The 284826-nt window shown below is 46.5% G+C and overlaps 6 protein-coding genes, 1 long non-coding RNA gene and 1 other non-coding gene across 13 annotated transcripts; 5 read left to right on the forward strand and 3 right to left on the reverse strand.

Annotated features, from left to right (window-relative positions):
• Positions 1-14865: 14865 nt before the first annotated feature.
• HTR3A (5-hydroxytryptamine receptor 3A) lies at positions 14866-27568 on the reverse strand. 2 transcript variants are annotated; one of them, XM_046016393.1, is made up of 9 exons: positions 27168-27568; positions 24856-25022; positions 23938-23982; positions 21951-22060; positions 20327-20496; positions 18030-18190; positions 17443-17653; positions 17119-17337; positions 14866-15625 (listed from the first exon to the last, which is right to left on the reverse strand). In XM_046016393.1, the coding sequence occupies exons 1-9, from the start codon at positions 27232-27234 to the stop codon at positions 15327-15329; spliced, it is 1449 nt and encodes a 482-aa protein (XP_045872349.1). In that variant the 5' UTR covers positions 27235-27568; the 3' UTR covers positions 14866-15326. The 2 variants fall into 2 exon arrangements, with proteins under 2 accessions (XP_045872349.1, XP_045872348.1); XM_046016392.1 differs by having other exon boundaries at positions 17119-17340.
• Positions 27569-29336: 1768 nt separating this feature from the next.
• Positions 29337-36596, forward strand: LOC123949080. The gene is made up of 3 exons (XR_006820018.1): positions 29337-29501; positions 30885-31036; positions 36094-36596. It is a non-coding gene; the product is annotated as an uncharacterized LOC123949080 (long non-coding RNA).
• Positions 36597-45730: 9134 nt separating this feature from the next.
• HTR3B (5-hydroxytryptamine receptor 3B) lies at positions 45731-94524 on the reverse strand. 2 transcript variants are annotated; one of them, XM_046017933.1, is made up of 11 exons: positions 93612-94524; positions 89596-89837; positions 88630-88750; positions 72435-72595; positions 60633-60677; positions 60182-60291; positions 59583-59752; positions 58886-59043; positions 49704-49914; positions 49387-49569; positions 45731-48416 (listed from the first exon to the last, which is right to left on the reverse strand). In XM_046017933.1, exons 2-11 carry the CDS (start codon positions 89605-89607, stop codon positions 48181-48183), a joined length of 1407 nt encoding a protein of 468 aa, XP_045873889.1. In that variant the 5' UTR covers positions 89608-89837; positions 93612-94524; the 3' UTR covers positions 45731-48180. The 2 variants fall into 2 exon arrangements, with proteins under 2 accessions (XP_045873889.1, XP_045873890.1); XM_046017934.1 differs by lacking the exons at positions 88630-88750; positions 89596-89837; positions 93612-94524 and adding an exon at positions 76859-76973.
• Positions 94525-94803: 279 nt separating this feature from the next.
• USP28 (ubiquitin specific peptidase 28) lies at positions 94804-155376 on the forward strand. Of its 4 annotated transcripts, none has more exons than XM_046016306.1 (26): positions 94804-94926; positions 113324-113401; positions 114433-114565; positions 120719-120824; positions 121783-121942; positions 127311-127397; positions 128114-128251; positions 129088-129161; positions 130056-130135; positions 131323-131471; positions 133338-133465; positions 136493-136588; positions 139698-139877; positions 141041-141258; positions 142213-142283; positions 143608-143836; positions 146280-146474; positions 147088-147227; positions 147394-147579; positions 148605-148700; positions 149392-149570; positions 149675-149753; positions 150561-150640; positions 151163-151286; positions 152959-153154; positions 154161-155376. In XM_046016306.1, the coding sequence occupies exons 1-26, from the start codon at positions 94870-94872 to the stop codon at positions 154334-154336; spliced, it is 3435 nt and encodes a 1144-aa protein (XP_045872262.1). In that variant the 5' UTR covers positions 94804-94869; the 3' UTR covers positions 154337-155376. The 4 variants fall into 4 exon arrangements, with proteins under 4 accessions (XP_045872262.1, XP_045872263.1, XP_045872264.1 ...); XM_046016307.1 differs by having other exon boundaries at positions 130059-130135; XM_046016308.1 differs by lacking the exons at positions 147394-147579; positions 148605-148700.
• Positions 155377-158213: 2837 nt separating this feature from the next.
• Positions 158214-158320, forward strand: LOC123950141. Its single transcript, XR_006820145.1, has one exon. It is a non-coding gene; the product is annotated as a U6 spliceosomal RNA (small nuclear RNA).
• A 10362-nt stretch (positions 158321-168682) lies between these two features.
• Positions 168683-169369, reverse strand: CLDN25 (claudin 25). The gene has a single exon (XM_046014368.1). The coding sequence runs from the start codon at positions 169367-169369 to the stop codon at positions 168683-168685; it is 687 nt and encodes a 228-aa protein (XP_045870324.1).
• Positions 169370-174429: 5060 nt separating this feature from the next.
• ZW10 (zw10 kinetochore protein) lies at positions 174430-207999 on the forward strand. Its single transcript, XM_046017485.1, has 16 exons — positions 174430-174614; positions 176981-177115; positions 181045-181146; positions 181347-181424; positions 181574-181733; positions 183032-183184; positions 183631-183822; positions 193260-193423; positions 193996-194178; positions 198157-198395; positions 200442-200513; positions 201093-201262; positions 202119-202249; positions 203366-203497; positions 204302-204504; positions 207397-207999. The coding sequence occupies exons 1-16, from the start codon at positions 174510-174512 to the stop codon at positions 207515-207517; spliced, it is 2340 nt and encodes a 779-aa protein (XP_045873441.1). The 5' UTR covers positions 174430-174509; the 3' UTR covers positions 207518-207999.
• A 22017-nt stretch (positions 208000-230016) lies between these two features.
• Positions 230017-243110, forward strand: TMPRSS5 (transmembrane serine protease 5). Its single transcript, XM_046016419.1, has 13 exons — positions 230017-230205; positions 232741-232864; positions 233194-233292; positions 233797-233919; positions 234975-235110; positions 235449-235562; positions 236262-236305; positions 237015-237177; positions 238163-238341; positions 240291-240389; positions 240877-241019; positions 241269-241421; positions 242338-243110. The coding sequence occupies exons 1-13, from the start codon at positions 230182-230184 to the stop codon at positions 242344-242346; spliced, it is 1410 nt and encodes a 469-aa protein (XP_045872375.1). The 5' UTR covers positions 230017-230181; the 3' UTR covers positions 242347-243110.
• Positions 243111-284826: the final 41716 nt, after the last annotated feature.

Here is a 284826-nt window from a genome sequence, read left to right on the forward strand (position 1 = left end):
TAGGATCTACACCTAGAGCGGAATTGCTGGGTCACATGCTAACTCTGTTTCACGTTTTGAGAAGCTGCCGAACTGTTTCCCAAAGTGGCTGAACCCTTTTCTGTTCTCAGCAGCCGTGTCTGAGCGTTCCAATTTCACCACACCCTCATGGTCACGGTTTATTGCCTGGCTTTTTAATTTTAGCCGTGCTAAGGAGTATGAAACAGTATCTCATTGTGGTTTTAATTTGTGTTTCCTGGATGACTATTTCACGTGCTTATTAGCCATTTGTATTTGACTACTGGTAAATTTGACAAGGGGAGACTCATGAGAGTGATGGCTATTGAAGCCAGACTAAGTTAAAGAAAGAATTGAAGGGGGGCGCCTGGGTGGCTCAGTTGGTTAAGCATCTGACTCTTAATTTCGGCTCAGGTCATGATCTCAGGGTCATGGAATTGAGCCCAGGTTGGGCTCTGCACTTAGTGTAGAGTCTGTTTGAGATTCTGTCTCTCTCCCTCCTCCTCTGCCCCTCCCAGCACCCATCCCTTCATGCTCTCTCTCTCATTAAAAATAAATTTTTTTTTTTTAAGAAAGAATTGAAAATAAGGAATTAGGAAAAGGAAATATGAAAACTATTTGAGAGGGTTCTCTTTGGAGCAGTTTCAAAGAAAGCTTCTTCGTTTGTGTTTTCTTAATGGTAGGAGACACTAGAATCTGTTCATTCCTGAGAATGTTCCAGTAGACGTGGTTGCTTGGAGATGCAGAGCAGAGGAAAGGTATTTTCAGAAACAAAGTTCTTGAGAAGGTGATGAGGGCAGGACTCGGAGCACAAGAGAGGGGTAGCCTCTGAAAGCATCCCCCCTCCCTCCACTCTAACCTGTGAGAACTTGGGAACAGGTGTAGCTCACCTGCGGCCTGGTGTTCTTGAGATGGAGGAATCTCTTTCTGCTGGCTCCTGTTTTCAGGTGAATGAAAGGAGGAGGTCTTAGGAAGAAGTGGAGAGGAAGATGTGTGGGAGGTTTGCAAAACAAGAGGAAATAATAAAATAATAAAATAATTATTTGGAGAGTGAGAAATCAAAAAAGAGAAATGTAGGTTTCCAGAGGGGCGCCCAGTGCCCATTGTACTCTGAGGCCGCGGACTTACAGTAAACCCCATCAGCTCAGTGGGATTTTCTCAGAGATTGTTCAGCTCCTCAGCCAGGGAAGCAGAGAGGGTGGGTGGTTGGGCTCAGCCAATGGTGGCTTCACCAGGTGTGTAGCCGCAAGGAAGTAGACCCAAGAGTTGAGAGTGTGCATGGGACAGTGATCTAATAAGGATGATGGCAGTGGTTTTGAAGGTGTGACCCCCTGACTGGAAGCATCAGCATCACTGAGAACTGATCACACCTGCATCTTGGGGGCCTCGCTCCAGGACAACATGAGAGGGCTGTAGGGGAGGCTGTGTCCTCAGAAGACAGATGTGCAGATATAAGGGAGCAAGGTGGCTATGGATTGGGGAAGAGATGAAAGGGCTTGAGGGCTCTGGGAAATGGGTCAGCTTCGAGGATAATGACCAGAGGTTTGTGGGGGTTGCTGATGATGGATAACCAGGAGCCCTGGGCTTCTCGAGGTTCCTAAGTCAGGAGGGATGTGAGGTAGGCTGGAATGCTACCATTACCGTGAGGGATCCCAGAGGAAAGTGCTAAAAGTTCCCTCTGGGGTCCCGAGCCCTTAGCTGAGTTCTGGAAGACAGCTCTTCCTGGAGCTGGGGACTAGCGCCCTGTCACTCCTGCCACGTGATTCTGTTGATCCCGTAAAGTCACAAACCCAGCCCCACAGGCAGGGGAGGGGACTAGGGGTGTGACTACAGGTGGGGGTGGCTCACTGAGGGCCACTGGTGACACAGACTTCCACAATAGCTCATGTGCCCTGTGCCCAGCTTAAAAAATCATCCACCACTCTACGGGGTGCCTGGGTGGCTCAGTGGATTAAGCCGCTGCCTTCGGCTCAGGTCATGATCTCAGGGTCCTGGGATCGAGCCCCGCATCGGGCTCTCTGCTCCGCAGGGAGCCTGCTTCCTCCTCTCTCTCTGCCTGCCTCTCTGCCTACTTGTGATCTCTCTCTCTGTCAAATAAATAAAATAAAATCTTAAAAAAAAAAAACCATCCACCACTCTAGAATCTAGAATCCTTTAAAAGCCTTATTGGTTTACCTTTCTTTTTTGGATCTACAATCCCCCCAGGATGGATGTGTGTGATAGATGTGAAGTACAGACACCCAGCGTGTCGAAAAGGCTATCCTTCTGCCATAACTGTGGAGGCTGTCTTCTCTGCCATAAACCAAATATCTTTGCCTGAGTTTGTCTGGACCTTCTCTGTGGTTCCCCTGGAATATTTACGCCCCCTCCTATTTCAGTCCGTCTTGATTACTGTAATGATGTGACAAGTCTTGATAACTGGTACCTGTAAATCTTCCAATTCTGCTATTCTTCTTACAAGATTTTCTCAGCTTTTAGCATTTTTATATAAATCCATTAAAATAATTTTTAATATTTTATTTATTTATTTGACATGAAGAGAGAGAGCACGAGTTGGGGGGATAATAGAGGGAGAAGCAGACTCCCTGCTGAGCAGAGAGCTGGACTCAGGGCTTGATCCCAGGATCCCGAGATCATGATCTGAGCTTAAGGCAGACACTTAATCACCCAGGCGCCCCAAAATAAAATAATTTTTTAAAAGATTATTATAATTTGAATTATGGCCCCCAAAAGATACATTGCAATCCTAACTTCTGGGGTACATGGGTGGCTCAGTCTGTTAAAGCTTCTGCCTTTGGCTCAGATCATGATCCTGGGGTCCTGGGATTGAGCCCTGTGTTTTGCTCCCTGCCCTGTGGAGCGTCTGCTTCTCCCTCTCCCTCTGCCTGCACCTCCCCCTGCTTGTGCTCTCTCTCTCTCTCTCTGTCAAATTAATAAAATCTTAAAAGAAGAAGAAGGAGGAGGAGGGGGGGGGAGGAGGAAGAGAAGTCCTAACTCCCAGGACCCCAGAATGTAAACTGATTTCCAAACAGAGTCTTTGCAGATGTAATCAAGTTAAGATAAGGTCACAAAGGAGTAAGGTGGGCCTTACTCCAGTCTGACTGGAGTCCTTTCAAGGAAAGGGTTGTTCAAATGCACATTGCTGGGCCCCATCCAGAGCTGCCAGTTCAGAAGGTCTGGAGTGAAGTCCGGCGATTTGAATTTTGGGTGAATCTTGGATGAGTTCCCAGGTGAGGCTGATGTTCTTGTCCTGGGAGAACCAGTGGCTCAGACTAATCGGGATCCATCTTGGAGAACTGGGGTCAGCTTCTGGCAAAGACACTTCCGCTCAGAGGAGGGTGGATACCTGAACAAAATCAGGATCCCAGCAGTGTCTAGGAGAAGACTAGAATGTATGGGGAGAATCCTGTCCGTCAATGGGTAGTGTCTACTGTTGGAGCGGCCAAAGAACAGCCTGGAAGGAATCGAGAAAGAGGGTGTCCAGACAGCAGTACACCATGTATCAAGGGAGCCTTGGAGAAGATTCAGGGAGGGAGTGGGCAAGACAAGCAGTGAGATATGGCCATTGGATTGGACCAGTCGGAGGTCTTTATTGATCTAGGAAGAGCCATTTATTTTGAAAAAGAGCCTTGGGGACAGTTATATAAAATACTGCTATAAACCTCTCATTATCGGCTACGGATGCCGAGGCTGGGACTGATGTCGGAGTAGGGACTGGCTTTCCTGGTATCCAGGTGAAGAGGTGAGTGGTAGGAGGCGGCGGTGGGTTTTGACCTACCGCTGAGCAGTGCCGTATGTTTACTGAGACAGAACGCTGTTCGAGCTCAAGTTTAAACACAGCCGCATCCTGAGTCCCGACTTACAGACAAGAGGTCTTGATTGTGGGGGAAAGGTTTGCGCATCTGTCCCCGCATATGTTCAGCTGTGTCTGCTCACCCATCTAGTCCCACCTCGTCCTCCTTCACACACATGCTTGTCATCACGCTTCCGATCCCTGCCCAGCTACGGACAGACACGACCAAGTCCAACCGCCTGTTGGTGGAAAACCGCTCTTGACCTCCACTGTCGCAGCAGTAAAACAGATCGTCGTGACCTCTCTCATGGAATTGTGAGAATTAAAGGAAATCATGTGCATAAATAAAAATGTGTGTGGGGGGGTGTGGGTGTGTAGGCTCATTATTGTTATGGCCAGGCATCCGTCTCTCCCTCCACACATGAACATCGCCGGCGAACTAGCAATTGGTTCCTAAGTGTAGGACGAGTGCAATGTTAAATGTATATTTATACCGTCGGATTCCATTCGTCTGGAAAAGGCAAAACTATGGAGACATTAAAAAGATCGGTTGTTGCTAGGAGGTGGGGTGCAGGAGGGATGGATAGAGCACGGAGGGTTTTGGGGGCAGAGGGACTACTCTGGAGGACACCGTGATGGGCACGTGTCGTTCTACACCCGCCCACACCCACAGAACGTACAAGAGCATGTGTGAGCCCTGGCGAAAACTAGGGGCTCTGGGTGATTATGGTGAGTCAGGGTAGGTTCGTGGATGGTGACAAGTACGCCACGCGGACGGCAGACGCTGCTAATGGAGGAGACCGTGTGTACGGGGTGGGGGTCAGGAGTACGTGGGAAATCTCTGCACCTTCCTCTTCGTTTGGCTGTGAATCTAACATTGCTCTAAAATGAGTCTTGGGTCTCCTAGCTCAGTCGGCTAAGTGGCTGCCTTCGGTTCAGGTCATGGTCCTGGAGTCCTGGGATCAAGTCCCACATCAGACACCCTGCTCCGTGGGGAGCCTACTTCTCCCTCTGCCTGCCGCACCCCCTGCTTGTGCGCGCTCTCTCTCTCTGTCAAATAAATAAATAAAATCTTTAAGAAAAACAAAACAGTCTTTTTTTATGTATTTATATCTATCAGTTTATACTCACCTACATGTCGATACCTAGAGATCTGTATACATTTGCTTCTAGCGTTGCTATAAACGCCGTCCCCCTGTCTGTCTGTCTTTCTAGCCGTTGTCTGCACAAACAACACGTAGGCACAAAACCTCTGTCAGCGACGCCGATGTGTACAACCATCTCTCACGCAGGTGAGAGGTGCGCTGGCCCAGGTCCCGTGAGAATCAGATGTCAATGTGGGATGAAATATGCAGGATTTTACTAGGGGGAAAGCCTGCGAGGGGACGTGGAGAGCGAGTCAGGCCCTGGCTGGGCTGCGGTCTGTCTGCTCCGCAAGTCTGAGTGCAGGAGAGGAAGGGCGTCTTCCCAGACAGTCACGCAGCAGAAGCAAGATCTGGCAAAACTACTAAGGAGCCCTCTAGGCAGCGGCGGAGAGACGAGGCCCCGTCCCCTGCATCCCTGCGCTCTGAGTCCCTGGCCGGGAGCAGCCCACGGAAGGCACGCAGGCTGCCGCGGGTGTCAGTGTGGCCGCGGGGCCCTGACGGGTGCCTCACTGTACTTGGAGGTCTGGGGGTGGGGTGCCTTCTCCGGGCCCTCAAATGAGGTGCCATCCATGTTTGCCTTTGATACACATCCTCCAAGCTGAAAAACAGAAAATTGGTTCAAACCTGATTCACCTAGAGATGGAAAGGCCTGCGTGGTCCTCCTTGCTACCTTGGTTGTTCCAGGCGGAGCCTCTGCTCAGGGTCCCTCAGGCTGATGCCTCGGGAAGGCCAGGACACTGGTTACCCATGAACTTGGTTTGTACCATGCTCTGGGCATGCTGTAGGTAGGCTCCGGTAAAGCTTACTGCTGCTTCTCCCTCGGTACTTCCCGGGAGGACTTCCCTACACAGGACAGGAGAAGTCAGGACACTCTTGGCCGCTGTCTGTGGAGACCCAACCTCAGATCAGGCACAGACAGAGGGGGAGCGCCCCCCCTACCCCGGGATTCCCCAGCATGTCTCCATCTCCCTGGGGTTCATGACTTCCTTCCTGGCGGGCCTGCTGATCCAGCCCTGATCAGAGGACAAGAGACCAATGGCAGGTAACCGGGCCAGTGGCTCCGTGTGAATCACCTTGCGTCCAAGGTGAGTTCCACCGATGAAAGCATGGAGCCCCGCAGTGGCCCTAGCCCAGCACTGTGCAGATGAAAGTCTTATTTATGTGAAAGATATGTCTGCAAAGGGAACAATAAACTGTAAAGCAAAGTATGAAGGTTTGCAGCAAACGTTGTTAAGTTTTATATTCCTGAAAACTAGGGATAAAAGATATAACCATTTAGAGCAAAGTGGATAAAAGGGGCTTCCACACAATTGTAAAACAGCCTTATAATAGTTAATTGCTAGTTTCTTATTACAGCAGAGAGAGTCAAAAGAGCCTTTAAAATCCCCATCACTGGAGAGTGAGAGGGAAGGAGAAGAGGACAGGAGGGAATGACCAACCAGAGAGAGGGTCTGGGCCCCAGTTCCCAGGTGTTTTCAGGACAGGGACCACTGTCATTTAATTCCTAGGAGCCCGCCCTGTCCCTAGGACTGAGGGCTGGCTTGCTGCCCAGGCCTGGCCATCATGTTCCCATTCACTGCGACAAGGAGCCTCCTGGACGCTGCAGGTTCTGCGTTGGGAAGTCAGCAGGGAGGACAAGTGGAGATGACGGACAGTGAAGCAGATTGCTGCAATTCCACGTAGTAAATGTGGAACAGATGTGTGGGTGCACTGTGTATACAGGAAGGAGGCACTGAGAACGAAGCTAAGATCAAAGGCAGATCTGGCCAGAATGACATTGTAGGTAGAGGGACTAGCATGGGTAAAGGCTCATGACAGAGCTTTCTGAGTGGTACAACTCCAGGGGCTCCATTCACATTGGGGTCCATGGAAATGATGTCCCCAGAGTTGTACAGTACACAACCTGTGCAACCTGACATAGCAGCCCCATGAAGCTGGGACCCAAGTGCATGCCAGGGATGATGAGGCTGATCCCCAAATCCCAGCACACACAGCACACACCCCAATAGACCTGCAGGGTTGCACCTCTCACCCACCCCCATTTCCCACCATCTCCCTGATACCAGGCCCTTCAGGGGATCTCCTGCTTTCATATGGCCTGGCCCCAGGGGGATTTCTGTTCTATTCCCAAACTCTGGGGAACACCAAATCCATTTCTCCCTTTAGCAACAAAATCCTACTTCTTCTCTACTCTGAAGGAGGGCATGGGGTTTCCTCCTCCATAAACATGGGTTATTAATAAAAAGTAGACTTTCAAGGCAGTGGTTCATCTAAGGATTCCTTGTCAGTCCAGCCCTGTTTAGCAAACTCACAACCCCATGGGGCACGTTCCCTCTGTCAGCAGCGCCCCCTCCACACTGTACCCCACACACCAGCTCAAGGCACCATCTCCGGCTGGGGGGGGTGAAAGGCATCAATGAGGTCGGCAGAACCAAGCCCTTTGAGTGACGGGGGTGGGGCCCTTGGAGCCCCTTTCTGCCTGCCCGGGCCTGCCTCACGATGCTTCCTGCTCCCAAATCAGCCCATCCTTCTTCTTGGGGGTGGGAGGGCAGAGGCCAGCCAGGGACTCCACGTAGCTCTGCTCAGGAATGTGGCATTTGACCTGTGACACACAGGAAATCCTTCTGACCTCTGAGACAAACCTCAGGAGGAAAACCATGAGCCCAGAGTGGACAAAGGGCAGTGTGGAGGCCTCTCCTCCCCTCCCCCAACCGGAGATCTCTTGTCTCTAGAATTTGTGGGAGTGGAAGGACTCCCCGCTGGCTAGCCCTGGGCAGGGTCTCAGCCCTGGAAGGGGCCAGGGTGACCGTCCCTCCAGCTTGCCCAGGACAAGCCCACTTTTGGGCCGACTGTCCACGAGCCATGACCAATGCTGCTTCCACATCCAGAACAAACCCACTCTGGCCCGGGTGGCAGAGGATACGGTCATCTGAGCAGAAACGGATTTGGCGAGGCTCCAGGCGGCCACCTCCGTTCATTCATTGCACAGATATGAAGCCTCTACCTGGGCGGGCATACGCCTGGCCTGGGCATCCAGAGCCAAAGAAGAAGCGGTCAGTCCCTGGTGTATCCGCTTTGGCGGATACAGCCGCAAGCCAGCTAGGGCGCAGTACGGAAGTCCCAGCAGAAGGTGCCTGGTTCTCTTAAGGAGGATCTTCAGAGGAGATCTGCTGAGGAAGCGGCACCAGGAGCTTTATGGCCCTCCCCTGCCCCCACAGTCCCCAGGGCCCTTTCAGCTGCCCCGTGCCTTTCTCTTGTACGGGACTCCCTATTCCCCACCCAAACTGGTGGCGTGAGGCCACATAGAAACGGGATGTCAGAGACGGTCTCCCTCTGCTGCCATTCATTCATGGATCCGCTCACCAGACGCAAAGCATGGGCTGTGTTTCGGGTGCCATGGGAGTGGCCAGTCGGACCAGAAACACCTGCCCTTGCAAACTCACAGGCTGGGAGCCTGCCTAAACACTAAGCAAATCGCTCAGCAATAAGTGAGTGTCCTACAGTTATCGTAAAGAAGTTGGCGGGGGTGTGGGAAAGGCACGCGCCAGCTGAGGCTAAGGCGGTAGGATCAGTCCCATTCACCCTCACGAGGCTTTTGAGGAGGGAGCCCTTGGTGGGAATGCTAAGCCCAAGGACCAACCCAGATGGCCGACAGATTCAAGTTTCATTGGTGAGAACCAGAACAATGAGTCCTCGGGTGAAAGGGGCAGTGGGGCTGGATAGGTCAGCAGAGAGGAGGACAGAGCACAGAGCAGGAGCCTCAGCCATGACTAAGTATCACCTCGATGACACGAGGATTTCCTGGGCCCTAAGCTTCGAAGGTCCTTTGGAGGTCGTCTGGTCCGTCCTCCTGCCTCTGTAAACTTGCTCCAAGAAGGTGGATCCGGAGAAAGGCAGTGATTTCTGACCCCGTTCTGGGTTTAACGCCTCTTGCCCCACACCACATGCCACGGGGAAATGAGCAGCCCCTGGGAGTTGGGGAGGAGGGCAGAGAGAGAGCCCGCCTCAACCTGATCCTGTATCTCTTGCCAGGCTGGGCTCCTGGGCTCACTGCCTTTAAGGCTCGACTTTCGCAGTCCCTTCTCCTAAGTAATAAAGTACCACAGTCAGCATCACTGTAAATGATTGCACAAAGGAACATTGCCGACTGGAAAGTGTATTTCTTACACAGTATTAATTAAATGGGTCTGAGGGCACCGCACCTTGTTTGCTGGGCAGGGGTCTGGGCAGGAAGCTTCTAGGTTTATACATAAGAGCAATAAGAAAACCGTAGTTAAAATCCATCAAGCATTTACTTTGTGCTGGACCCTTTCCTTGGGTTGGCTCTTTTAATCCTCGGTAACAGTCCCGCGAGGCAGGTGCTGTGATTGTATGGATTTTACAGGTGAGGAAAGTAAGTTAAGAGGTTTGCACGAGCTCTCACACAGTAGTCAACAGAACGGTGCCATTCCCCCGAAGATGTCCCCTTCCTAGTCCCCAGAGCCTGTGGTCCCAGCGCAATATAAGAGAAAAGGAACTTGGCCGCTGTGATGAAGTTAAGGGTCTGGAGATGGGGAGATGATTCTGCATTTTCCAGGTGGGCCCACTGTACCCGTAAAGGTCTTTGTAAGAGAAGGAAGCAGAAGAGTCAGGGAAGATGTGACAAAGCAGAGAGGTCTGGAGCTACTCCAGTCCTGGCTTTGGAGACGGGGAAGGGGCCGAGAGCCAAGGAATCCAGGTGGCCTCTGAAAAAGGCAAGAAAGCAGATTCTCCCCGAGAGCTTCAGCAAAGAACACAACCCTGATCTGGGGCTTCTGACCTTCAGAACTGCAAGATAATGAATCTGTGTGTTTAGATCAGTCATTTGTTACGGCAGCAGGAGACTGATCTCACCTGCTAGCATCTGGCAGCAGCAAAGATCCGGGCTTTGTGCTGGGATGGGTAAAAACGTCCTATCGTTCCTCCTTTTTCGGGACCAACTTCACCTCTTTACTGCTGACCCCAGAGCTGAGAGACGAGTATCTCCATGCTCCAGACCCCTGTCTGACCACTGGCTCCCCAACCAGCTCCTGCTCTAGGCAGAACCTTCCTCTCACCTGGTTTTCCTGGGACCCTTGAGAACCATCTCAACCAGCTGGGGTGGGCTGAGGTTGGGGCCCTGGAGACTTGGGCAGCAGAGAAATGCTGAGAGTCCTCCGTGAGCCTGTACATGGGTGGGTTTGGCTAAAACAGCACCTTCACTCCCAGGGACCAGTATCTCCACTGCAGAGAGCTGAAGTGCGGCTTAGTGTGGACACAGAAGCAAGAGGGTCAGTTCCTCAGGGATCAGTGTGGCCATAGGTGTGCGACAGGGGAGGGAGCAATGGGACAGCCTCTTCGCAGAACATCAAAACGGGCACCAAGCACTCTGGAATAAAAGGGCTGGCCTGGAAGGGGGCTTCAGAGACCCCTGGGGAAGCAGGGAAGGGGGGTAGTAAAATGTTTCAAGGCCTCTCCATAGAATTTCTGGACTCTGCTGCCACCTTGTGGACAGACTTCAGAAAGACAAGGTTGCGGTTCCCCTTGGCCAAAGATTCACATCTCATTCCAGGCCTTAGGCTGGATCTTTCTAAGACTTGAGGGTGGGGTTCTCCCCAGACACGCGGAAGTGAATCCCCAGGTTCCCACAGTCCCCGTTGTCATGCACATGGTGTGTCTCTCTGCTCTGTTTCGTTCTCTTTGCAGACAGGGACACGGTGGAGTGGAATGGGAGAGACCTAGTCAGGATCAGATGAGATGTATGCGTCTTCCCAGAGCAGGAATTCAAAGCTGTGGTTTTGAGGAGGGACTGGGTGCAGAGGAGCTGGGAACGTGCGGGCTGAGGCAGGGGGGCAGTAATGGGAGTAAAAGAGACACAAAACTACGGGGCACAGAGGTCTGAATCCAGCCTGGTGGGAACAGGAACTTGAGCTCCCACTGGCCTTATGATGAGGAATCAGCTCACCTCGCCCTGTCCATCTCTGAAATGGGACAGAGGAGAAGGACAAAGGGCTCATCTCCAGTCTCCCTGGGGAGAGCTCTCACCCATGCAGAGCATGTGAGGAGACGGAGGAAGGGCTGATCGTGCCATGAGCCATCTCAACGCCAGCCTCATGCTTTCCTGGGTTTCTCCCCATGTTGGGGGCACAGTGCCCACGATACCAATAGGCCAGGTGCTAATATGATCCCCACTTTGCAGACGAGAAGATGGAGGCATAGAGGAGTTCCCATCCTAGTTTCACAGCAGGCTGTGATGGGGGCCAAGTCGCGAGTCTGTAGCTACGACCCTGAGCACCCACAGTGCCCCCAATAACTATGTTGCAGAAAGGAATGGGACTGGTTGGTGCAGGCATTGGGCTCCTCTAACTAGAGCTCTGACAGGGGAAACTGAGGCAGATCTTTCCCCCTCTGGTCTGTCCCTTCTCAACCTAGGTACAGGGCTCTTTCTGTCAAGGCTGCTCAACAATTAGATTCTGTTCCTTCCCTTTCACACTCTCAGTCTAATCCGTGTCAAGGTGATTATCAGGAAGTTCTTGCTATAGTCTAACCTCACACTTCTTCCAGCAGGTCAAGTCCATTTATAAAGTCCCAGAGAGAAGAGAGAAGAAGGGGCTGTGTTTCAGAGAGGGGTATTCTTGGTCTCTAAACCACGGTTTAATTCTCTAACCATGACAGCCAGGGCTGGCCAATCGCAAGCATTAATGGGAGAGCTTAAATTATAGAGGACCAAGTTAGCGAAAAGAAAAGAAAAAAAAAAAAAAAACCCACCCAACTCCCAGCCACTGGGACTTGCAGCTGATAGGTAATTATCTGCTGTTTGTGCGCAGTTAGGGCTCCCTGGCCCTGACTGGTCAGGACGGACCGTGTGGGCCTGGGTGGGGGGGGCACAGCAAGGAGTTGGTGTTGGGTCAAGACAATTGTGGGGGGCCCTTCCAGACCCTTCTCTACTTCTTCCCCCCTCTTCCCCCCTTCCACTCCCCTCTAATCAGAGAGGAGCTGCCCTCTTTGCCCACCACCCCTCCCCAAACACTCGGAGGAAAGAGGGAGTGATTAGCATGGGGCATTGTCCCCGGATAATGGGCCCCAGCTGCCGCATGAAAGCAAAGACAAAGCGCCTGGCCGCTCCACGTGCATTATCCCCTCGTTAAATCTCTGTTATTAGATTAGATTCAAAATGTATTGATTCAGAGGCTGAGGGGAGATGGGGGGAGGGAGGAAAAGCTGGCTGGTGATTGCTGAACCCCACCCCTCCCCAGGCTCCCTCCGCCTTCACCCCCACCGGGGAACTTCTCCTCTCTCCTGTTCTCTTGGAGAAATCTCCCGTATCCTGACTCTGAGCCCAGCTCCTCTCCCTGGACTGTCCTGGAAGCCAAGGGAGGTCTACTCGTGTCAGGAGGCCTGAGGTCACTAAGCCCAGATTGCTACTGACCTGGAGGAAAGGCAGTCTCCCCAATGGGATGGTGTCAGTGGGCTCTGCCCCTCGAGCAGTAGGAATCCAGCCATGAATCCAGAGGGCTGGAAGGGTTCATGCTGGCCACTTTCAAGACCTTCAGGGGGATCTTTGGCACAGACATGACAGGTTTGGAAAACAGGGTGAGTGGGAAAAGAAAGTGAGAGCAAAAGTCTTGTGGGTGGCGAGGGAAGGCCGCAGGAGAGGAGGGGAGTGAAGACAGAGAACCAGCAAGCTTCTCAGAAACACTTCCAAAGACATAGGTGGTTTCTGGTTTTCTCATGAGAGGCGAGGAACTGAATCAGCAGGAGGAAGGAAGGGAGCAGGTTCGGGGAGACAGAACAGGTGGGAAGGAAATTCTGGGTGTTCTCATATCTCAGACAGGGTAAAGGTCTCCTTGGGAGAAGATCAAGATCAGTATTGATGGACGAGAGGTAGTACACTGGGGGTTCTCTGGACCTGGGCCTCAGTTTCCTGTCCCTGGGCAGCACAGTTAGGATGCCAGATCGATGAGCTGATTGGCTGTGGCTAGTGGGGCAGAAGATGTTACACGCGGCGGCTCATTCTCAAGGTGGTTAATTGGCTGCCTCGATGTTGGGCTCTGTTGCCCCATTGATTGTGGGTGAAGGGTGGGGAGGGGGGAGATGAGGAATCGATAGGTTGATTAGTGTCTTACTAGCTCTCTGGTCGGACACTTCGTCAATAGCCACCCACTTACTGGCCAGTGGTGCATCGACGGTACTGGACTGTCCACCTTTCTCTCTGGCCCGAGGCAGAAGAACCAGCTGATGGCAGGAACCAGCCCCAGCAAATCCTAGTGGAGTGGGGCAACTTTTGCTCCCAAGACCAGGTTCCAAGTTTGAGCTTCCAACACCATCCCCAAAAGAGCCCCGTCTCTGCTCAGTGGGAGGCAAGAGCTGTGATGCAGCCAATCCCCAGCCCCCACAGTCTCCTGCTTTTTGCCGGAGGAGGACCCTGATATCCGCCCCAAAACGAAACAAAGATAAATTTAAATCCCTAATTAACAGCAAAAGTACATATGTCTGGGGTGGAAATAACAGGTGAAACTTCATTCCCAATCCCCCTTAGGAACGAGCAACCAGTTAAATAATATTTAATGAGCTCATTTTGCATATTGGGGAACATAGGGAGAAGCTGAGAGAAGCTAGAACAGATTCAGTTCCCTTCCACAGTCTGCAGGCTCTCCCAGTCTTGAAGCTCCCAAGGGCCAAGGGCTGGCGTCCTCCTAGCCTCCCAGGATGGTCTACGCTAGAACTGCACTTTGGGATCACAAGAAGGTATAAGTTCAGGTGTTCCTTACTGAAGCCCTCATGGCTGGCCAACCCAGAACATTCGTCCCAGATACTCCTCCTTTTGGGTCCTTTCCCCTTAGACTGGCAGGCTCAGTCCCTCTCCCCCATGTCTTCCTCCGAGCGACAGGCAGCGCAAGGGCTGGAAAGAGAAAGTGTGGGCCAGAGAAAGAGTCAAGCAAACATTGTGACATTCAGGTCACTCTTGCCGGATTCTAGCACATTCCTTTCCTCTGAACACTTGTTAGATAATGGAGTGAGGGAATCACAGAGTTGGGGCACTCCTGAGCATGTCTTGTAAACCCTGGTGTTTGGGAGAGGGGACCAGGATATGAGAAGTCATACCAAAGACCTTGCACCCAACTCTGCCTCCCAATGGTCCTGCTCTTGGGTGAATGTGCCCAGAGCTGGCTGTGGAGAGTTCCCAAAGGAGATAGTTAAACTCAAGTCTTGGCTTTCCTCCCCATCTTCCAAAGACCAGACCAGCGAGTGCTGGCCGTGGTGCTGATGTCCCTGCCTCCACTGCGGCATCCGCTAGCAGGGAGAGGGTTTGCTCCCAGCTTCCCCCAGAGACCAGGAGCCAGGAATGGTAACAGGACCCTGAGGACACTTCCCGCATCTTCCTAGGGGTTAACAGAACCGACCTTCCGGCTCCTCACCTCTCCATGGCTAAGTGGTGGTGGTCCTTGTCCTTCCCACCTTGGAATCTACCTCCTCCTGTGTCTTACAGCCCCTGTTTGGTCAACTCCCGATTCACATGGGGCAGGAAACACCCAACAACTGAAACCACAATAATGCCTCTACCTCCTTTCCACCAGTAACTTTAAAATTCTTCTTCCCCCACCCAGCTGCTGACAAAGGGTTAAGAAGTGATTCTAGGGGGGCGCCTGGGTGGCTCAGTGGGTTAAGCCTCTGCCTTCAGCTCGGGTCATGATGTCAGGGTCCTGGGATCGAGCCCTGCATCGGGCTCTCTGCTCAGCGGGGAGCTTCCCCCCCCCCCACCTGCCTGCCTCTCTGCCTACTTGTGATCTCTGTCAAATAAATAAATAAAATCTTAAAAAAAAAAAAGTGAGTCTAGGCCTTCACTGTATTCTATTGCCCCCTCTGCCCGCACCCCTCCCCACTCCCCCCCCCCGCCCCCCGTCATCTGACATAACATGAGTGCGCTGTGCGCTGGGAAGTGGCCACAGGTGAGGCGAGGAAGGAGCCATTAAGGTCAGGGCAGCCTCAGGAGGTGTGGTCAGCCCTCTGTGGTTGAGAGCTGGTTTGCCTCAAATCTAAAACCAAGGTGGAGGGAGATGGGCCAAAGTCCAAAGTGCCGTATGCAGGGAGGGGACAAGGGGAAACCGAGGCTTGAGGCTTAGATGAATAGAATGAAGGCAGGGAATGCCTGGGTTGGTCCTGATCTAAGGCAGCATGTTTTAAAGCCGTGGTAAGTTGGGGGTGGGAGGTGGGGGTGAAAGGGTCTTGAACGCCAAGCGTTCTGGGGAAGTCTCGGCCCTGGTGCAGAGTTGCTGAGACACAGTGGCTTTGGACAGGGTCTAGAAGACATCTGTGGCACCCTCTGGGCCCTGCACCCATCCCTGTTCTCGCCAGCGCCTGACGCTCCCGCACCCCTGCTGGGCCGTGCCTGCTCAAGAATACTGCCAGATGGACCACAGAGTGATGAGGGTGACGCTGTAGGCCAGCACCGCCACCAGGTAGACGCGGAACAGCAGCCTGTCCAGCACGGAGCCCACGCGCAGCCACTCCCGGGCCACCTCTCGGCTCTCGTCCCTCCTCTCCAGGAAGCGCCTGATGGACGCCAGCTCCTGCAGCAGCCCTCGAACTGCCAGCGAGGCCTCCCGTGGTGGTGGGGGGGGGCTGTCTCGGCCCCTTGGGGTCTTCTCCACGTCCCAGGGGTCTCCCAAGTGGCTGCAGTGGTTTCCCACGTCTGGAAAAAGGGTAGCGCATTGGCAAAGGAGGGAGCGCGAATACCATCCTTTCTGCTTCCGCGGTGGCTTGGAGAAATTGTTATGAACAATTTTGGACAGAAAGGCTATAGAGGTTAACTCACCTATTTGTGGGCGCACCACGTGACTTCAACAGATAAGGAAAGCCACACCGTCGGAGACTCTGTGTACCCCTTGCACTCACATCCTCTATCCTCTCCCCAGGTCACCGAGATCGTGAATCTGGTGCTTATTTCTTCCCATGCACGTTTTTAAAGGCCTGGGCTTCCTCCAGCAATTTGATATTATTTCATTTGAGCCTCACAACAGCCCATGAGAGAGGCAAGGTAGGAGTGATAATTACTTGCACATTTCACAGGAAGGGGCTAAAGCTCACAGAGGTTTAGGGAGGAGCCTGCGGTCACACCCAGGGCATCATTTAAATGTGAGGCCACCAAGGCCTAAGGCATCTGGGCTGTGAATCCACGGCTCTCGCCGACAGGCCTTGCTGTCCTCTTCTCCAGGACTCTGACCCAAGGCCTTCTGCACCAGGAAATCTGCCTCCAGCTACGGCCACCTTGCAGGTGAGCAGATAAGCTGGGCGTGAGGCTGGTGTACCAGCGCATCTGTTCATGGTGAGGTGGTCTTAGGTTAGCCACACACCTTCTGGAAAAGGCCTAGGTCTTGCCAGAAGGGAGGACAAAAGCGGGTGCAGTGGTTAGGAATACCAGCTTAGCAGCCGATGGGCCTGGGTTCCGCTCAGTTCCACCAGTTCCTGGTGCTATGACTTAAGGGCAAGCTCTTCGGCCGTACGCCTCTGTTTCCTCATTTGGCATATGAGGATGGGAATGCTCTTAGGGGGCCTGAGGATGGCCTGGGGTGGTGCACAGAAGATGCTCACGCCTGGCCCGAAGTGCTCGACAAATACATCTATGAGCCACAACGAACCCCGCCCACCACCACCAGGCAGTGGCTGTAACGATGTCTCAGGGAAAACTGATGCCACTGTCCGTGTCCCCAGCGCCCGCGTATCTCTGTCTCATAGGTGTTTGAAATTCAAAGGGGGCTGGTCTCTGAGCTGATGGAATGCAGGAGTTTTGGCTATCCTGGCTGCAGACCTCTCCCTGCTGGGGAAGAAGTCCTGTTGCTGTCTGAGAGGCATGCATTTGCTCCCTGTTAGGGCCCATCTCGGAGAAGGGCTCTTTTCAGCCCCGGAATCTCAGTTCCCAACATGCTCCGCCCCTGGAACCCCTTCCTTCTCCCTACCCATCCCCGGGATGATGAGAGGAGGTGAAGGTGTGGAAAGGGTCCCGCTGATGCCTTCAGCTGAACTCCGCTGCCTTCCCATGAAGCCGGGGATGGGGGCCATGCGCAGGACAGTACCCACTTCTGAGGCCCTGCCCCGACCCTGGCATATCCCGCCGTGCCCGCCAGAGGCTCTCCACCAAGTCCCCAGGCCCAGACCCCTGTGTGGGAACCCCCCTTCTCCTCTCACCTGTGCAGTCGTCAGTCTTGGTGGCTGGGGAGGTGGCTAGGGGCCTTCGAGAAGCCGGCTGCTCCCCTAGGCAAAGGAGAAGCGCCACCCGCTCCAGAACCAGGTGCCGTAGCCAGGCGGGCACGGGCTGCTGCAGGTCCTGCTTGTGCACCAGCCGCACGATGAAGATGGTCTCGGCCAAGCTCATCACCAGCAGCGCCATGCACACGACGAAGTAGACTCCTGCGCACATGGGGAGGGGGTGGGGGACACACAGCACAGGTGGGAGGGGGCTGGTTTCTCGGTTCCTCGGCCACGCTGTACGCTTGCCCCAGGGGGGCTTACCAATGAGGGGAGTGCCAATGGCTGTGGCCGGCAGCGTGTCCGACACGATGATGAGGAAGACGGAGTAGCCCAGGAGGAGCGTGATCTTGAAGGAGACCCTCTCGCCGCTGTCCGGAGGCAGGTAGAAGCCCACGATGTCCATGAGCATGAGGAAGATACTGGGCAGCAGCAGGCTGACCGCATAAAACAGGGGCCGCCGGCGGATGACCACCTAAGACCAGGACAGGAGCTGTGGGGGAAAGCCGGGGCAGACGGGAACCGCCAGCCCCTCCCGGACCCCCTCGCTTTGTGAGCTTCTGGGCCAGACTGCTGAGAGAGGAGACTGGACCGACCTCACATTCTGTCTCTGGATAGAGGCCTGTGGCGGCCAAGGAGCAGTAAGGGACAGCTTACTTGCATAGGGACACTCCTTACTCCCCACCTGCTTCCCTGAAGTTCCAAGGCATGAGTGTGACCCTTGGGCTAGGAAAAGGGCTGCAGATCTTCTCCCCTCCCACCCTGCGCCCCATGCCTCCCGGAGTCCCCGAGGGTCTGACGACCCGCAGCTCCGGGGGTCGTCCCCCTGTGCCCGCCCCAGTCCCACTCACGTAGAACTTCATTTCTGCGTAATGGCTGCTGTCCTCCATACTGAACTCCCGGAACTGGGTCAGCACCCCCAGAAGCTCCCACTCGCCCTGGTTCATGAAGACGGTCTTGTCGAGCTTCACCTTTTCCGGCAGGCGCCACAGGGAGATGTTGATGTCCTGGACTGAGAGGGAAGAAAGCAAGCCGGCTCTGGGGGCTGCAGACCCTGGGATGGGGCTTAGCTCAAATGAGGTAACAGTGCACACGGTACCCACCTGGGGGGGCAGTAGCGAGGGGAGCGACAGTGTGCATGAAAACACACAGTGAAATGCAAAGAGCCAGAACCAGACAAACGACTTAGTAGAAAGCCCCCTCTCTCCTCCTCCCTATCTCCTTCTCTGTCTCCCCCCACTGCTGTGCACAAACCCCTTCCAAACCTTCTATGTTTCCATTAGGGTCACCTATTTAGGAAATGAACAAAAATCAAATTCTTCACCTTTCCTCTGATAGGGCTGCCTGCCCTTAAATGTGATCTAAGGTCTAAGCATCCAGGTCTTGATTTCAGCTCATGCCATGGTCTCGGGGTCCTGAGATGGAGCCCCACATTCATGCCGAGCATGGAGCCTGCTTAAGATTCCTTCTCTCCCTCTCCCTTGTCCCCCATCCCACTCACGCGTGTGCACTTTCTCTCTCAAGAAGAAAGAAAAAGAGAGAGAGGGAAAGAAAGGAAGAATAAAGAAGAACTAGGGGGAATAAGTGAAATCCTCACTTAGAGAATAGCAGTTCTACTTGTCTGCATCCCTGCTGGAGAAACAGGTACATACTAGATGGCCAGGAGTGTCCATTACAGCATCATACGGGGAGAGCTACGTGTCCACCCATGAGGAAGAGGCTTACTAAATTACGATGCCTCCAAACCCCAAGCTACCCCATGGCAGGCGTTGATGAGAAAGATGTAAATAGGCACTAACTCGGAAAAACGTCCAAGACCTCCCACAGTGCAAAGAACCAGGTAGCAATCGCATGAATGATGCATTTAGTAAAATGAAAGCATGTGACATAAGTCCCATGGGCTTTCCACAGATGTGTCTTCCCGTGTATAGGCCAAGCACAGAGAAAGATCTGGAAGAATGTGCCATGTGAAGCTTATACTTATAAGAGCTGTGCCGTCCTGGTGTGGGGAGTTTCTGGGGAAGAGTTTGGGACTCACAGTAGGTAGAGATCAAAAGTCCAAGATTATTTGTACTTCTGGGTTTTGCCCAAGGAAGTTGTGTGTTTCCTTTGTCATGTACAGTTAATGTGATACAGTCAGACAGGAGCGAGGGTGCCTTTCTGCAGGAGCCTGACGCTCTCCTCACTGGGATTTACTGAGCACCTGGCATTCACCCACTAAATAAAAGAGGCCGAGCCCCTTCTTTTGTGCCAGGCACTGTCCTGGGGACCCATCGCTGGGTCAGAAATCGTGGTCCTGCCCTCTCTGGTTTCTCTCTGCTAGAGAAGCAGACGTGGAACAAGCACCTACGTGTGCAATGGAAGTGGGGGGAACAGGGTGCTCCAAACTGGGCAAGGGGGGACCTCGTCTGGGGATGAGCCGGCTTTCCCCGAGGCACTGGGCTGCTGCTGGGTTTGGGTGAGCAGGGGGCTTGACTGTACCAGGAGCGGTTTGGGGCAGGAGTGGGGCGGGGAGGGGAGCAGGAGAGGGAGGAGGAAGGGGCTGGGGGCCCAGGAGAGGAAGCGGCCTGGGATCAAGGGAGAGAACAAGGGGCTTCAGGGCCTGGAAAGGAAGGCAGCGGGGCTGGAGCCAAACTCAGGGGAGTGTGCACTGGGTTGAGGCTGTTGTGGTGAGTCGAGGGCAGGCCCTGCGAGCCAGGTGAAGGATTCTGTCTCAGGCGTCCCAGGAAGCCACTGAGGCTTTTAAGCAAGAGCTGGGACAAGGTCTGATTTGCATTTTAGTAAGTTCTCGCCATTTGCTGTGGGGAGCATGAATTGGAGGGGGACTGGCTAGGAGATTACTGCAGAGGGCTGAGGGGGAGAAAGAAGAGGGGGTGTGTCAGTGGAGAAGACAAATGAGGGACACTTAGGGCCACGTCCTGTCCTGGCCTTACTGAGTGTCTCGCTGCCAGTTTACACAATTTCATTGGACCCTGAAGACAACCAAGGGAGCAGCAAGGGCAAGCACCGAGCCCAGTCTGGAGGAAGAGACCAGGCTCGGAGGCATTAAGAAAAGAAGCAGGGAGTGACTTGGATAAAGGAGAGAGCCTCCTAAGGGCTGCCCCCTCCGCCATGCCCTGCCCCTCCCAGAGCCCCATGCAGCGCTCACTCGTGTGCAGCCAGCTGGTGAAGGTCAGGGAGCAGTTCTGCACATCGAAGGGGAAGTTGTAGATGTCGAGGCTACAGGCGGTCATCACCTGAAGCGGCTTGTAGTTCTGGACCTCGCCGTGATGCCCAACGTACACGTACGGGATACTTGGAGACTTCCCCACGTCCACACTGGCCAGGGAAGAGGGTCAGTTTGGGGGTTCAAGTAGCAGGTCAAGCTCTGGGAGTCTGAAGGTCTCTGAGCAACCCAGCAGGGATAGAAATTCTGGAAGGGTCTGGGCAGCAGGACAACCTGCCCAGTTGCCTTCTCATCTCTTCTAGGCTTTCTTACCTGCCATTGTCAGGGCTACCTTCCAAGGAGGTAAGGGCATTTCTCCTTTCTTCCCTTGGCAACCTCGCCACAAAAAGGCAGGGAATCCGTGTACCTCACAGCCACTGGCTCTAACACGCATGCCCAGTTGTCCCTATGCCACCACCCCCCAGCCGGGCAGAGCTCAGTCCCCAGGAGTTGGCTCAGTGGCAATGGGTAGTCTCAGTAGGAAAGCAGGACCTCGGGTTCCATCCTGACCTGGGCTTTTCTTTGCTCCCCATCCCTAGTAGTCCTTTGGACATGAGAATGATCTTGCCTAGAGGAGAATCAACTAGAGAAATCATGGAGAAGAAATGAGGCAAGGTGGAAAGTTCTGCAAGACTTAGCCCACTCTCTTGGCAGATACCCAACCCCTAGGCTCTCCCAAGTGGCCATCGTGGCACGGAATGGCCTGAGCTGGGTGTTCCGAGCCTGTAACCTCCTGTGGAACAAGGCTGACAGATGAGAAATCAAGATTCAGGCTGCTTCACAGTTTAACTGGAGACCCAGCCAGGAACTGGGATCCCTGCAGCCTGAGCTGTGCAGGTCATGGGGCTCCAGGTCAGCTGCCTTCCCTGAAAAACAGTGTGAGTGGGACCCCAGGCATCGGACGACACAGTGCCTACTGAGTGGAAGGCTACTGGCCCTGGGCCCCTTCCTCCTTCCGTCCGTCTCCCCCCCACCAGCTCTCGTCCATGCCCTAGCACTCAGAAGCCCAGGCAGCAGAGCCTGAAGGAGCCTGAAGGATGGGGGGACGGATGTTAGCTGGGGGCCCCATGAGACAGTGTTCAGCTGCTGGTAATAAAGGATTGGGGGTACCACTTCTCACTGGGGGTGCAAGCTGGAGCCAGCCAGGCATTGCATGACTTGAGAGGTCTGAGCTTCTCCAGCTCCAAATCGCTCTGTGACCAAGGTGGTGACCCCTGGGGCACTTCACCCCTTTTGGTAATGCAGCTGCCCCTCATTCAGCTCCTGTTAACAGTGGGATTCATTCCTCAGGTTCCCCTCTCCAGGAAGGGGGCCCTCGGACCAAGGACAGCAAGGTTTCAACATCAGGCATAGAAAAAGAGGAGTTTTAAAAAGAAGAAAAGAGAAAGAAAGGAGAAAACAAACCAAGCACAAAGGGGAGTTGGGGCCCAACGAGATTCCTGCAGTCACCTGACAGCGCTGCAGGCGGGGTGGGACCTCTCCTGCGCTGCGGAGTCCTGTCCCCACGCCCTGCCCCTCCCCCGCCCCGGAGGCACCGGGCGGCCCAGGTTTGGATGACAGCACTCACAACTCATTGATGAGAATGTCTGGGACCCAGATGTTGTCGGTGGGGATGGACAGCTTGGTGATGTTGTCAAAGTCCTCGGGGTTCCACTGGAGAAACTCGTCAGTCCAGTACTAGGGGAGGAGTGGGGATGGTCACAGGCCGCCCCCTCCATCTCAGGTCGGGGGACATTGGTAACTCGGGGTGACGTCACCGCTCGGGGGGAATCTGGGTACTGGTGTCCCCGATCACTCGGCAGTAACAAGAGCCCCCCACCTCTGTGTGCTCACACACTCCCGGCATGCAGGTGTGCCCCAGGCAGATGAAGCCTTGCCCAGGGAAGGCATGGGCCATTTCTCCTGTGTGAAACCCCAGCCGCCAACTGAGGCATCTTAGACAGATAGCCTCCTGGGTCTTGGTCTGCTCATGTGTAAACTGAGATACTAACACGCACCTCACGGGTTAGAGATGGTTACTGTTAAGTTTGGATCAATGCATTGCTCACCATCCTGTCGGAATGACTGATCTAAATGTCACTCCCTCGCTTAGAACTCCAGTCGCCAACTTTGCCTTGGGATAGAGTTCGACCTCATGGCCTACAATGGGCCGCATCGTCCGACCCCCCCCAGCATTCTCTCTAGCCTCGTGAATTCTGCGTCTCTGTGGCTTCTCACCTCCAGCCACAGGAGGTGAACCCCCCACATCTCTTATACCCACGCTCCCACACCGCAATCCCCGTCTTCACCCCGAGGGAGGTCTTCCTCGTCCCTCCAGACTTTACCAACGCATCTGTCCGCTCCCTTCTCCAGAAACCCTCCAGGACCCTACAGCCCAGGTGGGGTGTTTAGGTGCCTCCTCTGCTCCCGTGGTTGGCCTCTTGTTCTTGCTGCATTCGTGGGTCTGCCCATGTGGGGGGGCTCCCCTAGACTGTGAGCTCGCTGTGGGCAGGACCTGAGTCTAGTTTGCGTCTCTGATTCTAGCCCCTTAGCACAGTCCCTGGAACGTGAGAGGTTGGTGTCCCCTCGCTGCTGGGCAGACAAGTGACCCTGAGGTCCAGGGGTAGGATCTAACCCGAGGTCCCAGGAAAGGAGCTCCAGGCTGCCTTTTTGGGCTGGGCCCTTTCCCTTGACACAGGTGCTCTCCATAGTGAGAGATCTCTGTGAGGCCGAGGGGCACGGGAATCCATACTCCCGCATCTTCCTCCACACCGCCCCCCACCGGTCCCATGAGCGGCTGGTAGTGGCGTGTGCTCATGAGGAGCAGGAGGGGTTTCACGGAGACCCTCGTGTGCCAGGCGTGCCCCCCAGACAGAGCCTCTCTCACGTTTGACCTCTAGGAACTGGCCCCGTCCTCCTGCCCGTGCTCTCCAGCCACTGTGGTCCTCTCCGGGCTCTCAGGTCTGTCCCCCAGCTCAGGGGCTGCCGGAGCAGACCAGCCCGCGGGCAGCAGCCTGCGCTGTTGGCCACCCTCCCTGCTGGCTCTCCACAGACGTGCTGTAAAGGCCTGAGAGTTTCCACCGGCGCCGGAGCAATGTGGGTCAGAAACTGAGTGGGGAGGTGGCCGAGGGGGTGAGGACTCGGTGGATGGAGTCACCCCCTGCCAATCGCCCAATTTGGTGGTCATCGCATCTGGCGTAATAGATAGAAGAACTTTCTAGCAATGAGAGTTGTCGGAAAGTGCATTTGCTGCCCACCGAGCTCCCGGTCACTACAGATAGTCCATCAACAGCGGCTGGGCAAGTTGTTGTTTGAGATGCTGTGAAAATCCCCAGAAACCAGAGGGGTCTGGAGGATTCCTCCCCCACTGAGAGCCACGCTTCCTTCCACTGCCGGTCCTGAGATGAGAGGAGCCCAGACTCCTGGGCCTATGAGCTTGCCTCCGAACCTCTCCCCTCCCTCTCCCTCACCAAGGCCTCTGAGATTCCTGATTCCTTTGAGATGGAGGAATCCTTCCTGGCAGGAGAAGCCCAGATCTCAGAACACGGGGGGTGGGCGTGCGGTTGGTCGCTTACCTGCCGGTACCAGATGTAGGTGGTCAGAACCTGGTTCTTCTCATCCTGTGAAGGGAAAGGGAGCTCAGCTTCGGTGGCCCCGGGGGCGGGCGTCCGCCCTGACCCACACCCCAACAGGAGCTGCTGCTTTGTGTCCATAGTCCTTTGGGAAGTGAGAGTGAAGGAAAGGGGAAAGGGGGCCAGCCAGGAAGAGGTGGTCTTTTACTAGACACGTCTAGAAAGAAATACAACCAATTCTTTAAAAATTTCGTATATATATATGAAATTTATATATGTATATATGAAAGCGTATATATGTGTGTATATATATCCTCTACTATTTTCTATTGTTATGCACATTATATATATACGTCTCATATTACATGTATTTTACATATATAGACATATAAACAATATCTTCTCTCCGTCTGTATGTTTTTATGTATTTGTATGCCTGGTATGTACGTATATGTCTGGATCTGTATCTCCCTCCTGCCCTAGTGTGCCGGCAAGAGGGACAAGACCGCATCGAGAGCAAGATTCATCAGTGGTTTCGGGTTCATTGTGCAGCAACCCTTCAGCAACACCTGCCGTGTATGGGGCCCGTGCAACACAGCTTGGGCCTGGAGAGGAACAGGGCAGTTTGAAGCCTCACAGCACTCACAGGGAGACGTGGTGACCGTGACACACTGAGTGGAAAGTGGGTCTCTAGCCATAAGGTTGGGAGAGGCAGCCACACAGGTGACCCCGTTTTCTGGTTTGGGCAGCTGTGCAGGTGTTGGGTGACATCGTCTGTCCTGATACGGGTCTGTGCCAGGTCGCAGGTACTCTGGGTCCTTGAATGGCCCCTGTACTGCCCAGGGGGTGACTTGGCCTTCCATGGTCTCCCACCCCTAAAGGGCTACCTCCGAGCGGGGCAGGTTGGGGCCCTGTGCTCACCACGCTGAGGATGGCATAGATAATGACGTCGATGGCCACGGTGGTGGGCGTCCTCCAGTCCCGCACGGGCCGCACGCCCTTCTCGTAGTTGGCCATAAGGTGGTCTGACAGCCTCAGCAGAGCCGGCCTGGAGGTGTTCTGGGCCTGGAGGGGCCTCCGGTTCCTGGCTGGGGAGAACCGTTCACAGTGGGCCTCAGAGCCCGAGGCTTCCCCCGGTTCTCTTGCCCTGGTTTGAAAGCTGTGAAGAGGGAAATGTCTCCACTCTTTCCACCTCAGATCCCCAGGTCTGCCCACTGACTGAAATTCCCACGACTGGAGCATTTTGTCTGCAGAGACAACGGATCTGAAGCTATTGTCTCCTCAGGGTGACGGGTACGCTCCCGTACGCGAGGGGGGTGCTCTCTGGGCTGCAGAGGCCGGGCCGGCAAGACAGGTGAGGTGTAAGGGGCCGTCTAAGGGGACGGGTGGGGGGCCCTGGGGAGCCAGGGAGGAGTGGCCCCAGGACGCGGTCCTGGAAGCAGAGGGGCTGCAAGAGGAAAGGCGGCTCCAAGCACACGATCTCTAAGCCCCGAGGTCCGCATGAGGGTTTGCCTTGGTGCCTTGGCTCCCTGACCCCAGCCTGCGACTGACGAGGAAAGAAGGGAGCCGTTCCAGGAACGCTGACGTTCCTTTCCCTTCCGGCAGAATCCCCCCACTCAGCCGCAAACACACGCTCCTGGGGGCGGGTTGGGCGGGACGCCTTCAGAGGCTCTGTGGGCAGATCTGGTGAAGACAGGAAGAGGGTTAGGTGTGGGGTGGACAGGAAGTGGGGAGAAACCGAGTTGTCCCCAGAGCCGGCGGCCTAGAGGGACCAGAGAGTCGTGAGAAAACCCAACTCCTAGGCCTCTTCCGATTCTGTGGGGGTTTTATGTGTACCTGTCATCCCTCTGGGAAATAGCAGAAGCATTTCCTGAGAGATGCCAAGAAGTATGAAGGTGAAAGGCACAGGGGAGAGAAGGGGAAAGCCCCAGAGGGCTGTGAGAGGACGAGCAGGTGCCGCCTGGGTCCTTGCCCTGGCAGGCGCCTCTTCTCTCTTCTTGTCTCTGTAATGTGTGCGACCCACACAGACGACTGCTCCTACAGACCCCCCTTCCTCTCCCTGCCCGGTCCCTGATAAACTCTCCGTCTCCCTCGGAACGACAGAGAAGAGCAGAGAGCGGCAGGAGGCCAGAAGACCATTTATTGAGAGTCTCCTGTGGGATCATCTCCGGGAACATATTATTCATTTCGATCTCGGAGCAGCCCCCTGGGGTGGCTGTCCTGACAGCATCGTTTACAGAGAAGAGTCCCCAAGGCTCGGGAAGGTGGGTCCTGTGCCCGCGAGTGGAGGGAGAGAGGTTCAAATTCCACCCAGTCTCTGTGTGTCTTATCAGATGGCGCCCCGCGGGACTCAGGGCGAAAAGTCGTTGCTGGAAGGGACAGTACTTCTCTTCAGCCAGGGAAGCCCAGACCAGAGTCTTAACATGCAGCCTGGGACGGTTGTCCCTCTGAGCTTCCCCAGGGACAGCTCAGGACAGGAAAACCATCGTGCACTTAAGTTCTCCTATCTGTCCAGCCCGAGGCGGCATCCTAACTGTCTGTGCTCCAGCTCCCGCTCCGTCCTAGCTCTGGATGGGGAGATGACCTTCCGGAATGGGGCATCGATATTGTGTGTAGCCGAAGGAAACAGATCCTTCGGTGGCTCCAACACCTTGTATCCCAGGAAGGCAGGAAAGGGTGGGTGGGGAATGTGAAAAGTTTGGTGTCGCTGGAGTTTAGCTCTGGAAGGGAACTTTGGGAAAGGAGGCCCAGGGAACCCATGCAAAAAGGCTAGGAGAACTGAGGAAAGATGGCTATGTTTGTTCTGGTCTCCACTCTGTTGCGAAGGCGCTGTGTGACCGTGAGTGAATGACTCGCCCTCTCTGGACCCCTGCATTCCCGCTGATAACAAGAAGAGGTACACTGCATCAGCTCCAAGGAACCTTGCAGATGCCATTCCATGGGTCTAGGGCAGGGAAAAGGGAGAGGAGCCCCTCTCTGGCTGCTGTGTACCAGGCTGCTGCTGGCTCCCTCTCAACAGCCCCGGTGCCCCACCCACACTCAACCGCCCCAACTTTGGAGGTGGACCCCAGTGCCTTAAACTCCTCTCATGCTCACCTGCGGCACGATCCCTGACTCTGGGGCAGCAGCACCCACCCCGAAACCCTGCTTCCCTCAAGCCCTCGGGGAATCAAGCACCCCCGCCCCTGTCTGCAGGGGTCAGCAAGTCGTATGCGTGTGCCCGATCCCCTTACCTTCTCCCTGTGCCAGGAGCGTGGGCAGAAGCAAGGCCAGCAGTGCCCGTGGCACCCACAACAGCATGGTGAGCTCTTCTGGGTGTGGGGTGCTGGGCGTGAGCCCGGGGTGAGTCGTGCCAGGGCGCAGCCTGCCCGCACGCTCCCGGCCTCGTGTGTCCCAGGCCGCCTGCCTCTCCGGGCCGCTTTCCACACCTTCTGAGGCTGCTGCTTCACGGAGCCCCCGCCACTGGGGTTGGGCGGCCGCCAGGTTTTCCTGCAATCAGTCCTTCCGCTGGATCAGGTTTCAGGGCGGGAGGGAAGGAGAGGGAGCCAGTGAGAAAGGAGCCCGCCCAGCTGATGTCATCGGGCCGGCCTCGGGCCACCCAGCCAGGCAGGTGGTCTGGCCAAATTCCCCAAGGAGTAACTGGGAGTAACTTCTGGAGCCCCTGAAGGAAGGTGCATCTGTCTGCTGGGAGGTGCTCGGGCTCCTGCCTTCATTTACGTCCGGTGTGGTTTGGTAGCATGGGGCCGGGGCGGGCAGAGGTGAGGTGGTGGGAGCAGGGAGGGGAGGGGCCAGGCTGTGGGAGCAGGAAGGCTATTCTTTTACACCACAGGGGGAGGGGAGGGGAACCCCTAGCCAAGCAGGTGACCGGGCATCTCTGCGGACAGAGGAGGGGGACCCAGGTTAGCCCATGTCTGCTCTTTTGTCCTTATTTAAGTATTTATCTATTTTTTTCATCTAAATATGTAAATTTAAATATTTAAGTAGCAATACATATATGTATCTGTAGTTTATACTATGCAAATATGTTAATATATTTAATATATATAATAATATGTTATAAAATATAATAATAACACATGCTTATTATAGAAAAATATGAAGAAAAATTAAAAATCGTCCGTGGGCTTCCTTACTACCCAGACACAGCCACTGTTAATATTTTGCTGTGTATTGCCCTATTATTTTCTTCTGTGATCTCTATGCAGTGAAGTAAATATACCAAGCTTTTAACTTTGCACCCCACTCCTGTCTTTGCTTAATATCAATTCATGAGCATTCTCAACACTTACCTTTGAAATGCTTTCCTCGAAGAAGTGTTTCTTTCCTTTGTAAATTGAATAGGAAAGGATCTATCCCTCAGATACCCAACCGCGTGCCCACAAAATTGTCTGAGAAGAGTATCGCTGTGAACTGAAGTGAAGCCCACTCCCACGTCACCGTTTGGAGTAGAGGCGGACTTTCCCACCTCAAGTGCGTTCAAAGCACAAAGCACCTGTATTCAGATCATGGCAAGCCTCAGTTGCAAAACATTTTTATACCTTTCAATTTATTTTCCAGTTGAGTTTAAGTGTGGCATAAGCTGGGAAACCTGGAGGAAGGAGTTTTCTGAATTGCAATTAAGTTAAAAAAAATCACCTTGGGCAGGGATGAATCCTTTTTGGTTTTGTCTGGATTTTTCCCCTTATTCATGCATAGGATGAAATCTGCATTTAGCATTATACCTTTCACCGATGCAGTCCCTTCATATGGCTCTGAGCCAGAGTCTGGTCCTGGAATGTTCAGTCAAGCTCAAGGAGGTTGGGCTACACTTCTCTTAAGTCACGTGCTTCCTTACTACACGACTCAGAGGAAAATCACTTCTAGGATTTCCTTTTGGAGGAATGGAGATGGGGGCAAGTGGTAGGAGAAAATAGGCACCCCCAAACTTCTAAGGAATTTAGAGAGCCAGACCCCGCCACCCCAGAATGAATGCATTCAGACTCCAAGCTTGACAACAGGACAAGGCAAGGCAAGAACCAGGCTGCCCCCAGGCCTCCAGGCTGAGGTCCTGAAGGGGCTCAAACTTAGGAGGGGCACTTGTGGACCTCTAAGTGCACCCTAGGGCCCAGCATCTGAAGTGATACACAAAGATTATTAGGCTCAAGCTCACCTCCCTCTTTGGCCACTGTCACTTAGCAATCTGCTGCAAATTTCTAGAAGGACTTCCTTTTGTTGTGCATTATAAAACCTGCATATAGCATTATACCATTCCCTGATGGGGTGTCTTCATATGGGCATTACCAGGTTCGGTGCTTAGCAGTAACCCATTTGGGGGTTCATCCTTCTAGAACAAACAATATTTAGCTGTTCCCTTGCATGCCCTAACTGCTACCCCAATGCCCCATTTTGTCCTCCCTGAGGTTCCCTGTGAGCACTCCCTCATCTCTTGCTCCCAGCTGAGGCCAGTGTGACCTGGAGCCCACGCCTGACACAGAGCCAAGTCATCCGGAGACAGAGCAGGAAGGAGCCTCTGGCCCTGAACCTGTTGAGGAGGTGCAGAACCAAGGCAGGATGCGAAAAAGCAGAAGGTAAGACTACAGGAAAAGGGAGATCTGGAGAAGGAGAAGGGAGAGAAGTAAAAAATAAAAGGAAGATGAGAAAAGAGAAATTGGCAGGAAACTGAGAAAGAAAAGGAAGCTAGGAGTAGAAGACCAGGAGAAAAGGAGACACAAAGAGGGACACAGAAGGAGGAAGAGAAGGCTGCAGGAGAGGCTGAACTGGGAAGCAGTGGGGTGGGGGGGATGTGGACTGAATGGGGCTGACCCTCCGACACTGTGGGGTGGCGTGTGCCGAGACCCGTGCAGGGGCAGCGAGAAAGCGTGGAGGCCCTGTGCTCTGAGCCCGAAGGCTTCGTTTCTGCGCTGAGCTCCCGGAATCCTCTGGGACTGCCCAAATGAGCTGGGGGTGGGGTAGGGGAGAGGATGTCTTGGTACAGCGTGTGCATTAGAGAATTAGCTCCTTAGGTAATAGGATTAGAGCGAGCCGGGCAGGCCGTGGCCTGGAATGGAGATGTATTGCCTGTGTGCCTCTCCAATGTGGCTGCAAAGAAGCTTCCCCTGAAGAAATTTCCTATTAATGGATTTGATGGCACAACAGACAGGGGGCAGCTGGAGCTGTGGCCAGTGGCGGGGTGTAAATTGCCTCTGGTGAAACTGCGGAGTCACTTTTGTCCCTTTTAAACAAGATAAAAATTAGTGCGAGGCCTTGATGAACTCTCCTTGGCCGGTGGGGACGAGGGGAAAGCAAGAGGGTTGGCTAATTTGATTCTGAGCTCTGGCTGCAGACGGCTGGGCTCCTCCCAGGGAGTGGAGGCAGACACGCAGATGGCAGCGGTCCAACGTGGGGACTGAAAAGCCCCAAGAATGCAGGACCTGTAGCCCGGGGCCTTCCGTTGTGTCCAGCTGCTCCCAACACTGCGGCACGCCAAACGGGGCTCACACATGTGCTCGGGGCTTTCCAGAAGTCAATCAGCCTGGGTCTAAACCCTGGAAAGAGCTCTGGGACTCCGTGTCGTGTCATCAGGTGGTTACGAACCCAGGCTCATGCCGGCACACACTGCCCTACCCCTTACCATGTGGCTTGCTCCCATTTTCCAGGTGAAAATACAGAGCCCAGAGGGCCTCCGTGACCTGCCTCAGTTCCCACAGCCAGTTATGGACTGAGCAGAGATCCTGTAGGCTCCTGGCTCCAGCCTTTCCAAGACAGCCGTGTCTCACATCTTCTGTAAATTTTACTGGTCTTTAAAACTTTTAACACCAAAGAGCCTGACCTTTTAGAACCTATAAACTTAAAAAAAAATCTGCAAACTGGAGTCCCATCTGGCCCGTCTAGACGCCCGCCTGCTAGGGAAGGGCTGGCCTAGCTTTCCTTGGTGTCCCATCATATCCCAGCATGACTTTTTCTCTATCCAGGCCCTGGTCCTTGGAGTGGCCTGTTCTGCCCCACTCCACCAACCATCCCTGCCACGTACCAAGCTCGCTGTGTGCCAGGCACTGTGCTAAACACGTTATCGTATTTCGCCTCTATTTCCTGTGAAGAAGATCTCATGACTCTCACATTGCAGGTAAGGAAATTAAGGCACAGGGAAGTTTAGCAACCTTTGTGGAATTATGTAGCTGATAAATGGGGGGTGAGACATTTGGTCCTACAAACTCAAAAACCTGGACCCACCTGACGTCACGGAGTTCCAGAACATTCTGCAGGCTTGAGACCCAGGCTAACTGGACTCTGGATCCAATCCCAGGTACAGATGCCTACCTTGATTGCTCTGATTGAAAGGGCAGGCTCATTGAGATGGCTCCACATAAGTCTGTGAATTAAAGATATTTTTATTAGAGAGTAGTCATGAGTAAGAATACATGATAACTTTATGGACCATTATGTTTGTTGTTTGCCCCGGGACAGAGTGGACTCAGAAATACTGCCCTTTACCATCCTGGCCCCAATAGAGTAGACTCCGTTTCTGCAAATGCTATGTTATGGGGCTTCACGGTAAATTTGGGACCAGGAAACTGTAGTCCCTCCTCATGGTACGGAAGGGATGCTAGAATTTTTGGAGTGTAATAGTACTCCGCGGAGTCTGGGTGCATGGACTTCCTTAAAAGGAATGGGGTTTTTCTTGTCACCTGTCACCTGAAGAGGGCTTTTATAGTCCTCCAAGCACACAGCATGGGACTCCTGTAGGAAATGGCACAGTGGGGTTTTTTCTCTCTGATTATTGACCCTAAAGGTCAAGGAGGCTGAGTTTGTTTTAAGGTGCTCGTATGGCTACTCTCCCCACACAGACAAACAAGGAGTAGGAATGAAGAAATACAAGCAAGGGGCCTGTGGAGTTGTGCTGCTCCTTTGGGACCCTCTAAAGCACTGTGGGGACATGAGGAGGGATTTGGCAGGTCTGGGATAATGGAGCACTGTGAGCCCTATAAGACCAAGTCTGCAAAGACTCCTTTGCTTTCTTCCCCTGTCTCTTCCCTTAGTATGTGCTCATGTGGGCATTCTCAGCCTTGATCCATCACACTAAGCAGGGAGAAGGAAGGGGACTCTGTTCCTGATTAGGCCAGAATGGTGGCAGCAGCAATGGTCTGAGAGAGAAAACACCTGAAGAAAGTGAATTCCAAGGGTCTGTGATGGGTTGCTTGGCCCCACTGCCCCACCTGCCTGGAGACATTCCTGCTGCAAAACTCTGGAGATCTGGGGACTTGTCTTCACAGGGGAGGTGGCCGTCCTTCCCTCAGACCATGAGGGAATCATGGGCGTGAGAAACAGCAGAGAGGAAGGCCTGCCTTTCCTCTCCCCTCCCCTCCTTCCTGATACAGGAGGGAGCAGTCTCACTCCAGGTCCTTGCAAGGATCCAAGACCCAGATGCTCCAGCTTCTGGAGAATGTCTCTTTCCTATACAATGAAGCTTCCCCTCGTACCTCATTCCCCAAATCTCCGTCAGATTCTGTTTGTTGGCCACAGACAACACAGCCGACTCCAGGGTGGTCTCCAGGAAGAAAGTGGCCAGGGAAGGTGCATCCAGAACCAGCAAGCGGGTAGCAAAGCCAGACCTTAGAGTGGCTGGTGATGGATCATTAGCCCAATGGTCACCCTAGAGCTGGACCTGGGGACAGAAGGTCATTTGGCTTAAATTTCTCTTTTTCCTGACGTCTAATTTCTAGAGAGGAAAGGATCAGAGAGGACTTTTTATCCATTCCCTTGCTTCTGGGAAGATTACTGTCTTAATATATTGTTATTAGTATTTTCCGAAAATTTTTCAAAGAAAGAAACCTCACAAGCCCCTTTGGGATTCCGAAGCAAAATCTCCTCCAATATTAAACTTTAATTGCACTTGGTACCATTTGGATCATTTCCTTTCATCCTGTAGAAATGAGTTCCATCTCCTATCCATTCTCTCCACTGTCTCCGAGAGGTGTGGAGAACACTGTGACCGTTTCTGGGCTTTTCCAGACCCCAGAATGCGGGTTTTCCATGCATTTTCCCACACGTTCTTTCACTTTGATGCTCACAAGAGCACACTGAGGTGGGTGACATGGCCTCCACTCTGAGACATGTAGTGACCCGCCCGAGGTCACTCAGCTAACAGGTGGCCGAGCCTGGTTTCAGACCCTAAGCCCAGCAAGGACGGCGCCCGTGAAGATGGGATTCTCTCTTTTCTCCCTTCTCCCTTATCCACTGGGGGAAGGAGCCAAGAGACAGTAGTGGTTGTTGCCTCAGCGGCCTTGAGATGTGGAACTGGGGATCGGGTGCAGGGGGAGGGAGACATTTTCTCTGTCTGCCTGTTATGCCTTTACATTTTGTACTGTGTAAATATATCATCTCTTAAAAAAAAAAAAACCAAAACAACAACAACAAGTTGGGTTTTTGAAAGGAGGTCGGGGGAAGAATGGACTCCAAGCCGGCTCCAGCCCTGGTTCCATCGTAAACTTCCTGGGTGGCCGCAGGCAAACCAGCCGAGCTCTCTCTCGGTGCCTCACTCGTATCACCTACCAAATAGGAACAAAGGAATAATTGCTCTCCCTACGAAGTTCACCTGTCTGCCAAATTCACGGACTCTGTTTGAGAATCATACAGTCCCGGAATCATGAATCTGGAACGGGAAAGGCAATGCCAGCATTCCCTGGTTCAAATTACGCACGCCCCTTCCCAGGTAACCTGAGACCCGCTCCCTCTTCCCCAACACACAATTCCAAAATTTGTAATTCATGGGTCATGAGAAAAGCACACAGACTTGATCTCAGATCTCGGTTGCTCAGCTTACCAGTCATAGGACGCTGGTTAAGACACCTGAAGCAGCTAACTTCAGTTTTCCCGAGTCACGGGCCGTGAGGCTTTGATGGGCTGAGTGAGGTAGGGGGGGAGTGTAACACCCCCACATAACCTAGACTCAGAAGCTGTTCATTTTCTTCCCACTGCAAGCAAAAGGGATCAATAGAATGAATAAATAAATGAAATAATGACTTGTGAACACTCTATAAGAGTTTTAAATACAGCCACAGAGCCTGAAAGGGGCGGGTTGGGGGTAGCTTGCCCCGAGGGCCCCAGGGTGGAGCCTGGGAAGAGGGGAGGGAACTGGAAAGCGAGGGCGTGTCTGTGAGCCTGGCTGCCACGGCCCGCCTCTAACGTCGCCTTCTCAGCGAGACCTTGTCCGACCACCCTACCCAACATTACCCCTCACACACTCGCCCTCCAGTCCTTCTGCATGCTGTCTGTCACCATCTCACACCCCACACACTCAGTTTGTGTATCTTGTTTATTATCTGTTCCCCCTACTGGACTGTGAGCTCCAAAGGGCGGGGATTTTCCCTGTCTCCGCTTCACAGAGGTATAACTGAGAAATAAAATTGTGCAAAGTGTGCAAAGCGGTGATTGGATACACACATGCATTGTGAAATGATTACCACAATCAAGTTGACGGGCATATCCACCTCCTCGCCCAGTTATCTTCCCGTGCGTGTGAGAAGGCTTAGGGTCTACTCTCTTAGCCCATGTCGCACAGACAGGACAGTACTGTCACCTGCAGCCACCAGGCTCCACATTAGATCCTGGGAACTTACTCATCTGATAACTGCACACTGGACCCCTGGCCGACGTCCCCTCTACCCCAAACCCCCACCCCCTGGCAGCCACCATCCATCCAGTCCACTCTCTGCTTCATGAGTTCAATTTTCTTCTTCTTTTTTGCTCCCACATATAGTGCACAATACCGTCCTGTCTGGCTTATATTCACTTAACATAATCCCCTTTAGGGGCAACACATTGCAAATGGCAGGATTTCCTCTTATCATGACTGAATAATAAATCGTTGTATACAGAGAGCAATTTCCTTTATCCATTCACCCACTGATGGACACTTAGGTTGTTTCCAAACTTGGTTACTGTGAATAAGGCTGCAAGGAACATGGGGGGCAGATGTCTCTTTCAGTAGTGATTTCACTTCCTTCAAATATTATATCCAGAAGTGGGACTGCTGGGTCATAGGGTAGCTCTATTTTTAATTTTTTTGAGGATCCCCCATACTGTTTTCCGCAGTGGCTGCCCCGATTGGCATCCCATCCACAGCGCATGATGGCTCCTTCTGGTCTACCTTCTCACAAATATTTTTTTTTTTCTTTTTGATAACAGCCATTCTAACAGGTCTAAACCTCATCATGGTTTAGACTTGCATGGCTCTGATGATTAGTGATGTTGAAAGCATTTTCATGTACCTGTTGGCCATTTGAATATCTTTTCTGGACAGGCATGGGAGAAATTCCAGCCTCGCTCCTAAGAAGAGCGAGGCAGTGAGACCCCACAGCAGGACTAGGCTGAGGAGTTTTCTTCCAACACCACCCAGTAGAGAGGCAGGACCCAGTAAGGAGGTCACATGGCCTGCCTGCTTCAAGGATCATTGTCTCATTCCCCTTGACATTTGGGAGAGCAGTCAGCCTAAAAGCAAGGTCTTCAACACATCCCAGCAGACACAACCTGCTTTTGCACCAACGTCCTCCAGAGGTAGAGACATCAGAGAGAGCTCCCTTTGGCCTTAGGAACCATCTAGTCCAGCCTCCCTCTGGCACCCAGATCTCTAGGACATCCCCAACCAATGATCTCTCAGCTTTTGCTTGCAGACCCCTAGCGATGAGGGGCTCTTTCATGACCGCCCATCAGTTTTGCAGAGATCTTTCTTACACTGTATTTCTCGAAAGCTTCTACCCACGCAGGGCTCTCCTTTGGGATATTGAGAAGTCTAATTCCTCCTCGACACCAAGTCCCTCCACCATCATGCCCTTTTGCGTGCAGGCCCAGACCCTCGCTTATGTTAGCGCAGAGCGGAACAGGCAGGACCTGGACAGGGAGAGCAGAGGCCACACATGATTCCCCTTGGGGCCTGCAGTACGTGCCATCAGCCTAGGGCCTCGGCCGTGCTTGGTGGGGTCCTCTGAACAGACGGAGGAGTGAGCTCATTGGAGTGAGCTTCTCCATCTGTAAGGGAGGAAAGTGAGTCTCAGGGAGGCTAAGGGACCTCAGCAAGGCCATGCAATTCCCAGCCCCAGGACGAGCTCCCAGTTCGGAGGACTTTCCAGAGCTCCAGACAGCAGTGCTCAGAGAGCTTGTTTTACTGTGTCTTCTCTCTTTCAGGTTCGGCCCAGAAGCAGCCTGCCTGGGTCCTGTTCCCACTCCACTCACCTGCTGTGGCCCTCCCAGCCTGCTGCGCCCTCCATCTAGAACCTTCGCTCTAGCTCTTTACTCTCCCAGGAGCTCCCCCTCCCAGATGTCCGCTTGGCTAATTCCCCCTCACCTCCTTCAGGTCTTTGCCTAAACCTCACCTGTTCAATGAAGGTGCTGACTAATCCGCTTAGTAGCTTCACCTGCCTGGTCCCACCTACCCCTCTTACCTGGCCCTACTTTTTCTTTTGTCCCATGGCCCTATCACCCCCGAACATCCTATGTGATTGTCTTATGATGACTCCTTACTGTCTGCCTCCACTGGTAGAATGTCGGCACCGTGAGGGCAGGGAGCAAGTATTTCCCAAGTACCCAGAACGGTGCCTGACATCTAGTAGGGGCTCAATAAATATTTGCTGAGCGAGTCTCCTGCTTGGAGGACCTGGCACGGCCCCGGGTCCGAACCACCTCCCGCGGGATACGGAAGGTGCTGAATACAGATTTGTTAAAACATGGATTACCTGATACGTGACAAGTCCATGCTGCTTGCGGCACTGTGTGTCAGGTGCTTCCTAGATGGCTGGAGGGACAGAGGTGTCACAGGGTCTCCAGGGGTTGCCACAGAAGTCCTAACGTGCCTGTGGCCTGGAGGATGCCCCCCATCTCGGGCCCCACGGGAGATGTGTGCAGCTGGCTCATGGCCGCCCTTTAGCTTTCTAGCCCATCTTGGATGCCCCATGTGGTAGGCTGGGCGATGGCCCCAAAGAGACTCAGGTCCTAATCCCCGGAACCTGTGACTGTTACCTTGTGTGGCGAAAGAGAGTTTGCAGATGGGATTGTATTAAGGATCGTGAGATAGATTATTCTGAATTATCCTCGTTGGCCCTACATGGAATCATGAGTGTCCTTCTAAGAGGGAGGCAGAGGAGGTTTGATGAGAGATGAGAAAGCCGTGCGGAAGCAGAAGCAGAAACCAGAGATGAGCTTGGAAGGTGGGCGGCCCCTAGAAGCTGAAAGAGAAAAGAAAACGGATTCTCCCCCTATAGCCTCCAAGACAAACCAGTCCTGCCAACACCTTGCCTTTTACCCCGTGACACTGATTTTGGACTTCTGACCTCCAGGGCTATAAGAGGACACATTTGTGTTGTTTTAAGTCACTAAAGTTACGGCAGCCCCAGGAGACACACCATCCTATGGGCTGTTCCCCCCTTCACAAACGCCAGCATAAACCCCCAGTCTGTCTTTTCACATAGCCCAAACCTCAGACCCTGGGAACCCCAGGCTGGGGTCCGGGCAGCGCCGCAGCGTCCTGAGTGATTTCAGCCCCTGATATCCTCGTGTTCTGCCTCTAGAGTGTTGTTCCGAGTAAAGCCACCCACTTCCTCCTCCTCCGGAGCTCTCCAAATGCTGTAAATAGACCCTGAAGTGCCTTGCTGGCCTGAAGTAGCTTCCCAGAGAGGACACTTTCAATCTTCCTGCTTCCAAGTATTTAATTAGTCCCAAATGAAGAGTCCTCCAAAAGCGTACAGCATTTTTGCACATTTGCTGACATAATCACATTTGCTGTTGCCTCTGATCGTCATCCTGGAAATGTTCCTTCCCTTCTGGCTCCCCTGGAGGTGGTTTCATAAGCAGGGAGAGCAACACCGTTTTCCAAAGCATGTCCCCTTGTCTCACGGGAACTTCTGAATTCCGTAGTGGTTTTTGCCATTCCACCAAGTAACGGCTGCGCTGACCAGTCCAAAGTATTCCTAAAGCCCACACATAATCCCCATGATTCAGGGTTTCGTAGTACTTGTGTCCTATGTCCTGTCATCAGGGTGACCATCCTGGAGGTAGAATTATTATTCCTTCCTTACAAATGTGGACACTGGGGCTCACTCTACAGTGGGAACCCACTGAGCATAGGGGTTAGAACCTGGATATGGTGGTCATTTGTTTATATTCCAAACATTCTGGCTGTCCCCCTTTCTGGGTGCTTGGAAAGACTGCCCTTCCTGGCGACATGATAGTTGAGTAGGTTGCGTGATGAGGACGATGGGACAATGGGTTAGGTTGTGAGCAAAAGAGACAGGTATGCCTTTCAGGCCTGGAAAGTCCCTTGTGAGGTCTCTTTCCTTCTGCTACGGTGACTGACAATGTCCCAGAAAGAGGCTGCTCCACCAGCCTGGGTCTCAGAGGAAAGACATGGCCCAGAACCGGAGCTGACCTGTTGGGGCTCACCGTGCTGTAAGCAATGGGGTCCTTGTTGCCAGAGCATAAGCTAGCTTCTCCCGATTAACCCAGTTCGAATGTCAGCTCAGCTATTTTCCAGCTCTGTGGCCTTGGATGGATCCATCAGCTTCTCTAGGGCCTGGAAGTATGGATGGATGGAATCTAGCATAGAGTTCTGGGGAGGAGCTAATGAGATAATAGGAAGAAGATGCTTAGTGTTATGGCCGCCATGTAGGGAGTGCTCAGTAAATGGAAGTTGTAGTCACTATTTTTACTACCTGTTATTACTGTAAAAGAAATTTAGTAAATTGACCGGAGTCACCTGGTTAGGAATGGTTGGAAGGGTGTGGGACAAGAGAGGGCTCATACTTTGGAACAACTGTTATGTCTTATACACTTGCAGAGTCTTCATTCTAAATGTTGGGCATCACAGTCCTTATTTTAAGAGGAGTAAACTGAAGCTCAGAGTTGAGCTTTTAAGTTGTCTAGCATCATGAAGCTATTAGGTGGCAGTGCCAGGGTTTGAATTCATGCTTGGGTGACTCTCTCCCCATCATCTTACCTTCCTTGAAAGAGAATTCCCCCACCCTCTTGGTCTGTTGGTGGGAACACAAATCGGGGCAGCCACTCCAGAAAACAGTATGGAGTTTCCACAAAAAGTTAAAAATAGAACTGCCCTACGATCCAGCAATTGCACTATTAGGTATTTACCCAGAGACTTCAAAAATACTAATTCAAAGTGATACATGTGAGGTGTCCATACGAGCATTATCTATAATAGCCCAATTATGGAAGCAGCCCAAGTGCTCATCGATGGATGAACGGATAAAGATGCAGGGTGTGTATACACACAGTGTAACATCACTCAGCCTTAAAAAGAACGAAATCTTGCCATTTGCAACAATGTGGATGGAGCTAGAGAGTATTATGCAAAGTAAAATAAGTCCATCAGAGAAAGAGAAACACCATATGATTTTCCTCATACGTGCAATTTAAGAAACAAAATAAAGGAAAGAGAGAGAGAGAGGCAAACCAAGAAACAGACTCTCAACTATAGAGAGCAAAATGATGGTCACCAGAGGGCAGTTGGGTGGGGGAGTGACAGGTGATGGGGAAGGAGGGAGGGCACCTGGGGTGATGGGCACCGGGAGATGTACGGAGATGCTGACACTCTACTGTGCACCTGAAACCAGAATCACACTGTATGTTAACCAACTGGAATTAAAATAAAAACTTAAAAAAGAAAGACTGCCCCCGGTGCCAGGCACGCAATTCCGCCTGAAGCCGCACCTTGTTCACTCCACCGTCCGGCCGGCCCTCACTTTCCCACGTCAGCACGGCTCATCAGGGGCTCCGAAATGCCAGGCTCCTCCAGGCGCCTCCGCAAATCTGGACCTCGTCCACCCCGACTGGACCGGCAGCAGCGCCGCCTCATTTTGGACGCCTCCCCTGCCCTTCACCGGCTTCTCTTTGCCTGGGCAGGGAAGCACGTGGGGTTCTCGGGGTTCTCTGTGTTCTAGCCCGAGACAGCCTGGGTACCTTTGAGCCCAAAGGCACTGGGGCAGGGCCTCCTGCCCCGCAGAGTAAGATCAAGGGAAGTGTACTGCGTCGGGAAATAGGAGACCCCAGCTCTTGCATGGGTCCTGCACGGAGAATAACAGTCCCTTACGTGGGCAGCGTCCACGCCCAGGAGCTCATTGAACTCTGCCACAGCCCCTGTGACAAGGGAGGCCACCTGCTTCTACCACCGTCTCCCCGAACACGATACTAAAGCCACCTAGATACGGAAGCTTCTGGATGCTCCCTGAGATAATCCTGAGTTCAAATTCCACTCTTTCCCCTCCTCACTGATATGAGGTGGGTCACTTACCCTCTCTGGGTCTCCGTTTCTGTATTTACTCATTTATCCTACCGTAAGAACTGAATTGGATACGGTAGGGGCAGTGTGACACGTAGTTTAAGTGTCCCGTTGATTGGGGCGATCCGTAATCATCTTTACCATTGTCTAGGCTTTATTGTCATCCTGTCCCAGTCTCATCTGAAAAATGAGAGCTTTGAACGAGCTGGTGTCGTTCTCCTCCAACTCTGAGTGACCGCCTCACACACACATGCACACACGCACACCTATACAGGCATGCGTACACACTCACGCTGCCTAAAGAGGCAGAGCAAGGGGCCCAAAGCCTATAAAGACACAATGACAAGCCTGTACATCCTCAGTGTCAAGTTCAGGTGCCAGAGAGAGTGCCAGGGTGGCTGAAAGGCGAGAGGGCAGGCAGTGCCGGGGAGATGGGCTGAGCGGCCAGAAGGAGCCGCAGGCTGCAGGGAGAGCTCAGGCCTCAGGGGCAGCCCCAGAGCTGTCTCCCAGAGGCCTGGAAGACATGGCATGTTTGAAGTGTCACCAGTAAGGGAGGGTCTGGGAGAGAGCTTTCCTCCCTCCCAGGAACTGGGGCTGAGACCTGGTGGCGGAGTGAGAGGGCCCTAGGGAGCCTCGGGGACTCGGGGACTCGGAGTCTCAGTGAGAAGACAGAGCAGAGGCTCCACTTGGGTGGAGGAGGGGAGGAGTAGTGACAATAGGCTCACCCTGTGACCTGGGGCTCTTCCCCTCCCCACCCCCATACCTGGTGCGATGTGAGAAGGCAGCAAAGCCCTCACCCACGGTGGCTTGACTTTCTGGAAGGCAGGGGTGCGTGTCCTTTCACCCAGCACTTTGTGCTCAGGCCCCGTGCCAGGCTTGTGCCAGACACAGGAAGGAGGACTGCAGTGCGGACCCTGCGGTCTCGGGTCCACCTCTGCTGGTGTGCCAAGCCTTGGTGGGCTCAGTGGTCTGCCCAGTGCAGCAAGTGGGTTCCGGGGGGGACAGGGGTCGCCTGATCACTGGTGCCAGTGGCCTGGCTCTGGCTCTCCCAAAGGGGGGGGGGGTGTCTGCTGTCAGGGGAAGGGGGGCAGTGGAAGGGGCCTTCCTTTCCCTTCACTCTCTTCTCCCCGCGGATGGCACACACAGAGCATCTCCGCCATCTGCCCACAGCCTATAATTCAGTCACCCAGCTGCACGGAGTGCTTGACTGCTCTGATTGTGGGGAGGGCAGATTACTGAGTGAGTGGGGTGATTGGCAGGTGCCCTGTGGGCCCAGCTGCCCGGGTCACAGAGGCGGGTTCCAATGAGTCTGTGCTGCCCCTGAACCCCAGCTTCCAGGCATGCCGTGAGGCTCCCTCCAGGGACTCCCACTGTCCCCCTTTACCGTCACTGTTTCCATCCAGGCTTCTGTAACTGCCGTGCACAGGCAAATCCTCTGGGGTCAGGTGGGTTCAGGTCCTGACTCTGTAGGTCTGAGAGGACCCAAGATTCTGCATTTCTAATTGTTCCTGTGCTGCTGAGGCTGCTGATCCAGAGACTATGCACGGAAGAAATCAATAGAGTTGACATAGTTATTTTTTTTATATATATATTTATATAAATCTAATCTCTCTGGGTGCTGGTAAAAGCCCTGTGGAAATGTGGCAAATAATAATAATAATTGCTCTCGGTCTCAATGCCTCTAATGCGAGCTACGTGCTCAGCGCTTCATAAATCTTATCTCGTTCAGTCCTCACAGCACCTCGGGGAAAGAGCTCTTCCTCAGAATTCACAGATGAGGGTAAAAACGGACATTCTGAGCTAACTCAGTTACTTCCCAAGGTCACAAACCTAATGAGTGGTAGAATTAGAATGCACGCTCCTATCTTCTACGGTGGCCCCCTCCTCCAGCCACCTATAAAGTCAGCGAAGATGAGCCTCTCTTATGAAGTGACGGTCAAGGGTACGAGCTCTGGAGTGAGACTGTGTTTGACCACAGCGGAGTCCCCAAGAGCTCGGAGTCTGGAGCCAGACTGCTTAGATTTGAATCCTAGCTTTGTCCCTTGCTAACTTGGTGATCTTAGACAATGTCCTTAACCTCCACGTGCTTTAGTTTCTTCAACTGTGAAGTAGCAATGATAATACTAGGGTTATTATGAGGATTATATACACCAGGAGGTCTCATTATATGTACATATCTCCTAATATATATAATCTTCATAATAACCCTCATATTATCTATCTGTCATCTAATGAGATTACCCATAGAGATCGGTTAGTGTCTGGCCCAAATATCAGTGATCTTGATCACTTGAGAAATGGGGACATTGATATCCACGATAAAAATAAATAAAATAAAAAAATAAAATAAATAAAATAAAAAAGCACTTAACCAAGTGCTTCGCATGTGCTGGACACATCCGTAAGCACTTTACATATAGTCATTCATTCAGTTCTCCTAAGAACCCTATAAGCTAGGGTTAGTATTAATCCTACTTTATAGATGAGGACACTGCGGCACAGAGTTCACATGACTTGCCCAAATCACACAGCTAATAAGTGGTGAGTGGAATTCGAACCTGGTATGGTTCACCCAAAACATACAGCCACACGGATTGTTTGCATTGTGCCAGGCACTGTCATAGGCACCTGAAGCCCAGTGGAGAACACAATAACCTCCCTGCTCTCCCAGGGCTTCGACAAACATTAGCTCTGTTTTCCCTCTTAACCCTCTCTCTCCCGGAGCAGACATCACCAACTGATCACAGCCTTCTTTCCCACCGAGCCCACTTAGGGCCCCCAAACCTGTCTCAAGACGACACTCTGTCAGGTTTGCATGGAGAGCAAACCATGTGGGCTCTGAGTAACCACGCTCTAGGGGAACAAATGAATACTTCGGACTCCAAAGCCCGTGGTGTCCACCACTTGCGGGGGGAAGCAGCAAGGCTAGGAGACAGGGTTGGGAAGGTTTGTACAGGAAAGAGCTGAGAAGCTGAGATTAGCCAGAGATGGGGAGAAAAAGAAATGCCAACAGCACCTCGACCCTCTTGCTCTTGACTGGGAGCTCTCCAAAGAGGATGAGCAGGGTGGCCGGGGGTGGGGTCTGCTCAGGGTCTGGCCGTCCACAGGCAGCCCTGGTCCCTAGGGCCACTGAGAAGGGCCGATAATCCTGCTAGGCCCAGGTCTTCAGAGGCTGGCACTAGGCTGGGGGAAAGGTAGAGGGGACAAGGCAAGGGGCAAGCAAGCACACCCCACCCCAACCAATGGATCTGGACTCTGTTCCCTGCCACAGAGCCCGCCCACTGCCCAGCAGTGCCTTCCCACCCCTGCAGAAATCCTCGCTGCAATGCCTGCTTTATGGCCTCTGCCAAATGAAGCACAAACTTAACTACATCACCCCCCCGACAGGACAGGGGAGGGGGCTGGGGGCGCACACTGGGCTGCTTCAGCCCCCTAATCTAATCAGTGGCGTGGGTCATTTCAATTACGGACACCGGAGTGTGATGGGGGGCCTGGCTGCTCATCAAAGCCTCCATGCTGTTGCTCAGCTAATTATGAAGCTCTTACTGTCTCAGCAGGTAAATAACTCAGGACTGAAAGGTTTGGGCTGCTGAGATGGAGTGTGAGCCAGGGAACAGGACAGGGGAGATGCCTGGGATGAGCCCCAGGGCACAGATGGGGTTGCAGGGAGGGAGGGAGAGCTGTCCTGGAGGGAACAGGGGACAGGGCTGGGGGGGGTCTCTGCCTGGGGGTGATCATCCTACAACCAGGAGTTGGTGGACGAATTCCCTACCTTAAACACAAGATCTGAAGTTTACTAGAAGCCCCAGAGCCAAACCATGAGACAAAAATATCAGGTGCACCTCCTTTTGCTAATCTCACCTTTCTATGTGTATTGATCTTTGGGAAGTGAGTCCCCTCACCCCGCCGGGAACCACAGGCTGTTCCATGCTGCCTGGCCCCAGGGTTGGAATGTGACTGCTCTGGTTTGCTTCCTGGTCTGACCTGCCCAGGCTCAAAGCTGGACCCCAGAAGCTGGCTGGGTCCTTGAGATGGAAGGGTGAGGGGTTCAGCTTCCTTAACCACAACAGCGTCTCCCCTCTAGGACAAGCAGGGAGGGAGAGGGAAGAGGTCTTGAGAGGGGAGTGAGACCCTCCACCACCTGGACGTGCATGAGGCCATGCACGAGACCCCCAGGCTACAAGAGACCACGGCAGAGTGCCTGCAAGTTATTCTGAGATGGAATGACATATAAAACGGAGGGCTGCCTGTCTAGCCTGGGGCTGTGCTTCGCTAAGTCTTTATTTTAGACATCAGTGAAGTCCCCAGAATTGGACTGTGATTTTCTTGGCGAGTTCCAAAACTACCTTAGATTCTGGGAAACAGCAGATGGTCGGAGCATTCACAGCTGGGAGAATCCCATTTTTGCTCTGTTCCTCAGTTTCCTTCCTCTACGAAACAGGAATCGTGAAACGGATAAACATGTGGAGGACTTGTGCACAGAAGGGGTGCCGGCACCCTCCCTGCCTCCCACCGCACAGGGACTCTGCTCTAGGGCCGTTGGTTACTGACGGTGCTGCTTCAGGATGCGGAGCTGACTCCGGGGCTTCGCATGAATCCCTGGCCTCCGCGTTGAGATCAGGGGCCGTTGGTGCTCGGACAGAGATGGTTCACGCTGGGGCCCAGCTTAGTGGCCAGGCTTCACCCCTGAAGGGCTGCCTCGTAGAGGCACACACAATGAACCTGGGGATGTCCTCTAGGGAGGCAGTGGAAGGGAGCTACATGGAAAGTGGAACAGGAAGGCCCTGGGCAGCTCCCCTCACCCGAGTCTCCTACAAGAAGGCATAGGATCGTTTCAGTCCTTGGCCTGTGAGTCCCAGAATAAGGGCACTTGTGGGGAGAACCAGAGCCCATAACTGGATTCTGAGAGAGGCGGCCGGAGAAGGATCACACACCAAAGACTTTGGGCTGGAATCTCTCTGCTGACAGCAGGCAGGTCCTATTTTTATTTTGTGATGCATCATCTACTTTTCAGAGTACCGTTAAATACATGGCTTCCTTCTGACCCTCCGCGTTCTGCGATTTGGTGGAGGACGTAGGAGCGACTCTAACGCCAGACAGGGTAGTTGGGGCTCAAGGTCCCCTGGCTAGATTGTGATGCAGCCAGGACCCCAGCCAGGTGCTTTCTCCAAGGACGGTTGGACAGGAAGGAGGCTCTGTAGTGGGGAGTTCACAGCAGGCCTTTCCCCTCTAATAACGGAGGACGTGCAGAGAGATCTAGGGGTCACTGGAGAGGCTAACTGAGCAGCGGGAGACAGAGGCACGGGGGGTAGAGAGGAGGAAGTAAGTAGGGAAACAGGTGGAGGTTTGCATGGACACTTCCTGTTCACAAACTTCTTATGCTCCTCATTTCATTAACAGCAGCAGCGGAATTTCATGGACAATTGGCGTTGAGCACTAACTGGGAGGTAATGAGAGAGGGAGGATGCAGGTAAAGGCTGTTTGAATTTAAATTCTTTTTCTTTAGGGGGGCGGGGGGGCAGGGTTTTTAAAGGCAATTTTAGTGTTGCAAAAAGTTCCTAGCAAACAGCTTTGGACTTTTGTGTCCTCTGCTCCTAGCATTAGGGGGGCTGATTCTCGCTGGGCCTCCTGTGATCCACCTAGCAAGTTCCCGATGGCGGGCAGAGCAGGGCTGGAGCACTGGGAGTCTGACCTTGGGTAGACTCTCGCCTCAGGCCTGGGAGAACACACTAGAGACGTGTCCAACAGCAGCAGTGAGCTGGGGTGAGCCCCTCTGCTGTCGTCACTGCAGGGTCTCCTGGAGCACAGCTCTGTGCGGACCCGTGCAGACATGGTGGAGAGACGAGAAGCGGCCAACAGGGGACTCCTCTAGGAGTATGTGGTCTGTGTGACAAGTGATGCGCCTACACACATACACGCCTCACAACACACACACTTACGTACACACATGTATACACATATACACACGTGTACACATGCACCCCACATCGCACATACATCTACACACACACACCCACAACACACACCCACATGTACATACCCCCGCACATACATACACACTCATGCACAGGAAGCCATAAGACGTCAAAGGGGGGAGGCTATAGGATGAGGTAAAACTGAAGATAGAGAAGGGGACAGAGTCACAGGATGATCAGGTGGAAAGGGTGCGGGAAGGCTGTTTTGAGCAGTGTCCTTAGACGGAGTGCCACACAGATTTGGTGACACAAAAGACTATGTCAGCTAGCTGGGGAGGCTTGGACGGAATGGCAGGCAGGTGAGCTTGGCTAGACAAAGCCTCCATTAAAAAAAGCGATGTAAAAGGAAGAAAGTCAAAATAAGAGGGAGGAAAACTTGTGGAAGACTTGAACTCTAACCTTCGAACTCAGGTGATGGGGCCCTGGGAACTGCTGTAAGGTAAGCTGGTCAGTACAGATTTGGCTACTGGAGAGTAAGAGCCAGAAGTTGATGAGTTACGCAAGTGCCTGGTGACCAGGGCTCTTCTGTCTTAATAAGCAACTGTGGGTGTAGATGGGAAGCTATGGGGCCACGGGAACTGTGATGGCTAGTTTTGTGTATGAACTTGGATGGGCCATGGGACCCAGATATTTGATCAAACATTATTCTAGATGCTTCTGTGAAGGTATTTTTTTACACGAGATTAGCATTTAAATCAGTAGACTTTGGTAAAGCAGATTCCCCTCCAGAATGTGGGTGGGCCTCACCCAATCAGGTGAACGCCTCAAGAGTAAAACACTGGCTTCCTGGAATAAGCGGGAATTTGGCCAGCAGACACAACGCCTCTGCTTTGGACTCAAACTGCAACTATTCCCTGGGTCCAGCCTACCTGCAGATTTTGGACTGGCCAAGTGTCCAGAGTCATGTGAGTAGCATGAGATGAATTGTGTTACCTGCCCCCAAATTCACATTGAAATCCTAACCCCCAGTGCCTCAGAATGTGTATCTGGAGTAGGGCCTTTAAAGAGGTGGTTCAGGTTAAATGAGGTTGTTAATGTGGGCCTTAATCCAACAGAGTTGGTGTCCTCATAAGAGGAGGAATGCAGACACAGATATGGACATGTGCAGAGGGCAGGCCACTTGAGGACACAGGGATAAGGCAGCCTGCTGTGGGCCGAGGACAGAGGCCTCAGAAGAAACCAGCTCTGCTGACACCTTGATCTCAGTGGGGAGAAAAGACATTTCTGTTTAAGCGTCAGAGTCTGTGGTGTTTTGTTATGGCCGCCCTAGCTGACAAATACAAGGACAGTGGATTATAATCTCCTTGAACCCAAGGGCCACGCAGGAAGCCTATCCCCCAGCGCCATGCCTTACACATGCGGTGTGATGACTAAATGTTGTGTTGATTCGTTCTGAGAGGTTGGTACCCGGCTTCCCTCCAGCAGGTGATGGGGTGCAGGGGGAGAGGTGCTCATGGGAGACAGCGGGAACAAGGGCTTCAGGACAGGGATATGGTGCGAATCTTGCATTGTGCTTTGTGCAAGGTTGACCTTGGGAATCAAGTCAAGTAAGAGTGATGTGTGACTGATGGATTTTGTACTCTCTGGTGTGCCTGACATAACACCTAGGACTTAACCGACACTCAGCAAACATTTTTATGGTTGACTGAATGACCAAGAAAGAACTGGGGGATGAAGTGTTCTTTCACCTAAAGAAAAAACAACTCTCAAAACATACATGTATGTAATATACCTAGACATGTTCTGAAAGAGATTGCTAATGGTGGTCACTCTGGAGGAGTGAACCGGAATAAGGCGGCAGACTTCCTTTTCACTGTATACCTTCAGATGTCTGGGCATTTTCCTCTGGAATGCCTGATCCTGAGTCATGCAGTGCCCCTCAGGTGGGAGCTCCTGCACTGAAGGACAAGAGGCAATAAGAGATGAGCTTTTTAACCCATGTGCTCCCATCTCCGCCCCCGAGGAAACCCTCGAGGCTGCCCCACGTGCTGAGAGCGCAGCAGGCTCTGGTGTTCACGAGCTGGCCCACAGTGCCCACAGGGAGCACAGGGTGACGGTATAGAGTCCCAGCACGACGGCGTAGGCTTGGAAGAGCAGTCGGTCAAAACGCTGCAGGAGGGCCAGCCACTTAACCTCCTGCTGCTCCGCCCGCTCCCAGGTTTGGAAGTAGGTGCTGATGGACCTCAGCTGGAACCAGACCTCCTTCAGGGTCCCTGGCTGGACCTGGTGTTCTTGACAGAAGGGGGGCTCTGTGCGACAGAGGAAAACATCCAGGGTGAGCTGGGGACTCCCGAGGCCCCCTGGGCTTCCCACCGCAGCCGACGGCCTCATCCTACAAGGAAGGTTTGTAGGGGAAACAGGGTGGTGGATTGGGTTGGGCTGGTGGGGCCTGGGGCAGGGCTTTGCTCGAGGAAGCTCTGCAGAAAGTGGCAGAGCTGGGTGGTGCAGGAAGCCTGTCCAGGCTACATCTCCCCCGATCTTCTGAGCCGGGGGCCAGCTCCACTGACTCCAGTGGAGCTTTAGGGACTGGGGTGATTTTATTTATTTATTTATTTGAGAGAGAGAGAATGAGCATAAGTGGAGAAAGGTCAGCGGGAGAAGCAGACTTCCCGTCAAGCAGGGAGCCCGATGTGGGACTCGATCCCGGGACTCCAGGATCATGACCTGAACCAAAGGTGGTCGCCCAACCACCTGAGCCACCCACGCGCCCCTGGGATGATTATTTTTAATTGTGATATAATTTACATTTTATAGTATGTTTCAGGGCTTCACAAGTCTGCCTCTCATCCCTGAGCAGGGGCCACACTAACCTCCGCACTGTGCCAGTGTTACTATACGTGCAAGCCCTGGGTCATTCACACACCTGCTCACATGAAGCCACGGGGACCCAAACACATACAAGCCAGTGTGCGCACACACTGGTACTCGATTACTCCAGAGTCAGTCGCTGAGTCGCTTCAGCTGACTGGCTAAAAGTGGAAAATGCAAACAAAAACAAGCAAAGTCAACTGAGGGCCTGACATCTAAGCTAAAGCGAAGCTTTCTGGAAAGTCAGCGAGGTCTCCGGAGAGGTCATATCAAGTGCTGCACAGAGGCTAAGAAGCCAGTGTTCCAGATTTTTCACACAGCAGGACCCATGGCCTGGTGCTCCACCAGTGGGAACCGGTGCGGAGAGTGATCAAGCAAGACAGGGTAGGGACCCTGAGGCTTCTCACAAACCTGTTACCCCAGCAAGCTGGGCTCTGGGATCTGTCCTAGGCCCATCAGCATCGGTGTCCCTTTGAAGGCATAAGAGGGGCCGTTCCTGCCCGGCGCTCCACTCGTCATGGAGGAATCTGACCAACAGGATGGACTTAAATAAGCTGATAACCAGGAAGGCCATGCAGACCGTGAAGAAGACCCCTGAGGGAAGGAACCAGAGAGGTGTAAGCAGCCACAGTGTCTAGGGCCTCTCCCTCCCCTGATCTGAAGTGCAACATCAGATCTGTGACAGGAGTCACGGAAGATGGGTGTCTGGTGCCCCCGGGGCTGCTCACCAATCAGAGGGGTGCTCAGTGCACTCCTGGGCATCTCGTCAGACATGTTGACCCTGAAGACAGTGTAGCCCACCAGCACGCTGGTCTTGAACACAATCCTGGCACGACACGTGGGTGGAAGGTAGAAGCTCCCCAGATCCACGAGCATTAGGAAGATGCTGGGAATCAGCAGGCTCACCACATAGACCAGTGGGCGCCGGCGAATCACCACCTGGCCGGGGACAAGGCATCCGGTGAAAAGAGGGTCTGTGCTGCGGGACTAGAACCCAGAGCCAAGAACATTCCCTGATGACCCAACATGTTTGCATAATGTGAAAAAGTTATGTAGCTTAGAAGAAGATTATTTTGTGGTTTAGAAAACAGAAAAAAAAAAAAAAACCTTTCAGCTTTTATCCAGAACTAACATCACTAATTATAGGAAGAAGTGTCTACTTATTTGCTGCTTGCTGTATGCCAGGCACCAGCCCAAGAGTCTTCTGTTTCCTGTCCTGTTCAATCCTCATGCCCCTTCGAAGGGCTGGTTATTATTATCTCCATTCTACAGACAAAGAAACAGGTTCACAGAGATTAAATTGCTTGTTCAAACTCACACAGCTGGCAAGTGAGAAACTGTTTTAAATCTAGGTTTATTTTTTTTAAAGATTTTATTTATTTATTTGAGAGAGAGAGAGAGAACATGAGAAGGGAGAGGGTCAGAGGGAGAAGCAGACTCCCTGCCAAGCAGGGAGCCTGATGCGGGAGACTCAATCCCAGGACTCCAGGATCATGACCTGAGCCGAAGGCAGTCGCTTAACCAACTGAGCCACCCAGGCTCCCTAAATCCAGGTCTTAAACCAAGATCTTTCCTTCTTACGCTGTTCATACAACATATTGTACTGCTTTTGGCTAAGCCTGTCCCCCTCTGTGGAATGCGAGCGTCTCAGCACCTGTGTGTCTGTCAGAGTCTGGGCAGGACCAAATGGCGCCCCTGGGGAATCTGAGGAAGGCTTGGCAAAGAGACTGCTGACCAGGGATGGGCGGGCAGAGGGCAGTGTCCCAGATATCTGGGAGGACTGGGTGAGCTGTGTCTCCCCTGAGTCCTGAAGGAGTCTAGGGCTGGGAATGTGACTAGAATCTGAGGAGAGAAAGCTGGGTGGAGGAGGCCACCACAAAGGAGCTATGGCCCCCTCCTCCCTCTCTGGGGCACAGCCAGCCTGGTGGTGATTCCACAGGGAGAAAAAATGAAGGGATACAAACCCCACTCACTCTCCCCCCTCCAACCTCCTCCCATTCCATCCCTCTTCCCGACGGTCAGTGAGGCCATGGCTCATGTCCAGGAGCACAGGGCAGGAAGAGAAGGGGTGAAGCGGATGTCAGTGGGGGGACGGCTGCAGGTGCCCGGCAGGTTGGCTGTGCGTACAGACCTGCTAATTGGGTTCTGTAGCTGGGAACTGGAGACTCAAAATGTTGCTCTGTTTTGCCATGTTGGTACACCTCACTTCTCTGGGATGGTGATAGGACGTGTCTTTGATGAACACACACTATTTTCATCAGGGAATGACAGGACTGCTTCTCCCTGACACTTTGAGGGCAAAACTACAACAATGAAAACATTCCTCATGGGCCCAGAAACAATACCTACCTTATTCACGTTTACCGAACAAATGAATGTTCTGAGCCTTTTCCCATTGGATCTGGGGGAAAAATAACGTCTGAAGTTTTCCATTTCTCTGATTCACTGAACAGCTGAATGCCTTCTGTGTCAGATAAGATGTGCGATGCTTTTATGTGTATGCGGTGGTTTGTTTAATTCTCACTGGGAGCTTGTTGGCAGGTAGAGGAACATCCCCCCCCCACTCTAGATTCTTAAAAATAAAACTTGGCTCCTGAAGTAAGTGGAGTAAGGGGCAAAGCTGGGCAGTGCCCCACATCTGATTCCAAGCCCAGTGTTCTCCTCCGCCACAGCGTGGCTACCGCTCTTGGTCTGAGCAGACATCTGAGTTGAGTTCAGGGCTCTTCTCCCTCATCTCCATCTTCTGAGGGAGCCCAGGCAGAGGCCAGGGATGGAAGAGAAGGTGGGAGGGAAGAGCTTGGCTGGGCGAGACCAGACAGCTACCGCCTCGCAGTAGAGAGCGGCGGCCCCAGCCGTTGGGGCTGGGAGCATATCCCAACTCAGTGGAGCCTGGCAGGCCGGACCCATCTGGGGGACTGTAGTCGGGCTATTGTCTTTCACATGAAGCCCAATTGGCTGCAAATATCTAAAGGAGAGCGACACTCATGCTTTGTAATAATTTGGTTAAAACACGTTTCTACCAAAGCACAGTCTACAAGAAAACAACCACCAAACGAACTGTCGTCACCCTGGGCCTCTCAGGTCGTCTTTGTCATGCTGTGACAGAGATGGCTGCGGTTAGCTGGGGTGGGAGGAAGGGAGCCGACTGGCTGGAGCCCACGCGGGTGTTGTGCGGTGCGCCCGGGCTGGGCTCTGCGGGGTGGTGTGGGGCGATCAAGCCTGCTGTCTCTAGGGGGGGAAGTGGGAAGACTCCCCTAGAGGCTTCATGGCACATAGGACATGCAGAGGATGAGAAGTGTGAGAACAGCATCCTAAACGCAGTCCAAGTGGCGGGTTGCGGGGGGGTGGGGGTGGGGGTGGGAGGGGTAAACGGAAACAGCCCAGACTTAGAGTCAAGGGATTCAAGCTCCAGGATCCCTCAATTCCAAGTGCCCACGTGTGCTAGTTTAAGTGATCCTGGATGTGTGTCTTGATTTTCCTTTGTTAAAAAAGTACTTGACTGAGGAGTCTGGATGGTGTAGTCAGTTGAGTGTCTAACTCTTGGTGTCAGCTCAAGCCTTGATCTCAGTGTTACGGTATCGGGCCCCATGTTGGGCTCTGTGCTGGGCATGGGGTCTGCCAGGGATTCTCTCTCCTCCTTTCCCTCGTCCCCTCCTCTGTCTCTGTCCCCCTGGGTGGCTCAGTGGATTAAGCCGCTGCCTTCGGCTCAGGTCATGATCTCAGGGTCCTGGGATCGAGCCCCGTATCGGGCTCTCTGCTCCGCGGGGAGCCTGCTTCCTCTTCTCTCTCTGCCTGCCTCTCTGCCTACTTGTGATCTCTCTCTCTGTCAAATAAATAAATAAAATCTTTAAAAAAAAATAAATAAATAAACAAGACTCTTTTAAAAATTCAAAAAAAAAATTAAAAAGTACCTTACTTTTGCTTGCTGAGCATTTTGGCTATGATGAAGATCGGCTGTTTTACTCTAAATAACGCTCCTGTGTAACGAGCACGTGTTTACATGGTTCCTCTCTAACCAGAGGCTGCTGCAGAGAGTGAACATAAACCTGGGCCTGAACCAAAGGTGGATGTCCAGTTTTATCACACTCCATGCCCCCCAAGGTGCCAAGGGAGAGGTGTGGCAACAGCCAAGAGGCTTGGAGGCAGGCTGGCATCATGGGCATACCACTTGGGAAGTTACGCAGGGGCCAGCACTTAGAAGGGGTCAGTGCTTGGTTTCATGCTCTGCTGGGGTGCTGTTTTGAAACCAGTAATTTTGAATAGGGCACCCCACATGTTCACTTTGGACCTGGCCCCACCAACCATGTAGCCCATCCTGTCAGGAGGAAATTTTGTCCCTGGAAGATGTTTGTAGCTGAAGGTAGAAGGGAGCTTGTAGCCACAAGGGTGGACGACTAAATCTGCTGCCACACAAGCAGATGTCTCCCCTGCTTGTGTTTGGCTTATACAATCATCCAGCTACATAGACCCTCTCTTTGACTTTCTTCAAGAGCAAAGGGCCTTCCTTTCTATTTAGGCTGATTTAGGAGCAATATTACTTATGGACTAGACTAATTTTTTCTACAAGCCCAGTGCAGCCTAAAGAAATTTAAAATTTTATCACATAGTTTTCAGAAATGGTTTGTTTTCATGTCTCGTTTGATCCTCAAATCCCTTTACTCTCTTGTTCAAGAGAGCATGAACAGAATGTCAGGCACTTTTTAAAATACTGGAATTAGAACAGTTAATAGGATAGGTTTCTCCCCTCTCCATCCCCTGGAATCAGCAACTGGACTCTGGTGGTTGGATGTTTTGGAGTCTGCAGATGGAAAGGAAGTTTGTGCCAGAATGGACCATACCCAGAGTCTGTACCTGACTTAGATGATGAGATTTGGGACCTTCTGAGTTTATATTTCGATTATATTTTGGTCTCAGAGTTGGTGCTGAAATAGGTTAAGGCATCTAAGGATATTGGAATAGGGTGAATGCATTTTGCACATGTAAGGGACCTGAGTTTTGGGGAGCCAGAGGGCTGGAGGGCAGTGGACTATAACGGTCCAAGAATGAATGTCCTTCCTGGAAGCTAAGAATGACCTCATTTGGAAACGGGATCACCGCAGATACAGTTAAGTGGCTCAGAAGAGGTCTTAGTTCAGTAGGGTGGGGCCTTCTCCCAGGATAACTGGTGTCCTTATGAGAAGAAGAGAAGAGATGCATAAAGGAGAATGCCATGTGAGGACAGAGGCAGAGATCAGAGTGATACTTCTACAAGCCAAGGATTGCCGGCGGCCGCCAAAAGCTAGGGGAGAGGCATGGAACCGATTCTCCCTCAGAGTTCCCAGGAGGAACTAATCATGCTGACACCCCAATTCCTAGCCTCCAGAACTGTGAGAGAATAAATGTATTCCTGTTGTTTTAAGCCACTGATTTGTGGTCCTTTGCTATGGAAGCCTTAGGAAACAAATACAGGTGACTTACCCCGTAACACACATGGAACACACACGCCAAAAATGCCCTAGAACATATATGTTGAGTTGTGTAGCAGTTGCAGCTACATAGAGGATTAGCCTGTGGTCTCTGGAGTCAGACTGTTCAGGCTCCCCCGTCACCCTGTCCCCCTGGCCGAGTTACTCAGAACTGGGGAGTTCACCTCTCTGTGCCCCCAATTCACCCGTCTGCATGATTTGTACTCAGCACCAATTACACAGACATGTGAGGATCACAGGTTCAAACTCTTCAGTGGTGCGTGGTGTCAAGTAATGTTCAGTTTGGTGGTTATTATGTCAAGTCTCCCTGGGCCATTTGAGGCCCATGATGGATACCAGGAGCCCTGTTTTACTCATGCCTGTGGTCCCAGTAGGGCCACCGAGACTGGCACGTGATAAGAGCTCAAGAGATATTCGCTGAGTTGTACTGGAGTCTATGAGTAATGCTACTTTCAGTTCCAATAAGGTCGAGTGTGGAGTTTGCACAAACACGGGCTTTCCGGGTGAGGTCCGTCCTCTGAGGGCCGCCTCTCTGCAGGTCACGCCGGAGCCAGTACCTGACTGCTGATGCTGGGGAGGAAGGTATGGCACCCGCTCAGCGAGGCACCGCTCTCTGTGGGACTGGCTCTACCTAGAGCCCATCACTTCTAATGGACTAAAGGAGCTGGTGCCTTTAAATTCCACAGAAAGGGAAGAAAAAGCACTTTAGTTTCAGTCCGTGTTCTCCATTAGACACCCTTCAGGTGTTAGCAATATTATGCCACAATTTCGTTATCCATTAAAGCCAGGTAATAATAAGTACACAAAGGTATTTGGAGCCTATTGATGTTAATGAAAGAGATCAATCTAATTCAGAATGTGTGTGTGGAGAGCTCCTTGGAGATGGAACAGGCCCAAGGTTAGCCTCTAATTGCCTCCGTGACGGCGGACCTACCAGCACTCAAGTTTGCATGACCGTCTTTATGACACAGTTGGAATTTTTGACGCCCAGACTCGCGCTTCATACAGAAGCCCATCTTCCTCCTCTCCCACGCCCCTCCCAACATTCCCAATTCGGAAAGAACGGGAAAGTTGCTGCCATGTAAGTAAGGTCCTTGCATAGCAGTGAGAGTTTCCTGGATCTGGACCACGGGGCGAGGGGGTGAGCAGAAAGCTCATGATTCCAGGGGCACTTGAGTGACCCTGGAAAGACTTCTAGGACTCCAAATTCTCCTTCTTTGCTCTCTCCCTTGCTCTCTCTCACGATCTGGTGGATTCAGAAAGATCTTCTATCAGGTTTATTAACTGCTTTCAATAGACACCTCAACAAAATTACTCTACCCTAATCTAGAAAGAAAAACTATGTCAGAGAAAGAGGATAGAGGAGGCAACTTTCTTTCTTAAATGCCCCTCTGCATTTTTCCAGGAGCCCCCGGAGGGCCGCTACCTCCTTCCCGCATGGACTTTTTGCTCATTGTGAGGATATCTGAGTGTTGGGCTCCCAGGAGTTCCCACAGCTGTCCATCCTCTTCCATCCAAAATGAATTCTCACATTTTATTCCTACCTCCTCCCACTTCTACCCTCATCCTTAAAAAACCCAAAAAAAGGGGCGCCTGGGTGGCTCAGTGGTTTAAGCCTCTGCCTTCGGCTCAGGTCATGATCTCAGGGTCCTGGGATCGAGCCCTATATCGGGCTCTCTGCTCAGTGGGGAGCCTGTTTCTCCCTCTCTCTCTCTGCCTGCCTCTCTGCCTACTTGTGACCTCTCTCTCTGCCGAATAAAAAAAAAAAAAACCCAAAAAAACAAAAAGCTGCCATACAGAAATCAAATGCTTCCCCTGCTGCTTCTGGGAACCAGCACCTCCAATAACATACTGGAGGTAAGATCCCCTCCTAAGGCTGCTGGACCGGGAGCCAGGTGCACACAGACATCCCCGGAGGCAGAAGGGCCTGTGCTCTGGGCCCCTGTGGAACGGAGCCTGACTCCAAAGTGTTAGCAGTGCCCGTGTCCTGGAGTCGGTCCGTGTCCTGGAGTCAGCAGATAGAACTGCCCGTTAGCTGGAACCAACAAGGCATCCTGAGCATGTGAGTTAGTACCAATGGCAGCAGAGTACATCAGGCCCAGAGTGACAACATGTTTAGAAGAGATCGTTTTCCCTCCCGCCTGTGCCGACTTGTCTCCAACGCCCTGCTGGGCAGCCTGGACAGGGCTACGGCACGTGATTAGATGAAGAGGGAGATGGCCCTTTGCTGTCAGGACCCTAGCAGACCCAATGCTGGCATGGAACCGGGCTCTGAATTTCACGTCATTGCCCAAGGGCTCCTGAAAGACACCGGGACTCGTCAGTTGTTAACTTCAGAGTAGGAAGACGGAGAGTAAGAGAACATAAGTCTGGCCACGGTACACATAGCAGGCGGGGGAGGGGGCACGGAGGCTGAGACAGGTCAGGGAGACAGAGGACTGGGATAGGCACTGAACCTACTTTACGTCTGTTCACATGGTAGAACCGCTGCTGAGTCTGGCTCCCTGCCCTAGGAAACACCATCTGTGACTCTACTCAGGGTTCCCTCCCTCCTCTGTTCTAGAGGGCCAGGCTGGAAGGCAGCCCTGCCAGATAGCCCACTTCGGCCCCCACCCAGGGCAAAGCTCCACAAGCGGGAAGTCCTGTCATGGTCCACCTCTAGCCTGCGTCCCCGTACTGCTGGAAGTGCAGATGCGGCATGGCAGCGAACGGAGCAGAGGAGGGGGGTCATTGCTCATGAGATGCAGGGAAGCTTCTCCTTTCCTTAAATGATGTTTCACGTCTCTGTTCATCACATTTAAAATGGAGCTACCAAATAGAAAACCTCTGGCCACTACTGAGAAGACAAACTAATCTTCGGGTAAGGGATGACGTGTAACCACAAGTAACGGCTGCTCTATGGAAAGTGTGTGTGTGCATGTTGGGGGGGGGGGTGCACGCATGCGCGTGCACAACTCCTGTTTACCTGCCCTGTCTCTTGCCTTTGTTTGTCTCGTTCGTGCAGCGTAGGTAATGGTGTGTGCAGCGTTCTCCGGAGCGCTTGCTAGGTGACTATGCCCCACCTTGTGCGTGCTGCTCCCTCACATTTCCCTTTAATGCTCTCCATTATTCGGGCTGCATTAATAATGTTTGTGGGCTGATATCTTTAAAATTAATGAGGTGTTTACTCTTAGCCAAGAAACTCATTGAAATTAAAAAAGCTTTCTCTTCTTCCCCTCCTTTTCTCTCGCTTACAAAGAGGTGGACAAACAAGCCACAATGCAAGCTTTGCTAGAAACCAAGCAGAACAGGGAAACACCCAAACCCCACCACTAGGAAGGCAGGAGTTGCGATTAGTTAGTCATACGGTGTCGGGTTCAAACCACAGCTATTTCTAGGAGGCCCTGATTTAACCAGGGCTTTGCTAGAAAGTTACGTAGAACACCTATTAACAATGGAGGGGCATCTGTGCCCTCGGGAATAGCTCATTCCACCCTCTCTTAGCATATAATTACCCAGCATAACCACAGTACCTAGTCTAGTCTGAACTTTCCCTCTTATTCAAAAGATTTGTTTTCAGGAGATTCATCTTGGGTATAATCCTGGCCTGTCTGTAGTCTCTATTTTTCAATCAGAAACATTACCTGGCATGAAGGACTCCTCCCCACCCGACCACCACCACTAGCTGACTTGGTGCGGAAAAGCAGAAATGAATATGAATCATGGGTCTACCAGCTGCATGAACTTGCTGCAAACCACTTATCAGGGAAGGGGGAAAGGCTGCCTCTGGAGTGTACACCAGCAGGCTTCACTGTCCTACACCCACCTCCCAAGACCCTGCGAACCAAACCTCCCCATGATAGTGCAGCCAAGTGCATCCCTGGTGGCGCGTCTGAGAAGTCCGGGTAATCACTGAGTCATTTTAGAGCAGCTGTCCTCTCTGGTCCAGAAACCACCAGTAGGTTCCGAGGATCCTGCAGGTGATTTGTTAGCTAGCTGCTCAAGTTAGTCAAGCTAATAATGATAATTTTATACATTTGTATCTGGAATTAATAATTGCCTCATTTAAAAACAGGATAATAATGTTGAAGAGACAGTCTTCTCCCAATTTGTTGTTATTGTTGTATATGGGGTTTCTTTTCTTCCCTCTCCGTGGATGTTAGGAATGAGGATGTCAGTATGTACCGAAAGGCTACAGGATGCCTGCTATGGTGGTGGTTCAGATGCCTGAAAACCCATCTTTTTATACCCACATAAGGGATATCTGCTGCAGGAGTCTGGGGCCTGTGGCTGAATCTCTGGTCTGGGAAATGCCATCACACCAGGGGATGTCCAGGGCCATCAGAGTCATCTGTTCTCGGATGATCACAAGTGAGAACAAGCAACAGAGCAGAGACTCCTCAGCCCAACACAGAAGGCCCAGGACTGCTGAGAAGCGGGCAGCTGGGACAGGGAGGAGGACTCACGTGAAACTGAATCTGGGCAGCCTGTCCAGCGCAGCTCTGCAGGATGTTGTGCGCTGAGGACACAGAGAGAAGCTCCCACTCACCGTCATTCCAAAATTCCTTCTTGTCGTGCTTCATGTCTCCTCTGCTCCTCAGGAAGGCCAGGGTGATGTCGTGCACTGACAACAACAGAAGCAAGTGACTCCCCTACAGAGAGAGGCCTCAATAACAAACCACTTTTCCAACTCCCCATTCAAAGTCTCCCCCTTACTCCGGCCCCTGCATGTACAGTCTCACCGAGACAGGGTTCAGTATAACCATTTTGAATTAGGGACAGCGATGTGGAATAAAATCTTTCTAGCAGGAAGACAAAACAAAAGAAAAGCAGAAACGAAACGCAGCTGTGAATTTATAGTTTGTATTCCATAATCCATAGAATGCCGGCCCCAGTCCTAGGACTTCTATAACCTTCTCAGAGGCAGCAGAGGTCAAATATTGTATTCCCAGACCAACAGGAGCGGAGAGCTGGGCACAGCACAGGACTTAGTCGGGATGACAACAGAAGCCAAAGAACGGTAAGAAAACACTGAGATTTGCAAAGAGTCAATGATGTGCAAGAACAAAATGACCTCACGGATGGCACGACCAACTGTCACCCGTGTGTGCCAACCCAGTGCAGGGTGTCTCCCACCAGCAGACTGTGCCTCTCCCAGTCTACCTGTGTGCAGGGCGCTACTGAAGGTCAGGCTGCAGTTCTGGATGTCAAACGGAAACGCGTAGGTTTCTAAACCGCACGTAGAGACCACGTGGATAGGCTTAGAGTTCTTAATGGTCCCAGACGAGTTCACATAGACATATGGAAGGTCGGGTGATCCTTCGAAGTCCACACTGTGTAAAACACAAGAGACCTCACTGTTACAGAGAGGGTCTTCCCCATTTCAATCCACAGGCAGAAGTGATTATGAGATGGCAATGACCATGATACCCAGGACTCGCCTAGAAGTGCAAATAAGAATCACATTCCCATGACATAATTCACCCTGGCAGAGATGGACTCGGTAATCAGAGTCTCAAAAGTTAATTCACTTGGTGCTCTTGAAACACAGATATAATCCTTGAGTAACCTCAAGCATTTGTAATCCAATCTGTATCTTAGATGACATCAAATCATGGTACTTCCAACTTGAATATTCCCAAAACTGTGATCCTCTTCAACATGAAAACCGAAAAACAGCAGCAATGACTAAAAGTAAGAGCAACTGGCCTGAACAGTCCAAGCAGGGTAAACCCCATGGAAAGATACCCCAGCACACTTACAGCTCCTTGATGATGATGTCAGGTGCCCAGATGTCACTTAGAGGTAGAGAGATCTCTCGAATCTCATCAAACATGCTGGGGTTCCAGGATAAAAACTCATCATCCCAAACCTGTAAGGAAGGAGTGGCCAGAAAAGAAATTTATCAGAAAGGGGCAATGTCAGTCTCACCAAAGAACTGAAGAGGGATTTGGGTGAATAACCCAAGTGATCTGCTTGTTGGCACTGTTAGGGGAGAAGACTTTCCTCCCAGCTCCTAAAGATGATGCCCCAACCAGAAACCAGAAACTATATATATATATATATATAACCATATATCTTACACAAATTCTAATAAATTAGGCCTGCTGCACATCTAAGAAGCTAAAGAAAATATCTATTCCTTAGAATAATGATATTTTGCAACAGGTTAAGATCAAGGGTCCAGCATGCACAGAAGAAAATGTCTTTTACCTCGTGGTACCATATACTTGTCTTCAATTTTTGGTTCTGTGCATCCTGCAAAGCAAAGAGAAAATCTGTACCAAATCTTAGAATGTCAATAAATTTAAGTCCAATTCAACACGATGATAATTTAGAGAAAAAAGCAAATCTAACTCAATATGCTGATTTTGAAAGTATTGCCTTCACTCTTCAAATCTGAGTATTCTCGGTTCCTATTCATTTACACATGCCTGTCACTGTGAACTTTACTATAGTATCTATGACAAAATGGCTCCATGACTACATCTGACATCTTGAAGGATTTGCTAATCCCTTTCCTACCCTAATTAGTTACTCTGCCATTAATCAAACTGAAAAATGACATGTAGCCTAGCCAATTCTGGGCTAAAAAGTTGAGACCAAGCTTTCATTTGTAATTAAGATATTATTCATAATATTTCAATGTGTGTTATCACAACTGCTCTTGGCAGCCATTCCTGTTAAGTTACCTTCTGTTTGGATTTCTCTGCTTATCAAACAGACTGAATGAGCTTCATGTAAATGAAGTGTATTTTTGATGATATAGATGTGAATTTCCCCATGTCGGCAATGAGTAATTTTTTTAAAGACCTCTAAAAATAACAAACAAAAAACCCCACTCCTTACTAATTTTTTTATATCTACTCTAGCAAAGAGCACTCTAAAACTGCTGTGTCCTGAGGAATTAAAAGGAATATCCCACACTATGTACAAACATTAACTCATTAACTCAAAATGGACCATAAGTCTAAATGTAAGAGCTAAAACTATAAAACTTTAGAAGACATAGGAGGGGTGCCTGGCTGGCTCAGTCTGTTGGGCAGCTGACTCTTGGTTTCAGTTTAAGTCATGATCTTGGGGTCCTGGGACAGAACCCCGTGCCAGGCTCCAACCTCAGTGGGAAGTCTGCTTGGGAGTCTCTCCCTCCCCACACCTGTGTGTGCACACATTCTCTCTGTCTCAAATAAATAAATAAATCGTTTCTAAAAAGGAAGAAAACAAAGGAGATCTTTATGACTTTGAATTAGGTGGTTGATGACACCATAATCACCGCAACACAAGAAAAAGTAAATGGGACTTCATCTAAATGAAAAACTTTCGTGTGTTAAAGGTAAAGGACAGCTTCAAGAAGTAAAAGGACAAGCCACAGAATGGAAATAATATCTGCAGATCATATATCTGATCAGGAGTTAATATCCAGAATACATAAAGAATTTCTACAAATCAAAACAAATCAATGACCCTACTTCAAAATGGATATTTCTTCAAAGTGGATATGCAAATGGATAAAATGCACATGAAAAGATGCTCAGTATCACCGCTATGGACCAAATTATGAACTTTGATCTTGGACATCCCAGCCTCTAGAGCTGTGAGAAATAGAGTCTATGGTACTTGTTACGGCAGTCCAAGCTGGCTAACACAATCCCTGATCATTAGGGAAATGCAAATCAAAACCACAGTGAAATACCACTTCACTCTCATTAAGATGGCTACTAAAACAAAATCAAACAAAATCAAACAAAAACAGAAAATAAGAGTTGGTGAAGATGTAAAGAATTGGAATCCTTGTGCACTAATGGTGGGAATATAAAATGGTACAGCTGCTATGGAAAATAGTGGCAGTTCCTAAAAAATTAAAAATAGAATTACCATATGGTCTAGCAATTCCATTCTTTGGTGTAAATCCAAAAGAACTGAAAGCAGAGACTCAGTGATTTGCACATCCATGTTCACAGCACCATTAGTCACAATAGCCAAGGGGTGGAAGCAACCCAAGTGTCCATCAAAGATGAATACATAAGCAAAATGTGGTCTATACATACAAAGTAACATTATGCAGCCTTAAGAGGGAAAGAAATTCTGACACATGCTACAACATGAATGAACCTTGAGTAGACGCCATTTCCTTCCAATTTTTACCAGCGGAGATAATAGGTCATGTTTTTAAAATCAGCATTATTTAGTTAGATTTGATTTTCGTGCTCTGAACTGTCATGCTGTTGAACTGGACTTTGATTTATTGACATTGGAAGATGTGGGGTCTGTCTCCCCAATTAAAGCACAAAGGGCTCAGTTCTAGGCTTAGCTGCCATCGATGAGGGTTCCCCACAAACTGGGGCGGGGGGGGGGGAGGACCAGGGTCAAAATGTAGTTTGTCTTACTGGAAAATACAGCTTGTAACATTCTTTCACAACAAATATACTTTTAATGAAATTAATTAAAATTTAATGAAATTTAATTTAATGAAATGTCCTGATCAGTTTTTTGGTTTTGTTTTTGTTTTTTTAATGTCTGTCACACCAGGTCATGAATGTGTCATTGACTCAGTCATGGCTGAGGAGACTATTATTTTACTCAGTGATTCTTATTAACTGCCATGTTGATGTCTTAGCTCATTTTTCTCTTCCTGCCCATTGTTTTGTCATGTTACATGTAAAAAGTGTTAAGAATTTTTTTTTCTAATATATTAAGGGGTGCCTGAGAGCATTTGTCATTCAGCCCTAAAGAACACAATGTCAAAAAGAAGTCTGAGGCTAAAACTGATTTTTTTTTTTTTTTTTTGTCAAAGGAAACAAGTTTCTCAATGCCAGCTGGTGAACATAATTGGTTCTCTGGTGGCATTATTCACAGCTTTTCCCTCTGTGTATCTCTTTCTCTCTCTCTTTTTTCTTTAGATACCTTCCATCTTGCTTGTTAAAAGCAAAGGATATTTCAGAGAATTGGAATTCATTAGTCTTCCTAACAGAGGGAGTCTATTTAGATCTAAATTGGTGGTTAGCAAATATACAGATAATTCCCGCACATTCTTATTTATCTTTCCCAGTTCCGAAGACTATAGAAACAGATGCCTCAACGTCTGGCTAGGAGGCTCTAGTCAATGGACTGGAATACAAAGGTAGCTGAGATTCGGAATTGACAAAACTCAATAGAAACAAATTGAAACTCTTCACTGTTGAGTAGACTATCTCTATAATCAGATGTCCCTAAGGTACTCATAATACCCAGAAATTCTAAGAAAAGACTGTAGTCTTTCATATAAACAAAACAGGAGGCAAAACATTACAACGGAAGCGAGATGCCGTGATGGAAACCGCGCTGAAAGCTCTTCGTTCCAGACAAAAGTTGCCAGCAACGGATGCACCCAACTTATCTATTCCCACAGGGGCTGTACTGTCTGATTCTGTGCATGATTTCCTTAAGTCCTTCCAAACGGGCCTTGACTCCACGATGAACTCTAGGCTTAGCCCTGCTGAATGTCCTAGAGATGTTTGCAAAGCATATTAGACTATCTTAATCAATTGATTGCTTGACAAACATCTATCCAGTGTCTTTGAAGTAAGATACGCTACGCAGCATATTATGGGAAACACGAACATGGGTAAGCAAGCCTTTCCCTCAGGCAGCTTATTAATAAACTAGGATATGTGACATTTTAACAAATAGCTCTGTGTGTTAAGAAATATATAGACTTCTGTGGATTTAAAGGAAGGAGACGTTGCTGTCAGTTTTCAGATTTGAGGAAATCTCTTTTGGGAGCTGAGATTTGAAGGATTATAGTATTTTACAGATGGAGAATGAAGACAAAGACATTCAGTGGAGGAAACAGGAGACAAGGGGTTGGTTTCATTGTAGTATTGAGGCGATAAGGCTAAGGCAATAGACAGGGATAAAACTAGAGGGATGGAATTTGAGATTTTTCCAGATTTCTGGAGGAAAGTCTTCCAAATCCAATAAGACAATACTACTGTCTAACGCATTCCAGTAAAAAGTAGTATATTCCATGCCAATGGAGAAAACATATCTTTGAAAAAATAATGGTGTTCTCCTTATCTACCAGAAAGAATCTGGCTTTATTTTATCAGGATAGAGAGAAACAGATAAATTTCAATTTGATATAGTTGTTCCAAGAGAAAAATATTAACATAGAAACTTTACTCCTTTTCTCTATTTATCTCCAGCTAACCCCCTAAAGGAAAGCCTGAGTAATTCTATGTTATCTTAATCAGTACGAAGTAGAAAGTGGGAGGATGAGGATAGACCTAAATAAAGGTAGTCTTATTTCCTTACTTAAAGTTGATTATCCGTGTGTCCTGGGGTTTTGCAGGATGTGACTCATATCCTGTGTCCTTATTCAAATCAGGCTATTCCCATTGAACAATAACTAATAAACAATGCAGTCCTAATAACCCACTGACAACTAGCAGGGACGAATATTCCCTAAGTATGTGAAGATATAGCCCCAGGAAATTAACTCTCCAAAATTTTGGTTCAATGTTCAATATCCAATTGCAGAGGAAATTTAAGGGAGTTTTCTGTAAGCTCTATGCTTTCTGGGAGCTTTATGTAAGACTAGGCCTTTGAAGTAGGGGTGGATATTTCCTGGCACTTCATTAAATATTTTCTAGGATCTTAGAACTGGCACTTTTGCGAAAACTGATTTTTTTTTTTTTTTTTGGTGTGCATATCACTTAAGTGTTCCTGTTTATAAAGAAATGATGATTAGGGATTTATCTGAACTGGAGGAAAGTGATGTTAAAATAATTTGTGGGGCGCCTGGATGGCTCAGTCGGTTAAGCTGCTGGCTCTTAATTTCGGCTCAGTTATGATCTCGGGCTCTGTGCTCACCACTCAGCCTGCTTGAGGATTCTCTCTCTTCCTCTCCTTTTGCCCCTTCCCTGCTTGGGCACATGCTCTCTCTCTCTCTCTCTCCCTCTCTCTTAAATATATAAGTCTTTAAAAAAATAACTTGCATCAGACAAAAAAAAAAATTTAAGCCCTGTGATATCAATTATATTTTAAGTTTCAAATTATTTTTAAATCAATTACAATATGTAAATCTCAGTAAAAAAATCAGAGTCCATTATTGACAGCATAGCATTAAGATATTGATACAGAAAAAAATCTCCATTTAAATAAAGAGAAATTGTTAAGTTATTTTAACAAATTACATTAAAATAATAACGTATTGGGGGGAATATTATGTATGTAAATGTAAAATTGAAGACAAAAGTAGTACAAAGGGTAGTGGAGCTGGGAAATGGAATCTTACTGTTGTAAGATTTGAACAGTTTATGTGAAGGACAGTAACATTAATTCTAAGTACATTGTATTAAGTGAATGATGGATATGGAAATCCCTAAAACAACCTCTAAAAAATAACCCAGAAGGATGCTAAAAGCCAAGAGAAGAACTGAAGTCAAATATTAAAAGAATGTTTAATTTACTTAAAGCAAAATAAAAGGAAAAAAAAGGAGAACAGCAACAACGACAAAAACAACGACCAGTAGAAAACAAATAGCAAGATGGTTATTGGTAAATAGACGAGATGCTTCAATTAAAATGCATAGATCGACGGGTTAAAAAAAAACAATGCCCCAGAATACTACTCAGCAATAAAAACCAACGAACTCAAGATATGTGCTACATGGGTAAATCTGAAGGGAATTATATCTAATGGAAAAACCTATCTCAAATGTTGCATGCTATATGTTTGCATTTATAGAACATTCTCAAAATAACACAATTACAGAGATGGAGAGAGATTTATCGTTTGCTAGTGGTTAGGGAGAGGTGGCAGGGACAGGGCTGTGGCTATAAAAGGAAAGAACCAGGCATCCCCTGTTGATGACTGTAAGCTTGATGTGTGGTAGCAGTGGTTACAAAGCTATACATGTGATAAAGACACACACACACACACACACACACACACACACACACGAGTATATGTAAAACTAGAGAAATCTGAGTAAGTTCTGTGGATTGAACCAATGTCAATATTTTAAAGCTGGAATTTATACTGTATTGGCCTAAGATGTTAACATGGGGGGACACTGGGTGAAGGGTACACAGAACCTCCCTGTAAATTTATTTGCAACTTCCTGTTATTTTATAATTATTTCAAAAGAAAAGTTAAAAAAAAAAAAAAAAGCAAGACCCAACTATATGCTGCCTCCAGGAAAGGACCTTGAATACAATGTCACACAGAGAGACAGAAAATGAAAGGACGGCAAAATCATACATCGTGCAAGAAGTAAGCATGAGAAAAGCTTCAAGAAAAGGATATTACCAGACATGAAGAGGGGTATTTCATAATGACAAAAGGATCCACTCATCAAGAAGACATGTGATTCTCAATGTATACTCACCAAACAAAGGTCGGAGAACTAGACAAAGCACACTTACAGCTGGGGGTGTCAACACCCCTCATTGTGAAATTAATAGAATGGCAAAATTTAAAAAGTTAGAGAATATTTTAATAATACTATCAAACACATTTATCAAATTGATATTTATGGAATAGCACATCCTTCTCTTTAAGATTTTATTGGAGGTTCAAGCCCGTGCAACAGACAATAAAAGGAAAAAGAGGTATAAAGAATAGAGCTAAAGAGGCAGAACTGTCTTTATTCACAGACAACGTGATTTTCTACATAGAAAATCTGAATCCACAAAAAGGCCTATAAAACTAATAAGAGATGGTAAAGTCACAGGATCCAAGGCCAATGCCTATAAATCATCTGTATTTTTGTATGCTAGCCACAAACAGATTCATTTAAAAATACCATTTATAAAAATAAAATAAAATACCATTATAATAGTACCAAATTATGAAAGACTTAGGGATACATTTACCCAAATATGCGTAAAACACTGACAACTACAAAATATTACTAGGAGAAATTAAAGAACTAAATAAATGGAGAGCTAAAATGTGCTCACGGATTACAAGACTGTTATTAAAATGTTGATTCTCCTCAAATTGACCGATAGATTTAATGTAATCCCAATAAAAATTCCAGCACTTTTTAAAAAAGGAAATTGATTTTAAAGTTTATATGGAAATGCAAAGGACCTGGAAGAGTCAAAATGATTTTGAAACCAAAGAGGAAGGCTGGAAGGCATACTCTAATTTCAAGACTTCTGTAATGCTGCAGTAATTGGGACAGTGGGCTAGTGTCGGGAGAAACATTAGTTGGGACAAAATGGAGTCCAGAAATAGACCCAAAATACATAAAGAACTCCTGCAACTCAATAAGATAATGAACAACACTGTTTTTAAAATGGGTGAAAGGTTTGAGCACTTTACCAAAAAGATGCCAGTTGGTAAATTAACACACAGAAAGATATTCAATGTCATTAGTCTTTGGTGAAACAAAAGTTAAAAACCACAGGGAGGTATCATCACAGATCTACCAGGATGGTTCAAATTTACAAAGACTGACAATATCAAATGCTGGCAATCACATGGAAGAAACCCCTGCATCCCAGGGGGAATGCAAAACGAGGAAACCACTATGGGAAACAGTTTGGAAGTATCTTATAAAGCTAAACAGAGGCTTATCATAAACTCAGCAAACCTACATCTAAGTATTTATCCAAAAGAAGTGAAAACATTTGCAACTGTGTCCAGTGGCTTTACTCATGATTTCCCCACATTGGAAATAACCCATATGTCCAAGACCTGGTAAACAGATAAGCCAATTGCAGTGCACGCCCCTGCACAGTGGAATGCTACTGACCCTACAGCAACTCATGTGTGAGCTCCAAGGCATCATGCCACAACCCAAGAAGCAAAAACAAAGGGCAAATTCCATAGGATTTCATTTATATGGCTTTCTGGAAAGGCAAAACTATAGTGAGAAACATAAAATCACTGGTTGCCAGGTATTGGAGGGCAGGGGGAAGAGATCAGCTTCAAAAAGATGTTTCATTTCATGTAATTTATGTTACAATTTTAAATGCTTCAAAATTTTGTGGGATACAGTTAAAGCAGTGATTAGAGATAGTATAAATGCTAAAATTAGAAAAAGAAAGGTTTAAAATTGATGATCTTAGCTTCCACTTTAAGAAAGTAGGTAAAGAAAAACAAATTAAAAGAAAGAAATTAAGTAAAGATAAGATCAGATATCAGTGAAATAAACAACAGATTAAATTCAAAATGAGTATTTGGTTTTTTGGAAAAAAATAAGTAAAATTAACAAACCTTTCCCAATATTGGTCAAGGGAAAATAAGAGAAAACACAAATTACCCACATGAGGATAAAACAGGCAATATTATACACAAATTTGAAAACTTGGATAAATAGATAAATTCCTTAAAAAACACAAATTATTAAAAGCAACATAAGAAGAAATAGAAAATTGGAACATTCTTATACACGTTAATGAAAATGAATTCACATTTGAATATCTTCTCACCAAGAAGTCCAGTCCTAGGTGATTTTATTGGTGAATTCTATCAAATGTTAAGAAAGAAAAATATCCATATTATACAACTCTTACAGCAAATTGAAGCGGGAAGACATTTTAATGGTTTTATTAAGGCCAACATAACCCTGATACCAAAACAAGACATGTACATTACAAGAAATAAAAGCTATTGCCCAATATGCTTCATTAACATAGATGCAATCTATATTAAGTAAGTATTTAAATCCAGAAATATATAAAAAGGATAATATATTAAGATTAAATGGAGTTTATCCTAGGAATACGAGGACATTTTAACTTTTGAAAATCAATCAAATTAATTCACCCTTTTAACTGCATAAAACAGAAGAATTATCTGATCATCCAAATAGATGGAGAAAAAAACATTAGATGTAATTCAATATACATTCATGATTTAAAAAAACAAAATAAAACTCTTAGTGTACAATACATAAGAAGAAACTTCCTCAACTTCATAAAGAACATTGATAAAAAAGCTATAGTTAACATCATACCTAATGGTGAAAAAATTTCCCCTAAGAATGGGAATAAACAAGGATGTCTGCTCTCACTATTTCCGTTAAATTGTAGGAGCAGTCTTAGGTAATACAACATGACAATGAAAAAATAAAGAGTATAAACAGATTAGAAAGGAAGAAGTAAAACTATCTGCAGATGACATGATTGTATATGTAGACAATATTGATCTACCAAAAAACTACCAAAATTAACAAGTGAATTTAGCAAGACCACAGTATACAAAGTCAACATGCAAAATTAATATTTATCTATAATAATAACAAATAGAAAATAAAAAGTTTCAAGTAATAGTTATAGCAGCAAAAATACTTTGGGATACGTTTAATAGAAATATATGTAAAGCTTCTACATTGGAAATTATAAAACATTGCTGAAGACCCAAATAAATGGAGAGACAGAACGTATTTAAAAACTGGAATATTTATTATTAAGATGTCAATTCTCCCCAAAATTCTCCCCGAAATTACTCTGCAGATCCCACACCATCCTAAAAAACCCCCCAGCAGTTTTTTTTAAAAGAAACTGACAAGGTAATTATAAAATTTATGTAGAAATGGAAAGGACTTACACTGCCTGATTTCAAGAGAAATAGCCCAACACTTATCAGTCAATCTAATTTTCAACCAAGGCACCAAGCAAATCAATGGTGAGAGGAAAGCCTTTTCAACTCCTGTCTGAATGCAAAAAACCAAACCGAAACAACACACAAAAACAACAAAAACTTTTATCTATGCCTCACACCATCACAAAGATTAATTCTTAATAGATTCTAGGATGAAATCTAAGGAACTAAAAACTATAAATCTTCTGACAGAAAATACAGGAAAATATGTCTGTGAACTTGGGAGTATCGAAGGTGTCTTAGTACCCAGAAAGCACTAACCACAGCTAAATAATTGATTTACAATGGACCTTGTTAAACTTTTAGATCTCTGTTCACCGTAAGGCCCTTTAAGAGAATGAGCAGACAAGTCAGAGATTGGTAATAAGTATTTGCAATGTATGACAACATATAAACAATGCCTATAAGTCTATAACAAAAAGACCAACAACATAATTTAAAAGAAAAAAAAAAGGAAAAGATTTAAAAAGCTACTTCACAAAGAAAGATATGTAAGTAGCCAATAGGCACATGGAAGAGAATTCCTGGTCACAAGCCATCAGAGAAATTTAAAGTAAAACCTCAGTGAAATACCATTATACCCTCAACAGAATGGCTGAAAATAAGACTGATAACACCAAATACCGATGAAGATGTGGAGCAATGGGAACTCGGCTATCTGACTCATGGGAGTGTAAAATATACAACCACTTTGTAAATCAGCCTTGCAGATTCTCAATAAGGGTACACCTGTCTGAGCCAATTCTTCCACTTCTAGGTTTTACCTAAGAAATAAAAACATGTACATAAAAAGGCTTGTACAGCATTTTTTTTTTAAACCATAAGAGACTCTTTTTTTTTTAAAGATTTTATTTATTTATTTGACAGAGAGAGATCACAAGTAGATAGAGAGGCAGGCAGAGAGAGAGAGGGAAGCAGGCCCCTGCTGAGCAGAGAGCCCGATGTGGGACTCCATCCCAGGACCCCGAGATCATGACCTGAGCTGAAGACAGCGGCTTAACCCACTGAGCCACCCAGGCGCCCCTAGCATTGTTATTAATAATATCCCAACACTGGAAACAACCCAAACGCCTATCAGCATACGAATGGATAAACAGGGGTACCTGGGTGGCTCAGTAGGTTGAGTGTCCAACTCTTAATTTTGGCTTAGGTCATGATGTCGGGGTTGTGAGACTGAGTCCCGTGTTGGGCTCTGTGTGGGGCATGCAGCCTGCTTAAGATTCTCTCTTTCCCTCTCTCCCTCCACCTCTCCACCCACGCCCAACCCCCTGACCACATGCTCTTGTGCTCTCTCCTTAAGAAGAAAGAAATAATGGATATAATCATGGTATAATCATAACCAAATAATATTCACCAATAAAAAAGAAAAACTACTGATAAACCCAACATGAGTGAACCCCAAACACATGATGCCGAATGAAAAATCCAGACACAATAGAGGACACACAATAACATTTCATTCATATGAAATTCTAGAAATGGCAAAAATAATCTATGATGAAAGTAATGGGAACAGTGATTTTCTCTGTGGATGGAGGGATGGGGATTGGCTAAGAAGTCAATGAGGGGCCTTCCTGGGCTGATGGAAATAGTTGTTATATTGATGGGGTGTGGATTCTATGCATGCACCCAGTTACCAAAACTCATTAGACTGTATACCTAAGATCTGTGCATTTCAACATATGTATACCTCAATTAGAAAAACAAGTTTTGAGAAATAAATTGAAAAAAGATATTAAACTACATTAACAAACAAGGTCAGTAAAGTCTGTTCTTAAGAAAAATTAAAATAAATCTGGGACCTAATGATACTGAAGACTCTGTCATTAAGAAAAGAGGAGAAAGAGGAAGCAAGGATAAGCCATCATTTACAGAGGGCCTACTAAGACCTCTGGTAATGCTTTCCATGAATTCTCTCATTTAATTCCCACAACAACCCACTTTCTAGATATAGAAGATAGCTATATAAGCAAATCTTCCCTCACCACTCTTAGTAAACACCTTGGGTATAAACTCAAAGTACCAGAACACATTTTTCTCTTTTTCTCAATTTCAGGCAATAAGTGGTAGATGTTTTTCTGGAATCTACTACTATCCCCAAGAAATGTGAGCCATAGGGAAAAAATACCATTTTTTTGGTTTCAGCAAACTCATAAAATATGTACAGTGGTCTATGACCACAATTTTTAAAACCTCTTAATTCCATGAAACTCCTATTTCTAGACGCTCTGCCTCTCACATTGCAAGTCGGGGACTAGAAAGCATGGTTTGCCTAGTACGTGTTTTACCCCATGCTCACTGCTCACTGCTAACACGAGTCCAGGTCAACTTCCCTACCAGCCCAACCAGGCTCCCATGTAAACAGCAGGTAGTTACAAACAGGTAACTGGGATCGCTAAGGGTAAGACGGTCCTCACCACATCCAAAACGGCACGGACAAGCACATCTAGATACACCGTGGTGGCCTCGGTCCAGTCGTGAACTGGCCTCACTGCCTTGTGATATTTCTGTAGTAGGTGCTTGGTGAGACGAGACAGAGCAGGGTTCCTGGGATGAGGCGTATCAATGGCTAGGGTTTCTGAAAAACAAAACAGGCATCATGAGGAGGAAAATAAGAGTAGTTTAGCATCTCGAGGAGATCTCAGACCGTTGAGGACTTCGTGGGTCCTGGCAGAATACGGTTTTCAGCTCACCCCAATTTGCTGAAGTTCACAGCCAGCTAGTGGGCTCTTTGGCAGACGCTTAAAGTAAGCTGACAACCTGACTGCCCAATAGAGACAGCTCATTGTAACCACCAGGAAGTCAACTCGGATCTCCAACGATCCAAACCGCACCTACAACTCTGTTTTCACAGCAATCGTGCATCTTGGAGACAGAATCCTGTATTCCAGTATCACCCCTTCTAAAATACAGGGATAAAACAAAACAAACCTTCCCATACACTTAATCAAAAGTGATCTCTTCCTTGACTTTAATTTTTTTCCATTTGTAATTCAACAGTTAAATAGGAAATTCACACAGAAACATGGACAAACCAGTGAACCCAAAGATTTCGGATTCCTAAATAATGGGATTAACGAGATTCCAATTCATACTTTTCTCCTAAGAACAACAACAACAAATAAAAAACCTCTTTTCTCACTCCACTGTCTTTTAACAAAACACACTTGTCAGAAAATGAGATCTTCGTTTTGGGAAAATTCTTTCTGGTTCCAGAGAACAACCGTTCTGTATGGCCTGGGCATCCTGATTTGTAGAGGAGCAGTGATTGGTGTTGAGGCAGGGGAGGCCAGGGGAAAAGAAGCACGAGAAATGAGCACCAACAATTGGAAGTGACAAATTTGCGAGGGCTTCCTCTGAATTGCAAAAGGTATTTTGCTCACAAGTTTTGCCACCTCCTGGGGGATTCAAAGCTTCGCTAAGTCATTGGACTGGAGCAAATTGCACGCCTCCTGCCACAGTGCGTGAGTGAAATCTATCTGTAGTGTCCTGTGCGGAATTCACCTCACCTCTCAGTGGTTTTGATAGTTATTTTGATGAGCTGCTGAAGGTATGCGGGATCCAGCAGGAAACTGTAAATGAGATATCTTCTCCCTGTGTGACAGTCCTGTTTATACCCATTTCTTTATGAATGATGTCATGTCACCTGCCGCCACAGGCAGCAATTTCTATGATTTATCAATGTCAGTGTGACCAAAATGCTAACGACGATGCTGGGGGTGCAATGCAGAGTCACTGTGGGCAGTGGAATATTCACTCTCATTACCACCAGAACTGCGAAGCTAATGAGCATTTTAACTCCCTAACTATTCACCCACGGAGATGCCTAAAATGGCATCCGCTATTCAGGCATGGAGGACTAAGGTAGGTGGCATGCATCAAGCATCATTTTTAGGGTTTTTGTGAACCGTGATTGTCAAAAAAATGTGCTGTGAATCTCTCTACCTGAGACCATTTCTTGCTGGTGTACCCCAGGGGAGGAGAAGTCAGGAGCACAAAGCAAAGCTGGTCTGGTGCTTTTCCTGTGAACTTCGCTCTGGGCAACTTCACTTTCACCTCGCTTGGAAGCTCCCAATTCAAGTCCCAGTTGGGGAAACACTGAAATGTGCATGTTTCGATACAGGAAACTATCTGAGACAGAATTAAAACATAATTCAGGGAAATGAATGTGTTTTCTCTATATCCTCTGCTATTAAGACTCAAAATTCCCTTCTGCTGCCTACTTAAGGAAACAATCCATACATCTCCTATGGATAAACATATTTTCCAGAACGTGTCAAAGCCTTTGGGTAAAAAGAAAGTTCTAGAATCTAGAACTAGGAACAAAAGAGAAACAAGCAACGATAGGAGGAAAAATAAGAAGGAAATGAAAGTACGCTTAAATAAACTATAAGGGTAAAGAGTTCTTTGTTTAAAATGGGAAGAAATAATAAATTACATTTCTACTATGAATGCAAATTTGCCTGAGGAGAAAGATCAATTACAGGAGAGAGATTAAGGATTTAAGTGACCATTAATTAACAGTAAATTATGCCCCTTGAAAGCTAATGTGACATTCACACAAGCACTAAATGACTCACAGTTCAGTGATGTTTCAACAGACACTGATGGAAGCTATCCACAGACCCAGGGAAGATTCCTCGTTAACGCGGCCTCTATGGATGCTAATAATTGGCTTCAAATAATTCACTTGTAAGATTTCTGGAAAGTGGAATGTGTCGGGGACTGAGCTATAAAGCACTTTTAGGTGCAGAGAGATTTTTTTTTTTAAGATAAGAATACAATAGAATTTTTCCTTTGTTTTCCTTGCTTTGACGAATTCTATCTTAAAGAGTTCTGGGCACTGTGATGAAAAGAGCTGTTCTCACTTAGTGGGTATGTCAGCTTTGGGAGTATAAGAGTTACACATCTGAGAAGTTGCAGGGGGAATGAGATTTAGGGGTGTGGTCTACTGAATTCCCAAATCTGGCTGAATACATGCTGTGTGTCAGGCACTGGGCTAAAAGCATTTTACATGAATGACCTCCTTTGGCTTTTACAACAGCCTTATGAGACAGGTACTCTCCAGCCCCATAAGGAGTCATTTCACTACAGGTGACAGACTAGAGGCTTAGTGAGCTTAGGACCACCCAACGTCCTACAGCTTGCAAATGAAGAGGCTGGACTGGATCCAAAGCCCAAGCTCTTTCTTATGACATTACACTGAACTGACTCCCTGAGAATATTAGGGACAGCAGTGCGTGGCCCTCCAAAAGGAAACCGACATGTTGCATGGTGTACACCACTGGGCAGAAACAGCCTATTATTTTCTGTGTATGTGTGTTTTCGGGTCAAAAATACCTTCTATTTGCATTGCACCTTACAATTTCACAATGCTATCTTATTTGATCACCACAGTATGCAAAATAAGCATTTAACTTACAGGAAAACTCAACCTCTAAGAGATTAATTGGCTTGTTCAAGGTCACATGGCTGGTGAGTAGTGCGGTAGGAACTAAACAGGTCTCTTAATCTAGGCTCTTGCCCAGGACACTGCCATCAGGCAGTGGCCTTAAATTGGTGGTTGGTTTAGTGCTCTTGTATTTACAAGTCATCTTGATATTAACCCAGCGAAAATTCCAAAGGGCAGATTTTTCTGCAACACGTGTCTCCAGTATAATTTATGGTCAAGCACTGATTACTAGACACCATTAAAACACACTTTCTGTCACATTTAGAACAAAAATCAAGCATAATACAAAACATTAGAAAGAGACATTAAGAAGATTTTCTTTTCCTTACCTTTTATTTTTCTATTTTATCTTACTTAGCTTATGTTCACAATTATTTTCTGCTAAGAAACCCATTTGGCATTTAAAGAAATTTCCTGTTTTCATTTTTATAATTAAGATATGCTTTTATCCTTTAAGTTCAACATTCAGGATTCTCCTATTTTAATGATAAGTGGCTATTTTTCTTCTCTACCCAATAAAAAAATCATTTCCAGCTGCTGGGCTACCAAGTCCTGCCTCATCTCAGTAATTGACTCATTCCACTTCCAGTTATATTTTAAAACAGGGAAACTCCGAGATATAAGCTCGAGGACACCCCTCAAGAAAGTGGGGGTACTGGGGGAACACCAGCAGAAACATATATTCTTGATCTGTTTGTGTGTTTTTAAGAATCTATTGGATCTTAACACAAATGGCCCAATTCTGTGGCGTTAATACTCATTCCGCAAAAACTTAGTTCTAGAAATTCAGAAAGCTATATTAATTTTTAAAGCATTTTAAGGGGAAATGGACACTAAAAACATACAAGTTTCTAGTAATTGTCTCTGGAGATATATTCATTACCTACACAGACTTTGCATGGCTGGGTGAGACCTGTAATACCAAAATAATACACAGGTGTCTTCAGCCAAGCTGTATCCAGGAAATTCTCTGGGCTACCGAAAGCTTCTAACGAAGCAAGACTGTTTGGGATAATAAAAATCTATTATTCAGACACAAAAGCAAATCTAAAAAAGGAATGCCCCAAACTCTCGATGTAAATTGCCACAAAGAGAGCTTGATTTCTAGAGAAGTTTTATCAAACAGCTATAACATTTCCAGCATATTTTCAGCTGTGAGTCAAGAGCCCCACTGTGTGACTCTGTTTGTATTTACAGATCTGTAATTGTAGGAGCAAAGACATAACAAATCACCGGGCTCCACGTCGCCTCGCAGGACTGGTGCTTTACAGATGCTAAGTAAAAACGAACACTTGTAAGGAGTTATACAGCACCAGGTAGAAAAATACTGTCTCTAGCTTTTAAAAGTTAATATTCTGGGCCGAAAGTAAAATCGTTAAAAGGACCCACCTGAGGCAGCCACCAGGATGAAGGGCCACAGGAGAGCCATGGCACCTGCCAGTGTTCTCGGGCTCGGCCCAAAGAGGAGACATGCAAACTTGCCTATTGGATGGACCGCACTCAATTTTTCCTAAAGGGCCTCCTCTTCACTCCATTCTTCTCTCTCAGCCAGTGTCTGCTGTCCGTGCTGGTGCTATTTTGTAAACATTAAACCGGACCCGACGGCAACTCCCGCACCAGGCAAATGTTTTGGAATCGATGACACTGAGATACCCCTTAACTTCTCCATTTGGTTCTGCCCCAGGCTCAGATCATGGCCAACTTTTCAATTTCCCTGACAGGAGATAGCTAAGTGAATAATGTAATCTAAGAGGAGCCCCTAAGGAGAGGAAATTCCACACTAATATGATTTCCTTTACAGCCTTTACCTAAGGCAGTGCTCTTGCTGACATTCAGGACACTAATTTCATTAATAATTGAGATCTAAATAGCTGTTCTAAATCAGACTTATGCGGCTACATCTTCAGCATTTGACAGTGGTTATTGGACTCTGGAATTACACAAAGCTAATGGAAACCTGGTATTGTCCAATGAAGGACAACTGCTAACAATACAGGGAAAGTGCTTTTTGTTTTTCCTAAGCCCCTTTAATTAAAAGAAACATTGATTTTTGATAAATGGGAGTGTCTCTTCAATTGTCCCTGCGTACAATTCAGAAAGTAACTGTGTATGAGAGGATGCTTCAGGCTTACTGAAGATGAGAGGTACTAACGTTTAACATCATTCGATAAAATTTTCCTTTCACTTTTTGATCGAGTACCCATCCACTCTTCATTATTAAGGAAAAAGAAGCATGATTCTATATAACTCTATCTGCCACTGGTAGAACGCCAGATGCTCTAGAAACAAAAACTAAATTTCATACCATTTTCAGCGTCTGCTTTTTCTGTAAGTGGGACTGTAGAGGCACAGGATTGAGATGAGTTACACAGAGCAAACTGAGGAGAAACGTACATACCTGATCCCTGTTCTCCTAATTATGCACTCCCTTTGTTTAGAATCTTTGACGTTCTTGTCTTAATTTTCATCTACCAATAAAATGTAGCCTGATTGGTGTCCTACTATTGGTGACAGGAGTTACAAATATGGAAATGGAGAAAACTAGGACAAACCCATGGTGCTGAGTTGGTTTTGTAGGTATCAGCATGAACTCATGGTTCTCAGTACATGTCAGCTAAAAATGGAAATAAACACAGATGTAAATGTGTGTGTACACATGTCCTTATACATTACATCCCTAGCTCTGTCTTCCAGTGGGTCTGTGGGGAGGGACACCCCAGTAGCAATGAGTATACCCAATACCCAGAGCTTAAGTTCTAAATAACATACCTACTTAAAAGGAAGAAATAGGGAAATGACTGATTTCTGGGCTGGACAGGAGAAGTGTTAAGAAGAGCCTAGAACATCTCATTGCATCACAAAGTAAAGAAGTGCTAGACAGAATAATAGGGATATGGTAAAAGGACATAATCAGCTTGAAGGGTCTCCCACTGTCCAAATCTGGGACAATTCAAGCATTAAAATCAATAACGATCTGAAGCATTATAACCCACTGAATAAAATACTAATCCACAAGTCCATGCTAATTTAAATAAATGAATGGAAAGAAGAGACGGCTTTTCCTTAAGTTAGAATGCCAGCTAAGAAATGTAGACGGAATGCTAGAATCTTCATAGTAATTACTCACTCAAGAAACATCAGTGTCTGATAAAAACTAGTTGGTGAAAGTGAAGAAAAACAGGACACTTACACAAGATACTCATTAATCACAATGATTTAAAAAAAAAAAAACTTTCCATGGAGAAATCTGGCAGACAACACCTTAATTAAACAATGAAAATTAACATTACCAATCACGGGAGTTGTGTGCTGTGAGATAGGAGGAATTGAGAAGACACAGCTGCATTTCTGTTATCATCTGGCAAAAAATTCCAAAACTTGAATCTATAGAGGAGGCAACACCAGATAACGCCAGACCGTGGGACAGTCTACAAAACAGGCACATGTCATCTTCAAGAGTGTCAAAGTTATGAAAGTTAAGGGAAGACTGAGAAACCATATCGCACAAAAGTAGATTAAAGACACAGGATGACTCAGCATAACCTGTGATTCTGGCTTGGATCCTGTTGTTACAAAGAACATGTTGGGAAGAATTCCTAAAACTCAAACTGGAGCCTGTAGATTAGATGGTAACGATGTAGCAGTGTTAATTCCCTGATTTTGATGGACTTGAAATCATGTGATGTTCTTGTTTGTAAGAATCACCCACTAAGTACTCCCAGGTGACAGAGCATCACAGTGACAGTTCATTCTCAGATGGTGTGTGTATGGGGGGGGGGGTGTCATTCTACTATTCTTCCAGTCTTGCTGTGTATTTGAAAATATTTCAGAAAACAAAAATGTAATCTGGTAGAGGAAATTTGATACAAAGTTATGGAAAGTTTGAGAAATATCCTCTAGAGAGAACGGCCAGATAAATGGGGCTTTATCAAGAGAGAACATCACCAAGGACTGGTCTGGCCATCAAGGTCCTAGCCCTATCCGTCGGGAGAAAGGCAAGCTACAGGCAGCACATCCATGTACACAGCACTTTCTAGGGGCAGGCAACACGGAAGCTTGCCTTTATGCAAAGGTTTAATTGAGATGAAGATCAACATTACATTCTTGCCACGCGTTTTAGTAAGCATGGCTCTATGTCAAACCTTCTGGGACATGCTTCTCCTCCCTTTTCTTCTCACTTCCTCATATCCCCATCTGTTACTGGAAGGCCATTGCTAATGATGTGTAATACAGGTACATTACGACCTTCATTAGCTAATTTAACAACAGTCTGGTGATCCTGCCCATTACAGCTCTTTATTGGCTGGTGAATTCTGCCAAGATGGGAAAGGTTTTTGTGTGAGTGACTTGTCCTCAAAATAGTTTATATGCAGATGCTTCCTGATCTTTCCTTGATGGCCTGCCCCGCTCCGCATCACCAGAAGGCTCAGATAGCACTTTTTCTGACCTTACTGCCCTGTCTGGATGTAGTTTGTTTACTCAGTGCCTTTAGATTTGCTATCTCTTCCCTGTTCAACCTTTAATTTTTTTTTAAAGATTTTATTTATTTATTCGACAGAGAGAGATCACAAGTAGATAGAGAGGCAGGCAGAGAGATAGAGAGAGAGAGAGAGAGAGAGAAGCAAGCTCCCTGCTGAGCAGAGAGCCCGATGTGGGACTCGATCCCAGGACCCTGAGATCATGACCTGAGCCGAAGGCAGCGGCTTAACCCACTGAGCCACCCAGGCGCCCCTCAACCTTTAATTTTTCATGAAAACTGCCTTTTCTCAATACAGTACTTTGTACTCACATTGTTTCTTACCATCCATGACTCAAGGATCTGATCCCCAGCACCCCACCCTTAGACAGCTCTTTAGGAAAGATGAATGGGAGGTGAACCTCATTCAGGTCCTTCAAGCAGATCAGTGTATTAAAATAAAAAATTGGAATTATCGGGGCTCATCATTCAGGTTTCTCAAATATCAGCTGGGAAAAGAAAGACTTATTAATCTGAGGTTTGAATCGGCTGTTTCCTGAGCACGGTTTAGGTCAGGCCTAGCACTGAGTACCTAGAGATGTATTGCTTTCAGTAGCCCCCCTCCCCACATTCCCATGAGCCCTTGCACTTTGCTTCTCCATTATTTCCTAGTAAGATATGACACCTCTTAGCTGGACCGGTGTCTTTTAGAAGAAGGCAGGGGAGAGGGTTTATTATGCAAACATAATAAGGAAGTGTTTATTATGCAAACAGCAACTGAGTTATGTGTCCTTTAAGACTACTAAATAGTTTTTAATTACTGCTATATCAGTAAATCCCATAAATATGCAAATGCAATTAGTTCACAAAATAGACCTTAAATATCTTTATTCCTCTCCAACAAAGTTCTTTGAAGTTAATCGCTAACTCTCTTTGTTCACTCCCTTGGCAGTCGTGCCAAAATTGACAGGAATTTTGACAGATGTACATATTCGGGGGAAACCAAATTTTCTCAGCACATCTGGTCAGGCTGGAGGAGAAAAGTAGAAATGGATGCTCTAGCCAAAATCAAATATCTAATGAGTGGAGTCCCATATGAAATTTCGTTACTCCATAGCATTATCCTCTGAAATAAGTATCAAGGTAACCACTGGGCCAGCACTTCAAGTTCAAAGCCACACTCAACATTTGATTTTCTTCTGGCTCAGAATTTCATCTTTAATAATAATGCACATCTGGTCCTTAAAAATGAATGAATGAATGAATGAATGAATGAATGAACGAACGAGGAACAGTATCCCTCGTGACTCTGGCCCTTCATGGTCATATGACACAGTTTTCTATGGTAAGTCATAGAACATGGGTGTAAGTTTCCAGGCTTCTGAGTCTGACACATGTCATTTTCCCTCCCTGCTCTATCACTTGTTAGATGCTCATGGCCTTGGTCAAACTGCTTCCTATTTCTAAGCTTAGGCTTTCACTTCTGTATAGTAGGCTGTTTCTATAGGTTTCTATGGCAACATAACAAATTAGCACACACTTGGCAGCTTAAACCAAAACTCATTTATGAGCTCATGGTTCTATAGGTCAGAAACCCAGGTACGGCTTGAATGGATGCTCCGCTCAGGGTCTTAGGAGGTGAAATCATGGTTGTACGCCAGAGCTGGCTCTTTCTGCAGCAAAAGAGCCAACTGTGTCTATCCCTTCCCACCCCTGTGTTCAGTGACATCCGGTTAGTAGCTTGAAATCAGCCATGATGGAAAGGTCTGCCCCACTTAGAAATCAGCAGATGCTACCAGTGAGGGCTCCTCCCACCAGCTGGCTACTAGATATCCGCTACTGCACCACGGCCCTCTTGTTGAACCTCCAGGGCCTCACAGGCACCTCCTATATGATAGCATTTATTCAACTATATTATGACTATTTTTTTTTTTAATTAAGACTGTTTATTTACTTCCCTATTTCTTCCAGAATCCTGTGAATTCCCTGAGGGTAGAGCACTGTGCCTTATTCATCTTGGCATCTCCAGCACAGAGCTTGGCACGTAGTAGTACTTGTTAAATATGTGAGGACATGGGAGAAAGAGAGGGAGAGAAGAATGACCAAGTGGGCAGAAAAGAAGTTTGGTTTATGCAAGAAAGAGGACACCAAAAAGGACGAGCTTTTCGCAGCCACATCCAGTATGCTGCTCTTTCGCCACCACCTCACCAAGGATGGGCGGGGTCTTCAGAGCAAGACTGCTCTTATTTGGCGTGCTCCAGAACCAGCTGGAAAGCAGCCAAAGGATAAACGTGGGACACAGACACAGGGAGTTCATGCCTCTTTGATTCTCTCAGAGGGTGCCTCAGACTCAGGGGTGTCACAGTTACTTGGAGCGAGACGGGCCCCAAACTAGAGGAACATGGAATCGCAGGTTTGCTGCTTCTTTCCATGCTTCTGACTACATCAGCTGCAGGACACGGCTTCGACTGCAATGGCAGGCAGGTAGTCTGACTCGGCGATACGTGTTGTCCAGGCCTTCTGCACAGATGATAGGCCTTGAAGTCTTGCTGTGCCATGCCAGCTCTGGGCATCTTCCCTGATCGGTGGCTCAGCGCAGGACCCAGAACCTGTCCACATAGGCCCATTTAGAACTTTTCTGTGGAGAGGTCATGGTCAACCATAGGAGCCAGGAAGACAGGCTCAGGTCTACATGTCTGGATATTTTCAATCCAGTTGTGGACTTAAGATGGGACAAGGGCTTCGATCTGTTAGAGCTTGCTTGCTTGCTTGCTTGCTTGCTTTCTTTCTTTCTTTATTTACCTATTGACCTGCTCACTGTGTGGGGAATTGTGGCTGACACTGGGGAATACAAGAGAAGAAAAGTTCAAGAAACTTTTCAAGTTCAAGGTGATAGGTAAGACACACTGAGAATGCAATGAGATGAACACTAGCTAGTCAGTGAGTCAACTGGGGACAATGGAAGCAAGAACAAGAGCCAGACTTGGGAGAGCTTTTCACAAATGGCATTTGTACTGGGAAGAGACAGTCAACTAGGTGAAGGCAGTGAGAGCGGAGTTCCCAGCAGAAGGAACGGGGTATGAAAGGGCTGGACGGTACCTTCTTTTGTTAAACTGGGAGGCAGACAGAACCCAGGTTTCTACCTGAATCTGTTGTCTTCTGACTTGCCATTCTAATGGCCCAAATAAATGCTTGTTGCTTTAAAAAATAAATAAAGTAAAATCAAATAAAATTAGGGAGAAGATCATTCTAGGCTCATGAGATGAGCGGATTAACAAACTCATGTTGCAGAGTGTTGAGGGGGGTATAAAACAGAAAAGGGAAATATTGTATAAGTGTGTATAAGTGCCATTATTATAAAGCTGTCTCCAAATGGCCTGTAGCAATTATTCTAAAATGCACAACAGCTGTATTTGTCCCCCTTCTGCCATTGCTGAAATTTACACTGTCATTGCTCCAGGCGGAAGGCTTGGCACTAATAATAGGCTGGCTGACTATGGCTGGAGTGTGACAGACCTCTAGTTAGAGCCCTTAAAGGCTGAGAGAGGAGTGGGACAATGAAAAGCACAGTGGAAACCTAAGTAGATGTAGTCAGAGCGCCGCCTTGTGGCAGCCACTGCACCCGCAGACCCAGAGAATCCAGCCAACCTCTGGTGTTTTACTCCACAGTGCGCGTTTCCACAACTTCAGAGTCATGCCGTGACTTATTCACTTGTCTTCCTTCCTTGCTCTAAACATTCGTCTTCAGGTTCCCCAACTTGACCTCGTCTAATTTATTTCTACTCTGCAACTTTCAGCAAATTCCTCGCTGCTTATTTCCTTACTCTTGCTTTTCCAAACTCTTGGTCACTAGGAGCACCCAAGTTTCCCAAAGACTCAGTGACTTTTTAAGGGGTAACTTCCTTACTTTCTTCCTAAGCATGGAAATAAATAAAGCCTTGGTCCTCCACTTCCGAAACGTTACAAACAGTATTACTAAAACCATACAGCAGTTTAATGTTAGAAAGCTCTACCTTTTCTAGAATGTCATATAGGTAGAACCATACAATATGGTTCAAAACCAAACCTATAAATACAGACAACAAATGGATGGGTGCCAGAGGGGTCGGGGATGGAGGGTTAGGCAAAACAGGTGACAGGGAGTGCGAGATACAGGCTTCCAGATTTGGAATGAATAGGTCACAGTATAAGGAATACAGCTAATGATGAGGGATCAGGGCAGATGGTAGCCAGCCTTGTGGTGAACGTAGCATAATGTACAGATTTCTCGCATCACTATGTTGTACATGTGAAGCTAATGTAACACTGTGTGTCACTACACTCAAAAAAATAAACCCATACATTTCCTCTAAGCACTGGGTTAGTGGCATTGTACCGATTTTGATATGTTGTATATTCCTTACTTTTCCTTTTAAATATTTTCTAATTTTTCTTGTGATGTTTCTTGCCCCATAGATTATTTAGAAGTAGTCTATTTTAAAATTTGGGATGTTTTTCTAGATATCACACAGATCTTCCTTGGCTTATGACAGGGTTATAACCTCATAAACCCATCACAAGTTGAAAATACCACTAAGTGGCAAATGCACATAACACACCTAACCTCCCAAACATCATAGCTTGCCTAGCTGACCTCATTAGAACACTTACATTACAGGCATCTGGGTGGCTCAGTCAGTTGGGCGTCTGTTTTCGGCTCAGGGCGTGATCCCAGGGTCCTGGGATGGGGCCCCGCATCGGGATCCCTGCTCGTTGGGAAGCCTGCTTCTCCCTCTCCCTCTCCCACTGCTTGTGTTCCCTGCTCGTTGTGTCTGTCAAATAAATAAAATCTTAAAAAAAAAAAAAAAAAGAACACTTACATTAACCTATGGTGGGAGAATATCATCTAACACAAAGCCTGATTTATAATAAAGTATTTAATATCTCATGTTATTTATTGACTGCTATATCAAAAGTGAAAACAAGAACGGTTGTATGGTACAAAATGATTCTAAGTGGATCGGTTATTGACCCTTGTGATCTGACTGGGAGCTGTGACTCACTGCTGCTGTCCAGCACCATGAGGGACAATCAGACTGCATAGCACTAGCCCAGGAAAAGATCAAAATTCAAAGGACAGTTTCAAATGAATGTATATCACTTCCACAACACCGTAAGGTTGAAAATCATAAGCGGAATCATCAAAAGCTGGGGACCATATGTAATTATAATTTTATTTTATTGTGGTCAAGGAACATATCCTATGATTGCAATAATTTTATTTCGATTCAGAGATGTTTCATGGATTGGCATATGATTCATTGCAAAAGCACTATGTATACTTGAAAGGAATGTGTATTCTGCTATTGTTGGTTCTAACGTTCTGTGAATATCAGTTAGATCAAGGTGGTCTAATAGTGTTCAGATTACATTTTCATTGTTTTTTCTGTCTCTTGTTGGACCATTTCCTGTGGGGTGTTAAAATCTATTAATATTGTGGAATTGTCTGTTTCTTCTTTTTAGTCTTTGTTTTTACTTCGTGTATTTTTGAAGCTCTGTTATTAGGCACATACACATTTATGATTATTAGGTCCTCCTGATGAATCGACATTTTTGCCACTATAAAATGACTCTCTTTGTTTCTGGTAGTACTTTTGGTCATGGTTCTATTTTGTCCAATATTAATAATCACCCCAGGCTCTCTGTGATGTTTACAGGGTGTCTTTGTTTGGGCAGCTATAACAGAATACCACAGACTGGGTCACTTATGAACAACAGGAACTTATTTCTCACAGTTTTAGAGGCTGGAAGTCTAAGATCAGGGTGCCGGCATGGTCAAGTTCTGATGAGGGATCTCTTCTGGGCTGCAGACTGCCAACTTCTTGTATCTCCACATAACGGAAAGAGGACTTGGGAGCTCTCTGGGGTCTCTTATAGGGTACTAATTCCATTACGAGGGCTCCACCCTCATGACTTAATCACCCCTGGAAAGTCTCACCTCCTAATACCATCACACTGGAGGTTAAGGTTTTGATATATGAATCTGGGAGGACAGACACGTTCAGTCCATGGCGCATGGTGTATCTTCTCCTTCAGCCTGTACATGTCTTAATATTTAAAGTGCATCTCTTGCATATGGTGTATGTGGCTCTTCCTTTTAATTTTGTTTTGTTAATTTCTGCTTTTTAATTGGAATATTTAATCTACTAATATTTAAAGCAGTTATTGATATGGTTAGATTTAAATCTCCCATTTTATTGTTTGTTTTCTATATTCTGTTTTTTTATTCTTCCTTTTCTGCCTACTTTTGGATTTTTTTATTTTTAATATCCATGAAAGATTACCTATTAGAATTTTTTAAAAGATTTTATTTATTTATTTGAGAGAGAGAGAATGGAGAGACAACATGAGATGGGGGAGGGTCAGAGGGAGAAGGGCAGGACTCGATCCTGGCACTCTAGGATCATGACCTGAGCCGAAGGCAGTCGCTCAAGCAACTGAGCCACCCAGGTGCCTTACCTATTAGCATTTTAGCTATACTTTTTGCACAGTTTATTTAGTGTTACGCTAGGAATTAAAATAAATATTCTTACTTCCTCATAGTCTTCTTAGTCTTTTACTGGACTTTCCCATAAAATGCAGTAATCCTGCAATCATTTGGTTCCATTCACCAGCCCTGCCGTTACTTATCTTTGTTGTCATATGCATTACATCTAAATAGACACACACCACAAGACAATGTTATAATATTCCCCTTCCACAATGTGTACCCTACAATAAAGCCAATTCAACGACTTGTTAATTTCAGATACTGAATGGTTAAGTTCGAAGTTTTTTCATTTTTGTTCTTGTTTATATTTTATAGTTACCTGCTGAGGTTTTTCTGTCTTCTCATTTACTATGAGTGTATTTTCCTTTACTCCAAAGTATAGTTATCATAGATACTTCAATGTTCTCGTCTGATTAATTCTAACATCTTGATCTGGCCTATCTTTTCCCTTGATAATGGGTCATATTTTCCTGGTTCTTTATATATCAAGTAATTTTGGACTGTATCCTGCATACTATGTTTTACTGAGACTCTGAATTCTGTTATGTCTATAGGGTAAAGAGGGGGTGTGTGCGCGTGTGTGTAAAATCTTCCTCCAGCGAATGCTGATGTTTTTGTGCTTTAGAAGTGAATTCATTTGGTGAGACTCAAACTGCAAATGGTCTCATTTGGATGTAGGCAACAGCTCAGAGCTCATCTGCTTTCTTTTGTCCTTTTTGAGGTGTTTCGTGTCTGTGGTGGAAGGGTGGCCAGGGACCTGGGTTGAATCCGCACAAAAACCTAGGGATCCTTTTCTCTACCTCTTTCCTTTCACAATTCTCTCCTCACTTTTGGGTGTGTGTATTTGTCCTAACCTCTCGTTCATGGTTCCTCAGGCCAGAAGCCTGCTCGGTCTCCTATCAGCACTTCCGCCGCCTCATGTCATGCTCTGACTATGGCCTGTTGCCTGAGTAAAGCTGCAAAACTGGGGCACACACCCCTTGTCAGCCCTTTCTTCTGTGTTCTGACTCTGCTTTTTCTTTTTCTTTTTTTAAGATTTATTTATTTAGAGAGCATGAGTGTGGGGGTGGAGAGGCGCAGAGGAAGAGAGAGAGAATCACGAGCAGACTCCCTTCTGAGCACGGAGCCCAACATGGGGCCGGATCTCATGACGTTGAGATCACGACCTGAGCTAAAACCGAGAGCTGGGCACTTAACCGACTGAGTCACCCAGGCACCCTCAGTGTTTTGTTTTGTTTTTGTTTTTGTTTTCAAGTAGGCTCCTCGCCCAGCATGGAGCCCAATGCGAGACCTGAACCCACAACCCCAAGGTCAAAACCTGAGCTGAGATCAAGAGTCAGACACCTCAGCTGACTGAGCCAGCCAGGTGCCCCCAGATTTATGATAACGAACACAGAGATTCCTAACTAATCAATGTACGTGGGTAGGAAAGCCAAAAGTTATGTCATAGCTTTCCCAGTACTGTTAAATACTGAGAATGAATTCCTAGCCAAGAAAAGAAACAAAAATGTCACATCTGTTAAATTTTGTTTCAAGAAGCCTCCTCCCAGGAATCTTTATCACCTGTGCTGAACATGTAGGCTTCCTTGTCACAGAGCGATAGAAAAGGGGCTCTTCATCCTATCCAGTTTGAGCAACGCAGATTTAGTTTTTGTAAAAATCAAAACTTATTTGTCATTTCGTAATGTTGAAAATATTTTCATCATGTTCTCCCCATGAGCTTATAACCAGATCACCGATCAACTCAGTGTTGGTTTTGCCATCGTCCCGCTCTCTTTGGTTTGCCAATGAAATGACTGATGATCAATAACTGCTGGGATCAGGGCGCCTGGGTGGCTCAGTGGATTGGGCCTCTGCCTTTAGCTCAGGTCATGATCTCAGGGTCCTAGAATCGAGTCCCACATCAGGCTCTCTGCTCAACAGGGAGCCTACTTCCCCCCGCTCTCTGCCTACTTGTGCTCTCTCTCTCTCTGTCAAATAAATAAATAAAATCTTTTAATAAATTGCTGGGATCACTGTTATCTTTTCTCTACAGTTGAGAATTCTCTACTTCAAATAATATGACTAATAATTTTATACGAAGTACTTCTCTAAATCTTTTTTACTCCTTGGTACTAGAGCACTCTGATTTGCCCAGACCAGCTCTCTGAAGGGCGTGGGGAACGCAGTACTTACCCGTACTCCTTAAACCAACTGACACCCCCTCTAGGACATTGCAGCTCCTCACAGAAATGGCTGAAGACTCCAGATGGTCTATTGGGCATCCTATTCCTTTGGTTTTAAGTTCCTTGTTACTCTGGATAAGTAAAGGAGACAATAAATATTAAAACAAACAACTGTTTCAGAATTTTAATGTTCTTACCTTCAACACCCCAGGTCCAAAATTCTAAACGCTTTTCTCCCATGGGGACAAAAAACCTCATTCAACTTCTGCACCTCTGGCAGAGACCATCAAAGATTTTCCCTCCTTTTAACTCTACAGTGTCTCCAACTCTCCAGGGATGGCTCTCAGGCACCTCTAGGCTTAAATGCCACAGAAGCTGGGTTACAAAACTGAAAAAGCTACAGTCCCTTAAGGGCATGGGACTCAAGGCAGTGATCCCATGCGCTTACAATAGGGTGCCTGCTACGTCCCCTGGCTGTGTTCTTCAGAAACCGGTTAACCAGTTGTTAATGAGGTATACTTATCAGACTTGGCTAGAGATTTGCATTTGAGCTATACCTCAAAGACTTTGGGATTACTACAGTGTGATTCTTTAGGAATTGTTTATATTCAAGATAAACTCTGTCAGTAAGATGACCATACAATTTATCATCCAAACCTAGAAGCTTGAAAAAGGAGAAGCTACTAATAATCGTGCTGGGAAAACAGGGGTAAACCTTAACCGCCCCAGGCAAACTGGGACCTATGTTAGTCCTCCTAAAACTAGTCTTTTTGTTTTTAAACTAGTCTTTGATAGAGGGCCCAGAGTCCCATTGTCTTTGTCAACTCTGTATAACCTCGGCCTATAGAAAGAAAGCTAGACTGCTGAGCTTGGAATCCTGGCTCTACCTTTATTAGTAGAAAAATCTTGGGCAAAGTGTTTAACCTTTGTTGGTTTCCTCATTCGTGAATGAGGTATTAATAAAAACAGCACTTACTTCACAGCACATCGTGAGGATGAGTTCATGAACGCAAAGCTCTCGTGGCACCACCTCGTCTGTAAATGCTCAGTACAGTTCTTACTTCCTCTAAAAATGTTCTCTTTTCTCCCAGAGTCAAGTCCCAGATCAGTAAAAACATTTGCATTTCTGAAGGCAAGTTGGTATTAGTTACTCTTGCTGCATCTATTTTTTCAAATTCTGGTACTTGGAGGAGAAAGATTTTTCACTGCAGTGGTGCCCTGAGTGAAAAATCGAGTCAACTTAAGCTCCAACTTACGCTCCAGTATTTGCTGCATTATATAATTTGCTTTTATACATTTTATACATTATATACAAGTATACATTGGCTTTTCCTGGGTAGCATTCTGGCTTTTATCTTAAAGCAGGTTTCTGGTTTCTATAGGAGGCCCCAACTTTGACACAGGAAATCTTTCCCCAAATCTAGAAGCCAAAAGGGAAAATGTTTTATAAAATGACTAACTCATAGGGTGTCACCTAAACTCTGGATTTTTGGCACACTTTGCATAAAATGGTATGGTAATATTTTTCATTTACCTTGAAGAGAGTCAAATTATAATTTCTACTTATTAGGACAGAATGTTAAAATGCTGCCTTATGCATCACCCAACGTAAAAGAGTAATCTTTGTAAACTACGGAGACTGTGCTTTCTGTATTTTTGGAGGGCACAGAAACATTATTAGATTGAAGATTTCCTTTTGATCTTAATTTTAGAATAACGTTCTTTTAATGTTTTACATACATAAAGTGTATGTAAAATTATATGACAAAGCCTCATATATCTACCACTTGATTTATGAAAATAGAGCATTACCAATTATCTGTAAGTTCCTCCATATATCCCTTCCCCTCTCCTCCCCTCCCCTTCCCTCAGAGCTTCTAGTCCAAATTTTGTGTTCATAACATTTAGGGTCTTAGTAGTAGTTTAGGCATGTGTTTATATCCCTGGACTATATATTGACAATTTTTGTAATTTGTACAAATGGAATCATATTGCATGCCATCTTCTGTGATTAGCTCTTTATAATATTATATTCCTGAAATTCATCCTTGATATTGCATAGCTGTAATTCATTCATTTTAACTACTGTATATATTTCCATTGAATGACTACACAAAAAAATCGGTCATTTTTACTGTTGATATATTTAGGTTGATTCCCATTTCATCTGCTATTAAAAGTGTTATGAACATTTCTGTACATATATCCTGGTAACAATGTTTAAGCACTTTTCTAGGATATTATTTAGGAAGTGCTGGCTGTAAGGCATACACAACTTGAAATTCTAGTACTTGATGTCAAACTGTTTTCCAAAGTGGTTGTGCTAATTTACACTACTTAACAGTGTGTAGGTGTTCTCCCATGGCTCCACATTCTTGCCAACACTTGTTATTGTGGTATTTTAAAACTTTTGTCCACTGTATGCATGACATGGCATCGTCATGGTTTTCATTCCTGTATTCCTGATAATTAGCGAGTTTAGAATCTTTTTGTACGCTTGGGTTTCCGATCTAAGTGCCTACAGAGGCCTTTGGCTCTTTCTTCAAGTACACTGTGCACTGTCTCTTTCGTAAGGGGTTTTCACCTGGTTTAGATCAGTGGTTCTCAACTAGAAGAGAATTTGCTATTTAGTAAACATTTAGCCATGTCTGGAGCCGTTTTGACCATCATAGGCGGGGAGCGGAGCTACTGGCATTTGGTAGGGAGAGACCAGAGATAATGCTAAACAACCTACAATGCGCAGGACAGCTCCCAGAACAAGGTATCTGCCCCAGCACAGTACCAGTGCCAAGGTTCTGAAGTTTTGTTCTAGATACTAAAATGTTATCAATTACTTGTATGTGTTGCAAATATCTTCTCCCAGTTTGTGGGTATTTTCATTTTTTTAATGGTACATTTTGATAAGAAATTCTTAATTGTAACATAATTGGAGGTACCAGGGGTTTTTTGTATGGACTATACTTTTTGCATCTGATTTAAGAAAGGGCCCCTGTCTTTAAAATCTATTCTCCAATTGAGTGTTTTAAAATTTTTTGATTTTGCTTTTTTGCATTTAAGTCTTTACCTAAAACTGATTTTTGTTTATGATTTAAGAGTCCAAAATTAATTTTTTATATGGAAAACAAGCTGTCTGAGCACCATTTGCTAAAAATTTGTCCTATGCCCACTGGTCTACAGTGCTGTCAAAAGTCAAGTTTGAAGAAATGGGCTTAATCCTGGTTCTTTATTACCACCTTTCAATCTGGAAGCTAAAGTTATTTTCACCTTCTTATAAAAGGAAAACTGAATCCCAGGAGTTGAAGGCTTTTACGAATTCTGAAGAAAACTGGTATTAAGAGGGTTTGTTGTTGTTTTAGTGTTTGCTTATATTTTCCAGAGAAACAAAAAGAAGGGGACTGGGAGGTTATTATTTTGAATACCAAGGCCAAATACCTCTAGAATAGAAATGAACTCACTCATTTTGTTAAAAGTTGTTTTGATTCCCCACAAACTACATTTGCCTACAGTACACATTTCAGGAAGGCTAGAAATGCATTCACTTTTCAAATAGCCAAAGGGAGCCTTTTCTGAAACACTTTCTTAATACCTAGAACTTAATCTTGTATATCATCTAATTCTTTAATTTAGGGGTTATAACAGAAATATCCATATTCTTTCCAAAATAGTGAGAAAGGCCACTTTCCTACTGCTAAGAAGCTGGCCCTTACATAAGGACATTTGTGACTCCATCATTCCTGGAAAGGAATCCATAGCTCAAAGAACAGCCATACTTGTCCATCAGCCTGAGCCTCCAGCTTTCAGATCCAACTGCTCCAAAAGCTGTGGCAAGCACTGCTTACAGAATGAGGCAGGAAACAGAAGTATACACACCCTTCTTCACCCTTTAATCTCTTCCTAACGCTTTCCCTTCTTTGTCATTTATCCCACACAAGCTCCGCCCAAGTACTCGACAGGACCGAAATGGGATGATTTTACTGTAATACAAACTATATTTTGGGTGTGAGGAAAATCAGAAGCAGAAATGTAAATTCATTGACTCAGAAAAAGTAACAGCGCGGCGACAAAAAGTGTTCAGAGAAAGAAAAAAAATTCAAGTTCTTCCTCAGGAAAATACTCTGAAAACGATTCCCTCTTTACATATGTCCGTTACTTGCTATTGCTCCTTATCGATACTGTTTATTTTCCTGAACACTCCTGAAATGATTATCAGCGAAGAATGTAGTTATTCTGGAACCTTTATGTATAGGGGGAATAAGAAGGGATTTTCTGTGGTGACAGCCCATGGTCCATGATGTCTACTTTGGACACTTGATCACCACGAAACTTGCCAAATGATGGCCAAGCACTGATGTAAACACCCTGGTTGGACGGAATGTCTCTAGCTGATTACCATGTCCAAAATCAGGTGGTACTTAAACCCAAGGAGGCGAAGAGTATCTATCAGATCTAGAGCCCTCAAATTGATTTTATCAAATTTATTAGATCTGGAGTTCTGTTTAGAACCACATAGCAGAAAGACGCTTAATCAGATTTCAGGGATCTGTATTTATCAAATGGCCTGTATATATCTGTTTCAGAAATACGGGCAGAGGTGGTCCCTGGTGTTAAGGAAATTTTCGTGGAAAAGTTACAGGTTTCCATCCCGCTTACTAACATTAAATTTCCTAAAATGAGCGGGCAAAGACAAACAAGAGTTGCCCCAGAGACATGGTAAAGACACACTGAAATAACGCTTTCTAGTAATTTAGACGTATGCAATGCCGCAAATAAGCCAGAATGAGAAATCAACTGGTTTTGCAGTGACCGCTGAAGTGAGGCCACGCGCACAGCTCTGGATTACTCACCACAAAAAAAAAAAAAGAAAAAAAAAAAAGAAGGAAAGGAAAGGAAAAAAAAAAAGGCAAAGAGATAAACATGAAAGTCCTGCAACCATCAGACACACACACAGTCAGCCTGTTGAGGGTGGGAGATTCTGATCACTCTGCGGGTTACCTGTCAAGGAAAGGGGCGCCTCTGTGTCTCCAGGTAAGGAAGCAGCAGCCGCAGTCATGCCCAGGCTCCAGAGACTAGCCAGGTCTCCTCCCAGGGGAGCCGCCCCTGCGCTGGACCTGTTTCCCTGCGCCACAAGCTGTGCCCCCATGCAGACTAGAAAGCCCTGCAGGTGAAACATCACAATCACACGGACAACAATGCCAGCAGCACAGGAAAGGTCACCCTCCATATGCACTTCACACCCAAGGTGCTGCCAGGGGCCTGCACCCGGAAAATGGTAGAACCCTACCCCTAAGGGAGGCTCTTCCACACCGGGTCTCCGCATACACTGGCGACAGCCAAAAGGGTGCCAGCGGGATTGTCGTCGTGATACATGTGAATAAATGTGAGACATGGTTAGTAGTTAACATTTCCACAGAACTGTTGAAAATACAGTTTTGGGTGCGGCAGGGGGGGCGGCATCTCAGCTTTTAACATGCCATCAGAGCATCCGGCTCGAACTTAACCAAATAGGACGGAGCTGTGGTTGGAACTGCAGAAAACCGGAAATGGGACAACTCGGCAATTGTTGCCCGCCGGGCCCAGGGGTATCCGGGTACCACGCTGGGAAACCGTGCGTGGAAGGGCTGGTCCGTCTGGGGACAGACCGCAGCGCTCAGCCTCCGCCGGCCCTGGAAGACGACGGCAGTCCTTCCTGTTCCCGGACTTCGAAGCGGCGGCGCGGCCAGGTGGGAAACCACCCCGCGCGCGGTCCCCACACGGGCTCCCAGGTGGAGGGCAGTTTGAGCTCTTCTGCGGGCTTGAGACGGCAGCGAGTCCTACAGATGAGTGGGTTCTGAGGGCAGAGCGCCGAGAACCAGACTGGGGAGCGCAGCGTCCGCACTTCCCAGGACCATTTCCCGGGCGCACACAGCTCTCAACGCGAACGCCCCGGGGCGGCGCAGCTGACCATTAGCCGCGGGCGGGGCCTGGGGTCACGTGATCCGCGCCGGGTCAGAGCGCGGCGTGCGCGGGAGCACGCAGAGCCGCTCGGCCCTCGGCCGCGCGCCTTACGTGCGCGCGCGGGCCGGGGGCGGGGCGTGTGGGCGAGCCTCCGGCGCGCTCGAGGCGGAGGCGGGGCCCGAACGGGGCGGAGGGCGGGGCGGGGCCTCCTCCTCCTCTTTCTCCTCCTCCGCCTCCACCTCCTCCTCCTTCTGCGAGGCTGGGCTGGCGGAGGCGGCGGCGGGAGCCGGATGACCCGCGGAGGGGCGCCTCGGCCATGACTGCGGAGCTACACCAGGACGACGCGGCCCGAGCAGCCGACCGACACGGCTCGGTGGGTCCCGCGGCGGCGAGCGAGGGCCGGGGGTGGCTCGGGGTCCCGGGCGGGGAAGGGGCTGCGGGGCGTGGGCTGGAGCGGCGCGGGCCCCGCGCAGGCCTGCGGGGCTGCGGGGCTGCAGGGCGCGGGGCGGACGGGGGCTGCGGAGGGCACCGGCGGCCGGCTGGGCGGGGGCGAGGGCGGTGCGCCCGGGGGGTGGGGGGCGCTAGGTCTTTGCAAGGCTCGGGTTGGGGGCGAGCTGAAGTTCGAGGGGAGTCGGTGTTTTGGAGAACCAGCTATAAAGCGCAGGACGCGGGGATTGTGTGCATCAGGGATCTTTAGGGGGAGCGCTCCTGGGCCCTGACCTGGGTGAGAAACTTCTCAAGAGGGCCGCTAAGGTGGTTTTTGTGGGTTTTAGTCCCTTTTCTGGCAGTACTGTTTTCAAGCGTCTGAAGCAGACCGAACTTACCTGACTTAAAGCAGGGATTGATCAACACCGAGTGGAAGACCAGGGGTCCTGGTTTCCACTCCCTCCCTTCCCTACCCCAGCAGCCCCCTTCTTTTTTCTTTTCTTTCTTTTTTAAATAAACTGAGAGCAGCCTGCCCCGTGCATTCATCAGTAGGTTTTTAAGGAGGGAGGAGGAACAGCGCGGTGAATAGAAGGTATTCTCGTAAATGCGTTCCTGTTCCTATTATCTCAGAAGATTGAAATCAATACAAGGATTTCTGGGCTGAGTTGGTGAGAGTGGAACACTGGTTTGGGAGAAATCAAAAGGCTGATCATGCCGTGTGTAGAAACTTGGTTAAGTGGGCAATTCGAGAACGTCTTCTAATGTTACTTTGGAAAGTTATAACTTCACACCACCTCCTCCCCCCTCCACTGCTGTGCTTTTTCCCGAGACCGAATGGGAGACCTGTGCCAAGTACTCCATGAGAGTCTGGAAATGAGGAATTTCGTAAAGATATTTACAACGCAGAGCTGTCAGCTGCTTCCACGTGGGAAACCTTTTGTGCCTGTGTATTCTTTTTGTGCACACAGGAGACCCGTGGTGTGTAGTGAACCCATTTCCTTTTTGATGTCCTCCAGGTCCTGAAATGAAAGTAACATGGATGGTCCTTCACGTGCTGCTGATTTCTAATGGGGATGCTCTTGTTCGGTGTCCGCAAATACCTAATGGCCTCTGAGTCAGGATTTTCTCTGGTTTCACAGGTCATTTCTATTTGTTTTTAGGACAGTGACTTCAGAACAGGTGGGGAAAAAAATCGGAGTTTTGAGATAGTTGCGTTGATTTAGGGGCGAGGCTATTTTAAGGAAGAGTAGGTCATATTTAAATATGTTCGGGGACCACGTGCCTGGTCATCAGCGGCATCTTCGTTTGCCTCTGCCACAGTTTGAGCTTTCTCTCTCAGCACTCAGGGTTTGTATGTGAGGTGTTTGATGAGCACTTGTATGTAAGTCATAGCTATTTTGGGAAGACTTGGAACGCGGCTTGGCTGTGACCCTGACTCTTGGCCACCTGCAGACTGATGACATTCACTGTTCTTCCCAGTGAGTCGCCCCATACAGACAGCCTGATAAGCTTGGAATTCTTGATAATGTTTGCCCCTTTTGTTTTTGCTAATGAAAATGCTTGAAATTAGCAGGCTAGGTTGAAGGAATCTTACCGAGGGAAAGGACCGTTTGCATCTCAGAGGAAGGATTTTAGTAATTTCCCCATCTTGATGAGTTTCATGTTCGAATGGACTCTCTTTTGGATTCTCTGAGGCACTCTGCATTTCCCTTAAAGGGTCTTCAGTTCCGGTTGAGAAGAGCTATCGTCCAGGGCACTCAGAAGCTATTTAAAACCTAGAATGCAGCCCTTCCCTTATTGGTCAGTGGTGCATGGGGACAGACAGAACCCTGTATAGCCTCCCAAGAATTTTAGTGAGAAAAATGGAGCACCCTTGGAATATGTTCTCAGTATGTACTAGAGTCTGAAAGAGGATACTTTGTGATGTCGCTTAACACCCAGACTGCCCACTGGTAATTCGAACATCTACAGAGATTTCTTAACAGACAGATTTCTGTGTTTTAATCTGTTCTTGACTTAGGTTAAAAAAAACCCAGCAGCAACATTTACTGTTACTGTAGCATAAACAACTTGAAGTCAGGTTGCTTCTTATAAACCTGTCATCCTTGGCAGCTGCACGAGGATTCATCACATGCTCCTGACGCTGACTGGAGCCCTATGAAAACCTGCCAGTTTCCGTGAAAATTTAATGTCCTTTTTGCTTTCTCTTGATTTATTGGCTTTTCATTCGCGTTTACCTTGTCTCGTTAGTTGTGATTTTCGGAACACCAGCCCGTTAGCGCTTGGTTGGCTCTCACAACTTTTATGTCTCTTCAGCTACAGATAGTTTCTGCTCACACAATGAGTACAATATTTGTAAAAAGCAGTGACAAGTAGCGCCTTGCCAGGCAAGATCTTTCCATGTGTTATATTTCCTTGAAGAAATGTAAGTGGTAGCCAAGTGAAGCAGATGTTTTTTAAGGAAAATAATGATGCTGGTAGTAATAGGAGCTAACGTTAATTGAACATGTAGTATATGCCCGACCCTGTGCTCAGAACTTAACCTGTTTTATCTCAGGACTTAGAGCCATTCCGTGAAGTTTTCATATAGGAAGACTTACATTTATTAAACAGTTTGCCCAAGATCACCCACTTAGCAAATGGCACAGCCAGGATGGAACCCAAAAAATTCTGAGTCTAAGAGCCCAAGATAGCCTTGATCCTACTTCTGAGTCAATGGACCTGTTGTCTTAGGTCAGAACCTTTCTTTTAGGGGCGCCTGGGTGGCTCAGTGGATTGGGCCGCTGCCTTTGGCTCAGGTCATGATCTCGGGGTCCTGGGATCGAGCCCCGCATCGGGCTCTCTGCTCCGTGGGGAGCCTGCTTCCTCCTCTCTCTCTGCCTGCCTCTCTGCCTACTTGTGATCTCTCTCTGTGTCAAATAAATAAATAAAATCTTTAAAAAAAAAAAAAAAAAAAAAAAAGAACCTTTCTTTTACCCTCCAGAACTCTCCTGATGTTTTATTTATTTTTTTTTTATTTTTTTTTTAAAGATTTTATTTATCTGACAGACAGAGATCACAAGTAGGCAGAGAGGCAGGCAGAGAGAGAAGGAAACAGGCTCCCTGCTGAGCAGAGAGCCTGATGCGGGGCTCGATCCCAGAACCCCGAGATCATGACCTGAGCCGAAGGCAGAGGCTTAACCCACTGAGCCACCCAGGCGCCCCTCTCCTGATGTTTTAAACTCAATCTTCCCTTCATTCTTTATCAATATATAGCTTCTTTTCTACTTGGCTGAGCCTGCTGCTATCAAAAGAGATGGGAGGGGGTTGTTTTTGTTTCTGTAAGGAGATGTCTTATTTTTTTTTTTTTTTTTTTTTTTTTTGCTTTTTGTGTTTCCTCTTCGTTATCTCTTTTCTCTTGGTGTAAGAGGTACCACCCTTCCCTTCTTCCTTCATTTCTTAGAGATGAATCTCGATCCGTGGTGTCTGGAGAGCTTTTAGATGGGGATTTTTGGAGGAGGATGTACTGGCCTCAGTGGGTGGAAGCCAGGAATGCTGCTGAATGTTCTGTGATGTACAGGACAGCCCCCCAAACAAAGAGTTATCTGGCCCCAAATGTCAATAATGCTGAGCTCAAGAAACCCTGAGCTAAGTGATGCCCTTGCTTCCCCTTCTAAGTGATCTCACATTTCCTTTATTGTAGCCTAAGCCCCAGACACCTTCATTGTCGGTGGGCTAGCAGTCCGTGGGCCAGCAGCCTCTGCATACCCTCAGGAGTTTGTTGGAAATGTAGAGATTTGGGTGCGCTGAGCCAGCTTGGGCTGCCTTTCCGTCTGAACATGTACATCTCTTCCCAACCCTGTGTCCGAGGACCTCTTGTTGGTAGCTTGAAATCGTCACGGTGGGAGTATTTATACCAGGGACCTAAACAGGCTCCACAAACCAGCGCACCTAGACCTTGTGAATCGCAGCTTGCCTTTGGATAACATCCCTGGGTGATGACTTTGAGAAGCTCTTTCCTGTTGTGCAGAATTCCCACCTTCCATTTAGCTATGCACGTATCCACAGTCCTCCAACAAAACAGCAATGACATTGACTTCTGCCCTGTCCAGCGATTGAACTTGTCCAGTACCTTACTTTCGTTTTGTTTACTTTTCGACCAGAGTTTCTAAGTCCACCTGTTTCTTTCCTTAAGACTTTCTCAATATATTGTAATTTCAACTCACTATGGAAAACTTGGAAATCACAGACCCTTGCAAGATCTGCTCTTGGCTGATAGGAGGCCCAGCCCCTAGTCTGAGGCATATGGCTTCCCAGACTGCCCTGCAGAGCTGTTGGCGGCAGCAGGTCTCAGGACAAGCACCCAGTTAGGAGACGGCTGTGGGGGACCAGTCTAGGCTCCCGCGAGAAGAGGTCTGATTGCCCAGAGGCATGCAGAGAGGCTGACCAGGCACCAGAAGGTTAGATTATAGGGCAATGACTGTATGGGATCAGCATTCCCCAGGCCACCCAAGGAGAGCCTTGCCAATAGTAGGCTTTTAGTATTTGTCTCTTGGGAATGAAACTGATCTCTCCGAGGTGACCAGTGACCAACCACCTTCTGGTGAACTCTGTGGCCTTACAGAAGTAATTCTTTTAGCCATTCCTCCTTGGTTATTCAAGTACCAACTCAAGCCCCTTTTTCCTGCTTTTGTATGTGATGATTCCTCATTGCCACTGTTTGGTTGATGTTTATTTTGGCATTTGACTTTATTCCTACTTACTATCAATTGTTCTGCTTTTTCCTAAAAACTAAAAAAACAAAACAGCAACTTTCTTAGGAAAATTAGTCTTGGAAAAAAATGTTTGAGTTTCTCTTCTTCATCTTACAATTTTAATATCTTACGACTCGAGGATATAGAAGGAGTTCTTCGACAGTGACCTGTTACTACGCCCACTGTACAACTGCCTTGCTTCCCAAACTCTCTCCCTTGGGACATGTGGAACCTGTGTTACTCTGGTTCTTCTACTTTCTTCTCACTGAGGGGCTAACCTGCTAGCTTTCCTGGCTGTTAATGTTCCTTTTACTAACTTCATCCAAATCTGCACTTTGAATCTCGGCTTGCCAATGACTCCTCCTCTATTTGCAAATGCTGGTTAAACAGTGGTACCTGCATATCTGTGTCCTTGGCTCTAACCCTGTCTGCCACAGGCATGGGAACAGCTACCTGCTCTAATAGTATTTGCCACGTGCCAATTATGGCCTGAAGCACTTCTCTGTGCTTTCTGTATATTTACAGTTATGCAAGGTGTAAATTATTAAGTCTTATGACTGATGAGGACACTGAGACTCAGCTCTTAATACAGCTTTTAAGGGCCTAACGGTGAGATTTGAAGGTGAAGTCTCTTGGCCTGCATGTTGCAGATGGGAAATGTGGCTTACTTAAGCTCAGACACTAAGTAGCAGGGCTGGGACCTCCAGCCACTCCCACTTTCTTCCTGGAACACGTGCCTTTCTTTCTTTTCTTTTTTTTTTTTTTAAAGATTTTTATTTATTTATTTGACAGACAGAGATCACAAGTAGGCAGAGAGGCAGGCAGAGAGGGAGAGAGGAGGAAGCAGGCTCCCTGCTAAGCAGAGAGCCCTGATGCAGGGCTCGATCCCAGGACCTTGGGATCATGATCTGAGCCGAAGGCAGAGGCTTTAACGCACTGAGCCACACAGGCACCCCAACACGTGCCTTTCTAAAACCAGACTTTTCAGTGGCCTGGGTGGCTCAGACTGTGAAGCCTCTGCCTTTGGCTCAGGTGTGATCCCAGCATCCTGGGATCAGGCCGTGCATGGGGCTCCCTGCTCAGCAAAGAGCCTGCTTCTTCCTCTCCCTCTGTTCTCTCTCCCCTCGTGCTTGTTCTTTCTCTCCCTCTCTCTTTCAAATAAATAAAATGTAAAAAAAAAAAAAAATAAGTAAGACCACACTTTTCAGCTGCCATTTGATGACGTATGATGTGCTTTGTTGTATGTTCTCATGGAACCCACAGAGCCACCTCGTGAAGTAAAATTTAGTGTGAGGAGGAAGTAGGAGGGGCAGAGTGGCACAGCTAGTAAGTGTTCACACCGAAACCATCGCGTGGGTAGTGTTCTCCCAACATCTAGACGAGTTTTGCTGGACAGGCAGGTCACAGTGTCTTGACATTTCTATTTTTTTTTTTTTTTTTCATTTTACCAACAAATCTTGTATGCATTATTTCATCTGAGGGTCGTACCAGGTGCCACCAAAGCTTACAGTTTCCTTTATTTTCCAAATGTGGAAACTGAAGCTCTGGAAAGTTGAGATTTACTCCGAGGCTCACGTGTGGTGGGATCTGCACTGTGGCGCACTATTCCCACTATCCAGGCTTTCTACCTGAAAAGGGAGGTCAGAATACCAGAAAGACAATGCCAAGTTAACCATCTGCATGAGTAGGTGTGCCTGGGTGGCTCAGTGGGTTAAGCATCCAACCATTGGTTTTGGCTCAGGTGTCACGGGATCCAACCCCACGTCGGACCCTGTGCTCAGTAGGGAGTCTGCCTGAGGATTCTCTCTCTCCGTCTCCCTCTGCCCTCCCTCTGCATACACGTGCGTTCTGTCAAATAAATAAATGAATCTTTAAAAGAAAATCTGTGTGTGTAGGTGCTAGTAGCATGCTGCGTGATGGCTGTTAGTTTAAATTTGAGTTACCCCAAACAAATACTTATTCTCCAATATTCTTGTATAAGTTAGTACTTCCCTGATGTCCTTTTTATTTTGGGGTGTGTGTGTGTGTGTGTGTGTGTGTAAGCACAAATCTCTCTTGATTTCACTCAATTGAAGTGAAATTCACATAATATAAAATTAACTATTAAATTTTTTTTCGAGAGAGAGCATGGGGGGAGGGGTGGAGGCAGAGGGAGAGAGAGAATCTTTTTTTTTTTTTTTTAAGATTTATTTATTTGTTTTAGAGAGAGAAAGAGAGTGAGAGAGCATGGGCAGCAGCGGGAGAGAGAGAGTCTCTAGGAGACTGGGCTGAGCGCAGAGTCGGACACAGGGCTCAATCTTATGACCCTGACATCATGACCTGAGCCAAAACCAAGTGTTGGTCACTTAACCAACTGAGCCACCCAGGCGCTCTAGAAAAGAGAGAATCTTAAGCAGGCTCCACACTCAGCACACTTCAACACGGGGCTCAGTCTCACAACTCTGAAGTCATGACCTGAATCAAAATCGAGAGTCAGATGCTTGACTGACTGAGCCACCCAGATTCCCCCAAATTAACTATGTTAAAGTGTCCTGTCCCGTGACATTTAGTGTATATACTCACAATATTGTAACCTCTATGTAGTTCTAAAAACATTTTCAAAACCCCCAAAGAAAACCCCTATCCACGAGGCAGTTACTCCCTATCCCTTCCTTGGCCTAGGCCCTGGCAACACTCATCTGCTGTCTCTCCATTGACTTATTCTAGATATTCTGTATAAGTGGAATCACGTAATATGTGGCCTTTTGTGTCTGCCTTCTTTTACCTAGTATAATGTTTTCAAGTTTCATCCAAGTTGTAGCACCTATCAGTATTTCATTCCTTTTAATGATGGAGTAATATTGCACTTTGCGTATTTTATCCATTTTTCCCTTTGGTGGACATTTGAATTGTATCCACCATTTGGTTTTTACGAATAGTGCTGCTGTGAACATTCGTGTACAGACATTTGCATACCTGTTTCCAGCTCTTTTAGGTATATTCCTAGAAGTAGAATTGCTGGGTCATATGGTAATTCTGTCTTTAACTTTTTGGGGAACTGCCGAACTGTTTTCCACACCAGGTGCACCATTTTACATTCCTACCAGCAATGCACAAGGGTTTTAATTTCTCCTCCTCCATCCTCTCCAAACACTTGTTATTTTCCATTTTTGTTTTGTTTCGTTTTATAACAGCTATCCTCATGTGTGTGAAGGGGTATCTCATTATAATTTTGATTTGCATTTTCCAAATGGCTCTTTTTGAGCATCTTTTCATATGCTTATTGGCATCTTCTTTGGAGAAATGTCTGTTCATGTCCTTTGCCCATTTTTGAATTGCATTTGTTTGTCTTTGGTTGTTTGAATTGTAAGAGTTGTAATATAATCTGGATACTAGACCTTTGTCAGATTTGGAAATATTTCTCCCATCCTATAGGTTGTCATTTCGTTTTCTTGATATTTTTTGGATACACAAAAGTTTCTAATTGTGGTGAAGTCCTGCTTACTATTTGTTTCTGTTGCTCATGCTTTTGGTGCCATATCTAAGAATCCATTGCCAAATCCAAGCTAAAGATTTGCCTCTATGATTTCTTTTAAATATATTGTTGTTCGGGGGCACCTGGGTGGCTCAGTCAGTTTAAGTGTCTGCCCTTGGCTCAGATCATGAAACCAGTGTCCTGGGATTGAGCTCCACACTGGGCACGCTGTTCATCAGGCAGTCTGCCTCTCCCTCCGCCCCTCCCCCAGTTTGTGCTCTCTCTCCCTTTCTTTCGCTCTCCCAAATAAATAAATAAAATCTTTTTTTAAAAAAAAACTTTTGTTGTTTTAGCTCGCATATTTAGGTTATTGATCCATTTTGGGTAAGTTTCTGTGTATTGTAGAGGTGGGGTCCAAGTTGATTCTTTTGCATGTGAATGTCTACTTGTCCCAGCATCAGTTTTTGAAGAGACTGATTTTTCCCCATCAAATGGTCTTGGCACCATTGTCAGAGATTGATTGACCATACATTATAGGTTTTTCTGAATTCTCGATTCTAATTCTGTCCTTGTCTGTCCTTGTGCAGTATTCCATTGGCAGGATTACAATAGCTTTTTTTTAACTTTTGAAATCCAGAAGCGTAAGTCCTCCAACTTTGTTCTTTTTCAATATTGTTTTGGCTAGTCAGGGCCCATTGAAATTCCTTAGAGTTTGAGGATCAGCTTTTCCATTTCTGCAAAAATGGTTGTTGGAATTTTTGACAGATTGCATTGAATTTGTAGGTCACTTTGTGGATATATATTATTATTATATGGTTAATATAATGGTTAATTATGTGTGTCATAATTAATGATGGTTAATTTTGTGTGTCAATCAGATTGGGCCCCGAGGTGCCCAGATATTTGGTCCAGTGTTATTCTAGGTATGTCTGTAAAGGTGCTCCTGAATAAGATTTGAATTGTAGACTGAGTAAAGCAGATGGCCCTCCCTAATGCTTGTGGATTTCATCCCCTCAACTGAAAACCTGAATAGAACAAAAAGGCTGAGTAAGAAGGAATATCACCTACCTGACTGTTCAGCTGGGCCGTTGGTCTTCTCCTCCCCTCAGTCTGGAACTACACGTCCAGCTCTCCTGGATTTGCAACTTGTCAACTGAAGAGCTCAGGGCTTACACCCTCCACAATGCAAGAGCCCATTTCCTACAACAAATTACTTCTCCCCCACCACCTAGACAGGAAACTAGGAATACAGGGTTCATTTACACACACACACACTCACACACACACCCCCTCTCGTTCTTTTCTCTGGAGAACCTTGACTAATCCAGTCTTCCAGTCCATCAACCTGACTATCTTTCCATTTATTTAGGTTCCTTTAGCTTTTTTTCTCAGTGTTTCACGCTTTCCAGAGTTCAAGCCTTGGTTAAATTTATTCCTAGGTATTTTATTTTTCCGGATACTATTGTAAATGGAACTTATAAAAAAAAATTTCCTTTTCAGATCGTACATTGCTACTGTATAGAAACAGCAGATTTTCGCCTGTTGATTTTGTATAAACGTCGCTGGATGTGTTTATCAGCTCTAGTGACTCTTGTAGAGAGATAGTTGTACTTTTTCCTTTCTAATTCGGATACCTTTTATTTTACTTGCCTAATTGTTCTGGCCAGCCAGGACTTCCGGGACACCACTGACTGGCATCGCTGAAGGTGGGCATCCTTGGTTCGTTCCTGATTTTAGGGGGGTGGCGTTTCGTCTTTCACTGTTGAGTATGCCACTCACTATGAGTTTTCTTTTTTTTAAAGATTTTATTTATTTGTTTGACAGAGATCACAAGTAGGCAGAGAGGCAGGCAGAGAGAGGAAGGGAAGCAGGCTCCCTGCTGAGCAGAGTGCCCGATGTGGGGCTCGATCCCAGAACCCTGGGATCATGACCTGAGCTGAAGGCAGAGACTTTAACCCACTGAGCCACCCAGGCACCCTCATTTTTTTTTTTTTTTTTAAATAAAGGCACCTTGTCATGTTGAAATTCTCTTCTGTTCCTAGTTTTCTGATTGTTTTCATCCTGAAAAGGTGTTTTGTCAAATGCTTTTCCTACATCAGTCAAGGTGATCAGGTGTTTTATCCTTCACTCTGGTAATGTGGTGTATTATACTGGTTGGTTTTCTTGCTGGTGACCTTGTATGTCCTTGCCAGCAGCATTCTCTCAGGCATCCAGTTTCGAATATTTGACTAAGCCTAATTTTTTTCATCTCTGAGATGTTCGCTGTGTGTCCTGCCTTTTTAGTTCTCCTCTCGGCCCCCTCCCTGTCTCATCGCACCTGTGTATTCCGTACTCCTCTAACTCACGGTTAAGCTTTCTTTCCCTAGTCTTAGCTCCCTTTGAACTGACTGTTCACATGTGCTGGATTAATCCCCTTAGAGCACCATTATTTTCCCTCATATTCATGCTCTGCTGAGGGGCCTGTGATGATTTTCCATTGTTCATCAGATTAAGTCCAAACTCCTCTCATGTCCTGCTTGTTTATCACAAATAGAAACCGCCCCCTGAGTCCCACCTAACAACTTTTAATTTGATTGTTAGGTTTGTAACACTGTAAGCATGTCAATTTGATTTCCTGTATCTTTGCCCTTATCTTTCTGGTTTCTCAGTCTTTGAATTTCTGCTAAAAATGGCATTTTCTTTGATTTGTGAAGATGCATTCCATATGTCCTTATTGTAAAAGCTTCCCGGCCTCCTTTCTCGTATTTGGCTGGGACGTGTATTCAAAGAAATGAGAAAGTATTGTCTTAATGAGTTCGACAGTATGAAAAAAAAAGTTGCAGGACACGATGTTCAGTATGAAAAGATATATTCATGTGCATAGGCCACTTCTGGAAAGATATATCGGAAACTATTAATAGTGGTTACTCCTGGGAAGTGGGACTGGGTTGGAGAGAAGAGAGAAATTCCTTTTCACTCTGTATCCTTTTGTGCTGTTGGAATTGCTCAGTGCATTTGAAAAAAAAGAGATGAGAAACAATGATTAACTCCTTTTTTTTTTTCCTGGCTTTTAATTCCAGTTTCAACCCCTTCTACACCATATAAGAGTGGCTACATCTTGAAGGCTTTCAATGCTTTTTATAAAAACTTTGGGCCAATTGATGAACTGGAACAATCCTTTTCTCCATGAACCTACTTTTTTGTGTCATTACAGGGAGTTGTCAGTAACCCTATTTTAGGCGGTTTAGTTTTACCCACCAAAAACTACTGTCTGTCATTTTTTTTTTAAAGATTTTATTTATTTATTTGACAGACAGAGATCACAAGTAGGCAGAGAGGCAGGCAGAGAGAGAGGAGGAAGCAGGCTCCCTGCTAAGCAGAGAGCCCCATGTGGGGCTCGATCCCAGGACCCTGGGATCATGACCTGAGCTGAAGGCAGAGGCTTTAACCCACTGAGCCACCCAGGCACCCACTGTCTGTCATTTTTTAGGGAGTCCTGTCCTTATGGTATAGTGTGGGTAAACCTGAGTTTGAAATAAACATGGATTTGTTCCCGGAAAGAAAACCAAGAAAGGACGAGGGACTTCCATGGCCAGGTCCTTATTTTGTGGAAGGTGGGAGGGTCCGTCCGTGGGAGGCTCTGAATGCATTTGAGACCCTGATGTTCAGCTGGATTTCTGGAGTTGCTGCTGTAGATTTCCTTTGATTCCTAAAGCTCTTCTTTCGCTTTCCTTAGGCATTTAAGCTTCTTTTTAAAATCGGAAACGCCGATCTTTAATTTTGGAGGGAATTCTGTTGGGCGCACTTACAAAGAACTTTGGTACTTCTTTGGAGTAAAAGAACGTTTATCAGCTATGCACTTAGTTTCAAATTTAGAAATGTCTTTGGAAGAATAGACAGTTGAGATCAGGAAATGTGTGCGTCAAAATGATACAGCATCCCTGTTTGAAGGAACAGGGATGAAAGCTCCGCACCACAATGCCAAAAAGGGTATTTTTTTTTTTAAAGATTTTATTTATTTATTTGACAGAGAGAGATCATAAGTAGATAGAGAGGCAGGCAGAGAGAGAGAGAGAGAGAGAGGGAAGCAGGCTCCCTGCTGAGCAGAGAACCCGATGTGGGACTCGATCCCAGGACCCCGAGATCATGACCTGAGCCGAAGGCAGCGGCTTAACCCACTGAGCCACTCAGGTGCCCCCAAAAAGGGTATTTTAAAGATAAGACTCTTAATTAGTAATCTCACAGATTTGCCTCATCTGATCAAAGGGAGTTTGATTTTAGTTGCAGTAGCATTTGACCAGTTAGTGTTTATTATAAAAACTTGATTACCTTAATGTTTTTGTTATGTGACTAGCTCTATTCCCTGCTTATTGTGGGAGGAATAACGGTCTTTGCTTTAAGGGAAGTGGACTAGATTGGACCAAAGTCACTGAGTAGCTGAGGTCAGAAAGCTTGGGTTTCTTCTTTCTAGATATTTGTGGTTACCTGTCTGTCTTCACTGCCTCTGGGCAAGAAAAGAGAGTGCTTTTTGTTTCATGAAAACAATGTGAATTTAACCAAGGAAATGCAAACTTGTTGGCTCTTGCCAGTTATTTGAGTTCATTATGCCTGGCACACAGGGTTTGTCTTGTCTCACACTGGGCGTGTATTCTGTATAGAGAGCCTCGTTGTTATGGTGAAGTTAATATTTAAATCAGTTTCCTGTGAAGTGCCCGGAAAAACTGAGTTAGTAATACAGTAGGACTCTAATAAGCTTAATATGTCTGTTACAGTAAAATTAATACTTAACATAGAGCACTTTTTAGGATTTGGGTTGAAGGTACCACAGAACATAGGTTTGGCTAAACATTCACGAGAGTGAGTCTTACAGCAGTTACTTGTGTGTGTCAGCGTGGCTTAATCCTTGTGAAATGTATTCGGGCTTATAATAGTTATCTTTGATTTGTGTTTTTGAAAAAAGATTTTATTTATTTGAGAGGGAGGAGAGAGAGAAAGAGAGCACGTGAGAATGTACGAGCGTGCTAGCAGGGGGAGGGGAGAGAGGGAGAGAACCCCAGGCCGACTCCAAGCTGAGTGTGGAGTCTGATGCAGGGCTCCAGCTCACGACCCCGAGATCATGACCCGAGCCAAAGTCAAGAGTCGACACTTACCCAACTGAGCCGCCCAGGTGTCCCTGATTTCTTTTAATTCAAGATATTTGATGACAAAATGGGTTTTGTAAGCTCTAGTTTCTTGATCTGCATGATGATGATGATGATTCCTACCTCTTAGGGCTGTTGGAAGGATTACAGGGATGCAGGGGCAACTGAGGTTTCTGTAACAAACAAGGTGTTTATGTGTTTGTCCCAACTGTTGCCAGCACTGTCCTTTAGATAAGATAGTATGTTGTATGATTCTTGTTTTACGTGGGCAAGAATTTCATATCTGAAACAACTAGAGAGCCATATGATGAGAAATACCAGGTAAAGACGGGGGAGTCCCTTTCATTCACAAGCTCATTCGTTCCCTCAGTATGGGAGTTTAGAAAGGGAGAGAGTAGTGTGGACCAGAGTTCTTGGGGTCGACTTGAAGGAGGAGGTAAGATGAATATAGCCCGTGAGTGCAGGTTGCCAGAATACAGGAGGCATTTCTGGAAGTAGTAAAAGTAACACCTGAAGGCATGACAGAGGATGTATTTGTGAGGTAGGGAACCAGTAGGAGAAAAGGTTGAGCAGGTTAAACGTAGAATCAGTTAATGGTCTTTGAATAGCAGGATCCAGTTGGATTTGAATTAACATGTAGAATATTATTCTTGGAGTTTTACAAAATGGTTTTACATAGTTGTCATCTGTGCCCAGTAGCTTTTAAACAAGAGAAACTTAGAGTTTATCTTCTTTCCCAGTGTGTATTCTAGATGTATTCATGTTTCACTGCTTATCTATGACAAAGTGGCAAAAGGGGAGTGGAGCTTTAATCCACAGACAAATGTAATGATTGGTGAATTGTTTAACACTTGAATACCTAGTTCATTGATTCATATTTATTTGGTATTCTGAGATCTCTGAAGCTGACATGCTCCTTACATCGACGGCCTCCAAGTCACAGAGGTGATGTGCTTAATCGTTGTCCGCACATGTATGGGCTTGGTCATAGCTGTTCCTACTGTCGTGGCAGTTGAGTTATACCTACTGTTGGTGGCACGTGGTTAGTTTCCTTTCCACTTTAAAAGATCACACTGCGGGGCGCCTGGGTGGCTCGGTGCATTAAAGCCTCTGCCTTCGGCTCAGGTCATGATCTCAGGATCCTGGGATCGAGCACCACATCGGGCTCTCAGCTCTGCAGGGAGCCTGCTTCCCTTCCTCTCTCTCTGCCTGCCTCTCTGCCTACTTGTCATCTCTATCTGTCAAATAAGTAAAATCTTTACAAAATAATTAAAAAAATAAAAGATCACGCTGTGATTCAACATTTAAGTGGGAAAAAAACAAGTGGGTGGAGAAAGGCATAGAACAGAACAGCAGGGTATAAGTTTGATTTAAAGTGAGGCAAAATACTCATCACTGGAGGAATGAGCTCAGTTTCAAATTTTCCTGCAAAGCTACAGTCAAGTGTTTTGGGACCCAAGAAAGGAAGACAGCCTTGGTTTATTAGGTTTTGTTACCTAGAAACATGCAAAAGAACTGCTTGTCACATGCCAGGCAGGGCACCTGGAAGCGGGGAAAGCTGCCGTAGTTCTCCACATAAATAAGAAATTGTGGAGCTGCAGGAAGCTGGTGTGACCAATTCACATGTCTCCTGGGACGGTCGTGTCATCCTGACCGACATGTCATCCTGTCCTAGTTTAAGTGGGCAGCAGTGTTTCTCCTTAGTGGCACATGTAAGTGTGTTCCTTATGAGTAATGGCCCTGAGATTCAGTCCAAAATAGCGTTTTCCTCGGGTACAGTCCTTTCCTGATGGTGGCTGCTTTGGAACTGACCACACAGCAATGTGATCAAGGTCGTGGTTGTGATCAGAGGGGTCTTGGGAAGATGCAGAGACCAAGATCAAAACCCAGGAAGAAAGTAATCGCCTGGTTTCTCATGAAATAGGTACTCTTGCCTGTGTTCCTTGTCTTCTCAGGTACAGCCTGGCGTAGAGTGGAGTGTAGACTCTGGAGGGAGGGGGCCCTTCAGTAGCCATAGCCTTGTGTAAGTGCCGTGACCTCCCATGCCTGCACTCCGTCCTAGCCCGGCTTTGTTACAAAGGCAAAATTAGTTTATACAAATGTTTCTAACAACACCTGGCTGAGAGTAAGCAGTGTATGTTAGCTGCTATTTTTGACTGGCATTATTTTCTGTGACTCTTAAGTGGCAGTCGGTGCGCAGAGTAGTTTGAGGTGAAAGTGTGATGGTCAATCCCACTGCTGTCTTGGCCCCAGTTCAGGGCTAATGACGCTGCTCCCATCCTCCTCCCAATGACAGACGGTCCCTGACACGATAGTTCGACCTTACAGTGATGCGGAAGTAATGCGCATTCAGTAGAAATGCAGAAATTCCCTGCATTTAAAAAAATTTTGATCTCTCCCCAGCCTGGCACCACGTGACATGCTTCTCTGGGGTGACACCGGGCAGGGCCAGTGAGCCACGCGATCTTGGCCCTTCTGCACCCTTACAGCGGTTCCCGTTTTCACATTCAGAACAGCAATCTATACATCCCATGAGCTACTCAACACTTTATTATAAAATGGGCTTTGTGTTAGATGCCCTTGTCCCGTTGCAGGCTAACGTAAGAGTTCTGAGCACATCTGAGGTCAGCTAGGTGAGCTACGATGTTTGGCAGGTTAGGTGTATTGAGCGCATTTTCCACTAATGATACTTTCAACTTACAGTCGGTTTACTGGCACGTGACCCTACCATAAGTTGAGGAAGGTCTGTATTATCCCATGCTTCTTGGGGCATGTTGATTCTGATTTTTTAGAAAATCGTATATGATTGAGATATATAGATTCACACAATGAAATAAAATGAAATTAGAATTCAGTTGGGGAAGAAAACCCTTCTTATTTTTATTATCATTATTTTTTTAAGGTTGTATATTTATTTATTTATTAGACAGAGATCACAAGTAGGCAGAGAGGCAGGCAGAGAGAGAGAGGAGGAAGCAGGCTCCCCACTGAGCAGAGAGCCCAATGCCGGGCTCAATCCCAGGACTCTGGGATCATGACCTGAGCCGAAGGCAGAGACTTTAACCCACTGAGCCACCCAGGTGCCCCTATTATTATTTTTTAATTTAAATTTTTTTTTTTTTTTTTTTTTTTTTTGAGAGAGAGCATGCTCGGGGGGAGGGGCAGAGGGAAAGGGAGCGTCTTAGGTGGACTCCGTGCTGAGCGTCAGACAGGACCTGAAGCTCGATCTCACAACATCTCACAACCCTGAAATCATGACCTGAGCTGAAGTCAAGAGTGGATTGCTTAACTGACTGAGCCACCCACGTGCCCCCCCCCCCCCCCCCCCCCCCCCGCAAAAACTTTCGGATACATTGTTCTTCTAAAATTCCATGCTTGTGTTTCCAGCATTTGCCAAGGCTAAATCTGGACACCTTTTAGTCTGATAGCACTCTCCCTGTGTTCAGGCAATGACTGCCTTCGACAAGACTCATAGCCTCAAGACTGCTGGTCTCAGCGGGTTCGGGTTCCATTTCTAGCCTGTGACCGTGGCCCATGACAGGTCATGTTCAGAAAGGCTGTTGCTGCTTTTCTGAGCACTGTGCAGGGCTGTTTCAGTTGGTTATTTCTAGTTGTGTGATATTTAAGTGTTGCATTGGGCCCTCAGCTGTTGAAAAACATAGGATACTATTTCTGTTACAGCTGACAGCGAACATAGACTGCCTCTTAGAGACATATTACTAACTGGAAGATAGTGGATGGGAATTATCAAGTATTGAGTTGGGACTTAATTCTAGAATAACCTTAGGAATGATTTCCCCTCGCTGAATTAAATTTGAACTATTTTTTAAAGATTTTATTTATTTATATGAGAGAGAGAGAGTGCGCACACAAGCGAGAGAGGAGCACAGGGAGAGGGAGAAACAGGGTCCCCACTGAGCAGGGAGCCCAACGTGGGGCTCCTTCCCAGGACCCCAAGATCATGAGCTGAGCGGAAGGCAGATGCTTAACTGACTGAGCCACCCAAGTGCCCCTGATCTATTTTGTCTTCAATAATCATCTGAAAGAATTGGGCCAACCAGTTCTTTCTATTGAGCTTGCTTGTAAAAATGAGGTGTTATATGTTAACTTTTGTCTTTGTGCAAAACAGGGTAAAATGTTCCAGTGAAGACTTGTAAGCTGCAAAGGGATTGTAAACCGATCTTGTGGTAGCTGAACGTTAACGAGATAGGTTTTTCCGTGATTCAGATTAATGAAGGGAAAGCACTCCATACTTTATTCCCCCTGGGATTTTATGTATAATTCAGAAAATCGTAGTTCCGTCTGTACTTCTTTTTAAATCATCAAACCCATAGTTTTCAGTATGATGTTGGTGGTATCACTTGTTAATTACGTGACTGGAAATTTATTGTCAGTGAAAAATGACACACAAAAATGGCATGTGCAGTGAAGCTGAAAATAGCACATCTTGACATCCATGCAAATTCCCTGGACTCTGTGTATGACCTAGTTATGGAGTACTCACGGAAAGAGAAACCTCGGGCGCTTTCGGCTACTACGAGAGCTAGATATTACATTTAAATGTTTTATTTACTTAATAGTTTTTACTCATAATTTTTGCACAAGCACCAAAAGCATTTTTCATGAGTAAGCTTTTAAAAGAGTAATGGATTTCACATTTTTATTTTATTTTATTTTTTTATTTATTTTTAAAGATTTTATTTATTTGTTTATTTGGAAGAGCACACGACTGCAGTTTGGGGGCTTGGGAGGAAGAGGGAGAGAGAATCCTAAACAGACTCTGTGCCGAGTGTGGGGCCCAACATGGGGCTCGATCCCACGACCCCAAGATCATGACCTGGTACCCCAAGATTTGGCATTTTAGAATGTGTCTGACAGTCAGTACCTCCTTGTTTGGAGCTTTTTGGTTCCTGAAAGTAAATACACACTCTCACACCTGATTATCCATGTTGCTTGTACTTGAATTCTTTAAACGTATCCAGCTTTGCTTTGTGACTGAACCTGTCTGTGGTTTTTTTGTTTGTTTCTCAAATATAGAGCTGCCAAATGCTGTTAAACCAACTACGAGAAATCACAGGCATTCAGGACCCTTCCTTTCTTCATGAAGCTCTGAAGGTTAGTTTCTAGGCCGCTGTTCATCAACAGGCTTTAAAACAGTTGTCCATATCATAGTTAGAGCAGGTGAAGCTATTTTTATGCCAAACGGAAGTACATATGGGGACAGGAGCTCTCCAGGTCAGATGACCCAGTATCATCAATGACCCGGTAAGGTGGAGAAAGCTGGGGATGGGGAGAACCTCACCGAAGGGGGACGCTCTAGGGCAAAAGAATGGAAGAAACGCATCAGTCAGTTGCATTGTACAGCCTTTACATGGATCTGGACTCAAACACAAACACACCCTAAAGTCTTTGAGTTAGGCAAATGGGAGCTGATGATTTGAGAGTAAAACACTTGTTACCATTAAGGTGTGGTAATAACATTGTAGGTTATATTTTTGAAAGAAACGTTCTGATGTACGGATAAGATACTTAGGATTTGCTTCAGAGAGTCTGGGCGAGTTAGACAGAATAGGTCAGATTGAGCATCACTTGATAATTGTTGAAGGTGAGTGATGGGTGCCTGGGCTTCAGCTGTACGTTCCCTGTGTCTCTACCTTTGTGTGTGTTAGAAAGTTGCCCTAATAAAAAGTTAAAAACAAATAGAAATCCGGTCACCGCTATAGAATATGGTAACTGCTTGGCGTGTTTATTGTAGAGACTGACTTCATTTAGAATCTCTGTCTTCATTGACAGCCCCATTTTGACACACCAGGCCTCAGCTAGTCTGTGAAATGGGGAGTAGTAGCGTCTGGAGCAGTGGGAACAAATCTCCAGCAGGGTTTCATTCTTGTTTGCGTGTGGTGGGAAGTCAGAACACGGTGGGTCCCCCTCCCATACCCAGGAGTTTGGATGCTTTGAGCATGGTACACTCACTGTCCTCCCCCGTACTATCTTTCTTCTACTTTCTACCCTAGAATTAGGCCCTGACTTCCTCAGAATGTTACGAGGGGTAGTAAGGAATTAAACCAAAAAACTGGCTCATTATTTATTTTAAATGCAGTGATGCTTTACTTTTGAAATCTCTGGGTTTTTTTCCCTTTCTTCAGGCCAGTAATGGTGACATCACCCAGGCAGTCAGCCTTCTCACTGAGGAAAGAGTTAAAGAGCCCAGTCCAGACACTGTTGCTACAGAACCATCTGAAGGCGAGGGGAACGCTGCCAGCAAAGAAGCGTTAGCAAGTAGGTACATGGTGTCTTGGTCCTGCCGAGAATTAGCAGAAAATATGTGAGTTTCCTATCAATCCCATCAACCCTTTTGGAATAGTGCTAATAATAGCTAATTACCATTACAGTGTGCCAGGTCTAATTCTAAGCAATTACATGGGTTCATTCATTCATTCATTCTGCACTTATTTAATGAACACCTACTGTATGCCAAGTGCTCTTTTAAGCGCTGGAAATAAACAGAAGAATAAGAATCCCTGCCCTCGTGTAGCTTACTTTCTCATGGGTGAGATCAACAACTCGATGAGTAAATTATTTTGCATATTAGGATGATAAGTACCATAGAGAAAAGTAAAGGATGGAATGAAAGAAATGGAAAAAAGGAGTGCCAGGGGTTGGATTTTTACTAGGCGGAGCCTTCTGAGAAGGTGGAAGGGAGGTGAGGGAGTCAGTGAGGTCTTAAGACGGGGATGTGCTGCTCAAGGACAGCCAGGAGCTGTCCTTAGTGGATGAGAGATGAGGCACGGGGAGACCAGGAGGCAGGTCCTGCAGTCTTCTTACAGGCTTGGCTTTTCCTCTAGCTAGAGGCTAGCCCATGGAGAGCTTGGAGCAGGAATGACGTTCACTGGTTTCCATTTCCTAAAGGTCATTCTGTTGAGAACAGAATTGCAGGGGGAGGTGGTGAGCCTGGGTCAGAGCAGGGAGCCCCGGACAATGAGGAGGCTTTGCAGGTTCCGGTGGCGTGGGCCAGCAGGTAGTGGTGGGAGCTTGAGGAGCACCTGCCGAGTAGGATTTGCTTACAGCAAAAAAAAAAAAGGGGGGTGTGGAAGAGAGAGGACTTAAAGGTAGCACCTTTTTTTTTTCCTAAGCAGCAGAAACGCTGGCATTGCACTAAGCACCCTGGGAATGACTGATACTAGAGCAGGTCTGGGTGGCAGATGACGAGAGTGCTGAGATTGGGGCACCTGCCAGACGTCAGGTGGAGTGTCGCTAAGGCAGTGAGGATCCAGGCGAGCGGCTCAGGGGAGGGATTTGGCTGCAGAGAGAAAAAACTTAGAATCATAAACTTGAGAATGGGATGTTAGGGGACCGTGGGAACTTTTCAAGGGGTTGAGGTGCACGGAAGAGAACGCATTCAGTGATTAAACGGTGGATATTCCCAGTGCTCAGAGGCCAGTGTCCAGGGAGGTTGGAGGAAGACTGGGAGAATGGGACTCTGAAAATCAAGGAGGCTTCCTGGAGGAGGGAGCCATCAGCTAGGGCAGATGGAGTTAATGGATATTTGGACTTTTGCAGTTTTGAGCTATTCTGAATAATGCTGTTACGAATATCCTCATGTATGTCTTTCAGTGCAAATAATGACTTTCAACCAACGTTTTTCTTTTTTAATTTTTCTTTTTATTTTTTTAAACATTTTGTTTATTTATTTGACAGAGAGAGAGAGAGTGAGAGCAGGAACACAAGCAGGGAGTGAGAGAGGGAAAGCAGGCTCCCCGCCGAGTAGGGAACCCGATTTAGGGGTTGACCCCAGGACCCTGGGATCATGACCCGGGCTGAAGACAGATGCTTAACGACTGAGCCACCCAGGCACCCCTCTTTTTCTTTTTTTAAAGATTTATTTATTTGAGAGAGCGTGTGCACGCACACACTCATGTGAGCTGAGGAGGGGGGAGGGAGATAGAAAATCCCTAACAGGCTCCACAGGGTACAGTCTGATTCCTCACCACCCTCCGGCTCCATACAGCTATGCAGTTATCCTAATATTAAAGGATACTTTTGTTAAAAAGACTTTACTTACCCACTGATCTGTAGTATCAGCTCTGTGTTATATTGGATTTTCAAGTTTCCCACTCTGTTTCACTGAGTATCTGTTCTTAATTCTTTAGGATATATACCCATATGTATTTGTGACTGGCATGGGTATTATATATACCCATATACATATATATATATTTAGAATATATACCCATATATATATGGGGTTCCTGGGTCATGTAACAATCCTGTGTTTAACTTTCTTGTTTTAATATTTCTAAAAGAGGATGGTTTTCATAGCTGCCACATTACCACATTTTAAAAATTAATAATTCCTTAATCCCAAAGACCAGTGTAGAAATCTCTCTGTTCATCTCATTAATGATATGTCTGTGGTTGGTTTGTGAAAATAATGATCCAGGTGGCGCTAAAACATTAAATATGCTTGAGTGTCTTTTAAGACACTCTTTATCTGTAATTTCCCCCTTTCTTTCTTTCTTGCACTTTATAGTCCAGAGAAATCAAGCTCTTTGTTCTCTCAGATTTCGTGTGTTCTGAAATTTGCTGATTTCAATCCTGTGGTATCTTTCAGTGGATTTTTCGGTCCTGTCTTTCCTAGAGACTTAGATGCTTAGTTGACATGACGTGTCACAGGTAGTGGCGTGTGTATAGTGTATCTTCTGTTTTGTCATAGCGAAGAAGCAGGTGCTCTGTGTGTTCAGAATATTATCAGCTTGATCTGTTTATTATAAAATCTCCCACCAAGTGTTTTCTGCAGCCGCTAGTGATTGTCGCTGCAATGCTTTTATTTTATTGGCAATTTCATAATTTATTAGTTGCGTTTCTTTTTTTTTAGTTGTTAACACGTAACGCAAAGTTTACCATCTTAACCATTTTTAAACATACAGTTCAGTCGTATTAAGTATGTTCGTATTGTCGTGAAACAGATCTCCAGAATTTTTTTATCGTGCAGAACTGAAATCAGTGTCCAGTCAACAGTAATTCTCCATTCCCCCTCCCTCAGCCCCTGGCAGCCACCGTCCTGCTTTTCTATGAATTTGACTGCTCTGAGCGGAATCCCACAGTATTTGTCCTTTTGTGACTAGCGTCCTTCACGCAGCATAATGTCCTCGAGGTTCATACTGTAGCCTGTGCCGGGTATCCTTCCCATTCAAGGCTGAGTCCTACACTGTTGTATGAGATAGAACATGTCGTTGCCCGTTTATTCATCAGTGGGGATTTGGGCAGCTTTCACTGCCTGGCTGTCGTGAACAGTGCTTCTGTGGACACGGAGGTGCAGAGGAGGTGCAGAGATCTCTTGAGACCCTGCTTTCAGGCCTTTTAGATGCATACCCAGAAGGGAGATCCCTGACTCGGGTGGTCGCTCTATTTTTATTTCTTTGACAAACTCCTGTACTGTTTTCCATAACAGTCATTTCACCATTTAACAGTCTCGCCAGCGGTGCACAAGCCTTTTGACGTCTCACCACATCTTCCCCAGCACTTGTTATCCTTTGGGGGTTTTTCTAATAGTCATCCTGGTGGATTTGAGGTGATGGCTCAGTGTGGTTCTGATTTGCATATTTCCTTAATGGCTGATGATGTTGAGCATCTTTACATGTATTTTTTGGCATCTGTGTATCTTCCTTGGAGAAACGTCTGTTCACATTCTTTGACCATTTTTATTATTGGGCTATTTGTTTTTTTATTATTCTGTTGCAGGAGTTTTTTTTTTTTTAATATATTCCATACATAGGTGTCGTAGCATATACACGGTTTGTGAAAATGTTCTCCCATTCTGTGAGTTGTCTTTTCACTTTCTCAGTGGTGTCCTTTGAAGCCTGAAGGTTTTTCTTTTTTTTTTTTTTTTTTTTTAGATTTTATTTATTTATTTGACAGACAGAGATCACAAGTAGGCAGAGAGGCAGGCAGAGAGAGAGGGAGAAGCAGGCTCCCTGCTGAGCAGAGAGCCTAATATGGGGCTCGATCCCAGGACCCCGGGATCCTGACCCGAGCCGAAGGCAGAGGCTTTAACCCACTGAGCCACCCAGGCGCCCCAGCCTGAAGGTTTTTCATTCTGATGCTACTTATCTGTTTTTCCTTTGGTTGCATATGCTTTGGGTGTCATCATCATCTCTAAGACACCGTTGCCTAATCCAAGGTCATGAAAATGTGTGCCTGTGTTTTCTTCCAAGAGTTGCTCTTGAGGGTCTGATGCACGTCGAGTTCATTTTTGTAAAGGGTGTGAGGTAGGAGTTAAAAATCACTGTTTTGCATGTGAATATCCTGTTTTCCCAGGACGACATGTTGAGAAGGTATTTTTTTTCCCTGTTGAACTGTCTTGGTACCTATTTCAAAAATTTAATTGACCATTGGGGCACCTGTGTGGCTCAGTCGGTTGAGTGTCTGACTCTTGATCTCAGCTCAGGTCTTGATCTCAGGGTCATGAGTTCAAGCTCCACACTGGGCTCCACGCTGGACAGGGAGTCTACATTTAAAAAAAAAAAAAAAAATCAAGGGGCACCTGGGTGGCTCAGTGGGTTAAAGCTTCTGCCTTCGGCTCAGGTCATGATCCCAGGATCCTGGGATCAAGCCCTGCATCGGGCTCTCAGCTCAACGGGGAACCTGCTTCCCCCTCACTCTCTGCCCTACTGTGATCTCTCTCTCTGTCAAATAAATAAATAAAATCTTAAAAAAAAAAAAAAATCAGTTGACCATAAATGGGAGGGTTTCTTTCTGGTCTCGCAGTTCTTTTTTCCCATTGATCTGTGTGCCTGTTCTAATGCCAGTAGCATACACTCTTGATTACTGCAGTTTTGTGTTCTTTGTGGGGTTTTTTTTCCTTTTTAAATTAAATGTCTATTATTGCTCATCTGTTGAAATTCACTTAACTTTAGTACGTCGATCTTTTATCTAATCACCTCTTATTAATTGTAACTATTTTCTGTAGATTATTTTGGGTTTCTCTCATAGGTGATTTTTATCTATGAATTGTGACAGCTGTGTTTATTATTTCCCAATCTTTATATTCTTTCTTTTCTTTTTTTTTCTTTCTTTATTTTACATATGTATTTGAGAGAGAGCGAGGGGAGGGGCAGAGGGAAAGGGAGAGAGAGGATCTCAGGACTGTCCTGCTGAGCGTGGAGCCCGATGCGGGGCTCGATCCCACGACCCTGAAATTGTGAACTGAACCGAAACGAAGAGTCAGACTCTTAACTGACTGAGCCACCGAGGTGCCCCTAGTTTCTTTTATTTTCTTATTAAATTGGCCAGAACTTCCAGAACCAGGGTGAATAAAAGCCCTGATAGTAGACATTTTTGTCTTAGTTTTGATTTTAAAATAAATGTGTTTTACATTTCACAATTAAGTATAAAGTTTGTATAAACTTTATACTTAAATTTAAATTTAAATTTAAGTATAATTTAAGTATAAAGTGGGCTTTTCATGGCTTCTCTTTCTTAGCCTATGAATACTGTCTTTAATTCTCAGCTGGCTTGGGGTTTTTATTCCTGAATACAGGTTGACTGTGGTTATTAAGTACTTTTTCTGTACTTAATGCATCTTAATATGTATATACATATTATAATATAATATTATATAATATTATATTATTAATATTAGCATAATATTAATATTTATAATAGAAGATATATACTAACATATCTTATATAATATTAATATACATATTAATATGTACTTAATACATACTTAATATGTACTTAATACATACTTAATAAATCATCTGAGATGATGATTCCTTTAAGCATAGTCTGGTGCTCTGTTTTCTCCTGTTAACTCAGATTCCGTTCTGTAGTTACCTCCACTTGTTCTTAATACTTGCTTTTGGGGGTACGTTATTGGATTTTATCTGCTAAAACCTTGGGTTTTTTGTTTGTTTGGTTTTTGTTTTTTACATCTGCAGTTGGTTGTGAGTTTGTTGCTTTACCTTTCTTACTGTTCTTGGATGGGTTTGGGCTATAGCTAGGTGTTAGGCTTGTTTCATAAAATGAATTGGGGAGTATGTCCTCTATTCTTCAGGATGGTTTGTATGAGATTGAAAATATCTGTACCTTGAATGTTTGGTATTTAGCTGTTTTATGATGACAGGTACAGAGATGACTTGTCCTACAGAGACGGGATGTGGATTTTACTCTGTGGAGTAGGACTTCAGAAGTCAGTGTCCATCACATTCTCATGGCTCGTTGGCTCATCTTAAGGTTACCGTAGAGCTGTGAGTTACTCCTGTGGCTCTGGCACAGGGCAGGCAAGTTGTTCCACAGCTGAGCCATGGTAGTGAAAGCTAGGGAGCCTATCGAGTTTTGTGATTGCTTTTGCCTTTTTTCCCCCACCATACAGCCAGCAGGGCATTGTTTCCTGCATGTAGACTAATGGAATTTCTGTTTATCTTACAGAAGTGATAGACCTTACCCATGATAACAAAGACGATCTTCAAGCTGCCATTGCTTTGAGTCTACTGGAATCCCCCAAAATTCAAGCCGATGGACAAGATCTGAACAGGTTATTGAAGTCACCTGTCATCCTCGCTCCCCGCACGAGTGTCTAGGTCGAAGGCGGTAATAGCTGTGGATGCCAGTGAGGGACCTTTCTGCCAAGGTCTTTTAATTGCATCCCGGTGAACTTTCTTTTAGGGGAAAATTTAAGTTCACATTAACTTATTTCTCTTTGGTTTGCTCTTTGACAAAGCCAGACACGGTAAGGGTTTTACAGCAGCTATGGTCTCGAGTAGAAGCCTGCAGGCTGTGTTAGTACGGTTGCTGGGGCGAGAAACCCCACCGTCGTGCAAGTATCTGACAGTCTCTATTCCCTCTTTCAACCCGGAGCCTTTGTAAACCTCGAGGGGCTGTTGCCAGCTCTTTGAAAATGAAAGTTATCGCTCAACTACCCCATCTTGGGAGGGACCAGGACTATCTTTTTTGAACTGGTGCTCATTTGGTGATTGCTCAGTATCGCTCATAAACCTCCAGTTCTGATGGTGGGTGGTCTGTTTCCAGACACGTTCATTCCCTCACACTGCGGAGCTCTTTCTTCCAGGGAAACCTAGGGCTGGGTTTTGTGCGGTAGGCCGTTGAAAGGCTCTTATTGTTAGCAGAGTGTCTCTCTTGCCTTTTTCAATGGCAAGGTCTGAGATAGGGCACTGTTGTTGAAATCTAAAACTTGTAATACAGGAGCCATAAATAGGCTTGAGCATCATCAGCTCAGTTCCGTCATGGACCTTAGAAGTCATATTCTCTGATGGAAGGATTAAGATCTCTATCTAAGTCTTACTTTTCACTCTGTCTAAGTCTTACTTTTCACTTGTATTATAATTTTATAATCACTGTATAGCCAGCAGCGACCCAGTAAATAGCTGATCTGGCATTTTGGATTATCTGTGAAAGATTACCAATATTCTCCGTATATAATACATTGTTCCTTCCCTTTTTCCTTTCTGGATACATGGTGTCGGCACAAACAGGATGCATGAGGCAGCCTGCGCAGAAACGAAACGCTCCAAGAGAAAACGCTGTGAAGTCTGGGGAGAACATCCCAACCCTAACGGCTGGAGGAGAGTCGACGGGTGGCCCGTTGGGCTGAAGAATGTTGGCAATACATGTTGGTTTAGTGCTGTTATTCAGGTATGATATTTTTTTAAAAGATTTTCTTTATTTATTTAAAAGAGAGCAAGTGCAAGCAGGCGGAGCGGCAGACAGAGGGATAAGCAGACTTGTTGTGGAGCAGGGAGCCCGATGTGGGCCTCCATCCCAGGACCCTGAGCTCATGACCTGAGCCAGAGTCAGACACTTAACTGACCGGGCCACCCAGGTGCCCCTCAGGTATGATATTTTTTGAGACAACTGTTTTTTCTGGAAACAACTTTGTAATTTATTCAATGTGAGAAATATAGTTTTAAAAAATGGAAACGTATATAAGACTGGGGTGTTTTATTTTCCCATGGCATTACTGTGTGTTGGTTGCTTTCCTGTGTTTGGCTTTCGATGCTCTGGTGTCCAAATTGGGCAATACTAAAAACAAAATATCCTGTGGTTTAGCATATGGTTGTAAAGATGTGGAATAGGTGTTTTAGATCAGCATTTCCTGTCATCCGTTGGAGCAGAGCCAGAGTTCGTAAGGGGAAAGCATTTGTCGGTAGGGGGTCACAGCCATCCAGGCAGGAAATGATGGCGGCCTAGAGTAGAGGAGCTGCATAAGCCTTGGAAGGAGAGAAGTGCAAGCATTTTAGAGCTGATTTGAGATCAGATCTGCAGGATTTGGCAGAGCAATTGGATATAGGGTTGAGAGTTGAGAAAGACTCCAAGGTTTCTAGCTTGAGGAACCAGGCGGATGGACGGTGCCAGTTGATGCCAGAAGAAGAATGTTTGGGGCAGGGTGTGAGGAGAGGGATCTCCGTTCAGTGTTACCCACGCTGAGTTGAAAACGCGGCATGAAGAAGCATGTAGGCAGTCAACAACATGAATCTGTAGTTTGGTAAAAAGATCTGGGCTACAGGTGCCACTCGGGGACTCGGTAGCTTATAGACGGTGCTAAAGCCAGGGAGTGGATGAATTCCCCTAGAGAGAGGGTTGCCTCCCTGGAGTACGCCCCATGCACCTTAAACTTGGCATGGCTGCATTGCAGCACTTGATCCTGTCCCTCCATCTTCTCCTTTGTACTTGACGTACTTGCTCAGCCGGAAATGGAGGCCTCCCTTTCCACACACAGGATCCAGCTTCATTCAGCTCACTCTGTGGCTGGCACTGTATTCGCACTGGGAAACAGCAGTGATACATCAAAGCTGCTCCTCTCATGGAGTTTCCTTTAAAAAGAGTGGGACAGACAGTAAAATAATATTAGATGTTGTGAAGTGCCAGAAACACGAGTGAGGGGCCGCCTCTCTGCTCAGCGGGGAGCCTGCTTCCTCCTCTCCCTCTGCCTGCCTCTGTGCCTACTTGTGATCACTGTCCATCAAATAAATAAAAAAAATATTTAAAACAAAACAAAACATGAGTGAGGGCAGGAGGAGCTGGATGGAGAAGGAGGCCTTTCTGATAAGGTGGGCGTTTGGGCAGAGGCCTGAGGGAGGTGAGGGAACGCACCCTGTAGTCACAGAAAGGGCACTGCAGGCAGGGAGGAGCCAGTGAAAAGACCCCAGTTCGGGAGCTTGCTCAGTGTGTTGAGAAATAGGAAGAGGGCAGGACTCGAGGGTGGGGAACAGACCGCGAGGAGGTCAAAAAGATGTGGAGGTGAGGTGGGGGAGCTGGGGTTCGTGAAGAGAACTTAGGGATTTTCTGTGAGGTGGGAAAGTATTGGAAGGTTTAGAGCAGAGAAGTGAGATGACCCTACTTCTGTTTGAAGAAGATGACGGTCATTTGTGTTGAGAATAGGATGTTGGAAGGAATGTGGCATCAGGGACATCAGTTCATCCTTTCAGGGGGAGGTGGTTGAGAACCCTGGCTGCCTTCACACCTTCCTCAGCCTTCACACCTGTGGGGATGTTGAAAGGAGCAAAGGGTGTCACTGAGCAAGGTTCCTACGGCAGCCTGAGAAGACAGGATGTGGAAGCTGGAGGGAGGGACTGGTCCTTAGTAGGAATAGAGCGGGAGGGACAGGAGAGTAGTAGGGGAGAGGGCAAGGAAGACATGGCTGCAGATTATAGTTGAGGTAATTTCCCATCATCCTGTCTGTGGTGTGAACAGCCATTTTCTGAGGCTGTGGAGAAGGGGCGGCATTGGATGTTAAAGGGAGGGTCACCGCGGACAGTGGGAAGCCAGTTGGCACCAGGATGCAGTAGTGGGATTTCTACAGATTGCAAGGTCTTCTTCAGGGTGTTAACCTTAAATGCATAGTGACGTCAGGATGGGCTGTTTATATCAAGACTTTTTCTAAGAAGCACTCTGAGACTCTTTAGTGGAAAATGAAATTTATTTAGGTCGGAGGCCTTGCTGGGTTCGAGGAAAGTTTGAGGATTTAGTGAAGGATGGTTAAAGACCATGGAATCAAAGCTAGAGAGAGGGAGAAATGAAGACAGGGAGGGACTGGTGGTTACGGGGGAACAGGAGGCATCCATTTCCTTGGGCCCTTGGTGGAGTCAAAAAACAGATGTCCTGAAGGGGACGTGGATCAGAAACACCAGAAGACAGGTCATGGTTCAAGAGTAGGAATTTCTGAATTTGTGGCCTGAGAGTTGGCTGTGTCTCAGGAATTGACCTATCCTGGGTGTGACCTCAGGTGTGGGTGTGGAGATGGAATGGAGGACTGTGGTACTAGAGATCGATGCTCACAAAGCCAGGGGGTCCCCGGGCCGGGTGGAAGTGCTTGTGTTCCCTCCGCAAACGTTAGCGGAACACCCAATGTGTGTCCAGCCCCGTTCTAGGGCCCTGAGATAAGGGAATGAATGGAACCCGGACGGGACCTTCCCCTCATGGAACTTCAATTTTTGTGAGGCAGGAGAGTGTACTGTAAAAGTAACTACTTCAGTGGCCAAATTGATGTGACGTGTTAGCTTGTGATCGGTGTGGTAGAAAAAGACCAGGGCAGGGCACACAGAATTGCCGTGGGAGTGGAGCAGGGCACAGTATAAACTATACTGGTAGGTAAGGCGTTCTGGCCCCAGGGATGAGGTTGGAGCAGGAGCCAGATATGTGCGAGGCGAAGGTGTGAGCCAGGCAGTTTCCAGGGAGAACATTCCAGGGAGGGAAAACCCCAGGGCAAGGTCCCCAAGGTGGGAGTGGGCTCGGTGTGCTCCCCGGGACATCCAGGATGTCCGAGGGACTGGGACACAGGAGCAGAGGGGGAGTCATTGGAGGTGAGGCTGGGGAGTCGCTGTGGGTTCAGAACAGAGGGATGATGAACTCTGAGCCACATCTTAACAGGCTCGCCGTGGCTGCTGTGAGGAGAGCAGAATGGGGGTGGTGAGGCACAGGGGGCGTGAACTCTACAGGGAGCTGCCGCAGTTGTCCACGGGACAGGTGACAGTGGCCTGGACCTGGCTGGAAGCCATGAAAGTGGCAAAGAGGTCAGGTTCTTGATTTATTCAGAGAGCAGAGCTAACAGGATGTCCTGTTGGGTCGGGTGTGGACAGACCTGGGAGAGGAAGAACAGCCGTTATCCTGGGGCACGTGTCCGTGAATCGGGAGCTTTATTTTAGTCCTGTCAGGAAGACAGAGGAACCCGTGTGGCAGGTGAATTGGTACAGGGCAGGCCCCGGAGGCAGAGAGAGGCTGAGCAGGGATGCAAGTGAGCGGTGGCCCAGGGGAGACCAAGGAGGGACGGGAGGGAGGAGGTGGTTCTAAAGAGAACCCCCAAGGCAGAGTCCAAGCGACCTCTTCCCCGCTGGATGTGAGTAGTTGTGAAAGAGGAAGGATTCGAAGATTCTTCCGAAGTTATAAAGTTTGGTGACTGAAGGAGGAGGATGTAGTGAAGCGATAGAGAGAAGCAGCAGACGCTGGAGGGGTGCTAGGTGGGGAGAAGTCATCAGCTCACGCGTCGGGGGCTTTTAAGAATGGTGGCATCTTTGGGGAGAGCCGGGTTTGGGCGAAGGAGAGGGGGGAGAGTGGAGTGACCTGCTCGTGGAGAATCAGAGATTCTCTGACTGGGTTGGGGCGCCTGGGTGGCTCAGTGGGTTAAAGCCTCTGCCTTCAGCTCAGGTCATGATCTCAGGGTCCTGGGATCGAGCCCCACATCAGGCTCTCTGCTTGGCAGGGAGCCTGCTTCCCCTTCTCTCTCTGCCTGCCTCTCTGCCTCCTTGTGATCTCTGTCTGTCAAATAAATAAATAAAATCTTTAAAAAAAAAAAAAAGAGAACGGGTTGAGTAGAGAGCAAGCAGTCTCACACCCTGGCTACAGAGAGAACGTTGGAGGAACAGCGGGACCCGACTTTGAAGGCACCGCCCGGTTGTGTGCTCACCCCGGTGGTGGCATCCCAGTCGGGTTGGGAGAGTGGGAGCGAAACCTGAGGCCTGTTGTCTACCCAGGATGTTGCCTCTAGAGTTTTCCATCGGGCTCTCTCCTGAGGAGTTTTCCTCTGAGGAGTGTGTTGGGATAAGGAACTATATTCATATAAGGGATTTTTAAAAAAACATGAACCTTCAAAAGATATTCATGTAGGGACGCCTGGGTGGCTCAGTGGGTTAAGCCGCTGCCTTCAGCTCGGGTCATGATCCCAGGGTCCTGGGATCGAGTCCCACATGGCCTCCTTGCTCGGCAGGGAGCCTGCTTCTCTCTCCACCTCTGCCTGCCTCTCTGCCTGCCTGTGTGCTCTCTCTCTCTCTCCTTCTCTCTGACAAATAAATAAAATAAAATATTAAAAAAAAAAAAAGATATTCATGTAGGATTGTGTATGATTTACAAGTAAGCCAGATTCCTGCTGTTAAGTTTTTTTTTTTTTTTAAATGTAGTTCTTGTGACAGAGAGTGGAGAATAGCCCACGGTACTGTACTCACTGCTCAGCTTTAGAAAGAAATGGTACAGCTCCCGGGGCTGCCCAGTCCCTGCTGTGCCCATCCCAGTCATAGCCTCCTTTCCCCACAGGTAAAACCGCACCTGCGTGTAGCCCAGACCTAATGCCATGTTGTTTTGTATATAATTAAACTTACTATAAACACCATAATTCTTTGTTTTTCTGGAACTTTCTTCCACACAGAATATAGCTCTGAGATTTCTCCGTGTTGATCCTGTAGCTCTCAGGCAGTCCCTTTCAGTGCTGTGTACTATTTCATTTTATGAAAACGGTTTTTTCCCACTATTTTAATGAGTACATAATGGTATATCATGTACCCATACCACACCTTATTTAATCCATCCCTCTCGTCAGTCATGATGTTGTTTTTGGGTTTTCCTAAAAGAATCAATATTCCATCAGCTCAATTTGTACCATAGCCATCATTCCCTCAGACAGGATAGAGGGAGAAATAGCAGGGGACAGTCGCCTATACTTTCAAGTAAAGGAAATTCTTTTCCGCTACAGTTATTTGGGAAGAAAGGCTACAAATCTCTTTCTTTCTTTCAGTCTCTCTTTCAACTGCCTGAATTTCGAAGACTCGTCCTCAGCTATAGTCTGCCACAGAATGTGCTTGAAAACTGTCCGAGTCACACGGTAAGTTGGTGTGGAGAAGTCCTCACTCTCCTTTGGTCCCTCTCATCCCAAAGGCTTTTAAATTCTGGCCAGAGCTGATAGCTGTGATGTCCTTTGGCTTGCGCTAGGATTTGTTTTCATTTTCAAATGGCTTTTTCCTTTTTTGTCACATGAAACGGGTTTGCAAAAATGCAAAGTTAAGTAGGAACAAAATTAGAAAAACGGTTCGGTGGCGTGTGATCCTGACGGCCCCCACTTTTCTGTCTCTGGGTGGGAGACTCAAGTTCTGAATCACAGAAAGTGTGTGTGGTGTCCTGCGCTGCTTCTCCTCAGCCACTCAGGCCGAGTGATGCAGAATGGGTGACCTGATGCTGGAGGCCTGGACCTTCTAGAAGGTTCTGTGGTCAGCTCTCACCAAGGACGAAGGTCAGCTGGCCTCCTGCCAGCACTCTAACTCTTGCCAGAATTTCACCTTGGGGGTGTATTTTCCTAGTGGGAGGGGGGGCAGCAGCTTCAGAAGGTAAACATTTTTGCCTTTCCTGCAATATTCCCTTCCTGGCTTCCACATAGATAGTCTTCAGTCGAAGGTAATCCCCTACAGAGACCTCATCAGAGCCCTCACTGATCTAGATCTAGGTAAATATAAATTAGGGAGGGATCACTGACAACTTTTCTCTTTTGTGTGTTCCAATTTTCCGAATGAGGGGTTGTAAGGACACACATTGTTGTCTCTGCAGGAAAAGAGAAATATTGTGTTTATGCAAGAGCTTCAGTATTTGTTTGCTCTGATGATGGGATCAAATCGCAAATTTGTAGACCCTTCAGCAGCCCTGGATCTCTTAAAAGGAGCATTCCGATCGCCTGAGGAACAGCAGGTATGAGAAGCCCGTTATGCTCGTGTTTTCCGTCCAGTTCTGTGATGTTTGAAGTCATGCCGTGTGGCTCTTCTGTGATGTGGCTTCAGGTCAGCTGTGTAGGAGGCTCTGACCGTGACTACGCAGGATGAGCACACAGGGGCTGTCGGAGTAGAGAGGAGCTTGAAAATGCCTCCGGGAATCCTAGCAAAGGGTCACTGACAGAAGGAAGGCCCTCTGTCTGCATCTCTGCCTTGGGATGGCCCAGATAAAAATCCTTTTTTTAATATTGTCTAAAACTAAGTTGAGCAGCTTTTCTGAATAGTCTTTCTCTCCTGGCCAATAGTACTTTCCTTTCCTTACTTCTGTTAAAAAACAAAGCTGTCTCCAGCAGACGAACACCTGTTCCATAAAATTAAATTTTCCCTTTGTTTCTCTAAAGGTCCTAAGTTCTTCTAAATTCTCAGAACATTTCGTAAGTCTCTTTTCTCCATTAAGACTCAGATTGTTTTACAGGATTAGAGTCTGTTCTGTGGACCTTTTTATTTTATTTTATTTTATGTTTTCCTGTTTTTAGGGCTTACCTGGAAGATTCTGTTTGTTGGTTTGTTACAAATAGATGTGGCTCAAGTGGTGGCTTTCCAGTTCCCTCCTAGCCACAAGCTAGTCAGCTCCTGCCTTCCGTCTCTGCAGTGGCTGGGTTCCAGGGTTCCTTGTCTCTTCCTGCTCTTTGTCCTTAATAAAGAAATCCTCCCACAGTCCTATAATCTTAATCATTGGCGGGTTAAGGGCAGATTTTCATTTCCCTAAGTGTAGTGTTGGGTCTAACTCTTATACAATTTGTGCCTCTCTTGTAGCAAGATGTGAGTGAATTCACACACAAGCTCCTGGATTGGCTAGAGGACGCATTCCAGCTAGCTGTGAATGTTAAGTGAGTGTTGAGGATTTGTTTGTCCCACCTTCCTACTCACAGTGGTCCAGCGAGAACTAGGATGGGGGGGGATTACTCTCCTCCAGTAGAAATTGCTGGTTTTTGCCAAACTTCCTGGGGTAACCACTCAGAAACTTGTCATTTTGTATCCTCCTTGCTTTTGGTTTTCCTCTCTGAAGATGTAGGTCATTGTCTCAGTCTGCTGCCTTTGACCGAAAGTCAGGCCATAACTCTGAACTTTGTTAAGTTATCTCCTGTGCTACAGAACATATTAAAAGGTCAAATCAATCCCAGATGCGAACGTGGGAAATCAAATTTAGTCGTTGCTGTCATTGAAATGAATTTCAGAAGTGAAATTCAGGCCGAAGAATACAAGTATCCCCTTTCGAATACAGATGCTAAGGAATTTTCTAATTGTTTTTACTCTAAGTCAAAGAAACGTGTGTATCATAGTGTGTATCATAGGATAGCTTTGCACGTAGCGCCTCACGTAGTAACACTTCATTTAAGATGGGCCTGTCCGTTTCTGTTGCGCCACAGGGAAAGCTAGGTGTTTATTTGCAGAACTGCACAAGAGGGTTGATTCTTGCTTCTGGCCTATTCTAGAATTTGTATACATCCGTCACTGGCTAGAGATGTATATACTGAGTGTATACGGATACATGTATTTTCCGGCATGTAGGACTCTCGCTCAGGTCCTCACAGCCAGGGATCCTGCCCTTGTATTTGCTCAATTAGTATTTAAAGTGAACCAACCCATGACTAATTTTGGACCATGCCCGGCTCTTTGGAGGTCGATGAAAATGCCCTGTTTTTGCTTTTGAATGACGGTTAGCCTTAGTGTGGTGCTTATCTGACCCAAATGATAGAGAACTGTTTCCTTTTTTTTAAAAGCAGCAATCCCAGGAACAAATCTGAAAATCCAATGGTGCAGCTTTTCTACGGTACTTTCCTCACCGAAGGGGTTCGTGAAGGTAAATTCTTCGCTATAACTGTTAGTTCTAGACTCGTGAACGTATCTGTATTAGTCGAAAAAGGCTTTCAAGTCAGGCATTTCCAGGCCTGAATATTGATTCCACCTCTTAGTACATGTGTAACCCTGACAAACTGTGAGAGTGCCTTGGTCCTCAGTCTCCTTGTCTGTAAAGTGGGCACAGTGTTTCTCTCAGAGCTGTCAGATGAGATTGTATAATACTCACACAGCCCGAATGTACCATTAACGTCTAGTAGTAATGTCAGTTTTCTCTGTGTTGTTTGTTTCTGATGTAATACCTAATCTCAAAAGGTTTTGTTGAGTTAGACTGCCAAAAATATTTCTGTACTCTAGAGGCTTGACTAAGCTCTATGTTGGTTGTGTAATTTTAATTTTTCTTCACCATGGAGAATTTTTTATTATCTGGATAGAGCAGTCTAAAGACCCCACAAACTCAGCCACCTTTAGTTCACAGCCGACATTCCCTAACCCCTTTCCTCTCTTACCCTTCCGATATTCTCTGTGAAACAATGCAACACCACTATTCACTCCGGAAAAGTAGCATTTAATATCAGATATCCAGTCAGTGTCCAGATTTCCAAGTTGTTTTATAATTTTATATGTTGGAGGGGTGGGCGATGTGTTTATTTTGTACAGTTTGTTTTAATCAGGACCCAAATGTGGGTCATTTCATTGATACGTCTTTTAAGTTTCCTATCAAAATCTGTACACTATCCCCCCAATCTCTTTTTTCCTTGGAATCCTTTTTTAAGAAACCAAGTGGTTTGTTCTCTGCGATTCCCCACAGTCTGAAATTTCGCTGCTTGCACATCCATGATTTCACGTTCCTCTCTGCTCCTCTTTTTATAAATTGGTAGTTGGATCTAGAGTTTGACCAGATTCAGGTAAGGCTTTTCTCGGCAAGACTAATTCACAAGAGGTGGCGTAGTCTTTGATGAGGAGGCACGTCGTATCTGCTCGTCTTCCTTCCGGGGACAGTGGCAGTCGCTCACGATCAGTGCCCGGATCCTCTGGTTCGTTGGAAGCGGCCCTAACAGGCTTAAGTAGCTTCTAACGGTTCTCAGCGAGTTGCTGAATTAGGAAGACCCTGTCTCTGTGGTGCCAGAAGAAAAGGCTTCAGATGATACTCGTGAGGTCTTTAAAAAAGCCATCTGTTTCTTTGCCTAGGAAAGCCCTTTTGTAACAATGAGACCTTCGGCCAGTATCCCCTTCAGGTAAATGGTTATCGCAACTTAGACGAATGTTTGGAAGGGGCCATGGTGGAGGGTGACATTGAGCTGCTTCCTTCCGATCATTCGGTGAAGTATGGGCAAGAGGTAAGTTGGATATTTTTATTTGCCGTGCCAGTGACAAAACCAGTTAAGTAGGACCGAGCTTTTTGGCAAACTGTCTTCCCATCCGATAGTAAATAACTTTACACCTAAGAGATGTCGAACTAGTCGTCTGAAGGTCTCTCATGAGTTGGTATGAGTTAGTCAGTCGTAGTGTTTGATAAATAAAGTCTTTGCTGAAAGCATGAATTTGAGTTAATCATATAAAGGTTGTATGCTGCTTCTGATGTTTTAAGTATGATCAAGTTTCTCTTTTTCTGTTGAAGCCTACCTGTACCAGTAGGGAGAGCCCACTGCCTCCATATTTTCGGAGGGTAAAAGTTCAGTGATTAACTCCTATGGTATGACATTTAGAATATTTTCCCTATTATAATATTTACTGTTCTTCATAGTAAATTCTGCCTTTGCTTTTAAAATTTTTCAAATTTAACGTTCATTGATTTTTGTGGGTTGGAAAGAAAGGGGGCAGTTGGTGGGAGAGCAAGGGTAATTAATGCCTCAGAATTCCAGTTGGGTTAAGAATTAGTGAATTTGGAGCATAACTGCCAATACCACACAGCTTGGCTTGTTCTCCTTTCATTGTGTATTTTGAAACAAAACCTTGGGCTTATGTGAGTCCAACTGAGTAATTATCATTGGAGAAAGCAGAGCTTTTTTTGAATTAAAATCGGGAGCCCGACGTGAGCCGTGTGGACGGGTGGGAGCTGTAGGGCGGCATGGGCACTGGGAGAGAGCGGCGGCCTCCCTAGCTTTCCGAGGCCGGTGCTGACTCCGGGATGGCAGGCATGGCCTCTGTCCCATCTGTGCACAGCGGATGCACAGATGGGACATGTTCACCAGGGGGTGTTCACCAGCTACCTAGACCTCTAGAGACCTTTATTCAAGAATGGGAACACTATTTAAAAAAAAAAAAAAAAAAAAAAAAAAAAAGGAAAAGAAAACATTATGCTTATTTAGATTTACCCTGAGGTAGCCGGACAGGCTCTCTGGATTCACCTCATGCCAACAAGGGAAAGGGAACATCTTAAAGCTGTTCTTACAGACCTGCTGGCATACAGGTGAATCGAACAGAAATGCCTCTCCTGGTTTAGCTCTTCCTCATCTGCGATCAGGAACAGCTGAGATTTTTTTTTTTTTAAGCAAGTCAATGCTTTCTTTTCTTGAAGCTTAAGGTAACATCCTAGGTTGATTTGACTGGGTCCCTTATGAGACATCTGTAAAGGGAAACGTCCCTTATGAGCATTCAGAGGTTTTCTCAGAAACTTAAGCACTCATAATCATGAGGCTCTTTCAAGTTTCTTATTTTAGAAAGAAAGGGAATTCAAATTATGTTTAATACACTGTAAATAAATAACACACACACACACACACACACACCCCCACCCCACCCCCACCCCCACCCATCTTCTGCGCTGATTCCTGGAGATAATTGGCTCCTTAGTTGTATGCTGCTGCTTGGGTCGTAATTTCTGGCTCCTTGGTCAGGCTGCCCGTTCTCTTCAGATTTTAACCCTCTTTTGACTTCTGATGACTTAGTAACCGGTGAGGATTCTTGGCGCAGCTCACCTACTTAAGGGTGGGTATTTCTGAGGATGATAGTCGAGTAAAATGTTGTTGACTGGCTTATAAATTTGGAGTCTTGAGGAATGTTTCACCACATTCTCTGAGAGGGCACAAAGCTAAGTGGTCATCTTAGTATTTGGGATTAAAAACAAACAAACCTCTAGGGTGAATTTGATTTGAATATAAATTCTGTGCCAGAACAAGAAAGTTTAATGAGGGATGTTTTAAATCCAGCTTTTGCTGTTTCCTGATTAACTTCTTTCTTTCGCATTCCTGCTTCGGACATAGCGTTGGTTTACGAAGCTGCCTCCAGTGTTGACCTTCGAACTCTCGAGATTTGAGTTCAATCAGTCCCTCGGCCAGCCAGAGAAAATTCACAATAAGCTGGAATTTCCTCAGATTATTTACATGGACAGGTGAGTTCTGTGGTTGAGTGTCTTCCTGGTGTATGACAGAGGGAGAAGGGAGCATTTACCAAGTGTAGTGTGCGTAGGGATCGCCCGGGGGTCTTGATGATACGCAGATGTGGAGTCACTGGATTCTCTGGCTCTAGGTTGGGGCCCAAGAGTTGGCATTTCCGAGACGCCGTCAGGGTGATGCAGGGGATGCATGTCGTCTCGGGACCACAGCTTGAGTAGCTGGGCTTCTGGGGACAGGCTGCTCATTCTGGGGAGAGGCAGAGTGTGGAGCAGCCGCAGGGCATTTCTTTCCAATCTCAGTAGTGTTTGTATTCCTGAAAAAAAAATTCCTAGACAGACTTCATAGGATTTTAATCTTTTCTTTTTTTTTTTTTTTTAAGATTTTATTTATTTATTTGACACAGAGAGAGAGATCACAAGTAGGCAGAGAGGCAGGCAGAGAGAGAGAGGAGGAAGCAGGCTTCCTGCTGAGCAGAGAGCCCGATGCGGGGCTCGATCCCAGGACCCTGAGATCATGACCTGAGCCGAAGGCAGTGGCTAAACCCACTGAGCCACCCAGGCGCCCGCATTTTAATCTTTTCAAAGTCGGTTTATTGATGTATAGTTTACACACAAAACAATATTACCATTCTTTCGGTGTAGAGCCAATGAGTTTTGGCCAACGTCTGTAGTCACGTAACCATCGGCACAGTTAGACGTAGCGAATTTCCCTCCCCCAGAAAGTTCCCGCGCGCCCCTTGCAGTCAGTCTCTTTTCCCCCACCCCCGGCCCTGGCAGCCACCTAACTTGTTTCCTGGTCCTGTCCTTTTGCCATTTCTGGAATGTCACAATAGTGGCGTTAGTATTCAGAACACACCCCATTGTGGTTGTCTTCTCACACTGAGGACAGTGTGTTGGGAGTTCGTCCATACTGAGTCGTACTTCTCTGCAGTGATACTCCACTGTCTTCCCATTCGCCAGTCGACAGACATTTCACACGTATCCGGTTTTAGGCTATTATGAATAAAGCTGCTGTGAACGTTCGCCCAAAGTCTTGGTGTGGTTTTTCGTGCTTCTGGGTAAAACGCCTAGCAGTGAGATTGCTGGGTTGTATGAAAAGTGTATGTTCAATTGTATGAGAAATTTCCAGACTGCTCTCTAAAGTGGCTGTATGATTTTGCTTTCTCGCCAACAGTGTATGAGAGTTCCATTTGCTCTAAATCTGCCCATAATTGGAATCATCAGTCTTAAATTTTCACGTTCCAGTGAGTTTGTAGGAATATTGTATTTTTCTTTGGACATGTATCTCCCCGATAACTGTTGATGTTGAGCTTCTTTTCGGTGCTTAATTAATGGTCGTTTGGATATTTTCTTCGGTGAAGTGTCTTTTCAGATCTCGTGTTCATTTTTTAATTGGGTTGGCTGTGTTCATCCTGAGTTGTAAAGAGTGAGTTCTTTGATAACGTTTTGGATACAGAACCACATAGTCCCCATCTGTGCTTTCGCTTCCATTTTCTTACCAGTGTCTTTAGGAGACAATGAGTTTTTAGTTTGGATAAAGTCTAATGTATCAGTTTCTCTTTTGCAGTTTGTGTTTTTATGTTCTAAGAGATCTTTGCCAACCCAAGGCCACAAAGATTTTCTTCCATTTTTTCCCCCTAGAAATTATGTAATTTTAACTCTAATATATTCATATCTATGACCCACTAGGGTTTATTTTTATATACATAGTATGAGATAGGGGCTTTTGTTTTTGTTTTTGTTTTTTTGCAGGTGAGGGGAAGGAGGCATGTGGATGTCCAGTTATACTTTCCCCCATTGAATTACCATGGTACTTTTGTCAAAAATTAATCGAGCATGTAGTTGTGGGTCTATCTGAAGTCTCTGTTTTATCTTTTGTCTGATCTTAAACCTGTGAGTGACACATTGTCTTGATTACTGTGGCTTTATTGTAAATCTTGGCATTAGATCATGTTAAGTCCCACAATTTTGGTTTTTTTTTTCTTCAAAATTATTTTGGTTATTTTGATCCTTTGCATTTCTGGTAAATATTGGAATTAGCTTGTCAGTTAACTACCTAGTAACTGTTGGGATTTTGATTGGCATTATGTTAAATCTCTAGATCAATTTGGGGAAACTATTTTGAATTCTTTAATCCATGAACGTGGTATAGCTCCATTTATTTAAATCATTAATTTCTCTCAACATTGTTTTGTAATTTTTAGTATATAGGTCTTGCATATATCTGAGGAAATTTATACCGAAATAATTCATGCTTTTTATCTTCTAATGGTTTCTTTTTTTTTTTTTAAAGATTTTATTTATTTACTTGACAGAAAGAGATCACAAGTAGGCAGAGAGGCAGGCAGAGAGAGAGAGAGAGGGAAGCAGGCCCCCTGCTGAGCAGAGAGCCGGATGCGGGACTCGATCCCAGGACCCTGAGATCATGACCCGAGCCGAAGGCAGCGGCTTAACCCACTGAGCCACCCAGGCGCCCCTTCTAATGGTTTCTAAAAAAATTCTGCTTTCCATTTGTTCTTCACAAGTATACAGAGATGCAGTAGATAATTTCCTGCCTCTCTCTTTTTTAATTGACTTTATATCTTTTGACTTCACTAAACTCAGTTACTAATTCTGATGCATTTTTGTAAATTCTTTGGTACTTTCTATGTAGACAATTATGTCATCTGCAATGAAGGGCAGTTTTACTTTTTCCTTTGCTATTTGTATGTCTTTCCTCCCTCCCTCTTTCTCTCTCTTTTCCCTCCCTCACTCCCTTGCTTCCTCCCTCCCTTCCTTCCTTTCTTGCACTGGCCATGCCTCCAGTAAAACATTTAGTAGAAGAGACAAGAGTGGACATCCTTGCATTGTTGCTGATCTTAGGGGAAAAGCTTTGTCTTTGACCATTAAGTGTGATCTTAACTATGTTTTCATAGATGCCCTTTGTCTGTTTGAGGAAGTTCCTTTGTATCCCTCGTTTGCTGGCACTGTGTGCATTAATGCTTTTAAATATAAATTGTGTTTGTGGTGTTATCCTTTACTTAGGTACATGTACAAGAGCAAAGAGCTTATCCGAAGTAAGAGAGAGTGTATTCGAAAGTTGAAGGAGGAAATAAAAGTTCTGCAGCAAAAACTGGAAAGGTGAGTCGTGACCCCTTTGTGCTTAGAAATGTGAAACAAAGACTAAAACGTTAAAACCAGATAATTTGCTTAAATTTAAAAATTAATTTGGATGTTAAGTATTAACTAGTGTGTTCTATAGAATAGCTAAGGAAAATTCTCGAAGCATGAAGCAGTCTGTACAAAGGGCCGGAGTATCCGTGGGTGAACAGTAGTCCCAAGGGCTGGTGGGACGCAGAGTCACGCGGTCAGTCCTGGCAGTGTTCTGAGTTAATAGCCTTTACTTTTACTACTACCCTTGTCGTCATCTTCACACATACGAGAGAGGTAACCGTCACGGTACTGCAGTCCCTCTGTCTCGGGAAAGCATTTTCTTAAGGATCTGGGAGAGCTAAAAACAAAAACAGTGCTGTTCTGCCCGGAGCAGGTGCGAAGTGACTCAAAGCGCTACAGCTGTGATACAGACAAAATCCTCCCTCTCCTGGAGGAATCTTTCCCTTTTTGTCAGTTCCTTTCCCACTGACTGTTTCCTGCAATCACCCCATGACGTTCTAAGGAGGAATCAATGTCATTTCTTTCCAGTAAACATCAATCCCATTGATTTAGCACTTAAGAAGGAAATCCCAGGTAACGTCAATGGCTTTCCCCCCCTTTATCTACTTCAGTGTTGCTGTGACCACCACCCCTCCTCTACGCACTCCATTGTGTGGTCGTTCATTGCCGTGAGAGGCAACAGTTTCTCCACCAGCCCAAGGTAGACCCTGCTCCTGTAGGTCCCCGTCTCCAGCTTCCTCTCACGTGGGAAGAACTTATCCAAGGTGTTCAGTGATCAATTCTCTAATTGTCTTATAGAGACTTAAGCTGAGGATTGATTCTTCAAATACCGTCCTGGAAGTGATTTACAGGACTCTACTTGCAGCTATATTTTACTTTTTAAGGTTTTAGTGGTGGCTTGTAAGATTGGAAAAATGTAATTGTTTTTATAGAACCAAGTATACCTGATGTATTATAACTTAGAAGAACTCAATCTGCCAGTACCCAACAGGGTGTTCTGACATTAAATTTTAAAATAGAGTATAGGAGCATTTCCTGTAGTATGATACTACTTTAAAACTAAATAAATAAAATGACATTTAAGGGACACCTGGCTGGCTCAGCCAGTAGAGCATGAGACTCTTGGTCTTGGGGTTGTAGGTTTGAGCCCCATGTTGGGTGTAGAGATTACTTAAAAATAAAAAGCTTTAAAATAAGTGAATAAATAAATAAAATAACTTTTAAAATCTGAAATAATTTTATTTGGGTAGTTAAAAAAAACTGCTTATCTAAGTGTGACCTGCTCCTGGGAAAATATACAGAAACTGGTAGCGGATACCGGTTGGTAGTAGAACCAAGACGGGAGCGGGTGACTTTTATGATCTGTTTTACACTCTTTCGTATTTGAGTTTTCGTACCAGGAAAATGCATTATTTTTATCAGGAAACAAAGGCTCACCATTTCTTCTCTAGGATACCTTGATATAATAGAAAAATGAGATTTCTTGCATATAGTGTAGACATCTTTTTTAAAGCTACTTTTGCTCAGATTCTACTAACTGAGTACAGGTGCAGCCTTGTATGGAGCAGCGCGTCTAAAGGAAGTCATTCAGTAGAACAGGACAATGATTATGTCAGAAAATTGAAGCCAGGTTTTTTAGAGGAACACTTTTTCCTGAAGTTTTGTTACCGGTATCGTATGAAAGTGTTAAAAGGCTGCTTGTAAGTGATGACATGCGACCCTATGACCTATTGTGTCTGTGCAGCATTTCTAGTAAGAAAATGTTTCCTTTGGTCCAGGCCAGTCGTGTGTAAATTAGTTCTTTCCACAAACCCATGTGCTTCTGAAGGCCATGTCTGTGGTATAGACTCGAGGTTCGGGGCCTGTCCTGTAGAAGTTCAGCGGGGGCGCGGGGGATAGTGGGTGGGTAGGATGTGGAGGAAGACGTCATGGAGAAACTAGGTCTTGAAAGGTAGGGAGTTTGGTTAGATGCGCCGAGAGTAGCTAGAGTAAAGACAAGAAAATACATCTAAGAACAGTATGGTTTTCTAAGTTTCCTCTGAGTTGACGTATTTGGCATCCTTTTCCGGGAAGGCTGCCGCTCTCCACGACAGCCAGCTGCTAATTCTACCTTTCCTTCAAATTAGTGAGGATGAAGTGTCTTTGCTCCCCACCCTCTAACATGTGGTTGACTTTGAACTGCATTGTACTTTAGTTCCCTCTGGTATTCTCATTTCCTAATGTCCTTTTTGATACGGACACAGTTTTCTTTCTTCCTAGTCCTGTACCTGTTTCTTTCTTTTCAAGTGCCTCCCTATCCCTTTGTAAGTGGAACCCCATAATTAGTGGGTTCATCTGTCCCAGCCAGTAAACCAGTACTATTTAAATGCTGTCCCCTCTAGTGAATTACAGAGTTCATTAACGTTCATATTTTTACTGAGTCTCACATGTGCTAGTAATGGCAGAATATTGGATAGTATTGAAATAATTTTATTAATTATTTTGGTTTTATATTGAAGATATGTATTAGTTACTGATCCCAAAGAAATCTTTAGTAATTTATAACTGGGCTAGGCCGTTGAATGAGTGCATGAATAATACGGTACTAAGGACCTTACAAAAGAAAGATTTGCCAGTTTTCTTCAACTCGATCCTGTATGAACACCTACTTTTCATTTCTAGCTTTCTCTCATTGTTCTTCATTTCCAAGTAGGAGTCTTAGGGTAGCAAAGAATAGCACCAGTACACCAGCATGATTTTCAGATTTGTGTACTGCTAATATATCTGTTTTCCTTTAAGAAACAGAATTTGCTTTTCTGACCAGAGCCTAGATGTGACAAGCTATCGAGAGAGCATAACAGACATGACTTCAGTTAGGCGCCCATTTGAAATGTTTTCTGCCAGATGTAAACCCATGGACTTGCCAGTTTTTACTTTTGTAGAGAATTCTCACTTTATGGACTGTTGGACACATCGCCTACTGCATAGGCTTCGGGAGTAAGCCTTTGTGTGGGGTCCACGTGGTAGCAGAGGGTCTGTAAGCGAGCCGCAGGGTGCCAGACTCGGCCCATAGAGCGCCATTGTCCTTGCCTCCCAGGTACGTGAAGTACGGCTCAGGCCCAGCTCGGTTCCCGCTCCCCGACATGCTGAAATACGTTATTGAATTTGCGAGTACAAAACCGGCCTCGGAAGGCACCACGTCTCGAAGCGATGCTCACACGATGTTACCGCTTTCGTCAGCACACTGCCCGGTTTCTGACCTGGCGTCCGAGGAAAGGTAATGAGAACAGAGGTTTAAAGTAGTGCACCTGGCGCAGGGCGGGGCACCTGGCTGGCTTATTCGGGGGAACATGCCACTCTTGATCTCAGGGTTGGGAATTCAAGCCCCATGTTGGGTGTGGAGATGACTTAAAAATAAAATCTTAACAGCAAAAAAAAAGATGGTACACATTGGGGTCTTTGTGTAATTTGAACTGTGCCCCATGTTCCCGCCTGACAAAAGATTCCCCTCATTAGAGGGCAGGGGCTACGAGTTCTTGGTCTTAAAGGAAAGCGTTTACCTTCCACATGGGTGGGAGTGATTCCCACCAGGGCACTCACTCGTCTTGCCCACAGGATGGGTGGGATTATTTCAGAGGCTTCTTGAACGATCTGCCGTGGTGTTCGAGCCCCACCAAGCGTCCCTTGATTTGAACTAGCTATAAGCTAGCTGCCACCCAGGATTGCCACCCGTTCTCACACCTGCTGAGAAGGAAGCTCTACCAAGTCAACCTCAGGGAAAGATTTATTCCTGAGCAGACAATTAAAACATGTTCAGCAACTGGCTAGACGTTGAAGAGGGCAGCCAAGAGGGGCTTACTTGGCAAGGAACTGGAAGACCAAGTTACATGAGCCCTCTGATTCTCTTCCAGTTCACATCAGATTGGCTGTGTGTGTTCTGGCTAATACAATCACTAGAACCCACTGGGGAAAGAGTCCGTACTCCCAATTTGTTGCTTCTGTGTATTTTATTCAGTCATCTGCATCACGGAAACTCTATAGTGATGCCTTGATTCTTCCAGTCCAGTCCTGTCTTCTTTGAACTTTTCCTTCACATCCCTTCTTGGAAGTGATAGAGCATAAATCATTGACTCAGACAGATCTGGGTTTAAATCCCATAATGTACTAGCTGGGTGAGCGTAGGTAAGTTGTTTAACTTACCTAAACCTTAGGTTTGTAATTAGTGAACTAGGGATGATAATAGTATCTGCCTCAGAAGCAACTAGTGTTAAATGAGATGATGCATATAAAAACGTGGTTTGGCTCAGTGCCTTTCTAGAGCAAATACGCACTACATTATAGCGGTACTTTTCCATACAGCAGTTAGCATTACGAACTACAAAATAGGCCAAGGCATATTTTGGAAATGACCATGTGAATGTGATTTTTATCTTCCTTCAGTTCAAGTAAAGAAAGCTCTTCTCAGGATGTTGAAGGTACCTTTTCTTCTGAAGATTCTCTGCCCAAGTCTAAGGCAATGAATAAGCCACTTCCGTCTTCCCGGTCTTCCATGGAAATGCCGGCCCAGCCAGCGCCTCGGACAGTCACAGATGAGGAGATAAACTTTGTCAAGACCTGTCTTCAGAGGTGGAGGAGTGAGATTGAACAAGATATACAAGGTTGGCTCTTTTAAAGCTTGTTGGACAATGACTCTTTCCCTTTCCGCCGGAAGTTAGGCATAGATGATGGAGAGGCATGACTCAGGCACATGGGAGTTGGGAGGCTTCTGGACTTTGAGTTCCTCCCATCATACAACTGCGGAAGGATCCATCCTAGAAACCCTCCTCAGAATTTCTGGGAACTCTCTCGGGACTCTTCGTACTCGCAATCACCTTCAGCTTGGATTTTTCTAAATCTTCTGATTTCTGTTCCCGTAGCTTATATGAACTCTTGCTGTAGTTGACCTGGACTTAAAATTTAGCTCTCATAGATTTCCACGTTTATGAATCTTGTCTGTTTGAAGCAGGTTTTATTGGAGGCTGATGAGGCAGAGTGTTCGATCAATGCCACAATGTAAGATGGAATTATTCAGCCTTCTGCTTTTAAGGTCCTCTGGCCTCATTGTCCTGTTGCTCAGACTCTCCCTCCTTCCCTTCCTTTCTTTTATCTAGGGAGCTCAATAAATAAATAAAATTATCAGATCAGTCAAATCCCATCAGTCATTAAATCAAATCGTCAAATCCAGATTCCTCCCAAGTTCTTATCACAGAAATTTTGCCCTGCCTTTTGCTCTGCCTTCTCCCTTCAGGTCCCGTCTCAGGGACATTCATTTTACACCCAACGTGACCCTGAAGGTCTTTTTCTAAATACAGGCTGTTTCTTTTGGGGGGAGTTTTGGTGCCAATTATAAGAGATACTTTTTTAAACCCTTAATGGAATTAGGTTAAACTAAAAGCCTTTGTAACCTAAAGCACTAGCTGCTTGAAAGGCCTCCAGTCCTTTGTGGTTATGAAGTGAGGCTGAAATCGTCAGAATCCCAAAAAGAGGTTCTCTTTGCTTGGCTGAAGCACCCCATGTGGCGTGGAATGACATCATTTTAATTAAGTTTGTTTATGTGTGTGTGTTTTTAACAGATTTAAAGAACTGTATTGCAAGCACTACCCAGACTATGGAGCAGATGTACTGTGACCCTCTCCTTCGGCAGGTAGGATGCTAATTGATGGGAAGGTAGTCAAGGCATGTCCTCATGTGCGGACGTAGACCGGAAAGAAAAGTGGGTAGTTTTCTCTGAGACTGAATGGGAACCTCCCTGAGTTAAAAGAATAAACTTAGGACAGAAGTAGGTAATTTTCTGTTTATTTTTAGGCGAAAACAAGGATGTCTCTTCTACTAACAATAAAATTTAAGACATCCTTGTTTTGATTCTGCCACCTGCTATTTTTTCATGCAGTAGAAAGGTTTGCTGTCAAGTGTTAAGAATTTCTCATCAAGTGGTCCTTTAAGTCGTGCGGTGGAGAAAACCCCCACCAGGGATTGTTACCCACCCTTGCCAAAGTTAAGTCATCCGCGGCAATGCTTTGCTTAGCACCATGCTTTCAGGCTTTATTTCCCTGAAAACTCCAGAAGGGAATGTGGTTAAGGCAGAAATTCTTGCTGTCCACATACATTTTTGTTGGGCAGACCATCGTGGGCATGGAGGGGAGAAGATGCCACCGTCCTGAGCACAAGTGCCCGGCGGCTTCCGTGTGCGCGACTGGTAGTGGAGAGCCCTGTCTGCTGCCAGGTCTCAAGGAGGCACTGCTGGGACGTGCCCTGAAAATCCTGGGTTTTCTCCATCTGCTCTTCTGTATCATTTCAGAAATGTCCCCACCAGAAAAACCTGTCAACGTACTGATTGAATGCAGGTTGAACTTGATTCTCTGGCCGATTTGCCTTCTTATCGTAAGCACCTGCTTGGCATCTAAAGCTTTGCTCTGTTTTCTCCATATTGAAAAAAACAAAAACAAAACAAACAAAAAAAAAATGCTTTTCAAATGCTGAAACCAACAAGTATGGAGTTAAAAGGGTCCTCGCCCCAGATAGGTGGACGGGTCACTGGGCAGAAGAAATGCAGGGACCATATGACTGGTTCGTGATGAAATGTGCCAGCTTGAAATTCGGTATAGACCGAGAGAGTGCAGTACGTGTTTCCTAACCTGAGTGGTGAAGGTGATTTCTATTTTTAGATAAACTGAGTTTGGACTTAGGGGGGATAAATCGGTCTGCGTTATCTTTGACTTTAGATCTGTGACCTTAGGAAATTAAAGAGTCATCGAGTAGGTCAGGAATTGAAACATAATTGGTAGATTCCAAGACTGTGTTTCTGTTAGTTCACATTGAATCGTCAGGATGTTTTCCTTAACCCCATACCAAGCACATGTATAGTCAGTTTTCTTATCGGATGGTTGACGGTAAGTTTGGATTTTAATGACCTAAAACGTCCTTTACTTTGCTTCATGTGACTGTGGACTGTGTCTTCTGCCTCACAGGTGCCTTATCGCCTGCACGCTGTTCTCGTTCACGAAGGGCAAGCCAACGCCGGACACTACTGGGCCTATATCTATAATCGACCCCGACAAGTCTGGCTCAAGTACAATGACATCTCTGTTACTGAGTCTTCCTGGGAAGAACTTGAGAGAGATTCTTACGGGGGTCTGAGGAACGTTAGTGCCTACTGTCTCATGTACATAAACGACCAGCTACCCCACTTCAGTGCAGGTAAGAATAGCCTGGTAGTGGGGCGCCTGGGTGGCTCAATGGGTTAAAGCCTCTGCCTTCGGCTCAGCTCATGAACTCAGGGTCCTGGGATCGAGCCCTGCATCGGGCTCTCTGCTCTGCAGGGAGCCTGCTTCCTCCTCTCTCTCTGCCTGCCTCTCTGCCTGCTGTGATTTCTCTCTGTCAAATAAAAAAAAAAAAATAGCCTGGTAGAAGCCAGCGATGGGGAAAACCTTTTCTGCTCACAGAAGGGAATGCTCTTGTAGCTTTTAAGAAAAAGAAAAAGTTTAAACTATGAGGCGCCTGGGTGGCTCAGTGGGTTGAGCCTCTGCCTTCGGCTCAGGTCATGATCTCAGGGTCCTGGGATCGAGCCCTGCATCGGGTTCTCTGCTCCGCAGGGAGCCTGCTTCCCCCTCTCTTTCTGCCTGCCTCTCTGCCTGCTTGTGATCTCTCTCTGTGAAATAAATAAATAAAATCTTAAAAAAAATTAAACTAGAATTTACTATAAAATAATAATGCATTTTAAAAATACAGTGTAAAAGAAAATTTTAAAAAATAAGTCTGCACAATGAATACTGTTACGCTGAAAATAAATAAATAAATAAGTTTGCATTCCTGCTCCCCCATCTTGGAGCTTGGCATGTCTTCATTCTTAGGTTTCTTAGGGAGTATTCAGGAAATGTTCTGGTCATATGCTCGATTTTATTTACTGATATGTGTCCTTGCTCCATTTTTTCCCCCAAATGGGATATTTTACTCTGCTATCCTACATCTTTTTCATGTGCATTAGTGATCTCTGTATTTTTATAAATAGAATCAGCTCCTTTTTAACAGCTGCATCGTAATTCCCTCGCACAGAATATGTATGTAATTTATTAAGCCAGCCTCCCATTGATAGACTTTTACATTGGCGTGAGTTTTTTTTTTTTCCTTTTTCAGTGATATCCTTGTGTACAGGTTTTTGCACTCTTTGAGAATAGCTAAATTTTACGAGTGGCTTTGCCCGAACAATTTCATCCTTCTCATAATACTGCTAATTCTGAGAGCAATCATCATTAGCATTTATATTGAAATGTTTCCTCCTTACTACAGGCTTTCAAACTTTATTTCTCTAATAACTTACAACCCTAAAAGACAGGGTGGGAATTTTTATTACCTGCTGTGTGCCGGCTGAGGTGTTCCACGCATCCAGAGTCGTACAGCCAGGGAATAAATGGCAAACCCACGATCCAGAGCCGGTTCTGACTCCAAATTCTATGTTGTCATCCATTTACCTTATTCTCTCTTTTTTTCATGTTTTCTGGGAAAGGTCTGCTGACCAGCATTTCACATCTAAGATCCTGGAAGGCTCTTTCTATCCTATTCAAACTGTACTGGGCTGAATAAGTAAGGAAACACAGAAGGCATTTGGTCCAGGCAGTGCGTTGTGTTTCTGATCTGCTGGTATGGCTGGGGGACAGGGGATAGACAGAATGACCACTTAGCAGTAACTGAGCCTCCTAATTGCATCTTTGCAGCTCCAGAACAGGGACTGCTGCCTGTGGGAGTAGTACAAATGACCAGACTATTGTTGGTAGTCGATAGGAGCCTTGCTACTACACGTACGCTTCATTTTTGCACTGTAGAAACAGATAAAGAAACTGTCATTTGCTTAATGGAAAGACTAAGTATAGGCACCCAGGAAATGGATGGCTTTTTCTACTGTAGACTTCTTGTCTTGATTTGGTCATAGGCTTAGAAGTGAAATTTAGGGGCGCCTGGCTCAGTCGGGAGAGCATGCGACTCTTGATCTCGGGGTTGTGAGTTCAAGCCCCACGTTTGGTGTAGAGATAATAAAAATAAAATTTAAAAAAAATGAGATTCCACATGTCCATGATATTCTTGTCATTTTTCATCCAGGCCTTTAATTATCTGCCAGGAATTATTTACTATCTGTTACATCACATTGCTTTCTGATAGCACTCACTTGTGGGGAACTTGAGGCCATATAAATGTCTTGGAATTCGTCTCTAACCATCTGGGGATGGACATTTTTATCAGTAGTAGTTGTAGCGGTTACATTGACAAAACTGTTCAGCTTGAAATTTCCATTGGATCTAATGATTTTTTGTATTTCCAAATGTTCGGTCTGTTTTTGCTATCTTGGCAGTGGTTGGCCTCTATTCCAAATCCCTGCTTTCTCTTAATCAATCATTGACTGATTCATTCATTCCTTCAATAGATATTCCTACTTGCTAATCTTCCAGGCACTGTTACTGGTGAGGTGTGACTGTTGGCCTTATGTCATCCCTGCTTCTAATGGATTATGTATGTGCGCATTTTCCACATGGAGTAAGAAAAAGGACAAAGTGTCTTATTTCCTTCTTTCTAGGGAGGACCTTCTGATTCCCTGTGACCTTTTGCTGGATGGCACTGCCTTTCAACTCTGTCTTTGTTCTTGTCTCAGAGGCAGCTGCGAGCGAATCAGATCAGATGTTAGGAGAAGTGGACGCACTGTCTGTGGAACTGAAGCATTACATCCAGGAGGATAACTGGAGGTTTGAGCAGGAAGTCGAGGAGTGGGAAGAAGAGCAGTCTTGCAAAATCCCTCAAATGGAATCCTCCAGCAGCTCAGCATCACAGGATTTCTCTCCGTCCCCAGGTGCGGAGGTTGGAGGTGGGGAGGCACGGGGTCTCTGCGAGCCTGTGGTCTGGTAGCCTCCACCCTGCCCTCCCTGAGCCAGCTCTGGGGCTTCAGCCCAGGGAGGGGCTGCCACAGTCTGCACGATGTCTAGTTCAGGCGTAGCTGGTGTTGCACGGCCTGCGGAGGAGCTTGTGGCTTTAGGATGTCCTTTCTGATGAGCAGACTTGTATCAATCAGCAAGACGAGCTCCCTATACTTTCCCACCATTAGTTTTCATGGTTTCCCAGGCTGTAGGAGAAGCTATGATAGGATGAGTAAGTAGACTCTGTGAAAACTCTTCTCCGAAGACAATCTTCCTAACAAAGGCCGTTCGTGGGAAGGCTTCACTGACATAAAGCAATAGGACAGTCAGGAGCCCATTAAACTTTCTGGAACCATTGTTGGGTCCTTGATAAAGTGGACGTGTCTTCGAGTCACTCATTTCTGGAGAATATCTGCACTGGATTCTGTTTTTTAAAGTTCTTTAGAAGGGCTGTAGATGAAGCTTTGTGTCTATCTGGCTTGCCTTTCACAGAGCGTTCTAGACGTTGTTTATCATCGACGCTAACCCCTCTGTCCCGTTCCTTATCAGAGCCTTCGGCAGCCTCCTCGCACGGGGCCCGCTGCTTGGCGTCGGAGCACGCGGTGATTGTCAAGGAGCAGACGGCGCAGGCCATTGCCAACACCGCACAGGCCTATGAGAGGAGCGGCGTCGAGGCGGCGCTGAATGAGGTGACGGGCGGGCCACCCCCGCGCGGGTGGGCGGGAGGTTTGCGCTCGCAGCAGAGACCCCCAGTCTCTCACGTTTCCGTTACTCTGTGTCTCGGCTGCATTTAACCGGTCGCTCTCTCTTTCTCCTTTTTTTCTTACTCTCTCTTTCTCCATTCTGCTGCCGCAGCTTAAGGAAGCTGAACCCAAGAAGCCCATGCCCCCGGAAACAACCCTTGCAGAGCAGTCAGAGCAGCCCCCAAAGGCGAAGGACGCAGAGTCTGCCGCCCCGCCTAGTTCTGAGGCGTCTGAAGTCGAGATCCCCAGTGTGGGGAGGATTCTGGTTAGAGCTGATGCAGATGGATATGATGAGGAGGTACAGAGACGAGTGCAGGACTCAGCTGTCTCTCCAGCCTTCTCTTTCCCTCCCACCTGACCCCATATGCTTGGCCAACGTGTCTGGCACTAGTTAATATGGGAACAAATAATGAACAGGAAGGCCTGCCTGGTTTTGGCCTCAGCTCCATCTCGTAAAAGCTCGCCTGGTTCCCAGCGGATGCCGCTGTGGTATCTGTCCCCCCAGGCGTGTACTGACGGAGGCACCGCAGGGTCTAGGTGGCTGAGAAACGCAGCACTTGGTTCCTTCTTGGTGTTATGAGGGGGAAAAAATGCCTTTTAAATTAGGAACCTCTGTCTTTGGTAATATTAGTCCATTGTTTTTCCTCCAAATCTAAAATTTCCAGTTGTCTAGTGGGCCAAACAAATGTAAATTGAAGTTGTTTTTAATCCTAAAACTTTCAGAAGAAGCTGTGGGATCCCAAGTTACTTATGGCCGGTCCCCTTTCCGTTGGCACCGCGCATGGCAGTCATGAATCCTGCCCCTCAGGGTTCTGTCTCTTCCTGTGGGGTTTTTGTTTCTCCAAATCATTGAAAGGTTTTGACTTTATGAAGTCGTATTTGTATACCACCTAATTTCCAGACTGTTTTAAAAGTACCGATCATTTTAGTAAAACTCTGAAATAATTGTGTCCTAGGTTGTACAGCCGAATTACAGAAGCCTGTTGGCTTTCTCACTGGGGACACTTCCCCAGGAGAACGATCATTTAACTTGATTCTTTGGCAGTGCTTTTTGTAAATATTCTCCGACGTCCCTCTTTATTTATCTGCTTACATTAGCGTTTGTAGGAGTAGCTCTTCCTGGGTAGGGTCTGGCCGTGGTGCACAGGGACAGGGCTGTGGGGGTGTGTGGGCACAGGTATGAGTCTGGGCTGGCGGCAGGTGCTGGCCTCGGGCTCACGGCCACTCTCCCTTCAGCAACCTGCTTGCCTTTCTTCCATTCAGTCTTCTCTTGAACTTTTTTCTCTCCTTTTTCTCTCTGTGTTTTGTGCCTTCTTGTGGTAGGTGATGCTGAGCCCCGCCATGCAAGGGGTCATCCTGGCCATAGCTAAAGCCCGTCAGACCTTTGACCGAGATGGGTCTGAAGCAGGGCTTATTAAGGTATCTCTTTTAAAAACTAATCCTTATACCACAGGTGTCATAGTAACAGGGACTTAATTTTATTAGATGGTAAGAAAAAAATGAGATGAAGAATGTTGTCCCTTAAAGTAACACCTAAAACTGTTGCCTGCCAACTAAGGGACAGGCCCTCTCGTGGAACCAATAGCGCCTCCCCTCGGCGCTAACGCAGCGTTGGCGAGTTGTGCTGAACTGAGTTGGGCCCCGCCTAGAGAGCTTGCTGTTGTCCTTAGGAAATACCCATTAATAAAACTGGGAAGGAGACATTGTCTTTATGGTATGGGAGCCACAGTACAAGAAAGTGGGCCATGCTTTTTAAGGCACCTCAATAAAATTTAAGGTACTTGAATAAAATGCATTTATGTGCATTTTAAAAATTCCAGTCCTCGGGACTCAAGGATACTAATAAAAACTAAATATTTGTTCTTTTTAGAGCCTTATGAGAAAAATGAATTTCTCCCAAGTGTAGTACATCGTTGGCACCACAGGAGTTCTGTCCCTCATGGAATGTAAACACCTTACGGGTTCCGTGGTTGCCTCTGTGATTCCCCAATATGAGTTTCTTGGAAGTCTCCTTGGAGTTATGAGAACCTCTCTAGCGCACAGGCATCTGGATCTGTGAGTGGAAGCCCTGAGCGCGCCCTGTTCTGATCACCAGTCTTGTCCTTCCCAGGCATTCCACGAAGAATACTCCAGGCTCTACCAACTTGCCAAAGAGACGCCCACTGCTCACAGCGACCCCCGGCTCCAGCACGTGCTGGTCTACTTTTTCCAAAATGAAGCGCCCAAAAGAGTAGTAGAACGGACCCTCCTGGAACAGTTTGCAGATAAGAATCTTAGCTACGATGAAAGGTGAGACGCATCACCTGCTGCTTCTGGGTCGGGCCCAGTGACCGGCTCTGACGGGGAGGTGGCGCCTTGCCCCACTCATGGCCTCTGACCCTTGTGCCACACAGATCTATCAGCATCATGAAGGTGGCGCAAGCTAAACTGAAGGAGATTGGTCCCGACGACATGAACATGGAAGAGTACAAGGTGAAGTCTTTTCTTTAAGTCTGCAAACCAAAAACATGAATTCTTGAGGCCAGACTAACAGTTTCGCGTCATCACAGACTGCCTTGCCCCCCCAACCCCCCCAAAAAACAACTGGGTGGGAAGAGGTAAATGATATTTTCTGACCCTCAGAATAACCAGTTTTTTTGTTCCATTCTTCTATTAGAATAAATTAACCCTTTATTTCCTTTTAATACCTACTTTAGCCTTGGATCTGGGGAATCAAAATCATGATTTGTGGTTTTGGTTTGTTTTAAAATAGTATCTTCTGAATAATTCTATGTTTGAAGTAAAATTTCTGTGCATTAAAATGCGTGTATAAGTATGAATTGCCCAAAAAAGCCTTGTGTGACAAGTAACACAGTGCTCTGTGACACCTAGGGGTACCCCAGCACCCACCGAGCTGAGGGCTGTTCTGGGCGATTGGAACAGCCTTGTCCTGAGTTCCCTGCACGCACATGTTCTTGTGGGACCGTGACAGGCACCTGTTCAGACCAGAGCTGCGGGACTTTGGCGGGGTTATTGGAAATTAAGATGACACATTCTATTGTCATCATATTGAGAAACAGAAATATTTCTGTTTCTCAGTGGAAGTAACAGGTCCCTGAAAATGAAGGTCAGCAGTGGACTTGTATCGTCAATGGTCAATACATCATTATCGAAAAGCTTTTGTGTTTGTGGTTTTCGTGCTCGATAAGCATTTGTATGGCACGTAAAACTGACCACAGTGGCAAGTGTAGAAATAGTTTATGGTGACCATAATTGCTAATGGCATTCATTCCTTTTCAGAAGTGGCATGAAGATTATAGTTTGTTTCGAAAGGTGTCTGTGTATCTCCTCACAGGCCTGGAACTCTACCAAAAAGGAAAGTATGTGGGCCTTTTACGTCTCTTGGATTATTGGTCAGGGCACCGTTAGCGGATCCCCAGCCGGCAGGACTGAGAACCGTAGCCGTGCCTCCCCTCCCTTACCCCACGTGCCAGGGCTCCTCTCCTTTTCCCGCTGTTTCACTAAGCATCACACGTGGTTTTTCATCCTTCACGTAGTGATGGATATGGTGGTAAAGATATGTAATGGCCAGATTTTCCTTTTGATAAATGAAGATGAACCGAGAAAATGAATTTTAGAGTCGTGATGGACCTTAGTAAACATGCAGTCCCCTTTAGAGTTGAGGAAAATGGAAGTGCAGGGAAGTTTCATGAAGCACTTTGGGTTTCTTGACCAGTTTGCAGAAGAGCCGAGAGTGGCCGCCATCTTTGGCCCTCAGGCTTTTCCCAGCACACCGGGCGCTGCCTCTGTCCTTGGGGGCTTCCATAACTGCCGCCTTGTAAATATTTGCCCTTGGGGGGACAGAGAGGTCAAAGCCCTCGATTGATCTACCATTTTCTCAGGTACCAAGAGGCGCTCTCCTACCTGGTCTATGCGTACCAGAGCAACGCCGCTCTCCTGATGAAGGGGCCCCGCCGCGGGGTGAAGGAGTCGGTCATCGCTTTATACCGAAGAAAATGCCTTCTGGTATGTACTGTCGGTAGAGCCTGACTATTTGTATTTTTTGTTTTTTAAGATTATATTTCTTTACCTGACAGAGAGATAGAGATCACAAGTAGGCAGAGCAGCAGGCAGAGGGAGACGGGGAAACAGGCCCCCGCTGAGCAGAGAGCCTGATGTGGGGCTCGATCCCAGGACCCCGAGATCATGACCTGAGCCAAAGGCAGAGGCTTAACCCTCTGAGCCACCCAGGCGCCCCGCGATTTGTATTAGTTTATTGTCTTCACCTCCGTTCCTTGAAACCACAAAGAAATACAACTTAAAAAATGGAATAATCTTCAATAGCTTTTAGATTTTTCTCAACTCTTCAGAGTACTCGTACATTGAAACAGATTGATTTTAAGTTACTTAAATGAATATCTGTCTTCTTCGACCGCTGGTTGAAGTTAGGGTGAGAATCAGTTTGTGTTTTCCTTGTCCTGGGCCCTTTTTGGACCCCTGCATTATGGTGTATATCATCACATCGCTGCTCTGCCGGATCGTGAGCTCCTTGAGCACAGACCCTGTTCTTCTTTGACTGTTTCCTCTGTACGTGGCACATCGTAATTGTGCAACGGATATGTGTTGAAGGAACGCAGTGTTTTTTCTGTGCTCTGTGCAGTGTTCCCTGCTCAGGTACTAGATGAGAATCTGAGCAGCTCCTGAGAGGTTTCGGTGTTTTTTTAAATGGTATAAACCCTCAGAACTAGTTCTGCTGTTCTGTTACTCTCACTGTCGCATAGCACTGGGGGTCTGGCCTGGCCTCGCTTGCACTTGGCGGTCACAGGGAGTGGCAGACCCATACTCCGTCAGGCTAGCAGATGGGTTATACAGGTGCTGATCCTTCGGAGAACTACGGAGTGCTGGCTGACCCCAGCCTGTGAGCCGCCCTGGGCTTCCCTCCGCCCGGCAGGACTGCCTGTCCTGGGAAGAGTGCAGCCCGCATTTCTGCCGCTGCCTTGCTACTACCAGATGGAGGAGGTGGAGTCATGACATATACATTCATCTCACGAGCTTCCTTTTCTGACGTGTGCGTTGATTTCTGTATCAGTTCGAGGGCGTGGCAGGACATTTGGAAGCTGGAAAGAGGGCCTGGTTGATTAGATGGATCTGAACTTTATTATGCTTTAAATCCCCAAGTACAGATTACGTTCGGAATGTCCTGCTCGTCTTCCGCTGGTCAGTGGTGATAGCGATTGAGGTTCTTCCCAACACAGGCTTGCAACCCCCAGTGTGTGTGAGAGTCCTTCAGGGAGCTCTCTGTGGCGACCGCTCCCCAGACTGTCGGGCCAGAGGCTGGGGAGGGGCCTGGGCACCAGCGTGTTGCTCTGCCGGTGATCCCGAGCTCAGTGGAGATTGGCAGCCATTGAATAAAGCCTTAGAGTAGAAGCAAGTGGTAGGTGAGACCTTGACTTGTAAGTTTGGGTAAATGCAACTTTGCTGCATTAGAATCACCTCGGGAGCTTTTTTAAAAAAATCCCAGTGTCCCGGTCACCTGCACGCCAGTCAAAGCAGCATGTCTGGGGTGGGGCGTCCGTAGTCTGTGGAGATTCCCAGGCAATATGCAGTAAAGTTTGGGAACCACTTGTTTAGGCTCTTCTGAAATAGGTATTTCTCTTTTTCAGAATGTTTTTACCCTCACTCTGCTTTTTCCCTGTAGGAGCTGAATGCCAAAGCAGCTTCTCTCTTTGAAACAAACGACGACCATTCTGTAACGGAGGGCATTAATGTGATGAATGAGTTGATCATTCCCTGCATTCACCTTATCATTAATAACGACATCTCCAAGGATGACCTACATGCCATCGAGGTCATGAGGAACCACTGGTGCTCTTACCTCGGGCAAGACATCGCTGGTAGGTTGCGGCTGGTTCTTGCGATGATTTCTCTGGCTCTTCAGACTCTTAGAAATTATGGTGTTTTCACTCTGGCACTGGATATCAAACCTTTTTGAAGGCTTATTGACGCGTGTCCGTGAAGTAAGAGTGTCTCTGCTCTAGTGAAACAAGGGGTAGGATCCTCTCAGCTTCTCCTTACCTCCCCCGTGGCTACTGAAACACCCCCACAGACAGTCTGCAAGCCTGTTTGATAAAATGATTCTTCTTCCGGGATGTCACACTTGTCTGACTTTCTCATCTGTCGGAATCGGAACTCTGTAGTTCAGAAATCAGAATCTATTTATGTAGCTATTTATGTATCAGAAACTATTTAGGTAGCTTGATGACCTGGTGGGGCCATAACTAAATTTTCCGGTGACTTGAAGTTGCAAGACAGAGCATAGTTACTAACTACGAAGCCCTCAAGATTCATAAGATGGTAAATGGAATTGCCTAGCTTGTCCAAAGCATTTTGGAGAGGGAGCCTGAAACTAGTCATTTTTAGGTGAGTTCTGGTAGCCTTGGAAAGTTGGTCTGTGTTCGAATATGAAGCCTCTTTGTCCGTTTCTCACTGACGTAATGATATGGTATTGGCTTCCTAAAGTGTTCATGTTTATGATATTGGAGCACTGGGTGTTGTGCAAAAACAATGAATACTGTTACATTGAAAAAATAAATTAAAAAAATAAATAAATAAAAGGATGGATTAGAAGGCCTGTCAGTGAAATGAATATTTAGTGTTCTCCTGCCACACATCACATGGTTTAAAGCAGTGACCTAACGCTTTGGTATATCTGGCAAGTAGTCTTTGCTCCTGGTTTGAAGTGAAGGAATCATTTGTTGTTAGCTGGCCCGAATGATACTTTGACCTTTGAGGTTGGGGAATGAGTGGGCTCTAGGGAAGGCCTTCTGGCTACAGACGTAGCTGGTTTTTACTCAGAGACCTGCTTCGCTGTGTACGTAACCATCCCTTTTCCCTCCACAGAAAATCTACAGCTGTGCTTAGGAGAGTTTCTACCCAGGCTTCTGGATCCTTCTGCAGAAATCATTGTCTTGAAGGAGCCTCCAACCATTCGACCCAATTCTCCCTATGACCTTTGTAGCCGATTTGCAGCTGTCATGGAGTCAATTCAAGGGGTTTCAACTGTAACAGTGAAATAAGCCCCCTCGGGGTCAAGACCCAGTGTGGTCTGCGGCGGCCTGTTGCACAGAAGTCTGTTGTCACAGTGTTTCCCCTGGGGGAGGGATTAGGCGGGAAAGTAAGATTGAGATCCAGACCCCAGCCATGCTCTGCGTGTAAAGAAGGATTGAAAATAAAATTGCACTTTTTAGGTAAAGAATCAGAAAAGCAATTTCACTAAAAAAGACAAGAACCGTTGTCAGAAGACCTGAAATGCCTCCTGTACCTGCAGGAGTGCTTGGGCTTCGGTAAGCCTCTTGCCACTTTTAAAATTATCCCGCAGGCATAAATATTTTTGACAGTGGAATAGAAGGGTGATCCATCAGAACCTGAACCAGATGAACAGCTACTAGTTATTTTATCAAGTACAGGTGACATCTGAAAGTTCTTAATGGCAAGAGATGAGAAGTCTCTGCCTGCCTCTTGACAGGAGATGGCCGTGGGCTGCTGATGAACTGCCAGCCTTTTACGTGTGGGTAGAAACACAGGGGCGCGTGGCAGCAGGATGCTGCAAAGTCAAAAGAAAGCTGCCTTTCCTCTCCTCTCTCCCTCTCTTATTTTATATTTCTCAATAAACCAGAAAACCTCACACTCAGTCCCGAGTGAAAGAAAGCAAAGCACTAAGGACCGTAGACTCAACGGCGTGGTGAAACGTGATCGAGACAGGAGAGCACTGTGAGCGTTGTTCCCCGTTTCAGTGAAATCTCCTAGTGTCCAAACATTGTCAACAACAGATGTCTAAGGCTGCTGCTGGCCCGAAAGAACATTTGGATGCCCCTCCCCCCCCCCATTTTTGCTTTGAAAAGATAAGGGCTGTGGGTTTGTAAAAAGAAAAAAAAAGTATCTATATATATGTGTATATGTAGAGAGAGAACTATCCCCAACTGACCATTTTTAAAAGGCTCCAGATTGGATATTGTGTTTTAACCAAATTTTAACATGGATGAGAGAAGAGCGGGTGGGAGAACACGTGATACAACTATGCAGGTTTTATAAATGTGCAATAAAAATATTTGTTGTACCCTTGGTGTGTGCTATGGCCTTCATTTAAACATACTTTCCGGAACTAGGTGGACTCAGTAAGCATTTTAAAGAAGTTTTACTTCTTTAGAAGAGAAAAGCAGACGAAAGGGTTCAGAATCTTGATGGGGGAGAGTGATTCTTGGGCAGCACCTAGTGGTGGCTGGTGTCTTCCCTCCCATTTGCCAGTTGCAATGCTTGAAAGCGTATCTACTGTTTAATTTGTAGAATTTTTTTTTTTTAAAGATTTCATTTATTTATTTGACACAGAACAGCGGGAGGAACAGCAGGCAGAGAGAGAGAGAGGAAGAGAAGCAGGCTCCCTGCTGAGCAGGGAGCCTGATGTGGGGCTCCATCCCAGGACCCTGAGATCATGACCTGAGCCGGAGGCAGACACTCAACCGACTGAGCCACACAGACGCCCCTGTAATTTGTAGAATTTAGGAGGGAAAAAGTTATTCTCTTAAGGTGGACTTTCTTACGTTTTGACTAATTTGTGGTGGGCCATCTTTTACAGAATTTCAGAAGTGCTTTTGCATTTCAGAGCTCACTGCAGAGATAATTGTTTCATGGGAAATTGATCAATTTTCTTACTTTTGATTTGATTTGCTACTTAAGCTTGGAGTACCACCTTTTGCTGTTCCCTTTCTCATCTCTGTCATTACTGAGTGCTGTGCACAGTTAAATTGTTTGGCTTCATATAAGAGTCCTGCGATGGTGGTGGGGATTGGTTTGTCCAAGGTCCTAGATGTTTTAAGGAGCGGAGCCAGGACGCTAAGTCCAGGTAGTCTGCGTTCATGGCCCTTTAACAACTGCTCAGCTGCCCTCAGTAGTCTGGAAAAATATTTTGCTTGGGCACCTGGGTGGCTCGGTTGGGTGACTGCCTTGGCTCAGGTCATGGTCCCAGAGTCCTGGGATTGAGTTCCACATCGGTTTCCCAGCTCCATGGGGAGTCTACTCCCTCTGATCTTCTCCCCTCTCTCTCATTGCTCTCATGCTCTCTCTCTCAAATAAATAAAAATCTTAAAAAATCTTTTGCTCTGTACCTTCCCACATTTGCTACTTCCTGGTCAGCTGTTGGGAATCTATAGTTGACCAAGAAAGGAACAAATGGCCATTTGTATGTGTGGTGTTGGGCACTTCAGACCCGCAGGTTGAGTGCTGAGGAGTCCTTTCTTTCTCCTCACATCTGCTGGCTGCTTTAGGGACAGCCTGGTTTCTTTAGGAGTCCACAAACTGCCTCAGGGTAATCAGGATTTTTACATGTTTGAAGGATCACGAAAAAGGATGAGGGCCAGGTGGGGTTGGGGGGGGGGGTGTGTGGGGAAGAAACCTACGTGTCTCTTAACCTAAAATGTTTCAAGGGTTTACCAGGGCACTTGACCTCAGTGTGTGGCTCGCAGTGTGAATCACAACCTGCTTCTGTTTGGATTTGTTAGCTCCTCTAAGGACTCCAAGCCGTATAAGCTCGTTTTTACCCTCCCTGCTTCAAGAAAGAATTGAGAGGAAAGACACAACAGTTTCAAAAAATGAATGAACCAGAGGCAAGGCCAGAAGGAAGGCTGATGAAGCAGAGTTTAGCCATTTTCATTGCTTGGTTTGTTGCTCTTTCTTTGTATGACTATACCTTACAATTTATTCTGCTAATTGTCATTTGAATTCTTTCCAGTTTTTTGACCACTACCCATAATGCTGCTAGGAGCATTCATGTGCGTGTGTTTCGATGCCCACACGAAGGCATTTCTGGGTCATAGGGTGTATGGGTCACAGGCTGTGTCTTTACTAGGCACTGCCACATGGTTTCCCAAAGCAGTTACACCAACTGAGACTGCCCCTCATCCCCCGGCAGTTTACAAGCTCCAGTTGCTTTGTATCCTTGTCAAGATTTGGTTTTGTTGGTATTTTAAATTTTAGCCATATGGTCATGTGATCTTGCTTTAATTTGAACTTGCACACTAACAACGCTGAGCTTCTCTTTATATGCTTATTGCTTGGGCTATTCTCTTTTGGGAAATACCTAGTTAAGTCTTTTGCCAGCCTTTTTGTTGGATTTACTCTCTTGCTACATACTGATTTATAGGAGTTTTTAAAAAAAGAGCCAGTTATGGAAATTTTTGAGTTATATGCATTGCATAGATCTTCTCACACTCTGGGTTTTTGCTCCTGATGGCTTGATGAAAACAATTTTTTAATGTTAAGGTAGTCCAATCTACCCATTCTTCTAATCATTATCCAAGGTCATGAAGACATTCTGTGTTATCTCCCAGAAGTTTTGCTTTTTGACCCTTCCCGGTTAGCTGATGGACCCAGCACCATCTACTGTCTTTTTCCCAGTGCGGTGCCTTTGTCATAAATCAAGTGTCTATGGAGGGGTATCCTTCTGGGCCCTTTTGTTTGTTCCATTAGTAGGTTTGTCTGGTTTTACCAACATCACACTGTCTTAATTTGTGTAGCTTTTTATCAGTCTTCATTTCCAGTACAATAAATATCCAGTTTTGAACTGAAGTCAAGTTTAAGTCAGGATGAAGTCAAGATCATCTTGTCTGTTATTAATCAAAATTTTGCCATATACATTTTGGGATCAGTTTGTCAGTTTCACACACACACAGATTTCCAGGGATTTTGATTAGGTTTGCAGTGACTATAGATAATTTGGAGAAAATTGACATCTTCTAATCTAGAAACACAATATATCCTGTGTATTAAATTTCTGTATTAAGTTCTTCCATATCTTTCATAAATCAATTCCTAGATCTTTGATGTTTTTCAAGCTATTGTAAATGTTGTCATTTTTGGAATTACATTTTTAATTGCTTATTGCTGGTATCTAGAAACAATGTGCTCACTTCAGCAGCACATACACTAAAATTGGAACAATACGGAGAAAATTTTCAGCGCCCCTATACAAGGATGAGACATAAATTTGAGAAAGAAATTGATGTTTTTATATCTAACGTGGGTCCAGTGACATCAATAAGTTCATTTACTAATTCTAATAATTTATCAGTAGTTTTTAAAGATTTTTCTCTGTGCATAATTATGTTATCTGTGAATGATGACTTATTTATTTATTGCAAGCCCTTGCAACAGTGATTTTCCGTGCTAGATCACACTCGAGGGCCTCAGGTACAATGCTGAATAGAAGTGGTGATGATGGGCATCTTTGTCCCCTAATACCAGGGGGGAAGGTTTTCAACATTTCACAATTAAGTATGCGGTAGGCTTTTTATAAATTCCATTTATTATATAATAAAGATTCCTTCTATTCTTATTTTGCAAAGAGTTTTTTTAAAAATTATGAGTGGATGTTGAAATTTATCAAATGCTTTTTCTACATGTATTAGAATGATGACATGGGTCTTTTCTTTTTTCTGTTCATGTGTGACATTTATTAATTTTAAATGTTAAACCAACCATGTGTTGCCAAAATACACTGATCATGATACTTTTATCTGTACATGGAATTTTTCTTATTTTTAGGATTTTTGCATGTATATTTATGAGGGAGATTGGCCTTTTCTTATTTTGTCTTTGTCAAGGTTTTGATATTAAGGTTTTTCTGGTCTTAGTGAATGAATTGGGAAATAGTCTCTCATTTTCTCTGCTCTGAAAGAGTTTGGATAAGATAAGATGATTTCTTCCTTAATGTCTAGAAGAATTTGTTTTTGACATCATCTGAGCTTAGAATTGTGTGTTTTGTAAGCATGCTTTTTATTATGAATGCAGTTTCTTTCATATACACAACATTTTCATATCTGGGAGGTTACGTATGTGAATTTTGGAAATTATTAGAAATTTGTCCATTTCACCTAAAATTTAAATTTTACTGGCAGAAAGTTCATAACACCTCATTATTTTTCTTTTTCTTCTTTTTTTAAAAAATGACCGTAGGATCTGTGATTTCTCGTGATGTCTCTTTTTCTTACTGATGCTGGGTGACATGTATCTTTTTTCTGGTTAGTATTATCAGGGATTTACTCCTCTTTTCAAAGAACTGTATTTTGCTTTTGTATCTCTTTTGTAAGACTTTGTGGGTTTCTTTTCCTGCCCCCTTTTTAAAAAAAGATTTAATTTATTTATTTGACAGAAAGAGACAGAGAGAGGGAACACAAGCAGGGGGAGTGGGAGAGGGAGAAGCAGGCTTCCCGCTGAGCAGGGAGCCCGATGTGAGGCTCAATCCCAGGACCCTGGGATCATGACCTGAGTGGAAAACAGACGCTTAACGACTGAGCCACCCAGACACCCCTCTTTTCCTGCTTTTTTTTTTAACCCAAGCTCTTCAGCAGTGGTTCTTAACCTTGGCTGCCAATCCAGAGTCAGCGGTGTCACTTAAAGAAAAACAAAAAAGATGGCAGCTGGGCTTCAACCCTGCAGATACTGACTTGTTTGTTAGATTCAGGTTGGGCCCCTGTTCACGCTTAGAAGGCATCGCAGGTGATTTTGAGGTACAGTCACAGCTGAGAGGTAGTCGAGCTAGTTCTCCAAAGAACTTCTGTGTCTGCTAAGAAAGTGGCTTTTACACAACAAACCCGAATTCTTTGGGTTCACGAAAAGTCTGTAGAACCTCCTTCAGGGAGACTTTAGAGGCCGCCATTCTTTTTGAACTACTATATTTTTGCATTCCTCATGCAGCACTTGACTGATAGAGCTATAGAAAAATGTATTTCTGTATAATTTGCCTTTAATTCCTATAAAAACATCAGTTCCTTAAAGTTTGTACAAGCTGAACTTCTCGGCTGCTTGTCATTTTTTTTTTTTAAGATTTTATTTATTTATTTGACAGAGAGAGATCAGAAGTAGGCAGAGAGGCAGGCAGAGAGAGGGGGAAGTAGGTTCCACGCTGAGCAGAGAGCCCGATTCAGGGCTTGATCCCAGGACCCTGAGATCATGAACTGGGCTGAAGGCAGAGGTTTAACCCACTGAGCCACCCAGGTGCCCCTCGGCTGCTTTTCATTACATTACTTTTTTCTGAACCTTGAAAAAAATTATCCACGTTCTTTCTAAGCTCTTGAACAATAAACTGACCTATTAATCTACTGCAAGTCAGAGTAGAACTGACTTAAGGGAGATTTTTCAGGACATTTCCATATCTTCCTCCTTGTAACTCTCTAGCTTGTTGGTTCACCTGTGAGGTCATTGGCTAGTTATGAGGACCCCTCAACCTCCTATTGACCGCTTATAGACAGGTGAATGGGTCCTATAAGACAGAGACCTGGTCTCTTCCCTTCTCAAAATAAGATCAGCCTTGACACCAGCTTCCCATGACGCCAGGAGGATGAGAAATTGTGATAATAAGCAATGAACAGGAATATTAGCTTTGGGAGGGGAGAGACCTTCTGTAGAATGTAGGGAACTTGGGATCGATATGCTAGGACAGAAGTGGTGCCCAGGAGCCGCCAGTACTGAGCTTTGAAAATTAAATATGTGCTAGTCCTAGTGTTAACATATTCACGGAGGGATGGCCAGTGTTCTGTAGAGTCCTGATGGTGGACTAGAGGTAGTGTTGCGTGCCAGAGTTGATCTTCCCAATTTAGCATTCAGATGTCAACAGTAAGGACAGACTTCCCAGTGTTGACCTGAAAGTGGCCCGCTCATTCACTAAGTCATCTTGACTGTCCCTGCTTAAGGAATAGCCACAAGATGAACAGGTCCCCAGCTTAACTGACTTATAAATCACTGCTGAACCAATGTCTCTTGTAAGAAGAAATGGACCCTCAACTTTATGGTCAACGAATCTTTGACAAAGCAGGAAAGACTATCCAATGGAAAAAGGACAGTCTCTTCAATAAATGGTTCTGGGAATATTGAACAGCCACATGCAGAAGAATGAAACTGGGGGCGCCTGGGTGGCTCAGTCGTTAAGCATCTGCCTTTGGCTCAGGTCTTGATCCCAGAGTCCTGGAATTGAGCCCCATATTGGGCCCCCTGCTCAGCGGGAAATCTGCTTCTCCCTCTCCCACTCCCCCTGCTTGTGTGCCCTCTCTCATCTCTCTCTCTCTCTATGTCAAATAAATTAAAAAATAAAAAAAAAAGAATGAAACTGGACCATTTCCTTATACCAGACACAAAAATAAACCCAGAATGGATGAAAGACCCAAATCTGAAACAGGAATCCATCAAAATCCTAGAGGAAAACATAGGCGGCAACCTCTTCCATCTCAGCTACAACAACTTTTTACTAGGCACGTCTACAAGGGAAGGGAAACAAAAACAAAAATGAATTATTGGGACTTCATCAAGCTAAAAAGCTTTGCATAGCAAAGGAAACAGTCAACAAAACTAAGAGACAACCTAAGGAATGGGAGAAGATATTTGCAAATGATATATCAGATAAAGGGCTAGTATCCAAGATCTATAAAGACCTTGGCAAACTCTATACCCAGCAAATAATCCAGTCAAGAAATGGGCAGAAGATATGAACAGACATTTCTCCAAAGAAGGCATACAAATGGCCAAGAGACATAAAAAAAAAAAAAATGCCCCACATCACTCGGCATCAGGGAAATACAAATCAAAATCACAAGGAGATACCACCTCACTCCAGTCAGAATGGCTAAAATTATCAAGTCAGGAAAGGAGGAAGTGAGGATGTGAAGAAAAGGGTACCCTCCTACACTGTTGGTGGGAAGCTGGTGCAGCCACTCTGGAAAACAGGTTGGAGTTTCCTCAAAAAGTTGAAAATAGAGCTACTGTACGACCCAGCAATCACACTACTGGGTATTTACCCCAAAGATACAGATGTAATGACCCAAAGGGGCACGTGCACCCCAATGTTCATAGCAGCAATGTCCACAATAGCCAAACTATGGAAAGAGCCAAGATGGCCATTGACAGATGAATGGATAAAGATGTGATGTGTAGATATACAATGGACTATGACTCCGTCATCTGAAAGGATGAATACTTACCCTTTACATCAACATGGATGGAACTGGAGGGTACTACTCTTGAGTGAAATAAGTCAGTCAGAGAAAGAAGTATACGGTTTCACTCCTGTGGAATATAAGAAGCTGTGCACACGATCATAGTGGAAGGGAGGGAAACTGAATGGGAAGTCATCAGAGAGGGAGAAAAACCATGAGAGACTCTTAACTCTAGGAAACAAACTGAGGGTTGCTGGAGGGGAGGTGGGTGGAGGGATGGGGTAGTTGGGTCGTGGGCATGAAGGAGGCATGTGGTGTGATGAGCCCTGGGTGGTACACACAGCCGATGACTTATTGAAGACTACTTCTGAAACTAATGTATTATATGTTGGCTAATTGAATTTAAATAAAAAAGAAAAAGAAGATGTTCCATGGAAACATCGACATCATAATCTGACATGTCTGAGTTCAAATGCTGGCTGAACCTGTTTTCCCAGGCTATGAAACAGGAAAATACTTACCTCGTAGTAATGTTTTAAGAGTCAAGAACAGAGAAGTAGCAATGAGTCAGTGTGAGTAGAGCCCTAGATGCAGTTCTTACGGGGGAATTGGTCACAGGGTGAGAATTTTAAGAGTAGGCTTGGCCTGTGTAGGTCCCACAGATGGGTTCTAAATAACCGGGACATAGCTAGATATCTGAAGGGTTATGGGGCTCTGGTACATAGAAATGTTCGTATTGGCCAATCTGGGAGAAAGAAACGCTGAAGCGAGCTTATGCTGGAGAGAAGAATCATGGCCTCTTCTATCTGATTCTTCTCCTGTTTCAGATACATTTTTCTCTTTAATCATGACATTGAAAGGCTTGAAATCAATAAGGCCCAGCAAGACAATAGTTTCCTTTTGTTTCCACTGCCACCTTCCAATACGATCCATGGATCCCCTTCCCTGCCCCTGACAGCGTCTCAGGAAGATGGCGTACATTTCCTGGCATGTGGGAGTATTAAAACAATGATTTTCATGTATGGCAGAGCCCAGACCAATCTAGAGCAAAAGTTTACTTACACATTTTCAGGTGCTTCTCCTCTCACCTGAGTTCAGGCCGAGTCCTGAAGGTCAGGGACTAGCAGTAAGGAAGGAGCCGTAGGGTGTCCTCCTACTCACCCTGCTCCGGGCCTCTCCTCACCCCCAACTCCTGGCTCCCCTAGAGCCTGTGGGAGGAGGCTTTGTAAGAGAAGGCAAAGGATGTCTACTTTTTAAATAAAAACAGAAATGCCCTCTTGGTTCTCAAACGTCCTTTGTTATGTCAGGAATGTGATTATTAGCTCTTGCGTGGGATATTTTATGGGTTCTCCAGAGAACCCCATAGGAAACCTCCGCACTGTCCTTTGATGTGGCTTTTGGACTTCCTGGCTGACCTCTTGCAGACCTTCTAAGCTCCTAGTTAAGTCATTCACGCCTCCCAGCAGTGCTCTGGCACAGCGTCACCCAGACTGCTTCCCCGGCACCCACTTGGGCTGTGCGAAGGTCAGCACCCCCACCCCACAAAGGCCAAGTGCAGGTGCCGGGGCCATGCTGCACTCCAGCCAGCCTGCTGCCGCAGAACACTCGGTGGGCATCAGGCTCCCTTCTTTGTGCCTCCAGAGCTCAGATCCGGCTTCCTCAAGAACTTTCTTGGGCACCATCCCGAGGGCAGCAGGTGTGGGCCTCTAGAGTTTCTGGAGCTCAACCAGTGTGGGATGGGTGTTTTTCAAATACCATCTTCCTTCTTAGATGGAGCCTTGTCTCTGCGTCATTCTCTCGAGGTCCATTTCCACCCATTCCTCACATGCAAGGGTAGGGAATACCCCCATACCCACCAATGCTACGATTCCCTCCCAGAAATTTCCCTAATGAATCTGTGTGCTTCTCTTCTGTAGGCTGTTGGTGTGGGGCTGGCCAGCTTGGCCCCTTCTTGGAAGCAGTCTGTTGAGCCTCTCTCTTTAGACCATGAGGCACATGGCATCCATGGGCCTTGGCTTTGAAGCTTTATTAAAAATTCTGGGCAACAGAGAAGTCCATTCTATATAAACATGGATGGTATAGCAAGAAGAATGGCTTAAAAAATAAGTCATTATTTTAAAAAATAATTTAAAAAATACATTCAGAGTGGAAAGTAACCTCTGGGATCTTTCATTCTATGCTCGAGGCCAGTGACTACAAACATTTTCCTAATTCTGTTTTATTGTCTTAGTCCTGGCTGCTAAGACACATCTCCTGTCCTGAAGCTCATGAAACTATTTCTGACTTCTCTCCCATCCCAAAATGTGTCTAACCCACATCAACTTCCCTGAGGACCTTTTCTCTAGATCTAGTCTCAGAAGCTCGCAAGGGTAACAGATGAGTATTTTATTTTTTAAAAAGATTTTATTTATTTATTTGAGAGAGAGACAGTGAGAGAGAGCATGAAAGGGGAGAAGGTCAGAGGGAGCAGACTCCCCATGGAGCAGGGAGCCCGATGTGGGACTCGATCCCAGGGCCCTGGGATCATGACCTGAGCTGAAGGCAGACACTTAACCAACTGAGCCACCCAGGTGCCCAACAGATGAGTATTTTAATAGGGGCCTTCTGGAATGCCTTAGCTGTTCATGGTGAAGTTTTCAGACCCAAAGACAGGCTGTTGGAGAAGATGGGACTGAGGCACAGCCAATTCCAATGACAACAGATTTGGTGAGTCCCTGAGTTACTTTCTTACAGTGCTTTGCATATTACAAAAGTTTTTGACTTAGAATTCTGATTGACTGGTATCGTTTGCTGTTTCTAATACACATGACAACACACAGCTCTCCATGGGTGACCACAATAAGGAAATGTTCCTAATGTTAGGATCATTTGCTGCGAGTCCTTAGGAAAAAAAGGCTGAGTTGAAACTAAGATTTAATTAGTTCTATTTTTATTTCTCATTATTTTCCCTACAAAGCAGGTAGATGAAAACAGTGGCGGTTTTAAGTGAAACGCACCTTCTTCCTCAGACTCCTTCTCTAAATGTGGATTCATGCTCCCTTCTGGGAGTTGACATGCTATTGATTACTTGGGAGTCAATCAACAATCCCCAACCATCCCCATTTTTTGAAAAAGTGCCTTTGTGTCCTTTATAAGAAGAATTAGGAAGACAAAATGTTTTCTTAACAAATCTTTGGCTTGTAGTTTGTGTTCTTTTTTTTTTTTTTTTCTTTTTGGCAGTGGAAGCGGTAATCACATGCTGGTGATAAGTGTCCCATTAGCACCTGCAAACACACACACACGGGATTAGGAGCAGCGCTGTGAGCCAGCAGCGGGGACAGGTGAGCCACCTGAACCCTGTTTAGGCCTCAACAAAAGCACAAAGGATACGATTTTTCTTTGTAGGTCTTGGATTTGTTTTTCTTCTGCTTCAGTGCTAGCTCTTCCTTCGGTCTGGCAGACCCTCTCAGCAACAGACTGGCCCAGCAACCCGTCGTCACGAAGCCACAGGGATGGTGTGAAGAGAGACGGCCCTGGCATCATGGCCCTAGTGGGTTCCAGTCCCCGGCAGCTCGTGACTCAACGTGCGCACTGGCCCAAAGTTTCTGCATCTCAAATTCCTCCTTAGCAAAACAAAGAATATCAGCTCTCCCGACCTCAAAAAACAAAAACAAAACAAAAACCCCAACCCTCAAGATGTGTTCAGTAAAACTCCCACGATACGTGGAGACGTTTTGTAAGCTCTGAAGTCCTGCACAATTGTGTCATCCGGAAACCGTGTGGGGATGAGGTGTGACAGGACGGGGAGCAGGAGCAGCTGCGATCACCTGGGGGTCGAGTTCCGCTTCCTGGCCACATGCTCGGCCTCCGGTGGTCCCAGTAGCAGAGACAGTTCCATAACGCGAGGGCCAGGCTCTGCAGATCTGGCTCCTTCCTACCTCCCTAGCCTTAGCCTTATGTACTTTCCTCTCTTCACCCAGAACTGCTCTCCTTCACCTTTTGGCCAGTTATCACCCCTTTAGGATATCCGCCCGTGACCCCCTGACTACGTTACAGTTGCTCCTGTTGCGTGATCTTACAGAAGCACGTACCGTTCTGAAATTGTCAAGCGTGTCATGATCATGATTTCCCTTTATCTAAGTGATTTCACATTCATATTTGTCTCCCCATCTGCCTCTACGAGGGGCAGGGATATATTTTGTCTTTTACCATTTTATTCCCGGTTCCGAGCACGGTGCCAGGAGTACGGTAGGTGCTCAGTGCGTGTTTGTTCAATGAATGAACAAGGGACCAAGAGGACGAATAATGAGATGGGTCCAGCCTGGAGATCCGGTGGGACCCAAGCGTAAGTGTTGGATATTTGAGGCTCAGTCCTGAGAAGGAGCAGTTGATGAAATGGACTTTGGAACCACAGAAAGCCAGACTATGACTTTGGTGCAAACTGCCCGTTTATGCTCAGAAATTTATCTACTGAAAGTCATTTGGATTTGTGGACATCGAGTGGACATATACACGAAAGGACATGCATGAAAGGGAAAGGAGCTTTCTGGAGAAAGCATGACTTCTAGAGACCACCCCCCCCCCCCCCAACTCGGGGTAAGAAGGTAGATGTTGCCAGAAATGAAGTTGTGCCTGGACAGACTCGTTTCCTCAGGAAAACCAAACAAAACCCCACATTATTTCTCTAAGGAGGAAAGCGGCCTGGACTATGTTGGCAAACTCGTTTACACTCGTGTTGGTGAACCTCTTGCTCCAGCAGCGGCTCCCTGAAAATGCCGGGGCTGCTTGATAGAGGAGCCAGAGGCGAAGGCCCGCAAGTTGGTCATACCCAGAGCTCGACCTGGGGGGCCATGTCTCTCCTCAGCTCTGCAAGCAATCGGGCCTGCCTCTGGGCCTGGGGAAGTGACCCACTCGGGGACATGGGGAGCCAGCACCTCTATTCTCCCGCAGGAATCACGGACCCCTTCTCCACTGATTAAGGGAGTGGGGGACAGATGGCAGTGAGAGGACCAGGGTGGGTAACGCGTGGTGATTTCAGCCAACACACAGGTTCCTGAGTAAGCGCGAGGCTCCCCCTTGAGGACTTGCACAAAAGCCTAAGGAAGACCTGGGGGAGGGGTAGTCAGGCCCACTCCGGGCCAGGGCAGGTGCCAAGGAGCTGGAGTCACTGTTGTCAAGGGGACTTAATTTCTAGCCACAGCCTGGGTAGATCTGCTGACCTGCGGGTTCCACTTGAAAGGACGTGTAATGTGAATTTGCCTAGCGTAGATGACATTTCTGAGAAGCTGCTACTTCTCTCCACATCCGTGCCCACACTGAGCCGTTCCTGGGCACAGCCAGTCTGTGGTAATCAGTTTGTGCCAGTGTACCTGGGACTCTCCTGGCTTTAGCACTGCAAGTGCCGAGTTCTGGGCAAACCGGGACAGCTGTTCACCCTACGGCTCGTTCACACTATTTCTCTGGGAAGACAGAGCCAACCACTCACAGCCTCATAACACAGCAGAAACAGGAGCATGTCTTCCCTCTGGGATGTTAAGAATCCACAGATCCACACAGATATTGTGATGCTCCCCTTACAGATTATGTACCTGGGCAAGAGAACGAACACAAGGAAGCTTCCTCTGTTAAGGTGCTATCCTGGGGCAATAATTCATTTCATGTGTGAGGCATATTCTCTGGCATTTCTTTCTTTCTTTTTTTTTCCCCCTTTTTAAAAAGATTTTTATTTATTTGAAAGAGAAAGAGAGAGCCTGGACACAATTGCGGGTGGAGGGAGGGGCAGAGGGAGAGGGAGAAGCAGACTCCCCATTGAGCAGGGAGCCCGACACAGGCTCTATCCCAGGACCCCGAGATCATGACCTGAGCCAAAGGCAGATGCTTCACCGACTGAGCCACCCAGGCGCCCCACAGTATTTCCATTAATATCTACAGTGGCTATTCACACCAGACTTTTATGATAGATGTAATTTTGCAATATATTTAGTGATGAATCGAGTATATAATTAATGTTATGAGTTTAAAAGCATTTAAAACAAGTAAAATCTAAGTCATAAAAACATGTTCATTAGAAATTCTGCCTTGAGTTTTTAAAAAAGATTTTATTTATTTGGCAGAGAGTTAGAGAGAGAGCACAAGCAGGCAGAAAGGCAGGCAGAGGCAGAGGGAGAAGCAGGCTCTCCGCTGATCAGGGAGCCTGATGTGGGGCTCAATCCCAGGACCCTGGGATCATGACCTGAGCCGAGGGCAGATGCTTAACCGACTGAGCCATCCAGATGCCCTGTGCCTTGATTTTTTATTCCAAAATTATGGACCACCATATCACCAAGATAGTCAAATCCTTAACCCATGGGACAGTGACTACCACCCCCATGTGAGGCAACTAAATGTAGAGTGGCGAAGGATAAGGAAGAGAAAAGAGTCTACCGACATTCCTTTATTCTACAGGTTCCTTGGCAGGAGCAGTTGTTAAATGAGTAGGTTCCTGGGTCTTGGTGTTAGGTAGAAGGAGTCACTGGACTCGTCCGCTGGGGCATAGAATGGTGGGGCTGTAGGGCCAGCCATCTGGAGGGATGGCGCATCTTCTTTTCCCAGACAGGCTGAGGAGATGAGGAATAACCCACCCAGGGCCAGGAAAATCCCAGCAGCCCAGCCCAGGTAGAGGGCATCTCCAAACTCCCAGCGAGGCACAATCTCAGGGATGCTATTATCCCAGAAATCTTGGATTGTGGCGTAGGCCACCCAAGAGACGGGGAGGAGGGTAGTGGCTGAAGCTGATGCTTCCAGAGTCCCTCCCAGGAGACAAAGCCGCCTTTTCAATACCCATCTGATCCTGTGCAACTGGAAGCATTCGGACCCAAAGCCAGAGAGCAGAAGCCCCAGTAGCCCCAGCCCGTGGGAGGCTACCATCAGGATGCGGGATGCCTGGAGCTCCTGGGGCAGAGACAAGAAGGACTCAAAGGCCTTGCACACGGCGACTTCCTCCTGATTCACGCAGACCTCCCAAAGTCCCATGATCCAGGTCTCCATTTCGTTCAGGTCCAGACTGAGAGTCTTCCACTGCGGTAGGGTGGTGGTGACGCAGGAGCCGACCCAGCCGAGGAGAGAGAGGAGCAGTCCTCCGAGCTGGGCTTTCCCGCGGACGCTCCAGGCCATGGCTGCTCCCACGACAGAGGCAGAAAGCAAAGGACAGATGGCTCGGTGACCGGTTAGGGGGGCGTACTTTGGGGGCGGCCCAGTAGAAGATCTTTCATTGAGGGCTCTTGTTTCAGTTTTTAGGCAGCAGCTGGAGCAGGTGCTAGGAACTTGGCAAGGTTGGGTTTAGGGGGTGTGCCCAAGATCGGATGTGGGCGTGGGTTCTGGGGGAGGGCCTCATGAGAGGCAAAAAACCAAAATAAAACAAACAAACCAAAACCCCAAACCCCCCCCCCCAAAAAACCCCAACCAGACAGTAGACTATCAATATCTATTTGATGAGTAAATTCATAAACTTGAAAGTAAAATCACTTCCCAGTTGATGAGAATGGTGTTCTGGGAATATACATTGATGTAATCTTTCTGGAGGGCAACATGACTTCATATTTCATACTTTTATTTTTTTTTTTAAGATTTATTTATTTGGGAGAAAGAGAAAGAGAGCGAGGGAGGAGGAGCAGATGGGGAGGGAAAGACATCCTCACGCAGACCCCCTGCTGAGCATGGAGCCACATACGGGGCCCCATCCCAGGACCCTGAGAGCATGACCTGAACTGAAACCAAGAGTTGGATGCTTAACCCACTGAGCCACCCAGGCATCTCTCATATTTCATACTTCTAAATATGCATATACTTTGACCCAGCACCTTACCTCCAGGAACTGACCCTGATGTATGGTGAATATATACAAAGATTATGAAAATGCCCGTTGAAATATTAGTTAGTACTGGGCATCCATTTTAAAGTGATGTGAAGAATTTCAGTGACACGAAACATATTTTTGGTTCATCGTTAAATGAGACAGGCAAGTGACCAATCAGTGTATAGAGCATGTAGAATACAATTTCACTTGTATAAAGAGTGTATATCTTTATCTACGTATCACTACCACAAAATGTTAACCGTGGTTGTTTTAGTGAAAGGATTATGGATAGCTTTTATTTCCTTATTTGTGATTATCTATATATTTTATACATTTTGTAAGTGTATCAGTTAATATTTTTGTAAGCAGGAGACAAATGGAAAATGCCCCATCCAAGGAAGCATTCCAGACCGGAATCTGCCAGGAGGGATGTGCCCCCCCGGACCCCCCCGCTGCCACCAAGCTCCTGCTGCTGTAGGATAGTAGCTCTAAGAGGCGGTACTTACTCATGCCAGCTTCCATTTCTATGTGTTGCTGCTGCCAAAAGGCAGGTTCTGACAGCAAAGGAAATAATTTGCATTTACTGAGTATGGCTAAATGCCAGACTTTTGACCAGATACTTTATCCTTATTGAATTTTCACCCCACTGCTGTGAGATGCATGTTAGGTAACATGCCAGGGTCCCCCAGCTGGTAAGCAACAGATCTAGCTCCTGGGCCAGGGGGTTTCAGACTGTGTCGCTTCATGGCCCTGTCTCCAGGCCACTCCCCCTTCACTGCGCCTGCACACCAGTGACAGAGCACATGGGCATGGTTCATCTTTATGAACAAACACCCAAGAAAATTGGAATTTCTTGTAATAAAGACATACATGTTGGCCATTGTATTCCCCTATTCATATTTTAAGCTACTGATAGTCCTACCGTGAGGAAGAGGAAGCAGGGGTGTGGGGGAAGGGGAAACAGGGGTGTGGGGGAAGGGGAAGCATGGGGAAAGGATCTAAGAAGACACTACCTTGACTTTATCTGAATGATGTCTCAGTGCAGTCTGATCAGATTATCAGTGGTGTGGGGGTAGAGGGAGGTGACCAGAATCATCTCAAAGGCCCCTTTTTTCTTTTATGTTTTATTATAGAACACTTCAATAATACACAAGTAGAGAATGGAAAAAGAAAGTTCATGTCCTACCACCTAGCTTCAGAAACTATCCACACATACCGATCTGATCTCATCCATGCCCACATCCACCATCCGCATCCCTCCCTTCACACTGTTTTGAAGCAAATGGGGGGCTCTCTCAGATTGTAGGCTCCTTCTGCTGCTTTTGTAAGAACCACATGTTCTAATCATCACAGTGGCAAAATAGTATGCATCCCTGGAAATGCTGTCTGCTTGCATTTTATTCATCCAGGTTTGTATTTGATATTTTCCTTCTTGAACACAGGCATGCCACAGGTGTATGAGCTCTGATCAGTCAGGAAGAATTATCCTTATTCCCTTGCCTTTTTTTCAGAGCCCTTTCTTTTCTTTTTTCTTTCTTTTCCCTTCCTTCCTTCCTTCAAGATTTATTTATCTGGGCACCTGGGTGGCTCAGTTAACTGTATGCCTTTGGTTCCATTCATGATCCCAGGGTCCTGGAATTGAGCCCTGCATCAGTGGACAGCCTGCTTCTTCCTCTCCCTCTGCTCCTCCCCTGGCTTGTGCTCTCTCTCTTCAACATAAATAAAATATTTTTAAAAATTTATTTATTTATTTGAGAGAGAGTGTAGACATGGTGTGGAAAGGGGCAAGGGAGAGAGAGAGAGAGAGAACCTTAAGCAGACTCCTCGGTGAGCGCAGAGCTTGACTTGGGACTTGATCCCATTACTCTGAAATCATGACCTGAGCTGAAATCAAGAGTTGAAAGCTTAACTGACTGAGCCACCCAGTCCCCCCATTCAGGGCTGTTTCTTGACAATTTGTGAAAATCTATGAGTTGGGAGACATATAAACAATAAGTGTGAACCATGGGGGAGGTCAGGTTAGCGAGGGAAAAGAGAATGCATTTATCTTATTAATTTCTTTTTATTTATTCAGATATGCATGCTCCGCTCCATTCTCTATGTTCTTTCTTCTCCTTCCTCAGTCTAACTCTGGCTTTTCCTGGGCTTTCCCTGCAAACTTGATGGAGCGTCTGCAGCTTATCCAATGGCCTCTCTGCCCAGGGAGTGGTAAAGCTCTGCAGTTGCATCTGTGGGTCTGACCCATGGATTGGTTTCCTGGAGAAGATCCCAGAACCTCAACCTCAAAGTGGTACCTCCTTCCATTCTCAGTTCAGATTCCTTCTGACTTAGCTTCTGGGCCTGTTACTTGCACAGGTCCCTTCTTAGGCCTGCACCTAACTTTGTATTTATTTTATATTCTTTTCCTTATAGAGTCTTCCCTTTCCCAGCAACTGGATAAGATTTAGGCGCCTATATCGTGAGTGCTGTGAAGTATGTAAACCTGGCGATTCACAGACCTGTACCCCTGGGGATAAAAATACATTATATGTTTATTAAAAAAAAAAATTGGAAGGGGAGGCGAACCATAAGAGACTATGGACTCTGAAAAACAACCTGAGGGTTTTGAAGGGGTGGGGGTGGGAGGTTGGGGGAACCAGGTGGTGGGTAATAGGGAGGGCCCGTATTGCATGGAGCACTGGGTGTTGTGCAAAAACAATGAATACTGTTACGCTGAAAAAAAAGATAAATTTATAAAAAAAAAACAAAAGTTGTATCTCTGAATTAAAAAAAAAAAAAAAGATTTAGGCGCCTCCAAAATCTGGATTGATCTCTCATTTACTTTCAAGATGGCAATGATCATATTTCCTGGGATTATTTATTCACATATTTGGATTTCCAGCCTAGCCCAATGCCTGTCATATGTAGTTAAATAGAATGTAAGTTTTCAGGAATGTCCCCTGCAGGTCCTTCTTTCTCACTGGGCATTTAGTAGTAGTAGCATTTAGAATTCAAAGTGAGGTTGACAGGTCTACTGAACAGAAACGGATTTGGTTTTCCAGGGAAGGACGCCTTCCCAGCATGTTATGGCTGTCCTTTGTGCTTCCTGTCTCAACCTCTGTTTCATTTCCTTTGCTCGTGTCACAGAAAGCTGCCCTTAGCTCACTGGGATAAGCAGATAGTCCTACAGACACTTCAAATTGACAAGGACTTTAGGGTCAGCATCTACTTGGGGTCAACCCTCACTAGATACTTTTTAAAAAATTAAGGATGACATTTTAATCAAAGCAGTACATGTTTATGACAGAACAATAGGAAAACAGGGCAAAAAAGTGAAAAAAATACCATAAGTTTGCCACTCAGATAATTTGATGTATACCCTTTACGTCTATATATGTATCTGTTTATTTTAAAATAAAATAAAATTAAAAATGTATATATGTATCTATTTATTTTAAAAAACAATCATCCTCTACATGGTACATTATGAACACCTTTCAGTATGTAACACATGTAAATAATGGAACAATTTTTTAAAAACTTTCGATAAATTTGATTTGTAACCTCTGATAGAAAGTGTTAAATATCTTGCTCTAATGTACACAGTATTAATGTTATTTATACTTAAGTCATATAAACAATATAAATATGTAATGGGGGCGCCTGGGTGGCTCAGTTGCTTCAGCGTTTGCCTTCAGCTCAGGTCATGATCGCAGGGTCCTGGATCCAGCCTGGGTCAGGCTCACTGCTCAGCAGGGAGTCTGCTTCTCCTCTCCCTCTGTGCTCACCAGTGCATTCCTTCTCCAATAAGTAAATGAAATCTTTAAGATATATTTATAAATATGTAAGTATTACATAGAAAGAACAGGTGTATTTGTTACACAGATGTAGTATATGTGCACATAGTTGTACGTAATGTAATATATGTACGTAGATTGCATTGTAAACTATGCAACATAAAAGGAGGGCAATTTAGGCAGACTTTTTTATGAGGTAACGCCACTTCGTTTGCACAACTCCAGAGGGCACTATTCATATAGACACTGATGGCAGCTGCGGCCCTTAAGGGTGAATAATTAACGAAAAAAGATCAAGGTGGGTTCCTCCGGTATTCCGGCTCGATAAATTTCAGAGTTAAGCGTTTTGTAGTTGAGAAAGGTTCATTTAAGACTGGTTTTTAAGTAAAAACATTTCATTTCTTCCAGCGAAAAACAGGCGGGAAAATACTATTTGAAAACAGCCAGGGAAAGAAACGCGTCTTCCCCAGTTTGCCAGCTAAGGGACACCGTGGAAATTCCAAGCTAGGACGGTCCCGGTGCCTGCTGGGAGTTGTAGTGCGGCCTCGCCTTCAGAGCCACAGTCTGGGCCCCGCGAGGCTCAGTTTCCCGGCAGGCCGCGCGCCAATCCCGCCGGCGGGACTGGGGCTGCCGCGCTGGCCGCAGGATAGTGACCCCGTCGGTGTTGGTTCCTGTCGTGGCGATGGCTTCTTTCGTGACGGAGGTTCTGGCACACTCCGGGAGGCTGGAAAAGGAGGATTTGGGTACTCGGATCAGCCGCCTGACCCGGCGGGTGGAGGAGATCAAGGTGAAGGCCGGGCAGCCGGAGGCTGACTGAAAAGGGACGCCGGATCCGTTTGTGGGGACGGGGAAAGGAGTGGGGGCTAAGGGCAGGGAGAGGGGATATGAGCAGAGTCAAGTGTAGGGGCTAAGGGGGAAGAATGTGAAGTGGGAGGGCCGGCAGGTGTGTGGATTGGGGAGGGGCGCGGAGGGCAGCCCAGGCAGGGGTTGGGGAGTAAGAAGGCGCGGAGGCCTGGAGCCTAGGGCAGGAGGAGGCGGTGGCCGGGGAGTGCTGGGCACTGGGGTTAGGGTGGGGATCGGTCGGGAAGGGGGCTTTGCGGGAAGACTGAGGAGACCAGCAGGGGAGGTGGGACCGGAAGCCCGGAGGTGTCCAGGGACTTTGCAGGTGAGAATAGAAATGCGGACAGGACCGCCTCCCTGATTTGTGCTTCTCTCCCCCGCCCACTCGTTTTTATGCCACTTGCTGATGAATAGAATAGCTTTGGGAGAATTGTACCGTCCTCCCCTCTGAAATTTTTGTTTTTCCAGTCTGTCAACATGTGTATGAAACTCTGGTCTTCATCCCCAAGTCCTTTGAGGCTGCTCTGAGTGATGTAAAACATACAAAAAACGCTTCGGTGGACCCCACTGTCTTGAGATTGATACAAACCCAAAAAGCACATCTCCATTCACAGTTTCACTCTGTATTGGTATCCTTCCCTTGCCAGTATTTGTTCACCTCTTTGTGGCTTTCATTTAAAGTTGAGTGTTTTAAGTTTGGATTTAAGTCTGGAAGTTGTGAAAGGTTCATTTAGGACTTAAGTCTGGTGTTAAGTCTGGATTTCAGGGAGCAAGTTTGGCAACCCTGTCAAAAAGGCACAAGAAGTAGGTCTTCCTAACAACCCCTGATCTTACAAAAATGGTTTCCTGACTTGTAAGTAGTCATGTTACCGCCATCTCTCCTTTAACATGGGTTTAGGGTTTTTCAACACTTTTTATATGGTGGAAGGACTGTTGAGCGACCTTAGCATGGCACTCAAGGCTCTTACTGTTCTGGACCTAACTTTCCTTTCAGTGGGTTTCCTTCACCAACTTGGATCTTCAGCCAACTGACAATTACTTTCTGTGCTCCAAGCAGACCCAGTATTTTTCCTGTTTCCCAGATTTTGCTTATGTGGCCATTTTTTCATCTTTACCTATAGTGTTTCTACCCTTTTTTTTTTTTTAAAGATTTTATTTATTTATTTGACAGAGAGATCACAAGTAGGCAGAGAGGCAGGCAGAGAGAGAGAGAGAGAGAGAGAGAGAGAGGGAAGCAGGCTCCCTGCTGAGCAGAGAGCCCGATGGGGGACTCGATCCCAGGACCCTGAGATCATGACCTGAGCAGAAGGCAGCGGCTTAACCCACTGAGCCACCCAGGCGCCCTACCCTTTTTTTTTTTTTAAAGATTTTTCTTACTCATTTGAAAGAGCATGCAGAGGGTGAGGCAGAAGGAGAGGGAGAAGCAGACTCCCTGTTGAGCAGGAAGCCTGAAGTGGGGCTCAGTTCCAGGACCTAGAGATCATGACCTGAGCCAAAGGCAGATGCTTAACCATCTGAGCCACCCAGGTGCCCCATCTACCCTTTTTTTATGTCCTATCTCAAATTTAGTTTCCTGCGTAAAAAGTATCTCTATTTTTCCCTCAAGCAGAGGTGATCTCTTTCTCATTTGTGTTTCTGGAGGACATTAACTCTTTTCCTATATTACATTTTTATTTTCTGGTTACTTAAGTGTATAGTATTTTTCCTGCTTAAAAATAACTTGATATGTGGGCAGGCATAATTTTTTTCTGGTATTTTCCAAAGCATTCAGTGCAGAGTACTCAATAATTTGTTTATTGATGAAGCTCAAATTAAGTTAGAGTTTTAAAATTAGGCCTTAAAATTTTATAAGCAAGAAAATAGAAATTCATAAACTGAAGTATACAGATTGTGGATTTAATTTATCCATTTGTTTTTTCTAGTAGCTATAGGATTAAAGTTGGTGGCTGTAGTCAGAGCTAATCTAGTTTAATATGAGAACTTCTGGCTTCCCCTTTTCTTTTCCAGCATTTGTACAACTTCTGGGCACTGGCGGAACTTGGTGATCATTGTCTTCTTGCATCCTAATAATGTCACAAGATCCTTAAGGGTGGGAGGAATGTGTTTTTCAAAGATACCCATTGGCGTGGAGGAAAAGTAAAGGGGTGTGGGTAACTGGCAAGAAGGCTCCAACATGGAGGATTCCTTATGAAAGATGAGCTGTATATTTTTAATATACTCTCTATTTAATATATTTAATTATTTAATATATTTAATATTTATTTAATATACTCTCTACTCATCCCACTGTAATTCTTCTGTCTTATTTTATAGGGCGAGGTGTGCACTATGATCAGCAAGAAGTATAATGAATTCCTGCCTAGCATGCAGAGTGCCCAGGACCTGGTTACCCAAGTGGATAAGCTCTCTGAGGACATTGACCTGCTGAAATCCAGGATAGAGAGCGAGGTAAAAATGGTTCATTATATAGGTTTGTAGGGTCGTAGTTCAGCTTCCTGAGTCCTAAGACATTTCAACTCTGTGTGTAAGTTCTTAAGACCTCACTTTCCTTCCTTATTGGCCATTGGAAGTTGCATTGGATAACTTTAGAGTAACTTTCAATTTTAAAATAGAAATATTTTCCAAAACTGTAAACAATTTTCACAGCAAAACTTTGCATTTGAATAGCACTTTGTAAATTAGAAGAATAATCTTAGAATTTTACTGTCTTCAAAATAAAGCTGAATCATTTGGCCTTTTCTTGTGTCTTAGTTTAAAATGTTTGCATCTTTTAATGGCTAGCATTCTCTTATCTCTGTGGCTGGCCTCCACACTTTCCAGACTCAGCATAATCTTGGTCATTTGGCCTTCTCCTGGAAAATTGGCTTGATTTGCCAATTTAACCACTCTGCTTCTTGTCATTGAGCCACTTTATCTGGCCTGTCTTGTTTTGTGTAACTGTGTTGGGCCAGTGCTCACTCTGCTTCTTAGGTGAGGTTTGGCGGGTTTAGAAATGCTTACTGTGTTTGCTGGAGTGCTGTCATCACAAAAACCAGCTAGTCTGGAAACAAAAATAGTCACTTTGTAATTTTAAAAACATTTTTCACATGTATTATTTCACCAGGAATTTTTTTTTCCTGTATTTTACTTTGAGGAGACATAGTCATTTGAAGTAGGAAAGCACTGATATTAGAGGTTTAAACAGGTATAATCTTAGAGGCCTTCTCTATCTATTGCTAAATTATTGGGCAGGGTTCATTGATATCTCAGATCAAGATGATGAAATGTTTTCAAAGTCCTCAAGGAAAGACGCCTAAGTTTTTTCTCTTTATGTGATTTACTGAAGAGGGAAAATGAGCAGGTGTGTTTTTCAAAAGTTCTGTATAAATGTTCAGTCACAAATATTACCTAGAAAATCTGTTTAATAGCCAGTTCATCAATCATTCTGATTCGAAGTTTTAATAAAAAACAAATTTGTTCCTCTACAATTCTGGCACAGTTCAAATAATATTTTCAAAGTATATTTGTAATTAGTTGATTGTTAGATCTGTGAGTCAGTAGTTCAGTCTTAGACTGTATTATTAGAAATGCAGTGTCTGGGACAAGAGAGTCATGGATTGTCTATGCCTTTAGCTGACCAGATTATGGTTGGTAAAATTTATTCAGTTCTCGTGGTTGCATTTTGAAAGGTGCCTGTTCTAAATGAGAAGGTCCATACTTAAACATTTTGTCATCGGAAGAATGGTGAAAGAAACTGAGGGCGTTTAGCCTTAGTAAGATTGAAACTTAGGGCTGGAGAATGAAAATGAGATTTAATAGGTAGATACTATAAAGAGATTCACTCAGTCATTTGGTATGTTTACTGAACATCTGCAATGCGCCAAATACTGTGCTGGTTACTGAACAGTAATGATAGTTTTTTTAATTTCAAAGTGTGAATCTCATGCCTAATGTAGATGACTAAAATAGTATGATACCCATTAAATAGGAATAATTCAAATAGAGGGAAAATATAGCTGCGCTTGGCTTCCTGTAGGAAATAGCATCAGACCAAAACCTCAAGTGATGGGTAGTTAGGGAAAGAGGAAGGAAGATGGACACTGGGGACCGCGTTACAGAGACATAGACGGAATGGAGAGATGACGCTTTCAGAGAGGCGCATGGATTCCATATGACTCGTGTTTAGAGAGCTTGATGGGAAGGGACAGGAGATAAGAATAGAAAGGTAAGCAAGGACCTTGTGGACATTATCTCGATGGCATCAGATTTGAATTTTAGGAATCCCACTCTGCTGGCAACTTGAAGAAAGGACTTGAGAATGAGACAGGGAAATGAGCAGGCAGTTAAACTAATCAGGGAAGAAAGAACAGGGACCTGCTGTAAAGTCAGTGGCCATGAGGATGGAGAGGAGGATGAGGATGAATCCTAATGACATTAAGAGGTGGGATCTTTGGGACTTGATGTGGGGAGTGAAGGATCATGGAGAACAAGGTCACTGAAATAGAGAACCTCGAGAAGGAGTAGGTTTTTGTGGGGTGCCTGTGAGATACGCAAATGGAGCTGCCCAGTTGGAGTGTATAAAGATGAAGGCTAGACATCAAAAAGAAATGCAAAGAGAGAGCGTGAGAGAGTGAGGGAGAGGCAGTCCATGCAATGCAGTGGCTCAGATGGTTTTTAGTGCAGTAGTCTGGGCTGCCAGGCCAGTTCTACACCGTCAAGAACTGTGAGGGGATCTGAGATTTTAATCTACTTGGAAGTTAGCTAGTTAGCCTGCCACAGTTTCATGGACGCCACTAGAAGACATGAGACTCCTTGGGTGAGAGATGAAGGACAGTTTATTACTCACAGCAGTGGGCAGACTGAGTGTTTTGTACAGAAGTTAAGAACAAAGAGAGGGCACAGAGGAGGCACATCTGTTTGCTTGACTCAGACTTGGAAATGGGGCACATCACTTCTGCTTGTATTTCATTGGTGAGAGCTTAGACACGTGGTCACGCGCCACTGAGAGTCTCGTCGGATAGCCATGTGCTGTTACTGTTGGGAACGGGAAAACGGCTGTTAGTGGACAGTTTACACAAGACCCATCCATATACGTGTTTGGAGCTTAGGAAGGTGATGTGGACTTGAGATAGGAGTCTTTAGAAATGGAAGCCGTGAGCCACTGATTGTCCAGAGAGGGTGTATAGTGCAGGGTTTCTCAGCGTCAGCACTGGTGATATTTGGGGCTGGACAGTTCTTTGTTGTGGTGGGCTATCCTGTGCCTTGTGGGGTATTTAACAGTATCTCTGGCGTGTACTCCCTAGATGCCAGTAGAACTCCCTCAGTTGTGACAACCTAAACATCTCCAGACACTACCAGATGTCCCTAGATGGTAGTGGGGGAAAAATGCGATTATTTTTTGAGAACCACTGGTTCAGAGTAGGGGGAGGGCCAGGGAGAGAGGACTTTCAGTCTGCATGAAGTGGTCAGAGGGAAAATGAAGTTCCCTGAAGAAAATGAATGGCCAGAGAACTAGGAGGAAAATCAGTGGAGAATAATTTCAGGGAACTAAGGGAAGGAAAGGAACTGTACTCATAAATAGTTTAACACTGATCATGTTTGCTTTGGATTTAGCAACAAGGAGGTGATTGGTGTTCGGGGCAGTATTTTGGAATAGTTTTGATGAAATGGTGGGGACAGAGACCAGATCTCGGCGAGTTGTTGGATGAATGAGAAGTGAGAAGGTAAAGACAGTGAGCCTGGGTCACTTTAGCAAAAGGCTTGTTCATGAGAGAGAGGAGAGAAACAAGGTAACCACTGAGAAATGGGATTGCTGAGGTGGAGGGAGTTTTGTCTCAAAGATGGAGGAAATTTCAGCGTGTTCAAAACCTGAAGGAAGGAGCCTTGCTCTAGTGGGTATCGAGTGTGTCTTTCATGAATAAAAAATGAATTAGGAAGAGGTGGAGATACAGAAAAGAAGGGACTTTGCACCTGTAAAGGCAGGACGGAATGGGAGGTGGATTCTGATTCAGCATAAAATCTTCCTAATGGTGAGAGCTATCAGCTGTAGAATGAGTTGGCACTAGGCAGTGGGGATACCCCTCTAGTCATCCAGGTGGGTGAGCTCTCTGATGAAAAATACGGTTCAAATTAAGGCTAGATGGTGACATGAGCCTGTTATGTTGATGGCAGTGGGAACTGCTGCATAGGGCAATGGTTTGGACTAAGTGAACCGCTTAAGATCTCTTCCCAGTGCATTCTGTGATTTTGTTGTTGTTGTTGTTATTTCCAGTCTTAACCAGCCTTTAAGTAACAGTATGGATTATGTTCACCTAATAAAGCTTATTGCTTAGCTCTGAATGTTTTATTTCTTAGATATAGTATAACTTGAGAGTACTTACCTTTGATGTGTGGGTTAGGTTCGCCGGGATCTTCATGTATCAACAGCTGAATTTACCGACTTGAAGCAACAGTTGGAAAGAGACTCAGTTGTCCTCAGTTTGCTTAAGCAGCTGCAGCAGGTCAGTAAACTCAACTCAAACTTGAGTGTTTTGCTGGTGAGAAAGTCATTTTTTTCCAGTTGGCCTCCGATTAATTATTAAATGTGTATATCTCCGATTCTAAGATTTTTTTTTTGTATTTTAAAAATAAACAAGCAGACAGACTTGAAATAATAGGATGTCTAAAATGAAATACCTGATAGCTGTGTTTATCATTTTAGTTTTCTGCTGCTATTGAAGAATACAGTTGTGCATTAACGGAGAAGAAGTATGTCACTGCTGCTCAGTGTCTGGAAGAGGTACTGAACGCTCTCTCCATAGTACCAGTAATCAGTACTGTTCTTGGTTTTAGTAAATTTTGTGTTCCATATATTCCTTTTATACCGATACCTTCTCCTTGCCCTGAGTCCAGTTGGAATGTCTAATGATGACTCCATTTCACTGCCAGGCACAGAAATGCTTGAAGTTACTGAAATCCAGAAAATGCCTTGATTTAAAAATGTTGAAATCTCTCAGCATGGAGCTCACAATACAGAAACAGAACATCCTTTATCACCTTGGAGAGGAGTGGCAGAAGCTGATCGTGTGGAAGTTCCCGCCATCAAAAGGTGCTGCTGACCTCAGGTGGACTGCTTTGCTTAATCTGCCTGAACCAGCGTGGCCTCTGAATATATTCTAAGTATTTTATATTGGTGGATAAGGAGGTCTCATTTCTTAGTCTCCGCTGCACCGAGTTCTCCTGCTAAGCAGAATGCATGTTAGGACTAGTTCCTTGCTTTACTTCCCTTCCCGCTCTCTCTGTTCCCTTCTGGAGGAAGGAGCACAGCAGGGGGAGATGATTGGGTGGCTGGGAGTCACGTGATGAGGGTGCGGCGGAGGAGGCAGTAGCAGTTGAAGACCACACAGAGTTTCCACCGCATTGTAGGTGCACCGGTTGCCAACAGCCCCAATCCCTCCCGCTTACCTTGGCCAGGAAGCTTTGAAAAGCTGTTCATCCGTTTTCTCTCTTGGTGAGGAAAGAAGGCAGAGGACTCAGTGGGACAGGGGTTTGGCTCAGGTTTTCTCAGTCCTTGGGAAAAAAACGGTGGCAAAATCATGAGATGTGGGGTGCCTTGCAAGATGAAAAAAAAAAAAGAATTACTTTGGCCTGACTTTGCTTTTCGAAGCTTGGCTCTGGGGCTCTCTGCTCCCTGCTAGGTGTGAGCCTTTGATGTCTTATTTACACAAAGCAAAGCCCTGAGAATATATGTAGAGGACATATCATTACACCCGGTATATTTTCTAGTATGGAAATTTAGTTTGTTTCAGTCTCCCCCAACCCCTTTCCCATTCCCACTTAGGCCTTCAGATTCATTAAACATGTATGTATGTATATAGACACACACGCACGTATGTATTTCAGGTATTTCGAAGGAAGTCATCTAGAAAATTTTGGGCTCTATTTGCAGGGAGACTAAAATTAAGGGAAGATAGCAGGCATGTTAATTCTTTGTTATAATGTACCCTTCTTATTTAAACTTACTAGGCAGACTCTTCTCTGTACTCAAGAAAACATTAAACAGAAGTCTTCAGTAAAACGAGGACCTTACTTGTCATTCCTTACCTCCACTCAATACCTATTTAATAAGGATCTATTAGCACGTCATCTTGCTTTTGCACTTAGAGTCTATGAATATACCAATATGAATATTCATATTCTGTGAATATGACTATGTAATATACAGTCATTTCCTGTTTTAAAGTGATGCCAAGGACACGTATGTCATAATTAAAATTTGGTTACATTAGAAGTGTCTGGTAATAATACCACATATTTAGGAATCGCAGTAGAGAATGAGCTCTGAGGAGTAGAAGTGGAAATATCTTGCATTGCTGAGACAGCTGATGTTTTCCTCCTTTTTCTTAGATACCAGCAACTTGGAATCTTGCCTGCAAACAGAACTTTATTTATGCATTGAACAGCCTGAGAAAGAAGAGAAGACACCTGTACCACCGATCAGTTCTGTCCTCTTGGCATTTTCTATTCTTGGGGAGCTACAAATGAAGCTTAAATCATTTGGTAAGGCATACGACTTTGTTTCATTTTCGTGACATCTCAGAATGTTTAGTGTTAAAGGAATGAGAGAGAGATTTATAAAATATTTTCTAGATAATATTGATGATGGATCCTAGGGTTTGACCTTAAGATTCATCAGATGGAATTCTCATTATACTACCCTTTTTATTAAGGGCTTGGATCCTTTCTTGATTTTCCTTTTTTTTTAAAACTAACTACTGCTATTTATTTAATTTGACTTTTTGAATGATTTGAATAAAAATCTGTGGACAGTCTGGGGAACTTCACTGGGAAAACCTGCAGTGCCTAATGAGTGGTGTGTGATGTCACAGGATATGTATTTTTATGGTTAGGGTCAAAGATCTTTTTTGATGGTGAGGGGGCATGCTTGCTTTTTTGAAAAAAGTTTGTTCCAGTGATTTATGATGAATGTTCATATAATTTTTCAGGTCAGATGCTGCTGAAGTATATCCTTAGGCCTTTGGCATCTTGCCCATCCCTTCATGCCATTATAGAAAGCCAGCCCAACATCATTATTATTCGTTTTGAATCTGTGAAGACTGACTTGGAACATCCGGCACCGTCTGAGGTTTTTGTGAAGATCAGACTGGTACTGGAAATGCTCCAGAAACAACTTCTAGGTCTGTATCCCCAAGGTTGTGCTTTTCTATTTTTATGTCTGGGAAAAATGGATATTGTTTTTAAAAGTAAATATTATTTTAAAGTAGATAAAAATGCCCCCAATAAGGATGTTTAGAGGATTGGAGGTGAGTAAATGATGCCAATGGAGTAAAGTTATCACCTGCTTATTTCCTGCTCTGCTTTACATTCATTCTCCTCCTTGTATTGAAAATAGGGTCACCAGGGCTACCCCAGATTCTGTATTTGTAGTATTTAGTTGAATGTTAGGATATACTTCTCTCACTGGACTTCTAGTAACATCACACTTTGGGACTCTTGCTTTAATTATGGGAGAAGCAGAGATGAACTAAGTATTGTTTTTTGTTTGTTTTTTAGAGAGCGAGACAAAGAGAGATGTGGGGGGAGGGACAGAAAGAGAGAAAGAGGGAATCTTAAGCAGGCTCCACACCCAGCACAGGCTTAATATTAAAACCCTGAGATCATGACTGAGCCAAAATCAAGAGTCACACGCTTAACCAGCTGATCCCCCCAGGTGGCCTGAACCAAGTTCTTTGTATTTCAGTAGGAAAATCTCCATTAATCTGATAGAAACAAACCAGATTTAACATAAATAAATTACATTCCATTTTAGCCTATGGTTTAGATCCTTATATATTCATGATTGAAATAGCCAATTTCTGTATTGCTTTGAATAATTTTTTTGGTTGTCATACTACTGAAGTTTTTCTGGTGTTTTAATACTGTTTTTTAGTTACTTGACTTACCTTCTTTTAAAAAAAAAGCTTGTTTATTTCGACTACCTTCTTTGTGCTTCTCTCAGTTGTCTTACTGAATAGTCAAACATTCTTGATGTAGAAAAAGGTTAAAAAAATGCTGGTGTTGTTTGTATGCTTTCCTGGCAGTCATTTAGTTTATTTACATAAAATTTCTGTGTAAAGGAAGGAGTTGGTTCTAGTTTTAACAATAGCAGAGAAGAAAAAAAAAGGCTTCAGACTTGTGTAAACTGCAGAAATCCAAGGTAGTTTTCTTGTTCCTTCACTTAGGGAAATAATATATAGGTATAAATAAACTTGTAAACAAAGTATCTAAGGATTGGAAGGAACCAGAGATCTCAGATGCTCGAGTCACATAGCCAACCTGAGCACTGTTAGTGAGGAGGAGGTCCCTTCCTCTTGATGCATTCTGTCCTGCCTCTGGGCAGCTCTGATTTGTATGGAGTTCCATTTGTTTTTTTAAAAATCATGTCTCCTATATCTAGAGTAAATACTATTAGCAAAACCTTCATATTGCAAATTGAATCTTCAAGGTAGTTGTTTAAAAAACTTGTTCAGGGGCACCTGGGTGGCTCAGTGGGTTAAAACCTCTGCCTTCCGCTCGGGTCATGATCCCAGGGTCCTTGGATTGCTCAGTGGGGAGCCTGCTTCCTCCTTTGTCTCTGCCTGCCTCTCTGCCTACTTGTGATCTCTGTCTGTCAAATAAATGAATAAATAAGTCTTAAAAAAAAATTGTTCAAAATACAGTGCTCTGTAATGCCTGCTTTATGGGCTATTTCTACTGTGTTTAGTATGTAGAACATGTTAAATTCCCATTACACATGATGGACTTTTAAATTCTTTACAGTAGCTGTTACTTGCTTTATATCTTACCACCAGTATAAACATGCTTAGGTTTTTTTGAATAACGTTTTAAGTTCTTACTTTCTTTGCTCTTCTATAAATATATTGCATTTCTTCTGTAGTCTTATTAAAGTATGATTTCAGAACAGAACAAATTTTATAGGTATAGTGTGAACTAATTCAGAGTAGCTTGGGAGCATTCATGGCCTCATTCTCAGTCCCATGCTTCTGTGAATATAGCCAAAGGCTTTTTATTTATGACACAGTTAACTCACTGAGCTCAATCCAAATGAAAATCCTGTGTCATACTTAATGCAATACAAACTGCTGCTCTCCCATCTTAGACTTGACTTTTTGGAATTAACATTAATCTTTGTTAAATTTTACCTGATAAAATTTTGCAATGTATTTCCTGTCCTTTCCCTTTCTTGTCACGGGCATAATGGATACCCAAGCTTTCATGTAGTTTAATCTGAGTCAGCGATGATATTGTTGTCTGAGTCACAATCAGAGGGTGCTCTGGGGAGTTCTGGCATGGACATCTTTACAATTTTACTTTGCTTCATTAAATTGATCAGTACTAGACCTGTTGTTCTTTTCTAAGTTTTCTTATATCTAGGATATTCGGAGCAGAAGATAGCTCACTTAGTGTTGCCAGGTGCTTTTCTAATCTCTTTTTATGCATTTTAGGCTCTAGTTTCTCTTTTACTATTTATTCTTTCCCCTCTGGTTTAGAGATCACTGTCTTTGACAAAGAAGAGGGTATCAGAGCGAGTTCAGGAATTTTGTGTTCTCTTTGATACCTGTCAGTCAGTTTTCATTCCCTTCCTTCATCTTCTTGATCTAAATATAACCTGAAAATTCCATTTTGAGTCCTTAGTTCTTTTTGGAATCCTCTGTTTTCTTTGGATTTTAGTTATTCTGAAACTTCCGAAGGGCTTTTGCCCTTCCTCTTATGTTTGCCTTTGGCTATATGCTCTTCTTTTCACCTTTTTAAATCTGTATTTTTCCTTCAAAGTTTTCTTTATTAGAAAGCATTGTTATACCAATGACAAAGGAGCTTTTATTTCTTTAAATTTTTTTTTACTTAGTTTCATTTTTATGTTTAACCTACAATGTTATATTAATTTCAGGTGTACACAAAGAAGCTTTTATTTTTTTTACTTAATTTTTTTTTTAAAGATTTTTTTATTTATTTGACACAGGCAGAGAGACACAGTGAGAGAGGGAACACAAGCAGGGGGAGTGGGAGAGGGAGAAGCAGGCCTCCCGCTGAGCAGGGAGGCTGATGCAGGGCCTGATCCTAGGACCCTGGGATCATGACCTGAGCTGAAGGCAGAAGCTTAACAATTAAGCCATCCAGGTGCCCCTTAATTTTTTTTTTTTTTAATTTTATTTATTTATTTGCCAGAGAGAGACAGCATGAGCAGGGGGAGGGGCAGAAAGAGAGGGAGTAGCAGGCTTCTGGCTCAGTGAGGAGCTGAGATGTGGGGCTTGATCCCAGGATCCTGGAATCATGAACAGAACTGAAGGCAGACGCTTTAACCGACTGAGCCACCTAAGCACCTCTCACAAAGGAGTTTTTAAAAGAGGAAAAAGAAAATTCATTTGGAAAGAATTTGGCAAAATATATAAAAAGCCTTAATATGTGTAAATCCTTTGAACCAAGATTTCAACTTATGGGAGTCTGCCCTACAGAAATAATCTTAAATATATAAAACTATATATAAGGTTGTTCATCATAATGTTACTTATAATGCTGAAATACTGGAAAGTAATGAAATTTTGAAGAATAGGTAAATGATTAAGTAAATTATAAAGCTATGTAATAGATCATTTTGCTTAATTATGTTATACTTATTGTATTGAATTTTCTTGAAGTAATGATTGGTTTGAAAAACTGCTTCTGAGAAGTGAACAACAAGCATTCCATTAAAGGATTAAATACTTGGGGCGCCTGCGTGTCTCAGTCGTTAAACTTCTGCCTTCGGCTCAGGTCATGATCCCAGGGTCCTGGGATGGAGCCCTATACTGGGCTCCCTGCGGGAAGCCTACTCCTCCCTCTCCCCCCTCCCCTTGTGTTCCCTCTCTCACTGTTTCTCTCTGTCAAATAAATAAAATCTTTAAAAAAAAAAAAAAAGGATTTATTTGCATTAAAGCCAGTTACAAATCGGGAATGTATGCTACCATTATTTGGTATTGTTTTAGGGGTTGTGCTAATGCAAAGAAGAGAAAATTAAAATAAGAATATTTAAAGAGAAGAAATTATCTTTATGTACAAATGAAATAATTGCATACAGAAGAACCAAAAGACTCTGGTAAAACTTTTATAATTAATACAATTATAAATCATATTAAATTTGTAATTTAATTAATTAATTTTTTTAAGGTTTCCTTTTTTTAAGATTTTGTTTATTTATTTGACAGAGAGATACACAGCCAGAGAGGGAACACAAACAGGGGGAGTGAGAGAGGGAGAAGCAGGCCTCCTGCCAGCAGGGAGCCCAATATGGGGCTCAATCCCAGAACTCTGGGATCATGCCCGGTGCGGAAAGCAGATGCTCAACGACTGAGTCACCCAGGCGCCCCTATAATTTAATCTAAATTATACTTTTTCTTTATATTTAATTTAAATTTATTGTATAAAAATTTGATAATTTAGATACAGTATGAAGACACAAAAATCAGTAACATTTTCGTGCACTAATAATGATCAGTTATATTAAAATACAAAGATACTTATAATGCTAACAAAATCTATACAATTCTTAAAGATAAGTTTAATAAGAGAAAAGAGGAGGACATATGTGAAGAAAGCCATTAAACTTTGAGGGACATAAAGTAAGACCTGAATAAAAGGTGGCTTTTGTGGATTAGAAGTCTCATAAAATTGTCAGTTCATTCCAAAACAGTGTATAAATCTAATACATTTCTAACCAAATGCCCATTATATATTTTCAAACTCAATAAATTGCTCTAAAGCTTGTCAAAAATAGATTTGGAGATTCGCCAATAAAGATTTAAGAAACACTAGTGGGATAATTTTAAAATTAAAACCATGTTCTTGGTTCAAGGACATCAGTGGGATGCAAGAATCCAGAAGTAGAGCCAGGATAAATGAGAACTTGATGTTCGATCAAAGTCACGTTTCAGTTTAGCGGGACAGATAGTTCGTTTAGTAGTGGTGCCAGCAAAATTGCCTGGCTGTGCGATAAAGCAAAGTTAGATTCCTGCCTCATACTTACGCCGAAGTAAATTCAAGATGAATTAGAGCCCTCTATGTGGAACAAAAGCAACAACAATAAAAATGTTAGAAGAAAATTTAGGAGCTGTGAATAGGCTGAGGAAGCTCAGGATGCATAAAGGGAAGGACTGAGGAATTTGACTGTATAAATGTTAAATTCCATGTGGCAAACAATCCTGTAAATGAAGTGAAAAGACAATAGTGAACTGGGAGAAAATTCTTATAAAATGTTTGACAGATAAGGCGTTAGTATAAGGACATTTTTCCGAAGAAAAAGAACATGAATAGACAAATAGGCAAAAAATTTGAATAGGCAACTCATGGAAGAAAAGGTGCAATTTGGTAATAAACCTAAAAATGTGTTGCTTACCCTCCCTAGTAGAGGAATGGAAATCACACCATCAAGGGGGAACTTTGATCTTTAGGGCTGACATTAAGAGATTCTGTGGGAGACACTTCTGGCAAGAAAGTGGAACGATAGTCTCCTTCATTGCTTTCTGTGAGTGCTTTGTAGAAAATAATATGACGCTCTACCGTAGTGTATGTATAGTAAAATCTAAAATATGCATTCCTTTGAGCTAGGTATTCCACTGTTTAATTCTTTACAGAAGTGATAGCAGTAGGCTTTATGTTTGTGTGTGTGAGTACTATATCCTTGCACGCTGGACTGGGCCTTATTTGAGAAATGGTTATATAACTTACGTTTGAGCCATACTGTGGCACATTTCATAGCTATGGGAAAGAAATGAAATAGAGCTAGCTATGTTGACTTAAGAGATGGCTATGATCTATTGTTAAGTGATTAAAAAAAAGTATAAAATCTATGGCACGAACCCATTTTTATAAGAAAGAAAGTCGTCCCTTATATGAATATTGTATTGGTTTGCTGGGGCCGCCATAACAAAATGCCATAAGCTGTGTGACTTAACAGAAACCGATTTTCTTACTGTTTTGGAGGCTGGGAGTGCAGGATGAGGGTATTAACAGACATGGTTTCTCCTGAGCCCTCCCTCCTTGCCTTGCAGACAGCCTTCTCACTGGTCTCTCCTCTATTAGAGTGCATCGTCGGTGTCTCTTTCTGTTCTTCTAAGGACACTTAGTCACACTGGATTAGAGCCCCTCCCTAATGACCTCATTTAACCTTAATTGCTTCTTTAAAGGCCAGGCCCTGTCTCCAAATGCAGTCACATTGGGGGTTTAAGGCTTCAACACAGCTTTTCCCATGAATGATTTTCTAGAAAGTTCAGTTACAGATTTTTACCAAGGAGCAGAAACTCTGAGCATACAAATAATCATAGAAGAAATCTGAAAGGTTGTTAAAGACTTGCCACTAAGAAGGCCACCATTAGGCACAGAAAGTTTATAGCTAAATTCTGTGACTTTCAGTTTATAGATAATCCTGTGTTAAACTCTTTTGGTCATTAGAAACAAAGATGAATATGTTCTTAAGTTTTTAAAAACCAGCATAGGGGCACCTGGGTGACTCAGTCACTTACGTGTCAGCCTTCCACTCAGATCATGATCCCAGGGTCCTGAGATTGAGTCCCGCATTGGGCTCGCTGCTCACTGGGGGGCCCTCCTTCTCCCTCTCCCTCTGCCCCCCCACCCCCGCTCATGCTCTCTCTCATGCTTTCTCTCTTTCAAATAAATAAATCAAATCTCAAAAAAAAAACCCAAACAAAAAAAACCAAACAGAATAAACTTAATGCCAAAATGTAATAATGATAGTTTACACACAGAGAAGACACTGTTGACTGATTGTACCTTTGGCTTATAAGTGGAAACATTTACAAAATATGTAAGTTAAATTCAACAGTACCTTTAAAAAGGAGACATTGCTTATTCTAGGAGTACAGAGGTGTTTAGCATAAGAAAGCTCTCAACCAGTTTATTATGTTAGCATATTAAAAGGGATTACATCATTAGGTATGGAAAATATGACAAAACTCAGTACCCTTTCTTAATAAAAAACTAAAATAAGAATACTTTTTCGTAGTATGGTGAAATGTTTGATAATAGCCAAAAATGTCTCTTAATGTTGTTTATTATCTTAAAAAGAAAAGGATAGGTTTTTTGTTTTGCTCCGTGTTAGTAAATTGAAGCGGCCATTTATTGTGAAATTTGTGACACATTTTCTTCCAGTCTCTTTTTTTTCTTTACTGTTCCCATGATTCTACTCACTTTTGCATCTTCACTTAATTCTGCATCGGGAGTATACCTTGTCCGTAGTTATTTTTCTTAAACTTCGAAAAATAATTCTACCATGATTAATAAGATAAATATTTCTGTTTAATTGCCTTTTACAGTTTATATAGGTACCATTGTAGCTTGTGCTGTATGCATAAATATTTAAATAAATGAATTACAGTGTTACCTTGGTGCATAGAAAAAAAATAATTCCAATGGAATGAATCTGTTTACGTGGACGGGATTGCTGATGTGTTTGTGTGCTGTTCTGGAAATGATGTGTGTGCCGGCCATGAGCAGTACAGACAACATAATTGCTTACGTGGTATAGTGGTTCAAGTGATATTGCAGTCTTATTGAAACAACGAAGCTGTCCTTAACAGAAATCTATACTACTTCCTTTTCTTCTTTTAAGAGTTTTATTCAAAAAACGTACAGTGGACCCATGTACCTTCCACCATTTTCCTCAGTGTTAACATCTCGTGTACCTATAGCACAATATCAAACCCACCACACTGCCGATGGTCCAATTCACAGAGCTTACTCCGATTTCACCGGTTTTACCTGCACTTCTGTGTGTGTGTGTGTGTGTGTGTGTGTGTGTGTGTGTGTGTGTGTGTGTGTGTAGTTCTGTGTAGTTGCACCACACATAGATTCCTGTAGCCGCCACCACCTTAATCAGGATACGAACTGTTCTAGCACCACAGCTGCTTTGTGCTACCTCTATAATCACACACTTTTGCTTCCATTTTTTAAAAAAAGATTTTGTTTATTTATTTTTAATTTGTTTGTTTAGAGAGAGAGCATGCAAGCGGGTTAAGGGGCAGAGGGAGAGGGAGAGAGATGCAGGGCTCCATCTCACAACCCGAGATCGTGACCTGAGCAGAAATCTAGAGTCGGATGCTTAACCGACTGAGCCACCCAGGCTCCATTTTTTTTAAAAATTTTTTATTTATTTATTTATTTTTTTATAAACATATAATGTATTTTTATCCCCAGGTACAGGTCTGTGAATCGCCAGGTTTACACACTTCACAGCACTCACCATAGCACATACCCTCCCCAATGTCCATAACCCCCCTCCCCCTCTCCCAACCCCACCTCCCCCCAGCAACCCTCAGTTTGTTTTGTGAGATTAAGAGTCACTTATGGTTTGTCTCCCTCCCAATCCCATCTTGTTTCATTTATTCTTCTCCTATCCCCCTACCCCCCATGTTGCATCTCCACGTCCTCATATCAGGGAGATCATATGATAGTTGTCTTTCTCCAATTGACGTATTTCACTAAGCATGATACCCTCTAGTTCCATCCACGTCGTCGCAAATCAGGCTCCATTTTTAAACTGAAATTGAAATAGATTAAAAATTTAAAAAATTCAGTTCTTCAGTGCTCAGCAGCAAAATGTGGCCGGTGGCTGTGCAGGTGTAGTAGACTTTAGACGTTGTAAGGTTCTCAAGGCTCTCAGATAATATGCTTCACTTTCTTTCAAGTTTCTCATACCCTAAGGTCTTCCTTGGCGAATGGGAACTAGGTTAAAAATAGCTTGTTTCTTGGGGCCCCTAAATGGCCCAGTTAGTGATGTGTGTGCCTTCAGTTTGGGTCATGATCCCAGGTTCCTGGGATTGAGTCCCAGGTGGGTGGGGTGGGGGTGGTCTCTGCTCAGCAGGGAGTCTGCTTGTCCCTCTCCTCCCCCCTTGTCTCTTCTCTCACTATCTCTGTGGCTATCTCTGTCTCTCTCAAATAAAATCTTTAAAAAAAATAGCTTGTCTTTTTTATGGTTCCTTTTCCCTCTACATTGGTCACCGATTCTTAATGATTATTTAATTAATGTTATATTTTTAAAAACTCCATTAAAATGTGCTGGGGTAAAAAAAAAAAACCCCACCTTACTGTATATTACAGCGAGGCATTGAAGTATTCCGTTTGCCAGGTTAGGATTTACGCTGTAATATAAGATGTTTATTGATACTTTACTTAGGATAAACACGCAGATCCTAGGCAGAGATGACAGGATGTTTATTCATTATTAAAGAACTGGGATTTTATTCTAAATGAGTTTCAACTTGGCATGCAGAACTTCTGAGTGCTTGTCATATAATCAGATCAGTAGATTAGCAGTAGATGATTACTGCATAATGTAGATGGCTTAATACTTCATTGTTGTAGAGTACAGGCAGTGATACAGTGCAGACTCTTCAGCTGAGCACTGAGGATAAAGTAATAATTGTATGACATGCTTTGTCCCACGCAAGTACTTGAGATAACTGTAGAATTGTCTGTGCTCTGTTCTTCCCCATCCTAAGATGAAAGAATTCTGGAAAACTAGGGAACTTGCGCATAATCTGAACTGTGAATGGCTTCTTGTTGAAAAGTTTTTCTTTTGATTCAGATTTACCTCTTGATACTGACGTAGAAAATGAAAAAACACCTAAGATCGTATTGGCTGAGATGCTTGGTGACATGATCTGGGAGGACTTGTCTGAGTGCCTCATTAAAAACTGTTTGGTTTATTCTATCCCAACTAACAGCAGCAAGTTACAGCAGTATGAGGAGGTGAGTGCAGACATGCCACAGAAGGTTCTACGAGACCGTGGGTGCCTATCGGTGTCTTGTTTTCCTTTTGCTGTTTAGTGACATCTTTAAGGAAATTATTAGTAGGGAGTGGAAGCAAATTCCCTATTACTTCATTTCTCTCCTTGCTTTCTACCTTTGGATTGGGAAGTGTGTTTACTTTCTAAGTATATTTTTGTGAGTGAGCTACCTTTCGAAAAACCGTTGTTCTTTTATACTCATCAACCATGGTAGTTACTATGTGACATTTTAATTTGTTTTTTTAACATTTCCTTGAACACTAAAATAAGTGTATTTATTTTAGAGATCGTCCCACTTTTACTCAGTAGGTCAGAAGTTTATATTGAAGGTACTATTCCTAATCAACTTAGGGCTGGAAGAATGTCTCATATATGTATACCTTCAAGCTGCTGGTTTGCTGTAAAACTTAAATGACCAGCTGTCCTTGTTATTTTTTGTACATTGGATTTGAAATTTTAATACTGGAATAGACTGTGTGTATGTAATTTGTTTTTGGGTTGTTTTTTTTTTTCCCCTTTCTCTTTCTTTCTCAGATCATACAGTCTACTGAAGAATTTGAAAATGCCCTCAAGGAGATGAGGTTTTTAAAAGGAGATACTACCGATTTGCTGAAATACGCCCGTAACATCAATTCTCATTTTGCTAACAAGAAATGTCAGGATGTGATTGTGGCAGCCAGAAACCTAATGACCTCTGAAATTCACAACACTGTGAAGGTGCTGGGGGTTATCTTGCGTTCTGTTGTATTTAGGAAGGGGCATGCATTTTTGAGATAAATTTGGTAGAGTGAAAGAGCATGACAGTTGCTGAACCACCGGGAGGTTATTCATCTTCCAGTAGTTAGTTCTCTCATCTTTCAAGTGGTCCTGATACCTGCATCTTTCCTAGGATACTGTGGGGCCCAGATGAGATCATGAACTTGAAAGCGTTGTGGACATTGAAAAGCCCATGTAAATATAATAGATTCCTATTGTCAAAATTAGACCATATATCAACCTATGTAGATTTTTCTCGATTTCATTACTTGCGTTTTTGGTACACAATTTTGGGACAGATGTAATTTTTTAAATTAATTAATTAATTATTTTAAAAAGATTTTATTTATTTATTTGAGAGGGAGAGCATGAGAGGAGAGAGGTCAGCTGGAGAAGCAGACTCCCCGCCGAGTAGAGAGCCCTATGTGGGACTTGATCCTAGTACGCCAGGACCATCACCTGAGACAAAGGCAGCTGCCCAACCAACTGAGCCACCCAGGCGCCCCTGCAATTTTTTTTTTTTTAAGATTTTATTTATTTATTCATGAGAGAGGCAGAGGGAGAAGCAGGTTCCCGAAGGAGCAGGGAGCCTGATGTGGGACTAGATCCCAGGACCCCGGGGTCATGACCTGAACCATCCAGGTGCCCTGATTGGGTTTTGTTATGTCCAGAGATTATACCGTGTTGTGAAAATGTTGAATTCATGTCTTAGGCTAACAGAGGCACTAGTTTTGAAGTCAAAGTAATAAAACAAAAAAGATATAATCTTTGTAGGGTATCAGCAATTATCGGCAAAGTCAGTGGGCTCTTTAATTTGCAGGAAAGGTAATTTCTTTTCTTTTCTTTTCTGGGTTTTTGTGTTTTGTTTTGTTTTGCATATATAAAATATCTGGTAGGGGCGCCTGGGTGGCTCAGTGAATTAGAGCCTCTGCCTTAGGCTCAGGTCATGATCTCAGGGTCCTGGGATCGAGCCCCGCATGGGGCTCTCTGCTTGGCAGGGAGCCTGCTTCCTCCCCCTCCCCCTCTCTGCCTACTTGTGATCTCTCTCTCTCTCTGTCAAATAAATAAAATCTTAAAAAAAAAAAAAAGAAACTAAAATATCTGGTAAATGTAAGGTACTACTTAGATTGAAGTAAAACAGACTAAGGTAGTCCCCGAATAGAAAATTCCTCATTTTATTCTCCTGTCACAGTGAGAGGGACTAGGCTTTTCTTCCTTCTCTCCCTTCTTTTGGGATCCTCCCTTTTTCTTGGGGGTACCCTGTTACTGTGTCCACCTAGCAAAATCGTTTATTAGCCCTTTGAGATGCACAGATTTTAAAACATTCTGAGGTATTTGGATTATTAAGGAGCTATAATCCACTCAGTGCCGGCAACTGTGCAGTGGGGTTTTATTTATTTTTACATGAATATTACTTGATTATGTAATTCTCCTGCACAAAATCCGTTTAGAAAAAGACCCAGTAGCCTGACAGTAGCCTGTAAGGCCTTGTAGGATTTGTCCCGCCATTGTCTCTCTGACCCGCTCTCCTATTACCTTCTTCAGCTACAGGCTGCAGACGCGCTAGCCTCATTGCTGTTCTCCGAATTTGCTCGGCCCACCTGGTTGCAGAACCTTTGAGTCTCTTGTCCCCTCTGCTTGGTACATTTTCACTACAGATACCTGGATGACTTGTTCCCTTTCCTGGCAACTCTTTTTAAAATTGTGACCTCCTCCTATTCCTGCACTGTTTTCTCCTTGCTTTATTTTTCTTCCTATTATTATCAACTAACATACCCTATGAATTATTTATCGTTTCTTTCTCTTTAGAGAATAAGCTCCATGTGGGGCTTCCCCTCCTCCTTCTCCACCCTTTCGACTACTGTTCTATCTCCAGCACCGAGAAAATACCTGTACATAGTACTGTAAACTTAGTACTCAGTAAATATTCGGTAAATGAATTAATGTATTTCTCACTTTCCTGTCCCGTAACTTCTTGATGTAAATAGGATCGTTACTGAATTGCTCTGTGACCCTGGGCTAAATCTTTAACCTTGCTAGACCTCATTTTCCTTTCTGTAATGTGTGGAACTAGGTAATCTCTGAGCTCCCTACTCAGCTCGCTCTGACATTCTTTAAGACTACGTTTTCCTCAAGAGCTCAAATCCCAATAATAGCTTTCCCTAGGTCAGGGTTTCTCAGTAGTGGCACTGTGGACATTTGGGACCAGGTAGTTCTCTGCTGTTGGCAACCCTTTTGTAGGACGCTTAGTCGTGTCCCTGACCTTTACCTACTCGATGCCAGCAGCACCTCTCCCAGTTGTGACAACTAAAAATGTCTCCAGACATTGTCGCCTGTCCCCCAGAGGGCAAAATTGTCCCTAATTGAGAACCACTGCTCTGGAGTCAATCCTGGTTCTTTCTCTCGGCATTTAAGCCCCGGGTTAGATCTTCTAAACTGCTCAACTTTGAAAAGCTCCGTTTCCTTTTTCTAAAAGCCATTTTCAATTTAATTGCCTTTAATGGTTTTCATCTAAATTCTCTCTAAACAATTCCCTGTGTATACCCACTCTTTTCCCCAAAGATCTAAAGCTACTTTTTGTTGTTTTGACATTTTAACTTCCCAGATACCAGACCAGATTTTATATTCTTCCATCGTGGGTTCCTTCAGCTTCCCCAAGAATTCACTTCACTGGCTCGTGTGTATTTTGGGCCCACTGTTTTTCAGACAGACATTAGTGTTTTTTAATCATCTCTATAATTATGTTTTTTCTTCTGTCTTTGCCATAAATTTGACTACCAGCTCCCAGACACTTGTATTCTCACTTAATCTCCTTAATAGCCCTTTGAAATGGATATTATTATACCATCTTGTAGATCAGGAAGGCAAATTTGGTGATGTAAACACTTTTATTATTAGACCTGGAGCTTTTTCTGTTAGCGGCTTGTGCAGAAGGTCAGCACGTGCAGAGCAGAGCTGCTGCCCCGCCTGCTTGGTCACTTTGGTTTTCGGCCCCTCTGGCATCTTGGGAAAACAAGGTTTGAAGACCATTACTGTAGCACAGTTTCTTCATTTTACGATGAGAAAATTGAGGTCCAGAGAGGTTAAATGACTTTGTTAAAAGTCAAGGTAAATATCACTGCTGTTTCCAGGCTAGCAGCCTAGTGTTCTTTCAGTAGATTTTGATAAGTGTAGGAATTTTCTTTTCTTTCTTTCTTTCTTTTTTTTTTTTTTTAAGATTTTATGTATGTATGTATTTATTTATTTATTTGCCAAAGGGAGAGAGAGAGAGTGACACACGCACAAGCAGGGCAAGTGTCAGGCAGAAGGAGAGGGAGAAGCAGGAAGCCTGCTGAGCAGGAAGACCGATGTGGGGCCTGATCCCAGGACCCTGGGATCATGACCTGAGCCAAAAGCAGACACTTAACTGACTGAGCCACCCAGGCGCCCTGGAATTTTCATTCTGTATAAATGTTAGGGAAGCTTTTTTGGTTTTAGTTTGAAATTCTGTTTTGTCTCGCAGAGGTAACCTGAATGGGTTATTTCTTAGACTAAGCCAATACATCTTACTGGTGGGGAATAATTTAATGACAACAGAACACAAAACTAGACTGGTCTGCAATAATTAGGTGTCTAGTCTGAGAAAGATGATTTTTGAAGGTCCTTTCGTTTGCCTGAAATCTTGGGCCAGTTTCATAGCTTTGCTCTTTCCACCAATATGAAGAGTACACAGAAGAAATGGGAGAATGGCACAATAAAGGGGATTCTTGGACATGCTCTCACCCAAGATCAAGCAGTCGTTAAAATAATTTTCATATTTATTCAAATCTTTTGGTTACGCTGTAGAGCCAAAATTTGATCATCATGCAAGTCCACCCGTATCTTAACTCCTCTCTGTCTGCTTGCATTTGAATTGTTCTGAGGGTAATACATTTTCTGTGTTTTATGTTTGAATCTTAGATTACTCCTGATTCTAAGATAAGTGTGCCGGACTTGCCCCGTCCTGAGAAGGATGAGAAGCCAGAAGTACAGAAAATGTCCACAACTCAGTACAACGAGGTGGTGAATTTAGAGCCTGAAAATACATTGGACCAACATTCCTTCTCTTTGCCCACATGCCGCATCAGTGAATCTGTGAAGCAGTTAATGGAACTTGCCTATCAGACTTTACTAGAAGCAACAACCAGCAGTGATCAGTGGTAAGAGTTCTGAAAACGGCAGTGACGTGGTGATATGCACATCTAAACTAGACATTTATTGAGAAAATTAGCGGAAATTCTTTGGGTTTTCTTATCCCATTAGTTAGTATTTTTTTTTTCCCTAGAAAAACAGTGTAGCAGATAGATCTGTATCGATAATTCACTTTTATTTGCAATAACATGTACTTCTCAGAGCTTATATTAGAAATGGAAGCATGTGTATGGATAAACGAATGGAGTTTCTTTGACATTAAAGACGTTAATCACTTTTTTACAAAAAACTCTTTCAATTTTTGTTTAATTTCTACTTTTTATAGGGGGTTGAATGATGTTATATGGAGAAGCACACATAAAGAACTTAGAATACTTCCGGGACAATGATCAGTGCTCCAATATTGTCTTATTACTGGTGGCCGTGGTAATAGTGGTCCTTATACCATCTGCTGCAGCCTGCCCTGGCCTTTTAGCTCAGCTTTCATTTTACGTTTTGAAATCCAGTCCCTAATTATAATTATTTTACATTTTTGTTTTTGACGCAATAATCGTTGGTTAGAAGGTCAAAGGTAGAAGGAAAAGCATAGAATGTTCTGAAGATCTGATTTTATCCTTTCAAGATGATGATTTCTCTTAATCTACCCTGTATTCAGGGTACCTCTAGCTGTAGTCCACATTTTGTTCTGAACGTCTCTGCTTCATGAGCTCCTGTCCTACTCCTAGACAAAATTGAGGAGAAGATGCCAGGCTGGAGCCCAGGCTGTAGAGTTGACTGATAAAAGCCCCTTTAGTTTGTGTCTGTGGGTAGCAGTTCTTTACTCCTTGTCCTCACAGGAGAGAACTGTCCCAGTTAGGGCCTGGCTCAACTACATTGCCTCTAAGGTTGGCTTCCAGAGTTTTCGTTTTTATCTCCACGTGCAAACAAACCCCTTTATTTTATTCTGCTCTAGAAAGAACATGTTTACCAAGATACTTCCATGACTTCAGTGAATTGTTGTGTTCATAAGCCTATCTAATTTTAAATATAAGGAGGAAGAACAAACATGTAGAAAAGTATGTATTCCTTAAAGAAAAAAATATATATATAATATATATATTCCTTTGGCAAAATAAATTTAGGGGTAACTCTTATTTCACCTGAAACATACTACACCAGAAGTTAGAGAGGCAAGGCAGTATTTCCTCAATTTTTTGATAACAGAACACTGAACAGTAATTTTTGTACTGCATATCTATACGCATTCTTTCCTCCAAAAGAAATAGTTTTAAATAGGACAAGCAGAAACACAACTACATTATGACTCACTTCCCCATTACCAAACCTCGAATAGTAACAAGTGCACCAAAGTAAAATGAAATAGTAATCAAGTAGTAACAGTGTTTCAAGATATAGTAACCATGGCTTGTTTTTCTAAATATTTGTGGAATTCCTGTTACTTATTCAAGGTACACAGTTTAAAATAGTCTTATGTGGAATAAGCTGTGTAAGCCTTATATTTGCTCTAAGTGCATTTTAATAATAATCTTGAGATGTTCCAAGGCCAGATTTAAAGGGCAAGAAATTTTGAGGATAGAGTCTATCCTAGAAATGTTGATTCATCTCCTTGCGTCGGGGTAAGGAGGAGAAAAGGAGAAAGCTGAAAGTCAGACTGATTCTAAAAGAACCAAGTGAATGCCTTTATTGATACCTTGCCCTTTGCAGAGTGTGTCAGTAAGAGGGTGACATTTGCTTGAGGCTTAGCTCCATTTGTTACTGAAGGGATACTCTGGGTACTGGCAGAACGCAAATTGATAATGGGAAAGAGGCTTTGGGTTAATGCTGCTATTCTGAAAATTATTAATAGATCTAGGTTTTTAGAACTGCAATCTAGTTAGTAAATACTGGTTGAGAGTATATTTCCATCTAGATTAAGGGTGTTTTCAGCAGTGACCAGGGCAGGTGTTCTCTTGAACTGTAGTTTTGGTTGATGACTAATGTGCACTTAGTTTGACCTTTTTTTCTCATTGCCAATATCCTTATGCATTCCTGTTGAAACTTTTTTTTTTCTCCAGTGCTGTTCAACTTTTCTACTCAGTGAGGAATATCTTCCATTTGTTCCATGATGTTGTGCCAACATATCATAAGTAAGAGCCACTGTGTCTGATTTCTCTATGGTCCTGTATATCTGAAGCATAAGTAGGTTAAAACCAGTAATTGTATGTTCCCACCAAAAATATTTTGGTTACTAAAATTCAGAGTGAAATGCAATAAGCCATTAAAAAAAATCATGTTGGAAGAATATTGGTTATTTGCTCAAGTCTAAACATCTGTATATTTTAAATTTTCCCAGGTGGCTCTGATCTGTAGCCAGTTTGAAAACTAGTGAATTAGAAGACTTTAGTGCTTCATTGTCTAAGTGAAAAAAGAATTTGGCAGAAGGGCAAGCAAGTCTCTGTTTGCACTGACTGGTCAGTGTCGGGTTTGAAGGAATGACTGGGTACAGCTCTTCTCGGTTTACGTACTGAGAGTCAGCACAGGTCAACATCTGGGTTCCCTTGCTCCTTCCTTCCTGTTAATCACAGGGATAGGATTATAGGATCAGGCTGCACTCAGGCAGAATAGTTTCCTTCTGACTGACTGGGATGGGAGTGATGAGACTGGACCGTGTCTCAGCCTCAGTAACTTGTGATTTCTTTCTTTTTCTCCCCCTCCTCCTGGCCTAGGGAGAACCTTCAAAAACTGCCCCAGTTGGCCGCCATTCACCACAACAACTGTATGTACATTGCTCACCACCTGCTGACTCTCGGACATCAGTTCAGATCGCGTTTTGCCCCCATTCTTTGTGATGGCACCACGACCTTTGTGGATCTCGTACCTGGCTTCAGGAGACTTGGTAACGGATACCTTAATTTTAGGAAAACACAGTGATCATGCAGCTTCTCAGCCTAGTGTCTTTGTTACTTATGAATGAGGCAGCTAGAAATTAAGTGGTGGTCCTGAGCTGTATTGGAAATGGGAGAGCATTTAGTTTGCAACTCTTCCCGGTTATTTAATTTTATAAAGTGAATGCAGTCTTTGTGGAAGTATGACTTTTTATGACATGATTTCATGGTACATTAGATATCCAGGCTGCATGGCTGGTGTGCAGTGAATTCACCAAATCGAAGTCATGTCAGTAGAATGACACGTAATGAGATTCGGATTGTGATAATTCTGTTAGCATTGTCGGTAAGAACTTACGAATGCCGAATGTCACTGCTCATTCTTTTGCGAAACCTCAAGATAGCTCTCCGCCCTTCTACCTAGGTTTACTTGGCATTATTAAAAATCAAAAGAAATGAAATGTGGAATAAATCAATATGTTTACTATAATGATATTCTAAGAAAAGCAGGGACTGTATATGATTCACTTAGCTTTTTACTTCCTGATTTCTCCCTTAGGTGGTGTAGATCTATCAGAAAAATAAGTAGCTGCTTCTTTGGAATAACTAATGTTTCTTACCTGACCCTGGACAGACTACTGGGAAAGACTTACTACCCTGAGAGTGGGTTTGGAGGGACTGGCTAATGGATTAGAAGTGATTATTGCTGGTAACCTTACAGCAGCTTTATGATGTCATCTGGCAAGCAGTTGTTTTCGAATAAGCAGAATTATGGATGATTCATGCTTGTCTCTCTTCCTCCACCCTGGAGTTCTAGTATGCAACTGAACAACTTTTAGAATTCTTCCTTCTATTTCCGCACCATAGGGACAGAGTGTTTTTTGGGCCAAATGAGGGCACAGAAAGGAGAACTTCTGGAAAGACTGTCAAGTGCTAGAAACTTTTCCAACACGGACGATGAAGAGAATTACTCTGCAGCAAGTAAAGCCGTCCGGCAGGTGGGCAACTGCTGTCAGCTGTGGGATTTGTACTCTTCCTCTAGGTCATTCCCCCTCGTGTTTTACACAACAAAGAACATAGAGGAGGTAGCTCAGCTGATTCTCTGTAACGCCCATCGGAAGATAGGGGTACCTTTATAGTCAGGCTTACGATCTTTCCCTTTCCTTATCCCACCAAGCCAACAGGAAGCTGTCTTTCTTTCTGTCCATCCAGTAACATGACTAGTTATTAATAAGTCTCCTAGCAAGGTTTTGATCCACGAACTTGAGTTTTGGAAATCTGAAATAATAGCTTTTACCTCAGTGTCCTCTCTCCTCCATGATTTCTTGCTGTTTTTTTTTTTTTTTTTTTTTTTTTTTAGCACATGGTTTTTATTTATTTATTGTTTATTGAAGTAAAAACTAATATGCAGTATTATTTGGCTTCAGGCATACAATGTAGTAAGTCCATGATTCTATACATTTCTCAGCTCGTGTGGTTTATCTTCTTTTTTTTTTTTTTAAGGATTTATTTATTTGACAGACAGAGATCACAAGTAGGCAGAGAGAGAGAAAGGAGGAAGTGGGCTCCCCACCGAGCAGAGAGCCCGATGTCGGGCTCAATCCCAGGACCCTGAGATCATCACCTGAGCCGAAGGCAGAGGCTTTAACCCACTGAGCCACCCAGGTGCCCCTGTGGTTTATCTTCCTTTTTTTTTTTTTTAAAGATTTTATTTATTTGACAGAGAGAGAGAGAGATCACAAGTAGGCAGAGAGGCAGGCAGAGAGAGAGGGGGAAGCAGGCTCCCTGCTGAGCAGAGAGCCCGATGCGGGGCTTGATCCCAGGACCCTGAGATCATGACCTGAGCTGAAGGCAGAGGCTTAACCCACTGAGCCACCCAGGCGCCCCTGTGGTTTATCTTCTTGCAGTGGTTTTCCCATCCTTGGGATAAGTCTCCTTTTCACCTGGCAGGGGTATCACTAGGGTGACATTTTCAAGAAGCTCGTTTTTTTGGATGACTTTACCTCCCCTTCCTATAATGCCTCTTTCCCCATATCCATGTGCCAAGTGTGAATGTGCAGAATGGAGTTGGCACCTGTCTCTCTTTCGGGTCAGCAGCTGTGCTCTCCTGACAGGTACTACACCAGCTGAAGAGACTTGGAATTGTGTGGCAGGATGTCCTGCCGGTGAATATATACTGCAAGGCCATGGGGACTTTACTCAATACAGCAATTTCTGAGATCATCGGCAGAATCACTGCTCTAGAGGTAAGGACCGTTAGATGCTCGCCAGACTTGAGAGGGCGGTCCTTGTCTCAGATTGTCACTTTACTAAGAAAATGATGTTGAATTCTCATTTCTAGTCAACACAGATGGCGGAAGAAATTGCTCATGTTTTAACGTCTAACTCATTATACTCTTATTTTTTTTCAGTTCCATCTTAATTCTGTTTCGCTAGAGACCTGCTAATTTCTATCTTTTATACTTACATAAGGAAGTAGGATTATACTGCTTCTCCCTTCAGCATCGTGCGGATTATGGATGAGAAGGCTGGAAACCGGGTAGTCCTTAGATGTATTGTAAAGTGTGAAGTCATATATTTACGTAATTTGCAAGTGAACTAAACGATTTGGTGAAGTGAGATGCGGCCTGGTGCCGATACCACTTTGTCGGCGCACTCTTGCCGTTGGGATTACATACGTGAACCGAGGTGCAGGTTGCCTGGACTCTGCCGGCTGATGTCTCTACAGCATAGATTGGCCAAATCCTTGTTTATAAAAATATCCCCCCGCTTTTCAGCAAGCCCTGCAACATTTGTGCTAGAGAAATGGGCTTCTTCATGTAGGCATACTAAGTTATTGACATTCTGCTGAAACACATTTTGTGTCATTCTGGCGTGAGGAGTTCTGTCAGAGAGCTGATGGTATCTCGTGTCTGCTAAGGTGTGCTCAGGTGCTTGGAAAACGAGTTGCTGTAGCTGACCCCTTGGACAGCATGCATCAAAGATCTGCCCTTTCCGACGGCTAAGCTGGCCCAATTCTGTTCTTTTGTGTTCCCTTTCTGCAAAACCAGGACATCTCTACGGAAGATGCTGATAGATTGTATTCCTTGTGCAAAACAGTGATGGATGAAGGACCCCAAGTATTTGCACCTCTGTCAGAAGAAAGCAAGAACAAGAAATACCAAGAAGAGGTTCCAGTCTTTGTGCCAAAGTGGATGCCATTCAAGGAATTGATGATGATGTTACAAGCCAGCCTGCAAGAAATTGGGGATCGGTGGGTATAACCCTTTTATAGAGGGTTCTCTCTCTCTGTCTCTTTGTCTTTCCAGAGATAGTTACAAAGTATTGGTGCCATTGACAGCAGTGCTCTTCTCCGTTTCTTGATTTTGCTCAGGAAAGTTTCAAATTGAGTCACAGCAGTGGGGGCCTTTGCATGATCTGTAATAACGTAGATCTTATTACCACTTTCTCCTATTTTGATAACATAAAGACTTCTTGTTTCATATTATTTTGGTCTTGAACATGTTCTGGCAGACTGTACCAATGATCTTGCATTTTTTTTTTTTAAAGATTTTTATTTTTCTGACAGAGAGATACACAGTGAAACAGGGAATACAAGCAGGGGGAATAGGAGAGGAGGAAGCAGGCTTCCCGCTGAGCAGGGAGCCCAACTTGGGGCTTAATCCCAGGACCCAGGGATCACGACCTGAGCCAAAGGCAGACGCTCAACAACTGAGCCACCAGGCGCCTCTGATCTTGCATTTTTAAGAAGGACAACCTTCTGACACCTGGGTGGAAATTGTTGCCCATTTTAACCAACAGTGGATACATTTTATTTAAAAAAATTTTTTTTACCATTTTACTTATTTGACTGAGAGAGACACAGCAAGAGAGGGAACACAAGCAGGGGTAGTGGGGGAGGGTGAAGCAGGACCCTGGGATCATGACTGGAGCTGAAGGCAGATGCTTAACGATGGAGCCACCCAGGTGCGCCAAGTGGATACATTTTAAGATTTTTTTTTTAAGATTTTATTTATTTATTTGACAGAGATCACAAGTAGACAGAGAGGCAGGCAGAGAGAGAGAGAGGGAAGCAGGCTCCCTGCTGAGTAGAGAGCCCGATGCGGGACTCGATCCCAGGACCCCGAGATCATGACCTGAGCTGAAGGCAGCGGCTTAACCCACTGAGCCACCCAGGAGCCCCACATTTTAAGATTTTTAAGATTGACTTTGATTTGTTAAAAGAGAAGTGACTTTTGTTTGTATGGAACATTCAGCATCAAACCACTGTTTGATCGATCTTCTGCAGGGAGTACAGTGGCTTTAGAGATTAAGCGTCACACACAGAGAAGATTCATCTTTTCGTAAATAAAGTGGGTGGTGTTTTTCCCCGACACCAGAGACCGTCCGTTAACATTGCTGTGCGCAGTAAATACATGCTTTATTGTATCATGCTTGGTGTGCGGAAGTCACTGATGCTGCACAGAAGAGAATAGATATGGGTTAGTTATACATTTGCGGGTGCTTTTATTATTGTCTGGGTAAATTACTGATGAGTACGCGTACTTTGCATAGGGAACTCCCTGAGTTAGCCTTCAGGTCCGTCTCCATCCTCAGAGCTACCTGTCTGCCTGTTTTAGCCTGGTTTATAGCTCATTACGGATGCTCCAGTGTATCAGACCAGTCATCCCGATGTGCCTGAGCTGTTCTCAGCGTATACTGTCTGTCCTACAACAGTGAAAATGAGATTTCTGCTTAAAAAAAATCACATCAGAATACTTCCAAGTACCTTAGTATAAAATTTGATTTATTTATTTGTTATTTACAAGTCCTTAGTGGGTAATGTCTTTAGGTACGACTCCAGAGGGCAGCAGATAAGAAATTTTCTTTCTGCTGTTAACCCTCCTGTAGCCTAATAATCATTAATTCTTTGTTGTGAGAACAATTAGAGTACTGGTGTATCTTAGCTTCGTATTTTCTCCCTAGGAAGAATTTTTCTCCTAGAGATTTCACTTAAACCTAAGAATGGTAACTAATTGGCTCATTTTTTTCTGAGGAAACTACCTCCGGTTATGTAGTTTAAATCTTTTAATAGTATACAATATACAGATGAAATATGCATGTGTATACATATAAAATATTTTAATATTATAAAATATACATATATATAAACATATTTACAGTCTAAAGGAAACAAGTAAAATGTTTGTGTTCTTACTACCTAATTTAAGAAAAATATTACCAGTACTGTGAAGACTGCTGTGTGCCCCTCTCCAGACATTTCTCACCACAGGCAGCCACTATCTTGAATTTCACTTACTTCCTTTCCTTTCTTTAGAGTTTTGCCACATTTGCACATATCCCTGAGCAACAGAGTTTAGTCTTGCTTGTGTTTGAACTTTCTATAAACGGAGTCTTCCGTAACTTGCTGCTTGTGTTCGATACTCTGTTTTTGAAATTCACTCAAGAGAGTATGCAGAGCTGTAGTTTGTGTTCACTGCTGTATCAGATTCTGTTGTACGGATATTTCGTTGTTTATTTATGCTGTTGCTTCCTAGTTTCCCTGGTATTTGGTCTTATCAGGCTCTAAAATTTTTGTCAGTGTGAAATGGTAGTTCATTGTCCTCGTAATTTATATGCCCTAAATTCTAATGATATTGGGCATCTTTTTATTGATCATTTATTTTTCTTCTATTGTAAAATGCCTGTTCATGGTTTTTGCCCTTTATTCTACGGGATTGTTTGTGATTTCCTTTTTGATTCAGGGAAGTTCGCTGTGTATTTTTTATACCAGTCCTTTGTTGGTTAAAATTTGTTGCCTGTGGCTCATTTTTAAAAATAGTTACCGATCCCAGGACTCCAATTAACCATATGAGGATGTGGCCATAATTGTCAAGTTCAAACAGGACCTAGTGAGTCTAGAATAAGGGGGAACAGTGTTATCTTCCTAACCTCATCTCTTCATCTAACTGTGCTGATACCAAAATAACTCAGAGAAGCAAAAGTTAAAGAGATTGGTTGGTAGAGCCATCAAGAGGGGAAGGATGCCAGGATCTCTTTTACTTCCATTTAAGACAAATGAGCCTTTGGGAATAAATAAGCAGTTTTAAAATCTTGCTTATACAGAGACATAAGAGGAAATAGAATTTTATCTTTTATTTTGCAGGTGGGCAGATGGAAAAGGGCCCTTGGCAGCTGCATTCTCTTCCAGTGAAGTAAGAGCTTTAATTCGTGCCTTGTTCCAGAACACGGAAAGAAGAGCAGCTGCCCTTGCTAAGATTAAATAGCTGCGTCTTCCTAAGAAAGCCATGTCTTGACTGTGTGGATTCCTCTCTTGGCATAATTACTACTTTAAAGACTTCTTGGAATCGTCCATTAGTTTCGGTGAACCAGGATATCACGGAAGTCTGATTTCACCCAAGAACGCCTTACCTTCTGGCTTGTATGAGGCTTTGTTAAAGAACTGGACGTTAAGATAAGCTGTCAAGTGACGCACCTCAATTGGTTGACTTTCTAGCCATCCTCCCTTGATAAGAAACCATCGGGTAGCATTATTTCATGTCGCTTCTGGGCCTTCTGGGACCTGTGTCCATTGTAGATGTAGACCCTGGCCTCCGATCGAGGAATCCTGGGGATTCCGAGAATCAGGGTGAAGAATATGTGAGCAGATGGGAGGTGTATTTTGGGGGCTAGGGGAGCCATATCTGTCCTTGCCAGAATTAAGAAGACTTCCTTTAATATTTCTTTCCAATAAATAATGCTTTTCAGAGTTAAGGGTTACTGTCTTTAATAACATAGGAGCTTTGACAAAAGAGACCAATGAGTTTTCTGGTCTTCTGTGCCATTCTGTCTGTTGACATGCTCTTCACAGAGGACTCACTTGCATCTTCTTTCTTCACAACTGTCTGGTAATCTGTAGGTGTCTTAGGACTTCCTTTCAGTTTACGTTTTTGACATTTTTTCTTTTTCAACTAAATTCTGTTTTTTTTTTGGTTAGATATCTTTTTTCACCTTTTCTTAAACTCCACTGTTCCTGTACCTTGTCACATGGCAAAGGTTTTAAATTGGTCACGGTCCTTTGTTACATAATATATGCCCTGAGATACTAACTCTGGGCTCTGTAGCCTAATCCTTGATTTGCTGACATGGGCAATTCTTCAGCTCTGCTTAATCCGTTTTCAACTCTTTTTCAGCCATCAGAGGTGTGTATTATGTCTAGGTTATCCTGGCCCTCTGTAGGCCTCTTCATACCGAAATACGGTTTCCTCTCATGAAAAGAGTAAAGGGTGTGATTTTTTTAGATGCTGTCCAGGCAGACACGGCCTGGAAGAAGTTTTCAGAGCAGTGGGCATGCTTCCTTAGGCTTCACCCCTTGATTCCTGGCACACAAGAACAATGATTTTTCCTCCTGTCTTCAAGTGTCCTGCCTTCCCCCTCAGTTCTGGTTCAGCCCCTACTCCTTCTGGTTGCTTAGTTTTTCTTTTACCTACTATAGGGGTCAGAGAATAACGAAAAAAAGAAGGCCGTTTTTGTTTTTAATAACACAGCTCAACTGTGGTTAATGATGAGCTATTTGTCTATACCGAGCACATCCTACAATGAGAACTCACAGAAAAAAGTACTGCCTGAACCAACTTTAGGTTTTTTTGAGAACAAAGGAGTTGTCTCTCTTGAGAGAGGAAGGAGCCGTTTTCACGGGTGAAGAAAATATCTGTTGTTGAAAATTCGCACAATTTCAGGTAGCATTCTTCTCTCAGCAATTGAGAGAATGGGGAACTGAGGACAGAGCTGAAATAAAGGCATGCCAGGGCTATTACACCGAGGAGCGGATTTCTTTTGTTCATAGAAGCTATTCCTGTTGCTTGACAGGTACAGCAATTTGGGGGTGGGATCTCTTGTAACTGAAAGGCACACTTCGCATTCTTTCCCTCCCCTCAATAGCACAGAAAATCGCATTGCAGTTCTTATGAGGCCGTGTCGACTGAGTCTCTCTGGACTGTTTCCCCTAATGAACAGTTTGGACATGCACAGAGCAGGCACACGGCTCTTCTTCCCTGGCCAGGGCACTGGGGAGCTGGTGATCAGTGGATGTTCATTTTGGGCAGAGACGAGCCATCCGGTGGGGCACGTGGCAGTTGGGTTCGTCCGGAAGCTCTTACAGGGACCTTGAAGGGACCTGTTCTGATTGGGAACCTGAGTGGGAATGGGAGTGGAACCTGCTTTTAGACCATGTAGATTATGGGAGGAAGGGAACTTCCAGAGGACTCTTTGAGTGGCTCTGTGGGCCAGCTAGAAAAAAACCCTTTCCAAATAACAGCCAGGACTCTACGAATGACGCCAGGAGTGAAATTCAAGAAGGTTCCCCAAGCTTTTAGGAGAAAGAGTTTTTGTTAAAAAGGTGAGAGGGCAAACAGCTTGAATCTACTTGGTAGTGACTTCTGTCCCTGTGCGGATCCTGGATTGTTGACTTCCCTCCTGATTTTCTACGGACAGTTTTGCACGAGGATTTCTCTCTAAAATGGAGATCCTCCAGATGGCACTCTTACTTCAGGCCTGGGAGCATCACAAGGCCTGGTCTGTGGAAATTTGCCCTGGGTGTATATAGTTGGCCTGGGTCAGCCCAGGAAGATCCTTCAGACTCCGAACAGCAGCCTTACTGTAACCTGTGAGATGTGGCCGACCCATCACTCGTGATTAGATCAAACGGGTTTTCTTTCATCAGTGACACTGTGAAAGAAGAAGTGGATAGTCTGCTTCCCACACTTGCATAATACTTACGCTATCACTTACGGCAATGATTCCTGGCCTTTTGTGGGGTTTCGTTTTATTGTCACTTCGATGTCTCAAGATTTTGTCTATCATCTGTAAGTTCTGCGTGGTATATATACACACACACATGCACACACACTGGCCCAAAAGAGTTTGCCCAAGTTCACAGTTAGTTTGTAGCATGAGTACATGAAGCTCTGTATAGGAGTAACTTCTTCGGGAAGGAATGTTAACTGTAAATGCAGGAAAGGATGAAGCTATTGGAAAGTGTCTCACATACAAAAAGTCTTGGCACAAAGTAATCTTTTAAAGTTGGGTTTTGATGCCCACATTCTTCCTAATCATAGACTTGATTTTGAACATTTGTTTCGTGGTGACTTCCTCCTAAAAATATACATTGTCCTGAAGCCTAACATTTCCTAAAAGTAACAAAGCCCCACTTTGAGGTTTTCAATTATCATATGTTTTAGACAGAATTCCTCCCTTTGTCATGAGGGGTTTGGTTTAAGAATATCTTTGGGGGGGGTTAAGAATTTTGGGATGTCACCTGACATTACTGGGGACAGACTTAGATGTCTCAAAACCAAGTTATGAAATCTCTGCCTAGAGGTTGGGAGGAGGGCAATCATTCTGATGATCTCTGTGTAAGTTCTGCGCTCCTCAGAAATCAGCTGCCCTAGATTTCCTGTTTAGTGTGAAAGACTGTGGTGGGAGAAAACTGGTACCAAGATCACAGATATCTACCTCTGCCTCGCCTCAGCCTTCCGGGCAGTTCTAAAGTTTCCTGTGTTCATCCCCCACTTAACGTTTATTGGGTGCCGTGGCTTGTCCTAGTCACTGAACAACCACCCCCCCCACACCCCCTCTACCCCTGGAACAAAAATTCCTGTCCCTCTGGTGATTTAAATTCTAGTGACAAAGGTAATAAAGTAAGTAGAGTAGATAGTATGTTTGAAGATTTTAAGTTTCGCTATGGGAAAAATAAATGTAGAGTGATAAATGTGAACCCCACAGGAGTTCCAGAGAAAGGAGAAAAGGGGAGGGAGTTGTCATTCTAAATAGGATAGAGTACATCTTCTTGAGAAGGCGAACGAGCTATGTGGCTACCTGGGTGCAGATACTTCTGAGTAGACAGACCAGCCCTGGCAAAGCCCTAGAGTGGTGGGAGCGTGCTCGGTGGACTCAAGAAATAGCAGAGAGTGAGGGAGGGGAGTAGGAGGAAGGGGCGTTAGAGAAATAACAGGAGAAGTTACGATCCTTCCATCGTAAGGTTTCTGTTTTGTTTCTTTTTAGCTCAGTAAGTAGGAAAGCTTCAGTAGCTTCAAAAGAAAGGGTGGGGGAAGCATATATAAAAGTATAGAAAATACTATGGTGAAACCCTAGGTACCCATCACCCGTCTTCAACAATTATGATCATACAGGCAGTATAACAACTGTGATCATCTGTATCCCCTCTATCCTCCTCGCTCCCGCAAACACTGGATGCTGAAGCAAATGCCAGACAGCATATCATTTCAAACCCAGGGCTCATTCCTGTGTAAAGTCTGAATTTTGTTTCCTTTGAAGCTTTGTCTGTTTGCGTCCTTCTTTCAGATCTCATCCTTGCCCCTCTCTGTACCGGCAGGAGTGTCCTCCAGCTGCCTGCCTCCCTCCCTGTTTCCCCAACCTTACTTCTCCACGCAGGTTCATCCTGTCCCACTCTACTCCCGTTCCCTGAACACTGGGTGTGAGCTAACAAACACCGAGCCCACCACACTTGACAGCCGACTTATGCCATCACTTCCCTTCGAGTCCTCTCTGCCCCAGCCACTTGCCCCAGCTGGCCCAATCCCATAGTTTGTGGGTGTTCTAAAGGTGCACAGTAAAGACCTCTCTCTTGCTGATTGTCTTCATCAGAGGATGTCCTCTGCCCTCTTAAAACCAGGTTTTCCTGGTTTCTTTCACAGAGAATCCAGTGGGTGTCGTGACCCAGCTCCAGCTGGTGGGTCCAAGGACTGGCTATTGGCTAGAGTCTGGCATTGGCTTGGTTTAAGGCCAGGCAGCCCCTTTTCCCTAGGTCTGTCTTGGGGTGGGGGTACAGGGGGTAGAAGCCACTACCTGGCTTCTTCTCTCTCCCATTCCCATTTCTCTGACTTTAGCAATGCTGCTTTAAAAGAATAGTCATTGTTTTTATCTGCACGAAGGGCTCCATTTATGCTTGATTAACGTGCAGTATGGTAAAATTTTTGCATAACATTAAGTATGTCAGATTAATCCTGTTATCAATTTCATTGCATTTCAATACCAAGCTCTATTCCTTAGTGCAAAGCCTAGGTAGTTTGCCACATCTGTATCTACATTATTATTACTTAAAATGAAAAAAAAAAAAAGAAAAAAAGGACTTTTTGTTCATCAACTATCCGTTTAGTAATGTGTCCTAGGATCTTTCGTAAAATTAACTTCAATTGCATGGGTCTGAAGGACCAGTAGATCTTTTCTCCCCTTTTTCAAAGTCGGGCACCTGCTCACGCTCACCAATAGCACGGGTCTGTGATTACATGTGCAGTTTCTTTTATTAAGTCCCGTGGGATAGAATTCATCTGGGGGAGAATTGTGAGCTCATTTTAAGCCCAGTTTTTCTCTTCCTGTCTTGTCACCCACCTCGGGCTTCCTTTTCCCCCTGACTATGTTTTTATTCCATCCTTTCCAGGCCACAGAGAATTCTCCTTGCTATGGGTGTGGAAGCACAGTGGTGTTGGAGTTGCTCAGCTTGCTGTCTGTTGGCTTTTAATGTCACCGTGTTGGCTCCCAGCAGAGCCCTTCTTTCTGCTCCTTTCCTTTCACTGACAACACTCCCTCCCTGTCTCACTCCCCCCACACCAAATTCCCTGAAATAATGTTTTTCACAAACTGGGATTTGATCTTCCTGACACGATTTTTCTCTGTCCAGGCCATTCTGCTATTTTTTTTTAAAGATTTTATTTATTTATTTGTCAGACAGAGATCATAAGTAGGCAGAGAGGCAGGCAGAGAGAGAGGAGGAAGCAGGCTCCCTGCGGAACTGAGAGCCCGATGCGGGGCTCGATCCCAGGACCCTGAGATCATGACCTGAGCTGAAGGCAGAGGCTTTAACCCACGGAGCCACCCAGGCGCCCCCATTCTGCTATTTTTTGCAATATGAAGGGCCCGTTTGTTTTTTGTTGGTTTTGTTGTTGTTTTGTGGAACTCATTGCTGGTTTCCATTTGTAGCCACACTGCTGCTTTTATATGATAGCAGCACATTTTTTCATATCATCATATTTTATTATATTGTCAGATTTTCAGTTTTCAACTTCGCCTCCCCCCACTTTCATTCATAGAATGATGTCTTTCTTTTAAAGTCTACGGCCATGAAATATGCTTCTGCGGCCTTTGAACTATGCTTTTCTAAAGCCAGGCCCTACGTCTAGGCCACATCATTTCTTCCTCGCCTGTTGGGAAATTCGCAATTGTTCCCTAGTGGATGTTTTGGACAAAAGTTCCCCTGTTTGCTTCTTTGACTTTCCGAAAGCAATTATTAGCAAGACTACTAGTTAACACATTGGACATTCTGGTTTTTGACAGAGCGGGACTTTGAGTGGGCGTCTGGATTGCGGACAGCTCCTATAGCCCCGTATCAGCTTCTTGTTCATTTTAGAGAAATACCAGTCTCCTTGTCCACTTAGCCGGGTGGTGCTGTAGTGCACGCGTGTGGCAATATTACTTTTTTTTTTTTTTAAGATTTTATTTATGTAACAGAGCAGGAGCAGGCAGAGTGGCAGAGAGAGGGAGAAGCAGACTCCCCATTGAGCAGGGAGCCCGATGTCGGGCTTGATCCCAGGGCCCTGGGATCATGCCTGAGCCGAAGGCAGACACTTAAGTGACTGAACCCCCCGGGTGCTTCATACTTCTGATTCTTTTTCTGTTTCCCCCTTTTTTCTTTTTTAAAAAAAGATTTTATTTATTTGACAGACAGGGATCACAAGCAGGCAGAGAGACAGGCAGAGAGAGAGGGGAAAGCAGGCTCCCCGCCGAGTAGAGAGCCTGACTCGGGGCTCAATCCCAGGACCCTGAGATCACGACCTGAGGTCCAACTCACGAGCCTTCCAGGTGCCCCTTTCTGTTTCCCTTTATCTCCCATGCCTGCTTGCTTCACATACACTTTATCAACCTATAATCATTTCCTCGGGGTCCCTGAGAACCACAGAATCTTAACTTTCTGGCCTTTGTCTTTTAGTAATTTCTGGCAGCAAAGCAGTAAGAAGGAAAGGGTGGTTCGGCTCGAGGAGAAGCAGACCTATATGACAGTTTTCTTTTCATAAAGGCAAACTCACAGTCTCATTAAGAAAGCAATATTACTCTTCCATGAAGCGAAGGTAGTAAACACCTTTTTAAATTTGCACTGAGATGTATTTTGCCTTGGAGTTTGCTTCAGAGCAGAAGAAAAGAGCTCCCGAGAAAGCCTCTAGTCTTAGTTTTTCTGTTTTGTTGTTGTTTTTTTGTTTCATCTTATCTTGGGGAAGATTAGTGGGAACTGTAGGTGAGTCCGTGGGGATAAAAGGGAAAGGAAGAACGACTGAAGGGACTTGGTTCTGGTCCTTTGGCGGATCTTCTTGGGGGCCAGCTGGTCCGGCTGGACATGGGAGGAAGGAAGGGCGGAAGGGGCTCGGTTGGAGGGTGGCGGTGGGCTCGCACTGACCTGGCTTGACCCATTCCACGTTTCTTTAGCTCTGTGACCTCACATAAGCTGTTGATTCTGTCTGACTCAGAATCTTCATTTGTAAAGTGGGGATAATAGTGTGACTGAGCTCATGGGCTCACTAAGAAGATTGACTGAGATAATCCACGGTCAGACACACAGCACAGGCCTGACACAGCACAGCGGTCATAGATCCGCTGACACCAGCGTTGGCCGCCTCTGGCTCAATGCACCCAATTTACAGTTTAGTGTTGCAGGCAGTTCCCTGACCCGACTGGAAGTCGTCCAAGGACAGGAATGGTGTCCAATACTTTCTTGATCTGGAGCTGGGCAGAGTAAGCTTAATGAGTAATCATGGAGTGGTTTGACGTCAGCCCGCACGATGTGTGACATGGTGACCACATAAAGAGAGAAAGGGCACCTTTGCCCTGTGAGTTGGGGTGCCCTTGTAAGTGACCTGTGCAGCCTCTAACATGGGAAAGGGTTGATTTTGGGTCCCGAGGGCCTTTATCCATGGGCTGTGTGTAGATACTTGTATTTACGAATAGGTTTAAAAACCTGTTTGCAGAATTTATACCACCTAGAGACATAAAGTACCTTCAGTTCTTGTTATCAGGAGTCCTCAGCACTAACTGAAACGTTGATAATGTCCCTGAACATGGCCAAGTTCTGCAAGGCTTCCGGACTGGCGAAGATCAAACCATCCTAGTGCACTTGGAGTTAACATACGTGGTTTATGTTCTAGTTCTTTGAAAGTTGGTCTTCAACTTTGGGCAACTTTTAAATAGAATAGGCAGTTCACCCAAGCAGTCAATTTGCCAACTATTCTGGACAAATAGGGCTTCATTATATGACCTTATTGTTATTACTACTATTACTGGAAGTGGTTTTCCATTCAGTTTTATTACAATGATGGTTATCTTTGGGTGGAGGTGGGAGGAGGTAAGTAATAACATTTTTTGGATTGTTTTGTTTTTTAAAGCAGGCAACAACAACAACAACAACAACATGTTTTTCGAAGTCTGCATTTCTGTCTCCAGAAATGAGCATGAGAGGGAGGTGACGGACAGAGGCCTTGGGGGCTGCCGAGCAAACTCCCCTTGTGTTCCATGTCCGGCAGGAGAAATGCAAGAGAGGGACGCAGGAGCAGAGAGCTGAAGTCTTTAGTCAGAGGGACAGAGAGAAAGAGCAAGTGCGCAATAAAGTCAGCTGGGACAGAAGGAACAGAGATGGCGAATGTTCGTCAATAGTAACGTTCGCAGAATCGTGTGGGGGCGTGGTTATCAGGGTCATGTGCACTTTGTAGTTATTTTACAAAAGTGACTCATTCCGATTAGTATTTGCTGCGTGGTCGGGATTTACATGGGCGATTGTGCCTAATTGCTGATGGGTCATGTGCAGCCTGGGTCTGCATAAACCAAAGACTGTGTTTTCACATTTAATCCTAAAACCGTTCCTTTGAGAAAGATAAGATTATCCCTATTTTATGGATGAGGAATCAAGGCACAGAGAGGTTGAGAGGCTTGCCTAAGGACACACAGTGGCTAACACAGGCACCCAGCCCTGGTTTGAGTTCACTGCTGGTGCTCTTTTTAGTGTTTTCATGAAAAGTCCTTCTCACCCGGGGGTCTTTCTGCCTCTCAGATGTCTCCAGATGTGTTAGCTGGCCAGAGCTGCTATAACAGAGAACCAAAACCAGGGTGGCTTAAACAGCAGTAATGTAGTGTCTCTGTTCTGGAGGCTGGAAATCCAAAACTCAAGATGTTGGCTGGACTGGTTCCCACCTAGGGCTGTGAGGGCAGAGTCTGTCCCAGTCCTCCCTCCTTGGCTTGCAGATGGCCATCTTCTGTCTGTGTCTCTTTGTATCGTCTTCCCTCCATGTGTCTCTGTCCAAATTTCCCCCATTTTTAAGGACACCAGTTATACTGGATTAGGGCCCATCTTAATGACCTTCTTTTAACTTGATTACCTCTGTAAAGGCTCTATCTTTGCATAAGGTCAGATTCTCGGTTAAGACTTCAATATACGTATTTGGGTAAGGGGGAGCCACAGTTCACCCCCTCGCATGACACACATCTACAGGTCACCCACTCACTCTGGCAGCTGTGCTCCTCACACTTTGTTTACGGTAGCCGGATTTTTCCTCTTGCCCATCACTGTCTGTGCCTGTTTTATTTAATCTGTTAACTAACAGCCTTGAACATAGTCACCTTTGAAGTGGGCCTGCTCACTGGACTGAGTTTGAGGTCAATAAGGCATTCAGTGGGCTCTAATTTAATTAGTCAAGTTACTGTGACAGCTGCTTTGTAACCGTGGTTCACAGACCGGCAGAGGACAGAGACGAGACTGGCAGAGCTCACTGTTGATTCCAGGCATCCCCGGTGCAGCCCTGGGCCCTAGCAACTTTGCCCCTGTTCTGGCAGGAAAAGAGAGAGAGCAGCTGAAGGGGCATTTGGGGTTCTTTACCTTGGATGTATCTTTTAAAATTAAATACGAACCAGAACAGAAAGGCAAGACCCTGCAGTTTCATCCCCCTCTTTCCTCATCTTGCCACATAAGAAGTCAGTTCTCCCATAATTCTTTTTAAAGATTTTTAAATTTTATTTTATTTTATGTATTTATTTGACAGACAGAGATCACAAGTAGGCAGAGAGGCAGGCAGAGAGAGAGAAGGGGAAGCAGGCTCCCCGCTGAGCAGAGGGCCCGATGCGGGGCTCGATCCCAGGACCCTGGGATCACGACCCGAGCTGAAGGCAGAGGCTTTGACCCACTGAGCCACTCAGGCGCCCCAGTTCTCCCATAATTTAAAGGCTTTCCAAAAATCTCCTTTACCGCAGAAAATTCCTGGGCTGCTGCAGGCACTGTCATCTGCTTCCATTCTTCTCCCCCAATCCAAGCTGACATGGTTCCCCAAACCTCTCCTAACCCCCGCCCTGCACCTCATCAGCCCTAGTCTTAGGCTTGCCTCTTGCTCTGAGGAGCCCTTGAACTTGTCAGTCTCTCACTGGCCTTCCCCAGTCTGTGGGGGGGGGGGGGGCAGGGCAGCCCTGGAGATGGGAAGAGAGGTCTGGACGCAAAATCAGAAGACACGATTTTCTTCTTGGCCCAGCCGTGTGAACTTGGGCCAACCATTTAGCTCTTCTGCTAAGTGTGGGCCCTTAGCAAACGGACACTGCAGTCCCTGTCTGGCCCACCTTCCAGGATGGTCGTGAAGAGGGAATCAACTTCAAAGGAGCTGCCCCTACACAAGCCAATGAGGAAATGAGGAAGACTCTCACTTTGCTTATGCGGTTTTCACCATATGGCGGATTTCCAAGGTCATGATGCGGGCTCTGTGTTCTGCATGGGTTGTGTCCGAGCTGGGCTGACTGCGGAGGAAGTGAGAACTCCGCGGGGTGCCCCACCCTGCACGGCGTGCAGCCAGGCGGGAATGGGCTTCGGATGATGGATGAAGAACAATCTCGGAGAAGAAAGGAAACACAAGTGGGTGACAAAGTGGTTGTCCAGGCAGGTTGCACATGGAGGAGGGACTTATTTTCTCTGAGTCATGACGGTTTTACAGTCTGACCAGTCGTTAAACATTGATTTAAAGTGTCAGATGGCTATTGCTAAGCTAGAGCAAATGTTCGGGGAGGTACTTTTAATCAACCCCATGACTGATATTTTTCACTACTCCTTTTTGTCTCAATTAAAAGCAGATGAAAAATGTCCTTTGTGTCCAGTAGTGACACCACCAACTCACCACGTGGGGAATATTCTTCTCACAGTCCAGATCCGGCTGAGTAATCCGCAAGCGTAAGTCTTGAGATAGAAATGTGAATGGCTCCCAAAGTAAATGGCCTTTAAACAAAGTTTTTGAAAAAAAAACCAGTTTCTTTAAACGAATGAGCAATTTGGGGGGGGGGGATATTTTATTTATAGTATGTAAATTACAAACTTCATATTTTATGTCTGAGCTTGAGAAATCATCCAGAAACAATGGATGGATCTTTGTAGGCTTAGAAATCATTTCCTAGAATACAACTTGGGTAATTTTTTGTCTGAATATTTGAACAAGGGAGGCCTTGTTTCCCTAGCCTCTTGGGAATGTGTGCTCCTGCGTGGGGAGGAGAGAACCGCGTTTTCTGTCCTTCTCACTTTTTATGGCTGCCATGGTGGCTGATGTGGGGGGAGTGCAGGGGAGGACAGAGGGAGCTATTTTTTTTTTTTTAATTTGAGGACTATGACGTGCTGTTTACTGGGTAAAATGCTAGGAATAACTCTATCTATGCAGGCATACTTTCTTTATTGCGGTTAGCTGTATTGTGATTTGGAGATAGTGTTTTGTTGATTTGTTTTGTTTTGTTTCATTTTTACAAATTAAAGGTTCAAGCAAGTCTATGACACCATTTTTCCAACAGCATTTGCTCACTTAGAGTTTCGGTGTCATATTTTGGTAATTCTTGCAATATTTCAAAGTTTTTCATCATTATTGTATTTGTTAGGGTGATCTGTGATCCGTGATTACAGCTTTCTGAAAGCCCAGTTGATAGCAGTTTTTAGGAATATTTTTAAATTAAGGTATGTGCATTGCTTTTTAGACCCAATGCTGTCATTGCACACCGAATGGACTACCGTATAGTGCAGACACAACTTTTATATGCACTGGGAGACCAAAAATTCATCTGACTCACTTCATTGTGATATTTGCTTTATTGCTGTGGCCTAGACCTGAACCAGCAATATCTCTAAGGTCTGCCTGTGGGGAAAGAAGCCAGTGATTCTGGGTTTGGGGGATTAGCGAGAAGTTTGGTGATGGGTTGGCATTTGAGCTCTATCTTGAAACACCAATTTTCTCCTTATGAAAACTGCATGAAGGGGCGCCTGGGTGGCTCAGTCGGTTTAGCTTCTGCCTTTGGCTCAGGTCATGATCCCAGGGTCTGGGATCGAGCCCCATGTTGGGCTCCCTGCTCAGGGGGCAGTCTGCTACTCCTTCTCTTTCTGTCCCTCCTCTCTACTCATGTTCTCGCTCACTCTGCTCTCTCTCTCTCAAATAAACAAATAAAAAATCTTAAAAAAAAATGAGTGAAGGACATTCTAGGCTGAGAGCACAGTTTAAGCAAAGAGTCGAAGGGGGGAAGTGGAGGTCTCCTTGAGGAATATTCTAGGACTTTGACTGTAGTTGGGATATAGGGTACAGGAGGGGAATGGATGCAATGCAACACGAGACCGAAAAGATTAGTTTGAGATTAGATCATGATCTGCATTGAATAATTAGACTAACGGATTTGAATTTGACCCTGAGGGGAATGGGGAGTCAGTGAAGGTTTATATGAGGAGGAGAGTGGCCTGGTTTGACCTTTGTTTGGGGAGGAACTCTGTAGCCACATGGAGTGTGGGTTGTGTGGGGTTGAGAAGGAAGGCACGGAGATGGTTAGAAAGCAGCAGATGGTAGGAGTCTGAACTAAGGTAGGGTTGGGGAGTGGGGAATGGTGGGGAGAATGTTCCTGAGTGGGCAGGATGGTGGAGGGGAGGTAATAAAACAGACTGGCACATGCTGATCGATTGCTTCAACAAACCTTTACTGAGCACTTACCACATGCCAGACAGGCACCGTGCAGCTGAAAGGACAAAGATGAAGAGACAGTGTCTCTGGTCTGAGGACTTACCCCAGTTAGCCCTCAATCATGTCCCACACGTGTGTGATTCATGAGCTACTGGTGTGGAGGCTGTTGGGGGAATTAGAGGGACATTTAACTTGGGTCTTAAATGACGGTGGCAAGCTGATTATGTCCGTGGGCTGCTTTTTTTAAAAATAGTTTTTTGGGGGCACCTGGGTGGCCCAGTAGGTTAAGCGTCTGCCTTTGGCTCATGTCATGATCTCTGGGTTTTGGGATCAACCCTGCGTTGGGTTCCCTGCTCAGTGGGGAGTCTGCTTCTCCCTCTACCCCCTGCTCCCCACTCATGCTCTCTCTTTCTCTCAAATAAATAAATAAAATCTTTTAAAATGGTTGTTATGGCTCTGGGGATAAGATACCTTAGCTCTAAAGGCTCACCTAATCTGGTCCACCCCCTGCTCCAGCTTCCGCTCACATCGCCCCCTTTTTGCTGTCTGGCTTCCACTTCTTTTAGTCCCTTGGTGTCAGCAGACTCTCTCCTGAGGCAGGGAATTTGCCCGTTGTCTTTGCCTGGAGCACTCTCACCTCTCCCAGATCCCATCTGAATCATCCCTTCCTTGGAGACGTCTTTCCTGAGTCTTCAGACTCAGTCATGTCTCTGTTACCTGCTTTCATTCGCACCTTGTACCTCTCTCTCCTAGCGCTTTTCTCAGAGCTGCAAGTGTGCGCATTATGTGGTCCTCTGATTCGTGTGTGTCTCTTCCCACTAAATGGTAAGCTCTTTAGGGCAGGAATTGTGCCTGGTTTTGCTCAGCATTGTTACCTTCAGTATTGGCAGAGTGCCTGGCCCATAGTACGTTCTCCATGAATGCATATTGGCTGATTGATGGGCTAAAGTAATTAGTTAAATGAGGAAGGGCATGTCAGGAATGGAGAGCAGCATGAATAAAGGTGCAATGATTTGTTCTGGGGATATTCTAGAAACAACCAATGACTGGCTTACAGGAAGGAGGTTAAAGGGGAGGAAAAACAATGAGGCTAGAAAAGTATTTTGGGTAAACCTGTGAAAAAAGCCTGTGCCATACTAACTTGGGTGCAAGTTAGGTGTACCCTGTTCTACCCTGTTCTTCCCCCATCGGAGACTGCGTTCTAACTGCTGGGTTGCTAGAACAACCCTATGAGCTCCTCCAGGGCAGAGGCGGTGCCTGACTTATCACTGTTGTAATTCCAGAATCTAGGAAGGTGCCTAGCATTTGGTAGGAACCTGCAAAACACTTGTTGAAGGAATAAATGAGCAAAGGAATCAATACTTTTATCCTGGGAGCTACGGTGAGCTATGGAAGGTTTTTAAATATTTTTAGTTTTGCTCTAGGAAATGTTACTTTGGCAGCAGGGTACAAAAGAGGGTCCATTTTCATTTATTTTATCCTTCCGTATTGCTAGTGGAGCATCTGGATTTGCTCAAAAGGAGTGAGAAGGTGTGCATATCGATTAGAATGGAAGAGACGAGAGGCAGGAGGTCATGTGGGCGGCTGTTATGGGGGAAGATGCTGGTGGATGTTTAGGATCCTGGAAGAACGGGTAGATTTGAGAGGTGTCCAATTTGCATGACTGGGTAGAAGGTCAGGAGTTGGGAGCAGGCGAAGATGGCCCCAAGATATTCAAGATTTCTATTTGCTGAGCAAGAGTCAAACTTCTTGCCAGTAGGGTCTTGCTGGGGAGAGGGAGGAGGAGGGAAAGGAGAAGATGGAATGGGGGTCATCTCCGGGACCCTTCTGAGGAAGCTGCCCTCCACACTTGCTTAGGCATGCCCCATTTTATTTATTTATTTTTTTTATTTTTTTAAAGATTTTATTTATTTATTTGACAGAGAGAGAGATCACAAGTAGGCAGAGAGGCAGGCAGAGAGAGAGGAGGAAGCAGTCTCCCCGCAGAGCAGAGAGCCCGATGCGGGGCTCGATCCCAGGACCCTGAGATCATGACCTGAGCCGAAGGCAGCGGCTTAATCCACTGAGCCACCCAGGCGCCCCGGCATGCCCCATTTTAGATTTCAGTCAGAATAAGACAGAAGGGAGTACTCAGAAAGCAGTATGCTAATGAATAAGCAACTCATTACCATATGAGACCACATAGCTATTTTTTTCCTTCTAAATACTCTTTTATCCATTTCTCTGTATTCCAAGCAAGCAAAACAGTAACAGACAGTCAGGACTTCTTCACTGCCTATTAAGACGCAGTAATGGTCTGGAATAAGTTAACTGGATCTCGCATTTTCCCAGTTTTCACTCTTTAAAGCTTATCTTTTATTAGACTTAGGAATCATTCATTTCTTCACTGAGAAAACCACTCTCCAGAGGGCTGGATGGAAGGAGGTATTTAGTTGGGCCTCATTAGGCTGTGAGATGGCATTAGAGGGCCTGGTGGCTTGAATTAACCCCAGTGTGGTGGTCCAAACCCAACTGGGAGGGGCTGGGACTTGTTTGAGGGGACCTGGGGATATCGTATATACAGATGCAATATGCAAGAGATAGGGTCTGACAGCAAGAGATGCGTTCTCGGTAGAGAGGAAGCTAAGGAGGGGAATGGGATGGCACTGGGGATGTAGAGAGCTGTTAAGAATCTCCATCCTGCATCTCGTTCCACGCATGCTCTCACGACCTCCACCGAGAACACCAAAGTCCCTTTCTCTGGGGGAGAAAGAGTGAATGACTATGGGGGCCGTGCAAGCACGTCTGAAATCTGTAGGGCCGGCAGTCAGAAAGGGAGGATCATGCACAGGCTTAAATCCACAAAGGAGGGCCAAAGCTGTCGTCTACCAGCAGACAGGAAGGGAGCATCACGAGCAGGCTGGAACTCCGTAGGCACTGGCTAGAGCAGTGGTCCATAGACGGGATTTCTTCTCAGAAACTGCATGTTCTATGAATAGGTGACTTGCGGGGTGTGTATGTGTGGTAGGAATGGGAGAAAACCCCGGACCAGATGTCGGGAGACCTGGGTTTGGATGGCCTCCAACTTCCTATGGCATAAATGATAGATTCTTTCAACAAACTTTGTTAAGTCTGAGAATTCTATATAACTTGAACTCAGGCATTTCCATTTGGATAGAGGAGAAATAAATATAACAGTGAGATCTCTCCGAAGGACCACTGAGAAAGGCCCTTCTTGTTTTGGGGAAGAGTGACCGAAGGAGAGAAAGCAAAATTTCAACATCCGGGAGGCGAGGCCTATCCGTAGACATGGTCCTGGGAATCAGGGAGTTGTCAGGGGGCAGAAAGTAAGGGAGCAGGGTCAGGACTAAAATGAGCCTACAAAAAAAAAAAAAAAAAAAACCAACTAAAAATTAAGAAAATGAGCCTACATACGAATCGCCGTGGGAAAAATAGAGCTCCCAGGGCCTTCATGCAGAGGGCTTATGCTCCCTCAGTGCTCCCAAGGGACAAAATTTAAGAAGGCATCACTCTTAGGGTATTCAGGGACTGACACTCTGCTTGCTAGTTTGCACCTCCTTAAAGTTTGCACTGTGCCTACAGGCTCAGTGGCCCCTCTGCCTTATGCTGGAGATGGGTATTCTCTCCCGACCAGAGAAACGGCCAGCGGACTCAGAATAGCTCACCTAGAAGGGAAGGAGTAGAGAGAGACAGGGGAGCCTTCTTAGGTAGCAAAGCAGAGGAGGATGGCCAGAGAGAGGCCAGTCCCGGTTTACTCTAAGACACACTCTTTTTTTTTTTTCTTCCCAACTTTTTGGAGGTTTATGATCGACAAAATTGTGATTGTAAAATTCAAGCGTACATCTTAATGATTCGATGTCTGGATCTCGCATTTTGCGAAAGGGTTCTTTCTTTTTATTTATTTGTTTATTTTCAGTGTAACAGTATTCATTGTTTTTGCAACACACCCAGTGCTCCATGCAATACGTGCCCTCCCTATTACCCACCACCTGGTTCCCCAACCTCCCACCCCCCGCCCCTTCAAAACCCTCAGGTTGTTTTTCAGAGTCCATAGTCTCTCATGGCTCACCTCCCCTTCCACTTTCCCTCAACTACCTTCTCCTCTCCATCTCCCCATGTCCTCCATGTTATTTGTTATGCTCCACAAATAAGTGAGACCATATGATACTTGACTCTCTCTGCTTGACTTATTTCGCTCAGCATAATCTCTTCCAGTCCCGTCCATGTTGCTACAAAAGTTGGGTATTCATCGAAAGGGTTCTTTCTTCTCCTCTAGTTCATGAACACATCTATCCCCCCACGTATTTATTTACGTCCTTTTTGGTGAGAACATTTAAGTTATATACTCTTAGCAAATTTTAATTATACACTGCAGTGTTATAAACTATAGTCACGAAGTTATAACTTCGAAGAGTTCTAAGATGAATACGGTGCGCAGGCCCTACAGCGGTTATAACTTCAAAGAGTTCTAAGACGAATGCGGTGCTCGGACCCTACAGCGGTTATCAGGCATGCAAGCTCCATTCCCTCCCAGAGCTAGGCACTGGGGAGCCCGTCCTTCAGGCGGAAGTCTGAAAAGTTGGATCTGAAAAGTGGGGTCCAAACGCTGCCCTCGTCAGGGAAAATTTGAGAATTGTGAGTTCCCTCCTGATGACATGTTGTTGGGCCGTGGGTGGAGTTTATGGCAAGAGTATGTCTCAGACTTTCCTGCCAGTTTTGATGTGGATGTTTCCTCGTTGGCCGTATTGGAGGAGTCGCTCAGCTAGTTTCTGGATTTCTTTCAGAGAGAGTCGCTCTGTGTGCAACTGTAGATTTGGTGTGTCTGTGGAAAGAACAGAATTCAGGAGACTTGTAAGTCATCATCTTGAAACAGAAACCTTCATTGATTCCTCCCCACCATCCCTGCCCCGTACATGGGCCATACTTTCTTAATTTTTGTGTGCCTCACAGTTTCTTATTGAAAACTGGGTTTTAAGTAATGTAATACTTCGACTCTGGAAATCAGATTCTCCCCATTCCCTAGTGTTTATTGTTGTTGTTCTTGTTTGTTTAGTGACTTTTCTTTTTTTTTTAAGATTTTATTTATTTATTTGACAGAGAGATCACAAGTAGGCAGAGCAGCAGGCAGAGAAGGGGCAGGCTCCCTGCTGAGCAGAGAGCCCGATGCGCGTCTCGATCCCAGGACCCTGAGATCATGACCTGAGGTGAAGGCAGAGGCTTAACCCACTGAGCTGCCCAGGCGCCCTGGTTTAGTGACTTTTCTGAATGAATTCTGTAATGTCTATGTTCTTTGTCATGTGTGGCCACTGAAGTTTCTACTCAATTAGCTTAGTGGTCAGCGAAAGATGAGACAGAGATTTGCCTTCCATGCCTAGAACCACTAAGTCTCTCAGCCTTGGCAGGGGGCGCTCTATGGACATGTTGGGGCATGCCGTCAACACTCAGCCAGGAAGCTGACAACTCTGCCTTAGCCTTCATGTCCTGCCTTTTCAGAGCCTCAAGGTTAGCCAGAGCTGAGAACTTAGGACCTTCCTGAAGTGTTTTCTAAGTACGTACACAGCCCTGTGTATGTTTGCTTTCCTGTGCATGTGCCTGCTTTCTAGATTCTCTGGAATACTTCAGAGCCTTTCAAAGCCTCTATGGATGCCTCATTCCCCAGCTTTTTATTTTAAGGTTTTTGATTAGCTGATTTTTTCCCCAACAGTAATTCATTGTGTTAGGCAGCCATAAAGTCCAACAACTGTCTTTGATTGTTTCCAACAAAACTCCTTGGAGAAAAAGCTGTTCGTACTGGGCAAGCTCAGAGTCCACTCAGAGTAAGACAGCAGTCTCACAAGAGGGATTTTCCAGACATTTCAAATAATGGCAGCTCTCTAGAGAGGAGGCTCTGAAGGAACTCCAGCCCCGTTCTACCTGTGGCTGTTAGGCTGCTGGTTTTCCTAGCGATTGTGGGATGTTGGTTTCTAAGAGAGAGCTCAATGGAATTACAACAAATTAAAATGCCATAAAGATCACTGTTCTTACCGAGATTGTGTCATTTTCCTTGAATAAACACTTTCCATATTGCTGTGAGCCGTTGGTTAATTTCCAGACTTTTAAAAATTTCATTCTGACAAATTTTTGTCTGCTTTCTCCTTGCTCTAATGGAGAGGAGCATTTTCGGAGGTCTTTACTCTGGCATTTTCACTGACATCGCCTATAGTATATTAGGAATGTCCTTCTATGTGATTGCGTTCTCATTTCTTTTTTTTTTTTTTTAAGATTGTATTTATTTATTTGACAGACAGAGATCACAAGTAGGCGGAGAGGCAGGTAGAGAGAGAGGAAGGGAAGCAGGCTCCCTGCTGAGCAGAGAGCCCGATGCGGGGCTCGATCCCAGGACCCTGAGATCATAACCCGAGCCGAAGGCAGCAGCTTAACCCACTGAGCCACCCAGGTGCCCTGCGTTCTCATTTCTTAAACACAGCTTAGATGTCCCCTCTCCTCTGACACTTTTTCTGTGTCCTCCGGGCAAAGGAGTCAGCTCTTTCTTTGTCTTCCTATAGCCCCGTGTTTATGCCCTTGTTAATTCACTTTTCACTTACTTGTGTCTGGTCCCATGTCTTCTCTCAGCCTGCAGTTTCCTAGCTGGGGACTTACTCATTGTCCGTGCCCAGACCGGTTCTGGAACACACAGCAAGTATGCCTGCTTGTCGGCTGAGGGGTATTTGTCTTAGGAGATCTCTGAGCCTAGCCCGGGGAGTCTCAGCCCGAGCCACCAGTTCTGTCCTCCTGTTTCAGTGATTCATAACCGACCTTCGTGTCTCCATCATGTTGGAAATGTGGGATGCGCTGCGTGCTTACCGCAAGCTCAGAGCTGACTGAGCATCTGAGGGAAGCAGAGGGCAGAAGCAAAGCCCGTGTCATGAGCTTCGACGGTGATAATAATGCCGGCAGCCGACAGTTACTGAGGCGTTTCCACACTGCATGCCCGGCTAGGAGGTTTATACTCCATATCTCATTTGGTTCCAGCATCAGTCCTGTGAGGTGTGTCCTTTATCCTCATCTTACATGTGAGGCCGAGTGAGGGAAGGGGCAGAACTGGGGTTAGATGGAGGCCTCGCTTCCAAGGCCTATGTTCTTAACCGTTGCATCTGAGGGATCCATGGGGAGCATTCAGAGGAGAGGAACCCACACAAGCCTTTTTCTTCCCTGGCAGCGCTGAGGGCTCCTGCAGTGACTGGCCCCCAGGAAAGCTGGGGGGGGAGAGGCCCCCATTTCCCCAGCACTGGGGTGACAGGTGTATCCCTGAGGAGAGAAACGGCAAAGATTCCTCGTTATCACCCCCATTCCAGCACGGTGACAGCCCCAGGCTGCTGGGAAGGCCAGCCCACACAGAGAGGAGGTATAATCTAGAGGGCTCGGAAGCATTTCCACAGATGCGGGTATCGGTCCTTCTGATACAGCCCTGTCAGCAGGAAGGGGGATTGTGCTAGCGTGCATGGGGCACACTGTTGGGCACAAGGGACCTGGTTGCTAAGCAACAGTCACTGGCCTCCCCTCCTCCCTGTAACCTTTTTCTCTGTTTCTAAGCTTCTAGTTAGCGGATGGGAGGGGCTGAGGTGGCCCAGCCCAGCCCAGCCCTTGGCCCCCTTTCCTGCAACAAGGGGTCTATTCATGGTTCTGAGCAGATTTATTGTGTCTCTGGCGCATGTCTGTGTGTGTGTGTGTGTAGGGGGAGGATAAAGGGAGGGGCATATGTGAACTAGGGAGACCTCACCCTCCGACCAAGCGGGCTGGGCTCTTTGATCGATGCTGATCCAAGAACAGGAGCAGAACCCTGCCTAGAGACGCCGAGGGTTTACGTCGGTGCCACTGACCCGAATGGTAAGGCCGTATGTACGTTTGCCATCCCTGACCTGGCCTCGCTCTCTTTCTCTCTTCCTCTCTCCCGGCCCCCACGCTTGGGCTTCTAGGCAGGTGGCAAAAGCCCCCTCTGGCAGCTCTGCACAAGGGCTAGATCCTAGAGGGGGCCCTGTGTGGCTAACCTCCCATGTTTGTCCCTAGGGACTGACTGTTAGTCTCTCCTGTCCCCCATAGTCCTATCCAGGTGCTTTGCGTATAGACGGAGCTTAGCAAGTCATTATTACACTGAACTTAGACTCAAAGGGAGGACCAGAAGGTCCTGCTCCACGACGGCCCGTCGTTCCAGGCTACTGATGAGCTCAAACACATGGGTCTGGAGGTGGAGCAACTCCTGGGTGAGGCCGGTTAGTCCAGGAGCGGAACTGAAAGCCAAGCTCCCTTGATACTGAGACAGGAGGAAAGTCTGGCCATGCTCTGGAATTCTTTCTAGACCAAGCATTTCCTCTTTGCTCATAAGGACATCCGTTCAAGAAAAACCATGTTCCCAGAGGAGAAACCCAAACCCCAATGCCCTTGTCACTTCTGTGCTTTCTTATGGGTGCTTGACTGACTCTAACAAGCCTGCGGTTCTCCAGTCTCATTGCTCGTGCCCTTGAGCCTCATCTCTGGACCCAAGAAGGAGTGTCTGTGGTGAGGGGCAAGCCAAGACCCCATGTTTCTCGTGGAGCAGCAAGCCCTATTGGTGGGAGGACCAGCCCTACCTGTCCTGGGCTGTAACTGGTGGAGGGGAGGGGAGGGGAAGGGAAGGGAGGTAGGGGTGGTAGGGCTGGTGCCTTGCTTCATACGGAATTTTGGGCTGCTGCCCTACTTGCAAGCTGAGCTGGCAAGGGTGTTCACGGGTCCGGTAGAATGATTTCCAGGGTGATTTAGAAGTGACTGATCTGGGTGAGTCTTCAAAGGCCTTTTTTCCTCCTAGCCAGAGGGTCAGAAGCCCAGCATTCTAAGGAACACAAAGGCAGGACTGACGAATGTGACAGGAACATTCCATCTGACTGTTGGAAATCCCATCTAAGCCAACATTGTCTTGGAGTCAGTGTTTCAGGTTTTTATGATCATTGGGTACCACTCTGGGTCTTGACAGGCTAAGTTGTGGTCTTCAGAGGAGACAAGTCTTATTAACTTTTTTTTTTTTTTTTTTTTGAGAGAGAGAGGGTGCATGTGCCCATGTGGGTGAGGAGGTGCAGGGAGGGGCTGAGGGAGAGAGAGAGAGAAAGAATCTTTTTTTTTTTTTTAAGATTTTATTTATTTATTTGACAGGGAGACAGTGTGAGAGCACAAGCAGGGTGAATGGGAGAGGGAGAAGCACACTTCCCATAGTGCAGGGAGCCTGATGTGGGACTCATTCCCAGGACTCTGGGATCATGACCTGAGCTGAAAGCAGACACTGAACCCACTGAGCCACCCAGATGCCCAAGAGAAAGAATCTCAGGCAGGCTCCATGCTCAGTGTGGAGCCCAGTGCAGGCCTTGATCTCAGAACCCTGAGACTGTGACCTGAGACAAAACCAAGAGTTGGACACTTACCTGACTGAGTCAGCCAGGCAGCCCTGGAGCCATTTTAACTTTTAAGGGGTCTTGCCTATTTTGCTGGATCCTAAGTTCCTTGAAGAAAGGATCCATTGCTTTTACATACTTCTTAGTAACATTATTATTATACTTAGCATTTGCTCTGTGCTTTATAATTTATCAAACCCTTTTGGTCATATAATCTTTTTGGTCTCCCCACCTGCCTGCCTTCCTCCTTAATGTACATTAACTGAATTCCCACTTTGTGGCAGGCCCTGAGCTGGGCTCTGGGAGCCTAGACCAGTGAGGAGGGGCAGAGAGAAGGAGAAGTAAATGAGCACAATATAGGGACACGACAGGTGCCTCGTAGAGACGAAAGCTTCTTGGAGAAGTGACGTCGAAGCTGGGACTTACGAGTCAGCTACGCGGGGAGAAGGACAGCAGAGGCAAAGTCTCTGTGGTGCGAGAGCGCGCGAGGGCCCAGAAGACTGGCATGAGTGTTACTAGGACCAAGTTCCACTGCGGAGCGTCATGCCGGCAGGTGGGGATGGAGAGGTGAGGAAGGGCGAGAGCTCAGAGGATTTTGTAGGCCAGTGCCATTGGGCTTTGGATTCTTCTTAAAGAGCAGAAAGATTCATTGGGTACTTAAAGAGGGGGTCAGCCTCCTCATGTTGGAATTGGAGGAGGATTGCTGCGGCGTGGACAGTGAGTGGAAATCAGATGCTAGAGGAGGGAGATGACTTGTTGGGTAGTAGTAGTTATTGCTCTTATTTTCCAAATGAGAAAACTGAAGTTTGGAGAGGGGCTGAGTTCAGCTCACGTAAGGGGCTGCAGACCGAGCTTTGCATCGCCAGTCTGGGGTTTCTTCCAAGATCTTCTTTTCCGTCACTCGTCTTCCTGGCACGTGAGCATCTCGCAGCCTTGTGGCTCACTCTGCTCTGTGCTTTCTCACCCCCATGCCTTTGCCTCTTCCCCCAGTGCCCATGTATGTCCGTGCAAGCCCAGCTCATCTAGGAGGGACCATACTGGGCTGCCTTTTCTAGGAGCCTGTTTTGATCTCCCAGTGAGACGCTCTCCCGCTTTCTTCTGCCACTTAACTTGTTCTGCCTTTTTTTAACGTGTCAGGACTCGACTGCAAATTCTCTGGGGGCGGTTGGGGAGTGTTCCATGTTGATTTCTTTTACTTTATTATTTTAGTAATAATTTTACTTTATTATTATTATTATTATTATCATTATTTTAATTTTATTTATTTATTTGGCAGAGAGAGATCACAAGTAGGCAGAGAGGCAGGCAGAGAGAGAGGGGGAAGCAGGCTCCCCGCCGAGTAGAGAGCCCGATGCAGGGCTCGATCCCAGAACCCTGAGATCATGACCTGAGCCAAAGGCAGAGGCTTTCACCCACTGAGCCACCCAGGCACCCCTATTATTATTATTTTTAATTAATTTTATTTTTTTTGTTTGGTCCTTGAAGATTTTTTTTAAGTTAAATTGCACTTATTTGGGGGTAATTGTAGATGCACATGCACTTATAAGAAATCGTCTCACCTGGACCCTTTTCCTCCTTGTGCTAACATCTTGTAAAACTCTAGTACAATATCACAACAATATTGACATTGATACAGTCAAGATACAGAACATTCCTACCCCCCAAGGATCCCTCCTGTTGCCTTTTGTAGCCATGCCCTCTTCCTTTCCAATCCCATCCCTCCTGAACTCCTGGCAACCAGGAATCTGTCTTCATTTCTGTAATGTTGTTGCTATAAGAATGTTACATAAATGAAATCATACAGTACATAACCTTCCGAGACTGCTTTTTTTTTTTTTTCCACTTGACATAATTCTTTGGAAATTCACCCACATTGTCCCACGTGTCAATAGTTCATTCCTTTTTCTTTATTCCTTGGTATGGATGTATTACAATGGGTGATGTCATTCATCCACTGAAGGACGCCTGACTTGTTCCTACTTTTTAGATGTTAGAGATAAAGCAACTATGAACATTATATACATATAGGTTTTTGTGTGATCATAAGTTTTCATTTTAGACATATGCACCCCAATGTTCATAGCAGCAATGTCCCCAATAGCCAAACTGGAAGGAGCCCAGATGCCCTTCAACAGATGAATGGATAAAGAAGATGTGGTCCATATATACAATGGAATATTACTCAGCCAGCAGAAAGGATGAATACCCACCATTTGCATCAGCATGGACAGGACTGGAGGAGATTATGCTAAGTGAAATAACTCAAACAGAGAAAGACAATTATCATATGATTTCACTTATTTGTGGAACATAAGGAATAGCATGGAGGACATTAGGAGAAGGAAAGGAAAAAATGAAGGGCAGGAAATCAGAGGGGGAGACAAACCATGAGAGACTGTGGACTCTGGGAAAAAATCAGAAGGGAGAGTGGTAGGGGGACAGGCTAGTCTGGTGATGGGTCTTAAGGAGGTCACGGGTTGCATGGAGCACTGGGTGTTATACACAATGAATCATGGAATACTACGTCAAAAACTAATGATGGACTCTATGGTGACTGACATAACATAACAATAATTTTAAAAACTGAACATGCAGATAGTAAGTTTATTCCCGGAATTTTTCCATGTTGATTTATTTTGAGCTCCCAACTTTGTCCTCGATTGTGGCCTAGCCCTTGGGCTAAGTCTTATTTACTGGGTGAATGAAATAGATGGTGATTTGGGCAGGGGGACTTCTTCCTCTGAGAGAGGAGGTGATGAAGAAAGCTGGGATCTAGAGGCCTGAGGAGGAATGCTGAGAGATTCAGCGGACATCCTTGATGGTTGCAGGAGGCCAGGGGAGGGAATGGGGAGGAGTGCTGGGTCTGGGTTTGAATACCGGATCTGGTACTTACAGGCTGTGTGAGAATAAGGGGGCGGGGCTAGGGACTCCAGGAGAGCAGAGAGGGCCTGGTCGGGGGACATCAGTGGGAACACACAGAGTCTCTAAGATGAAAAAAAGGCAGTGAGTGCACAGCCAAGGTTAGACAGTGGGGTCTTGTAGGGGGCCGGAGCTTCTCCCCTTGGTGTGGGGATCCCAAGTGACCAACCGTTATTTCCCCAGAGCCTGATGCCGGATGGCCAAACCCACATGGAGGCTCAGTATGCAGAGGAGGGCCCAGAACCCGGGAACTTCCGAGCAAAGCCAAGAGACCCACTGCCGAGGCCCGAAGCCCAGCGTCACCCCAGTAGGCCGGACTGGGCTATAGGGGAATGACAGGGTGGGGACAGCGAATGGGTAATCTTCCTACATTCCCCAGACCCTTCTTGAGAGAACCCCCAGTGGCCGATGGCAAGTTTATCCCACTGTTTATCCCAGACCTGCTTTTGCTCTGTGTCTAGTTTGGGGGTTGAGTGGGCTCTGTGGGCCTTGGGGGCAGGGGGCAGGGGGAGGCGGACAGGCTCAGTGGGGGGTGCAGCTCCCATGGCTGCCTAGCCCCATGGTGGAGCCTCGGGCAAGAGGGAGGCTGGCAGGCAGGGGCCAGGCACACAGACGCTGCCCTCCCCTCTCCCGCAGGCTCTCTGGCAGGGTTCTGGGGCTCGGGGCAGCGCTGCTGTGCGGGGCTGGGAGCGTTGGCGCTGCTGGCTGGTGTGAGCGTCTGCTCCTGGCTTCTCGGTCAGTGCGGGGACCCTTCTGTGCTCCAGGGAGGGCCGAAGACCAGGGTCTGGGGGGTCCTTGAGGGAAGAGACAAGCAGCTGTAAAAGGCAGCCAGGACCAGTCTTTCTCCTTTCCCCTAGACCGCCTGCAGGGAAGAAGGGGTTGGGGGCGGGACCGCAGCAGGAGGGAGTCAGGCTTTGTGTCCAGAAGGCTCTAGTCTTGCAGTGGGAAGTGGAAGGTACTTGAATGGGTGAGCCGGGGAGGCCCAAGTTGAACTGTCTCTAGAAATCTTTCCCACTCAGAGAGAGAGGGAGAGAGACAGACAGGGAGAGAGAGCTGTGCCTTAGTGTGTTAGGTGGGGACCCGCCTGAGGCTGGGTGGTCGAGGGGGAGTCCCCAGGCAGCGGCTTTTGTCTCCCTCTGGTGCAGGGGTCTTGTTCTGCCCCTTGGCCCTCTCATGTGGGAATCCCTCCCCTCTCCTAGCCTCTTCTCTGTGACCCTCTCCTGTCCTTGTCCTCTGAAGTGCTGTATCTGCGGCCGGCGACCTCCCAGCCCACTTCCGGGACCTTGCAGGATGAGGAGATCCCTTCGAGCTGCTCCGAGGCCAGCGGTGAGGAAGCCCTGCTCCCCACGCTGCCCAGAACAGGTGAGCCACACCCCCAAGACTACAGACCACCCCCACCTGCCCTGAGCCCCTTCATGGCTCTGGGATCCCCACTTCTGGCCGGGGCAAGGGGACCAGAATGAAGTGCCCTGACTTCACTGCAGACAGCGGGGGCTCCTCCTCTGGTGGGAAGGGAGCGATGTGGTCCAGCTTTGAAAATCCATCTCGGATTTGGGGCTTTCAGCGCTCCCTGGGGACGGTCTTGATCTCTATGTGGGCACAGCCAGGAGCCCAGGCTGGGAGGAGGGATGGCAACTTGCCGTCTGGGGCAGAGTGAGCCAGCAGGATGGGGAAGGGGGAACAGGTGCGTGTGGGGAGCCGGTGTGTAGCCGGCGGGGATTCTTGATTCACATTGTCCTCTCCCCGCCAAACCTGAGTCGAGGGTCAGAAGATGAGCTGCCCAGCAGGGGACTGGAATCAGTTAACAGAAGTTACAGTTATTAGCATGGGTCCTACCTTTTGCTAATTATGTGACCTTGGGCACACTGCTTCTTGGAACTTCCATTTCCTTCTCTACAAAATGGAGATACCACTATTTGCCATGTGAAGTTGTAAGAATAATACGAGCTAATGGGTAAAGGAGCCTAGCACAGAGCCTGAGGGAGACAGACGCTCCGCGGTAACCATCACTAGGATGACCACAAGATTTGAAACCGGAAGACTGGACGTGGTCCTGGATCCGTCACGCGCAGACTCTGTGATCTGGGGCAGGTCCCTTACCCTCCCTGCCTTAGTGGTCCCTCTGCAGCATGGAAGGGTGGTCATACTCACCCCCCCGGGGGTGCCATGACAACAGATGGCAGTGCATTTAAAAGCACTTGGTTAAACACCAAACTGGAATGCAGCACTATAAATAGGGGTTCTTTTGTTCTCAGAACTCGCCTGATGCCCTGGGGGACAGGGAGCCCGACACCGGGTGACCCAGATGCTGTCTTGAGGCCTCTTCAGGTCCCTCCATGGCTGGGTCCAGCTCTGCCTACCCAGCCTGTCCCTCCGCCCCGCAGGAGGTAGGATGTGACTTCATGCCGTACCTTCAGTATCTTTCAGAATAAACAGCGAGGACTTCCTGCTGGAAGCACAGGTGAGAGCGCGGCCAGACTGGCTCCTGGTCTGCCACGAGGGCTGGAGCCCTGCCCTGGGGGTGCGGATCTGCCAGAGCCTGGGCCATCTCAGGTAAACAGGGAGGCGGGCAGGCTTGGGGCCCGGTGAGGGTGGATGGGAAAGGGAGGAGGAGACCTCTATCTGCCTGTCCCGTCAACGTGCTCAGGAACTGGCAAAAGGTCATTTTGGCCATCTCCTGCCCTCTGGGCATGATGGGACCTCAGCTTGTTTCTCTCCTTTGAGCATCCCTGCTCTTTAACGAATATGAGTCCGAGAAGAGGTCATTGTCAGTCTTGCTCTGTGTACCGCTGGGGGACGGCATCTCAGGCACACCTTGGTCGTGATTATTGCCATCTCCGCGCTGCAGCGTCAACCAGTTTCCTCCCGTTCTGTTCCCCTCTTCCGCCAAGACTCACTCACCTCAAGGGAGTGAACCTGTCTGACGTCAAGCTCAACAGCTCCCAGCGGTTTGCTCAGCTCCCTCCCAGACTGGAAGGCTTCCTGGAGGAAGTGTGGCAGTCCAGGTAGGACTTCTCAGGAGGCTGGGTGGGTCCCTTCTGGTGAACTGTTCAGCGAAAACCTTCCTGTTGTGGGAGCCTGGAGGCGAGGACGTTGGCCGTGTGAGATGGGACACGGAGGAGTGTTTCCCAGTCAGAAATCACAAACTGAGTTCATGTGAGTGGGACTGACTCTGTCAGGAAGCCAGAGCCCTGAGGGTTTGGGACATGAGAGGGATCGTGGCATTGGGCCGCCGGGGCCTGAGATGAGTAGGAGAGAGAAGAGGGCTTTGGTCCAGCAGAAATTGAGGTTTTGCTTGGAAGATGGAGGGAGAGAGGAGAGCAAGGAAGGGGTTGGAGAGAGGATAGAGAAGCCCAGGAGGGGCGTGGGGTGACATGCGCCTTCTTCCTTCGCTCCCTTATCCATCCACCGGACACACGTTTGTTCTGGGGTCCTTCGTGGGCACAGCTGGACTTCCCATCTACAGATACCGGATTTGTAACTTTGGGCCCTGCCCAAGACAGCCCTCAAGGGCCAAGACCTCCTGGGTTGATGGGGCGGAGTAGCGCACTAATGAGGAGGGGCCCAGGGCTTGGAGGCAGGCAGGACGCAGATGGGGGCTGCACGGGAGGCCTTCTCTGTCTGCACCTGATGACTGCCCCTGGCCTCCCTCCAAGCCCTTGGGTGGGCCCTGCCCAGCCTCTTGCTGCCACCTCTCTTTGTAGGAACAGCTGCGCTTCTGGCCAAATCGTTTCCCTCAGATGCTCTGGTGAGTCATATCCAGGCATGTCCAGGAAGGTGGCAGTGGGAGGAGGGAGTCTCCCCCCATCCTTAGTGTGGGTCTGGGTGGGGTTCCTTGCCCACCTGCCCCTCTGCCTGCTGGTCCCCTTCTTGCAGACACAGTTCTGCCCCAACAGAGCCCTGACCAAGCCCCTGTCCTGCCCCCCACCAGCCACTGATCTGGGCGGATGATCTGCTTCACCTCCTGGGACTACTTGCCTTGACTTCTAAAGCCCTCGCCCCCCTTCCTCTGGAGAGCCCCAAAGGGATTACTGTTGGCTGCTAACCAGTTAGCACCTTCAGGGGACTAAGGAAGAAGGCAAACTTGGGGCCACATGAGAGACAGTCTGTGAAGCTCCTTTCGCCTGACCCCACGCCCCCAATCTTCTATATTTCTCCATATATCTGTGCGTCCATCCATACACCAACATTTCGACCCCTCCCATGGAACAGGCTTTTTATGAGGTGTCGGGGCTCCATGGACAATATAGGCATGGTCACAGCTCTCAGTGAGCTTGTAGCCTGATGGGGCAGACAGATGTGTAATTGACCCTTGGACCATCCCGTCCCCCAAACTCAGGGCCAGGAGTAATAAATGAGAGCTGTCCACGCTGGGCCACACTCCCCGAGGGTCAGGACCATGCTGACACCCACCTGTCTTCTGGCTAACCATCTCCGCTGTGCTTCTCTGTTTGCAGCATGTGGGACGAGGCCCCTGGCCTCCCGGATAGTTGGCGGGCAGGCCGTGGCTCCTGGGCGCTGGCCCTGGCAGGCCAGTGTGGCCCTGGGCTCCCGGCACACGTGCGGGGCCTCCGTGGTGGCGCCCCACTGGGTGGTGACGGCCGCTCACTGCGTGCACAGGCAAGTCTCAGGGCCGCGGGCCAGGAAGGTGCCTCAGCGGCCTTTTCTATTTGGCCCGTGGTATGTCCCGTGTAACATGTCCACGTCCGTCGGACTGTCTGCCTCCCCGCGTCCATGCTGAGGGGCGTGCATGGCGCAGTTCTCCCCGGTCCCTGCCGGGGACAGCTCTGCGCAAATAGCGGCGATAACACAAAGATTGCTTCTTTATATTTGCTCAGTTTTGAAGTTTTGCAAAGGCTTTCCCATTCACAGCGCTCTGTGCTTCTTAATGTTTATCACAACTGTAATTAAATCACCTTCCGTGTAATTATTGGCTTAATGTCTTGCTTCCCCTTTAGACGGGAAGCTCCATGGGGACTGACATTCTCAGTCTTGTTTACCACTGAGTCTCTGTGTTGATTTTCCCGCTGCCACGTCCCTCTGGCCGAGAACAGTCCTGCCAGATAATAGATGCTTCATAACTACTTCTTGGAGCAGTGTAGGAATGAATGACGAGTGGATGAGCTCTTTGGACCTCTCCTTCTGGCGGCGGGCAGGGCAGATAGCATACTCCTCATTTTACAAGGGGGGGGACCAAGGCTGGGAGCGGTGAGGCGACTTCCCCACAATCGCAATAGGTGGAGAGATAGGACTCATGGTTTTTCTGATTCGCAGTTAGCATATCACACAAGCCCCTTTGATGTCTGTTATAAAACACGGAGGAGCGTTATTCAGGAGAGAGAGGGTGGGAGTTGCAGATCTCCCACACTGTCTTACTTCTCTGGCCGGTCTAGAGCATTTATGGAGCACCTACTGCATGCCCAGTATCTTGCCAGCTGCTGCAGGGATACTAGGAGGCGTGGAGCCTGGGTTCTGGGAACTCCCAGCCTGGCGATGGGGGCAGCCACTAACGGCTTCTCTGGCCAGCTTCCCCCATCTGCCACCTCACTGAGGTCAGCCTGTGTGCCCCGTCCTTCCCCGGGCTCAGCATGGCTCCCGTGTGCAGTTCTAGGGTACCCCGCCTGTCCAGCTGGCGGGTCCACGTGGGGTTGGTCAGCCCCAGTGCCGTCAGGCCTCACCAGGGGGCTGTGGTGGAGAGGATCGTCCCCCACCCTCTCTACAGCAGCCAGAATCACGACTATGACATTGCCCTCCTGCGGCTCTGGACGCCGCTCAACTTCTCAGGTGAGGCGCTGACCTGGCAAGTGCAGGCTGTGGGGAGGGAGGCAGGCCCTGGGGCGGAGGCGGGGAGAGGAGGGTGGCTGGGACCTGAGGGGTGAGCTCATTTCTGAGGTTCCCTCCTAGTGCTGTAGACATTGACACATTCAGTTCATTGGATGACCACAGTGAACTTGGTCATTACCTGGACCTAAGCATGCAGCAATTTGTGTGGGCTTTCTTGGGGACGAAGGTTCTGGCCCCCCGCATACCTGGGCTGCAAGAGGGACTTGCCTCAAAGTACCTGGCAGAGCTTCCTCAGTGCTCCACCTCCCCATGCTCTGCTCCGCCCGGACCCCAGGCTGGCCCCACGTCCCAGCCACCGTGGGACATGTCCCAGTTACTAAGCTTTATTTTCCCAAATGTCTTTCCTTCTGTCTAACCCTGACGGGTAGATGAGGCAGGGATAAACAGGGAAGGACCATAGGGTTTAGTGAGGAAAGTGACTCTACAAGATCTCTCAGCAAGCTGTTCCTGAGCCTGGTGTCCTGACTCTGGGGTCCGGCTTCTCTCTGGCAGCGGCTCGCAAACCCCCACGCCCGCCCATAGCACGCACAGGTGCCTGCCTCCTCACCAACAAACACACACACGCACGCGCTCACACACACACACACTCACTCATGCCATCTTCACGCAAGTAAACACACGCACACGCTCCCATGCGTACACATTCATACACAAGCACACACGTGCACAATGCTCCTGTGTGCACACACTCATGCACAGGCGCACACGTGCACACACACTCCCGTGCGGGCACACTCACGCACAGGCGCTCCCGTGCGTGCACACTTATGCACAGGTGCACACACACTCCCGTGCGTGCACGCTCATACACAGGTGCTCCCGTGCGTGCACACTCACGCACAGGCGCTCCCGTGCATGCACACTCACGCACAGGCGCTCCCGTGCGTGCACACTCATGCACAGGTGCACACACACTCCCGTGCATGCACGCTCATGCACAGGCGCACACGCGCACGCATGCTCCCTGCTCCTCCCTCCCATCACCACCTGTAGCCTTGGGTTTCCCAAATTGTGGCTGTTGCTGCATGCCCTTCACAAATATTACCACGCATGTGTACTCCCTGAACTTTGGCTCAGCAGTTAATATTTCTAGATGGACTCGGGTATATTTGAAAGGGGAGCTTTAAGTTACGACCGAACCAGAGAACCCTTATTATTGGTGGCTAATATGTAACAACCGTAGAAACATGGAGAGAAAACAAGACTGCGCTGAGGCTCCAGCTCGCTGCTCTCTGCAGACCCGCTGTGCCCAGGCCTGCACTCTCCGTGTTTTGGTGGAGGGTGGGAGGACGGGGAGCCCCAGAACGGCACCAGAACGGCACCGGAGGGATCTTTCTCCTGGCTGCTCTTGCAGAGGCCGAAAGAGCCCTGAGAAAGGAATCCTTTCTCCCCATGGGACTCAGCGTTTATTTTATAATCAGCATGTCTGTGTGCTACTTAAGAACAAGTTTGGGCCCAACCCTGTAAGACTTGCCACACACTTTTGGAAACAGTGCCCCAAGAGGGATCAAACACCCTAAGGAAAATGCAAAATGAGTCCTCATTAGGAGAAGTTGGGCACAAACTCCCAGAAGGAATTCCCATTTTCCCTCATTCCCCAGGTTAGGTCTTTGCGGGGTGTCCATTGCCCAACCTAGAAGGCACCAGGCACGGCACACGGCGGTTTATACATCGTCCTCTGTGTCAGTGGTGACCTCCATGCCAATGTGGTGCAGTGCACGACCTGCACAACCTTACAGGAGACCTGGTTGATAGAGGTGGGAAGCCAGGACTGTTTGAGAGGGAGTGAGAGGACCTGCCAGCCCTGGTTCTTCCCCCAGCCTGAGGGTGAGGAGGTGGGGAAAGAAAACGAAGCCCAAGGGGGCCCAGGACCACCTGCTTCTCCACAGACACCGTGGGTGCTGTGTGCCTGCCAGCTGAGAAGCAAGATTTTCCAAGGGGATCACAGTGCTGGGTGTCTGGCTGGGGCCACACCAACCCCAGCCACAGTGAGTCAGCTCCCAGGGCCCTGGGTAAAATGGGGGTGGGGGGGACCTTCTGCCCAAGGTGAGGCCCTCTATCTCCCACCTCCACCGCCCCCAGCCAAATGGTGGTGCCAACCCCCTTTTTCTCTGGCATCACTGTTGGCGAGACCTAGGAGCCCTGGTCTCCCTGGCCTGGGTCTTTCTGGGAGAACACTCCCTGAGTATTCCCTGAGGCCAGGTGTTTGACACCCCTGCCCTCCAACCCAGGAGTGCCGTGGCTTCAGCGTTTGGGGGTGTGTGTGTGTGAGTTCTACTCCTCTTCACTCTTATGTCGGATGGACCCATGTTTCCTTCCCGGGGTCCGCAGCTCCCACCTTGGGCTCCCCTCTATGGGTCTCATGCCTCCAGGGCCCCTAACCACCTTCCCTCTTGTTGTTGTGTCTTCCTGGCCTTGCTTTGTGCCCCGCGGCCTGGCTCTGTGTCCCTCTGTCTCCACGTGTACCTCCTGCAGCCCACAACTCAGATACACTCCAGGACACCATGGTGCCCCTGCTCAGCACCGAGCTCTGCAACAGCTCCTGCATGTATAGTGGGGCGCTCACCCCCCGCATGCTGTGTGCTGGCTACGTGGACGGGAGGGCTGATGCGTGCCAGGTACAGCATGGAGGGGGACCGTGGTGGTGTTGGAGGGGACGGGGGGACCTGCGGTGTCTTGACCTCTGCTCCGAGCAGCCTCTCTAGAAGGAGGAGTGCCTAGGCACGTCGAGTCCTGTGCTAAGGATTTATGGAGGGTTGAGGCAAGCAGAGATCCCATGCTGGAAGCAGCAGGGACCAGGAACAGAGGCACTGTCCCTCTACCAGGAAGGACTAACTGCCTCTTTCTTTGTGTCTCCACGCCCTCAGGGTGATAGTGGGGGGCCCCTGGTGTGTCTGGACAGGGGCACCTGGCACTTGGTGGGGGTGGTCAGCTGGGGCCGTGGCTGTGCAGAGCCCAATCACCCAGGCGTCTACGCCAAGGTTGCTGAGTTCCTGGACTGGATCCATGACATTGTGAGGGTGAGTGTGGGGCCCAGGATGGGTGGGTTTGTAAAGGACCCAACCCTTGGAAACTGGGACCCTCACCTGTTAGGCCTGGGCCCTGCTTGGGGCTGGGGAATGGTCCCGAGAGTGGGAGGAGGAATTGATGCTTGTAACCCTGAATCCATTGGATTTTTATGGATTTAAGTGTTCACGGGGTTAGAGTATACCTGGCTTTGTAGCTCAGATCTGCCATTTACTGTGTGAGCTTTGGCAAATCGCTAATCTTGGCAAGCTTCAGTTTCCTGGTAATAGCACCATGGCTACCTTGACCGCTCCTGTGATGAGTGAATGAGGCCAGACTATGAGCCGTGGCTACACGGTGCTGACTCTAGGTCTCCAGCCAGTGGTCTGCGTCTTGTTCATATGTGGGTTTACTCCTGGTTTCTGTGGCGGTTAGGAGCACCTGCATTCCCCGCGCTCTGGAGAGAGCGTGGTATTTAGCAGCTTGGGTTCAGCAAGGGATTCATTCTTATGCGACACCGGCAAGGCTCTCGGCCATCCGTTCAGTGGGAGGGCCAAGTAGGAGAATGTGTATGAGACGGGTGACGTGTATGAAGAACTTTACAAGTGCAGGGTGTGATGAAGAAAAGCCTCTTTCTGCAGGGCTGGGCACAGGCACGGATGGTAGGTAATAAATTTTAGAGTCCACAGGGGACACAGGCACCCACCTCCTCATTCAGGCCTTCAGAAAGCTGCGAGAAGCAGGTATTTTTAGCTGCATTTGATAGAAGTAGAAATCAAGGCTCCGCATGGTCAAATGATTTACAACAGTGAACGTTACTGGGCTGGTATGTGGTGGGGCCACGCTGTGGGTCTGGCTCCTTCCCCTGTCAGCCCGGGACTCCCTCCTCCAGTGCTGGACGCGGCCTCACGCTTCCTGGGTCTCTGGCAGGTCCACTAGATGGAGGAGAAGCGGCAGCCTCAGAGGCAGAAGGCATGGACCTCCTACCACACAAGACAGTCGCCACCTGTGGACCAGCCTCGCTCATGTAACCGGAGAGCCGGTGGGGCTGGGCTGGGAGGTAGGGGGACTGGGAGGGGGTCGGGAAGGAATGAGAGAGCAAGAGGCTACTGGCAGCAGCTCGATGCCTGCCCTTCTGCCCGCCACGCCCCCCTCCCTCCCCAGCCCTTGTGCACATCTTTTGGGAGGATGCTCAGGGACATCCTGCAGCCACTCTCTCCCTGTGCTCGCCTGTGGGGCAGGTGCCGCCCTAGAGGAGCCCCTGGCTCAAGGCCGGGCCAAGCCCATGGAGCCAAGGACCCTCCCCACTCTGCAGTCTTTCTCACCTACTGCCTGTTCCCTCTGGGGTCTGACTGGCCCTGTGGGAGGTTGGGGGAGGGGTATCCTGTAAGTGTGCTCTGGTTGGCACTGGGATAGGGTGTTGGTTTATAAATGACAGTTCTGTGAACTGGTCCAAGCGTGTTGTTATTAAAGTGAAATGATGTTTCGTCTAGGTCTGCCTCTCATTCTCAGTCTCTCTTTCTGTCTCCCTGTCTCTCTCTCTCACACATGCACACTCCCTCTCTCATACTCTTTGTCACTCTTTCTGTCTGTCACACACACACACACACACACACACACACACATGCTAAGATATAGAATTTTAATTTTCCTCCCATACATGTTAAAGCTCTAGAACGGGACTCCTACTCATCTTTCTAGAATTTTGGCATTCACTTCTTTAATTCTTTACATTTCTTAAGTCCACACCACACGATCTACAGCAGAAAGCCCCAGCTTTTTGGGTGGGCTGCAGCCGCAGGCCTGAGAGCCATTAAGTCATTGCTGTCTTAGGAGGGCCTGGCTTCCCAAGACCTGTGTCTCCTGAGCTCCGGTCTCAGCACTGGGCCTCCCATCTTGGGGAGATTTCTTTCTGAGTTTATGCCCAGTTAGCATTTTCCTGGTTCAGCTTCTCTCTGACTCTCTCCCCTCTAGCAATTAAAATATACTTGGCATCTTGTTTCTAAAAACTGCAATGAATTTTTTATGGTGCTTACCCAAGGAAATGCAATTAACGTTTAACAATAACACAACTTTTTTGTGAGTTTATCAGCATTTTTTTTTTTTTTTGGAGGGGTGGTACAAATGATTATTCATTCCTGGAGAGTCTGCTCCCTTTCCATGAAGTGCACTGAAACAGAGGGGCCTCAGTTTACTGTCTCTCTGTTACCTGGGAGGAGGTTGCTGGGTCTGCTCTCAAACCCCTGAAGCAGCACAGAGAGGCTCTGGCGGGTGGCGAATAGCCTCGCCCTGTGTTCTTGGTCCTCCGGCTGCTTCTCTGAGTGCGAGCGTTTACTCCCTGACTCTGGTAAGCCCCCATCCTAAATGGCAGCCTCGGGACAGCTGATCCCTTTGGGCAGGGAAGAGTTACCAGCAAATCCATCAACTGTGATCTTTTTGGTGTCTCTCATGTCACCCAGAAGCCTGGGCTTATTTGAAGGGAAGTTTTTATTTATCACAGTCATTAGAGTCGGTGAATAACCAGTAACAGTGGGATGTTCGAGTTTATCAGCACTGTTCTTGTGTATCTCACTTAGATCTCATAATATCTGTGCGGCGAAGATATTATCACTGCGGCCACTTTACAGGCAAGAAAATCCATTCTGAAAGATTGAGTATTCATTCCCCCCAGACCCGCCACATGTAGGTGCCAGGGAACCCTGGGGCTTTTCGCTCCGCATCCACACCCCTGTTTTGCACGTGGATGAGCGAAAGGTCCAGTGCCGCCCAGAAGTGTGGACTGGGAACGTGCGTTTTCACCTAGCTGAGTCGCTTGCCTGCACGGATACGTTGCCGTCCCTGCTGTTTATAGGTGAGGGAAAGCAGAACCTGGGGAAATTAAGGGGTTCCTGCCAGAGACCCTTCTCAGGCAATATTCTTACAGATTTCCAGTTCTCCGTGATTTTCACGGTCTGACTTAAACCTTACAAATGAGTATCTTCCACAGGGGGACGATAAAGAGAACCCTAATTAGAGAACTTGCTAATAGCCGTTCCCTGTTTCCCGTCAGAAGCTGCGAGTATCTTTTGCCAGGCGACCAGTCGGGTCTGGAGACTCCGAGGCTCCACCTGCACTTAGTTGTTTGCACTTGCTGATCTAGCTCTTAGGACGGTGAGGAGGCGTGCCCGTGGGGGCTAGTCCTGCTCCCCTGGCCCAGCTGCCTGAGTGCTGGGATAGAGATGTGGGGCAAGGAAAGGTGGGAAGATTTAGGTCCAGAAGGATTTTAATGGGGGACCAGCTGGGTGCCCAGCTGCGCTCAGAGGTAGAGAAGCCGACTGCCTTATCGGAGCAATGAGACTGATTTGCAATAAATTATAGTGGCCAGTCAGGCACAAAGCTACATGGCGAGGCAGTAATTGCTAAGGGAGCTCCAAGGGCCTCTCATGGAATAAGTCAGGGCATTTCTGTGCAGGAAACCTGCCTCTCCTGTCAAAGGGATCTGCGTCCCACCTGTCTGAGCAGAGCTGGCTAGCCCCCTGGGACTTCCCCAGCAGGTTGCTCCTGGCTGCCCTGCCCAGGGTCTCCTCCTTTGCTCGTCTACTTCTTCTCCATGCTTTCGGGGTCTGGAGGGCACAGTGCAGGTGCGGCCCTCTCTCCTTGTTAGACCTTCTGTGGAGTCCTGCTTTTCCTAGAAAGGTTGCTGTGAATGAGGGGGCAGCCCTGCCATTCCTTGGGAACCTTTCCCAGGCTCTTTTTTACATTTTACTTTTGGAAGTGCTGGGCTCACCCATGAAACGACAAAGCTGGAAATACTATAAGTGCTAAAAGCTGGTACAGGAGCTGCCAGGAGCTGCCAGGAGCAGATTTCCCCCAGTCCTCCCCCTGTTTTTGGTGCTCTGCCCTCTCCTGGCCATGCACTTAGGACTCTCCTGGTGACTCAAGAGAGAGCCCAGTTCCACCGGCTGCCAGTCTTCAGCCTCTCCCGGCCTCCCGCTCCGGATACCCCCCACCTCTCGACTCAGACACATCAGGATGCACTCCTTGGGTGTGCCTCACTCTTGGGACTCTGCTTCCTAATGGACTGGCGTTCAGGGTTGTTAATGGCTGCTTAAGCTGTCTTAAATACCACCACCTCTAGAAGGTTCCTAGTAGCAGACGGGGAGGAACTCCCACTTCTGAGGGCAAGGCTGATCTTTCTTACATATTCCGAGACCTGAAAGTGAGACGTGGAGCAGGCAGTACGTCTGTAGACTTAGAGCATAGGGCTCCAGAGGCCCTCAGGCAAAGCAGTCCCGGGGAATCTGCTGGAAGGTTTCTGCCTGGAGTTGGTGCTGGAACAGACCAACCTGGGGACTCAGAATGGAGAGAGCAGTCCTGGCTCCAGACGACGCCGATCTCCCACTCGTGTGCCTCAGAGCAAAGCATGGGCTCCAGGAAAGCCAGGGCTTTCACGGGCCTGGGCTTGACTTCTGAGCCTCCTCCCTTCTAATGGATCTTTGGCATCTGATGGAGTAGAGCCCCAGTCTGGGCCTCCAACCCCTTAGGAACGTGCTGTCTGAGCTAGGGACTCCGCCTCCCTTGAACTTGGTCTCCCACCTGTCCAACAGGGAGCCTGGGCCAGGTGGTCTTCACGGATCTGCCCTCTCAGTTTTAACTCAAACCTCTGTTACCTCTGGAAACATCTGCCGCGCTGTGGAGAGCACCGTGGGGTGGTGCTGGGCAGATGTGAAGGACCAAGCACGTTCAGGCTCCTCGACCCACAGCAGCACAGCACTTCCGGTGCTCTCCCTTGAGGCTTGTCCTCAGGATCCTGATGGGGGTGGGGACCACACCAGGCAAACAATTTTTTTTCCCCCATGTCTGTCTGTCCAGTGTTTGTATGTATGGGGGTCAAGGTTCCAGGATAGGTGGAAGCCTGTGAACTGGCAGTGTTTCAAGTCCTCCCCAGCTCCTTCCTGACACCCGAGGCTCCGTGTAGAGCCTCAGGGACCCCAGCTCCTAAAGACGGCGAAGGAATTCTCTCCCTCCCACAAAGACCTTGGACACTTTCCTTCTGTCCCCTCTCTCTTGACAGCTCCTCAACTGGCCTCAGGACCCTCTCTGCTCCCCAGACTCTCCCTGTGCATGAGGAGGAGGCGTGAGGAAAGGTTTCGGTTAGCAGAACCATTAACAGGTAGCTTTTGTCCCGGCTGTCCTCTGCCCCTGGCCATGTCACCAGTCTCATTCAGGGAGAATCCTTTCCCATGGCCCCTCAGGGTGACCCTATCTTCCTAGTTTGCCTAGAATGCTCCCGGTTTTAACTCCGAAAGCCCCATGGTTTCCCCAGAAACCACTGTCTGGGCAAACCAGGACAGTGGGTCCTGCCAAATCCACTGTATTTATGAAAGGCGTTCTGTGAAACCTTGTGCCCCCTGGCCTCCTCCAGTCCTCCTTTAGTCTGACTGGACTTAAAAGAAACCTGCCCTGGTGACCCCGGATCTGGAGGAAGAGAAACTTCCTGAGAATTCTGGAGGTCTGGACCGTTGTGCAGACGCTGCCTCGGTCTGGCTGCTGGGGCTGCCCCTCCTTCCCTGTGGTGGTTCCTCAATGGTGGCCTGGGCAGCGGCATTTCACCTCGCCAGCTTGGTGCTCCCAGGCCCGGAAGCTCTCCTGCAGTCTGGGGAGGCTGAGCAGGTGAGGTAGATAGAATGCTGCTCCTGGAATCCATGAATAATGATTTCCCAGTTTCCCCAGGTCTCACTGATTTCTGCTCCCCAGAGCAGATATGGGGCTCAGCGAGCACCACTGGGGGAGGCGAAGGGGGGTGCCGTCGTCCCCCTGGGAGGCGGGTAGGCCTCTTCTCCAGTCTCTGCCATCCGGAGGGGATCAGAGAAGAGCAAAGGAGACTGCCAGACTGCTGGAGCCCGCAGGGATTTTGTGGGGTTTGTTTTTTCTCAGCACTGTCTGCAGAGGTGAGGGCATGAATAAAAGAGTGAGGGAAGATTTACTGTTCCCTCAGTCGGCGGTGGCCCTGTATTTGCACAGCGGATCCGGGCGAGGAGGGGCTGGAGCAGGTGGGAGCGAGGCTGGGACTCAGGGAGAAAGACTCTTGGCCATCTTTCTGCCGGGACCCTGGGGGGCTGCAGGCCAGGCTGCGAGGGGCTGTCTAGGCCAACTCTCCCATCGCCAGGGGCCAGAGGGTCCCTCCCCTCTCCCACCTTCTTGCCTGCATGAACCCATAGCAAGCAGCTTGGGTTCAAGAATCTCTAAACCCAGGGGCACGTGGTGGGCCTGAGGGGTGTGCTGCCCATGAGGACCTCAGAAGACAGGGTTCCGGGCTGGGCTCATTGTCATTCATGGCCCTGGCAATGAGCACAATCGAGATATGACCTTTATCATGGCCTAGCCCCGTCTGGAGCTGGGTGGGCCTGGGGCTGGGGCTGGGGCTTGGAACTTTCCGCTGGCATCAACCTTGGACGGGGTCCCCTGTCACCCCCACATGCATGTCCAAGGTGAGACAACCCATATCTTGGCAACACTGTACTGCTTCTGGGGCCAACAAAAGATGGACAACTTTTTATGTAGTCGTCCTAATGGGTCAAAACTGGTGGTGGGAGGCAGCGGAAGAGAGGGAAGTCTGAGGGGCTGGGGTGGCCCCTGGGAAGGGATATGATCCATATTGTGTGTGTCTGTGTGTATGTGTGGTCTGTGTGTGTTTTTGTATGCAAGTCTGTGTGTGTGTGTTTTCTTTTTTTTTTGATTCACATAATTTATTTACTATGTGAAGTGGCTTAAGTTTGAAGCAAGTTTTTTAATGTTTTATTATTAAAAAAATTTTTTTTATTAACACGTAATGTATTATTTGCACCAGGGGTACAGGTCTGTGGATCGTCAGGCTTACAAATTTCCGCAGCTTTTGTTGATCATTGATCGGTGAGCTTGGTCTTGGCTGGATGTTCTTGCTGATCTTCTGGGTCAGCGGCCTGTTGCTGTGACTCTCAAATGTCTTTGCCCGAGATGGAATTGCCCCACCCTTGCCAGGGGCCAGGCTAAGGGTTCACTCTCAGGAGCTTTTCCCTGATCGCTTTCTGTACCGCTTTGGAGGACGGGAATGAAGATGGCGGCCGCCCAGTATCTCATCGGAGGAGCCGAGCGCTCAAGGCTCCACTCTTAAGTGCGCCCTCAGAGAAAAGCCGTCAGTCCCTCCCATCTCCCTGGTCTGCAGCCGCACCTGTGCTCACCCAGCTTGTGACCGAGCGTTTCTGTCTCTAGTGCACGGCCCGTTTGGAGTCTCCAAACCCAGCGGATTCCTGCCGTGCTGCTCCCACACTGCTTCTCCCGGAGGAGAAAGGCGGGGGTTTTCCCAGATCTGCCACTTGTGGGGTCCCTGCTCGAAGAGCAGTGGCCCAACTGTGCCTCGGATCACGGTTTAAGGTAACCCCGAGCTGAGAGCCCCCCTTGGCTCCGTCTCTGCAGCAGCTTCCCTGCTCTGATCCCTGGGAGCTCCGCCACACTCAGACACCCCTGGGCTTTTTGTGACCCCGTGGGTCCTGAGACCACACTGTTCCCACGAGGGCTCCACTCCCTGCTCAGCCTCTGGAGCGATGTCCCCCCGTGGAGCAGACTTCTAAAAGTCCCGATTTTGTGCTCTGCTGCTCCACGGCTTGCAGGGAGCCGGCCCCTCCCCCACGGTCTCTCTTCCCTTATGTCGCCTCGGATTCACTTCTCCACGCGTCCTACCTTCCAGAAAGTGGTCGCTTTTCTGTTCCTAGAATTGCTGCTCTTCTCCTCTTCCATCTCCTGTTGAGTTTGTCGGTGTTCAGAATGGTGTGATCACTATCGGGCTCAACTCCTGGGGCGCGATGATATTTAGTTCTCCTGCTCCTCCGCCATCTTGCTCCTCCCTCCTGTGTGTGTGTTTGTGCGTTTACCTGTGTGTGAGGCACCACAGAACGTCTCCCCTAACCCTGAAGAGGTGGATCTAATTCTGGCCAGTGTCTACGTACAGGCCGCCCAAGGTGGCCCTTTAACTCCCCACTCCCCACTACACACACACACACACACACACACACACACTCACACACACACCACCTCAACACTTTACCCTAATAGGCATGATCATAAATCACTAGAAGTAATCCTTCATGGCCCCGATCATGAGCACAGTGACCATCGCAGTTGTCATATACAAGAACCAAAGACCTGTAGTTGCCTGTTTGTACGTGTGTGTGTGTGTGTGTGTGTGTGTGTGAATGTGTGTGTGGTCATTTCCCTGCAGGGGCTTCTTCTTTTTTTTTTTTTTTTAAAGATTTTATTTATTTATTTGACAGACAGAGATCACAAGCAGGCAGAGAGGCAGGCAGAGAGAGAGGAGGAAGCAGGCTCCCTGCCAAGCAGAGAGCCCGATGCGGGACTCGATCCCAGGACCCTGAGATCATGACCTGAGCCGAAGGCAGAGGCTTAAACCACTGAGCCACCCAGGCGCCCCTCCCTGCAGGGGCTTCTTAAGTTAGCCTCTGAAGCCTGCTTCTGCCGGGTCCACACTAACATTTGTGGGGCTTAGGGCAGGAATGTGGGTGGAAGGCCACAGACCCCCTGTCTAAAGGGTTAAAAGTAAGACATCAAACTAGCAAATAGATAAATGTAAAACGTCTTGCCATGACAAATACACCTTCTTCAGGTTATGGAAGACCAGATCCAAATCCTTGGGTTCTTTCCTGGAGCACAATGGGCTGGGGAGGGCCAGCAGGGGCCGCCTTTCCTTCCCACCTCCTGATCCAGCCCCTCCTACACAGAGCCTGCTGGACAGCCTCGTGAGCTTTCCTGCTGCCTAGGGCTGTGCCCACTGGGAAAGAGGCCTGTGCAGCCTCAGGGTCACTTGAATTCTAGGGTCTAGAAGGGGGCACATGGGCTCTGAGTGGGCACATTACCTCAGCCCTGTGAGCTTCTCCCTTGAGGGAGGGAGTGGTCAAAAAGGGCCGGGACAGCAGGGGCAGGCCTAGGGTGAGGCAAGTGAGATGAGGCTCTCAGGATCACACAGGACGGGCTGGCTCCTGTCTCACCGGTGCTGGCCCTACAGGACAGGGTCTTACGAAGTGAGCAGCCCAGAGGAGGGCAGACTTCTCTTTCTGGACATCTTACCACGGAGTGAGACCGAGGTAAAATGGCAGAAGTAGACCCCCTCTCCCGTGTGCCCCCACTGCTCTAAAGTATGATAAAGCCACCCCCTCCCCCGGCCACCTTTCAGGGACCTCCACCTCACATCAGCCCAGCTCCTCTGGCAGTCCCTGCACTGAGGCTCAGGGGAGAAATGGAATGATTCATTATGATTCCCACTCATGTGGGTGCTCAGAAACGAACTGAGATACGCACAGGGAAGAACTCTAGGGTGCAAATGGATGGTATTCCAGAACTCTCTCACAGAACAGAATTCATTAAAATGGTGAGTCAATGCTAATTAGAAAAATGGATGTGTAGGGTCAGAAAAGGTCTGTGGGAGAGGAGCCAGGAGACAATCTGTATGCGTTTTGGAGAGATCTGGATTAAGCTCGTATGGACAGATTGTCTTCCTCAAATGCCCGTGTCGCAGCCCCGACCCCCAGTGTGACTATATTTGGAGACAGGGTCCTCAGGAGGTAGTAATTCAGGTCAAATGAGGTCTTCCCTGGCGTCCTTATAAGAAAAGGAAGGGACCCCAGCCTTCTCTCTTTCCTCCCAAGCACAGAGAAGAGGCCATAGGAGGATGCATTGAGAAGGTGATCGCCTGCAAGCCAGGAAGAGAGTTCTCACCAGAAACTGACCTTGATGGCGCCTTGGTCTTGGACTTCAGGCTTCAGAACGGTGAGAAATAGATTTCTGTCCTTTAAACCAAGCGGTATTCTGTTATAGCAGCCCTCACCCATCAATATCAAACTAAATCACCGTAGAAGATGCTCATCAAACAGGAGAATAAATACAAGAGGAAACTCGGGGTGTCGTAGCCCAACATGCGGCCTGTAGCTTGGGCGTCTGCTGCACCACGTGTGGGAGGCATTTAGGGAGGCCCACCGGCAGGGAAGGCAGTGCTGCTCCCGGGAGGCCCGGAGTCTGGGTTCTGATCCAGTTCTCGTCATTTCTTATTGAGCTCAGCTGTGTCTGGACTTGGCTGAGTTCCTATTTTCTCCCGTATGGAATGGGGCTAATAACATATGCCCTGCGCAACTCAGAGTAGACGGGAAGACCAAGTCACGTTAAGTGACGAGAAGGCTTTGGCGATTGCATAGAGCTAGGCGACTGGAGAAGGGTATGGCTTCAGATATGTATGGTACATCTGCCGGTTGTCATGGTTAGCCGGTCAAGCCTCACGTACTGGATGTTTTCTTGGTGTCATGCCCCATCATAAGCCTGGATCACCCAGAACTGAATGAAATAGCACTGTCTTCAAGGGGTTCATGATCTGACAACAGACAAGCGCTGAAAACTGGTTATATTTATTATTTGCTGAAAGACACAAATATGAGCTATTTTGAAAGAGTGTGCTACAATTACTTTATAACCATTTACAGAAAGATGCTTGTTGCCAGCAAGAAGTGATGTGGTAAATGTAGACATTTCCCACCTACTATCAGCATGTAAGGTTTCAGGAAAGCTGGTGCAGGCAAATGATGTTTCGATCGTAATCTCAGAAGTGTGGTTTCCATACCAACATATCTGTGCCGATTAGAAAGCCCAAAACAAAATGCCGCCTCTGATTCACAAGAAGGTGAGCCTTGGCTGAATCATGTTTTTAGTAGAAAAGACTAAGCACCCTGCCAAAGTGTCTGTCTTCCTTATCTTGAAAGAGCGTGCAGCAGCAGAATAACACAGGTGGCCCAAAGCAGCTTCATCTGGAAGGTCTTGCACACTTCCAGGGCTGGGTAGCCTGGCACGAGAGACCACATTTAGTTTTGTGTCTGCCTTGTCAGAAGCCCGTCCTCCCGATCTATCTGCTGACCTCTGCCCATCCCCCCTTCCCTCCCACCGTCCTCCCTTCTCCCACCTGCCTTTCCTTTGTTTTTGTTACATGCCTGTTGTCTGCTGGAATGTAGAGATAAGTATCTCACTGTTTCAGCAGAAACTCCGAGTCAGGAGTCAGGCAGGGAGCTCGGAGACGTACCCGAAACGTTTCAGGGCAGGGCCAGGTGTAAGGGGCTACGAGAGCGTGAACAAGGCATGAGCCTGGGTGAGGAGACTCTGCCTGAGTTGGGCCTTGACAGTTGAATGTCAGAACTGAGCTGGGGGGGATACAACTAGGAGAGGAAGAGAGAACAAGGGCCTTTGGGACCAAGAGAACAGCAATACAGAAATACCTGATATTTCCTGGGAAAGAGCTGGTGGTTCTATGCTAGTCGTTCTATGATTGCAGACCCAGAACAGGATCTGATACCAGTGGATGTGCGGCAGCCAAGCCAGGCAGTCCTCATGTTGTCTCCTGGGAAGGGGGAGGGAGCCTTTGAGACTGCTGAAGCAGGAGAGAGCCAAGGTCACATATAATGAGGGTATTGTGTAAAACAGGGAGGTGATTTTGGAAGAGACCTGCAGGTGGGCTTTGAGGGGCACTAACCATTAGTGTAAGGTTTCAAACTGCTTTTAAAGATAAAAATCTTTATTTGGAGCCCTTAAATAGATCACACAAAGCGACATTTCATGGGAATGCATTTATTTTATAATTCCCAACTGGCCATACTGACTTAGTATGGAATCAGTGTGAACAGTGATGCTGTTTGAATGAGTGTGAGAAGCTGAAGTCAGGGGCAGTTCGTCAATTCACTTTGGATCCCGGTTTTTTACGGACTTGGGTTTTGGCTGCATAGCACCAAGGAATCCTGACTTATCTGGTGAAGTTTTTAGTAATGGGAATGGGTTTTGCATTTCTTGACTTTCAGTCTCAGGACAGCTTTAATTAAAGGAAGAAAGCTGCATTCAGAGGCCTGTATAAAAATGAATGGATTTTGTAAGCAAGGTTAATGGGCTGGTAGTCCCCAAGGACCAAAATTGGGTATGTAACACATTTTCATTATGGTTTAGATGGCTAAAATACATTTTAAGTGAGATTTAAACAAAATACTTGAGAAATCCCAAGCCACATAGGGAAACTGAAGACATGCCAGATGATTCCTCCCCTGAGTGAAGGGTGTTAAGTGGCTTATTTGTGTTGGTTATTCACCGGCTGACAGCAGCTGGTCCTCCCATGGCCAACGTTGATCAGTTAGAGTTACATTAATACACACTTCTTTAGATGGACGTTGACAGGCACTTTTCTCAGCACTGGCAGGAGCAGGAAGGGGGGCTGGGTACGTCTTCCCTTTGAACAGCATGTGGCATCTGTATAATCTAGGGACTTGTCTGATATGTGGTTTGTGGACATTGGGAGACCCAAGCAAAATGTCAGTTTATCAAGAGACCTCATGCCCATTGGGAAACTTCTTTCCGTGTACATTTAACGGAACTTCTGCAAAGCACAAAAGCCCCATCCCACCGCCCCAAAGGAAACTGATTAATGGCTCCATTTACTGAACACTGCTGTGTCCCGTGTGCGTTTCATGCGCCCTGTGTGTATCAGCACTCTTCACCTTTGCAACAATTGTGAGATGATTGTTAATCATTATCCCCATCGAGGCACAAAGAGGTGAAGTGCCTTGCCCAAGTTCAGACATCTAATAAGTAGCAGAGGTGGGCTTTGAATCCATAGTCTGTCCCCAGAGCCTGCATACCCAGTCACTGCGTTGTCTTGTCCTCTTCAAAGTGAGTTTATATTAGACCTCTGAGCTCAGATACCTCTTAATTGGAATGAACATTGCATTTGCCCCTTAATTTTTCCCAAGAATACCTTCCATGCTAGTCACAGAACATAGGCTCTTCTTTTACTCCCTTAAAAAAAAAAAAAAAAAAAGATTATTTATTTATTTATTTGAGAGAGAAAAAGAGAGTACATGTGTGCAAGTGGGGGGAGGGGCAGAGGGACTGGGAGAGAGAGAGAGAGAATCTCACGCAGACTCCCCACTGAGTGTGGAGTCAGATGCAGGGATTGACACAGGGCTCAGCCTCATCACCCTGAGATCATGACCTGAGCCGAAGCCAAGAGTCAGATCCTTAACCGACTGAGCCACCCAGGCGCCCCAAACATAGGTTCTTCTGATGTTCAAGGTGGGCTTTTAGTAGAAATTGTGCAATAGGCAGTATAGGGGGGAAAGGGACTTAACATACATGTGAACTTTGTTGAAATGTATTCTTTGGAGATGGGCTTGGACCCTATCAGGAAGCATCAGGTATTATGGAGTCCGAAATTGTCCCAGGGGTCTGTGAGTCAAGCGGCCTCTGTCTGTTAATTGCAGGATCCAAGATACGGAGAGGGTGGGAAGGACCCAGGGCGGAGAGCGTGGTGGGATGCTGAAACTTTGGGTGAGGGGTGGTCCTGGCTCCCAGGTCCTCCTCAGGTACACCCTTTTCTGGCATTGGTCCTTCCAAGTAAAGAGAAGCAGCCCTTTAAGCCTCCACTGAAAGTAGGAGGTTGAGAAGCTTAAGAGGAGATTGTAATGAAAGTGAGTTGGCAAAGCGAGCGGGTAAATTGATAGGAAACAGCAGTGTGGGGGTAGCCATTGCAAAATCAGTCTATTAAGACAAGGTCCCGAGAGGCCAGGCTGGATTTTCTGGAGAACAAATGCTGAGCTGAGCAGACTGAATAAATGAAGACACGTTAGTCAGGGCTGGTGCATTGGCAGGAACATCCCACATTAGAAGCAGGTCATGGTCAGGGTGGCAGCTGACCTGTTGGCTGGGTCTCAAAGCTGAATTTGGAGTTTATTTTAGCATGAACAAAAGGAATCTCTTGCTAGGAGAGCTTGTTATCTCTGGTGTTCACATCAGAGAGTGAAAATCACATCAAGGAAGGATTTAATGAGTTCTTAGAGCGTGGAGAGCAAAAGAGCTGGTGAGGGGAATAGAGAGGTTCAGGGGAGCTGCTTGACCTTGTAGGATTGCCACCGGGAAGTTCAGCAGCCTCCCCGGACTCCTGGTTTCCCTGCGCACCCACGTGAACACAAGTCACGATTACCACGTGACCCTCGAGGGCTCAGGTTCCCATGTGCCGCCCCCATCCCCGGGGTTGTCTGAGCATCATGTTCCGAGATCTCATACCCCTGCTCACAGCCCACACACCTCTAGGTGTCAACTCCAGCAGAGCACGCCGAGCTCAGGCCTCTCCGTCAACAAGGAGCTGGTTCCAACCTAGCCGCGGCTCTGAGAGCGAGGGCATGGTCTCTCCCCGTGTGGCCAGACCACTGCTCCTAGTTGTAAAGAGCAAGGGGGGAGCCAGTGCTCTTGGGATACCTCCGTTGTATCCGGCACTGAGCCAGACATACTAACTACACGGCTCAGTACCAGCTCCTTTCCCGTGGTCCTCATGCTACACTGACACCACCTGGGATTCTTCCCAGATCAGGTCTGTCTAGAGCTCTCCAGTGTCCTCGGGATAACGTTGGAACTCTCGAGCTGGGTACGGACCCTCCGGCACAATCCAGTCCTCCCACCATCTAGTCCCTGTTCCCTCGCTCCAGCTCTTAAACCCTTTGGGCTACCCAGGCACCTGCAGCTTTTGGTGTGTTCTGTTACAGCTGCCACGCCCCTGCCCAGCGGGCTCCTCCTTTGTGGCAGGAGGATGGGATTCCCAGGAGAACCACAGTCATCGGTGGTTCTCAACCCTGGCTGTGTGTTAGACTCACCATGGCAATCATCCTTAAAATACCGGCGATAGGCCCACGTCAGAAATTCTGATTTAATTGTTCTGGGCCGGGACTCAGACTTAAAACTTTTTTTGAAAGCTCCCCTGTTGATTCTAATGTTTAAGATCAATTAACTATGTGATCCAAGCTGCCGAAGGCTGAGGAGCGAGCTGGTTCTGCACCTAGTCCTGCCGTTGAGGGAGGAGGAGAGGTGGAGCTGTCTCGGGATTGACCAAGTTAATCCCGAACATTCTAGTCCCAGGTTAAGGGGATAAGGGGCATAGTCTGGGGGAGGACGGCTCCGTCTCCTGCTTTCACAATCTTGAGTTGATATTGAAATCAGCATGTGCAGCTCTGATCAGCTAGAAGACTAAGGTGGGATCCTGCAATAATGCTAAGGTAAGTTTGGATCGAGGATATTCTGGATCCTTCCGCTTATGAGGGGCTCAAGTTCATTGCCCTTACCACATGCAATGCTCCCCTCTCCGTCTCCATCCTCCACACTTCCACCCTAAGCCACTATGGAGACGCAGAGTCCTGTGACCAGGAGTGAGGCTTCCTCAGTCTCAGCCACGTGCAGCTGGGCTCATAGAGGGTGAGCGTCTCCCCTTGCCAAGATGTGGGCACGTGTGTCTCTCTAGTTCTACCCGGACTTCCCCCCACTAGGTCCAAGCAGAGACCTCTCTCAGACCTGTGGTTCTTTAGCATGTATCAGATTCACCTGGAGAGATTTTTAAATGCAGTTTCCAGTTCTGTAGGTTTAGACGGGGAGTTGAGAATTTTCATCTCTAACAAATTCCCAGGTGGTGTTGGTGCTGCTTGTGCTGGCAGCACGTTTTGAGCATTTCTGCTTTGAAGAACGGGTCCTTTTGGTCTGGATTCTCTAGGTGTTAACTCAGCTTCAGGAGTATCAAATCTTGGTGTATGCCTGAAAATCCAGATTGTAAAGCTATGCCCTGCCTTCCCCTCACAGAAACCCCCAGAGTCCATGTTTCCCAGGTTTCTCGAGCATCTCCTTTAACCACGACAATGATACAATCCTTGTCCTTCTGCCTATTCCTTTTCTCCAGCTTCTCAGCCTTTTTTTTTTTTTTTTTTTTTCCTTTCTGGCTCTCATGGTCTATCTTTTCAAACATCCCAGACTGTTTTATGATTTGGCTATACCATTGTCTGTGCTAAATTCTCTGCCCGGGATTACCTTCCCTTTCCCCCATCTGGCTATTTTATTAGCCTCTTTTGGTGAGAAGGGAGAGTGACTCACTGTAATTACTTCATTTTATAGGGACTTTATTTTAAAGATCCCAAGAGAGGCTGAATAGATCTTAGGAAGAGCAGAAACAGGTGGGTGTTTCTGATTTCAAGGTGTCTGAAGGGACATCAGCAGCAGCAATGTGTGTGCATTTCCTCTAATGTTTGGCCACTAAGTGACTCAGCAACTCCGTGGATCGACTCTTTATTCTGCTTTCCACCAGCTGACATGGTTCCCCGATACTTTATGTTTTTCATCTGCTTTGTAGCTTCTGCTTATTCTTCCTCATCTTATTCGGTTTCTGTTTCCTTAACTTTGGCTTTGAGCCATGGCTCATGTTCTACCTCACTGACATTCTTTCAGATAAGACTATTACCAGGAACAGGGTGTTCCATTTAAAGCACTTCTAGAATGGTGAAGGAGGGACTTCCAAAAATCTTCATAAACACAATGAGAACACTGGCAAAAATAGTCAAAATCAACTTTTCTAGAATTCTGGAATTTAACCAAGATCTACAACAATTTGAGGATCGTTTACACAAGAAATGGCCAAATATCAGCAAGAACACCATATTTTTGTGGTATTTTATCTTCCCCTCTTCCCATTCCCTTCTCTCCAGCTCCACATTAACCTTAGAAACGGGCAGCCTCACAACGAGGTTTCCGGTAAAACCAGCAGCTTAGTAGCCACAGAAGAGGGCAGAATGAGTTTGGACTCACCTAAAAACACTGTACTCAAAGAAGTGTTATTGTTTGGGTCCTATGGAAGCTCCCTGCAAGAGAACCATTCTCAAGGCTTATCTTTATTTGACCCAGCTCAGAGCTCAGACCTGTGGGACACCATCAGGTCACCAACATATACATACCAGGAGTCCCAGAAGGAGAGGAATCACAGAAAGAAGTCAGAGAGAAAAATCTAAAGGAATAATGGCCAAAACCAAATTTGACGGAAAACATTAATCTATCCGTACAAAAGCCTGACAAACTCCAAGGACAGTCTCCAAGAGATTCATACCTAAATGCATTATAGTCGAACAGTCAAAAGCCAAAGACAGAGAACCTTGAAAGTGGCAAGAGAGAAGTGACTCATCATTTACACAGGATTCTCCATGGGATTAACAGCTGCCTTCTCATGAGAACTCACGGAGGCCCGAAGGTATGGGATTACATGCTCAGTGTCCTAAAAGAGAGAATGTCAGCCAAGAAGTTTATATCCAGCACGAGTGTCCTTAAAAAATGAAGGTGGATTTAAGACATCCCAATCATGTCTTCTTTTGATCTCTTCAGGTGCTTTGGAATATGATCTCTTTCATCGTTGACTCCACTCCAGTGTTCTGTACACTGCCCCCTGCAGGGAGGATAGATGAAGGACACACAGGTAGAAGAAGATGGAAAGTCCTTTGTCTTGAATGGTGGAAGACTAACCTGAAAGAATCTGATGTCGTCACATCCACCAGAATCAAGAGAAGACATTGATAAGAACGGCCTGTTGGCATGGTGGAATCATTATCTCCAAAGCCGTTGGAGGAGATGGCCCAGTCATCCCCACAGGATGGTCTGACATGTGTATGGAGCTTCCAGAAAGCAGAGATGCTGATGGTGGGGGAGCGTCAGTGCCCCCACTGTCTTTGGGCACTGCGGACTGAAGGGAGTATTGTGGATGAACACAGATGGATGAGAGCTGATACATGAGCCCAAGGATTGGTGATGGACCTGTGGTAGCCTGAAGTCCCTAACTCATCTTGTGCCTGACAGGACTGAGTGTCACTAAAAGAAATACAATGATACCATCCTGATCACCTAACTTTCTGTAGTACCATGAAAGAAGTACTGCATTGGCTAACAGCAGCAGTCTCACCAGACTGCCCTCCTGGAACCAGGACCCACCTGTGAGGGCCTAAGACAACCACATTGCTCTGAGCCTAGAGCTCTCCAGGAATCTGGTTAATCCCACATATGAGGTAGAAGATCTGTGAGGTTCCCAAAGGGAAGAAGCAGAGAACAGGACCTTAGCAAGTCCTAGTCCAGGCTTGGGGTGCTCCCTCTAGATGATACTGCTAGCCTCCCTCACCACAGGTCTTAGGCATGATAGACGAAGTACTGGCGCCTCTGAGGTATGAGGCGCACCCAGGACAGGGGCGCTGCTACTCTGATCTGAGCAGGCTACTGTTTTCCAGTTCCCTTCTCGCTGCTAGCTACCTTGTTGGTTAAGCGTTTCTTGGTTTAAACCCCTCAGAGAGGGAATCTGGTTGTCCTAGCTAATCATTTTTGCTCTGGCCCAGCAGTACTTACAGTGTGGTTGGAGGACCCCTGGGCTCTGAGATGCCTTCGGGGGATCTCTAGGGTTGAAACTCTTTTCGTGATAATACTAAGATCTCATTTGCCCTTTTTGTGGTGTTGCCACTTCAAAAACAGTGGCAGATAAAACCGCCGGCCCCTTGGCCCAGATCAAGGAAATGCCACCAAACTCTTCTAGTGGTTTTCCACCCTATTTTTCACTGCCACATACTCACGTTTGAAAAAAGACATCCAGTTGCACTAAAGCGTATCTTTGATGAAGGTATAGAGTACGAATTTTATTGCCTCTTGACTTTTCAGACAAGACTTTAAGTCTGCGTGGAGCGCCCATACAGCCCTTCTGCGGCGCACGTACGGAAAGGCAGTGGGTGTGTTTCGGAAAAGCCCTTGAATTCTGAGTTGTGAGCTGAACTAGCCACTTTTTTCAGAAACAGAACACCATTCTACTTCTGAGATATACTGACAGAAAATCCATAGTTATTCAGATTTGATATTTTGCAGACATTAACAAAAATGCACAGAGCGAGCCTGCACGTTGAGGGAAGCAACATGGGTTGACAATGACGGCAGTTGACGTTTCCAGTGAGCATCGGGGTTTTGGAAAGTGTTTACCCACCAGGAGCTTCCCAATACTTAAAGACTTCCTGGCTGGTGGCGATATTAATGAATGTGAGCAGATGGAAGGGGAGATCGAATGTTCTGATTTGGACTGACGTGGTCTGAGGGGCTTTCATGACAGAAAGCAGCCTCAGGGAAGGGGCCAGAAGTCAGACTGTGAGAGCCCGAACAGGCAGGGCTGAAATGTTCCTGGGGTCGGCACTGCCTGAGTTGACCTGGGTGGTCTGTGTCCTTTGTGGGACCATGTGGGTGGCTTCCTCGTGGACTGAGAGTTTCTCTGGAAGTTTACTGGGATCATCAGATAACTCCCGAGCTCCTGTGCGGAAGGCTTGGGAGAGGCTGAGCCTTCCTCCACTTGTCTTGGAGGCTCTGGGCATCCTGGAAAGTGATCTCTGAGCCCCACAGGAGAAAAGGGGGCTTGGGTGGGCTGGCTTACGCTGACCGTAACAATGCTAAAAATAAATGGCTCAGCACCCCAGGCTCTGCTCAGAAGTGAGTCAGACACCCCCAAGCTTCTGCAGCATATCAGATATATCAGATACGGGGTTTTTCAGAAATCCCAACTGAATCCTGAGTATTGCTGCACAAACACCCTGAGCCCAAACACAAGGGAAAACAAACAAGTCCGGAGCCTGGCAGAGTGACTGAGACCAGTACGGCAAGAGAAAGAGCTGGCAATACATCAAAGTGAAGTCCCTTTTCTTCCAAGACTCCAGGCCAGCAGCAAATGCGATCATCAAGTATTTAGAGGAGCAGAGAACTTGTCCTGGGCTAGGGTTGAGACGAGAGCACCCCTCTGACCGAATGCCCTCGTTTAACACCTGCATGTTTCTGCCACTGAGTGGGGGGGGTGCCTAGCTTAGACCTCTGGTCACAGCCCCCATCCCCACAGCGGCCCCGAAGAGATGGCAGCGTTGAATGGGGACGGGTGGGGGGTGGGGGTTGGAGTTGGGCACAGAGGGATTGGAGCGAAGACCGGGATGCTGGTCCTGAGGACTTTGCGGTCTTTACTAGAAACCTTTCACATGGAAATGGGTCTTATCTGTCACTAGATGCTTAGTCTAGTGCTGGCTGGCACAGGCGGCTGGTGCTTGGTAAATATTTGTGGCGTTGTGCTGTGCGCTGCTTCAGGGGAGTACTGTGGAAGGGAGAAAGCATCCTGGGCTGGGAGGAGGCAGAGTGGTCCTGGTGCCAGCAGTTGACAAAGGAGACAGGATCTGACCAAGGAGAGTGGGTAGAGGGCTGATCGACCCTGATGACCCTAAGAAGGCAGGGCTGGGCGGATGTCCCGGCAGGTCTTCCGCAGGCTCAAAGGACTGGAGAGACCAGCCCCAGGCCTAGGTGTCCCTGCCTGCCAAGTCCCTGGACAGAGAAGCTGGAAACTGGAGTGCCCCCTGCACCCTAGTCTGGGCCCCTCAGCGAACCACAGTCCTACAGACCCTTCTCAGCAAGTAGCCCCACATGTCTCCGTCGCCCTCATGTTTCCCAACTCCACGGCTCCGTGGCGCTTGTAGCTGTAAGTCACTCGCCTTCATTCAGTCACCTGCCCACTGACTCGCTAATTAATGAAAAAAACTTAATCGAGTGCATCCTGTATGCCAGGCCCATGCTAGGTACATGGTTAAAATGACGCGATTGTTCTCCGAGCGTGGCTCTGGGCCCGCTGCGTCTGCCCCACCTGATGTGTTAGTTGCCTGTGGCTGCCTAACCCACGGCCCCCGGACTGAGCGGCCTCCATCTCTGAGTCCTCACAGTTCCCGCAGCTTCTGGCCTCGGGCCTGTCATGGCGCTGCTGGGGCTGCAGGCAGGAGGCTTGAGAGGCACGGGAGGGCCTGCCTCCGGAGCGGCCCATTCACGTGGCTGGCGCGTGAGTGTTGGTTGCTGGTGGGAGGCTCCGGTCCCAACCCCTGTGCACCGCTCCCCAAGGCTGCTGGAGTGCCCTCCCGGTGTGGTGGCTGGGAGAGTCTGAGAGAAAAGTGCCAGCGGCAGCGTCTTTGTGACCTCGGCCGGAAGTCCCACACCGTCGTTTCCGCAGTATCCCGTGGGTCGCACGAGCCAGCTCTGTTCAGCGTGGGAGGAAACCCGCTGGGGAAGCAGGCGTCACGGGGGCCATTTGTGAGGCTGGGAGCTTGTGAGAAATGCGAATTCTCAGGCCTAACCCAAGACCTCCTGAGTCAGACACGCTGGGAGCAGGGCCTTACCCGTCGGGGTTGGAGGAAGCCCCCGGGGCACGCTGAAGTCTGGCGACCACGGTGGTGACGGGGAAACGGTCTCTGCTCTCAGGTCGCTCCCGGCTTCGCTCACCTTACGGAACGATCACGGAACAGCGCTGTGGCAGCGCCTGGGAAGTCAGGGGTGGTTTCCCGGCCCAGCAGGCAGGGTCCGCCTTAACCGTCGCTCCTCTGACCCTGCCCCTCATTGCACCCCTCTCTGCGGTAGTCTCATCTCTCCCCTGCGCCCGCGCCCTCACATGATGCTCTTTTCTGTGGAACGAGCTGCGACAGATGTGACAGCATCTGGCGTAATATTTGCTCGATAAATCCACCCGACTTCCATTTCCCTTGTTGTGGACTTCATCGGGGGGCGACGCGGCTCCTGAGCCCTTCACTCCGCCGGATTCTCACCTTTGTTCAAGGCCTAATGCAGGGCTCCCCTGCCACGAAGTGTCCCCGACATCCTCTGCCCTTGCTTCTCCTTTCCCCGAGTCTCTGAGCACGGCAGCGTCTGACTCATACGGCCCAGTCCTAGATCCCGCCGAGGCATTTTGTCCTGCATTTTTCCCCTAAAATTCCTCATTCGTGACAATCTTTGCAGCTCTTATTACCATCTGAAATTGCCTTATTATTCTGTTTTCCTTTTAAAAAGATTTTATTTATTTATTTGAGAGCGAGAGAGAGAAGGAGGGGCTGGGGGAGGGGCAGAAGGAGAAGCAGCAGCAGGCTCCCCACTGAGCAGGGCTCCAGCCTCCGGGCTCGATTCCAGGACCCTGAGATCATGACCTGAGCCGAAATTAAGAGTCTGACACCTAACCCACTGAGCCACCCACCCTTGTAAACGCTATTCTTGTGGAACAGCTCAGGGCAGAGAGGCTCCTGATCTGACGGAAAGAGTACAGGGAAACGATCTACTGGATTCCCGGCTTCTCTGGCTGCCTGGGCAAGTCCTCCACACTGAGTCAGACTTCAGTTTTCCACCTGTGAAATGGTGCTCAGAGCCACCCACGTCTGAAAGGTCATAAATATTTAAGTAAAAATGGATGTGATAGAATTAAGTTGTAAAGTTGCCAGGGAAATGAATGCCAGTGCTTGAAAGTTATTGGTTCTTTAACACTCATGTATTAAATGCTCACGACACACTAGACCTGTCTCAGCCTCCGGACATCAAGTGGTGAAGACGTCTCTTCCTCCTCACTTTGCGATAGGAAGCACAAGGCAGAGTGAAGAAGGTGGGGACCGTGTGGGGAATGGGACCCTGTGTGGGTGGGCGGGCAGGGGCTGGGTCCGTAGCTCCCAGGTCCTTCAGTGTCCTCCGCGCCCCCAAGGATCCCAGCGTGTCCGCTTCTGGGGCTGCCCGCCACTCTCCTGCGTCTTCCTGGTGGGCTGGGGCTGGGAAGAGAGGGCAGATGGGGGCTCTGTGGGGTTTCCTGAGTTTGGTTTCATGGGGAAGAGGCCCATTGGAGAGCCTGGTTCTAGTGGCCATTAGCCCTCCCCGAGGGCCATCTCTCAGGCCTTGCCTCATTTTTTTTTTTTAATGTGGCAACTGCACTGTGACTCACTTAAATATCCCTCAGATTGTTTTCGTTATTAAAAGCAGGTGTCAGTTCTGTGTCTACATTAAGTCTCCTGAGCAGCTGGCTTAGTTGCAGATGTAAAGTTCCCTGTAGCCACGCCCATCCCTTCGAAACCAGGGGAGAGAGCGGTGGCTGGGGGTTAGGAAGAGCAGAGATCTGTTTGAGCACCGCCGTGTACCCCCTGTATTGCCTTCTTTCTCATAAGGACCTGTGTTTGACTCTGTCTTGCTAAGTGATGCTCTTGGAGTCCCTCTGGCCTGCATGGAAAGGGAATTCGTCATCTGCTTGTCTCTGATGAACTCATGTTCAGGGAACACGACAGCCAGGTGTAGTGGAAAGATCATCGAAGTGGAGGCAGGAGGCTATTCTCTGGCCAGTGGTGTTGGCCAAATCATGGAGCCTCCATGGACCTTGTATTCTCATCTGTCACATGAGCAGGAAGGATGACGGTGATCTCTTAAGTCCCTCCTGCCGTCAGGGTCGTGTATTATGGGAGGAGCCTCCAGATTTGTGTCATGCCCTAGGATTTTATGAAAACTGCCCACCTCTGCCTCAACACCTCTCCCTTCCTCTTCGCAAGGAGGAATTGCTTTGCACATCAGCATTGCCCCAGGAAGGATTAAATATTGCACAAAAGGTAAGAGATGATTGTTGTAGTGCCAATCCTGGCAGCCTATATGTAATGTTTTATGTCCTACATCTTTAAGAAAAATTCAAATAAAACACCATAAAGACAACCTCTGGAGACCGTGCAGTTGTAGACTTTATGGCTGGTCCAAATTTGGGTCTGTGTCAATGCCCCAACTCAAATGGCCACCTCTCCAGCCCAGTGCCCCTGAATAAGGTCATATTCTCCATCAACTGTCCCCGAAATGGTTCATCCCTGGTCGTTAAGGAATTTAACTCCATTTATCAAATAGCTACTGAATTCTTGTTACGTGTAAAACCTTAACATGCGTGCTAGAGACAATAAAAGAACAGAACCCTCTTTTCCTTGGAGACACGATTTTATATGGTGTCTCCTATGTGCTGATTTTCCAAAGGAATAATTGCGTTTTGAGCATCTCGACGTCTGAGCGTGTTGTGTTCATAGCAACGGCAATGACTACTCTCCTAGTTCACACACAACTGTGTGCCTGACGTCACGACCAGCGCTTTGTAGGTACTTCCTCTTCTCACCTGCACGACGATCCTATTCCAGAGACGTACCAGCGGAGGCCCAGGGACCTCAAGGAACTGAACCAAAGTCATAAAACCAGTAAGGACAGAACAGGGACTCCACCCAGGTCTGGCTGTGTCTATTACCCGCGGCATCTGTCATGGGAAGAGTCTGCTTTGTGTGAAGTTGACAGTCCCGAGAGATTAGTTGAGTAATTGAGGGAGCAAAGAGTGAGGGCTGGAAGGATAAGCAAGTGGAAGAACTTTGGGGCAGACCCCGTGGGGCTTGAGGGAGATACGGGCTGTCCCATATCGCCTCACTGAATGGGGCCCAGGCCCTGTAGTTGGGTAATGGTCTTCGGGGCCCCTTTAAGTTCTAGTCTTTGCTCTCACCTCAGAAGCGTCTCCACGCCCCCCTCCCAGCACAGATTCATCCGTATCTCCTTTTTTATTTGAGTGGAGCCTCTGCTTTGCGTCAACCAGATTTTTTTTTCCCCCATTTTGTCTTTACTCTACCTCTACCCCAAGTCTGTTTCCAGCCACGCCACTATGCAGTCCATCTCCTGGCCTGAGACCCGGAGACAACATCTGAGGCTGGTGTCCTCGGAGTTATGTACTTAATTTCCTTTCCAGATGCCTCAAGCGCGGATCAGCCAGAGGAGCAGGGAGACGGCCTGAGTTTGTGCCCTCAGCCCCGTCCCGGCACCCTTGCACTCACTCTCAGGCTCTGCCAAGCTGAGGAGGGACCCAGTCAGGGACAGCCCCTCGGCTGGGCCCTCCAAACTCAGGACAGCCTGGCTCCAGGCCTCTAGATGTCGGCCTCTGGAGAGTCACTGAGGGAGGATTGCCTCTGGGGGCTGGCTGGCCAGGAAGTCTGTGAACTCACAACAGACCATGCTAGAAAATCCATGGCCCGGTCTTGGCCTTTTCAGCCCTGCCTCGTGCCTTGTACTACTTCCGTGTTTGCATCAAGAGCCCAGTTCCTTCAGGCCTCTTCAGCCTCTCTGCAACCTCAGGCCTGCCTCGGGCTGAAAGTCTCATTCCCCAGGAAATGCTGGGGCTGTCCTGGATGGAGATGGACCGAGGAGGGGGCAGGGCCGGGACCAGGACAAGTTGGTCCGAGAGCAGGGAGGAATCAGGGCACCTCTCAGAGGGTGAGGTCCTGCTGGGGGCCCGGAACTGCAGGCTGACCCAGGCAGGCCTGGTCTCGAGGCCAGCTGAGGGGGAGAAGGGCAGGAGGGAATGTGATTTATTGAGAACTTGCTACCACGGGCCCCTCTCCTTGATTTATCCTTTGATCGCTGCAGTTCTCTCCTCGGTGGGGTTTGACTACTCCCGTCTTCCAGATGAGGAACCTGGGGCTCAGAGAGGCGAAGTGACTCTGCTGTGTTCTCACAGTGAGTGCTGTTGTTGAACTGGAGCCCAGATGTTTCTGACTTCCGAGCCCATGCTCCTTCCCCAGGAGGGGGCATTTCACTCCCCGATCTTTTCATTCCTTGTGTGGACGCCATTGCTTCCCTCCTGCTTCTTTGCCGCCTCCCTGTCCCTGGCTCAGGCCCCGGGTTTCGAGGGTAAGAAGGCCAATCCCGTGTTGCGTGTGTGCATGTGCGTGTGTGTGCTCACATCCAACACACCTGTGCGGAGCGGGAAGCAGGCAGAGGAAGGGGAGGTTCTGGGGTCAGCAGAGAGGCTCCCTCCTCACCGCCCCCGCTACTGTTGCTGCTCAACTCCTCCCCCACTTCAGGCTGTCCCCAGGCTCCCCTGGGGCTTTGGGGTCCGGTTTGTTACTGTGTTGTAGGCTCTTGTCTCTTTCCCCAACAGGTGGAACGGGATGAAAACCAACTGTATTTTACTGAATTCTCCCTTCATCTGCATGCTAAAAAAGCTTTAGGGTTGGGGGAAGGCTCTTCTAGAAACACCCTGCGTTTCCCTTTCTGCTGCTCCTAGGAAATCATTTAAGATGGAAATTAGAGCCCATTATCGCACATTTAATTACCCATCCAATGAATGGCATATTTAATGGAAATGGCAAAATCCTCCAATATGCGTAAGATTTCTAGTTCATGCATCTCCAGACATGTTGCAAAATAATTCATTAACGAGAGATGTGAGCTGCTGGGGCTGCCTCAGGGGAAAAGCGGGGCCAAGGCATGGGGCCAAGGAGGTGTGAGCCAATTAGCTGACATCCCTGCCCCTGGGGGGCTGAGGTAATATCAAATTCACTCCTACTGTGCTCAGAGGCGCAGCTCTGCACCCCCATGCAGGGGTGAGGCAGGGAGGCCAGCCTGGGGGCCTCTGGGGTCGGTGCAGGCTGGTCCTTGGTTGAGTTCCTATACACGGCAGCCCCAGGCCCTATGCAGAAACAGCTGAGGGGTGGAGGGGAGAGCTTCAGAAATGGCAGGCAGAAGGGAACCGCCTCTGAGGCAGCTGATGGGGGGCAGTCTCTATCCTCCTTCTCTCCTTCCAATCCTCTAGCTATGGCCTCTCTGGCTTTGGCTCCAGGCTGTTGTTTTATTTTTAGGGATGTTTGTTCATTCACTCAACCTGCCAACATTTATGGAACATCTGCTATTTGTGGAAAATCTGTTTGTTAATTCAACCATGCAAACAACCAACCTTCTTATTAAATACCTATTATTCATTCATTTCCTTATTCATTCATTTGTTTTAAGCAATGAACTCTCCAGCCAACATATATTTGAATAGCTACTGATTTACTTATTCATGCAACCAGTCAGCAACAAAGTACCTGTTGGAGCATCCATACCTCTATTCATCCATCCAACCCACCAACGAACCAACAACCAACCAACAGTCAATAAATGAATTCACTATTTATTGAATGTTAAATGCATATTCATTCATGCAGCCCACAGACATATACTAAACATCTACCATATACCAGGCATTGTGTAGGCACCAGGGAAACCAAGATCAAGACACAGTTCTTGTTTTCAGGGAGCTTAGAGCGAAGTATTATTAAGGTAACGCTGATTCAGCATTGACTATATATGCTGTGCTGCATGCTTTACACGTATTAACTTATTTGCTATAAAAGGTACCCTGAAGGATCAGGCTTAGAGAGGTTGAATAAATTTCTCAGTGTTAGACAATTTTTGAGTTAATAGAGTTTTGGGTTTGAACTCAGATTTGAAAGTGTGTGCTCCTAACCACAGCACTACCCGCCTAGGCGGGGTAGGAAGCCAGGTTTACATTGCCCAGTCCTGTAGATGGAGGGGTTAGCATTTGATTGGATCTTAAAGAAGGCATAGGAATCTGTGAGCTCAGAGAAGGAAGACGAGACACCTTGAGCAGGACAGTGTTGAGAACTAGGGAATGCAGACATACAAGATATAGTTGCTACCCTCCAGGGGCTTTAACTACATAGGGGAAGTGGTAGACAGACACAGATGACTTCCCCACAAGGAATGGTGGGGATGGATGGCCAGTGTGGGATGGCATGTGATAAATCCCACAAGATCCACACATGACATCTGCAGGAGCAGAAGGAAAGAGGAATCCTTCCAGCGGGAGGTGATCAGAGATGTTGGATGGAGGAGACAGAGCTCAGGACAGACTTTCAATTAAGGCTGAGCAGGATCTCCTAAAACAGAGCTGGGGCTGGGAAGAACATTCCAGCAGGTGGAATGGCATGCGAAAATGAAAAGCACTAGAAAAGAAGTGATTCTAACTGACTCCCCTTTCAGACTCAAGTATGTGATCAGTGAGGTGAAGAAGAGTCTGGAAAGACGAGAGTGTTCAACTAGGGAGACAAAGCTCAGGTTAGTAGGCAGTGGGCAGCCACTGAAGGTTTTGAGAAAGGAAGAGTGCGAATTATTCAGTGTTCGTCCCCTTGTTTGTGTGTGCAACAAGCTGCCTCGCCCACCTTCTGTGGTGGTCACCTTCTGTGATGGTCACCTTCTGTGGTGGCCACCTTCTGTGGTGGTCACCTTCTGGCGAGGTTCTGTCAGAAGGAGCACTGTCAGCCACCCCAGCCAGTCGGGAAACATGTTCCCTGCTCTGCTCTTGCTAGTCAGAGCTGTGTCACCCCAGAAATCTATATTTTTAGCCTTCACTCTGGGTAATTTTAGTGCTCTGGTAGGCCTGGGAATCATTGATCCATATACTGTTGACCAATCACTTGGAACCCAAATAATATTCTTATTCATATTTTACAGTTGAGAAAACCAAGGCTCAGAAGGGTTGTGATGTGTCCAATGTTACCAACTTTTTTTTTTTTTAAATATTTTATTTATTTGACAGAGAGAAATCACAACTAGGCAGAGAGGCAGGCAGAGAGAGAGGAGGAAGCAGGTTCCCTGCGGAGCAGAGAGCCCGATGTGGGGCTCGATCCCAGGACCCTGGGATCATGACCTGAGCCGAAGGCAGAGGCTTTAACCCACTGAGCCACCCAGGCGCCCCAATGTTACCAACTTTTAAGCAGAGAGCCGGGGGGCACCTGGGGAGCTCAGTCAATTAAGTGTCCAACTCTTGATTTCTGCTCAGGTCATGATCTCAGGGTTGTGAGATTGAGCCTGGTGTCAGGCTCCATGCTGGGTGCAGAGTCTATTTGATTCTCTCTCTCCCCCTGCCCATCCCCCACTCATGCTCGCGCTCTCTCTCTCTGTCTCTCTCCCTCTCTCAATAAATAACAACAACAACAAAAGAGTTGAGACTAAAATCTACATTTCTGATTCTATATTCAGCTTCTTGGGAGAACGAAAACCCAGGTAAAAGAGCTTCACAATAATTGAGTCATGCTATTTTCTCAAACTTGTTGCCTCGGGTCTTTGCATTGCCAAATGTTGGCCACCTGGACTGGTATTGGCTGCACACAGTGCTCTGTGGTCCCCAGCTAATCGTAATCTCGTAGTCCAGTGGCTGCACCTGGTTTGGACTTGCATGTCTTCTCTCTCCAACTATCTCTAAACTTTTAAAGATGGACAGTATGGAATAGTGGTTGGTGCCTGGTTTCTGGAATCTTCTATCTCTTCCACTCCATAGTCTCACTCACCCCCTCACTCAACCCCTGTATCTCATCATCTACTGGATGCTGAATGGCTTCATTTATGAGACTCTAGGACATCATGTGCTGACCACTCCCCCCCATCTATGGATGGTGAGTAACTTGTTAATAACTTGTTAATAACTGCTCAGTAAATACTAGCCATTTTCTTATTAGGGTGGGTAAGAGGGAGATGAGCCAGCCAACGGACAGAGATAATTTCTGGGGCAAGGAAAGAGCCCTGAGGGTAGGGTATATTTTATATCTAGTGGAGGCCAGAAAAGACCATTGTTGCATACGTTTCATGTGCCAGGTACTTAATGACACTGTCCAACTTAATCTTCACAACAGTCTGATGACTTGTGTGTCTATTTTTATTTTACTGAAATAAACTGAAGTTCAGAAAGGTGGAGTAAAATTCTCTACATCCCTCAACTCAAGGCGGCAAAGCCAGGACTTGAATTCACATCTGTGTGACTCGGGAGTCCATGCCCCATCTGTCATAGCCACGGCTTCTGGCATAAGGAGGCAGAGATGAAAGACCCAAGACAGAGGACCACAGCTAGACAACAGGGTCTCAGGCTACAAGATATGCCCGAGGATCTCAGCTCCATTTTTAGATCGCGGGTGACTCCCTCTGTCCCATCTGCTCCTGCCTTCCCACTTGCTGGTTTCACCGGAGAGGCCCTGGGTAATGACTCAGCTGGGATCCTGGGTAATGACTCAGCTGGGAACCATCCAGCCTCATCTTCCAGACCTATTGGGAAAGCCCGCTGAGGTAGATAATGGCTTTTGAAATGTAATTTAACTTAATATGCTGTTGTATTGTTACTAATGTAAACCCATTGTGTGTGTCTCCGAGACAGCCAATTCTAGAAACTTTCATAAAGAGTATGTCTAAGCTAAGGCAACTGTTACTTTTCTGAACAAACGGGATGGGGTTTAAGCCATCCGGCCAGGACCGGCATTTGAGGTGTCAGTGACTGTAGAGATTCCAGGCTTCCAAGAAACTGTCAGGAAAAAGGTCCCCATTATCCTCGTACAAGTAGCACAGGGATGGATCCTGAGGGTCCCTTTGCTCTCATGCCTCATCTCCAGCCTTCCAGCATGTCATGGGGGAACAAGGCTGTCAACGTTGGCACGCGGACTGCTGTGTGCACATGGGCTGCATTCTTCATGTTAATCAAACGACGTCTCAGTAAAAAGCAAAAAGGCCTTGTAATAAGCATTCTTCAGTGTAAGTCACTAGAAGGGGTCTTGCAACCGATTGCTGGCATCTGGGGACACTGAGTCAAGTCACAATTCAACCCTCATCTGACTGGTAGACAGAGAAAATGCTTAAAATACACACGGGTAGGGGCTCCACTTACCTTCTTTCCAATTTCTGACATTAATCTCCCCTCCTCTTCCCTCCTACACCAAAGCTGTCACCAAGGGGTTCCACTGGGTTCCCTGCGGAGAGCCACCCTCCCTCCTCCTCCCTGTCACTCAAGCCACACTTCAACAGGCCCTGCACTCAGGAAGCAAGTGTGTGACCCGTTTTCCAGGAGAGTATCTGCCCTGTCATCTGGGCTGTAGACCCCTGTACTCTGGGATTTCTGAGGGTCACACCCTGAATCTCATAGCACCTTGCTTGAAATCCTCAGTTTTTTTAAAGATTTTTATTTTTATTTATTTGACATAGAGAGAGAGATCACAAGTAGGTAGAGAGGCAGGCAGAGAGAGGGGGGAAGCAGACTCCCTGCTAAGCAGAGAGCCCGATGCGGGACTCAATCCCAGGACTCTGGGATCATGACCTGAGCCGAAGGCAGAGGCTTAACCCACTGAACCACCCAGGTGCCCCGAAATCCTCATTTTTTAAAAAAAGGTTTTATTTACTTCTTTGAGAGAGAGAGCACAAGCAGCGGGAGATGCTGGCTGAAGGAGAAAAAGACTCCCTGCCGTGCAGGGTGCCTGACGCGGGACTCAATCTCAGGACCCTGGGATCATGGTCTGAGCTGAAGGCAGACGCTTAACTGGCAGACTGAGTCACCCAGGCACATGAAATCCTCATTTTTTCATATGATGGTGGGAAAAAAATATCAATCTGTATATCTGGCGTTAAGAAATTCTTCTTTTAAGTATGTTAGCCTGGAGAGGTCTTTCCTCTGGGACTTGGAGGTCAAGGGCCTTTAGTGCTGTTGTGTGCTGTGGGGCACTTGGAGTGTGTGTGTGTGTCTATATGGAGTTACTAGAGCAGGTAAGAAATGCCGGATGGATGAAGGGAACATCTCTGTGTCCTCAGGGTGAGCTCACAGACTGGAGAGAGCACTGGGTCTAGGAGTTTAGGCTTCTCGTTGCCACTGGCCTTGTGGGACTAGGTGATCAGAAGGAGAACTAAATACCGTAGCCTTTGCGGAGGCCAGCTTGTAGTTCTGCTGTGATATTCGAGAACTTCTCATCTTCCATCACTCCATCCTCCCAGCCATATACTTTTTCCAAAATGGCCAATAACATTATATTTGGAGAGTGCAAACTTTGATGAAGGTTACAAGACTCTTCACCCCAGCCCTGTCTCCTCTCCGGCCTTTGTCTCCTGACCTCTGCTCCATGCTCTACACCCAGTTGAACCAGATACATTCTCGCCTCCCAGCTGTAGTGCATGTTGTTACCACCCCCAACACACACCCTCTTCACTTTGACTCCTTTACCAGGTTCTTCTTCCACTCACCCTTCAGGCTTGAACTGAGATATCATTTCCTCCAGGAAGCCTGTCCTTACATCCTCCCCATTGCCCTGTCTGAGTAAACGCCCCTCCTTGTCTGTGCCTCCTTTGCTCTTGAATCTACTCCATGAGGGCACCTGTCACCCTACAGCGGAAGCCATGAGTGTCCTCTCATATTGACCGGGTTGTTCATGATCTGTGTCCCTGGTTCTGTGCCTTCCTCTTGGGGCTATCCAGCTGGCTGAAGCGTCTCAGAGGGTGAGAGCCCTAAAGGGACTGCTTCTACCCATGAAGGGAGTCTCAGATATTGATCTATGATGGGTTTGGGTATTACAGGGATTAGGAGGTTAGGAGATAGGGGATGTGTAATGATTAATTTTATGTGTCAACTTGACTGGGCTAAGGGATGCCTGGACAGCTGGTAGAACATTTTTTCCAGGTGTGTCTGGGAAGGTGCCTGGGGAAGAGATTAGCAGTTGAATGGGTGGACTGAGTAAGGAAAATGACTGTCACTGACACAGGTGGGCATCCTTGCATCTCTTGAGGGCTCGAACAGAACAAAAGGGTGGAGAAAGGGTGGATTCATTCTCTTTACTTGAACTGAGACATGCATCTTCTCCTGCCCTTGGACATCAGTGTTCCTGGTTCTCAGACCAAGACTTTCCCCTTCAGCACCCATTGCACAGGCCTTTAGATTTGCACTGAATTACCCCACTGGCTTTCCCACTTCTCCAGGTGACACAAAGCAGACCATGGGACTTTTTGGTCTTCATAACCACATTAGTCATTTCCTATAATTATCTCCTCTTAAATATGTCTGTGTAGATCCTACTGGTCCTGTTTCTCTGGAGAACCCTGACTAATATAGGGGGAATACATATTCTTCCTTTTGCGCATCTCCTGGGTCTGGTGTCGTGGCCAATCTAACCTTCCCTGGGCTCTGCATTTAGGTGGGGTAGAGTTATCAGAGAGCCCATATTTAGCTGTTATGGAAGTTTAGGCTTCCTTCCTGCTGGGGAATAGTGTGAAAGCCGGAAATCCTAGAGAGGAATTTGGGGCATTTGGGATTGTGCAGAGGGAGGCAGACAATCTCACTGCCTGATGGCCTGTGTTTGTTGGTAAATGCTCTGTCTCATTCCATGTTTCCTGGGCCCTGGAGCTTTTCTCTCCCGTCCAGGTGGAATTCCAAAACCTGTTGGAGCAGAGAATCCTGGGACAGAAGCGAGAACACGTTACAGGTTTTTATGGCAGAGTGATCCCTGGAATTTTAATTACCTATCTTCACACTATTATGTATTTACATATCCTAATGACGAGATTACACATTTCAATTAGCATGTAATTATGAGTTCTATTACTTAAAGAAAAATACTTGGGGATAATTACACAATTATGAAGTACAATTAGAAAATGACATATAATTAAATTTAGAAAAGCTTTCGAAACACTCCTCCTACCCTCCCATCCCGCCGCCTGTACAAGAGACGTCTTGTACTTATTCTCTCTCTCTTTCTCCTCTTCTAGTACAAGTCCATGCAGTCTACTCCAAGGTGAGCAAGGGGCCCAGTGACGTTGTAATCTGGGAGGCAAGTCCTTACTACCTCTTGGGGGTCAAGGTGGAAGCTCTATCTGAGGTTGTGGAATCATGGGGGCATTTTTTCAGGATGTAGGGAGCAGTTGTCCACAATTCCTGGCTGGAGATCTGCTGGGAGTGTAGAAAGTGAGGGAGCAGAGTGGGATGGGCAGTTCCAGGGACTGGAAATGTTGCCCAGAGGCTGAGCCATTGACGGTGGCAGAAACTCATAGGGTATCAGAAGTCATGTCTTCATGCCTATAGCATTTTACCACTTTGGAAACACTTCCCTCATTCAGTCCTCTGAAGCATCTGATGAGGCAAGAAGACAGATTAAGGTTCTTATTTCCCTTTTGGGATTCCTTTCTTTGAACTCACTTTCCCAGTTTTTCTCTTTGGTTCTTGGATTTCCCTTCTCCATCTTCTTCACTGCTTCTTTTTCTACTTGGCTCACAGATTACGTGTTATTTTTCTCCAGCGGTCCGTCCTCTCTTCTCTTTCTTTTTCTCTCCTTGGCAATTGAAATGGGGTGGAAGGAGCAGGCTAAAGATCCCAAGCCCTCAATTCCAGGTTCCTGCCATGAGAGTGGGCAAGCCCGCTGGAACTGAAGGTTTCAGGAAGGTTGCCCAGAAGGCCCCACGTGGGGCTTGGCCTGGCGCAGCCTCTTCACGGTGTCCACTCACAACACCCCTGTTGGCAGAGCTGGCAGCAGGCAGGACCCCTGGGAAAGGCGTTGAGAGCACTGATAGCTGCTCACGTTCAGGCCACGTGCTCCCCAGGCATGTCCTGGAGCACCCCCAGCAGCCCTGCCCTGAAACTATGCTGACTGTGGGCAGGAGAGAGGGCGGGTCTCTCGGGATTGTGCCGGTGGTGGTGGAGCAGTGTGGAGAGGGTCTCCAAACAGCTTTCATGAACACAGATTCAACCTGCTGTGATGGGGTGCAGTTGCCTGGAAAACAGTGGAATGTTGAACCAAGCCCCAGCCTGCGCGCAGGCTATAGGAGGGAGCCCGTCTGTATGCAGGAAGGCTGGGGGGCGGGGCTTGCTTTCCTTCCTGGCTTTGGAGAGAGTGAGGACATTCCCTTCAGATGTGGGTTCTAGAGAGCCTTGGACCTTGCAGGCCTCACGCTCACTCCCATAATGACTCCCCTCGTCTTCTGCCTCCTATCTTCTGCTATTTTTTTTACACTATCTTTTTTTAAATTTTTTATTTTTTTTTTTACCAATTGCTGTCGCACCACTGCTGAGCATGTCAAAGATAATGAAGAACCCAAGGTCAAGGTGCTGCTTTTAAGAGAAATGATTCTAAATTGCAGATAAGGGGTGCCTGGGTGGCTCAGTGGGCTAAAGCCTCTGCCTTCGGCTCAGGTTATGATCCCAGGGTTCTGGGATCGAGCCCCGCATCGGGCTCCCTGCTCCGAGGGGAGCCTGCTTCCTCCTCTCTCTCTGCCTGCCTCTCTGCCTACTTGTGATCTCTGTCTGTCAAATAAATGAATAAAATCTTTTAAAAAAATGCTTTAAATTGCAGATCTAATACCATTTGCTCCCCATCTCCATTTTGTTCCTCCTCCCCCCACCCTCACTTAAGACTATCTAGACACCTTTGGGAGAATGTCTACACTCCTTAAGGCATCTGTAATCCACCACCCAGCCTTGCCTCCCGCCCTGTGCCTCCTGCTTCCTTTCTGCTCCAGCCACAGACCTTCTTTCAGTGTCATAGAATGTGGCCACTGTCTCTGTATCTGTCCGCCATGCCCTGCCTCTCCCTCCTCCTTGTAACGTCCTTCTCTACCTCCAGTTCTCAGGTTAGACATGACTTCCTCTAGGACCCCCTCCTGCCTTGGACATCAGACCTTCCTCCTTCTCTGTGCAGCTCAACACTTCAACTTGTGTGTCTCCAAGAAAATCAATCAGATGTTTTATGATCCCAAATGGTATTTTTATCTTCCTGTGGAACATTTCCACTCGGAGAGGGGCTGCTGTTGCCCCTGACACACATTAGGGCTGAATGAATGAAGGACTGGAAACCTCTCCAGTCTGGAGCCGTCTGGGCTTTTAAGAGAGCCAAGCAGTCCTGACTACTAACACCTGTATTTCCCCCTGGGGTGGCTCTTAGAGTCCATGTCCCCTGCCTTTGCCGTTGGCTTCTGATCTCTCCTACGCGGAACCATCATGCTGCCGGAGGGAACCCTAGCCTCGTCAGGGGTTCCTGGAAACTCTGAAACTGAGGTTCTTTGTTTGGCCTCTCAGTTTTTGTGAGAGCAGGGCAGCCCTGGGGAAGGCATTTCTTCTCGGCTTCCGAAGAATGGCTCCCAGAGACACCTCAGGGCCGGCTTATCACAGAACAACTCACTGGATTATTTTCCCCTCACTTGATATTTTTCTACTTCCTACAGTCAATGAAACATTTTCAAGACTGCTGCCAGTCTTAGGAGAGAGTGACCTGTGGCCTCCCCATTGTTGCCCTGCCGGCCGGGCTTTGAGCAGGTCGGGCGACTTGGGGCTGCTGGCTCTACAGCTCACGGACCTGCAGGAGTTGGGGGTGGGTGGAAAGTGCCTGCTCCCCTGAGCACGATTGGAAAAGAAAACTTGGTTGTTATTCTGTTGAAGACTAAGGTGATCGGCCACTGCAGAAATGTCAAAGCCAGCCCATGAGGGAGGTAGGGAAGGTGGTCCTAGGATCCGAGTCCTTTGAAGCAGTTGGTCCCTGGAATCCGCAGTGCTGGCCTTGCCCCTGGCCTTGAGGTTCTTGAGGCTAGCACACCGGCTAGGTTTTGGTTCCAGGCCCCCGCAGGCAGCAGGATTACTGTGTGCTTGGTTTTGAACGGAACAGTCTAGTGTTTGAGTTTGATGTCTGCTGGAAAAAATACCTTACATAGGTTTGTCTTTTTTTTTTTTTCTTTTTCAAATTCAGTATGGATTTTATTATAGCATGAAGTGATTTCAGTGCACAAGACCGGCGTCTTTGAATACCAGAATATAAGCTGCAGTAGTAATGGTGGTTGACTTGCTTTCCATCTCTGTCTTTTTGGTTTGGTTTGGTGTGCCCATTATGTGTGTATGTGTGTGTATATATATATTTTAATCAAGCATGACCAAGTATTTATTTTTGGTTGAGAACCATCTGCCGCCTCCCACAGGGAAGGCACAGAGACCCATAGAAAGTTCTTTCTCCTCATACTCACTTCCTGACTGGTCATGGGATGGGTGAATAGTAACCTTTGGAATCAGGCTTTTGTGGTGCTTTGCTAAGAATGTTGGAGTCCTCGGTGTGTCTTCATTAAATAATCATAAAGTTAATTACTGGCGGGGAAACAGGAGCTGGGGAAAGGAGTTAAGAATTCCACTCTGAGTCCTTCAGGGGGGAGGGGAGAACTCAGTGGGTGGGAGTAAGAAGATGAGATATCCCTGAGCAGGAAAGTGAGGTCAAGTGGGGTCTTGCAAGAGAGGTGGTGGTTTTCCGGCTTGACAACTTCAATTCTGTGGCTAGAATTAGGGACCTTCAAGGTCAAGCTGTCCATACCAGGGAGGACAAGGGTGTGGGGGGGAGAGCAGCTAGAAGGCACACAGGTACGTAGTGAAGGCTACAGAAAGCTGACAATCTCTGCGGGCTTGCCAGTGGGGTGGGAGACAGATGGCTTCGAGGAAGCCTCAAACTGTAGCATAGGGTTTGGTGGAGAGGCAGAAGGGAACAGGGCTTTTCGGGATGAGGAAATGGGTTGCTTCCCATCAACATCTGGGCTTCTGAAGTTCTGGGCTTTTCTAGAAAAGATAAGGACACCTTTTTGCTGGTGGCAACTTGGAAAGTTTTCTTAAGTAAGATTAAGGGACTTTGCCAGGAAGAGTAAAACGACTTCTTCAGGTGGGCTCTAAGGGATATATTTAGACCTGGGTTTATACAGATGACAGGCATCTCTTACTGTCATAATGTATGTATGTCAGAAGGCGTAGGGGGTTGAATGGTGGCCTGCCAATTTGACCTTAGTTGGAAAAATGGCCTCTGCAGGTATAACAAGTTGCCCCAGCTTTCCCACTGGGTCCTTTTTCTCTTCAAGAAGTACTCAGAGGTAACGTGATGCCGCCAGTTTTGTTTTTGTTTTTCAACATTTCCTTAGCAATTCGGGGTCTCTTCTGATTCCATACAAATTTTAGGATTATTTGCTCCAGCTCTTTGAAAAATACCGGTGGAATTTTGATCGGAATAGCATTAAAAGTATAGATTGCTCTAGGCAGTATAGACATTTTAACAATGTTTATTCTTCCAATCCAAGAGCATGGAACAGTCTTCCATCTTTTTGTGTCTTCTTCAATTTCTTTCATGAGTGTTCTGTAGTTCCTCGAGTACAGGTCCTTTACCTCTTTGGTTAGGTTTATTCCCAGGTATCTTATGGTTCTTGGTGCTATAGTAAATGGAATCGATTCCCTAATTTCCCTTTCTGTATTTTCATTGTTAGTGTATAAGAAAGCCACTGATTTCTGTACATTGACTTTGTATCCTGCCACGTTACTGAATTGCTGTATGAGTTCTAGTAGTTTGGGGGTGGAGTCTTTGGGGTTTTCCATATAAAGAATCATGTCATCTGCGAAGAGAGAGAGTTTGACTTCTTCCTTGCCAATTTGGATACATTTTATTTCTCTTTGTTGTCTGATTGCCGTTGCTAGAACTTCTAATACTATGTTGAACAAGAGTGGTGAGAGTGGGCATCCTTGTCGTGTTCCTGATCTCAACAGGAAGGCTGCAAGCTTTTTCCCATTGAGGATGATATTTGCTGTGGGTCTTTCATAGATAGATTTTATGAAGTTCAGGAATGTTCCCTCCATCCCTATACTTTGAAGCGTTTTCATCAGGAACGGATGCTGGATTTTATCAAATGCTTTTTCTGCGTCAATTGAGAGGACCATTTGGTTCTCCTCTCTTCTCTTATTGATTTGCTCTATCACATTGATTGATTTGCAAATGTTGAACCAAACTTGCAACCCAGGGATGAATCCCACCTGGTCATGGTGGATAATCTTTTTAATGTGCTGCTGGATCCTGTTTGCTAGGATCTTGTTGAGAATCTTTGCATCCATATTCATCAGTGATATTGGTCTGAAATTCTCCTTTTTGGTAGGGTCTTTGCCTGGTTTGGGGATCAGGGTAATGCTGGCTTCATAAAAAGAGTCTGGAAGTTTTCCTTCTGCTTCAATTTTTTGGAACAGCTTCAGGAGAATTGGTGTTATTTCTTCTTTGAAAGTTTGGTAGAATTCCCCAGGGAATCTGTCAGGTCCTGGGCTCTTGTTTTTTGGAAGTTTTTTGATCACTGCTTCAATCTCGTTACTAGATATCGGTCTATTCAGGTTGTCAATTTCTTCCTGGTTCAATTTTGGGAGTTTGTAGTTTTTCCAGGAACGCATCCATTTCATCTAGGTGGCTTAGCTTATTGGCATATAACTGTTGGTAATAATTTCTGATGATTGTTTCTATTTCCTTGGTGTTAGTTGTTATAAGGAAGATGTGGTACATATACACAATGGAGTATTATGCCTCCATCAGAAAGGATGAATACCCAACTTTTGTAGCAACATGGAAGAGATTATGCTGAGCGAAATAAGTCAAGCAGAGAGAGTCAAGTATCATATGGTCTCACTTATTTGTGGAGCATAACAAATAACATGGAGGACATGGGGAGATGGAGAGGAGAGGGAATTGAGGGAAACTGGAAGGGGAGATGAACCATAAGAGACGATGGACTCTGAAAAACAACCAGAGGGTTTTGAAGTGGTGGGGGGGGAGGTTGAGGAACCAGGTGGTGGGTAATAGGGAGGGCACGTACTGCATGGAGCACTGGGTGTGATGCAATGCCAAAACAATGAACACTGTTATGCTGTAAATAAACAAAAAAAAAAAAAAAAAAAAAAAAAAAAAAAAGAAGTACTCAGAGGGCTCCAGCATGGGGAGGTAAGTGTCCTGTTGATGGTTCCTCTAGGTCCCAGATCTCTTTTCAATTTGAGTATGAAAAAACTCAAATAAATTTAACTCTAAAGATTTATTCCAACATCCTGGAAGTTTGATTCAGACAGGGAGTAAGAAACTCACTGAATTCTTCAAAGTGTTTGTTCCCCAATGAGCCATTTTCCATATTCTGTGGGTCCACATGCTGGACAGGTGTTTGAATAAAATGACCTGACATTCTAAGAGCAAAGTGCTGTGTGGTCTCTGCCTTCCTTGTCGAAGCCCGCTTATAAAAACCTCTGGGAAATACAGTGATCTTGCAACATGAGGTTTATTCAACCTGCTGAGAAAGGGGGAACCTCACGTTCACAGAGTTTCAGTAATGGCTAAAAAGGAGGAAGTTAGTGGGCTTTTGTGATAGGGTGGTTGCAGGGGAGAAGTTAGTGAGTGAGGATTGGTCCGAATTTGCAAATAATTGAATTCTCTGTGGTCTTGTCTTTGGAGCTTGAGTTCATATTGTTAATCACTTTCATGATCTTATGGAGCCCATGGGTCTGCAGGAGCTGGTTTGATCTTAGTTTATGTTGTAAGACAGGGTTGCAAACAACTGATCTATTTTGTGAGTCAGGACATTTTACAGCTCATGGGTTCAGTCTTATTTCTTACCTCTCAACACAGGAGAATATGTTTTCCAAAGAGCTGTTGTTTCTTTGATTCAGTCCAGGAAGAAATCCATGATGGAGGCCAGAAGGAATGCTTGTTCCCAATGGAAAAATGGTAGAGTTCCTCCCACTCTACCAGAAGTAGTCTGAATCTTCTTGCTGAATCTGGGACCTCCAAGGACCTGGCTTCCCCCACCCACCAGTCACTACCATCACTCCCCACTTCCACAGTCATGGTCCAGCCTCTGTGACCATCACACTACCACCCCAGCCCATATTAGTCCCACCTGCATCACCATCTCACCATTGCAACCAGAGCCACGTCGTAAGCAAACACTGGATGCCAGGAACTGTGCTATGTGGGTTGCTAACCATAGTTTTGTTCAATCGCCACTGCGGCTTTGAACATGGATTAGTGGTTCTAGACTAGAAAGATACTGATGGATCCTTGCCCAGACATGCTGAGTCAGCAGTTCTTGCACGCGAGCTCAGGAATCTGTATTTTAAAAATATTGCATTGATGACTTGGATGCGTACGTAACATTCAAGAACACAGATGTAAACACTTTTATTCTTATTTTACAGATGGGCCAAAGGACAGGGGATTAAGAAATGATTTCCCCCGTGATCCCAAGAATGGCTCTATGTGAGAAGAGTTTGGGAAATGGTCTTACAGGTCAAGGAAAAAGAATAGCTTCTGTTTGGTGACCCACTGTTCATCTCGTTTTATGGAGAGGGAAACTGACGTTCAGAAAGTTTAAGTAAATTGCCTACGTGCACACAGCTCACAAGGGCTGAGCCAGGATTCAGAGGCAGAGCTGCCTGATGCCAGGTGCTGGGCTTTCTCCCGAATGCAATCCCGGTGCCTGCAGGAAGTTCTCTCAGGCTGGCCCAGGCATTGGTTCTATGAACACATCACTCATGTTCCCGCTTCTCCACCAGTGGGAACATGGTTTCTGGCCAAAAATGACCCCCCTGCTGTCCCAGGCTTTATGAACAAAGCAGCTCATCACCACCTCTGTCCTCTTCCACAACCCCCTCCAGTACCGCTGTCAGGCTTGTCCTTCTCCCTGGCACCCAAGGTTTCAGACTTTAATATTGTGTCTCATTCTTCAACTCGATTCAGCTATCACTTCTAGTCTGTCTTTTTTCCCAGTGTATTTCTTTCCTTTGTCTTTCTCCAGTTCCACTGTGATTGTTCTAGTCCTCATGCTCTCAGAATCCTTATGTATCTCTGAAACTGGCCTTATTGACACCTCCAGTTTCTTCTTCATGCCATCTCCTGTGAGAGAATAGAAAAATCCATGTTGATCTCTGCCCCTGGATCCTGACACGGAGCCCCCCCCAGACCTTCTAAATTCCTAACGGATAAGAGCGCTAAGCGCATCTTCTGTTGTAATGAGGTGACTCTGGGTGGGCTCCTGGATGAGGGCTGGTCACCGGAAAGGCCCAGCCATGACTAGAAGCTTGGCACTTTCATCCCTGTCCCCCATTCTCTAGGGAAGGGCGAGGGTCTGGAAATGAAGGTAATAGTTGACGGTGCCTGCATGAGGAAGTCTCTGTAAAAATCCCAATAGTATGGGGGACCAGGGGCTTCCAGGTTGGTGAACACAACCGGGTGCTGAGAGGATGAGGCACCGCAACTCCACGAGGACAGAGGCTACTGCTCTCTGGACCTCCCAGTCTCCTATGTATCTCTCCTCCTGGCTGTTCAAAGGCTGAATCCTTTGTTGTATCCTTTAATAAAGGGGTAGAATGTAGGGCAGTGTTTCTCTATAAGCTGCTCTAGGAAATTAATTGAATCTGAGGAGGGGGATCCTGGGAACCTCTGAGTGACAGCTAGCGATTGCAAGCACCGATGGCAGCCTGGGCTTGTGCAACCTGAAGCGGGCGGAAGGGCAGTCTCGTAGGACGGAATCCTTAACCTGTGGGATCTGAGGCTGCCTCCAGGTAGATAGTGTCAGAATTCAGTGAAATCGTGGGACACTCAGCTGGTGTACGGAGAATTGCTTGGTTGGAGCCCTTCTGCCACCTCCGCCCCCCACCCCCCACCACCACCTTCCACCACGCCCACCTCACATATCAGGGGGCAGGAAAATTGAGTGTGGTAGTTGTGCAGGTGTGAAGGAAACACACAGGAAGAAAGGACTGAATTTTTCCCAGTATATCTACCCTGCGCTCAATGAAAGATTTATCCTCCAAAAATACTTTGGCTTTTTGTCATTCCTGGCTCTAGAAACCCAGTCAAGCCCAACCTGCTCGTCATGGGCCCTCCCGAAGGGGGCTCCACTGAGTCTGCAGGGTCATGGCAAAATAACAAATGATAACCCGCTTCCGTTAAAAATTATTGTATAAGCAGACAGCTAAACAGTTTTGACAACCACTTCCTATTTTGACTTTTACTGAAACATTAGCAGATTGCCTTCAACATAATGTCAGTGTTGATAAAAATCAGAGTGAATTTGGGCAGAGACACTTGATCTAATTTCATAGAACACAAACAACTTCTAATATATATTTAGTTTCTTTTCCTGGAAATAAAGTGCTCTCTATGTAATTATGATTTTTGTAATTTTCAATATCCAACTCTCAAAAGTATCTTTTAATATGCACTCTTTGCAATTTCGAGAAACGGTTGCTTTTTACTTTATATTCCACTTGAGATAAGATTTCTAAGTTAGCACAGTTTATCCAGTTACGTATATAAAATGGGGCCATTAATTCCAACAACAAATATATAGTCAGCATTTGTGAAAAGAAGAATCTTTGGCTGTTTCTTGAAGTGTTTAAATACTGGATATATTACAATCCTTCCCCCCAGCCCTTGAAAATAATTACTTGTTGTATTACATTGGCAATTCTCTAACTTTAGATATGATTTTCATCTCTGTTGAAATGTAGAACTTTAATTTACCAGTTGAGAAACTCATTTAAATACGTAGTGTAAAAACCAACATGACTTTAAGCATTCTTTTCTGGCAAAAGTCCATTCTGTGCATTAGAATAGCTCTGACTAATATACAAGCAATTACTTTCACTTTCTCTTATCTCAAATGTTCAGAAGACCTTACCTTTTTGGTTTGTTGGGCTGGATTCCAGCTGGCATGATATGATAGTAGAGCTATCTAGCCATCGTACGATAGCCACTATAATAATCCTTCAAGCTCAGTGGCCCACCAACATAAAACTTTATGTTGATGGGTTTGGGTTATGCTATTGGGCATCTCCCCTTCAAGCAGTGACTCGGGCCCATCCAGGCCCCTTCTGTGTTGTGGTTCTTCCAGATGTGGTTCTTTCAGATGGAATTTGGTGTGGGATTTGCTGGGAGCCAGGTCTGGAGGTGGTACGCATCCCTTTCTCCTATCCCCTATTACCAGAACTCTGTCACTTGGCCAGTCTGTGACAAGGGGTCTGGGAAACGGTGAGGTACACACAGATTTGGATGAGGTCTACCAGCTCCTAAAATGGGCTGACAGACTCGCCCACAGAGAACCTGGAAGCCTTGGGAACTAGGTTGGGAATTTCCATTTTCTGTGTCTTCATTAGAAGATAGAACTCCCTGTTCTGTCTTCTAATAGGAGGCCAGAAACTTGAATGGCCTCTCTGATCTGCAGCCCATGGGCCCCGGTGAGGTCTCCCTTTAGGTTTCTGCCAAACTTTTAAAACATTTGATTAGCTAACACAAAACTTGTGAACAGGAAGAATAGTAGGGCAGAGCATTTGTGCTAAGA

This window comes from Meles meles, chromosome 8 (assembly GCF_922984935.1).
Source record: "Meles meles chromosome 8, mMelMel3.1 paternal haplotype, whole genome shotgun sequence".
In the NCBI taxonomy this organism is placed as follows: Eukaryota; Metazoa; Chordata; class Mammalia; order Carnivora; family Mustelidae; genus Meles; species Meles meles.

Excerpts from the sequence above, each read along its gene's own strand:
- HTR3A (XM_046016392.1), bottom strand. The coding sequence starts at position 27,234 with ATGCTGTTGTGGGTGCCACGGGCACTGCTGGCCTTGCTTCTGCCCACG. Across the intron at positions 20,497-21,950 it reads GACATTCTCATCAATGAGTT|TGTGGACGTGGGGAAGTCTC; the intron begins GTGAGTGCTGTC and ends TTCCCTGGCCAG. Across the intron at positions 15,626-17,118 it reads CAAGACTGACGACTGCACAG|ACGTGGGAAACCACTGCAGC; the intron begins GTGAGAGGAGAA and ends CCCTTTTTCCAG.
- HTR3B (XM_046017933.1), bottom strand. Across the intron at positions 72,596-88,629 it reads AGTTGGTTTAAGGAGTACGG|AAACCCTAGCCATTGATACG; the intron begins GTAAGTACTGCG and ends TTTGTTTTTCAG. Across the intron at positions 60,678-72,434 it reads TCCGTGCCGTTTTGGATGTG|GATGCACAGAACCAAAAATT; the intron begins GTGAGGACCGTC and ends TTTGCTTTGCAG.
- USP28 (XM_046016306.1), top strand. The coding sequence starts at position 94,870 with ATGACTGCGGAGCTACACCAGGACGACGCGGCCCGAGCAGCCGACCGA. Across the intron at positions 114,566-120,718 it reads CAGCAAAGAAGCGTTAGCAA|AAGTGATAGACCTTACCCAT; the intron begins GTAGGTACATGG and ends TTTATCTTACAG. Across the intron at positions 146,475-147,087 it reads GGATTTCTCTCCGTCCCCAG|AGCCTTCGGCAGCCTCCTCG; the intron begins GTGCGGAGGTTG and ends GTTCCTTATCAG.
- CLDN25 (XM_046014368.1), bottom strand. The coding sequence starts at position 169,369 with ATGGCCTGGAGCGTCCGCGGGAAAGCCCAGCTCGGAGGACTGCTCCTC.
- TMPRSS5 (XM_046016419.1), top strand. The coding sequence starts at position 230,182 with ATGCCGGCAGGTGGGGATGGAGAG. Across the intron at positions 235,563-236,261 it reads GAGGAAGTGTGGCAGTCCAG|GAACAGCTGCGCTTCTGGCC; the intron begins GTAGGACTTCTC and ends CTCTCTTTGTAG. Across the intron at positions 240,390-240,876 it reads CCACACCAACCCCAGCCACA|CCCACAACTCAGATACACTC; the intron begins GTGAGTCAGCTC and ends TACCTCCTGCAG.
- ZW10 (XM_046017485.1), top strand. The coding sequence starts at position 174,510 with ATGGCTTCTTTCGTGACGGAGGTTCTGGCACACTCCGGGAGGCTGGAA. Across the intron at positions 181,147-181,346 it reads TGCTTAAGCAGCTGCAGCAG|TTTTCTGCTGCTATTGAAGA; the intron begins GTCAGTAAACTC and ends TTATCATTTTAG. Across the intron at positions 181,425-181,573 it reads CTGCTCAGTGTCTGGAAGAG|GCACAGAAATGCTTGAAGTT; the intron begins GTACTGAACGCT and ends TTTCACTGCCAG.